This window comes from Acomys minous (assembly GCF_964271855.1).
Source record: "Acomys minous genome assembly, chromosome: 2".
In the NCBI taxonomy this organism is placed as follows: Eukaryota; Metazoa; Chordata; class Mammalia; order Rodentia; family Muridae; genus Acomys; species Acomys minous.
In genome coordinates, this window is record NC_140484.1 from 18,373,604 (window position 1) to 18,656,796 (window position 283,193).

At 49.0% G+C, this 283,193-nt stretch overlaps 2 protein-coding genes across 2 annotated transcripts; one reads left to right on the forward strand and one right to left on the reverse strand.

The window, feature by feature from the left end:
• Positions 1-72,377: 72,377 nt before the first annotated feature.
• Positions 72,378-212,060, forward strand: CRTAC1 (cartilage acidic protein 1). The gene is made up of 15 exons (XM_084773765.1): positions 72,378-72,563; positions 89,731-89,930; positions 162,170-162,366; positions 171,798-171,934; positions 177,068-177,224; positions 186,627-186,761; positions 191,568-191,713; positions 194,173-194,309; positions 197,212-197,294; positions 198,098-198,198; positions 198,552-198,720; positions 207,692-207,837; positions 208,568-208,610; positions 210,861-211,004; positions 211,434-212,060. Exons 1-15 carry the CDS (start codon positions 72,540-72,542, stop codon positions 211,550-211,552), a joined length of 1,938 nt encoding a protein of 645 aa, XP_084629891.1. The 5' UTR covers positions 72,378-72,539; the 3' UTR covers positions 211,553-212,060.
• An 11,633-nt stretch (positions 212,061-223,693) lies between these two features.
• On the reverse strand, positions 223,694-246,755 carry GOLGA7B (golgin A7 family member B). Its single transcript, XM_084773769.1, has 7 exons — positions 246,725-246,755; positions 243,402-243,502; positions 236,839-237,131; positions 230,631-230,756; positions 226,974-227,126; positions 226,799-226,900; positions 223,694-225,669 (listed from the first exon to the last, which is right to left on the reverse strand). Exons 3-7 carry the CDS (start codon positions 236,848-236,850, stop codon positions 225,559-225,561), a joined length of 504 nt encoding a protein of 167 aa, XP_084629895.1. The 5' UTR covers positions 236,851-237,131; positions 243,402-243,502; positions 246,725-246,755; the 3' UTR covers positions 223,694-225,558.
• Positions 246,756-283,193: the final 36,438 nt, after the last annotated feature.

The following is a 283,193-nucleotide window of genomic DNA, read 5'->3' on the forward strand; positions in this document are numbered from 1 at the left end:
GCTAGCTGAGAATAAAGCCACCGAGGCAAGGCCCAGAGCAAAAACAGACAGCATTCTGACTCCAGTATTTAACCCTGAATGTAGCTGCACTTTAAGCAATGTCTGCCCAGTACTTCCCAATTATGGGGGTAAATAATTCTTTCCTTTCTCCTTTCAAGCTTGTTTGAATTGGATGTACGGACCTTGTAACAAAGAATCCTGACAAATACGGTTTGTTCATTTCAGTTCAAATGCTTTTCATATTTGTTTCACCTTGTGACATTGGCTATTTTTGAGTCCACAAAATGTATTCTACACACTTTTCATTTGGTGTACCAAGACACAGTGTGAAAATTCTGGAGAGAAAGAATTAGTAAGGGCAGTGTTTGTCTGTAAGGTACATTATAATGGAGACGAAGGTGTGGGAGATGGGAATAATTCTATTTAACAAATACTTTAAAATTATCTTCTATGTGCCAGATGTTTCCACAAATAATTGCAGTTAAACAGCACCAACCCTGGAAAAAAGGGTATTGCATGACAACCTTGTATATAAATCATGGTTGTGAAAAGTTAAACAATTTGCCAATACCACCAGCTTTTACACAGTAGAACAAGGTTTCCAATTCACTCCCGCTAACTCCAAGGTCAGTGTCCTTGCCTCTGTACAATCCTGCCTCCTGGACATGGACAGAAAAAAGAATTCGTTCATCAGTCCATTTAGAAACCACTTCTTCAGCGTCATTGTTCCGATATTTATGCAAATATTTCTTAGATTAATGCACAGTAAGTAAACATAAAATATTATCATCATGTGCAGGGTACCCGTGCTAGGCGCCCTGTAGAAAGCAGCACACAGATGAAGACAACAGCTTTTTTCCTTGGGGGCATATAATAGAGCAGCCCTAGAAATACTACATGGCAAAATATGATTAATGGCATAAGAGAAATTCAAAGTGCTGTGAGAGTTCTGAGCAGGAAATGTTTACATCTGATTGAGGGAGCCGGAAAGACTTCGTGGAAGAGAAGTATATTAGGTAAGTGCAAATGAATGTATTCATAATGATGTATTTGCCCAAGTAGCAATACGATTGGGAAATTGAAAAAGAAAAGAAGTGAGGGAGAGGAGGAGGGAGGGGAAAAAGGAATTGGGTAGGTAAGATGGAGAAAAAAACAGAAAGAAAACCAGGGGAGAGTAGCGGAAGGTAAGGAAGGAGGCAGAGCCAGGCGTGGTGGCACACGCCTTTAATCCCAGCACTCGGGAGGCAGATTCAGGTGCACTGCTGTGAGTTCGAGGTCAGCCTGGTCTACAAAGCGAGTCCAGGATAGTCAAGGCTACACAGAGAAACCCTGTCTGGAAAAAACAACCCCAGACCCCCCCCCCAAAAAAAAAGAAAAGAAAAGAAAGGAGGAAGCAGCCAATGGCCAAGCATGTGCTGCAGCCTGGCTCCAGGACTGGGACCCAGCAGCTCAGTCATGGGTGAGGACTCACTTCTCCAGAAACATTCTGTTGAGGCAAAACACCTTCTCTACTCAAATGCACTCTACTTGCCACTTCTAACTAACTCAAATTATTATTTAACCTGCTATCCACCCGCCCCCACCCCCATATCTTAGAACAGAAAGAACCAAGGTAAAGTTCTGGAAATTTTCAACTTGAGAATAAGAGTCACCTGGGAAACTTGCTCAACTATAGACCTCAGGCTCCAAAGATCTATTTGTTTTTTGTTTTGTTTTGTTTGGGGTTTTTGTTGTTGTTGTTGTTGTTTGGTTTTGTGGGATTGTTTGTTTGTTTGTTTTTGAGACAGGGTTTCTCTGTGTAGCCCAGTCTGTCCTTGAATTTGCTCTGTGGGTCAGGCTGGCCTCTAGCTCGGAGCTCCACTTGCCTCTGCCTCCCGAGTGCTGGGATTAAAGGCATGGGCCATCACCGCCCAGACAAAGATACATTTTGGGGCTTCAGATCTGGGACAAGCAGCTGAGGTGCCTTTTGAACCAAGGCAGACCTGACCTCCAAGTCCTCAGTCCCTAACTGTCACAGGGCACAGCTGGCATACCCCGCCCTCTACCCTGAACTCTCCAGCCCAGGAGCTAGGCTTTCCCTGTCCCAGAGGCTCTTCACTATATAATCCAGACATTTTGGGTTCCTCCTGTCTCTCTTTACCTCTCTCCTCTCCCTGCTCAGGCGGCCCCCACCCCCACACTTTTCTGTCTCCCCCAGCATTGTGGCTTCCCTAGTCCCATTCACTGGGACCAGTGAACCTGCCAAGAGTTGCCCCAGGTAAACCTGTGTTTAAATACTTTAACGTGTCTTGAATTAGCTCATTTCACCTCAGGAAGAAAAAGAACCTAACAACATTTTTTTATGTGTCTTTTAAAGCCACCAAGGGTGAATCTGATGCAAGTCTTCTGAGTACCACGTCTCAAGTAACGTCATAACCTAGCTCAATTGTTTCCCTGGAAAATAAGTACTAGAACCCAGAGAAGCGAAAAGACTTGTTCAAGGTCATGAAGCCAGTTAATGAAAGACCCAGGCCAGAATACAGGCCCGTAGGTTTCTCAATCCTTTGTTTTCTTCCTATTACCTTCAATAAGCAAAAAACTTGACTGGAGACAGGGCTAAGTAACATGCCCTCTGAATAAGCAGAAGGACCTGAATTCAATTCCCAACACTCATGCAAAAAGCAAGCTGTGGTGGCACATATTTGTAACTAGTGCTAGCCAAGGGAGAGATAGGTAGAGCCTTGGAATTTATTGGCCAGCCAGTCCAACCAATGAGCACCAGGTTCAGTGAGAAGAGAGACCTTTCCTGAATAAACAAACAAACAAATATAGATAGTGATAGAGAAGGACATTTGATATCAACTCTGACCTACACACACACACACACACACACACACACACACACACACACACACACACTGTATAACTCAGAGTTCCCTTAAATGTTGATGTTATAAAACCAGGCATGGTGATAGGACTTGAGAGGTATAGGCACCAGGATCAGGAATGAAACCCAGCTTCAAACATAGCAAGCTCATGACGAGGCTAAACTACATGGGACTTCATCTCAAAAAGGCAGCAACAACATATTGATTGATACTATAGGAGAGGAAATCATCCCTCAGTTTCCAGAACCATCCATATGAATCCCACTCTAAGGACCAAAGCACTGAGACAGAGGCCATAACAGTTGACTGAGGTCCTGGTGGCTCATGCCTGTGGACAAGGGAGGAGAGAAGATAGGAGAATATCAAATTTGGACAACTGATAATCAGATAAATTCATTTCACTTGGGCGATACTGAAAATTTTGGTGTTAACTATGCTAAGAATGAAATGTCATAACTTGTCCTGGTTATCCAGCCACAAGCTACAAGTTCTGGAGCTAAGGATGAGGAAAGAGTTGTCAGGAAGGGACATGAAATGATCCTCTAATCGAATGCAACCGTGAGATGTGATTACAGAATGGTTGAGATCAAGGTAATACAGAACCTAAAGGGAAAACCATGCGGATTATGTATTTCAATTGCAAGTGACAAAAATCCTTACACACTGTGGTTTAAATACCACAGTAAATGCACATATGACAGAAAACCCAGCATAGTGGGCCTCACGCCATGGGCCTGGGTCAGCTCCGTCAGCCCTAGTCTGTGATTTGTGTCATTTTCAATCTAGAGTCCTTAAAGGCTGTAAAGGATATCTGTAGTGTGTCTTTTCCCATCTATTTTATTGGGTTCCTTATGCCTCTCTCTTCCTTCTCCACACAGCCCTAGGTAGGAGAGAAAGAAGGTCAGTGGGAAGAGGGATCATAGTTTTTCTTAGCCACTTCCTGCTGGTTAGGGTCATCGGGTCCTTGGGGCAAGTCCAATCTTTGTTTCAGGATAGCTCCAACTTCTTCTTGTCAAACTGCATCAACAGCAACCAAGAGTGGCAGCCTTTTTCTTCTTTCTTGGAGCCCCTCTGTGTCTCTCTGGGCTCTGGCACTTATTCCCTCTCCAGAGTGCTCAGAATTAAACTATCTATGGCTGGCAAAAAGGCCCTCTCCAAGCCCACACAAAGCAAATAGTTTGCTGTTATGGACAATCTGAGTCATCCCCTTATACCACACCTGGGATTAAAACAAAAAGTATGTTAACATAACATTACTGAGTTTTCAAAGACACTAAAATTTTCTACTACATTTCCTCCATTTTAGTCTTTAAAAAAAAATGGCCTTTTCTCTAATATAAATGAGACTTGTTGTTGCTTTCTTAAAAGGATATTATCAATGAACCAAACACTTTTTTGAACCAATAATTTCTTCTATAACCTGGTACCCCTTGGATGCTCTTGTCTATAATGGTACTTTTTGCTGATGAGCCTCAAGCTAGGACTCCAAAGCCACTTCCTAATGGCAAGAGGTTACCTTCTATGTCCCTTTTGGCCCTGCATTCACTAGTTAAATGACTTATTTTTACCAGAGAATCTACAAACCCCAAGAAGCTCAGACATTCTTGTGGAGAACCCAGTACAGCTAGAAATGGCTTGTTCTCTTCTCTGGCAGAAAATACCGTATTTCTCCGAGTTAACGCATGGGTCATTTTGAGCTCTGAGGCTTTTAGCAGCTTGGTCATAATTTCTTTTTAAATGACCATTAAATTTACCGTAATTGATACCTAAGGCTTTTGGTAACTACTGGGAAAGCTAATGGTGGTGATCTCTTAACCCAATGCTGCTGCTCTGGCAGTTCAGTTTGTTCAACATTAACCATTTCTCTCAAAAACATCTGTTTCGTTTTAACCTTTTCACCCTGTACAGCCTTCTGCTTTTCCCAGAATCCCCAGGGGCTTTGGGAACTTGACACCAAAGGTACAAGGAAGAGTGCAGGGCTGCAATTTTGGGAACCTCTGGTAGTCCATTTGTTCTCCCTTTCCCAGCAGCGCCATTCGCTTCTGACATGCTTCCGTCTCTGCCCACAAACTCTACTTGTCCTTTCAAAAATGAGAGAATTGAGTGATCCTTGATTTTCTTATTTCATCCATGGTTTGTTTGTTTCTCATACCCCTCCATATCCATTTGCAACTTTTCAAATTGTTCAACCATTCTTCTCACCTTTTTTGAGATGGAATATAGGAGGAAGACTAGGCAAAAACAGAAAATCCCCTCTGGAAGTAAAGTGGGAGAGAACCCGGCATCAAAAGCCGTAGCAAACCTTTTGCTAATGTCCTGAAACCTGCTGTCTCCTCTATGGCATTAGAACCCAGATTTTTCTATTAGTCCAAGCCCCACACATTGGGCACCATGTGTAGCATTTATTTTTTAAAATCTATTTTATTGGGTTCCTTATGCCTATACCTCCCTTCTCCATCTAACCCCAGGTAAGAGAGAAAGAAGATTAGTGGGAAGAGAGGGCCTGGTTTTCCTTAGCTACTTTCTGCTGTTTAGGGTCACTGGGTTCCTACAGCAAGTCCAATCTTACTTCAGGATATCTCGTACTTCTTGTCAAACTGCATCAACAGCAACCAGGAGTAGCAGGGGGGAGCAGCAGCCTTCTTTTTCTTTCTCAGAGCCCCCTGTCTCTCTCTGGCCTCTGGAATTTGTTCCCTCTCCAGATTCCTCAGAATTAAGCTATCTGCAGCTGTCAAAAAGCTCCTAAGATCCCACACAAAGCAAATAGTTTGTTGCGGACTGTCTGAATCAGCCCCATAGCCCCATATCCCACACTTGGGATTAAAACAAAAACATGCCAGGCATGGTGGCGCACGTCTTTAATCCTAGCACTCAGGAGGCAGAGGCAGGTGAATCACTGTGAGTTCAAGGCCAGCCTGGTCTACAAAGCAAGTCCAGGACAGCCAAGGCTAACACAGAGTCTCTCTCTCTCTCTCTCTCTCTCTCTCTCTCTCTCTCTCTCTCTCTCTCTCTCTCCCTCTCCCTCTCCCTCTCCCTCTCCCTCTCCCTCTCCCTCTCCCTCTCTTTCACACACACACACACACACACACACACACACAAAACGAAAAACAAAAAACAAATCAAAACAAAAAACATGTTTACATAAAGTAACTGAGTTTTTCAAGACACCAAAGTTTCCACTACATATATCAACAATAATGCTCACATTATTACCCATAGCCAAAAATAAAAGAAACACATAATTTCTCAGAACTATAAAAGGAAGTTTGTGCTTTATTAAGATGTTACATATAATGTCATGTGTTGGTTGCTGTGATCTGGTTTTTCCCACCACTGTGGCAGGAGAAGCACATTTATAAGAAAGGGTTGAGACTAGTTGAGTTTACCAGGGTCCTGGAGATAAAAGTCAGTCCTACCCAGGTCTCCTGGCTGCTACACAATGAGAAATTGAGACCATTTAAAATGCAAAGGTCCAAGAACAGGTTCATATTGTGATACAGTATGGGTGGGATAGACAGAGCTCCAAGGAAATTGTGCTGCTATGGAAACCTGAGCAGGAGAATGTGTCAGTGACGATACAACCTCCAACAAGGTGGTAGAGATGATGACAGATAAAAGGTCACTTGTTTTGGTGATGAAGAAAAGTATTGGAGGCCCTAAGATGGAAGCATTAGCTGCGTGCTGGTCATAGATGAAAGAGCAAAGACTGAAGATACACCAGAAAACAACCCAGGTGGACTATCCTTTCAGAAAGACACATGGTGATAGAAGGGGGGAAGTAGTTACTGCTTTTAGACAAAGGGGGATGAGACTATTTGCAGGCTGAGAGAAGAGAGCAGCAGACGAGGAAGAAATGGATGCTGTGAAGGCTTGAGAAACAGAGGCCATGGGAGCCTGAAGGAGACCAGAGCAGAGAGGGAAGTCAGGTGTGTAAGGAGGGAGGATTTTCAGAAAGGAAACTGGACACTTGTTCCTCAGAGACCAGCCTAGAGGGGAGCCAGTATGCAAAGAGAAATATTGGAAACAGAAATGTTGACCTGGAAAGAAGTGGGGGAGCCCAGGGTCATGAGTGTAATGGTTTAGATGAAATCACCTCTAGAGGTCCAGGAGGCCTGGGTATCCTAGTCAAGCCCTGAAAGTCTGGAATAATCCCTGAGGGATCATTAGGAGGCTCCAAACACATGAACACAGAGATTGGAGACTTGCAAATCAACCTATTCTTTTTAGAGAACAGCCTGGCATCTCCCAACAAAAGCCATAAAAGCATTCCTGGCCTTTGACCCAATAATCCCTCTTCTGGGAATATATACCATGGAAGTAACTGAAAAGTAAATATAAACCATTTGCAAAAAAAGATGTTTATGACTGCTCTATTCATAATAATAAAATCCTGGAAAACACCCAAATGCTCTACAACTGGGGAATGGTTAAACAAACTACAGAGAACATTAATGTGCTAGAATATTATAGAACCATTACAAGTGACAAATATGAGTACTCTGTCAATACCTGAGAAAGTATATCCAGAAAAATGTTAGGTGAACACAGCGGAGTATGAAATAAGACAGATAAGTTGATTTCTACCTTGGAAAGTGATGTTTATACAATGGTGTGGTTCATAAAAGGTCACTGAATTATGTAAATAGTCAGTGTGAGAAGGTAAAGAGATTTTTTCCTCTTTAGAAAATTGCTTAAATAAACATTTTTTTTTGAAGGAGTTGGCAAGCAGCTGAAGCAAGCCAGCGTGGATGTATAGCGATGGTGATCACAGAGTTCTTGAGCTATCTCCCTTTGCAGAGAAAGACATGTGAGTGGGTGGACTGATGGCGAATCACTGTTAAGGTGGATGGGTCACAAGGGCAGAGGTGGCCAAGAGATAAGTCCTCTGCTGAAATAGCTTGTGACGTATAGAGAGTGAAACAGGTCAGAAGAGAACGGAAAACAGGAGGAGGAGAGAGAGAGCTGTGCCGATAGCAATGAATGAGCAGGAGCTCTGGGCCCCTGAGGCGGGTGTTATAATACTGGAGGCCATTGGGATGGTGGGGACAAAGATCCTTGAGGGGAAAGCTGGATTGAGATTCCTGGGGTACAAGAGGCTGATGGATAGAGAGTTGAGCTGGAAATGAACAACACACTACACACAACAGCCAATTGCTCCTTTCTTCACCCAGCAAGTGTATGTTGAATCTCCTTTGCACTCTGCACTGTTCCGGGCATCAGAAAAACAATGGTGAACAAAACAGTGTGACCCATCCCATCATGGACTATGTTTCACCAGATGACACAGAGCCAGATCCCTTGTTCCTTCCTAGCACAGGGTCGACACTCAGTCAGCTATTGTAGAGTGGATGTAGAAATGAGAAGAGTGCTTGCTGGTCATCTGAAGCAAGAGACAGTTGGAGCATGGTGAGGGAAACATGGGACCCATGGGCTTGTGCCAAAGAATAGGTGATGAGGGTAGTTGAAGAGTTGCTGTCCAGGGAGGTGGGCACAGCAGAGTTGACAAAGAGAGACCATCCCTTCCAGAACCGGAAGGAAGAACAAAAGGGTTGGCACAGGCTATAAAGTGTTCGTATTAAATGCTAGATTTAAGAAGGCATTCACGAAAAAAGAAATTAAGGTTATAAGAGTTATTTTACTCTGGAGCCAAATTTGAGCAACTATGGCCTGGGAAGACAGATTTAGATTAACCCAAATGCATGTTCCAACATGGAAGTTTTGTCAAGTTTGTATATGAACAGATTAAAGAGAGTCATAATCCAAGACATTTTTCAAATACATCGGTAGAATAATCAGAGAGGCAGGTTACAACAAATCAAGAAACTCTGGGACAGCCTTTGAATGCAGTCTGATGGCACCCTTAGCTTGTGGATCAATGGAAACTGGTTATCTGCTATACTAACACATTGTAAGGAAACTGGTGCTATGTACTTTCAAAAGATTTATCCAATGGCCACAAAGCTCTTAGGTCAGGAACAGAGGAAGACAATAGGTGGTTCTCAAGAGGCCAAAGGTAACCCCAGAGAATTAGGCTCTGGACTTGCAACATGCCAAACCTTTCATAATCACCAAAGCTCTGATCAATGAATCAGCGTTGCTGAACATTCAGTTTGAAGGCTCACGAAAACAAGCCTTTTGGACTTGTATTTTTATTATTACTGGTGTGTGTGTGTGTGTGTGTGTGTGTGTGTGTGTGTGTGTGTGTGTGTAACATTTGGGAGTCTGTTCTCTCCTTCCACTGTGAGATCTGGAGACTGAATCCAGTTGTTAATCTTGCACACCAAGCGCTTTTATTGGCTGAGCCACCTCTCAATCTTCATGGATTTGTGTTTTGTTTTGTTTTGTTTTGTTTTGTTTTGTTTTGTTTTTCGAGACAGGATTTCTCTGTGTAGCCTTGGCTGTCCTGGCTGGACCCGCTCTGCTCTGTACACCAGGCTGGCTTCGAACTCACAGAAATCCACCTATCTCTGCCTCCCTGAGTGCTGGGACTATAGGCATGTGCCTCCACACCTGGTTTCTTACAGAATATTTTTATTGTTTTATGAGCCTTCTTTATTTGCCATTCACTGAACATTTACTATGCATTCTCTTTCCCACAAGAAATTGTGGGGTCCACAAAATGGGGAAAAATAGCTTCTGTGGTTACAATGTTTACAAGGTTGTAAAATTGAAATTGGTCTTGAAAACTGGGGCTTACACAGAAGCTGTTTCTGAGTCCCCCAGTGGAGAAAGATGCTGACAACTGCCCAGGGCTCTGACCCCTCCAGGTTACCTGGGATCTGGAGGCAGAAACAAGAATGCTGTTTGCACAGGTTTTCCAAGGCTTAGCTGGAGGCCTGAGGAACACTGGGGACCTCACTGCTGGAGAGAAGTTAGACTCCACAGCAGGGGTTGAGAGAGGAGGCAGGAAGGGTGTGGCCAGTTGGATTAATGGAATGGAGGAAACAAGAGGGTTTAGTGATGGAGCTGAGCTCTGGGACCATGACAGAGACTTTTTCCTCAGGCCTTGCCCCTTCTCCTTGCAAAAATGACAATAGATTCAGAGCACTGGTGGGACACCCCAGAGCAGAGAAAGCCTAAACTCACAGAGACAGCAAAAGGAACGAGTTGATGACACCTGGCTCAGGAGCCAGACCCTCTGTTAGCTTACCTGATGGGCAGCTAGCACCAGGGTTGGGGAGCAGGCAGCAGGCTGGATTAGTCAGTCAACAAATCGTTACCACACTCAGTCTAGTTCTGCCCCCTACTTGTGACATGCTCTTGGGCAGATCACATGACTTCCCCAAGCCTGTTTTCCTCATCTGTAAAATGAGCCTAAAAACCTTTAGAGGGTTGTTTGGAGGAGCATGTGAAATAGTATATATATTAAGATCCCAGAGTTCTGTGCTTGTTTTGTTTTGAGGTGTGTGTGTGTGTGTGTGTGTGAGAGAGAGAGAGAGAGAGAGAGAGAGAGAGAGAGAGAAAGAGACAGACAGACAGACAGACAGACAGAGACAGACACAGAGACAGAGAGACAGAGACAGAGAGACACAGAGACAGAGTGAAAGGGAAGGTGTATACCCATGGTTAAATAGGTCAAGCCATAGGTCAAGTTCAAAGGTATGCACAATCACTCCTCCCCCTCATATTTTGAGGCAAGGTCTCTCCCACCAATTAGCCTAGCCACCAGGTCCCAGGGGTCCTCTTGTCACTGCTTCCTAGCATTGGAATTACAGGTATTTGGCTTTTGAAGAGTTGGTGCTGGGAATTCAGTACTCATGTGTGTGCACAAGCCCCTTGCTGCTACGTAGGGAGACCCTGTTTCTAGCAAACAAACAAAAACTACGCCAAGTCCTATGGTCCTCCTGCCCTTCTTGTACCTAATGAGGAGACACGGACGGCAACAAGTACACCAGAGCATAGAGCATGGCCATTGTCACAGCAGGAGCTTTTGTGCAGGAACCATGAGGAGGAGTAATTAGTTCTGCCTGGAGAGGGCAGGAGGGCTTCCCCAGGAGGGGATACTAGAGCTGGCCCATTAAGTGGATCGCCTGGTGGAAAGGGGGAGGGAGGTGGCCCAGGAAGGGCAGCAAGGTTTGAGGAAGAGCCATCCAACCAGCTGCCAGCCTGCAGCCTGGCAAGGAGGCAGCAGCAGCCTGGAAGATGGCTTGGGGCTTTCAGTGCTGGTCTGTGTGTCAGGCTGGCCCACTGGGCTGATGGTGACTGTGCTCCTATCTGCCCTGGGCATTTGTTTGCAGGGGTGGCTCCATTCAGACCCCAGGGCTGTGGTGAGACAGAAGCCACAATGAAGAAAGAAGGAAGGCAGCAGGTACAGGGACACCAGGCCCAGGCCCTGCCCCTGCAGTCACACTGCAGCGCTAGCCCCAGCGTTTCTCTGTGGTAGTTAGCCATCACTGGTACCACTGCATCCAGCTACAGTCACCACCAACTGCCATTCAGACAGTCCCTGCTGCAGGCTCTCTCTTGCACACAAGTCAAGACTGTGGGGGGTCTCAAGACTCCCCACTGCCATCCTGGGAAGTACCATGAGACACCCCCCCCCCCGCTCCCGCCAGGGTTTCAGGCAGACAGGAGGCAGCTTTAGTCTCTTTTACAGGAGTGGGAGGACAGTCCCCACCTGTGAAGTTGATTTTCCTTTTCAGACCGAGCCGAGCGGTGCTGATGAAGAGTGATAAGTGTCTTTCACTGAGGAGGAAAAGATTTTAATAACGTCTGCTGATGACTCTTGCCCTGTTCCACTGAGATGCAGAGGCCCATTCTTCTTCCTGTTAATAACCCAGTGCAACTGTACCGCAGAGGGAGCAGCAGGCTCGGGCCCTGTCTCAGCGCAGCAGCCCCGCCACACCCACCCCTCCTCCAGCTAACATCTTTTCCTCCTTCCTCCCTCAGTATCCTTCTTGCCCCTGCCGCCAGATCCCTAGCCTGCTTTCCCTTCTTCCTTTTCCTTTACTCCTCTTTTCTCTGAGAAGCCCACAGGCCTGGGACAGACCTTATCGACCGGAAACAGAAGGTAAGCTCCTTGTCATCATGCAGTGACGACATAAGCAGGAGACCTCACCCCAGAAGCTTTGTGTCACTGGACTTCAGCTTGCATTTCAATCACCTAGATCACTTACTAATGGCAGCTGTAGATGCTGTCCCGAGCTTCCGCTGGCTAGCTCTGCAGAGACTCCAGAGAACCGCAGTCTCTACCACCCCTTGGAACACAGGCAGGAGGCTATCCTCACATCTGAAAGCCTCAGAGATGAGGGGGGCACAAGCTGCAGGTTCAGTCTCTCTCTCTCTCTCTCTCTCTCTCTCTCTCTCTCTCTCTCTCTCTCTCTCTCTCTCTCTCTCCCTCCCTCCCTCCCTCCCTCCCTCCCTCTCCCTCCCTCCCTCCCTCCCTCCCTCCCTCTCTCTCTCTCTCTCTCTCTCTCTCTCTCTCTCTCTCTCTCTCTCTCTCTCTCTCTTTCTCCGGTCCCCTCCCCTCTCCTCTCCTCCCCTAATCCCTATCTGTCACTTCCCACCCCCCCCATCCCTCTCTGATCTCATCTAATATCCTTTTCCTAACTCACACACAGTTGAGTCCTAACTCACGTTGGTGCACTGGGAACTTGAATTGTATATGCTGTGCTGGAACTGGTTTTGTGGAAAGAGTGCCTAATGTGTATTCAGCGTGTATGTGTTAGAAACCCAAGCCAACACTCTACACACCTCCCACGTCATCTCAAGGTGCTAAGGATGGCTTTCCCTTCCCTTTATTGCCGTTGCATGATGCAACCAGGACTCTAGGCTGGCAAAGTCAGCCAGGACAGCCATCCAAGCTGCTGGTCTGCCGGGCACAACCCTAACGCTTCACACTGCTCATAGCACAAGTACGTTGGAGTTGGCTAAAAGGGAGGAGACACCTGAGCAGAGCCACTGTGGTGGTTTCTTTTCCCCAGACAGAATAATCTTGAAGAGAAAAATGGCTGTTTTCTTAGTTGCCACTTACCCATGGGCCTTCCTGTGTTTGTCCTTCTGTCCTTCCTCCTGAGTGATCTGCCTCTCCCTGCCTCCTTGTCTGCTGTCCAGCTTGCCTACAGAGAGGCCGTAGAGATTCCCTCAGTTGTGTGTCTCTCTCTCCCACAGCCCTTACACCAAAACCAGGAGGCTGGGCCATCACAACTAGCTTTACCCCTTTAACTGGTTTCTGGCATTTGTACCAGCCCCTGTCACCACCTCACACCTTTGAAACTTCCCTCTATGTAGACAAGAGTCCAGTCACTTGAGCCTCAAGGTTCCGAGATACCTACTACCTGTTACATCTTTCTAAACCCACTGCAGTCCTCCTGCATGCCGCCCCCCCACTGCCTCCCACACCCTTGCCTCCTAAGCCAGCCTCTGCTTCTGCAGTGTGGATTCTCCTTCCTGCACAACCATCACATCTTACATAGTATGTCACTTCCCCCGACTAGGACTCTGCCTGTGCAGTGTCCTCCTCAGACAAGCTCCTCTTGCTCATTCTCTCTAGCCCAGCGCCTCATAGCCTTTAACAGCCAAGTTCAAAACCTTCTCCTTCACAGACCCTCCTCCCTTCTCTCCTGACTCCTCAGTGCTCCATGTCCATCGCATCACATGTTCTCACACGTACTTCCTTGTTGTCCGAGAGTTTTATTCAAAGGCTCTTTTTTTGGTCCATGTGTTTTTCTCTCCCCAGCCAAATGGCATAGGTTTTTTTTTTTTAAAGAGCACTAACCAGACTCTTTTGATCTTTAGCACTGACACACCCAGGACACAGAGAGTGGCTTTAGTGACTTTGCACTGAATTGTAACAATTCCTCTATGGCCATCCGTTTAATTACAACAAATGACTCTGAAGTACCAAAGCCAGTGGAGTGTGTGCTCTGTGGATGGAGATGACCAGATGATATAGTGGGGACAAGGAGCGCAGAACTAAATGGTAGACGCCTGCTTTATAATTTCATATCATCTTCTGACCCATCGTGGAAGTCAAAGCCAGGGAAAGCCACTCCATTTCCGTCCTGAGGGGTCAGGCCACGTGTTCTATGAGACTCTTCCCAGCCTTTCCATATCTCGTGTCCTATGTTAAGACATCCAGCCTTTCTCCTGGCCAATGACCAGGAGCTCACTTTACATACATGTTAAATGGAAACTACGGTAACAGTAGGTGATTCATAGAGTTTGTGTAAGGATTAAATGACAATCCAGAAATCTCTTGGCCTCCAGTTTGGCCCATAGCAACTAATCAATATGTGACAGTGATTATTAAGTCACTTGGCCCAAGGTGCGAGGGTGGAGTGTGCCAGAGAGAGAGAGAGAGAGAGAGAGAGAGAGAGAGAGAGAGAGAGAGAAGGCCCATCCTCCTATGTTCCAGCTCAAGTGAGAAGCTGGAGAGCACACAAAACCATTTGAGCTCTGAATAGGTCATCTGGGGCCCTGGTGCTAGGACCTTGCCCAGCCATCCTACAGTGTCCCATTAATGACAGCTGCTGGCAGTTGGGGTGACCCTGTTGTATAGTCCCATCGATTTTCCCATTACCCTTTAATGCTGTGTATTAAAGGCTTTGCAGATCCACTCTGTTACCTTCTTTCTTTATTATCTCCAGGGCCTGCCCAACTACTTGGGAGGATTAAACTGCCTGGATGCAGTAAACCTCTCTAGGGGGTGAGAAACCTCTTCTCTAAACAGAATTTGGAGGCCAGGAGCCATGATGTCCCTCCTCTCTGCTCGGGTCATGCACACAGTGGCAGCACCCCACAGCGCTGGAGACTAACTGGCTGTAATTCAGGTGAGCTCCCAGCCCACTGCCAGCTGCACAAGAGATGCCACTGCGGTGGGGCCCTGCCCCTCTGTTGTTTAGCTCACCTGGGCTCTGTCTGATCCCGCTTTTGTTCCAGTTTTCCCTCCTGCATTGTATATCCTGCTCTCTGCTGCCCCTCCCCCCACCCCCATTTATCTTGGGGCCCTTTTCAGTCAGTAATTCTGTGTGTTATCTTGGATCCTGACACATGCAGCTGGACAGAAGAGCTGTTTGGAATTTCAGTTAGCCTCGCTCTTCTTCTTTGTGAAATGGGAATATGAGTTCTCCCATTAAAGGCACAGAGGAAATGGGGTCCATATGGCTCTCTAAGCAAAAGAGGCCAGGGGAACTGCCGTTATCTTTAAAGTATGACCAAAGATAATGAGGTTGGTAATTCATACTACAACTCATTTATGCAAATTAATTCTCTCCTATTCACCTTGAAAAGCAAAGCACAAATTCAAAGATGTACCCGCCTGGCATCCTATCTTCATCAGTAAATCAGTAAATCCTCACCATCTGAGTTGGGGTAGACCTGAGTTTAGGAACCGGTCATTCACAGCCAAGTCCAGTGAACCGTCAGGGATCAAACAGAATAATCTCCCCCTCCCGGTGACAGTGAAGTAAGGGGATGGCTTTGTTGTTAAGTTGGTGCTACAGGTTATCTCGCTAAGTTTCTAAACTACTTTTTAGTAAGTGTTGCTTCTCCAGACCACGGCTTTAAAGGGAAGTACCCTTCTAGGAATAAGCTTTGATCTGACTAGGTATTAAGCAGGGGTTTATTGGTGGCAGGCAAAAGGAGACTCACTCAAACTGGCTTAAGTGGAAAAATAATTTATCAGCACAGGGACAGAAACACTCTCTGTTAGATCTTATTTCAGACACAGCTGGATCTAGGGCCAGAGATGACATGATCAGACTATTGGAACCTGGGCATTTGATCTCCCTTGTCCTCTCAGATAGATAGATAGAGAGAGAGAGAGAGAGAGAGAGAGAGAGAGAGAGAGAGAGAGAGAGTGAACCTTTGTTGTTCCTTAGGAGCTACCCACACTGGTTTGAGTCATCACCTCCCATTTCTCTGGGGCTCTCCAGGTAGGCTCCTCCTGTCGGCTACTGATCCCTGGGAATCGTCTTGTCCCCACTTTTCAGGTGCTGGGGTTAAGCACGTTGCATAAGGTCCAGGTTTTGGCTTTTTTTTTTTTTATCTTGGGTCCTGGAGATTGAACTCAAGTTCCAGTGCTTTCCATGTCAAGTGCTTTAGCAACTAAGCTATCTATCTCCCTGTGGCCCGTCTCTCAGACCTTTTCCTGTTTCTTGTCTTGTTTTCTTCCCATCAGGCAGACCTGAATATGGTGGCCTTAGAATCCATTGAAGTAGAGTTTCTCTTTATCACAAGTTTCAACAGAAGCCTCAGGTCAGAGTGTTAGTGACTCAGCTACATGTGACCATGGCCAAAGATCAAAGATACAGAATTTCTTGGGTCATATTTGTATTCTTGGAACTATGCTCACCCTGCATGAATATGAAGTGACAGAATCATAAAGAATATTTTCTCCCTCCATCCCTCCATCCCTCCATCCCTCCATCCCTCCATCCCTCCATCCCTCCATCGCGCCATCCCTCCATCCCTCCATCCCTCCATCCCTCCACCCCTCCATCCCTCCATCCCTCCATCCCTCCACCCCTCCATCCCTCCATCCCTCCATCCCTCCACCCCTCCATCCCTCCATCCCTCCACCCCTCCATCCCTCCATCTCTCCATCCCTCCATCCCTCCATCCCTCCATCCCTCCATCCCTCCATCCCTCCATCGCGCCATCCTTCCATCCCTCCATCCCTCCATCCCTCCATCCCTCCATCCTTCCATCCCTCCATCCCTCCATCCCTCCATCCCTCCATCCCTCCATCGCGCCATCCCTCCATCTCTCCATCTCTCCATCCCTCCATCCTCCATCCCTCCATCCCTCCATCCCTCCATGCCTCCATCCCTCCATCCTCCATCCCTCCATCCCTCCATCCCTCCATCCCTCCATCCCTCCATCCCTCCATCCCTCCATCCCTCCATCACGCCATCCCTCCATCCCTCCATCCCTCCATTGCGCCATCCCTCCATCCCTCCATCCCTCCATCCCTCCATGCCTCCATCCCTCCATCCCTCCATCCCTCCATCCCTCCATCGCGCCATCCCTCCATCCCTCCATGCCTCCATCCCTCCATCCCTCCATCCCTCCATCCCTCCATCCCTCCATGCCTCCATCCCTCCATCCCTCCATCCCTCCATCCCTCCATCGCGCCATCCCTCCATGCCTCCATCCCTCCATCCCTCCATCCCTCCATCCCTCCATCCCTCCATGCCTCCATCCCTCCATCCCTCCATCCCTCCATCCCTCCATCCCTCCATCCCTCCATCCCTCCATCCCTCCATGCCTCCATCCCTCCATCCCTCCATCCCTCCATCGCGCCATCCCTCCATCCTTCCATCCCTCCATCCCTCCATCGCGCCATCCCTTCCTTTCCTTCATTTTCTGTGAGATATTGTCTTGCTCGGTAGCTCAGTTTAGCCTTGAACTCCCAATACCGCGTTTCAGCTTTCCTCGAGGTGAGATTACAGGCCTGTGCTGCCACACTTGGCTTGCTTTAATTCTTTTAAAAAGTATTTATTTTTACTTTATGTGCATTCGTGCTTGCCTGCATGTATGTGTGCACATGCAGCAGTGCATGCCTGGTACCCTCAGAGCCTTGGGGGGGGCATTAGATTCCTGGAACTGGAGTTACAGGCAGCTGAGAGCCTCTGTGTAGGTACTGATCTGAGTCCTCCGTAAGAACAAGTGCTCTTCACCACGGAGACGTCTCTCTACCCCTTACTTTAAGTCTTCATAAGATATATAGAGGTATAGAGATCCACAAAAGCAATCTATAGGCTGAGGAACGGCTTTGGCAGGGTGCTGGGAATCGAACCCATGGCTTTATCCATGTTAAAACCATTCCATCACCGAGCCTCATCCCCAGCGCTTAGTCTTTTGGGACAGTGCTTCACTGTGTAGCTCAGGCTCTGAAACTCTTGATCCTTTTGCCTCCACCTCCTGAGATCAGGGATACACACACACACACACATATACATGTATACACACACACACACACACACACACATATATGTATATGCCACCATATGCAACTGAGAAAACAGAGAAATGAAAAAACTGCCTTTTCGCCTTGGCTTGCATCCTGCCCTGAAGTGTAGTTTATCTGGAGAGGTTTGGGGAGGTTCTGGCCAATCAGTACAGGTACATTCTCCTTTGCCTTCCCTTCCACACAATATCCGACCGGCTGGTTGGACAAGACTGTGGTGTGTGCAGTAAGTTACAAGCCCTTGAGGTCTGACGCGTGACTAGCAAGCACAAGCTGAAAACCACAGGCTATAGGAAGCTAACTGCCTGTCTACAGTCAGTGCTGCCGACTGTCTGGGCCTTCAGCCCCACGGTGGGAAGGGACACAGAACAGACACTAAACGAACATGTAACGCCATATCCTACGCCCTCATGGTTTCCTTTAACTCCCGTGACAGACCATGAGATAACAATGGTTGCTTTTACATGGATGGGAAGAATGAGATGGAATGGCATATGGCTGACAAGACGCAGAACTGGTGTCAAACTGCTGCATGCTTCCTTGGAGGTTTGAGGGGTGCCCACAGTGTAGCAGGTGCTGTACCAGCTACCATGCTAAGGACTGTGGAGTCATTTAGACTTGACAGAATTCTGGGAAGGAAAAAAAATTCAGACTCCAAAAAGCGCATTCTGTGTGAATCTAGATGCATTTCAGCATCTATCAACCTATAGTAAATATGTTGGGATAGGATTCAGAAATAATAGTTATCCTTCATGTTAGTGGGGTGGTACTTTTTCTACTGGGAAGGAGTCATGTGCTGGCAATGCTCTGTATAGGTCTGGTTGAGGATTACACAGCTGCACAAGTATGTAAAAAGCCACCAGGCTGTATCTTTAATGCCTGTGTGACTTATTATATTTCCTTGTTTTAATTTCAATTTCTACTGTGGTTTTTCTTCAATCAAAATTTGTTTTTGGAGGACTGGAGAGGCAGCTCAGCAGGTAAAGGCACTTGCTGCCAAGTTTGACAACCTGAGTTTCAGCCCCAGGACTTACGTGGTAGGAGGAGAGAACAGACGCCTATACACAAGCTGTGGCATGTGCCCCATCCCTGACACACACACACACACACATGCACACGCACACACACATGCACACACACACACGCACACACACACACACGCACACGCACGCGCACGCGCACGCGCACGCACACAAAATGTTTATTGAGAAAATCACTCACTCTGTAGCCCAGGCTGTCCTGGAACTCACTCTACAGCCCAGGCTGGCCTCAAATTTGCAGCAATCTTCCTCCCTCTCAGCTTTTCAAGTGCTAGAATTATAGGCATGAGGCACCATGTCTGGCTAATCACAACTGTATCTTAAAATTAAATGTGAGGACATTTTACCAGCAAATTAACCAGTCCTAGGATCGTTCTGTCAGCACTGTCAGGGACCAGCGGTCCCTCTGGTATCTCAGCTCAGTGGTATCTTCAGTGACTCTGGGTGGAGCAGCACTGTGCGGAGAATGTCAGTGAGAGAGCTGTGTTGTTCCAGGTGGCCCGGGGTGACTGTGTTTTCATCAGCCTTGCCTTGCCAGCCCCTCTACACTGTCGCCGTCAGCTCTGTCCCTCTGGCTTGCTTTCACCTCTCCTTCCCTATCCTTGTTGCTTGTGTGATGGTTCCATGGCTAGAGAGCTACCTCCAGTGAGCACAAACACTGACCGAGGCCTGAGCGCCTAACTAGGACTGCAGTGAGAGACTTAGTGAGGCAGAGGCACAGCCTTCCCAAAGCAGTTTGAGCCACACTCTGTCTCCTGCCAGACAGCCTGTCCCTGTGCTCAGTGCCTCATGGGACAATCTTCAGGCTCCCCAGAGAGCCCCCCAGGGACCACGGCTGTCTATTTAAACATTACCTAGGTCCTTCGACTTTTTTCTTCCTCTATAAACACAGCTTCTATTTTTAGGTTCCATTGTAAGAGAGACCCTGGGATTCAGGCCAGGGATCTTGGGAGCTAGGAAACCACAGTCCCAGGGGCCAGAGCAGAGCAGAACTGAGTGGCTCAAATGGCAGCAGCCTTGACATCAGTTGGGGTCACTGTGGCCAGAGGGAACCCTACTTCCATGAGTATTCAGGTGCTGTTGACCCCCCCAACCCCTCTAATGTAGATGCCCTCAACCCAAGCCAGAGCTGGCCACGTCATCCTTCACTTCAAACTTTGCAGCCCCTCTCTTTTCACCTGGCAGCTTGGGGAGCCACGGACCAGGGTATGCAAGGGAACCAACGCTCTGATAGAGCTGGCCTTTAGTCCAGGCAAGGCGGGTGAGGGTTAATGAAGCAATGGGCCCACTGCAAACACTAGAAATGGGAGCCCAGATAAGAAAGAGGCCCATGTTTCTCCTGTCAGGGCTAAGCTAGGATATTTGGATTTCATCGGTAGGCCACAGCAAATAATTATACATTTTTTTTTTTAGCAACAATAACAACAAAATGACTTGGCTGTGTGTGTGTGTGTGTGTGTGTGTGTGTGTGTGTGTGTGTGTGTGTGTATGTGTGTATGCGTGTGTGTGTGTGTGTGTGTGTGTGTGTGTAGGCAAGATGGCTCAGTGGGTCAAGTTGCTCACTGTACAAACAAGCCTGGGAATCTGAGTTTGATCCTTGCAACTCATGGTGAGAACTCAAGGAGAGAACAGACTCCTGGAAGTTATCCCCTGCCCTCTTCAGGTGCACCACAGCACACGTGGCTGCGCTCGCACGCACACAGTAATAAATACATATTGTCAAATTGCTCAATATGGGATGATCCAGAGGAGGTGCTGGAGTCAGCAAAAGTGACGAATGAGTTCAACAAGCGTTTATCAATCACTTACTGTGCGCCAGGCACTGTGCTGGGTCCTAAACACCCTAAGCATCCTCAGGAAACGGCTAATGAGATGAGTGACAGGAAGGAGCAAAGTGCTTAGTTGACAGGCACGCTTATCAGGGAGGTCTTGTCTAGTCTGGCAGGAGCTGTGGGAAAACCAACCTACAGTTTTAAAGATCTTTCTCTAAAAGAATGGAGGAGAACTGGGATTAAAAAAAAAAAAGCAGGGAAGAGAGGGAAGCAGGGCAGCCATGTAGAAGGTCATTACCATGTGGGGAAGCTGAGGAGAGAGCAGTGCTAGGCTGCAGCATGGGGTGGAGAGCTGCTGGGTTGGAGACAGAATCTGTAGGCGCTCCTTAGGGGTGGAGGAGGAAGTCAGTAGATTGCAGAGTCCCTGGCTTGGTGGCAGCTATAGTAGGAAAATGAAGGCCCTCTTCCCCTCCAGTCTCGCCTTGCTATTCCCTTACCAGGGTTATGCACACCCCACCTCGAAGCCAGAGGCCAGTTCTGTGCAGCTCTGGACAAGGCCTACCAGGTCCAATACGTTCCATGACCAGCTGCCGAGGGAACAAGTGTGAACCATCAAGAAAACATTTGAAATGATCCCAGTTGTTTCCATATTGATTTCCCTCCTTTCAGCAAACCACCGCCCCCCCCCCGCTTCCTTGCACCCCACAAGTGACAGGCAGGGCCCAGGACCCAAGGGCAGAAGTGGCCAGTGGGCACAGTGCCACCTGGAATACTTAAAACATGAATTGCGAGTCAAGTGGCCCCTCTCACAGTTAATCGATGGCGGCATATCCTGATCGCTTTCATTATTATTATTTTCTTATGCATGTGTGATCGGGAGATTTATTGTTGAGGCTACAGAGGCAAAATCAATTATTCATGTTATAAATTAGAAAATGATTTATGTCTACAGGAGACGGGGCCTCAGCGAGCCGAGCCCATTACAGATAAGCTTTGCTGAAAGGACCAAGATTTATCTGTAAACTTCACAAATTGCAGCTAGACAATCCAGTCCTGTTTCCAACCCCTCCCCCCAGGGCACCCATCCCTCTTCCAGAGTCACTCTGTCTTTCTCTGTCATGGACTATCCCCTCGACTCCTGGCCTTCTCGCTAGTGCCCCTAACTTCTCTTTCTGCTTCTGTCCTGTTTTCCTCACTTGACAAATGTCCCCACCAAGTGTTCATATCTCTTCCAGGGTCAGACACACCTGAAGCTTGTACGTGAACGTTCCAGTTGTCCCTATGAAGAGGACAGTGACAGACTGAGGAGGACTTCCCTAGGGTTAGGTTCACTCACAAACTTTTGGAGGCCGAAGGACCGAATCGTGCCTGTCAGAACAGCTGGGGGTAATTATTTACCCAGCATTCCCTGCTGCCCAGGCCCATGCTCTGGGACTCTTCTCAGAGAGTTGGGTCAGAAGCAATGTGATTGTATGAACAGCCCGTCGGCTTTGGCCTCAATAGATGAAAGCTGATCCTCGTTGTGCTACCAAAAGTGTGACCGTGGACAAGTCACTGATCTTCTCTAGGCCTCCGTTTCTCTGCTGTAACGGGTTCCCATTTCCTTACTGTGCGTGGGTTCTCAGCATGAGCACTACCTCATTGCACGGTTGAAGAGTCAAAACAGCAGTAAGGACATCAGCCTTAGAGCTGTGCCAGACACGCAGGCAGTGCCCAGGGGGTTAGTTTCCCGTGCGTAGACACGCAACCATGGAGGAGGCGTGGCTCTCCTTGTCGCTCACTCTTGCCCCCGCTACAGAATTGCATGGTTGCCCTGGATTAAAGGAACAACGTGAGCTGAGATCCTGGGGGAAAGGTAAAAGTGTGCCCCAGTGACAGCATTTCCAGTGAGGGTGTCATAGGTAAAAAGAAAAGGGGTACTTCTCCCCACAAGAGAGAAAAAATGGGGCCACGGACTTGCATCTGAGGAGCCCATAGGACAGCGCACAGTGGCTCCCCTACTGCCCTTCCATGCCACTCCTTTCAAACAGGGATTGTAACAGTGTCCTTGCTCACCCCACAGGTTGCTGTATCAAATGAGAGGAAGGCAGTCTTAAGGATTGTGGCAACATTGCATAATTCTTACTGCATTGTGTTATAGGAGTGACTGCAGGGAGAGGGAGAGAGGGGGGAGAGGAGAAGGAGCAGGCGGGGGAGGGAAGGGGGAGGGAGGCAGGGAGAGGGAGAAAGACAGGAAAGGTGGGAGGGAATACGAGTGAGCACTTCAGGCTTTTGGAGGACAACCACAACAACAAGGATCCACTTAAGAAGAATTAGTCTCTTAAATGATCCAGTAAATGCTCTTAAGATGCCTTGGAATGGCCCCAAAGCCCTCTGGGAATTCTTCACACTTCCCAAGGACTGTGGCAGCCCTGCCAGGCCACCGAAACCTGAGTCGCGGCCCTACAACCTCAGGGACCTGAAGCTATCACAAGGGCACGGGTTGCCCTCACATGTGGCTCAGCGCCAGGCAGGAAGCGGGAGCCACGCAGAGGCTGCCTTTGCTGCGTGCCCACTCCGCACCAGGCGCAGGCACACCAGGAAACAACGCAGGCAGAGTGTGTGCTCTAGTGAAGGGGACAGATGCCAAACATACACAGCGGTCTCTAAATTGCAAATGCTGAACGGAACTCTACAGTGAGTGAGTAGGGAAAGAGATGACGTCCAGGCAGGAGGACAAGCTCGTCAGGCTGGGGAGTTCCTGTTGAATCTCCTCCGGGGAACCAATGGTAAAAGATAAAACCCTCTCTTTGCCACGCCCCCCTAGGTGATCGTGGAGATCAGATCTCAGGCTCTCTTCATTCCTTCTTTCCATAAAACCGTCAACACTGTCCTCAGAGCCCTGGACTCTTCTCTGCCTCCATGGGAACTAGTCCTCATAGATTTCCCTAATGAAGTTTTAAAAAAGTCACTGTTCTCAGGACCCTGGGCTGTTTCCTGAAGTCCAGGCATCTGTGCTTTCAGCCGATAAAAACCTGGGAACCGTTCTTGCCTCCGATCCCCATAGGATAGTCCCTAAGCTTTCTGCACTGACCAAGGCAACGGTCAGCTTCAAGAGCTTCTGGGAAGACATGGGTCTTTTTTCTTCTAATACTCCTGGGCCTCACGTGTGCTAGGCAGCTGCTCTACCCAAACACTTATTTATTTATTTTTGAGACAATATCTTATTAAGTAGCCCAGGCTGATTTTGATCTCTCTCTATCTCAGGTTACCCTTGAGCTTGAAACTCTTGAGCCAACAGGCTCCTTAGTGCTGGGATTATGAATACATAACTTGTTCCAACAGCTCAGATTGACAGTTTTTTATGTTTTTCTTAGGTTGACCAATAAGCTTCAGACTTGCCTCAGCTTCAAGGATAGCTCATTGGACGAAACCACTCAATTCAACTTTAATTCGTTCATTTTGAATCTCCAAATACTGGAATGTCAGACCTTTCCCTTTGAATCCCTATTTCTTTAAACACAATTAGGTGATAACAACTTCCCTCCTGTTGTACAACAGCTTCCTTCAAGATTAAAGCGTTCTATCATGCAAAAAACTTCCTTAAGAAGAAAGATAAACAACTCAAAGTAGCTTCAGGAAGACCCTGAAACTGATCAGATTCACTAAGCCCCTCAGCAATAAAAGCTGAGCATCCCCCTCAGACTGAAGGAAGCTGAGCTTTGAACAAGACTCAGACCAGACCAGTTGCCCTGGATGAAACCAGCCAAGTTGCCTGGAAGAGGTTTGGACCGGAGGCACTGGGAAAGGACACTGTCCAACCTGCTGAGCTACCTGCAGGCTGTGCAGGGTGCTCCAGGTTCCTAGCTTTTGTTAGCTGTCACCCATGCTGGGGTGGGCCTTGATGATACAGCTGTCTTTGAGTTATTTTTGCTCCTCTAAGTAACCCCTCACCTATACTCCTGTAAGTAACCCCCAATAAAAGTCATGGGTTCACCAAATTGGACTTTGGTGGAATCTGAACTTTGGTCTGTCATGGGACCCCTACCTGTGGTGAGTAGAGTTTATTGTCTGCAACACCTCCTCATGGGCCATGCCTGCCCTGAAGGTCAAGATCATTAACATGGCAGAGAAGGTCCTTTGAAAAGAAACTCCCGTCTCCTTTTCTAGAACCACTCACTATGGAGCGTTCCATCTTCATGGCTTTCCTTGCTGTTCACTCAGCATTGATACCCTGTTTGAATATCATGGCCCAACTCAGACATGGCTTCAAGAAGGGGACAGCACAGTCTGCATGGAGAGACCTGGGCTCTTGGCATCTCTACTTAAAAACTATTTGATGTCACTTGATAGGGCCCTAAGCATCCCTATGTCTTAATTTGAAGCATGGGAGAATAGCAAAGTAGAAGGATCTAGAGGGTCCTTCTAGAAACCTACAAGTAGAACATTATGATAGGCAGATTTGGGCCCAGGGGTCCCGCTCAAACTAAGGCACCAGCCAAGGACAATACAGGCGGTAAACTTTAAACCTCTACCCAGATCTAGCCAATGGACAGAACATTCTCTACAGTTGAGTGGAGAGTGGGGTATGACTTTCACACGAACTCTGGTGCCTCATATTTGTTTGTTTGATTTTGAGGCATGCTTTCACTGTATAACCCAGGTCTATGTACTACTACAGTGGGCAGTATCTCTTTATCCTGACCGAACTTAAAGTGATAGATAAAGTTGAAGCCGGGTAAAGAGCATTTCAGAATGTGACCAGGCCTTCCAGGAGCTAGCCAGCATGTACTGAAACAAAGTCTTGATGTTGATGCCGAGTGGATTAAAAACACTAGGGATGAGAATACTTGGGGAAAGGCACCATGAGGGCTGGTAGATTGCAGCACATCTTTTGGTCATCTCTGGACTATCTGGGAAGGAAACTGGGGACTTGGGAAGGAGAGAAGGCAGCAGATATAGATGCATAACCAGAGCCAACAGCTGCCCTGGGACACCAACCTGCTTTGATGGGAATGGAAGAGTCAGCTCCTGCTAGAAAGAAAAGTGCAGGTTGATGAACTAGCTTTGGCAACGCTTGGTTACCTTGCCCTGCCAATAAAGTCACCAGGATTGAAAAATGGAACCAGCTCCCTCCCTTGTCCTTGTCCTCGGGTGTTCTATGTGTCTGAGCTCTGTCCTTTACGCTGCCAAGTTACCTTGGCCGCCCCTCGCTCCTAGGTGGTGGGATGCCCGCCCCCAAGCTCTCCTCCCGGGCAGCTGTTCTGCAGTGGGTATTAAAAGGTCTGCATGGCGCAGGGACTAAAGCTTCCTGAATCATGGGGGAGGGGACTGGACCTGAATTATAAAGAAGAGACTGGAAATGAAGATGTCTAAATTATTGGGGAGGGGCATGGGTTAGAAAGGAAGGAGCCCGTCAGGGCTCTCATACCAAGGAACAGGTACCCATGAACATTTGAAGACTAAAAGGAATCAAACTAGGATACTTACTAGGACCGATACCAGATGCAGTAGCTCCAGCATGCAATATGGGAGCTATTGCTTGGTAGCTGTGTGACCTTGGGCAAAGTAACTTAATCTCTCTGGGCATCGGTGTGCTCATCTGAACGTTGAGGGGAATGATGTATTGCTAACATAGTTCCTCCTAAAAACTAGATAAAGTTATTTGTCTAACACAGTGCCTGGCATTTTTATGACTGCTTCATAAGTGGTACCTGCTGCTGTTATTGTTGTTGTTGTTATTATTATTATTATTATTAATCCTCCCAGTTAAAGTTTCCTGCTTTCTCTCTAAACCACGTGGGAAGGCCAGGAATTAGAGCAAAGCAAACAGAAAGAGCGTGAGATTGACATTAGCAAGATAATCATGGCCAAGAAGAAAATATGCTCACATAAAGGGTAGACTTTGTGTGAGAACTTGAGAGTCCTACTTCAAATCCCCTTTGGCGCGCCATCTGCCAGGTCAGTGAGCATCAGAATGGAGTAGCCTTAAGGTTTATCTTGCCCAGCCCAGGTTGGGTACTCATGGGATCTTCAAAAGACTCCAGCTGGGAGTCAGGAAGAAAAAAGCAGAAAGTAGGCCTGGGTTTTTCCTCTCTCTAAGGATCTCTAAACCTCAGTGCAGAAGCCTAGCATACAAGTAATAAATGCTTAATACATTTTTTGTTGCTCAGAAGGAAAGAAGATAGGATGAGCTGGAAGAAGCAGAGAAGAGGAGAGAAAAAGAGAGAGGGAGGCCTACAGAGGAGGTCAGGAGGAGCAGCTGGGGAGGGGGGTCTGGGCGCGCACCTGCTCCCTGCCCATAATACCTGCCAGGTGAGCACTCTGCATCAGCTGCTCCACAGTTTAGCTGTGCAGATGTTGGCAAAGGCCCGCAGCCCCCTCCCCTGCAGCCCCAGGCCTCAGGTGGCAATGGAGGTAGAAGCTGAGGACCCCAGATGCTTCCTGCCTCCCTCCTCCACTGACCCCGTGGATCTTTTCAGCTGCCATCTCGGCTCTCCTTGCTTCACTGCCCAAGCAGCTCATTGCTCTGCTGTCCCTCAGGCTTTGGAGCCTTGCACTCCTTTGCGGCTTGGCCTGTTTCACCCTCTGAGGCTGCACTGGCGAAACCTTCCAGATCCACCTGCCTGCTTGTAACTGGTTCTTCCCTGGCCCCAGCCCTGCCCCCTGCCTGCCCCACCACCACTATCCATCGCCTGGGTGGGGGTTCCACTTAGCTTAGAATTAAATCAGAGCATCATCGGAGCATCATCAGCTCCTGTTCTCTGTGGACACTTTGACACCCAGGGTAGAAAACTTCCACCCTAAACCACCTCCAAATTTAGTCACATCCTTGGACCAGAACACTCTCTACTCCTCTTGTCACCCTGTGCCCTTCTTCTCCTGCCAAAGCCTATAGATAACGCTTCTCGAATTTCCTGTATTTCTCTGCCTCTTGCATTATAGATAGCACAAAAGCAAAGGCTCAGATGCCACCTCCTCCACGAGGCCCTCCCAGAACTCAGCTTTCAAAATAACTCACTTTGCTTACAACACTTCAAAGAGTCTCAGGCTTCCTGCGTGAGTCAGACATGTGTCTTGTCTGCCTCTCCCCCCCCCCCAAACCCTAATTTTAGAAGAGGGACCCTCTTACTCATCACTGCTTCCTTGGCACCTAACATCTTGCTTGCATCAGGTTGCCAGGCACTCAACTGCCTTAGAAGATGAAAGGTTGATTGTTAAGAAAGATGGTGTTTCAGGTTCCTAATCCCCCAGAGAAGAAACAGTGAATGACCTGGCTGGTTTATTCTCCAGCCTTGTGGGGCTCAGATGCACAAAGGGTCATATCCACTGTACGTGCAATTCCCGTCTGTCACTGTATCTCTGCATAAAGGCTGTCCTATGAAACACTCACCTGTGGTTTGGAGTTTGTGGAGTTCAGATCTTTTTCATCCCCATGGGTCTGTAGCCACCCAGGGCTCCCCTCTCCCACACACACACACTCAAATGTATATATGCACACATCTTAATTCATATTGTTTATTTCTCCTTATTTAAATAAAAATTGCATAGTTTGCCTCACTTTCATATGTAATTACCAGGAGATTATCTCATGTGAGCCAGTGTTCATCCTTTTTCTATGTCCACTTTTTTTTCCTTTTTATTTTTATTTATTTATTAATTTATTTGGTTTTTCAAGACAGGGTTTCTCTTGTAGTCCTGGCTGTCCTGGACTCACTTTGTAGACCAGGCTGTCCTCGAACTCACAGAGATCCGCCTGCCTCTGCCTACCAAGTGCTAGGATTAAAGGCATGTGCCACCACTGCTGGCTTATTTTTCCTTTTTAATGACACTTTCAGGTTAAAAAAAAATCTCAGCACTTGCTGGGCAGTGGTGGTGCCCAGCACTTGGGAGACGGAGACAGGCAGATCTCTGAGTTCAAGGCCAGCCTGATCTACAGAGTGAGTTCCAGGACAGCCAACAGTACACAGAGAAACCCTGTCTCAACAAACAAACGACCCCTGCCGCAAACAACCAAAATCAAACAGCAACAAAAAACACCTCAGCACTATATGCCCTTTCTATGCCCTCTCCCTACCCATCAGTCAGTTGGTTCCTGGGAGTGTTGCAGAACCACACTTCCCACTTCATGTTCAGCGCTGCAGCGGTCATCCTGTAGGTCCTTACCCTATCTTAGTTCAGGGCAATCCCTTAAGGACATTCTGGACCAGGAAAGAACATGAGACATGGTAACCCAAACTTCTTACTTTAGAGGTTCAAAAGTGAACTTTCTCAGTGTTACACTCAGGTTGAGTACCTCCAAGGCGTCAAGATCTATGCCTGCCATGTGTAACTGTGTTCATAGTACCTATCAAGGCGGTACTATGCACAGCACTCAACAAGCACAGGCACAGCGGACGGAACCAGGTTCTAAGCAAGGTCTTTTGACTTCTGGTCCAGTGCTCTTTATACCTGCCAGTTCTTAGACTGCACAGCCCATCACCAGCCTCCACTTAGCCCCTTTCATCTGAGCTGTGCTCAGCATCCAATCAGTTCATCCCTCGGCAGGCTGTCCTCCTGCCTCAGAACTTCACATTGGGTACCTACTCAGTTTGCAAGAGGCTCATACCTCTCCCAAGACTATATGGACATCAAGTTCTTCCAGAAACAACACCCCAAATAGTCTATCTTGTTGAGGGTGACAGAAAGGAGAGAACGGGATTAGACATCCTAAATGGATGAAGACTCAGGCATCCTCCTGGCAATAGGATCCTAGGTTAAGAAATGAATGTACCCACTTAGCCAATGGCAAGGGGATGAGGAGACGCAGGAGGGGTGTAGGCCCAGACAGAGATGGAGAGAGGAGAACTGGGTAGGTAGAATTGGGGAGCCTTCACCTAATCCAAAAAGCAGAGACAAGAGTTAGGATCTGTTGTCCCACAGGAAGTATGCTCAGATCAAGAGCTCCTGAGAAAGAGAGACTGGCCATGCTCAGCTGTCAGCATGTAGACCAGCAGGTGTTTCACACAGATGGCGTCTCCGCTGAGTGTTTTCCTGTCTGGGTGAGCTGTGCTACCAAAGAAGGGCTGTCTCAAAACCTCCTGATGTCTTTGGTGGAACATCCAAGGCCAAGACACCTTTACTAGGCTACCGGGGCTGCCATAATATGGTGCTGTAGATAGCGGCTCAGAAGCAGCAGCCTAGGGCAAGCAAGGTGGCTCAGCCGGTACAGGAGCCTGCCGCAAAGCCTAAGGACCCCAGTTCAATCCCTAGAACCCACAGTGAAAGGAGAGCACTGACTCCAACAAAATTGTCCTTGGATTTGGCTGTGGAATGTGCTCTGGCCAATGAAATGAAGCAAATATATTTGTTGGCAGAACACTGGAAAGTGCCTACATGTTCCCAAGTCTTGTACACCTGGGTTTGCTAGTCACGTGCCCCTGCCGTGCCATGAGAAGGCACCTGGGCTAACTTGCTGGGCATTCATTAACTCATTCATCTTGTTTGTCCCAGTCTTCCAAGTCATCAAGCTAAGGCTGTCCCAGATCAGATAACAGCAGCCTAACCTCCCCCAGAAAGTAAAAAACTCAGCTACTACAGGACCCCCTCCCAGCCAGGTCCAGCCTCAACCACTAGCCTACAACAAAGTAAACAAATGCTCAGTGTTAAGCTTTGGGGTATTGGGGTGGTTTGCTAGTTGTCATTACTTTTCTGTGACAACAGGAAGCCAGTGTGGGACACAAAGTGAGACAGGCAGAGTCCCAACACCAGACAAGAGTCCGTGGCTCAGAAGCTCTGGAACATGAGGGACTTGGAGACCAAGAAGCTGACGAATCAGACTCCTCGGAGGCTTCGAGCCCGATATCATTGTCTTCCTCGCCTGGTGCCTCCAGCGCTTCCTAAGCTTTGTCCTTCACCGCAGCCCCGGCCAGCTCTTTGTGCACCTGCCCGACTCTGGCACTAGACTGTATGTGCCTTGGCTTATCCATCACTGTCTCTCTCCTCTCCATCTCCCACGAGGGAGAGGGCCATGCTGCACTGAGAGCCAGAAGCCCAGGGTCTGGGTCTGCTCTGCCAACTCTAACCGAGTGACCTTGAGCAGCACAATCTCCGTCCCTGATGTTCAGCCTCGCCCTCAGTGAAGCGAGAGCAGGAGAGGATGACGACATCTAGGTCCCCTCAGGCCCTGAGTAACCCCAAGCTTTCTTGTTCCTTGCAGGTGCTGTTCTTTGCCCTCCACTCTCTGGCCCTTGTCCTTGCCTTCTAGTCTGTATGCAGTTAGTTCCAGCTACTCAAGGAACAGAGCATTAAAAACCTATGCATTTCTGGTGTCATCTATTATCAGCCTCCCCTCATCATCTATTAGGGAAGAACATTCCCCCTTATCTTTCTCTTGTTCCCAGTGTATTTTAAAGAATGTTTTTTCTATTTCCTTTTATGTGTTTTTGCAGGTCGCATCTCATTTCTTTCTTTGATTTTTTTTCTCTTCTTATGCCTATAAATTCTAGCAATTTCTTTGTTCTCTTCTTGGGCAATTGGGCCAAGCTTCCTGATTTTGCCATTCCAACTGGCAGAGAGCAGCCTGTTCTCTCTGCAGCTTTTTGTCTGGCCAATGAGATTTGTCCTTTATCACTTAACCAATCTTGTTTCCTGTTGGATATTTTTTTTTCTTAGCCTTTTAATTAATTCTTATGCTGGAGAGCTGGTTAAGTCACAGCCTTGCAACTTAACCAACTGAGTGACCTTGGAAAGGTCATTTTAGAATCCCACTGCCTCAGTTTCCTTGCCTGTAAAATGGGGAAGTAATGCCTGCCCTTGTTCTCTGTAAAGCTGTTCTGAAGATCTGAAAGGGATGTGGCCAAACAACCTTTGGTCAAGGACTGAGAAATGGATAGGCTTGGTCATCAACATTAGAACGACGAGCTCTGCAGTGATGCCAGAAGACCCAAAATCTACACAGCAGAGCCTCTTGCTTTTCTATACCTAGTTTCCCAGAGCTCCCCCTGCTTCTCCTCAGAAGGTGAAAACTACACAGGAAGTCCTAATCTGATTGTATGGGCTATTTTTACTGGGTGTTTGCCATTTGTTTTTATCTAGCTTGACTCCTCATTGTCTTTCTCCTAGTGTTTCCCACAGGTGAAGCCGTGCAGTTCAGGTTGACCCATCAGAGCATGTGCAGTATTTAGCCTATGCAGGGCCACTCAGTGTCTCGCCTGTGATTGGTGCTTGGAGACAAAAGAGAGAAGATGTTTTCATTTTGGTGTTGCAAAGCAAAGAGGATGGGATTCTGGGAATTCTTAGAAGCCGTCTTGTTTCCATGGTCAGAGAAGGAGGTCTGGGGGTGGGGGTGGGGGTGGGGAAGGACAGAGTCATGCTGGGAGAACATGGTATCTTCTCCACAAGGTTCAGCCTATCTGAAGCCTCATCCACAACAGACTGCCAGGTCCCATGCCCTAACGACGTTTCGGCTAGGCTTATCTGAGATAGGGAAACTCATCCTCCTGCAAGATGTCTGATGAGCATTCAACACACATCTCAAACAGTCCTAGAGCCTCTACCCCCTCTATCAGGTGTTCTCCCAGGGCAAGGGGCCACCTAGGGGAGGAGGGAACAAAGGGGCCCAGCTACTCCTTCAGAATCCCAGCAGCCACACAGCCGTTCTCCTTCTTCCCCAAGGTGAAAATAACTTTCTTAGTGGATCGTGAAGGTGGAGCTAGAGCCTGGGCTTCAGAGGGAAACAACCTGGACCTCTGTGCTGGGCCACTATTTATGTCATGTGATCTCAGACCCACGCCCTCCTGGGTGGTTTTCTTGTGAACTGTTAGAAACAATGTATATACAGAGCCTGGCTTATAGTAGACATTCAATTAATGACAGCAGTTTTGAAGACTTCCCCAATCTTTCCTTGTATTAGTTTACAAATGTAAAATTTTTATTACCACATATTCGTCCTACAAAATAACTCATTCCATTTTATCTTCATATACATGTATAATGTGCTTTGATTCTATGTTTCACTGCCCCCTTCCCTCTCTTGGACCCTCTCCCTTTGCCTGCTGGTCCTCATCTTTCTTAACTTGATTCTCGAGACTGAAATTGTCTCGGTGTTTTCTGTGTTTGTTTCTTTTTTTGAAAGCTGTGTTGTTGTAACAGATTCCGGCCATTTCCTCCCAGGTGAGAGTCAACTTAAAAATGCTCAATGATTTCTCCTTCCCTCCTGTATCTGGATGCTCCCCGCATGTAAACGGCTCTCAGCAAATGTTTGTCGGGTGAATGGATTGGTGAACAGTGAATTGGAAAGAGCACACGCCTCATTATAACTCTACATTCAGCAGTATGGGCTGTCCACAGTTTGCCTTGCAGCTGGAGTGGGAGTGTTGAAGCTAATATGGATGGCCTAGCTAACACCGTCAACTGTTCTGAGTGTATTATCTGGGTTGTTCAACCTGCCTGGAAGTAAAACACACTGTTTTCATCTGTTATTATTTCTCATTCTTCCCATTATTCAACAAAACACTGTGTGACCTTTATACCAAGAAAGCATCTAAGAGCTTACAGACTCCAAAAAATATAACATAAAATGAAGCTAAAACTTCCCATCACAGATCCTACCACACCTATTTTATTACCATGGAAATGCAAATAGAATCACAATATTGAAGGCAGAAAACTTATAGAGATTTTAAATACCATTTTTTTGGTTTTGTTTTTCAAGACAGGGTTTATCTGTGTAGCCTTGGCTGTCCTGGACTCACTTTGTAGACCAGGGTGGCCTCAAACTCACAGGGATCCACCTGCCTCTGCCTTTCGAGTATTAAAGGTATTAAAGGTATGTGCCACCATCGCCCGGCTTAAAGACCATTCTTAAACACCCTACTCCTTCATTCCCACCATAACTTAATTATATAGAAATGCAGAAACTGATTGATGCTCTTTTCCTTTCTCAAGGCATGAAAGCACCTGGGCCTTGTGTTAAAAGCTGTGGCACCATCCTTTGTTTAAGCACCCCCTACTCTTTCAGTCTCTCAGATTAGCCCAGCAAAAGAGCTGGCACAGAATTTCAGCCATACATATCACACGGTCGTTACAGGTCCCAGGAACACCTCTGAGAGGGGTGTTTTACATATGATCTCTTGGGATTCGGGATATACCAGAATATTCCATCCCCCTCTTTTGCTTATAATACAAAAGTTCATCTCCCTACAATGGCTACTGCCATTTAGTGAGGGAAGCTTTGTAAACATTGGGCATTCTCCCAAGCAAATGGGAACCCAGGTGAGGTTCCCAAAGACGCTTTAGCCCAGGGGTCCTTGCATCCTGACACACCTTCTCGTCCCATCCTTGTCTTTTGTTCTGGCAGAGGCTTCCTGAAGAGAGCTGTGCTTGGAGAGAAAGAAAAGTCTGCATATGTTTGGTAGCCAGCTTACCCACAGAGGTCTCCTCCACTAGACTATTAGCTCCTTGAGGACAGAAGCCAAGTCCGTTTTGTCCACACTGTCTGCTAAGCACCCGGCTCATAACAAGAGTTCAACGAATACTTTTATAGTGGAGACACAAATAAAAGCTGAAGAGAGAAACAAGAGAGGCAAGTCGAGGGGAGGCGTGTCTCCGCTGCATGTCTTTGTCTGGTAGCTAATGGAATGGGATGGATGGGAGGACAAGGGGTCCTCAGAGGCTTGTCCTAGGGGGGCTCATGTGCTCCCTCTCATTGCCCAAAGGCCAGGATTGCTTCCCGTGATTTCTGATCCAGGGCTGACATCAGTTCTCAGAGGGAAGACACAATGGGCAGCTGACTCTCTCTCCTTATCCTTGTCCAATCATCTGTAACTGTGACAGATGGCAGCCAGGGAGGGCTGCATGTGAAGAGGGGCAGAGGCAACGAGAACACCAAGGCAGAGAAAAAGGATCTGCCTCGGGCCTTCAGAACCAGGTCACGTCTGAGTTCTGAATACGCAAGATGGACAAGCCCCGGCACTGCCTGAGCCTCTCTGCTCAGCCCACCCCGCAGACTAAGGGGTCATGGTTGCTTGAACCGGTCTGTAGATACTTATGTGCAAAGCACTGTAGACAAGCTGTTTAAGGGAGAAAGGGTCTGGAGGATGATGGAGATTACCGCCACATCTTTATAAGTACCTAGAAGTGCTGTTGGCTCTGCCTGTCTTAGCTGGACAACTGGAGCTTCCAATATTTGACCTTCAAACTACTTTACTAAGTCTCATGGTCCATTACACACTCCCTCTATGCTTTGCAGCATCCCCTTCCTGCCCCCCGTGATTTTTCAGGGAACTTGATTAGCAACGTCTAAAATGTGTACGGAGAAGGCAATGGGCGAGAATAGCCGTAACTATCTTGAAACAGAACGAAGAGAAGGTTCTTGTTCTACCACATGTCAAGACACATTACCAAACTGTATGAATCTAAATAATGTGGTACCGGCCCTGGGACAGACAGAGAGGACAATGAAGCAGCACAGAATTCAGAAACAGGTAAGCCTTTGAGGGAATTTGGTTGTTTAAAAAAAAAAAAAAAGGAATGTTTTTAATTATGAGAGGAAGGAACAAGGATTTGTTAAGTCATGCTGTGGCCTTAGCAATCCTTATGGAGGAAAACAGCCAGATCCCTGTTGCATACCCCATAAAATAAGTTACAGGTGGGAAACAACTTCTAAATGTCTTTTGATTGTTTTTATTAAACATAGGCATCCATACAGCTCAGCCTTTGCATAATGTTGCACCTCCTCCTTTGTAGGATAGCACAACGCTAAACAAGATTCCTCCTCTCTGACAAGCAACTCTGCCCCGGAGGGCCGGTAAATCGCCTCCGCCGTGAAGCCCTCTCTGGTTTCCCATCCGATAGGAAGGGTCTACGCTATGACTTAGGTTATACTTCTTTGTATCTATGCGCGGAATCTAGAAAAGTGCCTGGCAAGCAAAAAAGGGCTCTGTAAATCTATGCTGATGGATGATGGCGGTGATGGTGGCAGTGGTGATGAGGAAACTTAGCTGAATGCCCTGGGTAATGGGATGGATGACTCGTAAGTTTGTAAACAAGATCATCATCATCAGGCTCCCTAATTAGACTGAGAGTCAGGAGTTCTAGCTCAGTTACTTCTCTGGCATCTATCTATTAATTCCTGATTTGAAATTCAGAACTTAGAGCAACACTTGGCAATCAAGGCTATCCAAGATCGTCAGTGTTGTAAATGCAAGGAAGTTAATATGCCACATTTGGGAAGAGATAATGAAATCACAGGACTGAAGGCTACCAAGGCAAAACTCCTCTCCACAAATCGACGGGTTACAAGGCATTTGTTGAGCTAGCTTTTTGTGGTAAACCTGAAGATGTAAGGTAACAGAGGTTACATCGCTACCTATGTTAATGCTACGGTTAAGAACAGGAGGCTTGAAACCAGAAATATATGCATCTAAATTCTAACTCTCCCGCTAACTATTCCTGTGGCCTTGAAGGAATTGATTTACATGCCTAAGTGTGTGTTTCCTCGTCCAAAAACTGGAGACAGTGTAAGATGTCTCTTTTCATAAGGTAGTCATGAGACTCAGGTGGAACTGTACATGCAAAAGAGCATGGTTGTGGACATCTAGGGAACACTCTGTATGTGCTGCTATTGTGTGTGTGTGTGTGTGTGTGTGTGTGTGTGTGTGTGTGTTGGTTTAAAAAAAAAAGAAAAATATTAAGCAATTCCAAATATCTGAATGACAGACCTGGTAGGACCCCAGATTATGACAAAGGATTCTGCATGACAACAAAGAAACGTCCATAGAATGAATAAATAACGTGTTTCTCATACACCTGTCTGGCTATTTTTCAGATAGATATAAGTGCTTCTGTAACGGGAAGACTATGATCTAAGGCAGGACAAGGATGTCATTGTTCACTTCATCACTTGATGTTGTCCCAACTTCAAAGCTACCTAAAATTAATCCAAAGACAGATGAAAGTTTTGCTTCTTCTTTCCTTGAGATAAGCAGAAATGTGTGCACACATGGTGGCAGAGGATTCTAAAAGACCATTCTCAGACTAAGAGTTTTGAGAGAAAATTCCAAAATTCAGGACTTTCTGGACACTGTGCTTTCTAATGACTCTGCTTTTCCCTCCCAGATGGGACCAAATGACCAGAACCCTTCCTGGGCTCTGTGTCAGCATAGGGCCTACTGGCTCTCCCTCTGCTACCCCCGTTACATCTTCACATCTGAGGCAGAACAAGGTCTAGTTGGGGAGGGTCCTGGGAATGGAGAACCAGGGAAAGGTTAAAGGGTCATCTCTTAATAGAGTGCAAGGGTTTGGAATGTGGAAGGCAACATTAAGATTGATTTCTCTGCAGAGTGCCTTTTTCGTAAATGCTATCTTTGGGTGTTTAAGTGAATCATCTTTATTTTCAGGAACTTTCTGGAGGAATTTAGCTTGAGTCATTTAAATGTTGAAGCTTCATTTATTGGAACCCCTTTTGGTCTCTGGTGGCCCAACATTTTTTTTGTCTCCCTTTTAGTTATTGCCAATTTTAGATTTCCCAACTAAACCCCAGGCACCTTCTGGGAGGTACATCCAAGAGGGCGCACGTACAGAAGGCAGGGTCAGCCTGAAGAGATTGCAGTTAGCCCGCAAAGGCACAACCCACCCACGGAGGCCAAATGCTCAGCCTGCATTCTGAGTTGCACTTCATCCCATTCATGGGGTTGGGAAGATTTGAGACGTCACTTCATCACTAGTTCCCAGAATTACGCCGTCAACCAGCTGCAGGCACGAAGGGAGGGAAGACTCTCTCCAAAGGCCGATGGATAAAGGCTCGAGGAGCTGGAATTAGACTCTGAATCTCTTGGCTCTTTATGACCCCTACACGGTAGTGCAGAACCTTGCTGATGCACCTTCCCGGTAGCTCTTGACTGCTGTGGGCATAAGGACTTAGAGGAGCCAGAAGGTTAAAGAAGAAAGGACATTGACCAGGTTTTCCTGTAGAACGTGGTGAAGAATTCTAAAGAGGGTGACTGTCAACTGCTGAGCCTTCCATCACTCCCAGTAGGGCTTACTGCTCAGGCTTATTAATGTTTGACTCCCTCAAGCTATAGGGACATCCTTCCCTGCTCAGAAGCAAGCAGTGTATATAGAGGTAAAGCTCGGAACAATTTGAAGCACTCCAGGTGTATGGATGTACAAGATCCTAAATTGTTCTAAATGCAATAGTGTGTTCTGGTTGGGAGGTGGGAATGACACAACGGCTCAATGGACTGGGCCTGTGTTGGAAAATGTAGTCACATTGTATTCATCCCTAGACAGAAGGCAGAGGGCAATGACAGCTGGTGTTCTCCTTCTTCGTTGCAGTCCAAGGCCAAAACCCAGGGAATGGTGACACCCACTTTTAAGATGTGTCTTCCCATCTCAACCTATTCAAGACAATCCCTCACAGGCACAGCATCTAGATAAGCTCCCACAGGTATAGCTAAAGGCGTGTCTCCTAGGTGACTCTCAACTCTGTCAGCTTGATGAATCACAGTATTGACCCCCATAAGCCCCCTGGGAAAGCACGCCTTTTATCACAGGTTGCCCTCTTTGACACATTTTAAGTTTTGTTTGTTTGTTTTGTTCTGTTTCTCTTTGTGATGCTGAGGATTAGATCCAGGACCTTATGTATACTAAGCAGTCATGTTAGCATATTCCTGGAGCCCCATCTTGTCCCCTTTGAATGGTCCCAACTTCTCTATAAAATACCGGGCCACAAATGCTGACTTTGGTGTCTAAGATCCATCTAGCGGTCTCTTGTTTGCCAGCTTTCATCCAGATATGCATTCGTGAGCGTCCAAGTTTCCCATTTGTTTCTGCATCTTGCCTCTGGATACTAACCCCACTGTCCACTGACGGTCAACATGGAAACCCCACCCAGCTCTACCTCCATCTCTCTACAGTCTACTTTCTACATTTCCCAAGATGCCTTATACAATGGTTCAGAAAAGGTCTATCTTTTCAATTTTCTCCTGCCTTAGGAGGACAAATACAGCATCTTCTTAACTCTAGCCATTTGCTTGGTGTGATTTTTTTTTTTTTTGGTACCTTTATTTTTTGGCTGCCTCTGTTTGGTTCCGAAGCCGTACTAGACAATGAGGGTACAGAGATGGACTAGGCAAACATCTCTGCTTTTGGATGCTTATGGCCTGGTGGACAGAAAACAGACCACACAGGCAAAACATATCAGGCAGGATTCGGCTTCTGAATGACAGACAACCTTGGGGCTGGGGAGAAAGGGAGGGCCTAAGTGGGGGGGTGGCGGAGAAATGGAGGGAGAGAAAATTTACTAGTTCGCCATATCATGTAACTTAAAAGTTGACAGATAAATTGGCTGCAGGCATGACATGATCCAGGGCTTCTAATGATGTCCCGAGGGACTTGTCCCTCTCCTTCCTCAACCCTGTTTCTCTGTCTTCCTTGACTCTTAGGCAGGCTCTTCTTCCTTCTCGTCTCCCACCCCAAACTAGATGGCCCAGATTTATATTCTACAAGCTTAGCAACCTTCAAGGATATAGCTCCATCCCTTCGGTAACAGCACAAGTCTAAGATACCCCACCATTGGCTTGATTCAAGTCACGTGTATACTCTAGAACCAATTACAAAAGCCAAAAGATTGCAACGATTGCTCTGACTGATGAACCCTAGGTCACATATGCACTTTCACCCAATCACTGCCCACTGAAATATCATGGAATAAGAAAGTTCGGACAAAGGATAGCTTCCCCCAAGAGAAATTGAGATCTTGTTCTTGGGGGCGGGGTGGTAACAGAGACAATTATCTACAACTTACCACCTGTGTGCTCTCAGCTCTTCCAGAACATTGGCTGACTAGAGTGATAATACCCTGCCTCATATGCTATTGTTCAGAGTGCATTAATACGCTACCAGCTATCATGTGTTTGTACTCTTGATCTTTTATGAAAGACCCAAACAACCATTTGTCAGTGACCAATGAGCAAAAGCCATAACGAGTTTGGCTGAAAACAGAACGAGTTTGGGTGAATTAGGGGAAGAACTGCCTTTGGGGTGCTCCTCTCGTGCCATTCCTCTTCAGCAGCTCTTTTCTGGGAAGCTCAAAGAGATGACCCCAGTTAAGGCCACAATCTACTTATTATCCCTAACACCACTCTAATTGCACCATTTACAGGCAAACACAGCTGTTTGTATAATAAACACCAAAGCTTTTCATCACAGAACGTTTGTGTATTTTTGTGCATGCCTGAGCCTCTTTTAAGCACAAATAACCTAGCCTGCATTGTTAAAAGGCTTCATCACTTACAGTTTACAAATATACCCCTCCGTGTGCCACCCACCTCCACCCGCCCTTGAAATTGCAAACGCATTCTGCAGGGACCAAAGGACTGCCATTGATCTTTCAGTGACTCCCCAGAACAGGGGTAAACTCGGCCATGTATAAAGAAAATAGATAGGTTAGCTAACTAAGCCACTTGGCCTACATCAATTGTCCCAACTGCCACAACATTGGCAATGTCCTGCCAAGGAATGACTCAACATCGTCAAGAATTCAGGAGCAGCTAAAAAAAAAAAAAAATTAAGAGAGGCCTACCTGCCAACCAAGGATGATTCACTCAACCTGGAAAAGAATGTGCTTGCAATAAAGTCAGTGGGCACGGTGTTTGTGAGGCCATGCTGTCCCCCTACACTGAACTGAAGTAACCCATATGTCCTATAATCACAAGCTAGAGGACTATGGTGAGTCTGAGCCTGCATCCCAATCTCTCCCTCTGGGTGAGGTGTCACAAAAGACCATGCCTGTGCAGATCCATAGAATAGAAACCCTCTTCTTTTCATCCAGAAGGTCCTGGATCTACCATGAGTGAACCCAAGTTCTCATGTTTATAACCAGGGGTGGCAATAACACCCTCCCGGTTGGCTAGGATGACTTAGCAGGATCACTGAGTGCCTTCTCAACACCCTGGGCAACTGGGTTGACCAGTTCTCCCTCTACCAAGTAGTCATTAGTGAGTACTGCCTCTTAAACAGGAAGAACTTCTTCGAGGCTTAGTTGAGTTCATCAGCACCATCATCCATGACCCCGAGACCTCATAGTCATTTTGATCATGGTGGATTCTTGTCCTTGTAACACTGATGAGCAGGCTATGGATCAGAGAGGTCAAATGTCTTGCCAGGGTCACACAGTTGGTAAATTCTGGATCGGGAACCAGGACATGAATCTATCCAACACCTTCAACCCTCGCAGCATAGCATCTACCAATGCAGCTCCCTGGAAGGGCTGTGACGCTGTCAGGTTCTAAAGGAGGTGCCCTCTCTGAGGTTCAGCTGGCTAGAGGGGTGTGGAGCCCAAAGGTTGTTCGGAAGAATAGCCACTCTTCCATTCTTTCGAAAAGTGGTATCAAGTTCCAGGCACTCACTTTACTTTGAGGACTTGCCACTGAATCAGACAGAAGTCTTTGTCCCCAAGAAACGTGTATCCTGAAGCTGGAAAGAAGGCTCAGTGGTTAAAAGCACTTACTGTTCTTGCAGAAGACTTGAGTTTAAGTCCCAGCACCTGTATCTGGTAGCTTGCAACTGCCTGTAACTCAGTAGCTCCAAGGGGATCTGATGCCTCTGGACTCTGTGGGCACCTGCACTCATGTGCACATACCTACATGTGCACTGTTGATGCATGCATGCATCCGTGTGTGCATGCATACACACACACACTTAAAAATAATAAAGTTAATTTAAAAAATTATCCTAGGAGGAGAGACAGTAAACCCAATAAATTAGAAAAAAGAGAGTAGGTTAACAGCGATAGCAAGAAAGAAATGGCTGGGAAAGGATGTGGGGGAAAAATAAGCAGTCGGAGGCCTTCTGATCATGAAGGCCTTGTGGAGGAGGGGGTAATGAAAACAAAACACATGGGTGCAGAAAGAAATGAGGCAGAGTCACAGCCCACACTCAGCCTGTACACTGGCTTCCGGCTTGCCTAGGCTCACAGAACGCACCAGGCAGGCTCCTGAGGAGTAGAGCAGACTGTGTCATGGCTCGTGGTGAGCTCCATCACCAGTTTACACTGAGACTGGGCTTCCCACAGCCCGCTCTTAGCCCAGGAGGGAGTTGCGCTGGGGGAAAGGCAGGCAGCCCACTGTGGTTCCAGCGCTCCTCAGCAGCTTCACAGAGCAGCTCCAAAACGAAACGGCAGAGGAGCCAAGCTGCTCCCCTTATCTTCCCTCCTCCTCTCTTACACTTGGAAGGCAAACTTGTGACATTGCTTTCAGTCATTCTGAGGCTTCTCTTCCCACAGGCATTTCTCCTACCACATCCATACTCCTTTAATCCTGTGTTGGCATGTGCTACCTCAACACCTCAAACCAACATGAGGTGGTGGCAAACAGGGAGGGAGAAGGCAAGGTGGAGATGGAGGCAAAAGGCGGCTCCGAAGACTCGGGTATCCCTACTCTGTAAACTCACCATCCCTGGGCCTCCGAAATTCACTTCCCTAGTTTTTTTTTGTTTTGTTTTTTGTTTTGTTTTGTTTTGTAATTTACTAGCGGAGTTCCTTTTAACTAAACAACTACAAAACCTCCATTTGTCTGTCGAAGCTGAGTGGTAAGAGCGCTCAGCCACATCTCCTCACTCTATGGAGCCTTGATGACAGTAGCCAGGGGGACCAGAGGCCAGATGTGGTGGTGAGGCAGCCAGCCAGCTCGTGGGAGGCTGAGGAAGGCATTATAGGCCATCTGAGGTAAAGGGAGGGAGAAAGGAGCTGGGCCAGCCAGGAGAGCTCCTGTGTTGTCATCCCTCATCCGTGGTGTGGGAGTGGGTAGGATGGTGTGGGGGAGTGTTGGGGGAGGGGCTAGGGATATCAAAACCTCTTCACAAGGTTCAGCAAGATCTGTCCTAGGCTCATTGACTTCAGTTTCCCTATTGGCTTTGAAGCCAAGTAAGTCATTTCCGGCTGTTCTGCAAACATCAGCTCCAATCGATAGCATCGGAATCGTTTCTTTGCCCCATTTGTTTTCAACAGCCTGCCACTGGCAGTCCCCCACGCTGACTTCCTCCAGCGGCAGCTGTGCTCTTGGGGCTCCCTGTGGGTGTGTGGCAGAGATCCCCAGCCGAGCTGCAATCATAAGTCCGGGCCTTTAATCTCTGGCTCAGAGGATGAGGCTCTGGGTTTGCGTCCCTGAGCGGATTATAGGCACTTACTGTGCAAGTAGCAGCCAGCCTTGTCTCCCAGGGCCTGTCTGCTCTGGAGAGGAGCATTTCTGGGAGAAACAGGACCCTCCCCTAAGACTTTGAAAACCCCAGCAGCTGCAGGGAAGGCAAGAACAAGGCTCCTAGGAAAGAAAGACATACACGAAGTAAAGGGCCATACAGTGAAGGCCCAGGATCCTGTGGCTCGGGGATACAGTTCTGTGATGGTCACACCTCACTAGGCCTAGTCTTGATCGCACGCACTTCCACCGAGCTTCCGCCTACTCAAGTTTATTCAGCAACCTTCCTGAGCTGTTTTCTACGTGCCCAGCACTATGCTTCCTATCCAGCACCCTTCCCCAAACTGGCCTTGGAGAGGCCCCTGGAGACAGTTTATCCAAACTATGATAGCCATCAAGTCCTGGGAAACAGCCGTTGAGAAGAGTCCATTGACCGGACCAACTCTGCTTTCTGCCTGCCTGTGGTCATCTCTCTCTCTCTCTCTCTCTCTCTCTCTCTCTCTCTCTCTCTCTCTCTCTCTGTGTGTGTGTGTGTGTGTGTGTATGTGTGTGTGTGCATGCGCGCATGTACCAGAAAGAAAGTGATACAAGAGTCTATATTAAGTGAGGGCTGATGACAGAGGCAGATGATGCCCCTATAAGAAAGAAGCTGCGTGTAGGCAAGCGGCCTCATTCACAGCTGGACCTCATGTAGCCCAGCACTGGCCACTAAGTCTAATCAGTACTTAGTGGACAAGTAAGTGCTGTAAGTTGACAGACAGAGAGAAAGAGCGATTTTAAAATTCAGATCAGGGGCTATAGTGTATTATTCATTAAAAACAGAAAGTAATGATGAATGTACTTCTATTTATGGCTGAGTGAGAGTGGTCACGGGAGGAGACACAGGAAGGAAAGTCATCAAGACGGCCAGAAGGAGACAGAGAATCAGGACGAGCCGAGTGCCACAGTGGGGGGAGGTCTGCTTTCCCCTACAGACTCTCTGACCCCTATCTATGCTCCTCAACTCTGCCAAAAACCTGCCTTCAAAACGACACCATTGTTATTCTTTCAAGCTTCGAGATCCTTCCAATGACAGAGACACCATCCTGGAAGGTAAATATGTCCAGTGGGAGGAAGGAGGGTGGAATGTCAGCCAGACCATCTCGCTGGCTAAAACCCAGCTCTAGTTTTGGTTCCATCACTATCCATGTGATCCTGGCCTCAGTTTCCCCATTTGTAAAGCAAAGAGCTCACAAATTACCCACCTAGGACAGTCTTAGTTCAAGGGATCTGTCCTCCCATTAAGGTAGGCCCTCATTAGTCCTTTCTACTTGGCTAGCCCATCTCTCTAGAAGTGAGATCCCTATATAGCAAACAGGAAGTGCTGCAGTCCCACCGAGGGACTCTCCATTTGGATACAGCGTGACTCCTACAGTGTGACCCTACCATCTGATTCTTCACTGTGGCAGGTGGGCATGAGAAAAAGCAATCTTAGAGACACGACACAGGCGCCTTCCATTTCCCCCCCGCCCCCACCCCGTACTTTCCTTACTATTTTCACCATTCCCCGGAGTTCAGCCTTGTAAGCAGTGCAGCTCAGCATCATTTGTGTCAGGCTGGTGCCATACACAGGATGAGAACAAGGACAGACAAGCACAGTGGTGCTGTAATGCATCAAGTGGCTGCTAGACGCTGGCCATGACTGATTACAGTGTTGGGAGCTGGCCAGGGCACCTGGGCAAAGGGGGTTGGCAAACAGGTCGGTGTCCTGGCACATCTCCTCCTGGGATTCGGGAAGAGTTCTAGGCTGGGGGACAAAATGTCTCCTGTCAATTCGTCTGAAGGAGAACTGGGAGGTGGCGCGTCTGGGCCTTGGACGAAATGGATGGAAAGGTCTAAATCACCAGATTAGCAGACCACAGGGGTAGGTGTGCTCACCCGGGAACAATGGTTTATTATCCTTTATTGAACAATGTCCGGTGTTTACAGAAACTTCCTAGCAGGGGCTCATCTGCCCCACACAACCTCCGTAAGGAACTTGGACATGAGTCTCCACTTTACAAAAAAGGAAATGGGTCAGACACATCATTCAAGACAGAAGTGTAGAAACAGAGCCTTGGCTCGGGGCCCCTTGTCCCAGCAAGGTCCCGGAGTGGCTGTATGCAGAGATGAGGGCAAGGGCCCGGAAACAGTGCTCCCCTCCTGAGGCGGCAAAGTGTCACAGTAGTTAAGCATATGTGTTTACCAAGCCACATTCACAGGGCCTGGATCCTGTCACAGACACCCACCATGAGCTTCGGCTCCCCATGCCTCAGTTCCCTTCTCTCTTAGCAGGGTACCATTACATCACAGGTTTGGTGGGGAGCATACATGCATTTATTGTTGGCAAAACCATACTGCATAACTGCACAAACATTAGTCATTTTGCCATGACTCTGGAGTTTTAACCTCTCCTCCATAGGTGAACTGTGCTGGACACTTGCTCCTTTACACCAAAAGAGACCATCTACCCTCCTCAGCACACAAATTTGGGTCTAAACCAAGGATGAACCATGGCAAAGGAAAAGGAAAGAAAGCAAGAAGAATGCCTATTCCATTACCTGGAGCAAAGCTAGGCTCTAAGGAGGAGCTCCTGGGGTCTAGGAATAACAGGGATGAGACGGTTACGGGGAGACAGGGAAGCAGGGAGAAGTCATGGCACATTCTCCTCACATGAGCTGCAGGTGCTGGGCCACACCCAGTTTCACAGTCCTCCGGGTGTGAGTAAAAGCATTGGATAAAGGACCCCCAAGATCCCTGTGCCTCTCCTAACAGTCCCTGTGGCTATCAAACAGTCCTTGAAATCAGTGATCCACCAGTTCCACAGCCAGACCCTGGACTACTGCCCAGGGTAGTCTCTTTCTGTTCCCGAAGGCTCACCATGCTACTTCCACTGTGCATAGAATCTCTGGGGGCCACTGTTCTGAGCTTCTCTAAGCATCACAGCTGACAGGGTGTGGGACCCTAGTGCTCAGCGAGCTTGCAGGCCTGTTTGGGATTATCCGGGACAGGAGATAGGAGCCTTTGCAAATGAGGAGGCCTGTGGTGAAGGCTCACATGCTGTGCTCCCAGGAGCAAGCAGGGTCAAAGCAAACTCTGACCTTGAGTAGATTCCCCATGCTGGAGAAAGATCTAGGGGGAAATGGACCCCAGAAGTGCATGGTGCTAACTTTGTTGTCTTTCTATACCCCAAAGGAACCTCACAACCCAGACAGAATGACAACATTGTAGAACTATGGTTTGACTTGTTTGCCTAGGATAGTGTTGTTTAATATTCAATGGATTGTGGGCTCCTTTGGAAAAAAACAATTAAAGTTACAGACTCTACGTTGTGTGTGGAACATGCTTTGCAGACAGTTTTGAAAGCATCACAGACATAGCCCACAAAGGGTTCTCCCTGTATCCATAACTTGGGGCATCTCCTTAGGTTTGGTGTGTATACAAAATAGTGAGGTTCTTCCTGAGCTCTTCAAGCAGCCAGTAAGATTTTTTTTTTTACTTTTGCTGATGCTTTATAAAGCATCCCATCCTATAACCTTACAAGTGTTAGAGTTGTCATGTCCATGAAAATGAGACTCCGAGGAGTTGTGTGACCTTTTCCTGAAGTCACACAGTTAACAGTGATAGAGTTTACTGCAGCTACCTGCACAGCATCTTTACACACGTCTGCTCCAGCCTCCCAGCAGAAGCAAAGCATGGATATTATTATTATGCCCGCCTGGCAGGTGAGGTCTCAAAAGCTTGAAAAATCTAAGGAGCTTCCCCCAAGATGACATAGTGACAAGGGACAGAACTGGCACTGGAGCCCAGGACTGCCCTGGAGTATAGAACCTCGTGCTGTTCGGTAAAGGACTTTATAAGGAACACCTAGAGTGAACGTACTGACGTTTCCAGCGTGAAGCCGGGACAGCACAGAGTGAGATCACAACTTTTTATGAGGGGTCACACAACAGTAAGAGGGGGTCACGAAGATCCTGGCCACAGCAAAATATTTCTGGACGCAGAACAACCAAACATCAATTAAAAATCAAACACGAACAAACTTGAGGTATTTGAGGTGGACTCTGGTCAGGCTCACCTGTGCCGTGTCCGTAACTTCACTTTGTACTGCACACGTAACACTCATACCTTGTGCTGCACATGCTGTCACACCATGCACCGTCACCGAAGGCTGCCTTGTCCCCAGATTCAAGAGTATTGTTACATTTAAATTGCAGCGTTTTTTATTGAAGTAGTTTCTGCTCTTACAGAAACATATAGTTTAATAACAGAAAGCAAAGACTTCAATGGTCTCCTATCTTCATTCCCAGCAGGTGAGCATCAAAGCACGTGACTTCGGATTACTTTGCGTTAGAATGTTGATGTAGAAAGTGAGTGTTCGAGTTGGTGAGGTTGGCTCAACAAGTCAAAGCTCTTGCTGCCGAGCGTGATGTCCCCAGTTCCATTCCTGGGACCCACGTGATAGAAGGAGAGAACCAACTCCTGACAGCTGTCCTCTGACCTCCATATGAGTGCCACATCATGGGATGTGTAGTTCCCCCCCAAAAAAAAAGATATACTGAAAATTACAGCTTGAGTTGCTGATTTTTGACTCACAAAAATTATTAAATGAATTCGAATTGGGATTAGATCAGAGTTCCAATACTCTCTGAAATGGCCCTAAACATACTTATGCCATTTCTTGTTACATATTTATGCGAAACAGTATTCTCAGAATCGATGATCACAAAATCAAAATATCAGCTGTAAAAAAAAAAAAATCACTTCCTGCAGGATCAAATGTTCAGCCAAGAGTCAGTTCCTTATATAAAAACAAACACATCAATATCATGAATATACAGATTTTCTTTACTCTTTAATAAATAGTAAAATTATATATATACACACCAAGGAATTATTATAAAATAAATTTCTTTATGATTTGTTATCAGCAAATGTTTTTACAGATTTATGTACTCAGGGTCATATAAAAATTCCTTGGATAAAGAAGAGTCACAAATGGAAAACTTTAAGATACCCTGAGTTAAGTCACTTAGTAGTTTGTCCAAATCTGGATCTTCTTTTTCTTCTTTTTCTTCTTCTTCTTCTTCTTCTTCTTCTTCTTCTTCTTCTTCTTCTTCTTCTTCTTCTTCTTCTTCTTCTTCTTCTTCCTCTTCGTCTTCTTTAGTTTTTCCAGACAGGGTTTCTCTGTGCAGCCTTGGCTGTCCTGGACTCACTGTGTAGACCAGGCTGGCATTGAACTCACGAAGATCAGCCTGCCTCTACCTCCCAAGTGCTGGGATTAAAGGTGCATGTGTGCCACCATGCCCGGCTCAAATCTAAAGAGCCACAGGCCTCAGGTGCCATGCCACTTGCTTTAGTAACAGTAAAAGCCCTGAGGCTACCTGGCACATATAGGTAGTAATGCATGTCCACTTTGGTTCCTTAATTTTTCTAACATTATCTTGCCACCTACACTCTTGATTTATCTGCCATTTTGAGACCTGTGTCCACCTCTCACCCCCCGTAGCCCGTGGATTTAACTTCTTTTGGAAACCAGGCCTCTCTCTGAGCCCATCGTTTGTCTTTGCTCTTCCTCTTTCCAGGATCCCTCCTCTCTCCCCATACCTAATGAAGCCTCTTTGGTCTACATCCTCTGCCCAGGCATGTGCTATCTTATCTTCCTGGAGGTGGAGTGAAAGAGAGGTTGCCAACAACACTAGTATGTGCCCCGTCAAGCCTGGCTTGATCCTGGAACCTTGACTGGGAATACCAGGCAATGAAGAAAGGACTGATGCATGTAGAGAAAAGCTGGGACCATGTGGGCCATGAGTGCACTGATGGAGACGTTCCAGCTGAGCAGCAACCCAGAACCTCAGCATGCTTACTATGTACAGCACAGGAGTGGTTAGCTAGTCTCAGCAGGAGTTTCTGGGGGGAAGGGGCAGAGGCAGTCTCAAGCTGTGACCATCAGGGACTGTGGTTCTCAACCTTCCTAATGCTGTGACCCCCTTAATACAGTTCTTCATGCTGTGGTGACCCCAACCATAGTTATTAGTTATTGCCATTGCTACTTCAAACTATAATTTTGCTATTGCTATGAATCACAAGGTAAATAGCTGTGTTTTCTGATGACCTTAGCTGACCCCTGTGCAAGGGCTGTTGGACCTCCAAAGGGATCATGTCCCAAAGGATGAGAATCACTGATCATGGAGGAGGTGCTTTCTGTGCACTCTGTCAACATTCTTTCATGGATCCGAGGAAGGCTTTGCCAATATCCATGGGTCTGAGGCCCTGGGGTCCTTGACATGGCTGTGCCAATGTCAACAATACACCTTGACCTAAAGGGATACTGTGCTCTTGTTAACAACTGGTCCCTTGTGAAGATGGTTGAGTTGTCACGGATGTGTGTGCTCCTCCGTAACCTGAGTTCTAGGTCTCCTGGCTCAATCATTTTCTTACCTGCATCACTGTGAACAAAAGGGAAGCGTGGTGTCCACTCCCACCGCCTTCAGTTGTGTATGTGTGCATCATCCACACGTCTGTCAAGCACCAACTGAATGTAAGGCTTTGAGCTATGTGCTGTGGGTACACAAAGACAGAGATTTTTAAACTCCTATATTAATCCAATCCCCTGGCTTCATAATTTTTTATGCATTTGAGTGTAATGATTTAGATAATCCCCATTGATTTAAAAAATTTTTTTATTTTGTTTGTGATGCTAAGAACAGAATGCAGGGGACTGTGCACAGTGGACAAGTGCTCTACCTAGCTAACAGCTGTGTGTGTGTGTGTGTGTGTGTGTGTGTGTGTGTGTGTGTACATGTATGTGCAAAGGCACACCTGTGCAGATCAGAGGACACTCACCGGAGTTGGTTCTCTCCTTCCACCATGTAAAGGCCCAGAGATCGGATGCAGTTAATCAAGCTTGGCAACAGGCACCTTTACCTGCTGAGCCATTTCCATGGTCACACAGTGATAAAAGATAGCAATGTAGCTTCAGAGGGGAGAGAAAGGCATTTCAGAAGCTTACAGGAGAGAGAAAAACCACGTGTAACAACCACGATGCACAACAGACTATTTTAAGGAAACAGTATGAATGCCTGAGGGAGTGAGATGGTACTCTCCAGAAGGAGAGATAAACTTTTGATTTTAAATGGGGCTTCCCCCTCCACACAATTATTTTTCTTTTCTACCCCCAACCCCGAACAACTTAATATCTTGTTCCTCACACGTCAGCAGCAATTCACTTGAACAGAAGATCAAAGCCGTGGCACGGTGTGTCTGGACAGCACGTGGCATTTGACAAGGTGCCCTTGAGGATGCGATGGGGGAATGCGAACAAGGTCAGAGGACAGGAAATGGAGTCATAGCCAGATGAGCAACTGCAGTCAAAGAATGTTGATGAGTTTTTCTGTGTCAACCCAAAGAAGGTCTCTAGTGGCATGCCACGGCGCTCTGTCCTTGGCAGTGACCTCATTGGCATTGTTACCTGTGACTCAGAAGACAGCCTACAAGGTGTTCTAATCGAGTTTACAACAGACACAGAGCTGGGAAACAGAGTTACCACTACAGATGTCAGGGTGGAAATAAGAAATGACCTCAGCAGGAAGGAACAGGAGGATGAAACCAACACGATGGAAAGGAACGGAGAGAAATGCAAAGTCCTGCATTTAGGTTAAAAATTAATTGCATGAGTACCGGATGGGGTAGACCCGGTTTGGCAGCAATCCACGTGAAAATGACCTATTTGTTTGTTGTTTGTAAGTCGGCCACGAGCTCGTCCTGGTCCAACTGTGTTATGTGGTTGACACACGATACGTAAAGTGAACACCATCTTGGCTGCATTAGGGGAAGTAAAGCATCCCTGGTCCAGACCATCACATGGCCTGTGTGCTCAGAACTGGTCAGTCCTGTCTGGAATGCCATGCTCACCTTGGGCATGACAGAGGGAGAAGATAATTGGGAGATAGGAGCTCGGGGGCTGGTGAGGAAGCTCAGTTGGCAAATGACTTGCTTCTGGCAGACTTGAATTTGACCCCTGGTCCCCACACACACACAAAAAGGGGCATGTGACACACATGGTAATCCGGTGCTGGGGAGCAGGTGATAGAGGCCTCTAACTAGAGCTTGCTGCAGCAGCAGCAGCAATCCTAGCCTACTCGGTGTGTTCCAGGCCAGTGAGGGACCCTTTACCAAGAAAGTAAAGGCGGCCTTACAACCTCCATATGCATCTCACACATATGCACATGTGCCCCACACATGCATACTGCACTTGCACAGGCAACCACTCACCCATGCACACAAAGCACTCACGCAAGCACACAAAGCCACAGAGAAAGAGGAGGGGAGGAACATGTCCTGAGAATGGCAGGCAGGCAGGCAGTGCAGAGCTAAGCCTGGAGTCTGGAGGGAGTGGAGCATTGTGGTCCAGAGGGCAGCACAAAGGAATGGGAATGAATATTGCCGCAAATGCATAGTGAGCCACCTCATGGGAACCAGAGTCAGCCTCCTTATGGACACCTCCACCTGAATGTCATCCTCCTGTGTTCCTCTGCTGGACCCACGTGACAGTGTTCACGCGCCCAGCACATTCCCACTGGAGATCCCAGTTTCAGACTCTCTCTTTCTCTCCCCTGCTCTTGCACAGAACTAACACTGGCTTGTCACTGTCACAACAATCCAAGTCATACTGGTCACGATGATTTGGCTTCCTGCAGAAGTCTGTTGGCTGGAGAGGCGTCACAGTTTCTTGTCCTATTTATTCAGCTGGCTTCTGAGCGGGGGCTGCAGCCTGGGGTGGGAAACACCCCTCACCTCTGTGCATCTGGCCCTTAGTGTTCTCATCTGCTTCTTATTGGAAAGGGTGGGTTTTCCTTGAGTTGAGATGCTCAAAGCTAAGAATGGGGCAGATGTGTTGGCACAGAAGTCAGCAAAGCAGGCTTGTTGGCTGGCTTTAGTCCTAGGCTATTCCTGACGGAGGAAGAGTTCCCTGAAGGGCCCATCATAGCTCACTGGCACTCTGTCCTGGGGATGGGAGCAGAGGGTGGTCTTTGTCCTGTCTGGCTCCCTGGGTCCTGTGTCTCTGAAGTCTTTCTAGAAGGAAGGCCACCGTCTTTCGAGGACCCTGGACAAGGCTCAGCCAGGTCCCTGAAGCCACCACCCCTCATCAGGGAAGTGACATATCCACCAAGAACAGAGGTACCTCCTTACTCACAGCCTCCTTCTGATGGGTTGTTTGCCAGCTGGGTGACCTTGAGAAGGTTGCCTAACCTCTCTGCTCAGTGTCTTCATTAATAACTAAGCCAGTAATGAGTCCACAGCCCACAGATTCCCGAGAGGCTAAGTGGGAGACGAAGTGAGAGAACAGCCCTAAGGTCCTGAGCTCACTGCTGACCACACAGCAAGCCACAGTGTTAGTTAATGGGTGACTCAGTCCTTGCACTCCTGCATTGCTGAATTACTGATGTCTCTGGGCAGGGACAAGATAAAGCAAAGGCACGCACTCTGTGATCATGCGCCAGCAATGCCACACCCTTCCCTTCTGGTTCAGAAAGCACCCTGGAAGCGAGTAAGAACAAGTCACACGCTGGAGGGGTAACTGTGAGTCTATACATGTTCATTTAAGAAAGCAAATGATTCAAAAAAAATGGCCACTTTATTTTTAGGAAAAGTTACTGACAGCATATGCCATATCTAATCACACCTGATTACTGGTGGCTGGGTACTGGTGGCACCAACACTGAGAATTCCTGGCCATCCTCAAGGGTCTGATTCAGCAGGTTTTGGGAATGCTGAACTACTTGTCATGTTTTCTGGAACTTTAGGAAACAGTTCCAGAAAATAGAACTCAGAATTATTTTGGGTATTTGAGCTCCCTATAAAGAGGTTCAGTATAAAAAAGGAGCCTTATAGCTGGGTGCAGTGGCACATGCCTGCAGTCCCAACACTCAGGGCGACAGAGGCAGGTGGATCTCTGTGAGTTCGAGCCTGGCCTGGTCTACAAAGTGAGTTCTAGTAAAGGCTACACAGAGAAACCCTGTCTCAAACAACAACAGCAAACAAGACAAGCAAACAAAAGGAGTCTTATAAAAAGTGGAACAATTCTACAGCAAATATGCAGGGCCATTGCTCTGTCATTAGAAGTAATCACATGTTGGGTGGTGGTGGCACATGCCTTTAATCCCAGCACATGGGAGGCAGAAGCAGGCAGATCTCTATGAGTTCAAGACCAGCCTGATCTACCAAAAGAGTCCAGCACAGGCAGGGCTACACAGAGAAACCCTGTCTTCAAAAACAAAAACAAAAACAGAAGTACTCACAGCCAAGGTCTGGGATGCCTAGGCAGAGCTGGTCTTGGGAACCCTGAGGCTTTATCTCTGCTGTCTTTCCTGCTGCCAGATCTGGACACTGCTGCCTGGGATGTCAGCTCAAGTTGGTGGGACTCTCCTACAACCTAAGGCAGTCCTAGGCAGTCAACCTACTCTGTAGGGACAAACCCTTTGCTTTCACTGCCTCCTCTAGGCTGGATGGTAGGGAGGGGCTAAAAATTCACAGTCAAAGCCGTGGTCTCCCAAGGCCATTCTGGAATGGCCTTGGAGAAGGCCTGAATCCTTATTTACTCAGGGATGTGTAGGCCCTGGGCGGGAGTGTGTCAGATGTAGCAGCAATTTTACCATCACATCAAACATAACCTAGCATTTCATTCTCCACACAATCTCACTGCTGGTGACAATATAGCAGAAGTTAGAAGAAATGGTCCAGGCTATGCAGCCTAGTGAGCATACAGTGTGATCCTCACATCACTTAGTTTTCTTTGTTTGTTTGTTTGTTTCATGCTGAAGATTAAACTAGGACCTTGTACATCCCAAGAGCACAATCTACCACTAAACAAAAATGTTCTAACAATCAACATTGACAATGGGACAAAGAAGGATGAGGATATAGTTCAATAGAAGAATGCTTGCTTAGCAAGTGTGTGAAGTCCTGTGTTTGATCAAGAGCAAGCACACACACACACACACACACACACACACACACACACACACACACACACGAAATGGGTGCGATTAATTTTTTATAATCTCAATATATACCAAAATGGTATAATATCGTCCATATAAAGTATAAGTGAGTCATTTTACACCCTCTTTGTTGCTGTTGTTATAATCCAATGTGGACTTCTCAAGGAACGTTTTGGTTCCATCAGCTGCACCTGACATTATGGGATGACAGTTCTAGGCACCAAACCATCCTAGAGCTCCCCAACTCCCTTTGCTAGCACATGACCTCAGACCAGTTATTTAACATTTCGTTATTTGACTGTCTACTTCGGAAGTAATTGTTATAATACTCATTACTAAATGGTCGTAATAAATAATAGTAATAGGGTCTCTGCCAAAAGTTGTCACAAGGACTAAATGAATAGAATGTGTAAAACATGTAGAGCAGCATCTGGCACCACAGTTGGTTAGGAGTTCTTCAGCCTTGTTATATAGAAAGACAGAAACTTTCAGTTTTTTTATGGATGAGACTCAAACATATATTAAACACCTACTATGATGCAGGTTAGATCACCATCTCATTGATTTTACTAATAATCCCAAGGAGGGAAAACATTGCCGTATTTTAATAATGAGGCTCAGAGAGCCCATTTAATTTATCTGAATGAACACAGCAAGCACACAGCAAACAATTAAAACCCAGGTCTCTCATCTCCGAGGCTTACGTTCTTTCCATCAAGCCCAAGAAAAGCCAAGGTGATCTGGCCTCAGGTGATCAGCTGTGGTTTTGAGCTGTTCCCTTATTTTTCTGTGCTCTTCTTGGATGCGAGGACATTTTGGAACTATGATAGATGTAGGAACACCAACACACACACACACACACACACACACACACACACACACACACACACACAGTGTGTAACTCCCCAACACTGTCTTAGCATCTGATCTACAAAGTGCGTGGAAGAATGGGGATTGCCAAGGGCATTAGCACCCAGATCCTGCCCAGTGTCCTCCCAGTTTGTGCCTCCTTGGGTCCTCCACACTTTGAGGGAAGGAAGCAAGTGTTCTGGTAAGGGACTTGCCTCCAAATGTCTCTCCCTGCCTCCCAGACGGTAGAGGAGAGAGGTAAGCAGAGGCAGAGGCCTAGAAGGGAAATGGGAAACCCAGGAACCAGGATCCAGTTACAGAAAGAAAGGAAGAAAAGAGAGATAGCAAGAACACTCGAGAACAGCAATGCAGCAAAAAGGGCTTTTAGTGATAATTAATAATTAACATTTCTAATGATGTCCCGGCGACAGGAAGAGGCCAGCACAGGGCTCTGGGGCACACGACTCTTGGTGACAGTGACCTCCAGGAGGGCTAGCAGCCCGAGCCTCATTAACCTTCACAAGGCCCCGTGTTCATGAAGCTGGTGGGCTTCTTGCTGATGACATGGACGTTGTCAGGGCAAAGCTAGGGGAAGGGAAAGTGGGGCTATGAGGACCAGAGAGTTTTCTGGGGTTGTAGACCTGGCTCATAAAAAAAATGTGGCTGCAGGAAGGGGTGCACTAAGACCTAGAACATTCTTCATGGGCAACAAATGCGAAGAACAAAGGAAGTAGGAAAGGCAACGTCGGGAGGTGATGGTAGAGGACACCTGCCAGTGGGGGAACCGTCCCAGGGCAGGGACAGCCAAGGCCGAAGCCACAGGTAAAGTGATTGTGGTGATAGACTAGTGGGTGGCAGTGGGTATGACTCAAAATTCACACAACGTGACTGTTTTGGAGATGGGGCATTTTTCAGATGGAATCAGGTTAAAATGAAATCACAGAGGCAGATCCTACACCACCTTGTAAGAGGATGAGATTCCAGGAGTTGCTTTCCTCTCCTCACGTGAACACGGAAAAAAAGGGCATGCGAGGGCAGTGCAAGGCAAGAAGCCTTATTGATGAGCCCCCAGAAGAAAGCCCTCACCAGGGACCTGTCAACAAGAGCCTTGCAAGACCTTTGCAACCAGGGCTGTGAGAAACTTAATATCTGCTGTTTAGATACCTAATATGTGAATATAGGTATTAGCCTATTCTGGCTAATACCATGGTAGCTGAAGCTAGCCTAGCAAGTTTAGGACTAGTGGTGGGCTCTAGGTGACCAGCCTTCCCAGCTTTCCCAGAAGGGAAAGGAGCAGATACATCAGGGCTAAGATTGGGGGTGTCCCATCTGAGGCAAACTTCATGGCTGGCTACCTTAGCCAAAAGAGGCAGCAGCAGTAGACGCAGCCATATAACTAGGTGACATTTTATGGTATCCGTACTTAATTTACTTTCAAGCAGCCTTGTTCCCTAGGGGGCAGGGATGCCCTGAGCCCTGCGATGCATACGGTGCTTTATGGACACAAAGTGTTTTTGCAAACACAGCTGCCTGCTAACCTGAGCCAGCTCTTTGCTTGCCAAACTCAAGCTTGGCCCTTTCTATGCCAAAGGCCAGTATGGACTCAGCCAGCTGGAGGGGCTTCTTTCCTGCCAAGGCCTTGGGTCTTGGACAGCTCTGACTGTCTTGCTGTGTACAAAGCAGACACCTAAGGCCATCTGAACCCTTCAGTGTGTAGCCAGACCTGGGGTGTGGCAAGGCTGAAGGTTTTTCCAGAAGATTCTGAGAAAGATTTATGTGCAAGGCGTTCAGTGGTACCTCTCTGTCTACTGATATTTATTTACGTTTATTTTTTTTTGCATAATGCAGAGCTGACAAAAAAAATCCTTCAAGAATTGTACAAATATTTTCATCTCTTCTTTACCAATTATTTATGAGTCATCCTTTTGCTTAATAATTTTCTTGCATTTGTTCTTAATTTGTAAATTATAAGATTTCCTAGGGTGTCTGACGGTGGGTTGGCAGGACTTATGGGCTACAGCAGTCAGATTATATAACAGACGTGTACCTATACTTTGCAAGCCTGACAGCTGCACACTGACAGAGCCCTATGGTGACAAAGATCAGGCTCCCCTAGCTGAGGCTGGAAATAAAGAGGGCTGCCTGGGATAAGGGAATATAAGCTTTGTGGGGTCATGGAGCCTTCTACATCCTGATTGAGGTAGTGCTTGAGAGCGTCTGTCTGCCAGAAGTCACCTGTTCTAATTAATGTACACTCACACACCATGCATAGAGCTAGCCATTACATGATCATGCCTAAGCATGTACTCACAGTAGTGATGTGTATGACTATGGTGGAAAGTTTCATTTCAATAGAGCTGATTTTTTTACAACTTTTTTTTTTGAGACAGGGTCTTACTATGTAGCTCTAGCTGGCCTGATAATCTGTTGGTCAGGCTACCTTTGAACTTAGAGCAATCCTCCTGCCTCTATCTCCCAAGTGCCTGGGTTAGAAGTGTGTGCTTCCACATCTAACTAAAGTCTAACCATTTTTTTAAAGCGTAGACAAAACCCAAAACCTGAACGGCATTTAATGTTTTGTCCTTGGTTGGCTATATTTATATAGAACTTGTTACATCGTTGTCATCTGGTCTGGGTTTTCTGAAAATCTCACTAGTTTTGTCCTTATGATAAGCCTGTGATGTGTAATACCATCAGGGTCTCCATTTCACAGGTCAGGAAAAGAGGCTGGCTAGCAGCCCAAGGTGCACACTAGTAAGCAGTTGATAACACGGTTGCCCAAGGCCAACTCACATCTAAACTGTCACCATGTGGCAGAAGAGCCAGCTGAGCCCCCAGTACCAGCCGAAGGTCACTATGAAGCCAACTGTTCAGGGGGCTCTGTTGCATAGCCTGACTCCCCCACTCTGTCTGTTGGCTCTGCCAAGCTTTTTCTCTGATTGCCCCATCTTAGGAGGTATCCCTTGGTGCCTGCTAGCCTGGCTCTGGAGACAGAGTTGGTTGGTTGAGTCATTCTGTCTGTCCCTGAGAGATATTAAAAGACAATAACTATCAGCATGGGGCTTCCTGAAGCACGGGGTTTCCTCGAATTCTGTGCACTTCCTGTAAGCCAGCTCTCTGCTGCGGGGAGCCAGGACCGGGTCTCATTTACTGCAAGTTGCTGAGAAGAGCAGGGCAAGTCACTGCCCTTTCTTAAGCCCATTTTCTCATCTAAAATAGCAGGTTAGATAATGCAAAGAGTACTTGGCCTATGGACTCATGGATCACTCACAGAGGAAGCATGTCACATATCAGGGAACCCTGGTGATTGCGTGTAAAGGGTTTCATATATGTTGAAGGGGGCACATAGAGCATGACTAATTTTCAATGAGATCAGTTTCCCTCTACAACACCTCAACATGTGATTTCCAAGTCAATACTATGACCCTCTCCCTCTCTTCCCAAGTGTGTGTGTGTGTGTGTGTGTGTGTGTGTGTGTGTGTGCCCATGCGCCCGTGCACACGCGCCTGCATGTGTGTGAACACACTCCTGCCTACTGAGGCCAGAGGTCAACCTTGAACATCTTCCTCTATTGCTTGTCATCTTATTTTGAAGCAAGGTTTCTCACTGAAGCCGGAGCTTACTGTTGTAGCTGCAATGCCTTCTCCTCAGTGCCAGGGTTAGAGATGTGGTGTGGCTATTCTAAGTTCAGTTGTTCATGCTTGCCCAGCAATCATTATACCCAGTGACTTGTCTTCAGAGCCCCAATCCTGTTTCCTTTTTTTTTTTTTTTTTAAAAATCATTACATCAATTTATTTGTATATGTGTTTGCCTGAATGTGCCACAGTGCACGTGGACGAATCAGGTGACAGCTTGTAGGAGTCAGTTCTCTCCTTTACCGCATGGGTCCCGGGATTGAACTTGTGTCACCAGGCTTGGTAGTATGCGCCTTTACCCAATAAACTATCTTACTAGTCCTTAATCTTGTGTTTTAATCTTAGACTTCTTATTGCATCCTGGCCTGGGAGATTCATTTTCAAGGAGTGACTGAGGAATCCAGGACTTTGGAGGCAGAGAAAGCACTAACATGCATTTCCTGGTTCCTTTATCCCTTCCCTCTTGCATGTGTTATTTCGATGAGAGATTTTCCCATAGTTTCCGAGGGTATTCAGAGCCCCTTTCCTGCTCTGGACCTGACACAGCTCCTACTAGCACACAGTAGGAACTCTACACTCATTTAATAAATGGCCAGGCATGGTGACATACACCTTTAATCCCAGCACTTGGGAGGCAGAGACAAGCAGATCATCGTGAGTTCGAGGCCAGCCCGGTCTTCAAAGCAAGTCCAGGACAGCCAAGGATACACAAAGAAACCCTATCTTAAGAAACCAAAACAAACAAACAAACAAACAAAATGAAGCTGTAGTAAATTGAGGAGTTGTGTAAGGGTTGGGATTAACAATAGGGGAGGCAAAGCTGAACCCCAAATCAGAAGAGCTGAGAGTTGTCTCAACATGTTTGCACTCAAAACCATTCCTTTTTGGTCCCACCTTTCCTATTTGTAAGTGAGGGAACTAGGCTGGAAAAGCATCATGGCTGCAGCTGGATTTTAAATCCCAGGATGCAGGAATACGCTAGTCATTGAGTTAGGACACGACAGTGCTCAAGGATCCCTCACCCTAATGAGGACTCTCGCTGAGAGCACTGGTTATCTACTGTAGCATATCTATTCACTTTCATTTAGCCACTTTGCCCAGTTTCTGAGGGTCAGGACACTGAGGACGGTTGAGCCACGTGGTTTCGGTTCAGAGTCCCTTGAAGCAGTAGTCAAGAGATCACAGGGCTGTTGTCACGTGAAAAGGCTGTAGGCTCTGCTTTGAGGCTCATGCTCATGGCTGGCTGCTGGTGGCCTCGGGTCCTTGTCTTTTCAGTCTGCCTATTGTGATGCTCACAAAGTGGTAGTAGGCTTCCCTCCAACCGTGTGATCTGTAAAGCAGGCAGAGTTCCAAAGATGGAAGGCACACTCTCCACCCAAACCTAGGAACAGTGCCTCATCAAGAATCCGGTGCATCCAATGGTCATGAAGCATCGTTGTTATAGGAGCCGTCTACACAGGGCATGTCTCTCACCAGCAGGAATCGCTGGGGACCATCCAGGAGGCTGGAATCACTGGGGACCACCCAGGAGGCTAGCCTCTACATCCAAGCTGGCACCCTACCCAGACCAGCTTTGCTACTCTTTCATGATTTGCTGGGGAGGGGTACCCCAGTGTGGATATGTGCATGAGCCAGCCACTGTCAGCAGAATGCCCTGCCTGCCCCTTCACAGATGAGCTCCAGGAATCTGCAGGTTCCTGGTGAAGTCCTGCTGCACGGGAGAGTTCTAGAAGTGGGCAGCACTTCCAGGGGCTCTAGAGAGTCTCTTTAAACAGCTCAAAAAGCCTACATTGCCCCAGGGCACAGGTAGCCAGGACCCCAGCTTGACCAGAATGCTTTTATCCACACTAATAAAGAAGCCTAAATATTGTAGGTGATGATAAAGAAATCTGCAGCAGGTAAATCCACTGCTGGCGGCAAGATTGAGAGCTGCTACAGCTCTGTATATTATGGGCTGTGTGCTCTGCTCTCCACAGCTACGCTGCGAGACATGGCAAAGCCCAGGGTTATCAGTGGCTGAGCGGGTGCCTTTGTTTCACTTGCTAAGGCAGGAAAGTGGCATAAAATAGTTTAGGACTTTTTTTTTTTTATCCACATTTCTAACAAAGCAAGCTTTTTACAGAACTTCCATCTAATTAGAAAATTAAATTAGCCAGACCATTTCACTTCCTCGGTAAGTGGGATTGAATTTCTTGAAGCAACGCATGCGCCTTCCTCTGTTTCCCTGGCATGTCTGCATTCCCCTGCCTGTGCCTTCCCTCAGCCTGGGATTCCTGGTGAGTGAGAGCTAGAGAGAGATTCCAATCCAGCACTTACTCCCATCACGGGCAAAGCTCTTTTCTCACTTGGCCACAAGTTTCTTCAGGTCCCCAACCCAACATCTTCCTACTCTGGCCATCCTGTCCCTGGTAACCTTCCAAAATCTAGCTGCTTTTCCAAGATGCAAGTCAGATGCTAGCCTCCCTATGGACTCTCTCATCTCTGAGGAAGAAGTAATTCATCCATCTGTCCTCTGTGATGTAGTTAACAGAAACTAACCCATTGAGTATGTGTATGTGCACCCTGGCTCTCCTATGTAATCCTCCTTACATCCCTCAGCACTGGGCCCAGCACATACCACAGCTTCCCAGGAAACCAAAGACAAAGCTGTGATTTTCCAGCACACGGGTGTATTGGCTGCCCTCAGCCAGTAGGGGGAGCATGTTGGTTCCTTAAGTGAAGAAGCTAATCTGGTGCTTCCGATTGGAAGGACTGAAGGGTGGGTGTGCTGAGGGAGAGAGAGTCCCTGCAGGGCTGGGGTCAGGAAGGATGCTGCACTCACTTTGGATCGCTTGGTAAACAGGACAACAAGAACAGAGAGCGTGATAGATTCTGAGCACTGCCTATCTCTAAGGCCAGGAAGCTGCATGCAGTTACAATGGGGATACATTCTTAATTAAACACTGTGTAACTTGGGGCATTAAGTCTATGATAAATTGGGAGATAGGGACCAGCAACCTCATTTCTTTTAAGGATATTTAATTACAAACTTCTGTAACAAAATTACAGCCTTATGAAAATGGTTTCTCACTAAAGAGGGGGTTCTGAAAGGTGGGGTGATGCCAGTGGAAAAGGTGCTGGAAAGGCTCTCCGTATCCTCTGTGTTCTGCTCAGACACCAGGAAGATCCGATAAAAAAAAAACTCTCCCTGTGGAAAATAGCACCTTGAGGAGAGTGGTCTCTCTCTACCTAGCTCCGCAGTTCTGGCTCCATAGAGCCTTGAATGCCAGCAGCTGGGATCCTGTGAGTAAGGCATTAACTAGCATCTTTAAAAAGAAAGGCATCTGTCAGTGCAGGTGGCTGTCAGTCATTCACATGTTAGTGTGAATTATACCAATCAGCTTCTAAAGTGTCTACCAAAATAAATGAGGAAAGGGTGATGGCGGGAGGTGGCGGGTGTGGGGGAGTGCTGGGGGGAGGGGAGTGGAGGTTGAGGAGGGGGTCAGAGTGACTAGCCTCTGTGAGAGGGATTTGGGTAGGCAGACAGTAGCATGGTAAACAGAGAGTGTAGAGCCGAGGGGCATCAAGAAGTAGGTAACCATGGTGAGAACCGTGAGGTCCTCAGTACTAACAGCTGCTTCTGGTCCTGCAAGGCTCTACTCAGGCATCAGACAATGTTTGCATTGAGAAAACACAACCTCTTGTCATGTCACCATCTTCCTGACATGGAGACGCCTGTCGTCCACTCTGGTAGCTCAGCCTTGGGCTATGTATGTTTCTCATATTTCAGGGCTGGAGACCCAGCCTTCACAGCCAGGGAATAAGGGGTATTCTCTTCCTCATAGGCGATGTATGCATGAGTGTGTCACTGCACCCAGAGCCCAGCTAGCTGCTGCTATTGTTTTTCTTGCTGTTGCTGTTGGCCTCAGCAAATATGCAGCCCTAGGTGGACACTGGATGGTGTAATTACAGATTTACCCTGTCCCGTGGGGCCAGTTGGTGACACAGGTCCACTGCCCATTACTCACATCAAGGTCAGCTTTCACCCCTGAGCTGCCTAACGAGGAGCCTGGAGCAGTCTGAACTAAACCAACCAATCTGATCCCAGCTGAGCTGTCCCTTCTGCATCACTATGAGGGTTAAACTGGTGCTCCACCCTAAGGGACAGCCATCCTGAGGCTCAAGGCTTTCTGGACCAAAGGAGAAGTGCCAGCTGCCCTTGATAAGTGAAAGCTCTCTGACCAGTTCTGCTCTTGGCTCTCTGGCTGGGTATGTTCGCCCTCCCCCGCCCCCTCGCTCCCTCCCTCTTCAGGCAGCCAGAGGTCCCCAGTGGAGCTGCTGGGATGACAAGAGACCATGTGCCCAGCTCAGCACCCTGGGGCTATGGGATCCTGCTCAGTGGACAGTAACCTCTTTCCCTCTGGTATTTTCTCACTCCCACTCCCAGAGAAAAGCCTAGAATATCAGCACTGCAGGGAGTCAATCCGTGATCTTCCAGCTCTGCTGATTTCTCCAGAATAAGGAAAGGAAACACAGTACAACAATGGTAGATCTAATGAGCGGGTTGGCAGCTCACCCTGACACCTCACTGTCACTCTCTGAAACGGCATCATCTTGGCAATGATGCCTATTACCTGCTGCTGTCATGGCCTCACCCCTGCAAGTGTGTAGCCTGCCCCTCCTACCAGCAGGTCTCAGGCACCGAGCCTGGGTCTGCCTTCTCTGCATAAGAGCAGGTCTCTGAGATCAAATTTGCAAGCCCGAGTCAGCCTCCTGGAGCCTGGCCAAGTGTGGGTAAGTGAAAACAGGCAGTTTATAATCCCGAGATGCTAATCTACCTTTCCTGGTTCTGAATGTGGTGGGAGAAGTAATAAAGTTGGAGAAGAGAACAGGGTCCAGGCCTGAATGACCAATTAAACCCCTTTCTAAATGGCCAAGAGCTATATCGGTAGGATACGAGCTAATTACAAGAATTAGCAACAAACTCCACCAAAAAGCTCAGGCACTAAAACCACATCAAACCTGGAGGGCCAAATGTGAGGAGCCCTTTCTCTCCCCACACTGCACTGATTTTCGGGGGAGGGAGCGGTTGTCTGTGTAACTTTGGCTGTCCTGGACGCACTCTGTTGACCAGGCTGGCCTCCAACTCACAGAGATCTGTCGGCCTCTGCTTCCCAAGAACTGGCATTAAAGGTGTGCGCCATACCGGCCTGGTCTGATATTTTGCTGTATGTTTCCCACCACATTGAACTAAGCCTTGGCCCTGACAGAAGTTCATTATTGGTCCTGGAGAGATAGATAGATAGATAGATAGATAGATAGATAGATAGATAGATAGAAAGAAAGAAGAGGCATCAAGATGGGAAACCAAGGATGAGGAAACCACAGAGGGAGGGGTGCATGAGAAGGCCTTAGAGGCAAATGGACAAAAGGCCAGTCAGTCATGGGCCCTCTTCTCTCCTGCTTCCGCCTTCAAGTCACACAGCCAGTAAATGGAGTCATCATGGATGAGCATTGCCTGCCCTCAGCTGACCTGTCCAAAGAAGAACACAAGAGCAAGACCCACAACTTCTGACAGCATTAAACCCTAAGAAACGCATGGGGTTGGCTCACTGGAGAGTGAGCAACTTGGACGCATCAATGCAACAGCCTCTTCAAGAGGTGGCCTAGATGTGTGTCAGTGGCAGGGATGGGCGGGCGGACCCGAGAGAATCAGTGGCAGGGATGTGTGGACCCGAGAGAATGTTGCAGATGGAATAGTAAACGCAAAGGCCTTTCATGAGGAGAAAGAGGTCAGGGTAGCTGCAGCTATGGGAGAAACAGAAGAGGTGAGTGAGGGCCCGCGGCTATGAGGTCTGGGGAGTCAGGGCAGGGAAGAGCGGGTGAAGAGACGAGGGACCAGGAGCCCGAAGAACAAGGATTGGAATCCCAGCTCGGGGCCTGAAGGCTGCATGACCTTGAGGGGGTCGTTCAGCCTCTGAGCCTCAGCGCCCTTGCCTTTAAAATGGGAACCGTGCTGTGATAGGACCACGTTCACATAGTGTGAAGAACTGAGCGCCTGGCCCAGTGGGTGCTCTGCAAGTTCACTTTCTTATACAGAAGCTCCCAGCACCAGCCCAGGTCCCCTCGCCACCACCCAGGAAGCCACCAGGTGGCGGTCTTTTTAGCTTTTCCGCATAGTCTGACCAAGATTGTTTTGTCATGGTCTTCACCCCAGCAAAAAAAAAAAAAAAAGGCAGACCCAATGCTCCCAAAAAACCAGGTGGCTGCAGGGTGGCTGGAAATGTACACGATTTGTAGTGCAGTCTCAAAAGCAAATGCTCCGGGCTGAAGCAGCCGGGACACTAACTTCAGTTGCCCTGTAGACCAGCTGAGCTTGACACTTTATCCTTCCCAGATCTCAGCTTCTGGGTCAACCAACACACTATGGTCAAGAGGCCCGCAGTAAATGCTGTGTGTGCAACAGCTTTAGTGGGGTGGCCTGGTGCTCCCAGCATTTCTATTTACTCGTGGCTTCCCTTTACTCGTTTCTTTTTCTTTTTTCTTTTTTTTTAAAATCTATGAAATTCTGCAACAGCAGAATCATCGTTTCATGAGGCAAATTAAAGTATCAAAGCAGATGTGTGTGTGCTCAGTAGGCTCTGAATGCTACCAGCCTCTATAAAGGAAAGGTCAACCGGTGACCCAGGCTGGGCTGCTATTTGCTTGAGGTGACTGTTGGGAGCTGCAGGATGGGGGAGGGGCGGGGGGCAGGTTTAGCTGTGGGGTGAGGACTCGAGAGGGGAGTCTTGGTTAGAGATAGGAATAAAGGCCTGAAGTATGGCTTCCAGCGACACAGCGCCCCTGCTGGCAGGAGGATGGCACAAGGCAAAAGGACGGTATTGAGGTCTGTCTCTGCAGCCTTTGTTAGTCTTTCTTTCTCTGCACGATTTGGGCATCAATTCCCTGCTGTGCTGTAAGCTCCTTGAAGGCAGAGAGGTCTTATTTATCTTTGTTCCCCCGTGGCCTAACAGAGCTTGCACCTAACAAGCCCTGGATAGATGCTTAGTGGCGAGCAATCCATCGTGGGCCATTCACCACTGAATTGGTTACATTCCAGGCGACCCTGGGCGATGCACTGAGCCGGAACTCCACTGGCCCGCTTTGGAATCGGATGCTCTGCTCATGACCCGGGGATGCTGGTGACTCCTCCGTGCTAAGGTCCTTTCTTACCTGTAAAAGTGGGCACCAGAAGAAGCGGAGAGACACCAGCACAGCTGATGTTCTGAGATTTCATATTTGCCTGTGACCTGTCCTTCCTGCCGGGGAGGCTCTGGGGAGGGTGGAATATGGCAGGAGTGCTGGGTAATTGCTAAATGGAAGGAGCAAGCCTGGGCAAGGGGGCGGCTGATCATGGAGAAGAAAGCCCATATGAGGGAAGGGGAAAGCACCTGCCCAAAGGGAGCCTAGCCTAGCCATGTGACGATTTTGGCGTTTCTTCACAGCCCATTTCCTCATCTCAGACACAGGAAAAACATAAACATCTCATGTTTGTCATAAAGCATAGTGCCCGATGCACAGGTGTTGCCGACACTTGAAGAGCAGCCCAAGGAGCCACTGCCTGGGATGTGGCTCTGTATCCATTGAGAGCAGCTCTGAGACAACTTCCGGCAAAAAGTGCTCTGAACTGGAAAGACTAGGGTACCTCACCTTGATCTAAGGGTCACTCCACAAATGAGCCTTAAAGCTCTGTTCAAGGCCCATGCTGTGTCTACCATATATTTACACAATTTTGCATTGACCTGCGTGGTATACCTAATTTTTATTTTTATTTTTTTTTCAAGACAGGATTTCTCCATTTTAGCCTTGACTGGCCTGGACTCGCTTTTTTTTTTTTTAAAGACCAGGCTAGCCTCTAACTCACAGCGATCGGCCTGCCTCTGCCTCCCAAGTGCTGGGATTAAAGGCGTATGCCACCACCCAGCTGGTATACCTAATTTTATATTCTAAATTTTTACCCATCACACTTCGTTCCATCCCTCCCCCTACTAAAAGTAAATTTGGTGAAAACGGGGACTCTTTTGTCTGAGGTAGGTTGTGCTTCTGGAGTATTCCCCTGCATCCTGCTTCAGGAGACTGTGTAAGACTGCTGGTTTATTGGAGATTTCTTCCTTGTTCGTGTTTAAGACAAGATCTCACTGTGTAGGCCAGGCTAGCCTTAAGCTCTCTCCACAGCTTCCCTGGTGCTTAGGATTGGGTGTGCTCCACTGCCTGGCTCACTTTGTAGGTTTAGTGGTCTGCATTTAACATTTTGAAAGGCTAGCCTCTGCATTGCTTCTGCTCAAAGAAAAAGTGTGGCCTTTGTTCCTGAGGATCCAATCAACCTGAGGATGCAGCATGTGTGCTGTCTCCATGGTCCCTCACCCAGTACAGCAGCTCATAATACCAACGGGCAGCCTGGGCTGTCTACCAGGAAGGTGCCTGTTAGAGGGCTCTTTCTGTCCATTCCTCTGTCCGGTCTCCCTAGGTCTGCTCTTCCTGACCCCTGCTCATACCCACCTTTTAGTTTTTGCCTTATCTCTGGAGATGCTGGGTCAAGCCTGGTGCATGCTGAGGCTTCCTCCAGCTGTCTGTGTTCCGGTTGGTCCCACACTCGTGATTGCCTTCATGCCCACATCCCCGCTAGAAAGCCACTCTCTCTCCAGCTCTTAAAGACCTCCAGGGGAGCCGTTTTTACAACCTCTGCAGGAAATCTTGTTCTAACATCTCAACTCTCAGGGAGAAGAAAGCCTTCTTTTCATGAAGTCTCGGCTCCTTTCTGTTGCAGTGAGCGTGGAGTTGCTACCTGTCTGAGCTATACATAAACAAATCTAATTCCTCCTGCCTTGTCGGAACCTGGGCCAGTGGCTGGGCTCCTGGGCAGCTCTCATCTACAGCGTGCACAGGGCTGGCTCATTCTGGGCTGCTGCTGCCCTGAGCCCTGAGCAGGTAGCATCAAAGCAGAAGTAGTGATGTGTAGGAAAGGCCAAGCAAGGGTGGCCAGGGCTCTCTTGGGTACCCAGAAGTGAACTGACTGACAGCGATTGAGGGCCTGCTGTGGGCCAGGCCTGGAGATGTTTATGGAAAACAGAAAACCAGGTCTCTACTGTCAAGAATAGCACCATGAAACAATCAATTACTCACTCAGCTCTGGACAGTGCAGGATGCACTGATTTGGACCCAAGAGGCAAAATTTTCATTCCAGTTGTCTTTCATTAACTGTGCTTTTCTGGGCAAGGCACTTCACCTCTCTGAGCTTTTGCTCATGTGTCCATGTCCTAGGTGTACATTAATGAGAGTTGCCTTATTCTGTAAAGGGGCAGGGACTATATGAAGGCTGAAAAGCCTACCAACTCTGCCTTGGAAAAATAGGAATACTGTATGCCAAAGGGCCGAGGAAGGGTGAGCCTGAGTGGTCTTTCCCGGGAAGAAAAGCCAAGAGGAGGTGACTCATGGGCATGGGGAGCAGAGGGAAGGAAAGGGAAACAATTGCTGCTGTCACTTAGGGTACACCCACTATGTGTGAGCTCTGCTGAGTGCTGTGTGCACGCTACTTGACATGTCCCTTGTCAAAGCTTTTATTACCCCCATTTGACTGTGATCTGGTGGGCTATCACGAGTGTGTGTGTGTGTGTGTGTGTGTGTGTGTGTGTGTGTGTGTCTGTGTCTGTGTCTGTGTGTGTGTGTACACACCCATAATATCTTAGGATAGAACTTTCTGCAAAATTCATCCTGTCTTGTGCCAGGTAGAGGACAGGGCTTCAGGACAAACCAGAGAAGAATGAAAAGACGCTCAACAACCTCTGGTTAGTAAGCCCAGGATAGAGTAAGCGGAAAGTAACCCTTGTGAATTTCAAACATGACTTCCTCCCTGAGGTGACATCAGCCTTTGTTCTCCTGAGTTTAGCCCTTCAAGTGGAACCCAGCTATGCCCTCCCCATCTCTTTTTCCTATGGCCCCCTCCTCTGGCTTGCACACACACTGGGTCCCCTTTTCATCTTCAGCGCTTGACCCTTTGCTGCTCACGAGATTCGCTCAGTTTAGACACTGGAAAAAGACTTCAAACATTCTCCTCCCCTCGGCTGGAGTCTCTCTTCCCCTTCTTTCTTCTGATTCTTCTTCTCTCGCTCCTCCTTGTCCACCCCCACCTGTAACCTCCCCCCCCCCACCCCTGTTCACGTTCCATCTTTTTTTTTATCCTCCCACAGGATGAAACTGGCAAAGGTGTCCCCCAGCCTGGGGCCTCTCCTTGGCATTTGCTGATGAGCAGGACTGACTTCCACAAGGGGACACTTTTCTTCTTTAAACTCAGGGTTAGGGATTCTGGAATCATGAGCTCATGTCTGTCAGAAAGCTGGCTGGGTTGGAAGTTGGGAGATGCCAGACTGGGAGGGGCTGATGCCAGGACCAAGACCTGACCACCAAAGTACCCGAGGAGAGAGACAGGCTCCTGGTGGCTGGTGGAACAGGAGGTGATGCCAGGAAAGCGAAGAGATGAGGAAGTTTGCAGAAGCTGAGAAGGGAGTTGATGTCAAGAATGCGGGGTCACCATGGGTGACAAAGACTCGGCCACCAGAAGGAGAGAAGAATATCCAGGTTTCAGAATCCTTAACCTGAGGACCGGAAGAGGGAATGACATAGCGCCCCATTCACTAAACCTGTAGGTACCAGGCAGAACTCGGTCAGAGGAAAAGGTGCCAGGGCTTAAGCCGAAGGCCAGCCGACTAACCTTAACATTCAGTGTAATCTTACTGTTGACCTTGAGCTCCAAAGAGCCCCATGACATTGGGGGTGGGGGTAGGGGTGGGGGTTGTGGCTAAACATTTCGAATGGGGTCAGAGAGCTGTGTAGTGACAGGTTCCCCAGAGCTGTTCCTTTCTCTTTTGTCTTCCCTGCCTCAGACTGTCATCCAGCCCCTCGGGTTGAGAGTCACCTCAGCTACAACATGGAGGAACCTCAAAAGCATATTCCACACAGAGGCAAGAGAGCACCAAGCATTTAAGCACAGATGACCACCATGACCAGATGCCTCCTTGCGTTGCCCCTCCCCCAACGCGTCTACACAGTCCCATCTCCAGTTGCTGACCTAAACCTGGCCACACGGAAGGTTCCTCTCTCTATGCCCCTAGAACAAACGGTACCCTAGGGGCTGAAGCATCTCTATTTTCACCCTAGACAAAAGCCCCTTCTGCCCACCTGTCACTCATAGTGCACTGTTGACATATGATGCACATGTACTCCCCGGAGAAAAGAGGACCACACTGAGAAAGGGCTTGGCTTGAGAAGGGAGTTGTTTTTTTCACATCCCTGGAATGCCTATCAGAGTTTGTGGTTCCCCATCCGCTGCTGCTGCTTCTGCATCTTTCACAAAGAACTCTCTTCTTCAGGGACAACCAGCCTAAAACACAATTCTCGCCTGCAATTTCAAATGTCCAAATCCCCAAGAGTTAAAAATGTTTGGGATTTGTTTGGAGTTTTGCTAGTTTGGGGCTGTAATTCATCTGGAGACAAATCCTGACCTAAACCGACACGAAACCACTTTATCCTCAACGCTCACTCCAGAAATCCCGACATTTCACTGTGGAAATATGAATGTGTCTGATTTTCAGATGCAACACCAGACCTCACAGGATGGTGCCACATGTTTGGCACCTCTCTGAATTCTAAAGCACCCTGGCTTCAAGGGTTTCCAGACACCGGCAACATTAGAAGAATTAGAAATTCTGGGACCAGATCTGCCCAATCCATTCCTTGAAGGACTCCCTGAGTGGAACACCTGTCACTTCCCATGTCTCTGTCCTTCCCCAGCCCCTCTGCCCTGTCAGCCCCTCACCTGACTAGCTATGGGAAAGTGAGATCACTACAGAGTTGTTTTGCACAGACAACCTATTCACATCTGGATGGTTAATGCTGATAATTAACTGCACTGGTTACTAAATCTGTCAGGTTTAGGTGAGGTGAGGCTCTGCAGCTGGGGCTCATTCTCACAGCTTCCAAGGCAGAGGGGGAGAGAGAGAGACAGGAGAGGAGAGGTGAGAACACAACCAAGAAAGGTGTGTTCCGATGCTTGGGATCCGAGTGAGACTGGTTAATTACCAGTCACTTGCTGTCTCCCAGAGTTGGAGCTTCTGGCTAAGGAACACTCATGAATCAGATAGAATCTGACAATCTGCTACTTATTTCCAGGTAAAGAGGGTGGCAGGGGACTAAGATGCAGAGGACAAGTGTAGAGACAGTCTCTCAGGTGCCATGCCCACAGCCACATGATGCAGACGTCCTCAGCGGCACAGGGTGATGGTATGATACAACAGGGTACAGACCTACTGCTGTTCCTATGGGGGAAGCTGGGGACCAGGAGTGCCCTTGGGACCCAGTCTGCTTGTTGCTGGATAAAGAACATTAACGCAGAGCTTTGGATTCGGTTCTAGCGGTTCCCACACACTCCTTTGTGTACGAGAGAGCATCTTTCTGGGAAGCACATCCACACATCCCCGTGTCTCACAGGGTTCAGGACACTCTCTGTTTCTTAGAGAGAGAGTGATTACAAACCATTGGTCTGGACTTTGGACCGAGCACCCAAAGACTCGAGAGTCCTTATGATACTAAAATTGTACTCAAAAGTCGCTTGTGTGTAAATGTTAGCCATTCTTCCTCCCTCTGTCCCCCCCTTCCCCAGTAACTTTTGCCGGATTCTCAAAGGTTCTCCACCATTGAGGATTAAGAACCCGAGCTCCTGCACAGCCCAAGAGACCGGCTTTGTCTATGCTTAGCTTCTGCTTTTATGAAGAAGAGTGTAAATACCTTTAAACAGGGCTGACAGTTCTAATCAGTACTGGGGACAACCGGGTCCAGCCAGGGCCCGCTATAGCAGAGCCTTCATTGGAATCATTTTAACAGTCAAGCATACAGAAGCCAGGCTAGTTAGTGGTAGCAGAAAGCCTTTGAAGCTGGATAAACAATCCTAGATCCTTCTCCTCTGAGGCCCTGAGTCCTGCTTTCAGAAACCCACCGGTCTTATTCATGAAAGGTCAAAATTCACCGTTTGCTGAGTACCTACTATGCGCCTGGTTCTATTGTGGATGTAAAAGAAGGGGGTCTGTCGTTGTTGTAGACCTAAACAAGTTTTCTGCCCCAGACACAGGTATTTGGGGCAGTTGCTCTCCCACCACTACCCTTGGGTCAGAGAGGCTAAAGCCATCGCCCCGCACCGAGCAAGGGGGTGGCAATGGTGACAAGCACTCCTTGTGGGCAAAGCAGTGAGGGAGGATGGTAGATGGAGACAGCCTCAGCAGGTGGGTCAGGCTCAGCACTGGTGGGTGCTGTTGGAGGGCTAGGTGAGGTGGGGACTCTGCCGGCGGGGGGCGCAGATGTAAGGGAGCAGACTCCCCCTGCAGAAACCTGGGCCACCGCGCCTGACCGCGGAGCTGCGCTCGCCTGCTCCCTGCCTTCTGGGACCGTGGTGAAGCTCTGTTCCCCATACTGAGCAGTCCCCCGGAGGCGCTCGGACACGTCCCCTAGCAGGATAAAGATCGACTCAGAGCTCGCTCCGCAGCGAAAAATCTCGCCATCGGCTTGGCTCGCGCGGCCGCTCCGACCGGGCTCCGGAGACGCCAGATTGCTATCTGGGAGGCAGAGAGAAGGCTTGCCACCGCCACCCCCGCCCTGCGCGCAGGGTGGCTGCGGGGTCCTGGGGCTCACCGGCCTCCCCTCCCCCTTTGCACAGCCTTCCCCGCGCTCCCTCCCTAGGGACATCTGCTTCCCGCCCGCCGGGTCCCTAGCGCCCCTCCAAGGCGCCCTCTCCCTACTCGCCAGGCCCCGCTGCCTCCTGAAGGTTACGCGGCGCGGCGGAGGGGCGCGGCAGAGCACGGGGGGCACCCGCCCTCGCCGCCGCCCGCGCCGCCGCCCACCCCAATGCCCGCCGCGCCGGGCCAGCCTGGCTGCCGGCTGCTACCACCGCAATCCCGGCTCCTAAATCAGCGCGGGGAGGCGCCCCTTCCCCCACCCAGCTCCTCGGGCTCCCCGGGCCGCGATTGGCCGCGCGTGCGCCCCCCAAGCTTGGGCCCCGGCTCCAGCTGCCGCGCCATTGGCTGCGGGCCTCCGCCAGCCTTTACATAAGCCCGGGCGCGCTCGAGTGGAGTTGTATAAAGCGAGAGCGCGTCGTCGGGGCGGGAGGCTCGAGGCCAGCCCGGGACCAGGGCTGGGCGCTGCAAAGCGGCGGCGCCGGCGGCAGAGGCGGCAGTGAGCGCCCCGCGCTCCGACGCCCCCAGGCGGTGGGGCTGAGCGAGCTAGAGGATGGCTCCGAGTGCTGACCTCGGCGTGAGTATCGGCTACCGGAGCCCCCACCCCTTCCGGCAGAGAAAGTTTCTCCAGCCCAGCGCACCCCTCCCCGCACGCCCCCAGGGGTGGCAGGGATGCAACCGGGGACCAGGAAAGACTGGGGCCGCGAAGGCAGCGGCACTGCTCCCAACTTGCCAAGAGGCGCTGGACTCGATTGGCGCGCAGATCCTCCCCGCGGGCTGGGGGCGAGGCGGGCGCCGGGCTGGAGGTGGTGGAAGAGATGGAAGCAGAGGTGTTGGGGGTGACAGCCCGCAGTTGGCTGAGAACGAGTTAGGGGCACAGTGGATGGAGGTCAGCGGTTTAAGAAGAGGGCAGTGGGGCTAGGAGGGGGCGGAGCAGGTGAAGGCTGTACCGGGGGGTAGCGGGGGTGTCACCTAGCCTGGCAGGCTCAGCTTGGGGCCGACGAAGCTACTAGACTCGGCCAACTGCCAAAGCTTCCAGGTTGGGAAAGATCCCCCATGGGGCAAAGCTCTTCTCTAGGGAAGCAGAGCTGTCTCCCCCTGCACAGCGCTGAGTGGCAGAGTGCTCAGCCAGCCCGGTGCACGGCGGCATAGCTGCCAGCCGCCTTTTGCTGGACCGAGGTGTGGTCTGGCTTTCTGGTTGGGGCTATTTCAGGCAAGCTCTTTTCTGGCATTCTAGGAGAACCATGGGGTACCCCTTGATCTCGTGGAAGCACATAGAGGTTTTTGTGGGGCGGCAAGCAGGCTTGGGGGCATGCCCAGCAATGCAGCGTGCTTCTTTTGCAGTACAGTAGTTGACAGTCCTGGTTAGTCCCGCTTCTGCAGAAACCAACGAAAGAATCCAAAGTCATCCGAGTTGGGATGGGAGTCTTTCTAGGGGCGGGCATGGGTGTTTCCTCTTTGAATGACTAATGTATACTATTGCTATTGGGTGGGTTCAGCTACCGTGGCTTCTGGGTACCCCAGAGGAGCTTTAATTCTCCTGGAAGCATTCATGAGTTGCACTTGAGGTACCTTCTGGGATAGGTGCAAGACTCTGCAAGTGAAGCCAGCTGGGAAAGAAAGCAAGGATCCCAGAGTCAGGATGGCTCTGTGTAACGCTGCCTTGAGCCCGAAAAGAACGCCTGGGAAAGGCTATCAGGGGAGATTTGAAACCATGATAACTTGGGACCGGAAATACCCTGTTGAGTTAAAGCAAATCCAGAACAGTTGCTCACTCTTGGGCACCTAGATAGAGAAGTGAAGGGTGGAAAAGCAGGAATACAGTCGGTTGTTCCAATATGGTCTTCAAGGAAACGGTTTTCTCTCCGGTTTGGTTAAAAAGCCTCACCTGGAGGCAGGTTCTAAAGTCAACTTACTAGGCAACGAGGGTAATTTAGCTCTCTGTGCTGGCCTAGAGGGCCCAGATTAGAATGCTGTTTGTCTCCAGTTGGTGCTGGTGGACTCCAAGAAGGTTGAAGGCTGCTGCCGGTTTCAGCTCTTTAGACGATGAAGTGTGAGTTGTGGCTGGATCATTCACAGTGCCCCTACCCTATCCATGGGGGTGTGTTCAAACTCCTCGGATACCCGCCCTGATGATCTTATGTGGGGTTTAGCAAGCCATCGCCTCCCCTACCCCACCCCCAGCGCCATTCTCTGTTTGCCTGTGGTCAAAATTCCTCTACTGCATGTCCCAAGTCCTTCTCTCCATTAGTGATTTGTGCAGTAAAATGCCTGCCTGCTTGTTGCTCTTTCTTTCTTTCTCCATCTGGCCTGCGCCTGGCATTCTGAACCCTGATGTTTATTCTTTGGCACCAGGGTGTTTGGTTAAGGTATCCTATGGTTGCACAGAGGAGCCATGTGAGTGAGTAGACCAATGGCCTGTGTAATACTGGAGAGCGGAAGGTAGACTCTTATAGCGAGCACAGACCACCAACCAGGAAGTAGTTCTGTTAAACAGCTTGTGACCACCTGATGTGGTCCTCAAGCTTCCTTGCCTCCTGTGAAGTCAGTGGAAGCTTAGAAGCGCAACAGGCTCCTTGGTGACCAGTAGGGGGCGCCAAAAGCACCTAGCTCAGGACTAGTGACTTTCTTCCTACCCTTCACTGGCCACAGCAACTAAGGCTTTAAGCAAACTCAGGCGGCAACCCCCAACAATCACCCATTGTGATTGAGGACAGTTACGACTGGGCCCTTCCACCACGTGTTCTGTTGACTTCGGGCGGTCCTGGGACCTCAGATGCAGTGGGTTGGGGTGAGGCAGTGTATTCCTGGCAGACGGAGCTGGTACACGGCTCCACCTTCTCTCTGAGATCATTGTTTTCTGCTTGGTATCCCTGTATTCTTTGAATTCTGGGAAGCCAAGATTATCAAGACTAGGGGGGAAAAAGGAGCTTTGGGGGGACATCTAGTCCACCTCACCCCACTCCCCCAGCATTCCCATGTACACTGTATTTACGGACGACAAGGTCACATGGCTGGTGGAAGAGGTGGGGCCAAACCTGAGGGTTCCCAGGTCCCTGTTGGGAGCGTTCTCCACCCCCGTGACCTGCTTCTTCTGTGCTGTGAAAATGGACATATGTTTCTAGACAGTAGGCACTGATAATTACTGACTGACCAGACTTGGGCATACTAAGCTTCAGCAAATTTGGGGAAGTTTTCTTTGGAAGGAAGGCAAGGGGAGGTAAAGTTCTCATGCTGAACCTACACAGGTCGTAGAAGTTCCGAGTTAGCCTTTCTCCATCGTCTTGTCTTATAGGGAAAGGCTTTGCAAGTCTGTGTGATGGACTCAGAGGTGCCCAGGCCATTGCCAGATAGTCTTAGAACCCAAGCCAAGGCTTAGACAGCCTTTAAGGGATGCTGGGTCAGAGTCTCTGCTTTGCAGTCACACCTCTGCCACTGGGACCTCTTAAACTCAGATCGCAGCTGAACTAAAGAATGTTCCCAAGAGTGTTTCCCAATGCCTTCCATCTCTGCTACTCTCAGCTCAAGGTCAGAGTAATGGAGGCTCTGGCTTCAAAGATCCTTCCTCTTCTGGCATCTCGGTCACCAAAAGACACTCTCATTTCTGGTGCCCTTCTGTTCTGCTGGTCTGGCGGGTCCATGGCTAACCCTCTGTTTTCTGCTACCACCTAGTTTCTTTATAGACCATATGCACTTCCATGGGTTTCTTCTTGGAGCCTCGGCAGATTTGGATGGCCTGCCTTCATTAGGAAACCCTGCTGCCAATCCACAATTCCAAGAAGCAGAGTCCTCCCCTGGCCCTCAGGTTCACCCAATGGGTGCTTGTTGCCAAGGAAAATGCTTAATTAAGATTGCTCATTTCTGCGGGCTCACAGGCAAGATGGGTCTCCATCCGTATGAGAGGGCTGTGTAGGCCACCAGAACCACAGCCACTTTCCTTAAGTGGGATTCCGGGAGCTGTGACTGAGATCCCTGTCCGCCACTTTGGTTTAACTGGAGAAATTCCTTGCATTCTCAGTCTTGATCTGGTTCTAAATAAGGTCAGAGGAGTATAATTACATTCGGTATTTGGAAGAGTGGAGGGTCTTCCTGTGAGGGAAGGTGAGCAAAGGTGCAGGGAGATCATCTTTGAGATGCATCCCCCCTAAGACTGATGTAGAGAGCCAGTCATTTGGAAGGGGGTTATTAGCGCCAGATCACAGGGAACCGCATGGGAGCTTTTCCCCCTGCAGCTAAGGCCAAGTGACGAGGTTCGCACATCAGCTTCTGGTCACGGTGACATCGGGACTGATGAACAAAGTCTGACTGGCAGGCAGCCCTCCTTGCCTTCTTCTCTGACCCACAGCTGGATTTTCACGTTGGGGTGCTGTCATGCTTGGGGAAGAGAAATTTTACAGGTCCCAGGATAATTCTGAATGTGATGGAAGGCCCTAAGCTATTGATTCCTGAGGAAGGAGCTTTCTGCTGGGAGAAGCCTTCCTCAGAGCCCAGTGATTTAAGAGTGCTGACAAATCCATGCTCACTGAGCCTCCTGCAGGCTGCAGATAGGCTTCCAGGCCAGCCTGGGCTCCGCTCTGGATCTCTGAAGAGCCTGGTTGGTAGCTTAGGGGACATAAACCGCTGAACTCTTCTTAGGAGAAAGTATGAAATCAATTGGTTCATTATCACACCAAACACACTCTGGGCCACTTAGGGCATTTAAGAAATCAGAAGTGGCAAAAGGACTGTGAGATTGGGTTTGGAACATGTTCCAAATGGTGTGAAGGGGTTAGAGAGAAGGACGGGATAGAAAGACCTTTTGTTCCACCGAGCCACTCATGTTCTTGACCTCCCTGAAGCCCCCAAGCAACGACTGGAGAGGTCACTTAACCCACACCACCCAGGCTTTTGGCAGTGTCTAAAGATAATATATATTGTCACAATTGGAGTAAAGGATGCTACAAGCATCATCTAGTGGGAGAGAGCCCAGGATGCTGCTAAACACCCTGCACTACTGGTTACACAGTCAGCGGTACCAAGATTAGAGCACAGCAGCACGTTACAGGCAGCAGAGATTTTTGGAACTATTCTAACAAGCTCTGTTTCATAGCTGAGGACACTGAGGTCCAGGGTGGAGTGATGACCAGGCAGATCCTACAGCAAGCGGACCTCAAAGCTAGTCTGGAACTCATATCTGCTTCTCTGAGACTGGTTTACCCAAATTCTCCCAAAGTTGTTGTGAAGAATAAATATGAGCTGTGAAAACACTTAGAAAATTACAAGGAGACTATTATTAATACTGCTATTATTACAAATTGGGGGGTTTGAAAAGTTCTGTTTCTGTGGTGCTGACTCATGGTGTAACATTGGACCAATCATTCCCAGAGACCCGTGTCGCTTTGTGTGTACTTGTGGTGTGGGGATGGGGGGGAGGAGGGGGCTTAACAAAAGATAAGGATCAAAATCCTTATCGTTAGAGAAAAGCCCAAAGATTTGCCCTTCAAAAATGCTAGACACCTAAAAAGAAGAAGAAAGAAGGGAGAGACTGAAATTTTTCCTTGAAAGAAATCCTGTGGACTTTGTGTGAAACAAAACGCTTACTTCTTGGAAAAATTCCAGTCCCCTGGCCCCGTGAGTTGGTTCCAGCCCAGGAAATCTGATCAACATCCGGAGGAGAAACTGATAGCTCCACAAATGACAGGCGACTGGATTTGTCCCCAGTCCCTAGGGCAGAAAGGACTGACTTCTCAGCCGCCCTTTGTGCTGGGGGCAGGGCAGGAGGGACAGTTGGCCCTGGGAAGTTCTACAGGGAAGTTCAGGGAGGGATGGGAAGGCGGGGCATTAATTAGTAAAACCTTGTTTACTTAAGAGACATATTCTTAAAGATCTCTTCCAAGGGACGTTTTGACATATTGCTTTAATTAGCCACAGAAGAATGGAGAGTGCAGAGAGTGTAAAACGACCCTTGCCGGTGTTTCCAGTTACTCTTCTTTTTGTTTGCACCATACAAGTACCCTGACAAGGTCATGGAGTCACTGCTCAGCTAAGGGACCATCTTAGTGACCAGAGAGGGGATCACAGGAACTTTTTCCCTTGCTTATACCAGTTTCCTTCTGGCTAGTGCAGATACTTGGGTGGGGATTCTGGCCTGAGCCTCCTAGCGTCCTTTGTCGCACTGGCCTTAAGTGAGCCACCCTCACCCTGCAAATCTCACTGGAGCTCTCCTGAGAGGCACAGGCCCCGGTGCTTAGATTTTTCCCTCGAAGCTTGTCTGCAAAGCCCTTGTAGGCTAGGCGGTAGACAACGGCCTTGCGCCATGTTCTCTGCATATGGCTGGAGGGTGGTTCTTTCCTTGTGGTCGGGATTGGAGAAAGAAGTCACTTAAGGCTCCCTTGGAGGACTAAGGTGACCTGCACTGGAAAATGAGGTTTTACTACTTAGAGCCATGCCTGAATGCAGCAAGGCCTCTGAAGACCCAGGTCTCAGGAAATCAGTCACCTAAGCTGGGCCTCAGCCCGATCTGCGGCTTGTAGGCCCCTTCCTTTGAAGTCAGCTCAGCTTTCACCCTGGCCTCTAGGAGAAGCTTCTCTTACACATCACAGCCATGTACTTCTCATCCAAAGAGGCCTTTGCAAGGGTATGAGCAAGAGTCTCCAAGGAGGTGCTACCCTGCCAGTGGTGTTGGGGAAACAGTATCAGTGGCGTTCATGTACGTTCAGCACCTAGGACAGCACCAGATTTGGCTTTTGCCTGTGCAGTAGAGCTCACAAGCGCCCAGTGGAAAAAAACGTAAAGGGGATCGAGTTGGCCGTTCTAAGGCAGAGGCGGCCTCTGGCATTAAGGTGGATCTTCATGCTGGCCTCATTCAGTGTGGCCTGTTTCCCTTCCACCTCCTTCTCAAAGCTAGCTGTTGGCATCAGAGCCGCGTATACCTCCAGGACCCTGGTAATCAGGGGTCTTGGAGCCCGTGTAAGATCCCCTCGATTAGACCATGGTCAGCTGTGAGCCTGAAGCGAGTTTCCTTTCCTCTTCACCATCCACAGCTGCTTCTCCTCTCCCCTCCCCCACTTCAAGTAGATTCCCTGATGCACTTCAAGTAGCCTTAGCCTGCTTTAGGCCCATGGAACAGAAGAAAATTTGGATTTCTACTGAAGACAAACTAAGGAGTGAATCATTGTTTCACACAACCATTCCCGAGAGGAGGCTTTTAAATAGCAAGGTCCACTAATGCGTTTTAAATGATTTCAGAGGGGGAAAAACCCTGACCCATACACTCTTAGGTCTGGAAAGAACTTTGGAGGCCATCCAGTGGCCCATCCTACCCCACACCCCAGGCTGTTCACATCTCCAGGGCACTGCTCAGAAACACAGGAGCTGTCCTGCACCCGGCTGCCCCAAAGCTAAATGTCAATTATGAAAAACAAAAGCCTGATCATGTCTGGGCCTTACTTCAAAACCTCCCCACAGTGTGACTCTAGGCTCCTTCCTTTGGTATTGCAGGCTCAGGCAGACCCCAGCTGCAGCCTCCCTCCACCCTGCGTCCAGACTCTGCATTTTGGAAGCAGCAATTGCATTCTCAGCATGCACCGATCCGTCTCACGTGCGTGCCTCTGATCCATAGGTCTCTGCCACCTGGAATCCCAATTCACCTGCTCCAGAGACGCTCTCCTGCCTGGCCTCCCCACCTATGTCTCTAGTTAATTCCTCCCTCCCGCTGGCTTTATCTAGTCTTTGTACCTGTTGCCCCTGTGAACTTAGACCACGAGGTTGTGTGCAAACCTAGCTCCTTGAGACCAAGGACCACGCCTGGCTTGTCATTTCTAACCTGGTAGGTAGGCGTCTCCTACGTGTTTGAAGAATGAGTGTGTGTATCTAAGTGTATTGAGGGCTTCTGCGTTTGGAAAGCAGTGTTAAAGGAGCCAAAGAACTCCTCTGGGGTCCCAAGACAAATTAATAACAGAAGCAAGTCTATTCTTCAAAGTCATACAGTCCAGAGCATTCCACTCAACGTCTGACAGCTGCTCCTGGAAGGGGCACCTGTGTGCCTGGCCCCTTCTCCTGAGATGCATTTGTTCAGGCGGCAAGCATCTATTAGTAGTGGTAATAGTGTGATTACTGCTACCATTTCCTACCTTGTGTGGGCGTTTGCAATGCCCAGCACTGTGCTTAGAAGTTAACATGCATTCATATCAGTCCACCCTCACCACAGTCTACAAGCCTGTCTTCCCATTTTACGTGCCAGGAAGGCTGAGCCGCTGATAACATTTAGTAACATCCTACCTTGCCTTTGTGTATATGACTAGTAGTCTCCGTGCATCCCTCTCTTTCATAAGCACTGTCTCATTAGCAGAGCACTCTCTGTGACATGCCTTCGCCTGGGTCTCTTAGACTTTCTTTCTTTCTTTCTTTCTTTCTTTTCCTTTTACTGGAAACAGCCAGCTTTCCTCTCTTGTAGTGTACCACACACTGTCTAGAGCTCTCTCTTACTGGGAGGAAGCAGTGTATTTTCTTAGTGCCGGGGACAATGCATAGGACAGGGCCACTGGGACTGTGGCTCAGTGGTAGGGTGTTTGTCTAGCATGCACAAGGCCTTGGGCTCCATCCCTACCACCACAATGGAAGGAGAGATACCTATGTACCTTCTGGGTGAGTGGGTGGAGGTGCAGAGGTCTATAGTTTTTCCAGGCTGGCCATGCAGGAGACCAGCAGTGGGAACAGGGTGGAGAAACAGAAGGTTCTAGAACGTACACTCCTCGGCACATGTGTTTTCTCTTGTTCTCAGTGTTTTCCTGGTGACCAGCACAGCCTGGCATTAAGCAGGCCATAAACAATCCTGAGCGAATGAATGAATGAGCAAACAGCAGCTCCAGTAGTTCCCCTCTTAATTATTCTCCCCGTCTCCTCTTCTCTTGGTCTCCTGCATACTTTAATGTAATTATTATTTTCTTGCTCTAGTTTTTTTTTTCTTCCAGTGTTAGGAATGGGAGCCAGGGTGTGGTAAACACAGTCAAGCGCTCTCCAGTGAGCCACAGCTTCAGCCCTACCGTATTCTTTTTATCATACTGTCACCTTGTCACCCTTTCATCCTTTGGACCTGGCCTCCATATGGCCTCTAGTCTCTGTAGGCCTGTTTCCCAGAATCCTTCCTGCCACATGCCACATACAGAGCCCCATTTGTGCTACAAAAACCTGAACCTCCACCATGCACATGCTATCCCCCTAGCCTGAGACACAGTCCCCACCCTGGCCCTGTGGCTAGCTTGTCGCTGTCTTTCACCTTCCCTTCTATACCCATCTTACTTGATTTAAGTGGAGTGAAGGAAACCGTGTAGTGAGGTGTCTAGGAGTATTGATCCTGGAGCTAGTTTGCTTAAACACAAATCTTGGGTTCACTGCATAGTAGTTTATACAACCTTGGTCCACTTCCTTAACTCCTCTGTGCTCAAGCATCCATATCTGTAAAATGGGGACACTGCCTCCCAGGCTTCCAGTGAGGCTTAACCGAGTCACCCATGTGAGGGGCAGTAGCACCGTATGTCCACTTTTGCTCCCTGAAATTGCAGCCTTGTGCCTCTCTGATTGCTTTGGTCCAGGAAGAGTCCACTATCTGCTCTGAGACAGAAAAGGAAGCAGGGGAGTGAGTAAGAGGAGAGGAGTTTGCAGGGATGGAGGATGAAGGGAGGGATGCCCACCAGCCAGGATGGAGATGCTGGGAGCTCTGAGGGATCTGCAAGGAACTTGACCCCGGGGTCATGAAAAATGAAGCAATAAGAACAACCAGGAGACCAGGACCTGAATGGCTGTGTTGGTTTTGAAGGGCTTCGGTGAATAACACCTCACTTCCCTACCCAGTTGGGGACCAGAGGAGGCTGGAAGCAGAACTCCAGCGGATAGAACGAAATGCCACGGTTGTCACCTAAACAGCTGATTGGCAGGGCTTGCCTTTCTGGTGCCCTGTCAATGCCCACTGCAGACCCCTTTGGTAGAGCAGGCTAGCTTGCCTGGTCAAGCTCAGTACAAGGTAAGTTGCCTCCACAGGGACCTGCTCCAGAGGGCTCCCCAAGCAGTCTTGTGCCCCTGACCAGTTTGATGGGGGATGGGGCAATATAGTCTGGGCTTTCTCACCATCACCACAAAACAAACTTTTTTTGCTAGATGCTTCTGTTCTGGGGTCTGGTCTGTTCTCTGAATGACATTTAGCGGCATCTCTGACCTCTACCCACAGGATGCCATCAGCAACTGCTTTCCTGGCTTTGCTACCCAAAATGTTTCTAGACACTTGACATCTGATGAGGACCACCTGTCTAGTGGCAGATCCTCCAGATAAGGTCCAGGACTGGAGAGTGAGTGCTGCCTCCCACACTGATCCAGGCAGCCGAGGACAGGTCGGGGTGACAGCTGGGTCCCCCTGACCTTTGCAGATGTCTGCTCCCTGCACTGCTTGTCCTTTCCTCCTCTTCTTCAGCCTCTCCCTGTTCAGGCTGCTTCTTCCTTCTGAAACCCAGCCACAGCAGCCTCCCTCTGGGAAGCGATCCCAGCTCTCCTCGCAGAGCTGGGATCGCTCAGGCCTCTCTGTGGTCCCTGCTCCACAGCACCCCTCACCCCATACAGCAAATGGTGAATGACCATGTCCTTGGGGACCCCCATGCCTCACTCAAGGCCAGGCTCATTGCTGGGGTGACTGATCCAGGGTTGCTCCGTCAGCTCTTCTCCAGTGGTGTGCTTTCATTCCAGAAGCTCTTTTGTGGGTCTCTGAGGATCTGATGGCCCAGTCCATGAGGGGCAGAATGTTCCTGCAGCTGCTGTGTCCTTCCCTCATCTCCGCTGTCTGACAAGTGTCTGAAAGGGTCTGCTTTCTCTGCCTGCTTCCAACATTTGGGCCTCTTGCTTTTTGTGAGAGCGTGGGGTGTGTCCTTGCACTTTGGATAATTGCAGAAGAACTGTGCGCCCTGGAAATTGCCCCTGGAAGCCTCTCCCACAGCTGCCTGACCCCACGGCAGAGAAGCCAGGTTGCTTAGATACCAGTTTTCAGACCCAATTCAGGAAAGTCCTAAGGCCACAGAAAACGGAATTTTCTGCATGTGACTGGGAGCCAGTGTCTGAAGACTCCCCACCTTCACTATGGGCCACCAAGCTGCTTTCCACCTGGCCCTCTGCCAGACCTTCCCTGGGGCTCACTTAACCTTTCATCACCACGTCTCAGGTGATCCCACAGTACAGACAAGGACATCCAAGATCAGCAATGTAGGAGAACACGCCAAGGTCACTAGCTGGTCTGTGCTGGGCTTCGGGTCCAGATCCAGGTCGCTGACTCCAAGCTTTGGGCTCCCTCTCTCCTTCTTGCTGAGGAGTGTTGAAAAGTTCACTTACGGAGCATTTTAAAGAAGTTATTACGGTGACGCGGTTCTTCCCAGAGACCGAAACACAAGTCCAGCCACCAGATGGCCCTTACGGAGGCCTTTCTTGTCCTTGTCCCCACAGCCACGCTGCAGAACTCTCCATTCCGTGCTGAGACGCCATGCACTCTGCCCCAGTGCCCCTCTGCCAGTTTGCTCTGCCTTTGAGCTCAGCCTCTCCTCCTCTGGTCTGCTTTGCCCCTGGACGGTCTTAGACGGCCTTGACACAGGATGGCATCCTTCATCCACTGCTTGTTTGCCAAGCTCTCTGAGGGCAAGGACTGGGTTTTGTTCACCCCTGGATCATGGAACGCATACATCTTCAGCAGATGTACTGTTTACTACGTACTAGGATGCTAGTACTGTGTGCAGTGCACACTATGCTCCGCTTGAGTACTGCTGCTAGTGAGTACCATGCACAGTACTGTGACAACGCCTGGCAGATGATTAATACTCGCGCATCCCAGAAAACAACAACACCCTTTCTAACCCACTTAAGAATCTGCTTTTGATTTTTTTTAACCTTTCCCCCCTTTCCTGTGTCAAATGTTCACAGTCATGTGACAAGGAGGCTCCTGAACAAGTCATACCAGATGCGAAGTCACCGTGGGTACCCCCACCCTTCTGCCTCAGGCAGTTCCCAGACTGCTTTGCTTTCTTCCCCAAACTTCATATCTTCTGCCTCCATTGACACTCTTCAGCTAAATGGATTTTCTTCATATACTTCAACAAGTCAATGATGAATTTCAGGAAGAGGAACATTTTTCACTTCAAATCAGATCGCAGTGAACACTCTCATCAGGGGACTGTGAGTCTGGGGCAGTGTTTCTTATCCTGGCCTGCCCATCAGCATCAGCTGGACAGCTCCTGAAAAGTCCCAGCATCTATACGTGACCATAGACCAATGAAATCACACCCAGTAACACGTATCTCAGCACAGTGCTCCCAGGGGCAGAGGTTGGGTGATTCCACTGGGCAGCAGGGGGCTGGGCGCCGCTAGCTGGGAGCCCTGTTGCTGGAAGTGAGGTCTATAGAGCACACCGGCCTGGGTATTGCCTGGCAGTTTGTGGACACGCGGACCACCTGGATCAGAGCCTGCTCTAGCACACACCCTCGGGTCATTGTCAAGCACGTTGCAGTTTGAGAAGCGCTGCTTTAGAGAAAGAACAGCTTTTAGACACCTGCGACGAGCTGCAAGCCCCGTTTCTGCTGCTTCTTACTACCACTTGGACGCATTCCTTCCACCTCTCTTTCACTTAATAGTATTAATAGCACACCTCCCGTGATGGATTCTGGGAGCACGCTGACGTGTGTCTCTACCTGCCCCTACCCCCATTTCCTCTGGGTTCAGACCTTCAAGATGGCACCTACCTCTTGTTTCCTTGACTTGACTCTCACCTCCTTGACCTCTGACCCCTTCACCTCTTCTTACCTTTGTGCAGAAACCAAAGTTGGGATTCTTCTCAGTCCCTACCTATGGTGGTGGTTTTACCGTGAGCTGAAGACAGCTGATGCTTTGATTATATATATATATATAAAGATGAGCTGAGCCTGCGCAGCCCTGAGGGTTGCATCTCCTTGGTTGACTCCACTCCTCAGATCTAGAGGCCAAGGAGAAGGTTCTTGAATCAAACCCAGACTTTCATGGACTATATTGCTTGGTTTCACGACTCTGGGAGCTGCAGCATAGAACCTCGCTTGCTATTCAACACGTAGTTTATAGACCAGCATCGTGGATGCCACTGGGGAGCCTGCTAGAAATACAGAATCTTGGGCACCTATGGGCAGAGTTACTGAACCAGAATCTGCATTTCAACTAGATGATCCATGGGCACATGAAAGCCTGAGAGGTGTGAAGCGCTGGTCTGGGGCAGTGTTTCCCAGATTTTACAACACATTGAAATCACATGGTACCTTTTAAAACTCTTACGCGCAGGTTCCATCCTAGGCCAATTAAGTCAGATGGGCTCGAGAGAGAAGACCCACGCTTCTGCACTTTTTAAAATTGTGGTCAAATATCCAGGGCATCAAATCTACCATTTAATCACAACCAGGACTCCAGTTGGGTGGTGCAAAGCCCACTCACAGTGTTGTGCTGCCATCACACCATCCATCTGTAGAACCTGTTCATCTTCCCATTCCGAAATGCAACAGTCATCAAGCACTGCTTCCCCATGCCTTCTCCACAGCGTCTGGAAACGTATGTGCGTCCGACGGCTCCTGGTACCTCACACAAATGGAGTCACATGGCATCCATCTTCCTGTGACTGCCTTACTTTACCTGATAACATCCTATTGTTCGTGTGTGCCGTGTTCTGCTTGTCCACCCACAGATGTTTGCCTGGCTTTCATCTTTTGGCCATTGTGATTACTACGGCTGCTGTGTACATAGGTGTGCAGCTATCTGATTCTCCCGAATTCTCCCAGAAGCCCTTGATCTCGCTCTCCCATTAAACAGTATGGGGTGACTTGAGAAAGGAGTTCATTGCTTTCTTGATGGAGAAAACTCCACAAAATCATACTCATCAAGAGGTCCATGTCTTTGTGTTCCATTTAGAAACATCTCTCAAACAGGCCAGACCTTCAGGGGTGTGCACACTGAAAGGCAACTCTCTAAACAAACAACCAGGGCCATCCAGTTTCCGTGGTGAAGTGGAGTGTGCTGACGAGGCAGTGGCTCATGGACAGGGCTGATGCGCCCCCCCCCCAAAAAAAGAGTGTGGAGTTTTTCTGCCCATGCTTTAAAGTATTAAACTTAAGGGTTTAGATGTAGATTTTTTAACCACTCAACTTACCTGGGTGAACAAAACACCCAAGGTGGGATGCTAAGCCTCCAGAGCTCATTAACTTATACAGGAGCTTCCCTGCTCACAGAGACCACCCTCACAGAAAAGGAACAAATTGTTCCTAAGCCAGAGAGGGCTTGCACCCCAAGAAAAAGACAGTCAGCGTACAGTAAATGCAATCGAGTTTTGGAAATCAGTTTCTTCTTTTGGTCTTGGGGTACACACTGAGAAGTGGAATTTCTAGACCGCGTAGTAACTCTCTTGTGAGGTCTTTGAAGAGTCACTGTACCGCCTTCTCACACAGCTGTGCCATTTCCCCTCCCCCGAGCAATGTGCAGGCTCCGAGACTCTCCCCATCTTCGCCAGCGTCTGTTATTCCCTGCGTTTCTATTATTGTTGTTGTCGTCACCTGAATGGGAGTGAAATATGTCAATGTGTTGATCTGCAGTTTCTCTATAATTTGTGGGGCTCCGTACTCTGTGGGACATCTTCATATATAGAAAAATGTTTATTCAGGTCCCTTGCCCACTTTGAATCAGATTGTTTCTTTCTTTCTTTTTTTCTTTTCTTTTCTTTTTTTTTTTTTTTTTTACTGTTATGTTGTAGGTATGTTTTGTTGATATACCATGGATAGTAATGACTTATCAGGTGTATAATTGGCAAATATTTATGCCCACCCCATGGTTGGCCTTTCATATGTTGGATGGTGTTCTTCGACACACAAAAGCTTCTAATTTTGATAAAGTCCATCTTGTCTAGTTTTTCTTTTGTCATCTGTGTTCTTGGTATCTTATCTAAGACATCATTGTTAGGCATGAAAATTTTATTAAAGCTCCTCATGTGATTTCAGTGTATAGCCAAGACTGTGCAATGGTTTTTAAATTTTAACATACATAAAAATCACCCGAAATCTTGTTAGAATGGATATTCTGATTTATTAGGTCTGGGGTGATGCCCAATGTTCTGCATTTCAAAGAGGCTCCTAAGTGATGCTTCAGATGCTCTGTGGACCACTCTGAGTAGCCAGGATGCAGAGGAGCACATCAGTGAGAGGAGCAGGTGCGGTTACCATGGCTTCGCCCACGCTTTTCACTATCACTGTTTCCTAATAGGCCAGCACTGACCATCTCACTTCCCAAAGCTGGTCCTTCACACCCCAAGACAGGGTGTTCAGGGTACCTTTGGCATGAGAGAGGAATTAAACATGGGGAACACAAACCCTAAGTCCCAACCCGCTGTGGGTGAAGCCCCCCCATCCCCCACTGATCCACTCTGCTCAGAGAATTTGAGATCTATGTTACTAACAGTCTGTCCTCTCCAGCCCTGGCCCTTTAGAGGGAAATACTGCAGGACCCCGGTGGAAAGCTGTTTTCTTTAAAATGGGTTTAATATCCTCAGACAGAGAAACCATACAGGTTCATATGAGACTTGCAGAAACAGTTGGCGGACACGGAGTGGAGACTTCTGACTATCTCCTTTAAAAACTTCCTTTCATCCACCATAGAGTCTTGGAGGCAGAAAGGCCCCTCAGAGGTCTCTTCCCAACCCTTCATTTCAAAGGAGAGTGTGGAAACCCAGTGATAGTGGAACTTGTCAAGATCACCCAACAAAGCTGAGGTCAACCCCTAGGAACGCCTTTTTTTTTTTTTAACCCCAGAGAAGAGGCAAAAATCAAGAGGCTGGGTCACAGGACTTTTTCCTTTTTAGAAAAAAAATTTTTTTTACCAGTTAGGCGTCATCACCCTACAAAGATCTGGCCCCTCCTGCGGTCAAAATCCAAACTGCAGCTGCAAAGCCTGAAAGGAACTGACTAGGCGCTAGGAGCCTACTCTCCTGTAGGTGTTGGAAGCTGATCACATACCCCAGCCGCTGCCAATCAATTGGATTTGGCTCTCACGTAGAAGTTCGAGATTGCCCCTTCAATAGAAGTCATGCTCTCAATAAAGGAAAGTAAAACAAAAAGGCTAGTGACCTTTAGATCCGTGCTACACTTCATTGTGTCCACCCTACCTATTAAATCCTCTTTATCCTCCACCCCACAGCTGCTTGCAGAGATGGCTCTTGGTTTCCTTACCCAGCCAAATGTCCCACAATGCTGCAGAACTCTGAGAGCCGTGTGTTTATCTTTAGTGATTCGACAGCCCAGGAGAAGATGCTGTCTTAGCCAGAGGACTCTTAATTTGGAATGACTTCATTTGGTATCATGACTCCCAACTTGGGTACTTCAAACATGATACTGCTAGAAGCTCCTGTGTAGTTTCCGCCCTGCGATGGAGCCCTGCCCCTGCATTTCTCTTCTCAGCAAGACATCAGGAAGGCTTCAGATTCTGTTTAGATCTAAAGGCAGTGCCTGGACCCCCCATTTTGGCCTTTGGGTCCTTGACCTGGAGCACAAGCTCATTTGCTGGCAGGAGCATCTGTCTCCATATGGGGAGACAGTCTTCAGATCTCCTTTGCTCTTCCCTCATTAAGATGTCAGTCCGGCTCAGCCTTGTTCTCTGCTGCCAGATGCGCTGACAAGCAAGCAGCCAAGTTCTATCAGGGGGAGGCTTGCTGCCTTCTGAAGGCAGGACGGTAGCGCTTGGCTGGTGGATTGGACCTGCACGGGCTTTCTGGAATTCCAAGAAAGTCTCGGGGACGTTCTGTGAGGTCCCATTCACTGCCTAAGGCAGAGTCTTAGAGTGGCGCTCGCTTCAGCAGTCTAAATGTCTTTTCCTCCGGCTCAGAGCAGGTGGAGTTCCACCTCCCCAGCCATTCCCAGCTGTCTCCTGGGTGAGTGCCACCGGCTCCCATGGCCCCAGGCTGCTTGGCAACACCCTGAGTTATGTTAGAGATATAATAATGAATTATAAAATGCATTATACATAATTAATTTATAATAAAACACGCACACAATGGTTTAATTTCTCCAAGTGAATGATGTGCTACCCGCCAGACCTTGCTGGAATGCATCCCTTGACTGCCTCTTAGTCTGGAGGCAATGACCAACAGCCTTTGGGAAGGATCTTGGTTTGGGGGATGTGCCAGGCTACCTCTGGGGTAGGTCCCACAGGAGAGCAGTCTTTCGCTACCTGTATTGTTGCTCTAGACCCAGTGACCTGTGGGGGTTTCACCCCCAACTCTGCATTGGCATCTGTTCTTCATTCTTTCAGAATATGGGAGATCTTTCCTTCCCTCTTTCCTTCTTTCCTTCCTTCCTTCCTCAAATATGTACCGACTGCTTCTCGCATACCTTGTCCTTAGCTTGGTGCATATCAAGTAAATGAAACAGACAAATATCCATGCCAAAGTGGATCTTGTACTCTAGCAGAGGGTGACAGGCAGTAACCAAGTGTGATGCATAGTAAATCCCATTGCATGTGGTACAGTGATGGGTCCTACAGAAGAGGGGGGAAAAGCAGGTCTGTAGTGGAGGCAGGTTGTGGCTTTATACAAGATAACAGAGACCAGAGCTCAAAAAGCAGTGAATAGTCCTCCAATTGCTGAGACAGGGCAGAACACCCACATGGCCTCCCTGGGGTTGGATTTGCCCAGCTACTTAGCTCTGGTACCTTTCAGTAAAGTTATTAACTTTTGCTTTCAGATGGTCAGGATGGCTTTGCTCCTGCTGCCGCTGTGGCTTCTGCCCTTCACTGGGGGATCCCAGAGGGCTGAGCCCATGTTCACTGCAGTCACCAACTCAGTCCTGCCCCCTGACTATGACAGCAACCCCACCCAGCTCAACTATGGAGTGGCAGTGACGGATGTGGACCATGATGGGGACTTTGAGATCGTTGTGGCAGGGTAAGTGCCTCCCACCCTGAGTTTGACAAGATATATCAGTCAGCTTTTCTGGTGACACGGTTGTGTGACAGTAACTCCAAAGCACAGTGCAGTGGCAAATGCTTGTTCTCACTGGGGTCTGCAGCCCCTTGTGGTCAGCAGCAGCCTGGCTGGCTGAGCTGCAGTTTTAGGATGCTGTGCCTTTGCTCTTTGCCACAGCGGGGGCAGGGCGGGGCGGGGGGGGGGGGGGAGACTTCGGGCTTCGGGCGACTTAGAGGAAAGCTATTGAGTCTGTAGGCTTTTCAAGGCGGCCTCTTGTCACACATCAGCGTCCTTGGTCGTGCAGGTATTACTCCCTTCTCAGAGAGGTTCTACCCGGCAGGACATAAAAGCGTTAGTGTGCGGAAGGGTTGCGGCATGCTCACTGACTCTCATGGCACTTTACATAAGGCTAAGAAAACGTTAATTAGGCATTTCAAAGAAAAGTGAAGATGGAAATCAAGAGGGATAGTTAAGCCTCCCCTGGCCAGGCATGCTGCTTGCTGCTCCTCCGAAAGAAAAAAAAAAGTAATATTGTGTGCAGCTTAAAGAGCAGAGACTTGGAGTTCAGATGGTTTCAAGCCATGCCCTGGGTGTACAGCTTTCTTGTTGTATGACCTTAAGGTTCACATACATCATCTGGAAGGGAGGAGTTGCTCTAGTAACTTGTCCTGAGGCCTCACTCAGCTATCGAACATGAGAGTGCATCGTAAGTTCTGCCAATCACCACGGATACTTGTTATTTATTGAGCGTCGGTGCGTGCCAGGCTCTGTACTTCATATTCCACAGGCATCGCCGTCGCCCTTCTGACAACACTGTCACCCCACTTAGAGGTGAAGAGTTAGGACTCAAAGGTGGAGAGAAGGATACATAGCTTGGTTGACAGATTGCCTGCCCAACAGCCCCTACCAACACGTGTGTGCTGTACACGCCTGTGATTCCAGCACTTGGGAGATGGAGGAATGCTGTGACACTCTGTCTCCGAAAGCCAAACAAATGAGAACAATTACCTTTCTTCTTTTAATTTTTATTTTATTTATTGTATATACAGTGTTCTACCTGCATATAACTCCTGAAGGCCAGGAGTTATAGGTGGTTGTGAGCCACCATGTGGTTGCTGGGAATTGAACTCAGGATCTTTCGAAGATTAGCCAGTGCTCCTAACCTCTGAGCCATCTCTCCAGCCCAATAATTACCTTTCTTTGTATAACATACGTATATATATATACGACACACACACACACATATATATAGGTGTCCTGGAGTTACCAAACTCTACAAAGTTTAATCATCACTTCAAAAATTAGCCAGTAACAAAAACATAGCAGGGGCCATCTGCCTAGTTCTAGGAGGCCTGAGCTTTTTTTGGTGACGTAGAACCAAGTACCTAACAGGTGGCATTATTTGTAGCAGTCATGAGGAACAGTCAAAAGTGCTGTCCTCAGAAATGGAAGAATTAATTGGTTTTAAACATTTCTGTGAAAGGGTCTCATCTATCCCAGGCTAGTCTTGAATTTGCTATGTAGCTGAGGCTAGCCTTTAACTCCCCTTACCCCCACCCCTCAAGAGCTAGGGTTACAGGCAGGTATGGCAACTCACAGTGAAGAATTGGTTTTAAGTTTAACCATATTTAACCCAATAGTTGCCAAACTTTGTACTTCAGCTTCAGTTTTTGAGAACTACTCAATGCTAGACCTTCTAGAAGCCAAGTGGTGTTACCCAGTATGGTGTTCATTAGACGGGCACATGTGACAATTAAGACTTGAAGTACGGCCAACATGATCAAGGGATTGAATTCCTTCTTTGCTGTATTTTTGGATAGCATCTTCTGATATGTACTCTGACTGCCCTGAAGCTTGCAATACCTTGGTACTGGGTTTATAGACATGCCTCACCATGCCCAGTTCAAGGAACTGAATTTCTAATTCTAATCAAATAGCCACATTTCAAGCTGGCGGTTCAGTTCTGCTTAAAGAACAGAAAATGATAAAAAAAAAAAAAAAACAGTGCAAATACAGACGGTGGCATGGATCCACTTCTTCCATGGTGAGCCGGGCGCTTCACCTCTGCTCATCCTGTAATGCCCAGATGCTTCTTGTTTCTGAGATGGGACAGGAGCCTCTTCCAAGGAAGCCCTGGGGCCAGAGGACACTTCCTTCCTCCTCCCCCACCACCACTCCTAAGCATCATGGGTATGCTTTTTATTCAACTAGGATCCTGATATGAGCTCATTTTTCTCACCAGTTACTATGGAAAACCTGAGGCCTGTGAACAGCAAGTCCCCTCGCCCTCCTTTCCTCTCGTGGAACACCTGCCGGGTGTGACCATGCTCCCCCTCCCCCCACCATGGAAAGTGTCTCACTGCCTCCACAGGGAGGTTGTCTCTGTCCTCAGTACCTAGGCTGCCCATATCCCCGGTGTTTCCTCTGCCCTGTACTCCGCCTGCATGGTCACTTCAGGAGATTTTTGTTGCCCTCCTGTGGTTACCCACTTTTTTCCCATGGTCCCCCATGGGGTGTGAAAAAAGCCTTGAAGAGAAAAAAAAAAAGCTCCCATGGAGGAAGATGCAAGGGCCTCTCCCAAGTCCCTTTCATTCTGCCTCTTTAAAGGCTCCCCTCTCCGAGGCATGCTGACACAGTAGTACGAGGCTGCACCACCCTCCTTGTGATTCATCTTCCAGCTGCAAAAACAGCAGATCACAGAGAAACTCTTAGCCCCGGGCTCATCCTGACCCAGTCTGGACCCCCCCCCAAAAAAATTCTCTTTGTCTTTCCCAGGCCAAAGGTAGTGCTTGTACCCAACAGACCCATTGCTGACGTCCCTTACCGAAGCCCCGGCTTAAACATGGCTTCCGAGCATCTCTTTCTGAGCCTCATCTTCAGTTGCTCCTGAATTTCTTGAGCATTCGGCTCCTTCCTTTCTGAGCAGTGGCTGTGCATTTCGTCCCCTCCCCCCACAAGGCCTTGTCTCGCTCTTGTGTCCTCTGAGGCCGAGAAACTAGACTGTCACTCTTAGTCAGTGTAGAATGACTACCCCATGTCCAGCTTGCCCTGGTCCTGCAGGGTGATGGAGTTACCCTTTGGAAACAAGGTCTAGATCGTAGTGTCCTGGCCCCTGGTCCCCTCCCAGGCAGCTACAGAAGTCACTTCCGAACGATGTATTTGTTGCTCACCCAAAGGGAAAAGAGTTACAGGAAGGATGGGATGAGTGAAAATGGAGAAGTCAGGGCCGCCTCCCAGCTCCAGGTCAGCGATTCTCTGTGGCTGTTGCAAAGCATTGTGGATCTGTGGAGCATCAGGAAGTCACGTTCTAATTTAAGTACCAACATACATTCCAAAGGCAAATACGACTTTTATTATCTACAGCTTAGGATGATTTGTCACTGTCTTCTCCTTTGGGCCGGATAACCAAGAGTTGACTACACAGACGTATTTAAATCAGGACCTTGAGAGGTCATTTGGTCCACCTCTTGCCTCCCGACAAGGCCAGTCCTGTAGTGTGTGGATGAGCAGAGCGCTGAGCATCATCCGAAGCGGCGATCCTTCTGCCATCCAGCTCGGTTACTCAGGCCAACATCGATTTGACTAATCTGGGCCCCTCAGATGGGAGCTTAATAGGCCGTTTCCCTTAGCCTTTGTTTCGTTGTTGCCTTGAAGATATAAAGCCACCATTGCTTCACATAGAGACAGCCGGGATCCCTGCCCTGCCTCTCATCCTACTGAGTCCCTGGCAGCATCTCTGATTTAGACTCTTACTCTTTCGTGAGCCCTGCACCGGTATTAAATTTTGCTTCCTTCTCCGTCTGATTGTAGGCTCTCTAAGAGGCATGTCGCAGGAGTTGATAGTTTTAAAAATTGAATTGGAATGCCTCTACCCGGAGCACCCGGGTGTCTGGTAGGGGCAGGCCCACTTATTATCTTACAGATCTTTCTATTAGCCCATCCCTGAATGCATTTACTTTTGCAACCCCTGGGATAATGGCCAGCTCTTTGGTTTATACGGCATCTAGTACTTGAAGTTGCCTTGGATTTGTTGACCTTGTAGTGTGTCTGACCGCAGCCCCTGTTACTTTGAGTATTTACTCTTTGAATAGGTTTGTTTTGCTTTGCTTTTTCAGTATCCTCGGTCTGGCTATTGACGGCATTGATTTTGCACATGTTGCGGGTGGGTTTGTGTTGTGTTTCGGATTCTTGAGTTAATTGTGATGGAAGGCATGTGCGTGCTTCTGACTCTGGGAGGAGCAGAAAATGACCGCCCTTTGTTCTGCGTGGATGGGGGAGGGAAGGGGCGGCTCAACGCTCCTCTGCCACAGCTGGGCGAGTGCCTGCGCATATGGAGGGCTTATCTGCTAACCGGCAGGTGCGTGATTGAGGTCTGCAGATAGCTGCCTCCCTGCGGGGGCGAGGGGAGGACTTGATCGCCCCCAGAGAAGGCTGCGCACGCACAGACCATTGAGGGTCTTCTGGACTGTTCCCTGGGCAAATGGAAAGCCCAGTGGCTTCCCCCTTTTTTCCACTGGAACTAAACACCCAATCTCCAGTCTCATGGAGTCTGGAGAGGGATTCCTGTGGGTGTCAATCTGCTGCAATCCTTTACAGCAGCCGCGGTGTAAGGGCTATCCCCGCAGGTCTGAGATCACCCTTCTGGCCCTGTTACCTGCAGGAGCTGGCTCCAGTGGAGAGACTGTCGTGGTTGTAAAGTTTAAACCATGATTTAGATCAGTTTTTCTACACAAAGAGCATTCATTTGGTAAAACCTTAGCACGCTCTTCACACTCGGGAGGGTTTCATTTAAAGGATGCTGCAGATTCTAAAGCAGTGTTTTGTTTTGTTTTGCTTTTTTCCCTCCCAATTTTGCAACTATGTCAGGGAACTCTTTTTTTTTTAATATACTAAAGCTAATTGAATTATTTAAAAGGCAAACTGTATTCAATTACCTGATTAATCATGATCATATAGGAGACACCACTAAAGATAATAAGAACAGTGAAAAAGAATAGGATACTTATCTATGATTTAACTAAATCAGCACTTACCATGGTATTATAACTGTAGGCAGATTTGTGTGGTTGCTGTGCATGCATATGCATGCTTTGAGTAGACAGGTGTCATAAATAATAGGTTCCATGTGCATAGAAATACATTTAGATTTCTATGCTATGTTAAAGCTCATGTCTGAATGTATACAGATGTACACACAGATACATATGCTTTTAACGAAACAGGAATAACTATGTTTGAACTTTCAGTCCTGTTGGCTAAAAAAAATGTTTTAGGGCTGGGGAGGTCGCCCAGTTGGTAAAGTCCTTGACCCCCCAGAACTCAGGCAAAAAGTGTTAGCATGGTGGAAATGCTTATACGCCCAGACCTGGGAAGGCAGGGACCAGCAAGCAGATCCATGGGACTCACTGACCGGCCAACCTAGCCTACTTTTTGAGTTCCAGGCCATGAACAGACTCGGTCTCAAAAACAAGGTGCCTGGGGCCTGAGGACCAATGCTGGAGATTGTTCCGATGTCAACACACATGCTTACATGTATGTATCTGTACTTGGTCACACATGTGGACCTGCACACACATGGATATTAGTATACACGCATGAGTGATACTAATAGTTTAATACATTTGTTCAACAGTTTTGCTATTATCTTAAACTTTTACATTATCTCATGTGGTTTCTGTGTATATGTGTGTGTGACATAGAGGTTTTTATGTGTACATTTGTGTTCAGGCATTCTCCCACGTGTCTGTCTGAGCATGCAGATGTCAGGGGCTCAATATGATATCTTCTTTGATAGTTCCCTGCCTTATGTATTCAATTTTGAGGCAGGGTCTCTCACTGAACCTGGAACTCACTGGTTGGGTGAGGCTGTCTGGTCAATAAGCCCCAGGGATCTACCTGTTCCCCGCCCCACCCCTAGGCACTGGGGTTACAGACCTCCTCGTTGCTGTGGGTTCTGAGAATCCAAACCCAAATCCTCATGTTCATATGGCAAGTACTTTATTAGCAGAGCGATCTACTCAGGCCCCAGTTTCTGTTTCTACTGTAAACTGTTTCTCTTTGAATTACACTTAAATACATCTCGTTGCAAAATAAAATAAAATAAAATAAAATAAAGATAGAATCAGACAATATAGATGAAGGTAAAAATCCACCTTTCCCAACCTCTGCCCTCTACTGCAGGCTCACCTTAGTCACTCTCAGAATAACAATTGTTTCCAGTTTGGTGTTTGTTTGTAGATAGAGAGATAGGGATATAGGTAGATAGATAGATAGATAGATAGATAGATAGATAGATAGATAGATATTCTTTATTGTATACATTCCATATATATAAGTATATATAAATACTTAATTTGGGGAGGAGTCACTGTGATGCATAGTGTCACATGGTTGTTTTTCCTGTATAGATGTTCAAGTAAGTACATGTATCTTTTTAAAAGAAGTTATTTAGCGCGGGCATATCATACACATTTCTTCATTTCTCGAGTGGGCTTTACGTTGCTTCTCATTTCCAACCATTGCAGGTACTGACACACTGCATGCTGTCCTTACAAACATATACAAACTTTTTTTGGTAGATAGCAAGAAGTGGAAATGCTGGCTTAAGGAAAAAAATGTATGTTTTAAGTTTTAATGGCCATCACTAGATTGCTTCTAGTTTCGATCTTTTTCTATTTATTCATAGGCTGTAAGCAAAAAGTAAGCTTGGGGATTACTTAGTTCAACAGCTGTCTGAGCACCTATTATACATGCAGCCACCACGTCCCAGGATCTGAACTTTATCAATTTAGATTTAACAGTTCCAAGAAAGAACGAGGGCTATTCTTCCTCCGCAGAACCTGCTGCTGCTGTTAAAACCCAGGCAGAGGAACTTCAATACTTTCTAATTCAAACAGCAAAAAAGGACTTCCTCTAAAGCCTTCTCTGAAGAAAAAAAAATGTATTTCTTAAACGGGTCACCTTTAACCCTGAGACTCATTGTCATCGGTGTCACGGAAGAGTGATCACGGACGCTGAGTCTTCAGCTGTGGTACAGCACGATCGGCCCCTGATGCTGAGTACTGTAAGACCCTGTTAGAGCCGCTAGGCCTTTCTTACCCCATTCTCAAAACTTCCCTAAGAAGAGCTCTCAGCAGTGTGTAGCAGGCTTTCCAGAAATATCTCGTCGCTGCATGCATGCCTCCCGCTCTGCAGCCCTGGACAGCCACAAACAAGGGCAGGCGACAGACTCTGCCAGCCAGCTCAAAAGACCCAGGCCTCTATGTCCTCCCTGCCCCTAGACACACACACAGAAAAGGGGCAGGATTACAGGGCGTAGAACAACAGCCACCCAAAAAGGCCTGTGCCCTGGTCCCCAGGAACCATGAATGTTTTCTTACGTGGCAGAAGGCACTTTGCAGATGTGATCATGTTAATGACCTTTTGATGGGGAGGTTACTCCCACATAATTATATCAACGGGCAAATGGGAGGTAGAAGAGGAGGTGAAAATAATCCAATATAGGAACAGTTTGCCCTCTCTTCTTGGCACTGGAGGTAGAGGGAAGGGCCAAGAGCCAGGCCAGGGGACAACAATGTAGGTGCTACTGAAGAACGGAAGTGAAGGAGCATTGCCCAGCATCCCTGGAAGGCAACAACCTTGCCAACGGTTCATTTTGGCCCAGCGAGACCAACATCAGCTGTCTAATACACACGATGGTAAGATAATCAATTTGTTCTGCTTTAAGCCATTAGGTTTGGGGTGATTTGTCTCAGCAGCCACAGGAACCAAATACAGTGCGTAAAAGGTCAAGTGCTTGGTGTCATTTTTCAGAGAGGTGACGGCCATCACCTCGGAGAATTTTAACAACGGTATTTTTATAATTTCACAACAATACAATGTATCTCTCCAACAAATGCATCTCTCAAAATCAGTGTCTGTTTCCTGTCATAGGAACATGGCTTAGTTTTAAAAATAAGTTTTTAATTAAAAAAACTATTTATTATTATTATTATGTGAAGGGCGGGCAGAGGACATTTTTCTGGAGTTGTTTCTTCTCTCCTTGGAAGAAGAGTAGATCATGGGGGGTTGAACTAAGGTTGCCGGGCCTACTTGTGGAGCCATCTCCTCAAACACCACTTTGTTCCTTGGACTTTGATGAACCCCCCCAAAACTCACTGTTAGGCTCCTGGTACCATGACTGGCTAGAGGCAGAATCGACTCAGGGTTTGTAACAGTGTTGTTACTCACTGTCTCTAATGGGACACACAAACCCAAACTGGGAAGGTCCCAAATAGCTAGTGTCATTCATGAGACAAAGCATCCCTGGAGGTCACCATCCAAGAGCTACAGGCACCCCTGGAGGTCAGAGGTCATCCAGAGACTCACAGAGGCACCTAAGGGGGCAAAGGAGAAGTAGTCAGATAGGTCCGTTTAGTGAGGGGACATCGTAGGCCTCTCAGGTCAAAGCTGATCACACTTCCTTGTTGTCATTTATTTGTTTTTGAATTTGTTTTTAAAGGGCATGGTACCAACAACAACAACAACAAAAAGCCCTGATTTTTGCAAAGAAGTAAAGAGTTTTTATAAAAAGCCATTCAAAAATAGTAATATAATTAAGACACTAAAATTGCCGCTGCCGCAAACGGCAAGGCTACTTTTAGCAACCTGAATTTTTCATCCATTCAGAAAGTCAGCGTATGCTCTTGTCTCCCGTCACTTGCTTTGAAGCTTCTCTCCTCCCCATTTTGAAAGTGATGGACTGGTCTTCTTAGCGCCCCCAGCCTCACTGCCAGGCAAAGGAGAGCCTCGGTGACGGTGACCGTTGGCAGCCCTACAGCGGTGACCGTTGGCAGCCCTACAGCGTGGGCTCTAGAGGCCTCTGACTCAGCCTTCCCCTCTCCTCTCAGGGCCTGCTGACTTGGGAAGCAGATTTGCTGCTTTCTAAATGCACACGGATTTGAAGCCATCAAAAGGAAGCATGCCCCTTTCTGAGTTTCAACATGATCTGCCCGGCTTGCCCTCACCTGCTTGTAAACCAGTTTTGAAGGCAAAGACCTTAAAAAAAAACAACAGGGAATTCCTTCTCATTTTAACCACCACAGCGGCCCACACAAGAAACAGCATGTCATCGACTCCAAGTCACAATTTTTGTTACATTTTAATATCTCCCAAACTGACATGTGATTTCCAGTTGGCAGCTTGCATTGAATCAGCAGCTCTTCCTCTTCTAAAGACACATGAAAGCAACAGTGGGCTTTATCGCCAGTGAGGCCTCAGACTGGATTCAAATACTCTGCAGTGCTGGCCCCACTTTGCAGATGAGGAAACTGAGGTCAAGGGATCTGCTCGGGATCCCAGGGGTGGTAAAAGATGGCAGCACAGTTCTCTATAAGCCCGGTCAAATCCAGCCTGTTAGTGTGTTGTTTAAATCATAATCTTTATTAAACCTTTTCCTGCTTGTCATATTAATAACCCAGAAGCTTATTTTTCACTGTGGTGGCCCATTTTCTTCTCGGAGTCTGTCAATTTTTGTATTATATATGCTGGAGCAAATTTATTAGGTACAACTTTACAATTCTCATGTTTTTCTTGGTGAGTGGATCCATCATCGCTATGAAGTTTCTTCATCCTTCCATCCTTAATCACACATTTGGCCTGATGGTATAGCTGGTGGGTTTTCTTTTCCTTAGTGTTTCCCGGGCTACCTAGTGCGGGTGTTAAAGGCCCACTAAAGACCCTGGGTTAAGGGTTTTATTACCAGCTTGGCACTATTAAGAGGTAATGGAAACTTTGAGAGGTGTAAGCTTTGAGAGGCCATCAGTCGCTGGGGGCGTGGCTTACCCCAAAGGGGATGCTAGGGACCTGGCTTCTTCTCCTCCCTCTTCCTTCTTCATGTCTTAGCCCTGAGTGAGCGGGTTTTGTTCTGGTTTGTGCTTGTACCCTGATGTGCTCCCTTCCTGCAGGCCCCAGAGCAACAGGCCAGCCAATAAAACCTCTGAAAGAGTGAGCCCTGAACCCTGCTAGCAGAGTTCTGGTTTTGTAGTGAGAGAAAACTGCCACACAGAGTACACTTTTCTTCATACTTTTTACAATCTTTATGTGGGGGTTTTGTGTGCTTATCTGAGGCGAGTACTTCTGGCTTGGGTTTTTTGTTTGTTTGTTTGTTTGTTTTATTTTTTTAACTGTTTGGTCACACCCAATGGTCTCCAAGGATTTAGTCAGCTTCTATATAATGAGAGCATCAAGCTGCTCAGGTTCCTATACTTCTTTCTATTATTTGCTCATTCCCATGTTTTTTTTTTAAAGATTTATTTATTATTATGTATACAGTGTTGTCTGCTTGTACACCTGCAGGCCAGAAGAGGACATCAGGTTACATTATAGATGGTTGTGAGCCACCATGTGGTTGCTGGGAATTGAACTCAGGACCTTTGGAAGAGCAGGCGGTGCTCTTAACCACTGAGCCATCTCTCCAGCCCCCATTCCCATGTTTTTAAAAGCTGTTTTTCTTTTTTTTTTTCCCCCTCTTTCCTTTTAAACTACAATAGCAAGATGAGGTGGTGCTTGCAGGCCTGTAAACTCAGCACTCAAGAAGCTGAGGCAGGAGGATTGGCCTGAGTTGGAGGCCACCCTGAGGTACACAATAAGGCTTTGTAAAAAATAAAATGTTTTATTTATTAAAGGGCTTTTTAAAAATTGAAAATAAGAGAAGCTACTGGGTTTTTAAATTTTCTTTTGTTCTTGCCTATTGATTTGGGGTTAATACCCTTTACTTCTCTTTTATTTGTGGTTTAGTTTGAATTTTTATGATACATTTTAACTGTGCAAACTCTAAAATTATCCTAACCTCCTTCAGGAACAATGCAGGGCCCCAGCACACTCTAACTGTGCATGTGTCCTCTTAGCATGGGAGGGTGTTTTAGACTTGCTCTTTATTAACCCTGCCCATTACAGTGTTATTATTATATAAAAGTTATGTTTTATAGTTACAGCAATTTTTACTTGTTCATCTTCCCTCTTGCATCTCAGAAAGGCCTACTGGGATTATTTTTCCCCCTTTCTTGGTATTAACCCTTTTTGAATGTTCTTTATTCTGTGCCAGATGCTGGTAAACTCCCAGGTTTTTTTCTTACTCTAAAAATATCTTTATTGTGTCTCTGTTCTGGAAAGATGTTTTTCAGACCAAAGATTATTTTCTCACTGTCTCCTAGCTGCTGGTTTTTGCTTTGGATGCCTATTTCTAGTAATGGCATTTCTTCATAGACAATCTGCCACTTGTCCTTCTCTTTTCTTCTCTCCCCCCCCCCCCACTCTTTTTGTATCTTATGGTTTCACAGCCACATGTAGAAATAGGAATCTCTTTTGTGGGTGCGTGGTGTGTACGTGTTCATATGTGTATGCACCTGTGCATGTGTATGGAGAATAGAAGTTGACATAAAATACCTTTATCACTCTCCACATTGTCATTGTCATCATAATCATTGTCGACATTGTCACTGTCATCATCATTGCCGCCGCCGCCGTCACCACCGTCATCCTCATCCTTGCTTTGAGACAGCATCTCTCATTGAACTGGAAGCTCACAGATTTGCCTAGACTAGCTGGCTACTAAGCTTGAGATCTGCATGTCACCAGCCCCTTGCTGGGACTACAGACATATGCTGCCATGCCCAACTTTTACATAGGTGCCAAAGACTCAAACTCAGGGTCTCGTGTTTTCACAGAAAGCACTTATATCCACCGAGCCATCTCCCTAGATAGCCAAAGCTTATATCCACTGAGTCATCTCCATAGATAGCCAAAGCTCCTTTTGATAAGTTTAAGGGAAAAAAAAAACACAACAGTTTGTGCTTCTTGAGTCAGAAGAGTCAAGTCGGTTCCAAGTAGTTCTCGGTCTTCATCTTAGAAAAAGTTCCCATGTTCTTCTCTCTCCCCTTCCTTTCTGGAAACTCCTTGTAGACATGTTGGGCTCCTGGCCTGCCTTCTGAGTCCTTAACCTTGCCTGTAGCCTGCCCTTCGTTGCCTGTAGCCTGCCCTTTGTTGCCTGTAGCCTGCCCTTCGTTGCCTGTAGCCTGCCTCTCTGTGCTGCTCCAATTCACTGACTCTTCATTCATTTGCATCTGAACTACTACTGAGTTCTAATTTCAAATATACTTTTCCCCATTTGTTTCTAAGAGTTTCACGTTATCCTTTCCAAATCTCCCTAATAATTCCTAATGCGGTTTTACTGCTCACCTGCTTTTATGAGTTTTTGCTCTTTTCCCTTGGAATATTTCTCATGTGGCCATATTCTGTATTTGACAATTCTGTCCTCAGTAGTACTTAGGGGTTGTGTGTGTGTGTGTGTGTGTGTGTGTGTGTGTGTGTGTGTGTGTGTGTGTATTTCTGCCTACGTATAGCAGTTTGCCTTCTAGTTATGTTTTCTTGATCTTATAATATGGGAGCTATACAGTCTTAAACTAAATGCCCATTTTACCAGAGAGGCTTTCTGTCCACCTCTGCCAAGGGCAACAGGTCCTACTGGCCTGATAACACTGGTTCTTTCCAGTGGCCCTGGCTTAATGTAGTATTCTGAAGTTCTACCTACCTGGAAACCGTGCTGCCTGAAGAAGGATTAGTAATATTCTTCATGGTGCTTTTTGAGTCCCCTTCCCAACTGTTTATCACTCACCGTTCTGTGAATGGGGTTGCTTTTAGAGACTCCCTTTACATTTCTGAGGCTAGTAAAATATGTTTTTTATCTGTAGTTTCTAGTTTTGTAGTGGGAGGATTCTTTAGTAGTCTAAATTAAAATGTAAACAGGAATCTGGGGGCTCCCAACAGACTTGGGGTCCTCAAAGCTTTAACATTCAGAAAGCATGGAAGGGGCACGAACAGCCAAACCAACCATGCTTCAGATGTCTTGTCGTTTAGCTCTTCAGAGATACTTGAAATTATTCCACACACAGAAGATAGACAAGGAAGTATGTGGAGGTGTTTGTGTGTGGGGGTGTTTCTCTTTCTCTCTTTCTTGCGCGCGTGTGCGCATGTGCATGCATTTGTCTATGTTTGTGTCTGTCTTCCCCCTCCCTGTGTGTGTGTCTGTCTGTGTCTGTCTGTCTGTCTATCTCTCCCCCTACCCCCGCGCATGCGTGTGTGTGTGTGTGTGTGTGTGTGTGTGTGTGTGTGTGTGTGTGTGTGTGTGTGTGTTGGCATGTTCAGTGGGCCCTGTGCACTCATGTAACCAGACAAGATCCTTAAGCTGGACTTCTCTGAACAGCCCCAACCCACAACCAGAGTCTGTTGCTAGGACAAAGCTGTGTCATTGCTGTTGACTTTGCAAACAGTGAACAAAGTGCATGACTGCCACATCAAAGACCACCCCTAGCTGCTATCTCCTGTGCTGTTTATAAATTGTGTGTAGCCTGTGAAGTCACAGACTCAGCCAGCTTTGTAGTCATTCTGTATGCTGTCCATGAGTGGGAAAAAGAGCAAGCCAATGAAGACCCCACTCGTGGGAAGCACTATTGGAGAGGAGCGTTGCTTTGGCAGGGTGCTCTTTGCTCCGAATAAGGTGGCAGGATCGGATGCATGTCCTCCGCAGCACCTTCATAGCTTCTGTGAGGAAAAGTCCTCACCCTTTAGAACACAGTTCCAGTCCCAGGATCCCCTGGGGCTACCAATTAAAGCAGCCCATTGTCCACTAGGAGTAGTGCTGGGCTCTCTGTGACCTAAGGCTGCCCAATCAGTGTCTCTACCCGGTTTCCTCCTCTTGACTCTAAGAAAAAAATTTTTTCTCCTTTAGCTCACCCGTCATGAGTTGTAAGCGCCTGTCACAACTACCACCCACCCTGTTCCTTGACTCATAGGAAACCCTTAAAGAATGAAGGCACCCAGAGAAAATCTGGTGGCCATTGAGGGCGCGGTCTTGTCCCTGAGGTCTCCAGACCTATGTGTCTCCCACGACTCTTTTTCAGGTTTGAAACGCCTTGGCCACACCCTCAGTAAATCCTCCTCACCTTCCTGCTACTCTAGTGCGATTTTCATCATCTAATGCCAAGTCTATGATACAAGTTAGACAAGAGCAAGCCTCTTTTCAAGCCAGAGCAAGGCCACTGCCAGGTGCTGTTGCAGACCAGAGACCCAAAGGAGACGTTTAGCCCGAGGGAAGGGTCTTTGGAATCCATCTATTTTCCTCCTAAAAGTAGGGCATTTGTGTTTTGGTGTATCTGTGCACCTAGCACATAGTCAGTGTTCAGTGAAATGAAATAGGCAGGGGTCTTGTGGATGGATGAAGGCTCTTGAGTAAGGAAACTAATGAAAATAATAAACATTAGCTACACTCAGAAGTGATTGATTCAAGGGCCTTCGCCTTGAGAGCAGCATCAATCAATTCAGCAAACAAATTCTCTGCCTACCTATCGTGTGCATAACTATGTGCCCAGTTCTTTTGCAAATACAAGAATATGATCCTGTCCCATAAATCGTCATGGTCATTGGAGAGATAAGTTGTGTCTGAAAATAACTTGTGTGCTTGAGAGAGAGAACTCGTCCATGCTCAATGTACTTGGGGGGTTTATATCCCCAGTGAATAGTCCAGTCTCTTGGAAATACAGACTTTCACTTGAAGTAATATGGCACTTTTTTTTTTAACCCCGCTATGGAATTTCTCTGTGATGTTTTGGGTTTGATCTTTTACTATTGCAGCCAGGGTCTCTATATTCATTTCCTTTTCATTAAACAACAATAATTACTTGTTGACTGAGTAGTCCCAAGGGACTGCCAGCGCCACGGAGTCTTTAGTCCTAGTTGTTTCTAGTTCCTTTCTTCGAAGTGAAATTCTCCAGAACGAACCGTTTCCTGGCTTTGCATGTGCAGGATTGAAAACCTCACAGTGGCATATGGCAGTTGTGCACAACACGAAGCTTTTCCACGCTCGCTGAGCCCTGGAGGTTAGGAAATGAGAGCAACTCCTGCCTCACTGTGGGATGACTTAGCTGAGCTTGTTAACACATGCATTGCCTCGCACACTTACTTTTTGTGGTAAGGTCAGTTACAGTCAGTGATCTCCTGGCAAGCTTTCAAGAACATACTATGTTGTTTTTAGGTGTAAGTCCCATGACAAATAAAAGATTGTTTAAACTAACCCCTCCCTGCTAAAAATAGTGTGTCTTTCCCCCATCATGTCCCCAGTTCCACCTGCCTTCACCTTGGGTCTTGGCAATCACTATTCTACTTTTTGCTTCTAAGAGCTAAGAAACTAGCAGCCTTAAATTCAACATGTGAGTGGGCTCATTTGGCCTTTGTCTGTGTCACTTAGCATAATGCTTTCCAGGCATATCCATGTTGTCACAAATTATAGGACTGTCTCCTTTTCTTAAAGTCCAATAATATTTCACCTGTTACATATTTCACATTTTCTATATCTAGCCATCCATTGGCGGGCACTTAGATATGGTTGTGTTTCAGAACCTGGCTGTTGTAAAAGTATTGCAGTGAATATCAGAGTGAGGAAATCCCTTCAACATACACCTGTCCTCTCTTTGGATACAAACCTAGCTGTAAGATTACTGGATCATATTTTTAACTTTCTGAGGAAACTATATATCATTTTCCACACCATTATTCTCGATATTTTTTTCTTTGTAGGAAAACAGATTTTTTTCATCAATAACCTATTATTGTTACCTTTCTCCCCAAGCTAAAAGCAATGAGAGAAGGAACAGCAGGAACATCTTTAGCATTTTCTTCCACTTCTCCAAATAGGATGGGCTGTTTCGAGTTCCTCCAGGAGACTTCACAGTTGCTTTCCGATCTGGGGAAGGTGTTGCCACACCTGAGTGGCAAGCCTCCAATTCTCATCAGCCACTCTTCCCTGAGGCTGGACTGGGAAGGCTTTGGTTAAACTCTTTCAGCACCACGGTCCTGGACAGCACCAGCACCAGTGATGTCGACTCCCTTTGCTTTCACAAATTAAGGAGACTGGAAAGTTTGGGAAACTTCATTTTGCCTTCGAGAAGATTCACTAACACCAAAAGGCAAGAACTAGTGAGAGAACAAGTGTGTGTAAGCCATATCTAAAATCTGAATTAATCTTTCAAACACATCTAACATTTCACGAGAAAATAAATATTTAATTTTAAAACTTGGGAAAAAAGAAGATGACGACAAGTTCATTCCTGTTTTAAAAATCTGTAGAGCTTAAGAAAATTCCTAGGCATATTGGGAACTGTCTGATGGCTATCAGATAATACTGTTTTCTATGTCGTGGCAGAGACAAATGAGATAAGACAGGCAGAGTCCCTAGCACATCACCTGAAGTTACAAAGTTCCCAGTGCTTTGTGTGTTTGGGGGGGGGTGTGTGTTGCAGTTATTTTACCAGTATGACCTAGTAATGTTTATTTTCTAACCCGCTAGCAATCAATCAAGACGCAGACCCCTCTTATTTTAAAATAGCCTTAGTTAACCTGAGGCAGGGCAGATATTAATCCCCTAAACTACTTCCCATAATGGGGCAGGTGTGGGATCCCTGCCCCAATCCCAGGCCATCTGGTTCTAATAACTTCTATCAAGCTACCTCCCATCCATTATGCCAAATACTTGCTAATGCTCTTCATCTGGGCCAAGTCTCCATCCACACCTGCCATGTGCTTTTTCCTCCACCTAACCCATGGCGCAGCCTTCTTCTCCTCTTCTCTCCTGTGGCCTGTCTTCCTCCCAAGATTCTCTCTGTCCACCCCCCCCCCTCCCCTGAAGCCCCGTAACCTTAGCCATGCCTAGCCCATTTGCCTTGGCCAGGTGTGATGGACTTTTATTGATCAAAGAGGTTAGGCTCCTAGGCAAGGGACAGGTGGGGCACAGAGACAGCAAGCAGTAATTCGCATCAAAATAACATCAGACCAACCTCCAACAGGGGTGAATGTGTTTATTTAAGCCTAATACAACAGGAAGAATTTGGCTGGGCTGACCTTTACCTCAGCACCTTAAGCACCTCCTTGTCCCTTCTTCTGTTAGCAGAAGGATGCCATGGTAGTGTATTTTGTTTTGTAAATTAGAACTGCATATTGCCGTTGTTAATTTTTAACACGGCCATTTTAACATTGTTATTCGGTGTTGTCTGCAGACATACAACCCTAAAATAAGGTATCTTGCATTTTACTTGGTGTCCTATAAATCAATGTCTCACAGGGGAGAAAGTTTATTTGGCCCTATTATATTAGTCAGCTCTTATTCATTCATTTTACAATTTTTTTTTATTAAGCTACCATGTGCCAGGCACCTTGCTGAGCCCTGGGGGTTGGTTGTGAACGAGAGCAACCCAGGCCTTCACAGAGCTCAGAGAGAATCAATATGCCTGATGAATTAAAGAAATTCTTACTTTGGGAAATAATTTCACCTTCCACCAACCAAATCCTTCATCAGAATTCATAATTTGTATCCAGAATCATTTCTCACTCCCACTGTCCATTCTGACTTAAAAACGCTAATAAGAAAGGGAATGATAAAACAAAATGAGGATACAAGGGAGGAGGACATGACTTGGGCAACCCATGAATTAATCAGCCCCTGCATAATCAAGAGGTGATATATAAAACGTAAGTATCATAGTTCATGGCTTCTTAAATAATTAAGCATATTAAAGAAGGGACAAAAAGACCACATTTCAGAAGAAATTAGTAGCCTTAAGGCAGACAGTGAGCAAAAAGAAGAGCACTGAAATAGCATTCCTAAGCCTTTTCTATATTGTAACAAGCCAAGCAGATAGCAGGAAGAGGGATGGCTATGCGGATTCTCCCATATATTTTAAAGTAGTGAATGCCAACCTAGAGGTCACAGAGTTATTATAAGGCGTCTGAGGATCCATCTATGTGTGGGCACTTTATCAATACCTGAGCGTACAGCTACCGGTATATGGTGGGTTTTTTTTTTTAATATTAGAAAGTATCTCCATACTTGAAAAGAGTTGAAAAACCAGTCTTAAAATACATACTTACGGGCTATCATAAAAACGGGGTCAAGAGCAGCCAGGTAAGGTCACCCACAGAAGAGGCAGTGGGAGACTTAAGACATGAAGGATGAGGGAATTTTAGGAGTGGGAGAGCGAGAAAAGGAGAAACGGAGACTCACAGAACCGTTTAAACTAGCTGCTTCTCCCCCAAGCTGGGAGGCCTTAGAACACGGTCCTTAACTCCTGAGTTTTTGTTTCCTGGTCTACAGCAACAGCAATAACTTGTACCCTATGCAGCACTTGGTACTGAGGTCACCAACAGGAGAAAGGAAATGAGGGGGTGGGGACGACAGTAGGAAGATGGAGACCTAAGAGAGCTAGCCGGTGGCCTGGGCCTTTGAACCCAGAGAAACAGTGATGTACATCCGGTCCACGGGTGGGAGGAGCTATGATCATGTGACCCAGCTCAGTAATGGGGCGGGACTGGAGGAAAAGGCCCTTTCCGTGTTTTGAGTCTTTGCAGGCTTCCGGTGGGTTGAATGATTGGGGCTTTGGGGCAGGCTCTCTTCTGTATTCAATCTATAGATTTCAAGTGCTAATTTCAGCTAACCAGGATAGTGGATAATACCTGTAATTTCAGCCACCTGGGAGGCTGAGGGAGGATCGCAAGCTAAAGGCCAGCCTGGCCAGAGTAAGAAGACCCCTCTCTCTAGATGTAAAATAAAATGAGGGCTGCAGAAATAGTTTGGTGAAGAAAAACAAACAAACACCTTTGTCCAGCATGCACAAGGCCATGGGTTCAATTCTTAAGAAAGCAAAAAGAGCGCATTTCAAATGCAAATTTTATTTGAAAGCACTTCACAGACACAAGCAGAGGCGATATTTAATCCGGATACCCCATGGCGTACTGAGGGTGACATATAAAATTATCCATCCCAGCAGTCAAGCCAAAATCCATGCAGGGACTGGGGGATAGCTCAGTTGCTAAAAGTGCTCGTCATGCAAGCATGGATTTCATGCCTAGAACCTGCCTTAAAAAGCCAGGTATGATGGCACTCACTTGTAATCCCAGTACTGAGCAGGCAGAGACAGGCAGATCCTTGCTGGCGAGCCAACCTTACCTATTTGGCAAGCTCCAGCCTAGTGAGGGATGCTATCTCAAAAGTCAAGGTGAGCAGCTTCTGAGAGACAAGTCTCAGAATTGTCCCCTGACTTTGACATGCATGTGCACACATGTACTTATAAACACACAACTAGATTCTGTGCCCAACATCTGGAAAGTCTTCAGATGTTGGCTGCATGGTCATCACTGCCTACTGTCCCACCACGCGTCTGCTCATGAGCTCTTTCAGTCTTGCCTGTCAGCCTGTATCTGATCGCTGCTCTCTGATCATTTCTCATCTTTTAATAAGTGGAATTGGTTGGAACTTTTAGTTGTGGTAGAAACTAACCTTCTGTTATCCTGTCCTTCGTTTTTAAAAAGGCAAAGCAGATCTTATGAAGAATACACAGAGACCTACCAGCTGAGCCTGAGAAAGCAGTTACAGGGCAGGAGGGAGACATCAGGACTGACAGGAGCCAGAGACCAACCAACCACAGCCAGGATGGCTCTTGGTGTTTCTGCCTCTTGTCCCTGTATCCATGCCTTGCCTGTCAGCTTAATTATTTCAGAGTATCTTTCTCTGTGAGTCTGGCACCAAAACTGCCAGTAATTCTGGGCATAAATCTCCCAGGCTGAAAAACCAGTGAGAAGGCTCCAATTACAAGAAAAAGACTCTGACTGGCCATGTGCCTGGCCTGGGGGATTAAAGGAACTGTATGGCTGGAAGAAGGAAGGGTGGATCCCCAGATGTGAGGGATTCTACCCGTAGGTCTAAAAGGGGGTGATGAGAAGACACCCAATCACGGTGTGTACAGTCACTTATTCAGTCACTGAGCACCTGCTGTTTGCCCGGCCCTGTATTCTGCACTGGGAATGGGTGGGTGGGAGATTCGAGTTTCTGCAGAGAAGCAGGTTGCACACCGTAGCACACACAGGTGTCACGTCTGTACGCACACCTTCCAGGAAACCCTCCAAGATCCTGGCGCTGGCATGCCTACATCACCACCCGCAGGGCCCCCAGCACAGTCTCCTGCTCTTCCTTGGTTGCCTTGGAATCCTCTAGTTAAAGCATCCACTTCAGCAGCCATTTATCTTCCCTTCTAAGCCTCCATTTTAGTCCTTTAGAAACCTATTGAGAGCCAGTGATGCAAAGAAGACACTAGCTAGCTCTCCAAAATGCACATGCTCAGAATTACGCACTGAGGGTGGGGAGCAAGGCTCCCTATGAACCCAGACTGGGAAAACAACGGAGAGGAAAAACAAGCAAAAATGGTGTCTCTGAGTTTGTCATCTGTGAGCTCCCTGGCTTAGGACAGAGTCGATCAGAGCTTATCACTGGGGCCAAGGTGCTACCAGGTTCTGATCTCAAAAATGTAAACGTCACAAAGGTGTACACACATCCGTCTATCGTATTTGTGTGAGAAATTTCCAGGTATTTTCTGCCAGGACAACAACTATTTTGAAATTATGTGGATGGTTTTGGCAATATTGCCTTGACATCCCTCTGGGGTTTTTTTGTTTGTTTGTTTGTTTGTTTGTTTTGTTTTTTTGTTTTTTTAGTGACATTATGATAGGCTCATGAGCCTGAAAGCCTGTTTTCAGTCAAAACATCTGTCTGGCAGTCCCAGAACTTATAGGCTACTCAGTCTTTATTCAACTTAGGAGGCCCTGGAACTAGCACTTAGTGAGCACCTGCTGTATACCAGACTCCATAGTTTGCCCTGCACTCATGCTCTCACTAATGAGGGCCATGCTGCTGCTTCCGGTCCTTGAGGGAGGGAAGTGAAACCAGAGCACTAGTCTCATCCAGAAGGTCAGATTCCCAGCAAAAGCCAGAGCTGTGAAGGGGCTATGACCTGTTTGGGACCCTGGGCCTTTCCTGACCTGGGCTGGCCTAGAATAAAGATGTTGCCATCTTGTAGAAGAAGCAGCTACACAAAGATAATCTACATTTTAAAAAAATTTTTAGTTCTAAATTTTATCCATATTTCTTTGGAGAAGTAACTAAAGAGTATTTTAATAGCCCTGTTGTAGCTGGTAGGATGTGGGGATTCTTTCTTTCTTTTCTTTTCTTTTTTTTAACATTGTCCTAGGTTGGACAGTTGGCGATCATGTGTGAGTACCCAGAAGTTTGTGTGCCATAAGACCTCATGTCATAGGGTCCCAAAGTCTGGAAAGCCATGCTCTGTATAAGACTGGTGTCCCAAAAGCTGGCGTTCACTGAGTGGCCACCATGGCACACAGGCTGGATGGCTTCTTTGCATTACCTCAGACAGGTCACACCACTGATGGAAAGTCTTACTGTAAGATGCTGGTGGACTGCTACTGAGCCAAAGTCTGCACAGCCGCTGTGCAGTCCACTCCAAGCAGCCATCCCAAGCGACCCTGACCAGGACCTTCCCTTTAAAGCTGAGTCAGCTGGACTCTGAAAGGCAGCTTCTGTTGCTTACACCCAAAAGATGCTGCTAAGCACCCGCTGCTCCCAGTCCACCCCCTCCTTCCCAGGGTCCAACCCCACAGTGGCTCGCAGACACTCTGTAAGCAGCGTGTGAGTGGGCCTTTAGATTGCTCCTATGACCCCCTTTCAGTGTTCTAACTTCCCAGAGAGTAAAATTGAGAGACCAGGAATGGAACTATGGGTCTGTTCCTTACTACCCCAAAACACTGAGGTCAAATGGATTCCCCAAAACTCATAGCTAACAAAAAAAAAAAAAAGTTCTCCTTTAAGTGTCGGACAGGCAGGGATGGGTGGGCCAGCTTCTGCCTCACATGGCAGTAATGATTTGCTATAAGCATGTGGCATTTCCTGCTGTGTACAAGGGTTAGAGAGCGGCTTTCGTCTGAACAGGCTGGTGGCTGGGTTTCTTGGGAACACAAATACATTTGGTACTCATAGGTACTTTGGAGCTTTGCTGAAGCCAGAACACATCTGGCACACAAGGTTCTGTTGTCACTCACGCCCCAGCTCATCCTCAGTGACAGACGCACAGTCCAGTTGCCAAATGTGACTGTGGCAGAGGTACACAGAAACACGAAGAGCCTTGTGCTCTTCACTGATGAGATGAGAGCTGGTGCCCTGCTTCCATGAGTGCCCCCGAAGAAAAGGACCATCTCGCTTCTGCTGAAGAAAGAGCAAACTACAGACCTATGTATTTTCAGGAGCTGTGAGATAAAGGAGAAAGACTCCATCAGCTCATGCAACTGGAGAAGGCTAATGAGGCCAGTGTAGTTCACAGCACGAGGAAAATGTTGACAAGAGAACCAAGTATTTTACATAACACCGTACAGTAGATGTAGTAAGAAAAAGGGGACTTATCTGTGGTTCATATTTTTCTTTTTCTTCCTTTCTTTCCCCCTAGCATTACTCTCTCCCACATGCTCACCCCTCTTTCCACACTTCTCCCTTTCTGTGGGCATTTTGGGACAAATGGCAATCAAGAACTATTGCCCTCACTCAACAGCAGCCAAGAGGATCCCTGGAGATTGTAGCATCAGATGCTGAGGGGTAGAGCCAGGAGGTGGGCACAAATCCTAAGCTCCTCCGATTGGAAGCTCCCCAGAGTCTCATTTTTGGGCAGAACAATTCCTGCCTGGAAGACTAGTTTGGAATGTAGTCGTTTGAGCTGCGGCTTCTGAGATTCCGACTTCTTCTGCAGCTGTCTGTTCACAGCCCGGTCCTTTGGCTTCCACTCTGAAGCAATAAGCTGTCCCTCAGCTTGTGAGGCAAGGTCTTTTTTTCACCTGAGTCAGGCAGGGTCTTCTCCTGTTGGTTGACAACCAAAAGCCCACTAAGCGTTGCCCACCCAAATGTGTGCTGTCCTCTTCACAGGGCCTCCAGCAAGGCCGTGTCACTGGTCCGGCAGTCCAGGACTTACTTCTTCCTCCGAAATGACCTTGGGAGCCTCTTTCGCAACCACACCAGAACATGGCACCTTATAACCATGCTTCTGTTTGGACCCAGAACAACGTTACCAGCTCAATCAGCTGGTTATTCACTGGGCTTGGCTACAAATGCCAAAAAGCCTCTTGACTGTTTCCAAAAATAAAATCCAGCCTCACAGGATGAAAATCTGCCACTATTGTGCTTATTCCAAATAATGTGGCATCGATTTGAAGAAGATTCTCCAGGGAGCCCCCAAAGTGTCTGAAACAATGGCCACAGCCTTGGGATAAATATCTGGCATCTCTGATGACAGCCTAGAAGGAGAGATATTCATTTGGATGGGCATATTCTGATGTATTTACTGAATAGCCCATCTCATTATCGAAAAAGCCACACTATGGTAGACTCATGTTCCAAAGCCTAAGAAGTAGATGTTTTTTTAATGACCCTCTGGAAAATCTCCCACACGCATCCTGAGGCCCTTCTACCTCCCATCCCCACACCCCTGCCCACATAAGGATTTTTCCTCTTCACATGGGCAGCGGATAAAGGTTAAACAGGCAGCGGCCATTATCTGTTGCTCTTAAGCAGAATGTATGTCTCCTGCCCAAGGATGAGCTGCAAATCTGAATTAAGAGAACGTGGACCATCCGCCGGCAAACTCTGCTTTAAAGCCCCTTGTGTTATTGGCAGCATGCTTCCTTGCCTTTTAAGTGTATCTTAGATGGGGGAAAGGCTTGACATTAAGCTTCCTAAAATGAGAGAGAGAGAGAGAGAGAGAGAGAGAGAGAGAGAGAGAGAGAGAGAGAGAGAGGAGATGCTATGTGTGTATGTTCTGTGTGTGTATATATTTGAATGACACAAACTAACACATCCCAGTAAGTGGGTCCCACTGCCCACCTACATCTAGACATAGACTCGGGATGCTCCCACTCAGCACCAGACAGAGGAATTGATATATCCTCTGTCTTCTGCTGCTTAGAATAGATTAGATGCTATTTTCAAGTGCAAAGTCCTGTGCCATCCTGAAAACGGAAGAATTCCACCTCTGGCTGCGGGCAGAAGAAAGGTGGTCACTCTTGATGTGTCTTTTGAAAAGGAAACAAAGGAAGAGTGAGGCTTTCACAATTGACTTCTGTCTCTGGGTGTCTCGCGATTTCCATCTGTTCATGATCAAAGGCTCTCGGCCCAATGAGAGGAAGAAGAATCTCTCTGCGTTTGGCAGGCTCCAAGACAGTCTTGGATTATTTATTTGTTCTGTAACTCATTTCTGTCAAACATTCTTTTTCTATCTCTTGTCATAAAAAATTGAAATGCTAGTTTCTCAGTGGATGACTTGATTTTAACTATCTGCCTGACCTTGGACAAATTATTTAACCTGTGCTCTTGACTGTCAGGCCAGTGCCTGACCTGAAGAAAGCAGGTCACAGGTTTGAATCCACCTCCACCTCCCCATGCCTTCCCTGTCGACAGAGGGACAACCCAACAGTGGGCTACCTCCCACCGTGGGGTTACCTTTGCCCCTTGGCACATTTTATATTTGTTTGGTGCTTAGTCTCAAAAAAAAACCCCAACAACAACAACAACATGGGTTTTGTCATTTTTCAGAGTGTGCTCTTTCATTATGGAAACACAGTGGCTCCTCTCTGGCGTTTAGACTGTAACATCTACCTGGTGTACCCAACAGAAATGCCATCGCCTGCCCACTGTCATTTCTTCATCTGTTCTGTGTATTTAAAAAAACTTTCCACTGGGCAACAGTTTCTCACTTCCTTCAACTCACAGTTGCCTGGGCTACGTCAACAAATAGGCTAGATTGTAAACTCTGTTCAAGCATTAACAGTTTTCTTTTCCCTCCTGATCCTCAATTGTCCACTGACCAAGTTCACAAAGTTGAGGTGTTTCTGGGGTTAATCGTGCTCTTTGTGAAGTCGATTTACAAAGTGTGCCCCCGGGAGGCTCACCTCCTAATCTGAATTGTCAACTGGGGACCGTGAGAGATTGATGACGAGGGATTATGATTGTCTACATGTTGCACTTTCATCCAATTTTCTGATGTGTTTTGGTAATGATGTTGACAGTTGTGTGAAGATCTGTTACTGAAATTAAAGCCGCCGCAGCAGCATTTTTGAGCTTGATGATTAGATTTGATTAGAGCAGAGTGGGTTTTACTTCTCCCCCAGCGTCGGCCAAGATTTACTGTCCATCGACTGATTTAACTTCTTGCTGGAAGATGGTTAGTGACATAACTTACCATCAGCAAAAGAAATGTCGAGGAGGACTGGAATGAGATTCAGCCTTGTTTAACTTTTGTGTTGACCTTGAAAGGTCTGAAAATGTGTACATTATCAAAGATTTCTGCCTACAAAGCACAGTAGAGAAAATAACTGTTGACACTTTGGGGGTGGGCATTGGTGTTGAGAATCTTCCAACAGTGACTAACATCTGAGTGAGTCGGAGCTTTCATGGAATCAGATAGGAGGAAAAAAAAACAGGAGTATAGTTTCTAAGTTTTCCTGGCAAAAGATGACAATGACCATTCATGGGCCTGATTCTGGATGACTTAATGTCACTGTGAGATGCAGAAGAAGGCGGCTCGTGCTCAGGACTTTCCTGGAACACGGTATGTGCAGTTGACTTTTACATACAAATTCTTAAAGTAATCACAAGAAATAATTCACAACATAAGATATGCAGATGGCCAATAGATGGGGAAAATACAACTTCAACTAAGAATCTTTAAAATGTGGCATAAAATCAGACTTTAATTTTTACTCATAAAACAGTTGAAAATGTAGGCAGGCTGGGCTACTCAGAGTTGGTAAAGATGCAGTGATCTACCCATGGGGCATAAAAAAATATGGAAGCAAATTTTTAAAAGAAAAAAGCAAGAGGCTTAAATGTATACAGATCTTTTGACTCTATAATTCTACTCTTTTAGAAAAATTGAAATATATGACCAAAATTTATGTGAAGGCGTATTTGTTTCACCTTTTTATAACAGAGAAAAAAAACCCTAGGAGCAGTTTTAATACCCATTAATAACAAAACATTTATGTAAATTATGGAGCACCAGTGGGATGAAATACTATGCAGTTGCTAAAATTCTCTTCAGAGAATATTTAAGGGCATGAGAGAAAAAATTCATGATATCATAACTAAGAGAAAGAAGTATAACACAAAATTTCACTACTATGGTTGCTAACATTGTAAAACATTTAAGTGTGCATAGTAAGGACTAGAAGGGAATATATCAAAATATTACAAAGTCTTCCAGGAGCTTGATTTCGAGGTAGTTTTTATTAGTGTTTTCTGGGTTTTTTTTTTCCTATTCTGTTTAAATTTGCAAGGCATGTGTATTAGTCAGACTTTCCTTGTTGTGACAAGCACCTGAGAGAAGCCATTTAAAAGGAAGGCGGATTTGTTGTAGTTGACCGTTGTAGAGGTTCGAGCCCATGGTTGGCTGCTTCCATTGCTTTGAGCAGAGAGAACACAGAACATAATGGAGGAAAAAGAGTGACAGATCCAAGCCCTAGGATATCCAGGAAATAAAGAAGAATAGCAGGAAGGGGTCAGGGCCTTTCAAAGGCATACCCTGGTAACACGCTACCCCCAAGTAGGCCTGCTCCCCACAACCCCAACACAGCCCAGTGGTCTTTCCAAGTTTTAAGTGCATCAATGGATTAAACCATTTGATGACACCAACACCCTTTGACTGAACCAGCTCCAGAAGCAGGTTTGAAGACACACCTAGAAGTTGTCAGTCAAGATTAAGCATCACGGAGAAATGGCTCAGCAGTTAAGACTGCTCTTCCAGAGATCCTGAGTTCAATTCTCAGCAACCACATGGTGGCTCACACTCATCTATAATGTGATCTCACGCCCTCTTCTGGCCTGCAGGGCTACAAGCGGGCAGAGCAATGTATACATAATAAATAAATAAATAAATCTTAAAAAAAAAGATTAAGCATAAGCATCACAGTAAATCCTTCTATAATCAAGAAGAATTTTCTTTTTTTTATTTTTTTTTATTAATTTATTCTTGTTACATCTCAATGGTTAGCCCATCCCTTGTAACCTCCCATTCTTCAAGAATTTTCAATGGTCATAGTCTCAACAATCAAGGGGTCACTCAAAAATGTTATGCCTTAGAGTTTGAGATCCTCGGGACAGGAACAGGAAGAGCACCCGTGTTTCTCTTTGTCTAATTTGGGGGAGTTCTAGCAGAAACCCCATTGTCAGTGGGGCACTGGGTCTTCTCGGCTGCTTGGTGGTTTCTGCACCTTGTCGGAAGTTAGGCTGTGGTGCCTTCTGATATCACAAGATGGGTTTATCAGATGTGTTTGTTGGTAATGGTCCTAACTGGGGTATCTGAAACGCTCCTTCCAGAGCTCAGCATCCACTCTCACTCACCATCTCTCTGCCCAAGAGTAGCAGGGAGCTGCTGACTCTGCCATCTACAGATGGTACTTAAATCTGTGTGCCTTGAAATGCTGAAGGACTGCTAGACACCGTAGAGTCTTTTTGTGTGTGCAGCGGGTGTCTCCTCTCCGTGTCTTATCTTTGTCCTGGTGTATAGCTGCCATAGTTTCCTCTCTCACTAAGTGACTGTTCTGTGGTGGAAATTTAAGACCTTCTGCCTCCCAGCTGTGCCACGAGGAAGGTGTGGTGTGATCTGAGCTTCATCTCATCTGGTTTTCTTCAATATGGAGGAAATCCCGTGACTTCCTCACTGTACTGCTAACAGGGGATTCAGTTCCCTCTCCCGTGGGCAGGCATGGAGCTCTCGGAGTGTAGCACACAGCACTAGGGGCTCGAAGACCAACAATACACACAGTCTCTTGATGAAGAGATGCAAACCCAAACCTCTGTACCAAAAAGCCAGTAAGTATATCACTGGAAACATCTTCCTAGAGCCTATTTTATGTGAGGGTGGGGTGGCAAGCAGTGGCCACTGAGCCTCTAGCCTGTGTACCCATCCTTGTGCCAAGCACTTTACACCAACCTCCTTCCTCATGTAATCCTCGACAGTCCCCCCCCCCCAAGATCTGTTCTATTGGTGCCTCCATTTCCAGACAGGAAAATGAGCTTCAGACACTTGTTAGGCCATGTGAAGTCGCAGAGTTAGAACCCAGGCTGTTAGGTCAGTGCGTCCCCACATTTGGTTAAAAGAAGGAGTGGATCTTTGCTAAAGCCACTGCCCTCAAAGCCTTGGAGCTTCTCTGCCAAGGCAGCTTGGGGTGGGGGCGGGGAGGCTGGCATTGGTATGTTTTCCAGAGTCCCTGGTGGTTCTCATCCTCGGGGAAGCTTGTGCGAGAGAGAACGGTGTCAGCATGGCAGTGGTTCTCAGCTCCAGCTGCAAGTTAGAACTGTCAGGGGAGCGTTTAAAAGGAACTGGTGCCCAGGCCCGCCCTGAGACATCCTGATTTAATCGCACTGGAGTGGGACCCAGGTTTCACTATCTTCCAACTCTCTAGGTAATTCCTAAGTGCAGCCATGGTCGAGAACCACCGCTCTGTTGCTTCGGCTGATTAAAATTAAATCAGCCTGACTTACTCTACAAAAACACCGGGAAAAGAAGAATCACTCCGTGCTGGCCAGCTGTCTCTCACTTCCAGCCCTGCGATTGAAAGGGGGTGTGGAGAGACTGAAGGAAGAAAAGCCAAACAGCCAGTGGGCTGTGACAGCGGATCTTTGCTTTCCCTAGATTCCCCAATCCTGATTGAACACTGAAGGAAGCCTGAAGGCAATTAAGGTGTGGGTAGGTGAGAGCTGGAGGAAGGAGGGATGCTCTTGTCTCTGGCCACAACGTTCTCACACCACAGAGTATACCAAAACCACGCAGAGAGCTGGTTAAAACCAATGGCAGGACTCCATTCTGGCCTGTGCTGATTCAGGACCAGGGTTGGGGACTGATGCTATAGGGAGGTGCCCACCTTTTGTCATGCTGGTGTTACCCCTGTGCAGCCGGAGGACGGAGTTTCTGTCAGACCCTTTGGCCACACCACTAACGCGCCACACCCTTGAGCTTCTTTCCAGTCACACTTCTAGACTCTAGTGACGATTCATAAAATCATCCTGCAGAGCTTACCTGCTGGTACTTAGCAGCGTTCTAATGGGTGGCAAAAGATGGTGGGGAAAGATGGTAGACAACCAGACCGTATCCTCACTCCGAGGAGCTCTCAGAAGAAGCCACCAGCACTCGAAAAGTGATCTTAGAGTGTGAGCTAGGGTGAGTCACAGAGACAGAAGCTTGAGGTTGCAGAGGGCGGAAATGCTTTCCCAAATGGAGGATGCTGGAGCTGAGACTTGAATGCTAAACCGAGCTAGGCCCTGAAGGACCTAAAGAAGAGCGCCTCTACCTCCTCCACACGCGAGACTGCTGCAACTGGGCCCTTAAAAATAATGAGGGCATCAAGGATGAACAAGAGCCACAGGGCAGAGTGAACAGCTTGTGCAATAATTCCTGAGGCAAGAATGAGCTTGGCACATGACAAGAACAGAAAGCAAGCAGGGCTTGATGTGTGCACAACAGCCGCACGTTTTCTAAGCTCTACAAACCTCTTCATATCCATTATCTCACTGCAGTCCGTGATGTAAGAGGAAAAAGGGTACCCATCCTCGAGCTTTGCTGGATGATGAGTTCCCTTTATCCAGTCAAACTTCCTATCCAGTGGCAGAACCTTTACAGGGATACCGTTGCTTTTAGCAGTTTGATGGCCCTCATAGAAGATGATGCTTTTTGTTCAGAGGGGGCGGGGAAACCCAGGGATGATAAGGATGGAACTTACATCACAGTCTATCCAGCCCTCCTGTGCACACAGATCACTAGGTGCTTTATTTAACGGTAGGTTCCCACCCTAGGGGAACCTTGTGTGGCATGGCCTGAGATCCCGAATTTTTGGCAAGCTCCAGCTGGTCCATGGATCATACTTTGAGTAAAAGAACTCAGGTTGCCATGGTTGCTGACCCTTTCCTGTTTGGTCAGAATGGGGGGTGGGGGTGGGGATGTGGATTACTCATCTTGTGGCTACTTGGCCAGCTAGACTGTGTCCTTGGAATTAGCATCTCCCAACCCTACCTAGCCAGGGATGCAATGTCAGAGGTTAGAGTCTTTTCAGACACTGATAAAATGCCCCTGGGGGAGGCACCATGGCCTCCCCCTCCGCGTCGGGCACATGGCAAAGGCTGGAGCCCAGGCTGGTGTAAAATCTTCCTTTGTCTTAGGCGCAGCCTGGGTCAGGCCATACATACTGATGATGGCAGCATATTGGTTCTCTGCCACTCTGATTTACGCTCAGGGGGTGCTCATCAATTCCAATGGGGAACTTGTTGAGTTATTTTAGGTTTCAGTTTTGATAGCGAAAACCAACTCCACGAAACCAGCGTTTCTCTCGTCTCGCTTATGTTTCCGGGGATGACATAGCTGCCTTCCAGTTCCTAGCCAACCAGATCTTGTCCCTCTCCAGTCTGGTCCTGAAAGCTCAGGGTCCTATCGGGACCCGGGAGAAGTGCCATTTTGATTATCCCAAAAGGGTGGGGAGGAGCATAGATCTTTTTTTTCAACAGCAGATACGTCATCACACTAGCCCACTGTTACCTAGAGATGGAAAAATGCTAATACCCCTTGATTTGAGGGGGTCATTTCATGGAGCCCCACCCCAGCCTCAAAACTGTCCCACCCACTGAGATGCAGTCACTGCTCCCCTCTCTCCTCCTCTCTTGCATATGGGCAGACAGTGAACCCACAGCCCTGGTTCCCCTCTTTAGCCACAGTATACCAAGCACACAGTTCAACACCTGTTATGATAAGCAGCTTGCCAAAGGACTTAGAGAAACTGTCATGGAAGATGCCTGAGCGGAGGCCCTTTATCAATTACCTTGGGCCCTCTTAGCTGTCAGGGGCCCACCTGGTCCAGCTGTTTAAACCATACCCGTATATTCCAGGCGAGCCCAACAGTAATTTGCCAGTAGACAGCAGGTGAATACCAAGTGCTTTATAAATGCTTGGCAAACACTTCCACTTTTCCTTATGACATCCTAGAGGTCCAGCAAAGATTCCAAGGTGGAGAGAGGAGAGAGAGAGAGAGAGAGAGAGAGAGAGAGAGAGAGAGAGAGAGAGAGAGAGAGAGAGAGAAAGCATCCAGTTCTTGTTCCCTGGGCCTAAATTAACAAAAATGACTGCACCAGGCTATGTGTGTCTGCATTGTATTCAACTGAACAAACACTTATTGAACTGTAGGAAGGAACTTTGCCAGCCACTCAAGAAGAAACAAAGATGTATATGGTGCAGTTTTGAATTCAAGAGCATGGAAATCTGTTCTAGCTGAGCCCACAGACGTTTCCACAGATATCTAGTACGAAGAATAGAATGTGATAAACTCCCCCATAACAGACACAACGTGGAAGTGTGGCTGGGAGCTGGGTAAGAGAGGAATTTAATTCCAATGGAGAAGTCGGCCATGATATGCTTTGCCCCCCCTAACCCCAACACCCCCCTACCCCGACCCCTGCCAAGAACAGACAGAATTTGAACCTAGCAATGAACGTGTTTAGCGAAACCAACAGTCACTATTGAGAATTAAGCCCTCTTGTGTCTCAGGCGCTATCTTAAGCGCTTTTTGGGGCTAGCTCATTTTCTCGTCTGTTCAACCCACAGTGTGGGTGCTTATGCTATCTGTGTGGTACAGGTGAGACCAGGGAGGTCTGGTCAGGCCAGGTGTGCTGTCCCAGGGACCAGGTGGGCCCCTGAACTAAGAGGGCCCAAGGGAATTGATAAGGGGCCTCTGTTCAGGCTTGTTCGGGACAGTTTCTCTAAACCCTTTGGCAAGCTGCTTATCAGGACAGGTGTTGATACTATGTCGGGAGCTAAGATCTGAACTCAGGCGTCCTGGAGCCCTGCGCCCCAGCTGCTAAACTATGAAACTCTTTCACCTCTCTGTACAGACATTTGCTTTTCTTTTTTATCACCCTCATGTTTAAGCCACTAATCAGCTCCGTAGAGCTTTGTTAGAAGCACAGAAAGCACTGAGGACCTCCTGAAGATGTTTGTTTATTCCTCTCTGAGGGCTTTTGAGCCACCTAATCAGCAGAGCCCTGGATGAGAGCAAGCTGCCGCAGCCTGCCTCTCGCCTCTCGGAGCTTGGGAGAGCCCAGCCAGGCTCTTCAGGTTCCCCCTCTTCTCAGAGTCTGCAGGGTTCTCAGAGGCCAGCCGAGCCTGTCTCTCCCTTGTATCTTTGGGCTCCTGCCTCAGCTCCCTTTTAGGGGTCTTTGATGTAAATTGTGCTTGATGAGGAGCAAGGCTCCTTTTATTCCTTCCTGGCTTCGTGGCTTGAGACCACACGGTCCCCAGAAGCTGCAAACTGGTCTGTTGCCCGCCAGCCTTGGAGCAAGCTCTGCCAGGTGTTTCTGTGTAGGTGGGGGAGTGTGGCATTTAGACAGGGCCTCTGTGAATAGGGGCTGCAAATACAGCCATGACCCTGCTCCATTGCCGGCCCAGTGGAAGGGTCTATCTAGACCTATGCTAAAGATATATAGGCAACAGTGTTGACAGCAGTGGTGCTGGGGGGCAAAAACTCTTCTGTGGAGCTAGGGTTTCATCGCCACCTGGGCTAAAGTACTAGGTTTTAATCTTCATTCTCTTTCCGGGTGCCAAACAGGACTCTGTCAGCTACTCCTTGCCCCACCTCCCCACCCCTTTGAAAAAGGAAGATAGATTTCCCACCCCCTCCATCTCTTATATGGACATCTCAACATCTGGGCACACCAGACTCAGTGGTCCAGAGCCTTCCCAACCCTGCAGTCAGCGGGCCTATGGAGAGGTCAGGCGCCGGCCTCCCCTCCCCCACTCAGAGACTGGCTCTGGATGGCAAGGTGGATCCATCAGCCCCGCCAGGTTTCTCTCTGCTCTGGGATTGGTCCAGGCGCGTTTTGTGTTAAATGCCGACATATAAATTTGTAGACGATCCTTGTGAGCAAATTGGATTCCTTCACAGGGCTCTTAAGTGCTGCCATTTAGTCAGATTTAACGGTAGACTCTGGCCATCGCCGCCCCCACCGCTAACCCCCACCCCATCCCGGGCTGACCCTCCACAGTCACCGGGAATCGATCCCAGGCTCCCCGCCGCCCAGACAGCCAGGGGCTCAGCACACAGCAGCCCGGCCAGGCCCGGCGCTTCCAGCGCCTCATCTTGGCTTCCTCCCCATCGTCTCCACCTTCTCTCCCTCCCGGCTTCTTTCCCGGCCTCCCGCTCCCTTTCTCCCCAACGGCTCCCGCCCCGCCGCCTTCCCCTCTTCCCCTCCAGCCTCTCCCTCCTCCTGTCTGAGCCGTGGCAGCTGCTTCCAATGCAGCGAGATGCACCAATTCATTCAGCCTCGCAGACTCTTTAAGGTCGTTACTAAATATATCAAGCAGAAGAAAAGGGTCTTTTTTTCCTATCTCTGAGCAGGGAGTGTAAATGCCGGCCTTAGGATCGCAGCTCCTGCTCCCTGATCCCGTTTGGGAGGCAGCCCAGTCTCAGGCCCGCAGTTCCTGGGCAGGAGTGACCCCAGACCAAGGGAAGGGATGCAGCTGGGCAGGGTAAGAGGTGCCACCGGACTCTAAAGAATTAGGAATGAAATGCACTTTTTATCTTCAAGGAGCTAAGCTGCTCTGGCGACCCCAAGAAGAATACAATTTAAACAATTTCTTCCAGAGCGATTTCTCCCCCCCTCTGGATGAATATTTTTTTTTCTTTATTTTGAGGAAATTGGAAAGTGTTGAAAGAGGTCGAGGTGCCAGCCCTGCAGTCAGAATTCTATTCGGGTGCTCTAAGCATTGCTGTCTGGTGTTTTTCTGAGTTGTAGGCAGGTGACCTTGCAGCCGGGAGCATTAACCAGAGGTGCTGAGCACGGGAAGAGCCAGACTCCGGTGTTGTGATCAGAAACGTACAACAAAGTTAGTCTCCTGTTACACAGCAGGGGGTGCCTGGCGGGGCTGCTGGCAGGTCCTGCTTTAGGGCAGCTTCTGCCTAGTCTCTACCTGCCACACACTGACACAGGGTTCCTGGGTATCTCTGGGACTTCTCTTCCTCATGTGTAAGGCAGAGCTGGCTTGAGTGAGACTTGGAAAAACACCTCCTCCATGCAAAAATATCTCCTGCGTGTAGCACACGGTGCCGTGGCTTACAAGTTCCTCAAAGGGAGATTTAAAAACAGAAGCAATAATTTGTATCACATCTCTCCCCACCCCCATACAGGATTTCTCTGTGTATAGATGGGTGTCCTGGAACTCACTCTACAGACCAGCCTAGCCTTGAACTCTCATCCTATGATCTGCTTCTCAAGTGTTAGGACTAAGGGTGTGCCCCACCACTGCCCACTAGAGAAGATCCAGGGCAGTCATTTGTGACCTTTTGGGGTGAGGGCTTGGCAATTTTTTTTAAAAAAAATATTATTTATTGCTGGGGGAGTAAAGCCAGAAAACGACTTTGTAATTTTGGTTGTTAACGCTTGCCTTCTGTAGGTGGGGCCTGGGGCCTGAACTCCGGTCTTCAGACACGTTTCACTAGCTGAGCCATCTTGCCAGCCTGGGAGTGGCTTTACGGGACAGTGATGTGGTTGTCTCTCCAGGCAATTAGCACCTTGTCATTCTGGAACTTAGACTGGGAGGAAGTTCATGAACCTTTAAGAACCTATCCATAGCTGGGGGCGTGGTGGCACACGCCTTTAATCCCAGCACTCGGAAGGCAGAGGCAAGCGGATCGCTGTGAGTTCGAGGCCAGCCTGGTCTACAAAGTGAGTCCAGGATAGCCAAAGGCTACACAGAGAAACTCTGTAATGAAGAACAAAACAAAACAACCTATCCACAGGTCTGCTGACTTCTGAACCCTGAGACCAAGGAAGGGAGGGCTGTGGACAACAGTATCTCAGCTTCCCAAAGGAAAGTCCGTGGTGATACTTAGGTCTACAGTCATGCCATCCTAAACACCGCGCCACCCCACCCCACCCCCAGTTTCATCTGACATCAGAAGAAAGAGAACCTTCTAGAAAAGTCACTGACGCAGCAGACCAAAAGGAGCTCGGGGTGGGGGATGGCATGGACTAGATGCCTCAGAAGGTTCAGAGAGCAAAAGCTGAGAATTATTTATTAAACCAGACATCACAAGCTGTTGGTGGTGATCTGGGAGAATGCTTTGGGGCCAGAAGGGAAGAAAGTTCCATTTTCAAGGCCAGGCTGAGAGGCAAGATGCTGGAGGAAGGCAGACTAGCTCCTCTGTGGGCGAGAAGAGAAAGGGAAGCGAAGAGGTGGCAGTGCTTTGGAGACAGGCTGTTGAAGGCTAAGGAAGAACTCACCCTGGAGAAAGGGAGGCATGGGAGGGAGCTGTGGGCATGGGGAAGAACGTTCTCACAGAGATGGTGGCCTAGGAGACCAAGTGATGTTTGAAGCTAAGGGTAATATCTTGGGGTATATGAGGCAGGTGTGTGTGTGGGGGGGGCGATAACACCAAAACCCAGGCAGGAGCCAGAGAGTACAAGGCATGAGAAATCACTTCACCCTGTCAGGCGATGAACAGCCATTGAAGAAAATTTTAACGCGCAGTATTTTTCTGTTTCTGAAAGTCATTCAAGCTCATTATAGGATTTTCTTTAAAATATAGATAACTATAGGGAAACACAAACACATAATTACAGTTCATATTTTGTCACAGTACTTCTGTTAGTCTTTTCTTTTTTTTCCTATATGCTTTCATTAAATCAAAAGACAGCCTCATTTGGGAGCTGAGTTTTTGTGTCACTGAGAATGTGAAATTGCGCTTGATACAAGCCTTCCTACCAGAGAAGATGAGACACTCCCCTTTTGGGTGGGTGGAAATGTGGGTTATGGGGGAAGGAATCTGTAGAATTAGATCAAATTAGGCTGTGTAGCCTTTTCTAAATTTGAATTCCCATTGTATTTCAAAGTTTCTGCCTTGCTTTACTTAGGATTGTGTCACAAAAATTCCCAGGTTATAAAAGTACTTACTAAAATAGGGTGGGGTTTTTTTGCACGTATATATGTTGGCATGTGTTTGTGTGCATGCCATGTGCATACTCACGTGTCTATAGAGACTAGAGGTTGATATCAAGTGTCTTCTTCAAGCACTGTCTACCGCCTTTACAGAGGCAGGTGTCTCACTTGAACCCAGAGCTTGCCAGTTTGGCTGCTTTAGGGCCTATAGTCAGCTGGCCCCAGAGAGAGTCTGTCTCCACCTCCTGAGTGCTGGAATTGCAGGCAGGGTTGTGACACCCTTCAGCACTTCCTTGAGTCTTAGAGTTCTGAGTTCCTGTCTTAGCGCCTATACCACAAGCATTTTCCCACTGAGCCATTTCCCCACACCCCAAGGCGGTTTTTAATAGACATATAACATCCTATTGCGCGGGATAATCCAGCTTACACAACCATTTCCTATCAACAGATACTAAATTGGGGTGGTTTTTTTGTTTCATTGTTGCATACAGCTCCCTGGTGAAAATGGTGTGCATAAATTTTTTGTTGTTGTTCATATTTACCCAGAGGTAAATGTATCCTACAAGCTAATCATTCTTTGAAAAGCGTGTATTATGCTTTCTCCGAGCTAGGTCATGAGCTGTTGATAGGTTTAAGTGTGTGACTCTGTGTCCAACCCAACGGCTTTTTAGATAAATGGTGGTAAAATATACATCATAAAGGTTATCATCATAACCACTTGCAAACATGTGTTCCCTGTGCTACCATCACTACCACCATCTGCTGAGCCGCCTTCACCTAGGCAAACTGAAACCACCTTGGTTTACCAATGACTCATCCCCGCCCTTGCCCTGGGCCCCTGGCAGCTGCCCTTCCACTGTCTCAAATGCCACTATTCTAAGTATCTCTCATTTGTGCATTTATACAGTCTCACCCTTTGCGGCTGGCTTATTTCACTTTACGTAATGTCCTTGAAGTTCATCCATGTTGTGGTGTGTGTTATAAACTCCCTTTATTTTTAAGGCTGACTAAGACTCCACTGGTGTATACAGCACATTTTGTGTGCCTACTTATCTGTCACTGTACAAGGTTTTGTCTGACTTCTGACTGTCTCTCTAGAATAGGTTGCTAGTCATCAATCAAAAGGAATAAAAAAAACCTTTAGATTCCTGCTACACATCACCAGCTTGCTTTGTAAAAATGTTCCACAAAGATTTTTATATGACTGTACCACTTTTGTTGTATGGGTGTGCATGCCAGCATTCAATATTTTTTGTTTTTGTTATTTTCGTACTATAAATATAGTATGAAGCTGGGCGTGGTGGTGCACTCCTTTAATTCCAGTACTTGGGAGGCAGAGGCAAGCAGATCTCTGTGAGTTCGAGGCCAGCCTGGTCAACAAAGTGAGTCCAGGACAGCCAAGGCTACACAGAAAAACCTTGTCTCAAAAAACCAAAATAAATAAAAATAAAATAAATAAATAGAAATATAGCATGATGTTTTTTAATATACATTTCTTTGAGCATTCTCAATGAAGGTGAATATGTATGTATGTGTGTATGTATGTGTGTATATGTGGTGTGTGTGTTTCTCTGTGTGTGTGTGTATGTGTGTGTATCCATTAACTGCAGCAAGTGTCCTCTTTGTACATTGTCTTTTTATGTCCTCTGATCACTATCTTATTAAAGATGTAGTGTTTTCCTTATTGCTTTAGATGCACTCTTTATAGATGAATTATTAGGGCAATGACCACCAATGGTTTTTTGCAGTGCCTCCTGCCTGCCCCAGGCATTGGCTAGGCAAAGGACTCACTGCTTTGAGCCATCAGACAAAAACCCCTGCTCTCGTGGAAGGAAGGAAGGAAGGAAGGAAGGAAGATATTAAACAACCCATGCAATGCATCAGGTGGTGTGCATGCTCAGGAGTTAAACAGGGAAGTGGCTGGTGATGGGCAACGCCCCCAGAGGAATCTGTGCAAACCCCTCAAGAAGAAGAAGAAGAAGAAGAAGAAGAAGAAGAAGAAGAAGAAGAAGAAGAAAGGGAGGAAGGAAATCTTAGGGTTATCTTCAGAGGGTATCCAAGGAAAAGGCTGCATCCTAAGCAGAGGCCCAGAGGCAGGAGCACAGGAGCTGCCTCAAATAAGTGCAGGGAGACAGAGGAGATGAGGGAGAATGGGCGGAGCCTCAGATTGCACTGGTCCTGGGACCAGCTTTTTAGTCAGTCTCCGCTGCTGTCACAAAATCCTTGAGACAAGGTAATTGATAAAGAAAAGAGGTTCCTTTTGTTGCACCACATGGAGGCTGGGAATCCAATATTGGACAGCTTCATCTGGTAAGGGGCTCATACTATTTTGTTCATGACAGGAAGAGGAAGAGGCCAGCACGGGGGCAGGATGAAGACAGCCTGCTTGCCTAGTGACTAATCCAGTTCTCTGAGGAAGGAATTAATCCGTTTAATGACTGAATCACCTCATACACCCCACCTCCCCACCCCGCCACAAAGGCATTTCAACATGAGTTTCAGAAGAGGTAAACCATTACCAAGCCCTTGTTGCCCAAGCTTGGCCTTTCTTCTGTTGGTGAGAGGAGGACGGGTAGGAGAGGAATTCTGAGCAGACAGTGATGTGATATGACTCACTTTAAAAGCACCATTCTGATTTTCAGGTTGAAAAAATAGGCTGACGGGTTGGTGGAGAGACGGCTCGGTGGTTAAGACCACTTGGTCTTGCAGAGGACCTGGGTTCAATTCCCAGCACCCACATGGGGCCTCACAACTGTCTGTAACTCCAGTTCCAAGGGGTCCAAAACTCTCCTCTGACATCTGAGGATTTGAGCAAAACACTGTATACATTGAATAAAATAAAATAAAAATAAATCTTTTAAATTAAAAAGAAAGAAAAAAGAAAGAAAGAAAACAGACTGAAGGAAGGCAAAAGAAAGGCAGTGGTTAGGGAATTCTCACAGCAATGCAGATGGTGGAAACAGTGGCTTAGACTCAGGTCAGCAGTGTGTGGGAAACAGGCAGTGTGCAGTGTAAGATGGGGCTACAGTTTACGCTGATGGGTTGGGGCTGGGGCGAGAGGTGATGGAGAAAGACTTCAAGTTCGGGCCTGAGCACCTGGAAGACAGGAGTCTCAGACAGAAAGACAGCAGGAGTGGATCCAGATGGGCGGTGGGGAGCTCAGTTTTTGACAAGTTAAGTCTGAAATGTCTATTAAACATTCAGGAGCGATGTCGAGCAGGCAGCTGGATATATGAGGCTGGAGTTCAGGGAAGAGGTCTGGGGTAGAGACATAAATTTCGGAGTTGTCAGTGTATAGCTGGTATTTAAAGCCCAATACCACGTGAGGTCACCAAGCAGTGGGGCTGGATAGGAGAGTAGAGATGGTTGCTCAGTGACTGAGCCAGCCACCCGTCTCAGGAGAGATTTGAACCCTAGGTGGTCTGAAAGCACAAAAGGGCACCAGGATGGGAGTGTCATGGGTAGGAAGAAGAGAAGTGATCAGACCTTGCGTTTCCGATCAGCGGCCTGGTAGACGCACTGATTTATCATATTTCTTATAAGCAGAGAAATTCTGAGTGCTTCCTATCAGGGCTTCCCCCCGCAGGCAATGGTTAAAGTCTCAGATTTCCATGGTTACATTTGACCAAAGATCAGCCAACTCTTTAATCTCAAGACTCATCACCAACAGGGCGGAGCACATTGGCAGCCCTTTGATACTGGCAGGGGGAAAACGCAGACATGGGAGAAAGAAAGAGAAAGGAAGGGAAAGATGCCCAACGGGAGGGTGTGGGCTGCAGTGCAGCATCGTCCCTATCTGCCAGCTCCGACTTCTAAGTAGTAACTGTTAAGGGACTACAAGAAGAAAGAGCATCAAACACCTGGGAGGCTTTGTCAGTTTATTTTCCCTGGTCCCCAAGACCCCTGAGCCCAGGAGACTCTGAAACCCTCTCCTGCCTCAGTGAGAGCATTCACCTCCAATATCGACTATCTTTCAGAGCGAATCTAGTATTCAATACTGCGCAGGGCCCACTAGCACATGACTCCTCCCCTGTAGCTCAGACGCACACCCATTGCTAAGAGCAGCCAGATAATTTGTTACCCAATCCAGAATGCTTTTCACATTGGTGGACATGAAGGGGATTTTCTAAAACTTTTCCAGGACAACAAGCGTCAGTTTTCAACTGAGACGGTTGTAAGAAAATTCTAGCATTAAAACCACCACTGATGTTCCACATGTGGCTGGGAAATTCTCTTATCAGCATCACCTAGGAGATAATGTTAAAAACTAAAACTGGATGCCACAGCTGCATGGTGTGTGTGTGTGTGTGTGTGTGTGTGTGTGTGTGTGTGTACACATGTGTGCATGTTCTTGTGGATGTGGATGTGGATCAGGCATCATCTTCAAGAACACCATCCACCTTCGGTGAGACAGAGTCTCCTGTTAGCCTAGAGCTCACCAATTATGCAAGGCTGCCTGACCAGTGATCTCCAGGCATCTTCCTGTCTCCACCTCTCCAGAACTAGGTAAACACACAACCACACCTAGAATTTTAAAATGTAGGTTTGGGATCAAGCCTGGGTCTTCGTGCTTGCAAGGCGAACGCTTTACTGATGACCACGCTGTCTTCTCAGCCTCCGCAGCAGCCTGCGTTTTTACTGCTCGCCCTGGTGAATTCTTCGTGCCTTCCATCTTTATTCTTTCCTCTTGCACAGATCCGTGGGCAAGGCTTTCTCAGGGAGAAGAACCACTGGGTGAGGAGGTCTCCTGTCTTGTGTGGAGTGGCCTCATTTATAACACATCCTAAGAGGAGGTAGTGTTGCTTCTCTGGGGGACCTAGCCTCTCACATGCTCAGGACTGTCTGTCCCTTGTTTCCTTCCCTTGGCTTCTCAGGTGCCCCTCCCCCCTTTTCCTGACTAGACTCCAAGCCACAGCAGTGCACGGAAAGAATTGTCCCCATGCCTGTGAATACCCGCAGTTCTTACCGAGACAGCAGGGTTAAGTCCTCAGATACCAGCGCCGCCCTGGCAAGCTCCCTCCCACCAGCCAGCAGCATCCTCCTTTCTTAATCCATTCTGGCTGTCATCTGTGAATTTAAACCTTTTTGAGCATCATTTATATTTTAAGCCTGTTTTCTCTTCTTTGGATTACAAACCGCTGTAAATTTTCTACCTGTTGGCAGTGCTTCCTTCATTTTCCCCAAGTGCCGGCTCTTTCTCCTTGCGCAGATCTTAGATATTTGAAATTAGAAAACCATGAATCCTCGTGGTAAGACGTGGATAGTGTAGATGTACCTTTCCTTATATGGTGTTTCTGTCTCAACCATCAGAAGCGGCCTAGAACATAGTTAAATTGAACTTGCTTTCCCAATTCTGCCCACTATCTCTTGCCTCTCCTTATAGATGTCTGGCCTGCTTGAATAGTCTCGGTTACAGAGGACTCACTACCTCTAAAGACAACCAGCTCCAACTTAGCAGAATTCCTTCTTGTGTTGTTTAGAAATCGGCCTGCCCTGGGATAGACCAAGCATGGGATAAAGGAGTTGGAGACACCAGTGCGAGCTCACGTTTCGCCTAGTGCAGATAGAAATGGTTACCTACAGGGATATTTAGATGTGCGTATGCATAGGGTAGTGTACGTGCATATAGTTTCTTACTGTGTCATCTCAGAGATCCTAAAAGCAACTGACACCCCAGTAGTGCCAGGAACACCAGATATTGGTTTATAATACTATTTTCCCTCCAATAAAAGAACTAGCGATCCTTGGAGAGATGGCTGAGTCTAGGACTGAGACAGGAAACATAACAAGATGAGCCAGCAGCATATGGAAATGGCAAAGTGAGGAAGTGCTTAAAATCTACACAGAAGAGGTGTGTCAAGGAGACGCACCGTCACAAGAGGAGCCAAAGATACCCGAAGAACTCCCAAGAGCTAGCAATGCTGGAGCACTCTGCTTAGCAACCTAAATGAAGTACTGGATTATAACCTGATGTGTAAAATAAATATCAATGAATCTCTACTGATATAAATAAATGATCGCATAGATAAATAAATGGGAAGAGATAGATAAATCTCCTGCATAGGAGAATTCAAAATAACTCATGTAGATACTCCATCTTCGAGGAAGTGAAGCATAACCTGCTACATGGGGGCTCTGCACAGTGGCTTCCCTCAGAGTGTGACACTGAGGGGACAGTTTAACTACGCCACGGAGAAACTCAGCAGACACCATATCTACCAAGTGATCAAAGTCAGCATCAGTAAAATTAAGGCATGAACTCTTGGACACAAAAGTGATGAAAATGGCAAATTATCTCTTTTCTATATATGTTTATGCTCTATATACATATATACTTTTCATACGTGTGTACATATGTATGTACGTACGTATGTATATATGTATATATGTTCATCCTCTCCCAACCCAGTCTAACTATGAGATAAACATCAAGGGACATTCCAAAGCAATACCTGACCAGTACCAGCCAAAAATGTCTAGATCATTAAAAACAGGGATGGTGACCATCTGTGACAGTGAAGTGACAATATGAAAACCTGACATCTAAATGTGATATTATATGATGGCCTGGATGGGATCCTGGGGACACTGGGGACATTCTAGGGAAGCAGGAATAAAGTCTAAATACTAGCCAATAAAAATAGTTCAATATTGGTTCAGTAATTATGACAGATATAGATTAACAATAAGGGAAAATGAATATGGCAGATATGAGAACCCTCTGAAATACGTCCTCAATTTTTTCTATAAATCTAAGGCTATCCTAATCTAAAAAAATTATTTGAAAAGGAAAATTAGCCTTCCTTACCTACATACAGGGCTTGAGTCTGTCCTGAGTTTAAAAACAATGGAGAAATGCCCCAGGTCAGCTGTGCTCCTTAGCTCCCATTACTGAAGTAAATAACCAAGATAAACAACTTACAATGAGGTAAGGTTTATGTGGCTCACATTTTGGTTCTACCCATAACTGATTGGCCCCATCACTTTGGTCTTTGTGCATGACAGGGTCAGATGGCAAAGCAAAGCCACTCACTTAAGCACCTCATCAAAAAACAGTGAGGAGGTGGCCTGTGTCTCTCAAGGTCCCATCAAGGACAAACTCAATGACCTAAACAACAGCTGAGAAGCTCCACTCCCTAAAAATTCCACTAACTCTCACTACTCTCTCCCCCTGGAACCATGGTGTCAAAACATGGGACTTTAGGTCACTTGAGAGCCAAACTGTAGACCAGGTCATCCCGGAGTCCTTCAAGAACACTTTCCTGTAGCAGCCTTCAGAGTCACCACCACTTTGCCTCATCTGTCTTGCTGTTTCCAAGTTGGGACTTTCCATCTTCTTCATCAAATCCGCAGAGACCTGTTTTTCTCACTGACCAGCTCACCTGTTCGACAACAACCTACCTAAATTCACTAAGGTGCCAGAAGTGAGCCCAATACTCAGAACTGGGTTATCAGGAATTAAAGGAGACAGCAGGGAGGGAGGGAAGAGGAGGAATAGAAAGGAGAGAAAACAGGGAGAGGATTCAGAAGAATTTTCTGGAAATGGTGAGCATTCAGACATTGGAAGTATTTGAGTTGGCAGCCACAGTGTGAAAAGGAAGACTTGAATTGAAACTAAGTAGAATCGACTTGAGTAGAGTTTAAAAAGCAGTTCGATGCATTGTTTATTGTCCTAGCAGGGCACGTACCTGCTCTTGCCTCAGTTTCCTTGTATTTAAAATAAGAATAACAGTGGACTTTCATAGGTGTAGGGAATTGAAGCACCTAATATGTGCAAGGGACTCGGCACACACTGGGTCACATAGTAGCTTCTACATAAACATTTACTATTATTTCCAGTTGCTCTAGTATTTGCCCTGAGTCCCAGCAGAAGACCTTCCACCAGCCTGTCACAACTCACCCCTGATTCATGGGTCTCCCTTGGGTCTTAGCTCTGACACCCATCATTGGTTTTTCCTCTTTCAACCTTATGTCATCTGCACATATGATCGGTGAGCCCATCAGGGTCCCCTTCCAAGTCATCTCTGTGACCACCCAGTGGACAATGGTAAAGGGCAGAGTGTGACGGCAAGTGTGTGATGCGGTGATAAAGCCACGACTCCTACCAGCTGGGCTGGTGTCAGGCCAAGTGGAATGAAACAGCCTCCATCTCTGAACACCAGATTCCTCCCACTGCAAATCATGACAAGCGCCTTACAAATGCTAATGACCAACTGTCTTTGGTTTTAAAGATGATCATTTCAAGAGCACTGGGGTAAATGATGGGCTCGGTAGTTACCGAGGAAGAAGTTGGAGGTGCTGGCATCCGAACTTAATTAGACACCTGTGCTCTTTATACAGCCTGATAAGGTCAGGCAAATACATTCAGCGTTAATAACGTTATCAGCACTGCATGGTCTGCAAGGCTTGCCAAAGTCGATACGTCAAGTTTTTGTGGCTGGGAACATGTGTCTTCTATTCACACTCAGGCTTGTTGCTTACGTGCCAACAGCTGGTGCCACATCTGGAAAGGCTGTTTCTGCTGTGGTTTCTTTTCTCCTATGAGTATTTTATGAGACACCCCACCCAACCTCCATCCTTTTGAGAGAAAAGGGTTCATTCATTCATTCTCCAATGGCCTGTCAAGCAGCAGCCCCGTGCATCCATCCACTGCAGGCAACCAGTGCAAGTAAGGCTAACACAGACCCTGGAGCAGCGGTCCTCAAACTCCTCTGTGCAGATTCACCAGTGGGGAGTAGGATGCTCGAGGGAGGGGCATCACCAGCTATACTCCCAGCCTACTGTGTTAAAACTGGGGCCAGGAGTGTATGGCGTGGGGGTCTACATTTCTCACACACTCTTGGGGCATCTGACGCAAGAGACAGAGTAAGCTAAGGGCTCAGAGCATATGCACAGAACCGAATCACTAGTGTGACTGGCAAGGGTTTGTTTGTTTTGTTTTGTTTGTTTTCTGCCACGAGTGAGGAACAGAGGCACTGTTCTGGGTGGCTGTCAGTCCTCCAGGTTGGAGAACAGGAAGGGTATGCTAGCAAGAAGGCCCAGCTCAGGCCAGACAGTGGAACCCTAAGAGACTCAGTGAGTGGGAGAGGGTACAGCAAGGACATCAAGACCTGGGTTTGAAAGGACAAAGCCAGTGAGATGACCCAGCTTGGCAGCCTTGAGTTTGAGCCCCAGATCCCACAGTAGAAAGTGAGAATTGATTCTCAAAGGTTGCCCTCTGACCTCCACACGTACACACGCACTCCATGACACACTCACACACACCATACATACGCACACATACACACACACACACACACACACACACACAGACGCCCCCTCCTCATACACAAACAATAGATACAATTAAAATAAAAGGGCATGCATGAGCCTTGGAGACACACACACCTGGATCTGGACTTCAACTCATTACTCACACTACCCGTGTGTCCTGAGGCAGTTTTGCACAACCTCTCTGAGCCTCAGCATCCGCATCTGCAAAGATAAACTACCTACTCATATCTCTCAAGGCTGAGAGAGTTAAAAGAAAAAAAAGGCACAATGTTTACCAAACTCCTTGGAATGGTGAAAAAAATGACCCCTGTAACTCTAGATCCAAGGTTCTCAACCTGTGGGTCACCAACTCTTTTGGGACCGAATGGCCTTCTCACAGGGGTCACATGTTAGATAACCCACACACCAGGCATTTACATTACAGTTTGTAATGGTAACAAAATTAAAGTTATAAAATAGCAATAAAAATAATTTTATGGCTGGGGGCTTCACCACAACAAGAGGAACTGTATTAAAGGGTCACAGCATTAGGAAGGTTAAGAACCACTACTCTAGGTACTAGGAAAAAATAGGGCTAACAATAAACAAGTAATAATCATACTTACAGTAAGATAATTCCTCCTATACCGAGACTAGTCTATTTGTTTTCAGTGCCTGGGGCATCACATATACTATGCTGTTGTTCCACCACTAAACTATATCCATACTCTCTTTTTATTTTTTTTATCTTGAGGTAGTATCTCACTAACTTGCTCACTCTGGCTTTGAACACCCCATCCTCTTGCCTCAGCCTCCTGAGATGCTGCAATTACAAGCCTGTGTCACCCAGCCCAACGCTACTTCATTTTCATAGGTCATCAGTAGCTTTCAGTGTTAAAAGTAAGTGTCACCTTTCATCCACTCGTTCTGTAGAGTTTATTATGCGCCGCCTATGTGGCAGGCTAGCATCAGCGCTGGTGAGGTTTGTATTCTAGAAGATCAACTTTGGCGACAGGGGAGGGGGTGAATTGAGGGCTAGAGACCATCACTGGTTGTTGTGATCGTTCAAACCAATGGTTCTCAAAACCAAGTGTGTACCCGAAGTGCTCAGAAGGCTTGTTTAAAATGCACCTTAAGCATCTCAACTAGACAGCTTTGTTCTTGAACTTTCTGGTTCTAGAAGTCTGAGATGGGACCTGAGAAATACGGATGTGAAGCAAGCTTACCCTGACGCTGGCACACCCAATCACGGGACCACACTTTGTTCACAGAGGCATGGTCCGGGTATAGACATAAGAAGAGCCGACACTGGCCAGGGAAAGAGGAGATGTCCATTCTAAGCAAGGCAACAGGGTAGGGTGGACAAGGGATGGTGACAGGGGCTCCAGAACTCAGCTTCATCTAAGTCGGGGCTCTGAGTGTGCCTGTCACTGGGTATCCCATATGCCTTTAGGACCCTGTGGATTTGCCACCTGGAGAAAAGAGGAGGTGCGTGGTCCCAGCCACACATTTGGAATTTGGTCCTGGTGTCCAGCAGGGACTGGCTTTCTGAGGTGGTCTCTTTCACATCCATGCTTGCCCAGAGAAAGCTTCCTTTTTTTTTTCTCCACCCGTCTTCTTTCTAGTCTGTTCCTCCTGGGGTGCTGATAGCACCGAGACGTGCAGGGACCGTTCCGCAAGAGTGCCTGAGGTGTGTATTGAATTTTGGTCCCGGATCATTTACTGCGTGGTGACAGAGCGCGTGTATGTTGTTTGGATGCACGCGTGACTCTCTGTCTCTTCTGGGTTTTTTTTTTGTACTGCAAGACCACAGAACCCAGCTCTCAGCTAGCCCCTGTATATGAAGTCCCGATCCCCACGGCATGGCCAAATCTCTTGTGAAGCCCAGTGGAAAATTAGAACATTTACGCAGGTCTTCAGAGCATCCGTTTCATTTAGAGCTCCCCACAACCCAAGTTGTTACTGAATTAAACATTGAAACAAACAACAATCAATAGCCTAATAATATTATGCTCTGAGATGTGTCCTTTAATAATGACCGTAGAACTCTCTGAGGGAGGAACGAGTCTGTGCGTGCACTAAATGGTGATCTGTGTTAATTCCTTTACAGCTGCTAGCTTTGAAAAATGGTTCTGGGTGTTTCTTACTGGTGCAGTGTCCTCTTTTCTTTGCATCACAGAGCTCTCCTGGGAAATTGGCTGTGATCCGCCATTTCCACTCTACCCGGGGAGGCTGCTTCAGAGACACCCACCTTCTCTTTCCTTGCTCTGGTCTAGAAAGTCCACTTAGAAACTGAACAGAGAGACCCAGACCCAGCCCTTGTGATGTGTAGCCAGTGTGCTGTTAACAGGGCACAGGAAACAGTGAACACAAAGACACCACATCTGGGAAGGGGCATTCTCCCAAGCTCAATGATGTCCCGTGGCTTTCCGGAAAGTATCTTCTGTCTTTTGAATGACACTACCAAAGGTGGCAGCCGTAGGACAACAAAGATGACAGGCATAAGGAATACCTGAGCAATGAACAAGGAAATTAACCAGCTATCTTTCGTATTTCACTGTAGCTAGAGCAGACCAAGGAAGGCAGTCCGACATCTAGAACGTCACATCACTGCTGAAACAGTGGGGATTCTCACTCCCTTTTCTCTATTTTCTTTTCTGTTTATGTGATTATTTTGTCTTTATTTTTGAAATAGGGTCCCATATAGGCCAGACTGTCCTAGAACTCACTTTGTATGTAACTTGAGCAAGTATTGGGATTACAGTCATAAAACAGCATGCCCAGTCTTATAGGGCACTAGGGACTGAGGCCAGGGCTTCGTGCATGCTGGATAAATATTATGCCAGCTGAGTTACATCCCCAGCCATGAGACTTCCATCACTACCCTTGGGGAAGCAGAGCTGGGCTCTCATAGTGCAGTTGGATTTTAGGCTTTGGGCTTACAAGGCCTTATGGATGTTAATAATTTCTTCACAGTCCTGTACTTTGCTTTATATGCAAAGTCCTGCCTCTCTGTTCTCACCAACCTCAGACCCAGGCTGCTTATTCACATCTCCTAGTACTGTAGACATTATTGTCTGATTACACACACACACACACACACACACACATTGAAACATTACATTTGTATACATTGGTCCAATGGCCTAGATATAGCCTCATAATTTTGGACCTTCGTGGTATTTTCCCTAATTAATAAAGTCTTGGTATTTTACTTGTCTGGAGTATGAGTGAGAAATAGTGGAGGTGGTTGTGGGATGGAACACAAAAAAGTAAGAGAGTGAAAGCAGAGCTGACAGTTACTGTTGCTTCCATCCTTTTCATTGAGCCTACCAGGAAGCACAGCCTTAGGCAGAGGAGGCGCACATCTGGCCATCTGAAATAAAACTCAAAGACAAGGTGCAGGCCGCATTCTTAATAACCTGTGGTGGCCCCAGAAAAATGAGGCAGTCAAAAAGACAACAGGCAAAGTATTCCAACCAGGGAGGTGGAGGGGTGTTGGGGGGAGGACAGACGTAAAGATTAAGGAACAGTCAGTGGCTTCAAACTAATGGCTTATAGAGAGTTTAGGACCCTGTGTAGTATCGATGGAAGCAAGCACTGACCAGCTAAGGCTAATCTACACTCGACTATGTCTGTTTCCGTATGTGGAAGCATCTGCTAGTGGGCTGGCAGAATGCTTTTGTTTACTTTCATTTTAGTGAAGCGGTTAACAGTCTCCCCATATTTTGTCACGCTGAATATGTTGGCCTATAAGCACGAACGATCACTCTCTTAGCTAGAATCCTGACCCAAAGGTTGATTCGGGAACCAGAAGGAAAGCTCTAGGTGGAGACTTACGTCATCGAACCCACTTCCATCAGTGGCTCGGCTGGCCTTGCAAGGCATGGCAGTCAGAATTGAAAGGGGCAAACGAAAACGTAGAATGGAAGCACAACAGTTCAACATTAGAAGGGGAAAGGTTTATTGTGTGAGCATTTCTGTCATTTCAGATTCATACTTGTGTGTACGAAAACCATCGTGGAAACATGCTATAGATCTAGGTAGCATGTCTGGGAAGACATAGAGGCACCTGTTCTGTTTTCCAAATGGGTACCGCCTTTGACTTGGAGGATAACAGTGGTGATGTGATGGCTTCTCCTTGTTGCGGAGAAAGAAGGCAATGTATGATGCTATGATGATAAATCCTGAAGATTACCGAGCATCTGTTACGTGCCAAGCAGCCAAGCAGGCTGTGCAGAAAAGAGTCACGGCAGTCCTGAGGCTGCTATCTTTAGAAGGACCTGCTGGGGCAAGGTTGGCCTCTGGCTGGTGTGTCTGGGAATCTGGCTTTGGGAATGTTTCCCACCATCCTCAGGACAGATATGCTTGGTTCACTGTGCCTAAGATGCTAATATAAACAATGTGGTTTATGTTGAACACCCACTTTCCTTCTGGGAGACAGGTTTCTTGGTATGTGCTATGCACAGGGTGCCTGTGGGACCAGCCCCCCATAAGAACCCCAGGCACTGAGTCTCTAATGAGCTTTCCTGGTGGACAGCATTTCACACTTGTTGTCACAACTCGTTGCTGGGGAAATTAAGTGCTGTCTGTGTGCTCTGCAGGGAGAAAATGCTTGGAAGCGGGTGCCTGGTAACCTCAGACTCACCCACGTGCCTTTTCTCTTTGCTCATTTTGTTTTGCATCTTTTCAATACATTTCAGCAATCAGTGGGATTCTGGGTTGAATCTTGAGTGGCCTCTAAGCAAATCATTGAACCTGGAGTGGCCTTAGGGGCTCCCGGTCCACAGGCATTTGGCTCATAGTATCACACACTTCTTTATTATTCTTAGGGAATTTTACATGTATACGATGAGATATAATCACATACATCCCCTATAGCTCCTTTAACTCCCTCTAGATTCCCTCCACACCTCTTCCTCCTCCTCTTCCTCCTCCTCTTCCTCCTCCTCTTCCTCCTCCTCCTCCTCCCATAAACCCTATTGCACTGTCCTTATGTTCATGGATACAAAGCCATCCACTAAAGCATGGTCAAGCTACCCTGGGCTCTGCCTGGTAATGGCATGCCAGTGCTGTCTCATCATTGTAACAAATGTGCCATGGGTGGGATGACAGAGGTGGAGGGAGGGGGACACATGGGGATTTCTGGCCTTCCTGCCTAGTTTTGCTGTCAACCCAAACTGTTTCAAAAGAATGAAGTATATATATATATTTTAAATAAAGGCATGCTGTAGCCCTCGTGTGAGTTGGGGGTAATAAATGCATTGAGGCATCAAGAGATGGACAATCTCTGAAAGGGCAGCTAATTTCTAACATTACCGACTGTCTTCCCTCGCTCGCTTGCTCTCTCTCTCTCTTAAATGCACTGGAATATCTTTGTGGGAGAAATTGTCCCCTTTCTTTGCCAACTGGCAAGTGATGGGCTCATCTCCCCAGCCTGAGAAGGTACAGAACACCCAGTTCTCTTTGGAACTGCATCCTTCACCTAAAATGCCCTGAGGCTGAGAAAGCCAGAGGTTTCTGGTAAAAAAAAAATTTAAAAAAAAATGACCCTGCAATGGACATCCTGTTTCCATAGGGTGGCAATAAAGGCCTGACAGAGGAATGGGGAAAGTGAGGAAGGAAAGGGCTTTGTAACCCCAGGGGTGCTATAGGCACAGGGGTGGGGGGCTTTGGGGGATCTGCTCTGGCATCCCCAACTTCAAATCCACCTCCACTTGGCATAATGGTTACCACTTCCTGTTTCTCAGACACCATCACACACACACACACAACCACTCATTTGTGTCTTTGATATTTTACCCACCACACAGAACTTCCTAGAGGCAAAGCACCTGTTCCATTTCTAATGTAGTAGACACAAACAATGCCACAGGTCATCCCTTGCTACATCAAAAAATATATCTCCTCTAGAAGACCAAGGCAAGCAACATCCAGGTGAGAGGAAGGCAAAAACCGTGGTAAGCCCAGGAGCCTGGGTTTGAACTGGGCTGGCTTTGCTGCCTTTCAGCTGTGCAACCTCAAGCAAACCACTTGACCTTGCTGAGCCTTGCTTCCTTGTCAGCAAATAATGCTTCCTACCTTACAGAGTATGAAAATGGTCAAATTAAATAAGACCATTTAGCTAGGGGCCAGATGGTACATAGTAGGTCAGCGCTAAATATCGGCCGCTGCTGTTGCTACTGCTGGGAGTGTTGTTGGCGTTGTCACTAATGCTGCTGGAAGAAGCCTACTTTCTCAGGCCTCGGTGGGAAAAGAAAAATCCTTTTAATGTGACTCTCCTTCCCTACCTCCCCTTTCTGCAGCTCCCTATTACCTCTCTCCTGCCTCTAAGAAACACACACACACACACACACACACACACACACACACACACACACACACACACACAGGGATACTACATACATTCTTGTCCCAAGACCTTTTTGAACATTGCCTGTTGGGGCCCAGCATGGTGAAGTATACATTTAATCCCAGCACTTGAGAGGGAAGCAGGCAGGTGGGTCTCTGTGAGTTCGAGGCCCACCTGATCTACATAGCAAGTTCCAGGACAGGCAGGACTACTGTCTCAAAAAGAAAGGAAGGAAGAACCAAACAAATGAACAAACACTCCAGTTTTGGTCTCCCAAAGAGATGCCTCTCCCCTTAAAGTGCGTACCTGCTTCTCGGTGCTCTTTCGGGTAATTCTTCCTTTGGGATGCCTCCAAGAGCCCATTTCTACCACCCGGTGCCTTGAGGGAAATATCTGCAATCCTATTAGCTTTGTCCTTTTACAGAGCTTAAACGGGGGAATTGGACCGAGAGGTTCCTTTGTGTTTTGGTAGTGGCAATGGTGGGTGGGTTTGTTGTTTTGTTTTGTTTAATTACCACTTTTGCTAGTTAGAACATTTATGTTTAATGGTGAGGATAAAATCCCTGTCCCCTCCCCCCAACCAAAAAAAAAAAAAAGATGCCAAGCTCGCTCGGGCAGTCACAATCCTTTCCCAAGAACACTAGAGAGGGATGGGGCACGCAGCCTCCAGAGAAATGCAAATCCCAGCCTGAGCCGTGCACTGTCACTTTGTAGCTAAATGACCTTCTGGAAGTCACTTGAGCTCCTATACCTCATCTGTAAAAAGGGATAATAGGTTCATTTGGGGGAATGTGAGAACATGCATATGAAGTTCTTAGCCTAGTGCCTGGCAGGCAGTAAGCAGTCAATACATGCTAAGCTGTCATTATGACGCATTCTAAAACTCAATCAGATCCTGTGCTCCAAGCAGCTGTTTGGGAGTAAAGCGGAAGGTTTGGTGTCAGTCAGCCTGCCTCCTGGAGCTCACGGGTTGAATTTAATCTGGAAGCAAGGGTAATTGGGGGCCCTTCACAGAAGCATGCTCACTGCCCTTTGCCACTTGGGTGGCCCCTTCTGATGACTTGTGCCTGGCCATTGAGATTTCAGTGGCCTACTACAAGGTCACTCGAAGCCCACAGATGTGTGTAAATAAACATTTGCAGTTATTGAAGACATCCAGAAAGTCTCCTCATGGGGTCATGACTTGTAAGTTAGTCATCACAACCTTTGGGGAGGAATCCTGTTGAAGGCCTTGGCTGCACAGGGGATGCATCACCACACCCCCATGTATATAGTGGGGGTCCTCTGGGCATTCTGTGGATGACAGCATCCTCGTCCGAGAGAGAGAGACGTTGCACATCGTTGCCCAGGGCTGCCAGCCGCCTCTCCTGGAGGCTGTAGTGAGGGAAACAGCTGGACCCGCCTGTTCTGGATGAGCAGTTTCACTTCCCAGAAGTCCAAGGCTGAAGGGAGCTGAGCGGCGGAAGCATGCGCAGCCAGTGAAGATGGTGGAGAATGACATCTATTCTTTGCTGGGTGTGCTTTAAGCATTCATGGGTGCACTGTCTCACTCACTTCCCCCAGGGGCTGGTGATTATTGATAACCCATCACACCACCGAGAAGCAGAGATGGCAGGTAACCTGCTCAAGGACACAGAATGGGAAAAGGGCAGCAAGGAGATCCATGCTCAGTATCTTGCCTGCAGAAATGGGGGTCCTGCTCAAACAGCCCCAGGTAGTGGGGCGTGGAGAGCTGGGCTCCGCAGACTTTTATTTTCTCACTGAAACACTTCAGAACGAGTGGGAAATCTTACAGACAAATCAGGAAGGTGGAGCTGGTGTGATGGAAGCTGGTCCGTGATCTAAAGCCTTCTCATCTTCCTCGGGCCCTCAAATCTGGAGGAGCTTCTGGGAGCCTTGGGGATGCACAGAACACAGGGTAGGACCCTAGGGAGGGATGTGGAAGCTTGGGGGCGTCTTCCTCTTTGTGGAAGGGAAAGCAAATGGCTCACTGAGTGCCAGGAAAACCCAACGCGCCGACGCAGCAGTGTCTCCTACCCAGCTACCTCGCTGATACATTTTCTGGGAAAGTAAGTGTTAGTCCAGAGCAGGATGGCTGGTAACCCCCCCAAAATCTACTTCCTGGTCCATTCAGCCCAGGTATTTTTTTACCTTGTGAAGCAAAAATGTGGCCTTGGGAAGAGTCTGTCTTGAAGTGATGCTTCCATAAGCCAATCAACCCTGCAGCCACCAAAGCGGTGAGGGTGGGGGCGGTGGGCACTGACATCAGGCAAAGCCTTGGCAGGGAACGCCACATAACTGGCCCTTTCCTCTAGACTTCTGGTCACCAGAGCTGTGTGGGAGGACACATTTCTGTGTCGAACCACCGTGGTCTTTGGTTACAGCAGTCCAGCAGATTGGTACAGGTCCCTGCTCCCGTGTGACCCCACCCTATGCTCTATGTGCCATCTGCCCCACACAAAGAGGAAGGCACAGGGCATGTGCCAGTGCTCTTGAAATACTACATCAACATTGCCCACCCCAAAGCGAGCAAGGTTAGGCAGGGAGGGACCCGCTCTGCACTCGAGTGACCAGAAGCAGGTCACCATTCAGGTTTTCCACTTTTCTCCCGGTCTCCAGCTCCAGCAGTCACAATGGCAAGTCAGTTATTTGTAACACCCAGATTGTCATTTCTGACAACGGGGCCGCATTTATCTGTTGAGTCTAATGATCGTGCGGACAGGAGTCTTATTTGTGCTGTCACACTCCTCTTTATCACCCTCTCCATCCAGGCCTGTGGGGGACTCTCCAGATGAGCAGCAATACCTCCTAGACATCGTGGGGGCTCCAGGTCCTCTCTCCGAGAGTCGCTTTCCTAGCAGCCTTTTAGGAGGGAGAGGGAGCCATGCCAAGTTAGGTCTGCGCTGTCACAGTACAACTAGGAGCTCCAGAGGACTAAGGCCCATTATGGTGCTCCCCAGCGACAGAGATGTCCCTCCCAGGGTGCCTGCACAGTCTCAGAGCCATGGGGGAGGTCTCCACAATAGCCATCTGGCTCTGATTTTTCAGCTGCGCCTCCAGAGAATTTGCCAGAGGCACAATATTTAAAAAAAAAAAAAAGCCGTCACTCGGCTTTCCTGGGTATCTTTTGGTGGGGGTTGGATGCCACACCTGCTGAGAGGGTACCACGTGCTCCTTCTGCACCCGCTGGTATGATTTGGAGAAAACTCTGCCAAAAGGAATCCCTGGTCTAGTTAAAATGTTAGTTTAAGAGCAGGAAGAAAAGAAGACGTAGTGACTGGGGCTGAGCTTGGGTGCGGGGGAGAAGCTGGAGTCGAGAGCTGGAGGAACCAAATCCAGGCTTCCGCCTGCCGCTTTCCAGCTGTGTGGCTTGGGCACATGACTAACCTCGGGCTTAGTTTGACATTTAAGGTAGGTGGGTAAATGATGGCTCTACATTCTCCCTGAGAGGACTAAGCCGCCAGTGTGGGGAAACTAAGCGATCTGCAAGTGCCTGCCTGGCCCTGGGGGTGATGAGGACTGAAGGCTCCACCCTGTGCCTCTCTGGTTCTGTGTTCTGTACCTCGGGGTCCACAGTAGACACTGTCCCACTCAAGGACCACTGATGGGAGCCTGCTGCCTTCTGGCCGTTCATTGAGGCTACAAATCATCAGAGACATCCAGGCAGACTCAATTCTATGCCGTCCCATCTCTGCTTGTCACACACTGAATTTCAAACGACGCTGGCTGGTTTCTCTTATCTCTAAAAGAGTGCTATGGTCCGAATCCTTTTCTTTCTAAAGGAACCAAATGCACACACACATCACAAGGAGAAGAATGCTCATGCCATCCCAAAGGACAGAGCACTCGCAGATGCCAAGGCTTGATCTGACCCTTGCTGAACCACGGGCAACTGGGTGTGGGGATAGGTTCAAAGCACAGGTCCACACGGTCCTCGAAAGGGTTGGTGGTACAAAGAGGAAAAGGCTCGTGAAATATGTCACAGTGCTCCTGTCTGCTAAGAGCAGGACACTGGGGTGTCTGATGCCAGCCTGGCCTCCATCCAGTGACTCAGAAGAACAAATGGTGGATCCAAGTGGGAATTTTACCCATCTCCAGGACTAGGAACGAGGAAGACAATGCATTTGTGTTCTCTACCCTCAGGGAGAACATATATTCGCAAGTGTGGGAGGGAAACTCAAATGCATTGTGAATTAATCAATAATACCCTTTGGGTATTCACACCACACAGCTTGTTTTCACTGTGTTTGGCTGCCTCGTTGTTGCTATAAATGCCTACATGGCGGAGACGAGCCTCATCCAGGTCCTTTTGTGCTGGCCTCGGGACCCTGTGTCTTAGTCGGCCCTTAAAGGAGGTGGGAAGGACTGGAGACAGGTCTCACATTTCGATGGATGTGAAAACCACCTGGAGGACGTTTGGAACACGGGTTCCAAACAGATTCCGTTGCCGGGGCGGCTCTCAATCTGGGCTCTGCGTTTCTCACTTGTTCCTGGGAATTTCAAATGTAAGCGTCTGTACTCTGCTCTTTGAGGCACACTGATCCGGGTCAGCCCTCCCGAACTTTTCTCAACTCTTTATTTTGTGTGTTTTCATGTATGTGTACATGTGCATGTGTGCGTGGACATGGGGCAACCAGAGTTCAACTCCCACCTTGTTTATTTGAGATGGGGTTTGTCTGTCTGTCTATCTCTGTCTCTCTGTCTCTGTCTCTTTGTCTCTGTCTCTGTCTCTGTCTCTGTCTCTGTCTCTGTCTCTCTCTCTCTCTCTCTCACACACACACACACACACACACACACACACACACACACACACACACACGCTTGCACATTGGGACTCAGATCTCACCCATTACACTGGGCTGGCTGTCCAGCAAGCCCCAGCAGTTTGCTTGATTCCACCTCCCTGATACCACGATTACAAGTGTGCCGCACCCCCAGCCCTTCTTACAGTGGCTCTGGGTATTGAACTCACGTCCTCATGTTCGTACTGCAAGCACTTTATTTACCAACTGAACTATCTCCTCAGGCCCGCTTCTGAAATTTTGATGTGCACGTGAATGCCCTTGCTAAAATACAGACCCTTATTTAAAGATCTGGGATGCCTGCCCCCATTACATTTTTAACGTGTTCCCAAATGACGCCTTCAGCCCCCACACTTATACCTTAAGTGGTACATATCTGCTTCGTGCAGTTAAGAGATCAGCCAGCCCTAGCGAGGCTTTTATTCTGAATGGAGGATTCAAATCATAAAATGCCTGTTGACCTAATATCTTAGATTATAGTCTTGTACCTTTCACTTATAATTAGCATAACTGTTTATCTTCACTGCCAGTCAGGTAGGTAATTTTTATACAGCAAGCACTTTAAAGAAATAAATGTCTGGGTCCAATTTGGTACTTTCTCACTAATACTTAACACACAACATTTCCTCTCCCTAAACTTTAATGCACATTTGCTCCAGCAGCCAGATCCTGATTAGTGTTAATGCATGGCTAAGGGAATTGAAGCCAGCTTGGCAACAAAGACCCCTCGAAATGAACACATTTCGTTGTTGGCAGCTCTATATTTTTTTAAAAGCGAAAGTCTCTTCTAGAACTATTTCCTCCCAATCAAAATGAAGAGCTGGATTCATCAGTTAACACTCCATAGCAACTAGAAGGCTTTCGCTGCTTCCTCCGGCCATTATTTCTCAAGACACAGCCAGGCGTCCCCCATTAGCTGCAGCGTGAGAGAGAACACTAGCAGGAACTTGATTTCCCTACTGAGGTGGGGTAGCCGGGGAAAGCAAGCAAACAGATGTGCACACGTGTGGACAGGGCTTGTAGGGGTTCCAGCAAGGGAAGGAAGAGGGAGTCCAACCCAGTGGGGCCCATATGTCTTGACAGGCACTGGGGACTTGAACAGTGACTTAGATTACAAATCCCATCGTCGGAGATTTCATCAAGTTAGCATGTGGTCCCTGACCTTGGTTAGACAGATCCCCAAGCCAGAAGGGCAGGTCTTTTCTAATCTAAGGATGCCCAGTCACATTCCATGCTGACCCATGATCAATGTAAGCATGCCTAAGCCTTGTCTTCGCGTGACAAACCCACTCTTCTTCAAACCCTGCCTACTCACTGTCCCTTACGAGGGCCTCTGAAGAGTGTCTAGCACGTTATGTCTCTCGGCTCATTTAGTGCAGATAGCAGGCCAGCCTGGCTTACATCTCCAGCCCATGGCCAGCCCCAAATTCCACTCTGCTGACCAGATCCTTAACAGTGCCTATCCTTTCTCCTAACCAGGGCGTTCTTGCAGCTCACAGAGCCTATCTGTCAGCTCCTGGTGAACTTGGTAAAAGAGATAGCGCTCTCTGGAGGACCCAAGCAGCTGCTTCTGCTGTGGACAACGTGTGTGTGTGTGTGTGTGTGTGTGTGTGTGTGTGTGTGTGTACGTGTGTGTGTGTGTGTTGTGCGTAAAACCAATGGGTATGTCACTGTTTACATGTATTATCTCCTTTTGCCTTGAGGTAGAGCAAATGTTATTAACCTCAGTTCATAGATGAGGAAAATGAATCCTAGCGGATATAAGCAGGTTCTTTATCAAGCCTGTATTTGGGATTAGAAGCATAAAATACAGTCCAGAACACTGTGGAACTCAGTCTCCTGTGCTCAAGGCTAGCCCGATAATAATAATAATTCAGCCTTTCAAAAATATTTATTGAGTTACCATTATGTGTCAGGCAAAAGACAGTCTTGTTAACCAGTATCTACTGAGCATGTGCGCTGGGCCACACACTACTTTAACCATCCTGGAGACACAGAGCAGATCTGCATCCTCATCACGCAAGCAGGTGTCAATATTCTTATTTTACATGTGAGGAACTGAGGCTGGAAAGAGGCTCATGTGGCTGGGAGCTGCCTCGGGCGGTTTCCCTCCCATTCTGAGTACCTCAGTCCTCTCAGCCTGTATGTCTGTCTCTACATCCAGTGCTCTCTCTGTCCCTTGGTGGTACCTCCACATGTTGGTCCACCATGTTGCTCTGGCCTCTCTACATGGATTTCCCCCTCTCCAGGGTAGAATCAGTCTTTCTTTGTCGGACTAAAGTCCATATCTAGTGCCTTATAGCTCACCATTCCTCTAGTGCCCCAGTGTCACCTTCTGGGACCATGTCTCGATCACGCTTCCAGATCTTCCCTCCTCAAGCTAGCTGCCATTCCCTTCTCTCAAAGAGAAATTCCACCCGTTGCCCGATGAGTGGACCAGATCTCCAGTTATCATTTCCCCACTGCTCTCTCACACCTCACCCGTCTCGGCTTCCCTCCTTGTGATTTCAGGCCTAGCAAATCAGCTGCCCTCCACACCTGTTTCTTCCGCCTCCTCTTCACCTTGCACAGGCAGCCTGGCAACCCACTGCCACACGTATGCCCAAGGCTTGAAGCATACGGAAACTCTTAATCAACCTGTGTCCCCTGGCCATGGTTGAGCCCTTCCTGAGCCCTTCTGTCCTCAGTGAGTTGTCTACATTGCAACTCTAAGCTGTCCCCTCTGTCCTCTCTAAGCAAAGAGCCATCCTAAAGGTCACCAGTGGCTTCCAAATCCCCAAACTCGTTTGCTGGTCCAATCCTTGACCTTTTGATCCTGAAACATTTGGCACTAGTGGCTGCCTCTCCTGCCATGTAGCCCCAAGGTGGCCTCAAATTTATACTCATCTTTCTGCCTCAACCTCCCAAGTGCTGGTATTAAAGGTTTAATCTATCATGCTGGGCTCGCACCTTTTAATTCTTTCTTTTGGCTAATTCTTCATGCTTATAGTCAGCGGACAATGCTTTCCAATGCAGCACTTTGGTATACTCTGTTCCTGATATGTTGGCCCTTCCTTCATTTCTTACCAAAGAAAGCCTGAAGCCTTGGAATGATGCGGTAGGCTCAGCCAGCCTAGCTTCTGTGCATGCCCACCATACGCGCTGCCACCTGTCATTTCTGCTACCATCTCACACGCATCGCCATATTGTCCAGCCAACTTTACTCAACTGCCTAAACAAGTTTTCTGCTCTCAGATCTGTTCCTTAGCTCTTCTCTTATGAAAAGCCTACGCTTGCTTTTGGAGTCTCAATCCTATGTATTTTTATGAAGTCTTTACTTCCAGTGTAAGTGGTCTTTCTGTCTCCCAAACACTTGGGATTCGGGTCACTTATTCAGCCATATCAGGCTGAGGCCTGGGCAAAGATGTACACCAAGGCCACATGTATTCATCATGATACCTGGCCATGGGCCCAGCCTATAAGCAGGATCTCAGTGTGGGGTGATATGAAGTCAATTATTAACTTATCATTTCTGCTCTTTTAGAAGAGAGAAACATCTCAGAGCCACGTGCACCACCACTGTGACCTAAACTGGCATACCTCCTCGACTGAAAGAGACCAGCAGTTTGGAGTGGCAGATCCAGGGTAGTCGCAGCATGCTATAGAGTTTGCGTAGGTATCTAAAATGTTTCAGGACAAAGCAGTTAACGGACTCCCTAAATTCTTAGCAAGTAGATCTACATGGCGGTGTCATAGCTGATGACTCAGTGTCTACAGCCGAGACCTGCCCTCTGGACACATGCCTGAGAATCATGCGGAGATCTAAACAAGTTTCCAGAACTTAGTTAGACAGACAGGCGTTCCACACTCAGAGTTACCCTCCTCCTCGGGTGTCTGGAGAAGAGTAGAAGGGTGTGGAGATCTCTCTGGGGACACCGGGAGTTGGTGGAGCCAGGGAAGCCCTGCCTTCCAGCGGTAGGCTGTGAGGAGTTTTTCCAAAACAGACTAAATGAGTCCCTGACACCTAGAGACACGTCCTTCATCCTTCCAGACACTTCTCTTCTTAATGACACATAGCTACTCTTTCAAGGTTCTCCATCACAGGCCCTCATCTCCTGGCTCTGACGTTGCCGTACAAAGCCAGCTGAGCCAATCATAGATCTTCTCTGAAGTTTGTCCTGCTGGTACTTAAGAAAGGAAGTATCTTGGGCCAGCAATGTGGCTCAGTGAGTGAAAGCTTACTCTACAAGCCTCATGACATGGGATTGAGTAGAGAAAGCCATGGCTTTTTTTAAAGGGGGGCGGGGATGAGCAAGAGTGATGGCTCAGTGGTTAAGGGCACCTGTTGCTCTTTCAGTGGAGCTGGGTTTGATTCTCAGCTCCCACGCGATTGCTCACAACTGTCTCCAGCTCCAGTTTCAGGGATTCTGATGTCTTCTTTTGGCCTCCACAAAGCTCCAGGTGCACACATGGTGGCAAATATAAACACAGGCATGCAAAACAGTCACACACATAAAATAAAAACAAATAAAAATTTTTAAGGAAATAGACAGTGGCTTGCATCTGATTGATTGATTGATTGATTGATTGATTTATACAGTATTCTGCCCACATGTGTGCCTGCATGCCAGAAGAGGGCACCAGATCTCATTGTAGATGGTTGTGAACCACCATGTGGTTGCTTGGAATTGAACTCAGGACCTTTGGAAGAACAGACAGTGCTCTTAACCTCTGAGCCATCTCTCCAGCCTGGCTTGCATCTGTTAACCCAGCATGCCTACAGCAAGATGGGAGACAGAGACAGACTACCTGGGCCTCGTAGTCTGGGGTATACAGAACGGCAGAAACAAGAAAGACTCCCCCACCTCAACCAAGTGGGAGGAAAGAACTGACTTGTCCTTTGATCTCTGCATGCACATCGTGGCGTGTGCACACTCAGCTCACACATCACATACACCAATAATAAATAAGATGATAAGAAAAAGTACTGTCCAGAGAGGGGGGATGGGGAGAGGGAGAGAGAGAGAGAGAGAGAGAGAGAGAGAGAGAGAGAGAGAGAGAGAGAGAGAGAGAGAGAAGAAAAAAGTATCTTCTATTCAAGGTGAGGCTGGAGCTCATTCATACATGAGGCTGGGCGCTGTCACTGTTCCAGCCGTTTGAACAGGAGGGTGGTGTGAGAGAGGCCACCAGAGAGACGAGGAAGAGGGAAGGAAGACCAAGCCTTGCAGGCCCTGTCTGCTAACCCTCACTCCAGTCACCTCAGCTCTACCTACACCCTTGCTCTTCCTATAGTTTAGAATCTGTGCCAAGAAAGTCCTCGGCTGGTTCAGCTTCAGTGTTCGTCACACGCAATCAAAGCGCCTTAGCTAACGGCCTCCATCTGGCCCCTGACTTTCCCCTCTGACAGTTTCTGCAGTGCCTGCCTCTCTGTCTCCCTCTTTCTCTGGAATTACTTTGAGGAACGGAGTCACAGGCTTGTTCATCCTTGCCATCCTTGTCCATATCAGCAAACAGGAGGGGGAACCTGCCCAGTCCCAGCGTTGTCCTAGGGACAGTGGGGGACAGAACTGCCAGTGGGGGATTCTCTGCCTTCCGGGTGCTTCTGTGCACATCAAAGTACAGGAAATTCCAAGGGCATCGAGCTCACATGGGAGTGCAGAGCTTTATTGGAACGAGGCATACATTGGTCACTCCACGTGGAGTTTTTACAAAACACAGACACTTGCGGCTGCAGATTATCCTGACCTTTAAGTACCAAACACCCCTTTTTTGGAAAACCGCCCACCCTTCAGGAGAAAAGGACTTTCCTTTCATCCCAGTTACTGTTTTCAGTAGAGCATTGTCTTCGCGTGGTCACCTTCACTCTGGCCCTCTCCTAAATCAAGATCACGTCTGCTTGCCACTTCTTTCAGGCTTAGACAATTTACCTTCCCCTCATCACACTCAGAAACCTCCCGTTCCCAAAGCCCCACTCTTTCATGATGAATTCTCCTCCAGACAGATCCTATTCCAGAATGCAACCTGGGAATCCCCTGTCTGAGTGTCTTCCCTTATGTTTTCAGGTCCTATTTAACTTCTGTGGCTCTCAATGAATTAAATATGAGGAAAGGAAAGAAGAGCGTTGCATACATTTCCAAAGAGCTAATCTGCGCTTCAAAGGTACACATTTTAAAATGGGGAATATTTAGCCACATCTGCGTGTTGCTTACTTCTCTCATCACTGTGGCCAAATACCTGACAAACGAAGCCTCAGAGCAGAGAGGGCCCTTTCTGCTCCCAGTGTCAGAGGGAGAGGGGAAGGCATGGTGGCTGAGCTAGCTTGGGCCATGGCTGTGGGAGTCGGCAGCACAGCTTGCTCACCTAGTGGCAGAACATGAGGCAGAAGGCTTGGGACAGAGTGAGGAAACAGACACAGCTAGCCTTCAAGGCCCGTCCCCAGCAACTCACCTCAAACTTAAGGTCACACGTCTCAGCCTCCCAAAACAACACCATGTCTTCAAACACATGAGCTTACGAGAGAGAGAGAGAGAGAGAGAGAGAGAGAGAGAGAGAGAGAGAGAAAGAGAGAGAGAGAGAGAGAGATTTCACACCCAAGCCGTACCGAGGTAACAAGAAAACAAGGGCTCAAAAAAAAAATGGTAGCATCTGAAATCCCTGTGGCAGGCAGGGGCTGTCCTGAGTTTCTTGGTTTTTTTTTTTTTGTTTTTTTGTTTTTTTGTTTTTGTTGTTGTTGTTGTTGTTTTTGAGCAGCCAAGTTGGCTTCCAGCTTGTGTTCCTCCTGCGTCAGCTTCCCAAATCCCGGGATTACAGGCAGGCGCTGCCACGTCCCCCGCTCCTGTGTTCCTTACAATCTTCCCTCTGGGGGCTCTGGGCAACCAGATATTCCAAGACCCAGCTCCTTGGCAGGTGTATCCAGTCTCCCATTGGACAGACGTGCTGGTTGTGAATCCAAGCAGCTTGCCTAGAGAACCCCATTGACTTATGGGTAATCCTTTTTCCTGCTTTCCAGGAATACATTTTTTTTCTTCCCTTAGGTCTGAGGTGATAGCTCGTCATCGTTATCTGATTTCTTTCCAAGAACTTAGTGGCTTAAAGATGGTTTGTTGCTCCTCCCATCCCGGGCACCAGGAATTTGGTCTAGAACCTGCTGGATGGTTCTCCTGTTCTACGGAACACCTGAGTGCACTCGTTCTGCTGCTTCCCGAGTCAACAGGCTGGGCTGAGGGCCACAGAGGCCTTGGCCTACCTGCCTGGTGCTTCACGGCTCTTCCGTGGAGCTGACTTAACATCTGCAGCTCCTGATTGTCTCGTGAACATCAGAATTCTCTTACGTGGTAACCAGATTTTCCCCCACGGACAGATGGAAGCCACCCAGCCTCTGAAAGGCTAAGACCAGAACCAGCCAAACATCACTTTTGCCACATTTTGCCCATCCCAGACTCAATGGGCTTACACTCTGGATGAATGGAGTGATGCGAGCACACCTAGGAAACAGGAAGTTATCCTGGTTGCCTGCAGAGACCATCTGCCACACCCCTTTGTTCTGTATCTCTCTTAAAGGGCTCATGTATGTCCTCATTGTTGAAATGGCCATCTGGTCCCAATGAGGTCATCGATAAAAAACAGCTCTCCTTTGAGTGACTCTTCGCCGTCTCATTCTGCCACTGTTCTCATGCTCCATCTCAGGCCCTCATCTCCATCCTGAGACCTAACATCTTGACAATGACCACGCTTTGCTGTTGTTAATGTAAATCCAAATGCTGAACCCCAACTTAAATTTTATTCAACCTTACTTAAATTTTTTTGTTTTGTTATGATGATGGTATTATATAAAGCTATCATATATTATCATACATATCATATATATAGTGAACATCAAATATTTTGCATAGTAATTAGCTTTCCCCAGAGACAGATAAAAGCCACCAAGAACAGGCTAAGAACAGAACTGGTTGGCCATCATCACTTTTACCATGTTTTGACTAAATCACAAGGCCATCCCAAACTCAAGCTATTTTATCATATATCATATATGTGTGTTATATGTTATATATGTATTATTTAGTATATGTTATCATATATTCTATATGTGTTATACCATACCTATGTATATATTGAGATATTATATATGTGATAATATATATGGCTAACAACCTTTTGATCAGGGTGGATAGGGTTTTTTTTGCCAAGAGCCAGATGGTACTTTTAGCTTTCAGGCCATCAGTCCCTGTTGCAACTACTCAAACTTGTCTTTTGCCAAAGGCAAAATAGGTGATATATGATTTTGCATACTCGTGTTTCAATAAAACTGTACTCACAAAAGTAGACAGGAGGCCACACAATGTTCTTAGGCCATAGTTTGCTGATTACTGCTTTAGACCAAAAGATAAATTTGTCTTTCAATTTAATCTACTGGGTAGCTAACCACTTGATCAGAATCTCACTCCTAACTGAGGGTATTAATGTGACCAAGAATAAAATACTTCTTTTATGCCTGTAGTCATGAAAATGCGACATATTTCAGACACTTTACAGGAAGTGTCTAAAGTAGCCACCAGATGGGACTGTTGCCCTGTGGCAATGTCTCGGCCTCCTGGTGACAGGCTGTGTTAGTTCTGTCATTGCCTTGAGAGGCTGAAGAGAAGGCTCAGTGACCTTGCTGCTCTTGCGGAGGACCCAGGCTCAGTTCCCAGCACCCACATGGTGGCTCACAACCATCTATACCCTGTTCCACAGGATCTAACGCCCTCTTCTGGCCTCCTTGAGCACCGGGCATGCACATGGTAAACATACATACAAGCAAGCAAAACATTCAGACACATAATAAAATAAAGTAAAAATGTTAAACACCCTCAAAAGCACCATGAGGAAAGAGGTTGTTTGGTTCACAGTGTGAGCACAGGTCATCAGAGTAGAGAAGCCATGGATGGAGTGCAGCTCCCAGCAGTTGCTTCAAAGTCAGGAAGCAGAGAAGCAAAAGCAGGTGCTCAGCTCCTTTGCTCCTTTTGTTCTGAACCTCACCATGGAATGGTGCCGCCCACAGGCAGGAATGGGTCTTCTCAATGCCAACCAATCAAAGTAAACTCGCTCTAGAACCGCCTTCAGGGGCATGCCCAGAGGGTTATTTTCGTGGTAGCTCTACCTCCAATCAGGTTGACAGTCAAGCCTAGTTAATCATCCCAGCTTGCATCTCTCCAGTCTACAGGTTGATTGATTCCCCTTTTCCATGCATCTCTGTTTGTCTGAGTCCCACCTCTTCATGTGCGTTTCTGTGTGTGATTCTGTTTACAGGCTCACTGGCTATCACGTCCATCTGTGTGTAGTGCGTCTCTAATGTCCGACATCTCTGTATATATATGCCCTTCTCTTAACCAGGCCCTTCTTCCCTCCCACCCACCTTGTTTTTTTCTTTGATACTGTCCTCAAACTCACAAAGATCCCCCTGCCTCTGCCTCTGCCTCCCAAGTACTTGGATTAAAGGTGTATGCTCCTTGCTTCTTTCTTTCTTGACTATTCTGTCAGGTAGATTTTTTTCATAATTTAATTTTTTTAGAAGATGTTTCCTGTTCTTAATTCTCAAAATAGCTATGTTACATATCTTTCAAGTCTAAAAATCTTTCTATTTTATAAAAAGAGATAACACATGTAAATTATTTAACCTAGTACCTGGTACATAGTAAATACTTAGTGATTGCATCTTTTTTTTTTACCCCTCTATGTGACCGTCTAAGTCATTTTTCCACTCACATGGGTCACAATTACCAACGACAACAACAACAACAACAACAAGTAGATCTGTCTCCATCAGTAATTCTTTCTTACCCCTCCCCCAGGATATCAGCTGTCCACATCCTCTCCATCACTGCTCTGTTTGTACATATGTTTAGGGAGTTACTAAAATTGGGGGATGAGTGCGCCTTTTGTTCAGCCATAAGATTTTCTAGCACCTCGCTCCTTCTCTTCTGTTCACTGTGAGGATATTTACTGGACAGGTGGCGTGCACTGGCTGGTGGAAGTGAAACAAGTAGGCACATACCTACCTACCATCCCGACTCTCACAGTCTACTGGGAACAACAGGCAGTAGGCCAGAGAACAGGTAACTGCGGGAAAGAGGATGCAGGGATTGGGAGCCGGAAGAGAGGCGATGAGCCAGCTGTGGAGTGCCACTGGAGGAAGCTGACCGAGAGCATGCTGAGCAAAGTCAGTGGGCAGCCGAGAGGCCGGACCCCAGGCGCTGTCAATGCCGTAGCGTTATTGGCTTTTCTCGGTCCCCGACAAAATATCTGACAGAGGCAATTTAAGGGGAGGGCATTTTATTTCAGCCAGTGGTATCAGAGGATAAAGTCCACCACGGCAGAGAGCGCATAGTGAAGCTGCTCGCGGTGCAGACGAGAGTGGCTAAGGCTTGCTCACATTTTGGTGGACCGGGAACCAGCAACTAGGAGCAGAAGGAAATCCTGGATTATTCCTCAAAGTCCCACTCCCACCTCTGTCAGCCATGGCCCCTGTCCAAAAGGTCCTGCAGCCTCCACAAAGAGCGCCACCTGCTGGGGACAAAGTGTTTGAGCACCTGTGCCTGAGAGGAGCATGGCTGACCCAAACCACAGCATCCACTCAAGACTCTCAGGTAGGCCGCTAGCACAATGTGGCTTACATGTTTAAAAGATGCTTTTGACTATGGTAGGAGGAGATTAGATCAGTGGGACAAGCGAGGAAACGGAGAAAGGAGGCACCCCAGAGACAGTAGCAGTCGGTCGGGGAGGAAAGAAAAGAATAAAGCTGAGATATTTTTAGAGGTAGAAATGACAAGACGGGCTGATGGATTAGATGGGAAGACGAAGGGGGAGGGGGTTTAGCACTGAGGCTGGTGCCAGGCTTCTGGTTTTAGTGCCTGGGTGCCCATTTTGGGGGGGGCGGGAGAGATGGAGCAATCAATAGTTCCATTTTGGACGTGTTCCATCTCAGGCGCATGAGGAGAGATGTCAGGTAGGCAGTCGAATATATGGGTCTGAGCCTGGGCAGGAGATATAATTTAGGGGTTGTCAGTCATAGGAATGGATATGATCAACTAGTAAAAGGAGCGAGCAAGAGAGAAGACGGCAGAACCAGAAGCCAGACCTGGAGACTCCAGCAATCAGAGGGTAGGAATAGGAAAGGGACCCAACAGTGGGAGGAAAGGAGAAGAAGCCGGAGAGAGAAGGAAAATAAGACAGGGCATTGCTAAGCCCAGTGAGGAGGCTGTCCTATGAGATGGTGGAAGGCAGTTGGGGGTGGCCACAGGGCCACTCACACCCAAGAGGCCAAAGGTGGTAAAGACAGACGGAGCCACCAATGACAGTAACTAAAGCAGCTTTTTAGACCAAGGTTGGGTGGGAAAGGGAAATGCATGATGGGAAAGTAGAGACCGCTTATAAAGACAACTCTTGAGAAATCTGGCTAGTCAGGGGAATGAATAAGGAAATCTGCCTATAGAGGCAGGACAACCAAGAGTGGGATGTTTGGGATGAGAAATAGTAGCATGTTTAGAAACTAGCTTACTTGAACACTGGGGAGCGAAAGGTCACGCCTCGGGCTTGTTGTGATTTTTTTTTTTAAATGATGCAAGCTTACAATTGTGTAACTATTCACAGTTTACCTCGTGTTGTCACACACACTCTCACACGCCTCACGGCTATCCTTTGAGGTGTGAGCAGCATCGAGCTGCAGATGAGGAAGCTGAAAACTTAGGCGGACTGGGTGGCAAGCTCAAGGCCAGAGTCAGGATGCACTCCCAAGACGATGCTGGTCTAACCACGGCCGCAACACCCTTTGGTATTCGACACCATAGCTGCCTTTCAAGTACATGGGGCCCCGCCCCGTTTCCTGACTCCGTTCAACTGTTCTTCAAAGCCCGTTGGACTTGTACAAAGACAGTGCTCTCCAGCAAGTGTCGGAGGAAAGAAACACAAAACCCCACAGTTTTCCCAGGCTCCTCAGGGTGGGGCTGTGGATAAGTCACTTCACCTCTGTGCTCTAGGGTTCGCGTCTGTAAATGGGATTGCTAATAGGACCAGCACCCTGGGCTTATCGTGACGATGAAGTGGGATTTAAAAGTGCACGCCACAGTTGGCACATGGGAACTGCTCTCTGAAGGCTGCCCAGGCTAGCTTTAATACGTTCCTTCCTGCTTCACCTCCTCAGCCCATCCCTCACCCCCTCACCTCTGCACACACACCTTCACGTACGTATATCCTCAGCCACACACACAGAGAGACACATCACCTTACTCCCATGCCTCGTCCCTCTTACCTACACACATACAAATATGCACACGCGCGCGCACACACACACACATGCACACCTTGATCCTCCTTGCTACCACCACTCACATCCCTTGCTCCCCTCACTCTCCTTCCTTTTACCCCATCCTGACTCATCCTGACCCCTCCATCTCTACCCCTCACCCCCAACTCTCACCACCCGTCCATCCTCTCACCCAGATATCCCTCACACCATCACTTCCGTTCCTACACTCCACCTCTCAGCTCTTCACTTTCCTTCTCTCACCCTCCCATCCCTATCTCTCACATCCCCCCCCCACGTACCCTCCACCTTTCGTCCCCGCTCCCACTCCTCTCTCCCCCTCTCTCCCGTAACCCCTTATTCTTGCGTCCTGTGTATGAGAACCTGCTGTAGCAGGCCCTAGGCATAACATACGCAGAGACACAGAACCTTCTGGACTCCAGCAGTACTCACTTAATGAGGGGAGGGGTGTGGGACAGACACCTCTGCCCTCTGGAGAGCTAGCCAACCCATGACACCGCAGGGTGCCCGGAAGAGAGAAGGTCACGTCTAGTCTGGCAGGTGGGGCTGACTTCACACAGGATGGTGGGAGAACATCCCCCATGGAGCGGTGGCCGCAGCTGAACAAAGACACAGGAGCAGCGGGAAAGAGCAGTGCCTCTTCAGGGGCTGGTGAGGAAGCAAGCTGTAACAACAGCTCCCAGGAGAAAGGCATGGGGGCTTATCCTGGGGGAGGGCCTGGGAACAGCAGCTGTTGGTGCTATGAGGCCAGCCCAGCGTGGCTTGTTGAAGGGAGCACTCCCCCCCACCTGGCCTTGCCCCACCTCAGAAGAGACTGCGTGTCTTTACCTGGGGAGACATGACCAGATTGTTAGACCTCCTCCCAAGCCCCGTGCCGGTTTGGGAAGCCCCTTGACATGTCCTAACTGTGTAACCAGTCAAGACTGACCCAGCCTATCTACTTTACCCTCGCCATCCCCATGGGAGGCACCCTGAGACTAGCACCCCATGATCTTCCAAGAAGAAACGATCAGATGCCACATCATAGTGACAAGGGGCTTTTGCCCAACTCAGCCACCCAGATTCAGGGCAAAAGACTCCAACATGTGGGAAGGCCACGTTCCCTCCCCTCCTGCTGGGAGCTCACCCCAGGGCATGGCAAATAGCTGGGTTACCTAAGAGGTAGAGGGTAAACGGGGTGTCAGTGCTGGGTGTTAGGTGGGGCACTCCAGCACTGGCCTTGCCCATCTCCTAAGCTTAGTCAGAGCCCTGGAACTGCAGACCTTCTGGGCTGTCCCTTGCTCACGCCATTCTGGAAGCATCTTCTTGGGAGTAGTCTGGTTGAATGGGAGAGGGCAGGCGCGGATGCGCGCGCCTGCAGCTTCATATAGTCCAGTTTCCATCTCACAGAGGAGAACAGTAGAGTCTGGAGTCCAAGGCCGCCCCTCTTACTACAGCAGAGTTAGGGCCCCCATGAGATCACCAAGCAGAAAGTGTTGTGGAAAATTATGTAAAGTGCTGTTAGAACGTGTGGCTCTTGTTGTCTCCGCCACCTACGTGAAGTTCACGCGCCGTCCCTCAGAGCCACTACTTTGGGGAAGCTACCAGAGAAATCAATATGCACAGGACTGAGTGATGATGTCACAGCATGGGAAGAGCATAGAGTCCTTAGCCTGAAGAGAGAAGCCCAGTGGCCACTTACAGGTTGTGTGACCTTGGCCCTCACATGGCCTTTCTGACCCTCAGTTTCTTTTTCAGAAACATGTCCTACCTTTCCCTTTCTGGCTTGTGCGCGGCTTGAGCAAAACAGTGACTGACGGTGCGCTTAGTGAGGCCAACACTTACTGAACACAATGGTCTGATAAGGCAGGTGCAGTGTGATGGGAGAGTGGAGGGCCTGGGACTTTCAAGGCTGGCATTTAACACCTAAAAGTCACATCCCTGGGGGGTCGGAGCCAGCTGCTGACACGGCTGGAACCCAAGTGTTCTGTCTCGCCTGCCCTGGCGTGTCTTTAAAGGTAACTGCGCCCTTGATACTCGGCTCTCAGACACACTTCATCAAGGTGCCTAAGGCGCACACCCTCCATCACCCGACGCTGACTCAGCCCCCATGAGCTCCATCTCCCCTCTCACTCTGTGGGTGCCAGAAGGCTCTTGGCCAGCCACCAGCATCCCCCAGACTTCACTGGCTTCTGGTGACAAAGGAGAGGACCAGGTCGGGTCTGTTTCAGGACTAAGAAAAGAATTCTCCCAAAGACCCAGGTGAGATGACTGTCCTCCTTGGGTCATCTAAACCAGCACTGTTCGTGGTAAACACACTCAGCTGGAAGCAGAGGCCAGCCGGCAGGCCCTGGTGAATAGAGCATGTGGCTTTCTCTGGAGATCCTGAAAAGCCGGTGTTCTGGAGTTAGGAGGCATGGTGCTTGGCCATGCTGCCTGGGAAAATCTTGGGTACCTTCGATTTCTCCTGTTGGAAAGATGATGAGATGGTGTTGACTATGGGCCATCTGAGCCCACAAGACTCAGGTGCAAGCTCAGAGGTTTCACTCAGTACAGACTTAATGAGCACCTACTATGTGCCAGGTGCTGTTCTAGGTACCTAGAGCGCCACAAGGAAGAAAGGCTGTACTTTTGCCAAGTCAACATTCCAGTGGGACCAGAGAGAGCAGGGAAAGCTGAGCCAGAAGACGGAGACTGGTTGAGCTGTGGGGGAAATGGAGAAAGAGTAAGTGGGTGGAAGAACAGGCACAGGGAGTACGGTCAGAGAGAATCAGAGGAAGTCAGGGAGGGAGCCAGCTGTGTGGCTGTTGAGACCAGAACCCCACATAGAGGGCACAGCAAGTGCAAAGTCCCTTAAAGCAGAGGCACGTGTGGGGCTTTGGTGTGACAAGGAGGCTGCACGGGTTCAGGAGAGACAGGCCTAAGAGATGAGGGGCAGCTTTAACTTTCCTCCTAATTCCCTAGAAAAAGAGCCAGCAGGTTTGCCTGGTAGCCTTCAATCCTGAGATGGGTCGCCTCCCATCCCCGGAGCTGTCAGAGCTGGTGTTTCCTGCCAGCCAGAGGATTCAGCCATCCCCAGGGATCACTGTGGAGGGTGAGGGCTCCTGGGAGAGCAGAGAGATGCCTAGGTGCAGGACTGACACCTGATTCTGTTTTCCCTTCAGAATTACACTCAACTCCTCTGGGCTGAGCGTTTCAGGCGGGCCTCGTCTGTGACGTGAGTTACCAGCATCATGGCCTCCCACGCCAGTCTCACCTGTTTTTTCGTTATACATCAGGTTAATGAGGTCATCAATGGGAAAACGGCTTTTACCTTGAAATGGTCAAGGTAAATGTCAGGGAGGTTTCTCTTCAGCCAGGCCCTTAGTTTAGGCCTTGTCCCTGGCTGCCCACTCCCCTTGACCAGCCTGCTCATTGAATTAGTTCTACACGGCTCTGATCTACTGCTCTCTAGCCTCAGTGGTTGTTGTTGTTGTTGTTGTTGTTGTTGTTGTTTTGTTGTTTTGGTTTTTGATCCAGGGCTTCCTGAGGCAAGGCTCCTTCCTTCCTATGCACTCCAGGGGTCAAGCTGATCCAAAATCAAACTGCCTGAGCCCATCGCCCTGCTCCAGTGAGCTGGGGGGACCTAGCCACTCGCCTCAAACCCCCCTCCCCCGTTCCTTCTCCAGGTACAACGGCCCCAACCTTGTTCTGAAGTACATTCGAGCCCAGAAGCGGCTGGTGAACATTGCAGTGGATGAGCGCAGCTCACCTTACTATGCTCTGAGGGACCGGCAGGGGAACGCCATTGGCGTCACAGCCTGTGACATCGACGGGGATGGCCGTGAGGAGATCTACTTCCTCAACACCAACAACGCCTTCTCAGGTGAGGGTCGGGTTCTCAGGCCTCTCCCTGCCCCCGTTAGCTCTCTCCTTCACCGGCAGCCCTTTCTTTGGCCAGTCTCCATTGCTTCCAGGATCTTGTGTTCTGAGCAGAGACCCAAGGATGACCCTTCAGCTCCTTTGCTGGACTGGGGCAGAGGGACCCGAAAAAAAGAATCTTCTCCCCAAGACTGGCCTTCTGGATTCCAGAAGCGGTCTGGAGGAGCTGGAGGACCACACAGGGATGGTGGGGTGGCAGGAGGAGAGGAGGGTACCTTTTTCATGCCCCTCTTCCCCAGTCCAGGGTCCCGGGGACGATTCTCATGCTGCTCCGGGCCTTTCTCAAATGCTCTGGAGTCCTTCTAGAACTTGCCGCCTCAGCTTTTAGCCTAGCACAAGGATTCCTCCAACAGGTTCCTATATGCCAGACAGAGACTCTGGATGCCAGGACAGGGATGGGCACACAACTCCAAGGAAGGCTGACCTTCTTCTAGCCCCCACGACACCACATGCATCCCTGTTAACTGAAGGTCTGGGCGTGAGCCTCCAATTCTGACCGTTCCTGGGCAATCGGGTGCAGATGGCCCAGGGACCACACCGAGTAGCCCAGAAACGGATGTCCATCAGGCTATGAGTGACTGATATAAAGAATGTCCTCTGTGTGCCAGGCCTTGACCCACAGCCCTCGGTGCTTTATATAGCCAACCTCAGGCAGGCTCGCAGCAGTCCGGTTATTAGCAGTTTTACATTACCTTGAAGACACTAGAGTGTTAAGAAGTTAGCTGACTCTCCCAAACCCAGTGGCCTTTAAGTCTCAGGGTTCAAACCCCGGGTCCCACCCCAGTCTCTCCTTTGCATCAAGACATGCTGTAGCTCTTCTCAATCCCATGTCCCAGGGACAAAGAGGGAGCCGGGCTACGGTGGATACTCAGCATTTCAAAAGTTAGGGGCTTGAGACTGTAGATCACCCCCTATCCCTGTCCCACATTTCCTCAGACTAAACTGTACTATCAATAAGCCCACTCTGTAGGGCAGTTAGGTAGAATTTGTAGTTTCCCAACCATGGCGCCCCCTAGGGGTGAGGTTGTCTACGTACAGGAGCCTTCCAGATGGCAGCTGACTCTTGGTCTATCTAATCTGCCATTTAGATAACCACAAACAAGCACTGTCCTGAGTTCCTCGAGGTCCAGGAGGCTACCAAGTGCCTGGCTATGGGACCCTTTGCCCCTCAACACTCCCCACCAACACACTCAGGCTTTCCCTGGCTTCCAGTCCCAGTCTAGCAACCCGCCCAGGCTGCCCCCTGGAATTTGAGTTCGCCCAGGCTGCCCCCTGGAATTTGAGTTCAGCCGGTTGCATGAATGAGAAGGAATAAGGCTGGAGCCCTGTGCCAGGGGCAGGGGTGGGCGGGCAGGCTGGCTGGGAGCCAGTCTTGTGCCGCCAAGAAACAATGAGCCACAGCCCCGAGTGGTGTTTTATGGGTTTTCATCTCATCTTGCCACCGAGTGAGGCCTGAGAGATGGTAATTATCCCAACACAAATATCAGGGCATGATTACCCAGCTGGATTTACTGCCCTCTCTCCACCAAGCCGAGATTGGATTAGGGCGCGATTAATTGATGGGCTGATCAACTCTTTAATGTGGGGCAAGGTCAGAAAAGGAGCAGAGTCTGGGATGCCTGCAGAAGGGACGGGTCCCCAGGAAGGCCCTGGGAAACCAGGAAGCAGGAACAGGGACAACTGTCCTAAGTGGACTTTGCTGACAGGATGCCAGGGGAAGGGACAGCTTCCCCCAAGCCAGTGCCCTGGGTGGAGGCCGTAGGGCTGTCTCCGAGGCAGCCCCGCCTAGAGTGCTCACTATGAATCCCAGAGCTATGGCTCCGTAGAGGTTCGAGGGGCGGGGCGGGGCGGGGCGGGGTGGGGCGATGTTGACCCCAATTTTCAAGGCCATACTGCAACCCAAGACAATGGCCACTACCTGAGCATCATGCCAATTCTGTAGTCACTCAAACAATGAATATCCCCTTGTGGATGCTCTCATTTTCTGGACAAATTGCTAGTAACCACCTACTGTGTGCCCGCACTGTTGTGGGCCCTGAGGGTACCTGAGTGTGTGGAAGTCCTTCCAGCGGTACATGCTTTTTCCCTACAACAGCCTGCAGTTTCTCTCAGCATCCGACATCCTCTCCCGGTCCCCCATTTCTAAGCCCCATAACAGAGAGGGTTACCGTGTGACTCCCATTGGCCCCAGCCTGGTCTTTACGAGCTTAATTAAAATTGAATAACTAAGTCTCAGGAAGAAAAGGTGAGCAAGCCACTGCCCAAGCAGAGGAAAGAGATGTCGGAGGGAGGCCGACCACCCCGAAGCCTGGGAGACCTGGCTCTAAGAGAACGGCACCAGGGCACCTGAGGGGCAGAGGCAAGGACAGCAGCAGTGCCCAGCAGCCTCAGGCCCAAGGGTACACCTCCTGGTGACCTTCTGTGGGTTTGAGGGATGTCTGTGGGTTTCAGTTAATTTTGTAGTTGAGTAATCCATTGATTCATCAACATGGGCTGGGCATGGAGCAGGGGCATTTGTGCCATGTCAGCACTTTCTTGGGTCCAGACCAGACAGCACTCAGCCACTGCCACCCTGCCTTCTGTGAGGGTCCTGAGAGCTTCTTTGGGAGCCCTACCAGCCAGTAAAGTCACATGGCCTTTGGGGTGTTGACAGTGCTGTGTCTCTCCCTCAGCCAGCTTTTGGGTTGTTAGCACTAAAGTCCCTAGAAGCTCCCAGGACCCTACAATGACCTCTAAGAGTCTGAGTGGCCTTAGGCAAGATCTTGACCCGTCTGTCTTGACGAGTCTATAGAACAGGACCCGAATGGGCCTCACACACTCTTCTATCTCCAATGGCTCTACAGACCATTTTTAAAATCTTTCGGTTACCTGCACCCCTCCCCGTGCAGCCAAACTGCTGTGCTAACCTTTCCCCTTTTCTCCTACTTCCTACATCTTTGCCAAACTTGTTCAAACTTGCTGTTCCTAATGCCTGCAATGCTTTTCCCACTGATTTTCTCAGGGCTCACTCTTCCCGTAAGACCTCCCTCAGCACCTTATCTCAAGCAACGCCCCGAGTTCTTTAACTGGCTTATTGCCTTCAGAGCTCTTGCCCGTGTCTGGAAGTGGGTCATACGCTAGCTCTGTCCAGCTCTCCTACTTTGTCTTACTCGCCATTGTACTCCAGGACCCAAAGAGGTGCCTGTCACTTAGTATCAAATATAGACTCTGGAGTGAACAGCCGGGATACAGGATGAAAAGAACTTAGCTTGCTCCGGTATTTGCTAAGCACTCTCTGACAGCACGGGGTGATTCTGTGGCTACAAGAGGCCAGAGTCTCCACAAGTGCCCCTGAGAAGAGGGTGATAGGCTTGCTCCAGGCCACAGCAGAGGAGTCTAAGCAGCAAAAAAGACTAGGTGCAGCGGAAGATTGGCATGTGAGGGCCCCAAGTGGGCTTGGGTCACAAGGCTTGAGAGCTGGAGAGAGAACAGGAGAAGAGGACTAACCATAGTCCCAGGAAGGCCCAAGCCTGGAAACCCACGTGTGCTGAACTGACCTGGGAAAAGACAAGCCAGGGTGCTTGCCATCTGCACCGGACAGGAGCGGATAAGAGGCAGCCAGGACCTCCCTCCACATCCGGGGGCCTGGAACCTCCTTAGTTCTTAGGCAGATCCACACCCCCTGTAGTTTCCACCCTGCCCACATCACCACCTGACCCTGACTGGGAGAGTGTGGCGGTGGGTGAGTCACCACCTATGAACTCAGCATTTACTTTCTTTACACTCGCTCAGTTAAAAAGATGAGTTTCAGACTTGTGTGTGCAAGGCACTACTGCAGTCCCTGTTCCTGGTGACTTGCCCTAGAGGTACACAGACACACACACACACACAGACACACACACAGACACACACACACACACAGACACACACACACACACACACACACACACACACACACACACACACACACAAACTCTCAGTGATTCTTCTTTGAAAAGTTCACAGCCATGCTTGGGGTGGGGTGTCTTATCTTCCTTCTGAGAGCCTCTATCTTAATCCTTATGCTTAAACTGGTATTAAAATATCTCTATTAACTCCCAGCTCTGCTTCATAGACCTCGCCCTCTTGTATGCACACAGCGGGCCCTGATCACAGTCCTGCTGTTTGCATTTTCAATACACTTTGATATTACATCACAAGAGCACACAGAAGGATCCCACATTCCTTTATGGCTGTATAGTACTCCCATGTGTAGATTTGGCAATTATTGAATCACTCCTCTATAGGTAAGCACTGGCCCCCTGCAGTTCTCTTCCCCTAACAAAGAGTGTCACTTAAAGGATGAGCTAGCACAATCCACCATTTCCCATGATTCCGAGGCCATGTGTAAGATGAGCTTACAGAAACAGTGACTGTGTCAAAGGAGTGCACACCTGCAGCTCAGACTGCCAGAGTGCCCTCCCTGGGGGGCAGCACTTACCACACAGCTCTTGTGTCTGACGAGCAAACACTTGCCAAGGCTTCGCCAGCACAGTGTTTCATCCATTTTGTTTTCAGTATTTGCCAATCTGATAGGGAAAAAAAATTGATTTCCAAGTGTAGTTTTAATTTTCATTTTTCTTAAATGAGTAAGGCTGAGAATATTTTTATATATTTGACTCTCTTGTCTGCTCCTAGCCTTTGCCTATTTTTTTCCTATTGACTATTGGTCTTTTTCTTATTGATTTGGAACACCTCTTTATAAATTAGGAAAATTAGCCCTTTGTCTGAAACACGTTGTGGTTGGTTTTCCTTGGTTTGTCATTTTTCTTTTGGCCTCGCTCATAGCGGGTTTTGTAATATGGAAAGCTTTCATTTTTTTTTTTTACAGACTTGGATTTCAGGCTCTTCCTGTACAGCTTCTGGGCCATGTCACACCTAGAGGGACACTCTGTGTTCTGCAGGGACACTTGCAACCTCCCAGCGAGGAGACGAGTGTCAGTCACCATACTAGAGAAAAGAGAGGATCTGAGCAGGCTGCTCTCCCGGCCTCCTCTGCCTACACAGCAGATGGGCCATCTGCTCTCTGGAGATGCACCTCTTGCCCAGCCCAGCAGCTCCTCCAGCTAGGCTGGCTCCAGCTGCACCCGGAGGGCCTGCACCTCACTACCCATAGTGTGATGCGTGTGCTGGCAGCTTTGGGATCAGCAGGGCACTCAGAAAAATGCAGGTTCTCTCAGGCTTTACTCCACACTTGCTAGCCCAGAACCCACACTGCCATCTCCAGGAGCCTCCTGTGCCCCATAAGTCCAAGATGTATTTTAATGCACATCATCTCATCCGTTTGTGAGTCTCCACCCTTTCCTTGGGCCCAGAAATGGATTCCTGGGTCTCTAGATCTCCAGCCTACTTTCCCTTAGGTGCGGAGTCTTGGCTCTCAGCTGCCCCAGCTTGGTTCCATTTAAAAGACAGCCTCAGAAATTGTGCACTCCAAGGCCAGCCTGTGTGGTGCCTCGTCCCGGGTGACCAATGAGCAGCGTGCAGGGAGAGAAGCCACGAGAGCAGCACCGTAGAGCATAGGAAAAGCCAGTGTGGTGACACATGTCTATGGCCTCAGTACTGAGGAGGCAGAGGCAAAATCAGGAGTTCAGGGTCATCCTCAGCTACGTAGTGAATTTTGAGGATAGCCTGCGACATATGAGATCACGTTTTCAGAAACAAAAATTGGAGACTGGGGAGATAAGTTCTTTCTTCAGAACCAACAAAAATAAGACAGGCACGATACCACGCAGGGGTTCACTGGCCAGCCAGCCTGGCCCTACTAGGCATACTCCAGGCTAGTAAGAGACCCTGTCTCAGGATGAAAACAAAACAAAAACAAGGTGCTCAGCTCCTGAGGAATGACACCCAAAGTTGTCCTCTGACCTACACACACACACACACACACACACACACACACACACACACATACTAGGACCCAGAGTACATCAGCTGGTCTTAGCTAAAGACCCAGAGCTTCTCCCACTAGCCCTGTAGCACTGGCTGAGAGGGCTTTGCCACACCATGCCAATTTGGAAATGGGCATTGCCATCTGACAGCAGCCTTGCAACTTCAGGCAAAAGAGTTGATGCCGGAGCCCCCAATTAATCTGTGTGCCATGCATCTTCCTGGGGAGATTCTGGAGGAAGCTAAGGATGCTGGCAGGGGAGCCCCAGCAGGGTTTCCTTCTTTACTCTGGGCTAGAGGGAGGAAGAAGAGGTCAGGAATCTACCAGGGACCACGTGAGCCTGAGTTCGTTCTTTTTAAACACATCCTTTGTCTAAACTAGTTCTTTGCCCCCCTGGGGCCATCACTGCTCTGCTGGCTCTCCATTGACTACGCCTTGTGAGGCATTTGAAACTTAATGTCACGGTTGCCTCCTGGGATGTGGTTTGTTGAGAACTGGCCTGGTCATGCCCAATAATTCCCTGGGGGAAGGGGAAGCACTGGACAGAGATGCTCTTATTGTTTATGGAACTTCAGCATGTCTGGCTTTATTGGAAGCACTTTACAGACATTAACTCTCTTATGCTCATAACAGCCTGATGGAGAGGTAGCCAGTCCCGATACCCCATTTCATAGCTAAGAGAAGGGTAAGTTCATGGCTCCCCAAGATCAACCCACAAAGGGACGCTTCTGGCTGTCACAAAGCCACCAAGCTGTTTGGTGGTAACCTCTGTGCCTAAGAGTCCCCAGACTTGCCTCTGTGACACTGACCCCAGGAGCCGCCTCCCTCCCCCCCCCCCCCGCCTCTAAACATCCTTTTCCTGGGCCCCCATCCTTCCAATGTCCCCTCCAGGTACTCAGGAAAGCCCCTCTCCACTTCCCACACTACAGATCGGCCCTCCTCTTTCTGAGTACTGGTCCACTTTGGTGTGGGACCCTAGGAGACAAAGTGCAGCTACAAGGAGCCAGGAGGCAAGGCCCACTTCGGTACTGATTTGGGCCGGGGGCCAGGGCTGGGTGTTATTGCCTGTGCCATCGACACGCACAGCTCGCTGTTTATCTGTCTTCCTGACACACCTAATTACCCAGGTTGCAGCTGCCAGCGCGTTTGCTCTTCCTAAATCACGGGCTCCCAACCCTCCTGTCGCCCAGGCCTCCAGGCCTCTGCCTGCACAGGGGCCGCCATTGATTTTGCCGTTCCCGTTTATGATCTACAAGGCTCCACATCGCTGTTGCACATTTTACCTTAATTAGTTTATTCTTCTAGGCATCTCTGGTGAGCCCAGAAGCCGTAAGACCAGTGAGAGGGACATACCAACAACACAAGGTACCCAAACTCCTTGCCTACCAAGCCCAAAGCCCATTTAGACTTCAGCACCCTAAACAGCGACTTGCTAAGCCAGAGCCAGTTTAGCTAATGGACAGTCTCCAGAGAAGGGCTCCATGGCCAAGTACATCTGGGAGGGGCTGCACTCAACAAAAACAAACAGATAATCTGTTGCAGCCTTTTCAAATTTTTAATAATTTGATAACTCTTGAGGGGTATGCAATCTTTCCCAAACTTGGAAGATCGTGGAATTCTTGCTCCAGGCTATGCACAGAAGCCAATCTTGCCTGGCCAAGCTTTGGTGCAGAGTATTTGGTGTCATTTCAAGAAGTGGGTAGAGGAGTAAAAAGGGGCCCCAGTGTGACTGAGATGGAGAAGGATTGCTCTCTGCTGGCAGAGGCTGGAGTCCTGCAGGGGCCATCTTCAGAAGCCCCCAGGCATGTGGAAGCAGTGGCCAACCTGCTACTGCCTCCCATAGCCACAATGATGGTAGCTATAACACAAGTCATTTTCCACAGATCTGAAATCCAGAACACCCTGGAAGCCTCCAGCACTTCTTTTTTTTTTTTTTTTTTTTAAGTTTGCTGGAAACTCACTACATAACAAAACCTGTCCTGAGCTGATGTGAGCTATTTATAAGCTCTGTTTATCCCACTTAATGTGAATATTCATGTTTCACTGCAGAAATATTAACGTGTTTAATTATGGGGTGCCGCCCCCAGTCCCTGCTGGGCGTTATGTAATCAACAGTGTTCCTACCATGTTACCTTCCTACAAGATGAGGGAAGAGTCTAGGTTTCTGAACACATTAGGCCCCCAGGGACTTTAGTGAGGGCATATGTCCCTGCGAAGCTGTCACTGTGCTCTCTCGCCCTACCTGGCCTGTGACCAGGCTGTATATGTGTCTTCTCACAATTGCCACAGTGACACTGTGAGTGAAGACAGCTATTACCTGTCATTCTTGGATGAGGAAAGTGAAGGGCTGGAAAAGGAGAAAGAACTTTCCAGCACCCCAAGTCTGCACACACACACACACATACACACACACTCAAGCACACACATACACACCACACACACACACTCAAGCACACACATACACTACACACACACACACACACACTCAAGCACACACATACACCACACACACACACAGACACGTCAGTGTCCTTCCCGTCTGTGTCTCCTCTGTCGCTTCCACCTGGTCCTCCATGGGTGGTCCTTGGGTGAGCCACCTGGTGGGTTGGGTACACAGTGCTGCCACTGCACACATTTACACGTGCATCTACACCCCATCACACACCCTCACACCCTTGTCTGTGTTATCATACATCCACTCTCAGTGTCCCACCAGTGCACACTTGCTCCTGTGTGTTCTCACCACTCAGCTACACACATTCCCATGTTCACGCTGACTCACACTCATCCCGAACACTCTCACTTCCACACTCGCACTCCTTCTCCCACATTCACTCTCACTTGCACACCCCAATCTCACACACTTACCCGTTCTTATACTTGCAGTGATTTACACACTCGCTCTAACACACTTGCATTCCTATCCACACCTCCAGAATCACTGACTACCAAGGCTGTGAACTGCAGCTCCGGGGTCTCTACAGGATTTGGAATATTTGGAATGGCTAAATTATCTCTGTCCGATAAGAACCACCCCTAGGGGACACTGTGTCAAACATCTGATGTATAGCCGTCCATGCATTGCTCAGAGCACACTTGAATATGGTCACTGTCATCCTCCTTCACAGATAAGAACACTGAGGCTTAGAGATGCTGAGCAACCTGCTCAAAGTCCTGGATCTAGGTCTAACTGAGACTGGAATTTTTGCTCACTGATTCTAAACCCCAGGCTATAATCACTGTCCCATGCTATCCCCCGCAGTCTGAGCCTCTTTGCTGAGGCCAGCCAGAGCCAAGTTCACAACTGGAAGCAGAGAGCCTGGCCTGCAGAGGACCTCCTTGCCTTTAACCACCTGACATCTTCAACCACTTCATGGAACATGCCAAGAGGCAGAACCAGAGACCCCCCACCCCCCCCCACCCCATCCCCTGACCACTGTCTACCACCCATGCTTTCCTCCTTTCTCCAGGTGTGGCCACATACACCGACAAGTTGTTCAAGTTCCGCAATAACCGGTGGGAAGACATCCTAAGTGACGACGTCAACGTGGCCCGTGGAGTGGCCAGCCTCTTTGCCGGACGCTCAGTGGCCTGTGTGGACAGGACGGTGAGTGCAGGGGAACATGAGGGCTTGGGAAGAAGCAGAGGGCCCAAGGCTGTCCCAACTTGGTAGCTCCCAAATGTCCCACACAGAAGTAGAAGCGAAAGACTAAGACCCAAGGCCTGCAGAGTATGTGACAATATATCTTTCACATCCTTCTCGTGTGCAACCCTCCCAGTGACCCAGTGACCCAGTGACCCAGTGACCTCATTGGAAGCAAGAGGGGGTTTTACCATCATGAGTATCAGATTGGGGGAGGGGGCAGTGAAGCTCAGCTTGGAGCAGTGGCTTAACTGGGAACCGAAAATAGGTCAGCAACATGTCTAAGGCATGAACCAAAATCCAGAACTAAATGGAGTTCAACTAACATTAAATGCTTCCGTGGGTTAGGCATTGAGTCACGTGGCCTCCTGTACATATTTTTATAATATTTAAGGTGTGACGGGGGAGTGCAAAAGTGGTCAAGGCATGGTTACCTGAATGTTCTGGAACCTTGGTCCATCGATGGTTCCATCAACACCTTCCTAGTACATCCTACCCAGAAGTGTTCAGCCCAAAACATGGGGCAGCGTGGCTGAACAGGAAGTGGGGAGAGGAACTGCCATTTGTGCCCTGAGCTGGGTCCCAGAGACCCAGCCCTACCAGAGACAGAGACTCCTGAGGAAGTGATCTGTCCATCTTGTCACCTGCTCCTCCACCACCCACCTGTTTGGCTCTATTACAGTAATCACTGCAGTGGGGACACAGCTGCTGCCCTGCTCCATAGAGCATCTCTGGCCCCAGTTCTGGGGCTGAAGGGGTGGGCTCCAAGTGATGGCACAGAGGGATTGGGGATTCAGTGTGAATGTTCGCAGCAAGGGCCTCCAGGCCTTAGGAGAAGGCAGGTGCCAGGTATAAATATTTATTTCTTAACAAGCTGGTGCTGAGAAGAGAAGCCAAGCTGGGCTGTGAAGCCGCATTTAGCCCTGACCTGAATCCATGCCACCTGGACTCCTGCCTAGTGGGAGGGGACAGTGAGGCAGGTCCGAACAGCCCTGAGAGTATGGAGGGCCTGGGTGCCAGATCTGGTCACAGCTGGGGACCTTGTTCACCCTCCTCCTGCTTCCCGCCTCCCCGGTCAGGACTGAGCCCTCCCACACTGGCCAAGGTAGGAAGTTCTCCCAGAGCTGGAGGGAGGAGCTGGAGGTTAATCACAGAGATTCACTCTGTGTCCTAGCAAGGTCATCCACACACTGGCATTTAACCACAGGACAAAAGCACTGTGCAGAAGGCAAAAGGGAAAAGGGGTGACATCTCAGCACAGTGTGTGTGGGGGGGGGGGGCGGTGCTCAGAAGCTGCTTGCTTCCTGCTTGGCCTCACTCCATCCTCCCAGGCCTGGAAAACTGGGGGGGGGGGGGGGGAGCCGTTCAGTGGGTCACCAAGGGAAGAGGTGTTTTCTGAGTCCAGCTACCACCTTGGCCATTCCTGGGACCTAAGAATTGAGAGGAGTGAGCTAGGAGAGGCCAAGGCCAATGTAGAAACTAGAAGACAGGATTGCAGTGTGGCACAGAAAACACAAAAGCAACAGCAAAGGACAAAAGGAAAAAAAGCAGCATACGCTTGCGCAGCTAACCATGCATGGAGCCCTGTGTGTGCCACAGGCCTCTTCCTTCTGAAACTTTACAATAAGCCCACGAGGTACAAGCTACCATTATCACCTTTTACAGATATGGAAATTAAGGCTTAGAGCAATTAAACAACTTGACCTTGGTCACGTAATAAATGGCAGGCACGGCTGGGAATGGAACCCTGCCTGCCCGAAAGCTGAGCGGTACACCGCTTCATCCCTCTGTTGTCCTGGCTCTGGGTGCAGTGATAATGGACAGACAGGCTTTCCTGAAGCTCCCTTCAAAGCATCTTCGCTTAGCCCCACAGCCCCCACCTGGGCTTGCTGGTCAGTAGTTCTCAAAGTGTGGCCCCCAGACTGTTGTTGGCATACACACTGTTAAGGAATGAAGATCCAGAGGCTGCGGGAATGACTCTGCAGGTAAGAGGGCTTGAGACACAAGCGTAAGGACCTGAGTTCAAAGCCCCAGATGCCACGTGAAAAGCTAGGCATGTTTCTGCAAGTGTTTGTAACCCTGGTTCTGAGGGGTTAGAGACAAGAGGATCGCTGGGCTTGCCAGCCACCAGCCAAGCTCCAGGTTCAGTAAGAGACCCTTTCTCAGGAGACTATGGTGGACAGAGTCAAATAGGACAACAACGTCCTCATCTGGACCCTGTGCATGCACTGACAGGAACAACCCCTGCCTGCTGTATCCTCCAGACCAGCTGAGTCTGAAATACCCAGGGATAATGCCCAGAGGCAGTTCAACTCAGGGGGAACTGACAGGGAGCTACGATGTGTGCTGAAGTGACTAGGTCACCAGCCCAGCCACACATCCCTTACTCCTACGCTGCTCCAAACCTGGAGAGCCGTCCTGCCCTTTATCTCTGCTGCCACATCATCACTCACTCACCTTCCTGGATCGAGCTCAAAGACAAACTCTTACAAGATCCCTTCCCTGGTCAATAATGATTATGCCTCATGTTTATATAGCATTTTTATCTTTTCAAAGACCTTTCACATGCACTGTCTCATTTCAGCTCCTCCACCGCCCTGCCAGGAAGCAGGGGGGCAGTCTGAGCCCCATTTAGCACATGCAGGAGACAGCCTATAGACCTTGATGGATCTGCCCTAGGCTAGAGAGTCATTCAGGGCCTGAGGCTAGACCAGGACGAGGCTAAAAACCTCTGGCTGGTGCTTTTCTGAGTCTAAAGTCACTGGTCAGCAGCAGCAACCACACACACTCCCCCATCTGTTGCCCTCACTCTTTTCCTGGTAGTACTGGGCTTTGAACTAAGGGACTCATTCATGCCAGGTGACCACTGTGCCACTGAGCTACGGCCTCGGCAGCACCCGGAAGTCTGTTAGATGTGGATATACTGCAGGCCCACTCCAGACAGAGCTCTGGAGTTGGGAGCTCTAGGAGTGGGGCCCAGAGTCTGTGTTTAACAAATCCGCCAGGCGATTCTGCCGTTAGCCCTAGACCCAGCAACTATAGAAGCACCTCCCGTGCCTGGAAGCATCTCACCCTCTTAGAATTACTGTGGTCAAGTTCACATGTGAATTTCCACCATCTTCTGTTACTATAACACGGCTTTGTTTATCTGCTTTATCAGATAAACGAATTGAAGTAAGGGTCTAGGTGTAACTAAATTTGTATAAATCTCCAAATCTGTAGCAGTGTGCATTTCAGCCCATGTGGACTTAGTTGCCCATTTGTTGATGAGCTTGCTAGCGGGTGGTGGGGTCAGAAATGGTCCACCTTTTCATTTGGCCCTTTCTTCATCCATTCACTGCACAGATACGTACATATTGAGCTTGTGTGATGGGCAACAGAGAGAAGCTTTCAAAGTCCTCCCCCCCCCCCGCCCCGCCCCGCCTCATAGGAAAGCCAGTGGGTTGTAAAGCATGCCAAACTTCAGTTTGCCTTAGAGTCCTGTGGGGTCTTAATAAAATACAGATTCTTATAAGCAAGTCTGAGGTGGGCCCTGGGGTTCCGTATTCTAATATTGGCTCCCAAATGGTATCGGGGTGCCGATCGATTCAGGGACCCTTTGAGTAATGGGACCTGTAAAGCATCAATCCCCAGACAACAGGGTTGAGACTCAATAACCCAAAGAGGATGGGCAGTGAGGCCTCCAGACAGCAGCCTGCCTGTCTCCAGCTACGGCTCCCAACACTTCCTGCTGTAGTTTACCTCCTGGCAACGCTGGCCCAGCCACGCCTTCCGCACATCCACTATTCTCTCTCTGCCTGGAAGGTTTTTCCTCTCCACGTCACTGGCTGGGACCCCTCTTACAAACCCTTTTCTAAAGTTTGCGTACTGAGGCGCCTGCCTCCAGGCGGCAAGCCCCCCTTCCGTGCAGCCGGGGAAACCCTGTGCCTTGCACCTGTCATGCACTTGTGTGCTTTTGACGCCTCTGTGTCCCCGGGAAGCTCTAAGCTCCTTCCCTTGTCCTCACCCAGGAAGTCACCCACGCTTGAGTGTCTCTGAATCTGCTTCCCTCCAAAGAAAACTTGGTCCTCAGTAGGTGTGGAGTGAGTGAGCCTGATGGTCCCCGATCATGATGCTGCAGGATAAGAGAACGAAGCAAGCAGAGGAGGCCAATGAGGGTGGCAGCATTGTCACCTCCAGCTCAGCCATCTCTCTTCTTTTCTCCCTGGCTGTCCTTCCACACTGGACTCTAGGCCACCTAAAGACAGGGACTGTGGGTTCCGAATTTATTGAAGAACACCTCGTAGATAGTGAGAACTCAAGAAATATCTTCCGGACAGAAGTGATGAAAAGATAATAGGGAAGCTGGAAACAGATTTGGAAGCTGTCTGTATCTCTTGGGAAGAAGAAAGCATCCACTGGAGAAATAACGCTATTATCATCACAGGCAGAAAGGAATCTTAGCCGCAGGTTTGGGCTACTAAAACAGAACGGCTACTGAAGAAGCCAGTGCCCCGGGGCTTCTCTGACATGTAAAGAAAAAGAAAGGAGATGGTATTGTAAAGGCCAAAACAGTGAACTATCCGTTCCTGATAAAACGGGGAGATGGGCTAGGAATGGGAGGAGGAGGAAGACCACGAGAATCCCCCCGCCTTTCCTGCGAGGAGGAGAGGGAGCAGGCTCCGGAATTTGCTTGTCATCTCAGCTGGAGTGGGCTTGAATGGGAGCAAGAGGGACGGAGAATAATGGGAACTGGTAGATCAATCAATCAGCAAATATTTATTGAGCAGCTACCCTGGCTGGCAGCTGGAGCGAGCTCAGCTGGAGGGAGGCACATTAGAAAATTGTCTATAAAAAGGTGGTTGTGGGGGAGAGGGAGAGATGTGTTCTTCTGGAACAGGCTAGAACAAGCAAGGCTGCTTTGTTGTCTGGCTCAGGAGGTGGGCATCATTCACGTCGCCTTTGTGAGGAGCACCTCTCCGGGGTTGTGGCCACCCCCGCCCCCAACACAGACTTCAAACCACTGACAAAGCTGTGATCCCAGGGGTGAGGACAACTTCTGGGAACTAACATGGGCTTTCTCATCCTTTCTCCTCCTTCCTTTCCCTACTGCCTCAGGGCTCCGGACGATACTCTATCTACATCGCCAACTACGCCTATGGTGATGTGGGGCCTGACGCCCTCATTGAAATGGACCCTGAGGCCAGTGACCTGTCCCGGGGGATCCTGGCACTCAGGGACGTGGCTGCTGAAGCTGGGGTCAGCAAATACACAGGTATGCAGAGTTTATGGAGGGGCTGGAGCTGGGATCCGGGGGGCCCTGGAAGAGCTGTGTCTAATTCATTAGCAAGCAGGAGGGTGGAGGTTTATAATCCCTGAGCAGGGATGAAGGCGTTGCCCCCCCCTCCCACCATGGATGTTGCCCCTCTAAGAAGAGGTGAGGTGCCTGGCACGTGTGAGCTTGAAGGGATGGGGGCACCATACAAGAGTCATAGGTTCTTTCCAAAACAAAAAGCAAAAAAAAAAAAAAAAAAAAAAAAAAAAAAAAACGCTGAAATGACAAGAACTCCATGTCATCCTGTCCCAGGGACCTCTTGCCCCCTCCCCTGCTCTAACCCCAGTCATGAGTGAGCAGATTGTGTTGGAGAAAACTGACAGATCGCAAGAGCCGAGATTTAAACCTTTCTTTATTGCCCAACAGCAGATGAAATTATTTACTTACACATAAGCGGCCAGGAATTGCGCGCTAAGTCCCTAAGCTCCGGCTGGGTCCCGTCTCGGATAACTGAGCTCAAAGAATTGTGTTCTTGTTCCAAACCCTCTCCCGGCACTTTTTATGGAAGGTGTGCTCCCCCCTCAACTTTCTGGATGGGGGACCTATTGTCAGAGCCTCTGACAGGAGCTCTTTCTAGGGAAGGCTGTTTTTCTAATTCCAGCAGGGCTGCTGACTAAACTCTGATAATCTGCCAATGGGCTGTTGATGGCAGAGCCATCCAGTTCCTGTTATGAGTGCCAAAAATCAGGAAGCCAGGGCTGTGCATAACAACTCGGTCTCATTCACACCCGCCCTGCTGTTGAGTGTAGAAATTTTCCTGTTAGCTAGCCTTCTTCGTACATCTGATCCAAGTTATACCACGGACGCTACCAAAGCTGCAGCCAGCCAGTACTCAAAGCTTGGAGGTGGAAAGTGGCAATGGGGAGGTCATCTGGGCATCACCCTTCCTCCAGACACATGGCTGGTAGCAAATCTCCAAGTTCCAGGCAGGAAAGGTTGTCGTGACCTGCAAGGAGTTGATGGTGCCCTTTCCTAGCCAACTTGCCACCCCCCGCCCTCCATGAAAGACAGAGATTAATGCTGACCTATCTGACAAAGTTTGTGGGGACATATGACTAGACAATAAAATACTTTGTGTGTCTCAAGCCCCATCAAAGTGCCTGAGAGAGCCCTGGGCATGAATGTGCTGTGGAAAGCTTGAGTGTCAGTAATAAACCATCTTTCCCTGGGAAAAAGAATAAACATGAGGCGCTTCAGCTTAGATTGGTACAGTCAATTTTTCTGAGTGAGCTCCCAGTTCTGTGTACTGGGCTGGCTTGGCAATTAAGTGCCTTGATCTTGCAGGAAGGGGGGGGGAGAGTGGGCTGGGGGATGAAACACTTGAAAATGATGAGATGGAAGGGAGGCAGGGATTGGGAGAGTGCATTACACACAGAATGGAAGAATTCGGGAGGTTGGAGCATGAAGGGGGCATTGTTCACGCTGGCTGGGCTGGCACAGAACCCAGGAGGGAGAAGGGGGGGAGGGCGCCACCAAGCAAAGACAGCTGAGGAGCAGAGATGCAGCGGGAGCCCCAGCCAACTGTGCCGGCCGTGCTGGAAGGATAGGGCAACCCAAGGCGGGGGCAGCAGCTTCTGTGGAGGCATGGAGGAGGCTGGGGCAGCTGGCATGCCCAGAGGATGCATAAGAGCAGTTCTGCAGACTTCCAGAAGCTATTTGGCTGGCAAGAACCAATTTGGCCCACCAAGTTACTGTTCTGTCTGCCCGCCTTCCCCAGCTCCCCAACATTATCCTGCAACCCCCACTTGTCACTCGGTTAATGACACATGGACATCTGGCTGGAAAATGACCACTGAGTGTTCCCTTGAGCCCTAGGAATGAACCCCAAATGTAAGGGCCACTATGCAGAGCCCAGCCCAATGGCTGAGACTCTGGGCAGGTAGCCAGTGCTTATCGCCAGAACAGTGAGAGGGGTTTGGGAAGCCAGGAGGGACTAGCAAGGCCTAAGTAGGCTGGAGAGAAGCAAGCAGTGGCCAGATGTGCTTCAGGGATGTGAGTCCTCTACAGCCAAGCCATACAGCCTCCTTTTTCCAGGGCAGCCATGTGGACTGGGAGAGTTTCCCATTTGCCAAGGGATCAAACTAGGTCCTAACAACAGAAAGGACTCACACAAGGTCACTTAATAGATTTGTAGAAAGCCAGCACTTGGGGCCATATGTCCTGATGTTTAAACCAGCCTCAGCCAGCTGACCTTTCTGATGACCTCCAGCTTGAGTATGCTGCCCCAAGCTGGTAAAGGGAAGGTCCCCACCCCCCAACCCCCTCTGGGGATGCATTGGCAGACAGGCCCAGAACTGTGTACTCAGACTGACAGGCTGAAGCAGCTGTCTGGCCTGGGGTGCTCAGGACAGCAGGCTGCAGTAACGGGGGCCAATGGCACGCAACCCATGCACAAGTTGTTATATTGTGCGGGAGGGGGAGGGGAAATCTCTCCAGACACTATTGATTCTGGCATCCACTGCCACTCTGCTGGGTCACAGTGCCATCTAGTGGCTGAAATGGCTGCTCTCAGGGGACTCGGCCCCTGGAGGGCATCTGAACCACAGCTGCCAGTACCCACAGTGTCAGCAGAGGGCCTACAGTCCCTTGCTGCTGTAGCTCCCTGAACACTCCAAGCCCCAGTCTCTCCAGCTACCAGAGACCTCTTGGATCCAGGAAGTGCTGGGAGCTGAGGTGTGTGGGAGCCCTGAGAAGCCGGTACCATCCTGCAGAGGACCTGGCAAAGTCCTCTGGTCAAGGCACGTTGACCCAGCCAACCACCAGAGTGGCTAAAAGGGAGCAGGCTGCCATTCATAGACCCGGCCTGCACCAGGCCAGCCTGTCTGGACAGCCCTGGAAGACAGTGACCTCTCCCAACACAAATTCTACCTTCACTAGGTCTTGGAGAATGGAAGAACATGGAGCATGCCTAGTCCATGGTCTGGCACACAGCCACACCTGCCCTGTGGCTCTTGACAAAACAGCACTGGGGTCCTCTGCTGGGCATCTCCTGGGAGCCTCACGCTAAATTCAGGGGTGTAGGTGGGGTAGCCAGCCTGTCTGCCATGGAGGCATGAAGTCCGTGTCTTCAGGCCTGCACACCACATAAGCGTCCTCATTTCCTCCTCCAAATGGTGCCCAGCTCTCTGTCACCCAGCTTTCTGCACACAGCCTCCCCTCCCCCCAGGCTCTACCCTTTCCCCAGGACCTCTGCGCTTGGGCCTCACCCTTTGAGGGAGCATCTGCCTAGGCTGCAAGGTGGTGATTAAAGAAGCCTTAAAAGAAATTTGGAAAGAAAATGAAGGTGGATTTATGGTGCTGGGTAGAGAGATCTGCCGCTGTAGGCTGGGAGCAGTGTGGAACAAAGCGGAGGGCAGATCTGATTTATAGGAAGTCATTATTGGAAGAGACGGAGAGGCCCAAAGCCCAGCTGAGCCCTTCTGGCAGACTCCCATCCGTAGCATGGCTGGTGCCTGCTGGGTGGGGGGCTGAGGCGCCTCCCTGGTCCCCAGGTGGGTGCCAGCCTTCTGGCAGTAGTAGCTCAGCAGCTCCAGCAGCCAGGACCTGGCAAGGCTGGAGTGACAGGTACCTCATCCAGGTCCAGAAGCCCCAAGAAGGTCCCCAAAGGGGTTCCCAAAGTTCAGGCTACACAAGGGCCATTTCCCAGGAGGGTCAGATGCAGTTGGTGATTGTCGCGGGGGAGGGGAGGTGGCTGTTCTTGCTTTAGAAGTGTATAGATGTGTGATAGACTGAAACTTTAATTTTTATACATATTTTTCTCAGCTGCCTCAAGAGATTTTAAAGAAATGACACTAGTGGCTACACACACACACCCAAGTGCCAATACAGTCCCCTCCCTGTTGAGAGGGGACCTGAACAGAAGTGTTTGAGAAGCAAGCTAAGGGGATACATGAAGGTTTGAGTGGGGACCCTAACACCTGCCAACTGTGAGGTTCCTATGTAAAGCCTCAGTTTCCTTACCTGGAAAATGGAGGGAACTGGAGAACACTCAAGAGGTATTTGTCAAAACAAACACTGGACATTGAACAAGTGTGTTCAAGAGTTCCACTGTAAGCTAAGGTGACCATGGTTACTAACAATACATTGCATTCTTGCACAATGCCAAGAAGATAGGTTCTAAGTGTTCACAGAATTAAAATAATACGTGAGGTAATGCGCATGTTAATTAGCTCATTTTAGCCATTTCATAGCATATACATTCTTCAAAACATGGTGCATGTGATAAACATATGCAATTTGTTATTTCTCAGTTAAGAAAGTTGTGGTGGCAAGACACACCTTCAAGTGTCATGACACTTCAAGTGAGATGTGTGTGCCTATGCCCAGCACATAGGACAGAGCCACCCTGCTCTCCCTCCAGTCCTTTACCCACTCCAGCCTCACACAGCCCAACCTCACACAGTAAACCTTACAGGTCTTTTCAGCACCCTACACAATTTCACAGTCCAGCCTCGTCTGGCATCAGCAGGCTCACCCAGCACCAACACAGCATCAACATCTCACTCTGGAATTCTGCAGGAAACAAATTTGGAAAGGAAAACCCCATCACCATCCCACCTGTCTCCCCATTCTCCAACTCACATCTCCCACCCCTCTGCCTCAATGCATTCTCCAGCATCTTAGACCAACTCTCTCATAATATCTTGGATGTTCTTGGCAGCCTATGGACCTTGGTGCCCACAAGAACCCTGTTTCTACAAGATTCCATCCAGCAGGAGAATGTCACGGGTCCACACCCCTTTGATGGGGAACAGCAAGATGTGGGGCAGGAAACTGAATCCAATGTGTTCCAACTGTTTCAATATGTTGAAAAGTAAACCTTCAGGGCATTTTGCAATGCAGGGGACTGATACCTGGAGAACACCTTCCAATGTTCTAGAAGCCAGAGAGAGGCAATGGCCCAAGAAAGAACTCAAAGGCCTTTCCTAGAAACCTGGGTCCCAGCCTGCTGCTTCATCGCTGGGTCAGCAGCCCATGGTTGGAACAGTTCAGAGTGTGTGCTCCACCCATAGCTCCCAGAGTGTGTGCTCCCTTCCCTCCCCATCCAACCCCTTGGAGCCAGGAGATGGACTCCTGCAGCAGAATCACACTTGAGACCCCTGTCAAAGCATCGAGATGCGGGTACCAAGAGTAGCCAATGCTTTCCCGCAGGGATGGGGGTCCAAAGAGCAAACAGGAAAGCCTGAAATGCAACCAGAGGTAGTGGGGATCAAAGAGGGCCGTTTACCCTGGAACTCACAACCTCTCAGAGTGGGCATCTGTCCTTGGGAAGGGATGGGGATAGAGAAGCATTCAAAGCCAACAGCATAACAAAGGGGCCTTTGAAGCTTGAAGTGCTGGGCAAAAATAAAGTGATATTATTCACCCAGCAGGTGGTAAATAGTCCCAGCTAATGAGTCTGTGGCACCTGACATTTTCCAAGGTACCTTCCAAAATTCATCCCACTTAATATTTATGACACCCCTGAGAAGGAGCTATTATTATTACCAGTTTATTTCATAGATGAGAAAACAGAAGCCTAGAAAGGTTAAGTGATATGCCCAAGGTCACACAGCTCAAACCCGGGCTTGCCAATCACCAGGCCTGAGGTCTGGCCTCCCACCAGTACAGCCCTGCAGGCTCATCTGGGGAGCTGTGCATCTGTGAGAGAAGGTGCTCGCTTCAGACAGTAAAGGGTGGAGTCGGCTCCATTAGGATGTTGTTCTCCAAGCCTTAAACAGAGATGTCCCCAGCAGCCCTCTAGGTAGCCCTGAGCCTAGGGAAAGGAGGGAAGAATGGGTGTTGCAAAGCAGGAGAAAAAAAAAAAACAAAAAGAAGAGACAGACCCTGGGAGAAGATATGTTACTACTTTTATCCCTGACTAAGAGGCAGAGTGGAAGGATACAGTCTTGATGGGAGGTTGCCATTGGTTAATCTGTGGCATCAGCGAGGGGTGTAATACCTGGCTGTCCTGTCACAGACCCCAGTTTGGACCCTATCCTAAGGCTTCTGGAGATGAGCCCCCAAAAGGTTGGCTCCCTGACTGTGGACTCACCTGCTCCCCAACTGCGTGGCCAACTTGCCAAAAAGGAGTTGTGGGTAACATCTCTGTTATGGTCCGGTTGCTATGGCAATAAATTGTTGCTAATTAGTAGTGTGGTTACCATGGCAATTTTCTAGTAATTACAGGTTACAAATGGTGCAAGGCTTCAACCCAACCCAATTAGTTAATTAGAAAGATTTAGAAATTTGTCCAAAAGGGAAATAACCTGCTTTGTAGAAAATGAAGAGAATGTGTCACAGCTTGGGAGCCAGAGGCAGAGGAAATCGGAGGATGCCACAGAGAGAGGAGGATTGAGTTGCAGGGTGGCTAGTCCTGAGTCCCACCTGTAATTTCCTGGAAGCCCTCCCCTGGCCTGGAGTCTGGACCAGGGCAGAGACAACTGCCACTAGCTCCTCTTTTTAATAGGCAGATGCAATGTCATGTGTCAACATTCTTCCGACTGGTTGTAGAAAGCGGCCGGAAAGCCACCACCCTGCTCCATGACCTTCATGCTACATGGTACCTCTTGAAAGGAGGACCCCCCGCCAGGGATAATGGGGATTCTGTTGCTCATTTTCATGAGACTGGACTCTCCTTTGAGATGTACACTGATTACCTAGGAAGAAAGAATCCAGGAGGAAGAAAAAAAAAGCCTAAGAGGCATTAGCAAGACATTGAGCAAGAGTAATGAAAGTGGTGAAGTCATTATGGGGCCCCTGCCCCAGCTCCCTTCACATTGGGAACAAAACCTTATAATTTGTCAGGGAGCATCGCTCAGGGTGAAGGGCCATAAGACCCTAAGAACCCTTGTCTCAGATTAGTTCATCACCCATCCAGAGGTGGGTGGCCAAGGACCTGGCCAAGGACATGGCTCTCCTAGAGCTGTCATATACTTAAAAACTCCAGCCCCGGTTCGTCTCTTGTCACCATGGCTAGTGTCTTAGAGCGATATGCCTCTTCCTTTAGTGGGCATACGAGACACACAGTAGTCTTGTCAGGATGCAGGACTCAGCAGGACCTGAGATTTGGTGTTTCTGAGAAGCCCCAGCGCCAGGTCCACAGGCCTGACAGTGCAGCAGGCTGTAGGCTTTACAAAAACCTCCGTCTCTCTTACCTCACCTTTTAAATTTTGACGTCCAAAAGTTCCATATTCATCATACACAACATGATGTTCTGACATACACATGCCTTGTGGAGTAGCTGGCCACAACATGATGCTCTGAAATGCCTTGTGGAGTAGCTGGCCACAACATGATGCTCTGACATGCCTTGTGGAGTAGCTGGCCACAACATGATGCTCTGAAATGCCTTGTGGAGTAGCTGGCCACAACATGATGCTCTGATATGCCTTGTGGAGTAGCTGGCCACAACATGATGCTCTGAAATGCCTTGTCGAGTAGCTGGCCACAACATGATGCTCTGAAATGCCTTGTGGAGTAGCTGGCCACAACATGATGCTCTGAAATGCCTTGTCGAGTAGCTGGCCACAACATGATGTTCTGAAATGCCTTGTGGAGTAGCTGGCCACAACATGATGTTCTGAAATGCCTTGTGGAGTAGCTGGCCACAACATGATGCTCTGACATGCCTTGTCGAGTAGCTGGCTTGAACAAGCATTAAGGTCCACTTGCAGTGACGTCACTCACCACCCACCCTCCTAGACAGCTAGAATAGCATGTGGTTACTAACTGCACTCGCCATACTATGCAGCAGTCTCTCAGACCCAGCCCTGTGTTTAACTGTCCCCTTTCACCATTGTCACCCCCGTCCCACCTTCCCCCTTCACCCAGACCCTAAGCCCCGCTTCTATCGCTTGCTCTCTGGACTCCACAGCTTAGGGATTTTTGCCCGTTGTCCTCCAGGCTCATCTGTGTAGCCGCAAATGACAGGATCTTCCTCCTTCAGAGGGCTGGATAGCATTTCGTTGTGGAAAAGCACCACATTTTCTTTATTCGGTGCTCTGATGGACACTCAGGGTGGTTTCATATTGGCACTCATGAATAGTGCTTTAGTGGACACGGGAGTGCAGAGCTCTCGAACCTGCTGCCTTCATTTCCTCTGGAGGACGTGTGCCCAGCAGCCAAATTGCTAGGTCATACGGCAGTTCTATTTTTTTTTTTTTTTCTGAGGGTATGCCACACCGCTTCGTGGTTGTGCTAATTTATACTCCCTCCAATCATACACAGAGATTGGTTTTCTCCTCCCTCTCGCTGGACACTGGTAAGCTGTCATCCTTTCTCACTCATTTGACTTTTATAAGAACTGAAATGGAAAGGGCAAGTCAGAAACACGCCCCCGCTTCCATTTAGGAGAAGAAACGGACGCTCAATAGGTAACAAATAGGTAACAAATTATCTGTAGTCAAGCAACTTGTAAGAATCTCCATCTGCTCCCCGTGGGGCCATTTCAACAGCTGCCCAGCATCCAGAGGTCGTGGCTGGTCAAACTTCCTGGGTGTGGGTGGGTTTTCCTGGAAGCAGGTGAGGCCCAGGAAGCAAAAGCTTTACTTGAAGCCCATTGGTCCAGGATGCTTTGTTCAGGATGCACTACAGTTGGACCTCTGCATATCAGGAGCTCAAAACTGATGTTATTCCTCAAAGCCTAATAGAGAGCTGGCTTTTTTTTTTAATTAATGTAAGATCACACAGAACTGTTGCCTGCCAAGTTGCCCACTTTAAAAAAAAAAAACAATCACTGGCACTCCTCCAAGTCAATACATATAGATCTGCATAGTCCTTTTAGTAGCTGCAGAATGATCCACCATATGGATGCACCATAATCCAGCCAGTTCACTACCAATGGACAAAACTGCCTAGTACATCAGCCAAAGCCAAATAATCATTGGTCCTACAGCTGGAACCCGCAGCCCATCAGAGCCTGCAGGGAGAGCCGACGCCTTCTGATGCTTAACCAAGAGCATAGGCGTAGATTCTGACAGGCGTATTTGGGACTTGACGAGGGAGTGAGGTGCTTTTACGGGTCCTGTGATCTGCCTGTGCTTGCAGGGGTGGAACAGAGTTTAGGGATGTGGTGATTCAGTTGCCATGCGTGGTGACCACTGCTGGGATGTGGAATAAAGCCTTTGGCACTAAGTGATCTTACACAGCTCTTCTCTGGGCTCGGTGCCTTCAGAGTTACGGAGAATGGGAGCTGAGGTCTAGCTCAGGGACCCATCCCAAAGTTCAGATCCCTGAGGCTCTTCCTAATTGTTTCCTTATAAATGGGGTCTTCAGCAGCCCAGTCCTCCAGGAGATGGGGTCAGGGGTGAGGGAGCTGGGCTGAGCGCCAGCCCCTCACTGTGGGTGCACCTCTTCTCCTAGCGGGCCGGGGTGTCAGCGTGGGCCCCATTCTCAGCAGCAGCGCCTCAGATATCTTCTGTGACAACGAGAATGGGCCCAACTTCCTCTTCCACAACCAAGGCAATGGCACCTTCGTGGATGCTGCAGCTGGTGCTGGTGAGTAGATGGCCTGTGTCTCTGAGGTCCCCGGGGCCCAGGAGACAGTGGGTTTCTCTGCCACCCTTAAGCCACAGGGGTGTTTGCTGATGGGGCAGGGAGACTGCTGTTTCAGGCATGCCCTGTCCCCGCAGCTGGCATTGGCCTCTGAGCCTCAGAGTCTGCTTTTGTTTCCCAACACCATTCTCCTCAAAGCTCTCCCTCCCCAATTTGGCCTCTTCCCCTTTATCTTCTGTTTGTTTGATTGTTTTGAGAAAAGGTTTTTCTGTGCCCTGGCTGTCCTGAAACTGTCTCTGTAGACCAGGCTGGCCTTGAACTCATGGAGATCTGCTTGCCTCTGCCTTCAGAGTGCTGGGATTAAAGGCGTGTGCCACCATGTCTGGCTTTTTTTTTTTTTAACATTTAACTTACTGCATGTACATGTGTGGATGTATGCATGTTATAGCACTCAAGTGGAGGTCTGAGGACAACTTGCAAAAGCCAGTCCTCTCCTTCTTCCATGTGGCTCTCAGGGCTCGAACTCAGATCCACAGTCTTGGCAGCAGGGACCTGTACCCTCTGACACATCTCTCTCACTTAACATAAAAATTGTTTAATCCAGTAACAATTTCTTTTTTACTCTTCTCTCATACAATGCTTCCTGACCGTGGTTTCCCACCCTGCCCCCATGCCTCCCAGTTCTGGCCACCACCTCCCTTCTCCCCCAGATCCACTCCCTGTCTGTTTCCCTTCAGAAGAGAGTGAGCCTCCCAGGGATATCAGCTGAAGACAGCGTAACAAGTTAACAATGAGACTAGGCACAAAAACCTCAGCTCAAGGCTGAATGAGGCAACCCAGCAGGAGGAAAAGGGTCCCAAAGGCAGCCTAGAGTCAGAGATACTCTTTTCCCATTGTTAGGAGTCTCACAAAATCACCCAGCTATACAACCATAACCTATTTACAAAGGATCTAGCTCAGACCCACGCAGGCTCCGTGACTGCTGCTCTATGACTCCTGCTTAGTTGATTCTGTGGCTTTGTTTTAGTGTCCTTGACCCCTCTGGCTCCTATATTTCTTCCTCCCCCTCTTCCTTGGGGTTCCCTGAGCTTCTAGGTAAGGGACTTGATGAAGATCTCCAATTTAGGGTTCCATATCTCTCTCTCTCTCTCTCTCTCTCTCTCTCTCTCTCTCTCTCTCTCTCTCTCTCTCTCATTTGGCTGTAGGTCTCTGCAGCTGTTCCCATCAGCTACTAGAATAAGCCTCTCTGATAACAATTGGGCTACACACCAATCTATGAGTATAGTAAAATATCACTGGGAATCATTTTATTCACTTTTTTCTATCCTAGGTCAGGAATGGCCTCCTTTTCACAGTGTGGGCCTCAAAGTAGACCAGTCATTGTTAAAATTAGTTTTGTTTTTGTTTGTTTGTTTATTTGGCTGGATGGTTTGGTTTTGGCTTTTTGAGACATGAGTTCTCTGTGTAGCCCTGGCTGTCCTGGAACTCACCTGTAGACCGGGCTGGCCTCGAACTCAAAGAGGTCCGCCTGCCTCTGCCTCCCAAGCGCTGCGATTAAAAGCCTGCGCCACCATGCCCGGCTAATTCAACAATCATGTCAAGGTGTTTTGTTAGCTGTCTGGCTAGCATTAGGAGCTGGGGATGCTGACCTAAGGAAGGCTGAGGCCACCCCACATTTAAGAAAGGAACTAACACTCTAGAAACAAACGCCAACATGAGCAGCTATAAGAAGACACAGGAGAAGCAGGGTAAATGCAAACCAAAAGGTCGTCATGGCTTCCGGCTCTGCTCCCCTTCCTGCCTCTGATGATCTCTCATCAGCCACAGGGCCTTTGCATGTGCCATTGCTTTTGCGGGACTGCCCTCCTTCTCTGTAGGACTTCCCGTCAACATTTTACTCAGTGTCACCTCTGAGGAGCATTCTCTGACTTCCTGTGTGCCTAGCAAGACGTTCCTTCTTGCTCTCTGTCTCCACTGCCCCTGGCATGTACCTCTCTCTCACTCAGATTTCTACATTGCCCTCATGATTGGTCTGTGTGCTGCCCAAGGACTTGCTACCCAGGTAATGACAGAGTGAATACCATATAAAAGGCTACGGGCGCGGCATGTGCCTTCCAGCCCCTTCCTCGTCCCCCATTTCCTCTCATCCTGAGAAAGAGTGAAGGCTTCAACGCACCTCCTCCTTGGCGCACAAGCAAGAGGTGACTGAGGACCTGAATCCATCAGCTCTACACACAGCAGCATCTGAGCCCCAAGTGTGAGCCCACCCCTTCTCTCTGATGTGAGAGTATCTCCTTGTCCAGCTTCCTGCTGGACTCCAGATCCCCCCCCCCCAGTCCCATCCCCGACCCCACCCCACCCCGCCAGCTCCAGCTGAAACACCACCTACCCCAGCTGGTTGCCTATCGTCCAGCATCCTTGCTGCAGTGTCTTTCCTTCCCCAGCAGAGTAGGGTGTGGTCATCTGACCTGCCCTCTGCACCCATCCCCCCACCCCCCACCCGGGCTGTACTCCAGTAGCAGCAGTGCTGCTCTTGCTGCTGAGAAATCTCAGAGCGAAAAGGAGGTAGCACAGAAAACTGAGAGAATTTGATAAGGTGTTAAGGAGATGGAAGCCGAGGTGAGCGAACAAGTTGGAGCGGGAGAAGGTATCAGGCGGGAGGAGATGCAAGGTGCGAGGCCCCGTAATTGAAAGTCAGAGTGATTGCAGGGGTTTAACAAGACATGTCAAGGGGGCATTCATCACCCAAACAGATGCCGCTGTGAAATGCAGCCTGGCACTGCTTAGTCCCGTGAAAAGGAACCAGCTCCTTGTCAAGGTGCCTCACAGATACGAGAGAAATGGGCCAGCTCAGAAGGCCAACCGACCCGACGCTTGGGCGAGGGAGTCTGCAGAGAATTAATGGGATATCAGCCCTAGGGATTGGAGGCTGCCCACAGTCCCTGCAGTGCCACCCTCATGAACTGGGACTCTGTGCCTTGTCTCCCATCACTGCGCAGCCCCAGGCCTCCCTTCTCCATGAGAACGCCTCGCCTCCAAGGTTCTCGGAGCCCCCACCCCTGCCTCCTCGGTTTTCCACTCTCAGGATCATCTGCTTGCAGCTGTCCTGCCCCACCACCTCAGTTCTATTTTTCTACTACCCTGTACCCAAGGGCAATCTGCAGCTGTTTGTCCTTTGAAAGTGTCATCTTCACTTAGCCCCGCACTGGGCCAGGAGCTGGTAGTTCCGTCCCTGCACCCAGGAAGAGGGGCCATGTGAGCTGTACCCACTGCATTCTTCCCTAGGATGAGCTCCTCGGTAGATGGTGAAAGTGGGCGGCAGGGCCCTACCCTTCCTGTTCTCATAGGCCCGCTGTGGGTTCTCTGTCATGGTTGCTGTATTTTCCTCTGCTGTCACCAGCATCCCCAGTTTGCCTGCTGTCAAATTATTTATGTCTCTTCATTCATTCAGCAAGTACTTCCTGAACGCTGCCATGCAACCGCAGGCACGGAGGTAGACCTGCAGCACACAGGAACCTCAGGGGCGTCACTGACCTCGCGAGAGCCGGAACAGATGGAGAGACCAGGCCCCAAGCAAGGAGACCCCCAAAGAGCAGAGTCTCCCTGGGAACAGAAAGGGAAAAATTAGAAAGATGAGGGGGCAGGTGGGAGGGGCTGCTTTAAGGAGTTGGGTTGTCTTCCTTCTTTATATTAATCCTTTCAGTTAGCATAGAAAATAATGAGTTCATACATATGTCATTATGCTTTGCTCTTAGTCACCTCCCCAAGTGGCTTCCTGTCATCCTTGCCGCTGTTCCCTTACTTCCCTTTCCAAACAATCCTTCACTCTGTTTTCTCGTCACATTCTGTTGCCTTTTCTTATTCACTTCCCATGGCACCTTTAGGCCTCTTCCCCCATAGGCCTTCTACAGCTTCCAAGGCAAGTTTTGCGTATATGTATGTGTCTTTGTGCACGCACGTGCGTGCGTGCGTGTGTGCGTGTGCGCATGCATGTGTATGCCTGGAGTCCACACATTCAAGAAAAACACGTTGCTAGGAGGTGGCAGCAGGGGCGGCCCGGCGCATGCCTTTAATCCCAGCACTCAGGAGGCAGAGACAGGTGAAATCTCTGTACATTTGAAGCCAGCCTGGTCTACAAAGTGAGTCCAGGACAGCCAGGGCTACACAGTGAAACCCTGTCTTGAAAGAAAAAAAAAAACAGACAAAAACAAAACAAAAGGCCATGCTTGTTTTCTTGAGGCTGGTTCATTTTATGGGCCACTTTACATGCACAGGTCATGAAAGGCTTCCTTACGGGGTTAAGTTTCCAGGGGCCAGGAAGGCATCTGGAACAAAGATCCAGAATGTAGGAAGAACTTAGTTCACTTAAGGGATGGGCCGACCATGGTGACCAGAGTCAGCCAAGAAAATGGTAAAAAAAAATGCAAGGAAGGCAAAGCCCCAGGCAGAAATTTTAATTTGACCTGAAGTACTGGAGAGCCCTTGAAAGAGTTAAGCCAAGAAGGATGTGATCAACTTAATGTCTCCCTGTGGCCTTGTGACAGTGGTGAGAAAGGCTTTGGTCCCCCAGAATGCCCATCACTCTCCCTCTCCTGGACCATGCTGCCCTGAGCTGAGTCCAGGTAGCATGTGAGTGGGTGGCCATGCTACTTCCTGCCCCCGTGAGAACATCTAAGCTTCAGGTACGCCTCCCCGTCTTCCTAGGGACACAGGGACCGGATGAGGGTCACCATCTCTTGTTGTTGGAGATGACTGTTTATGGAATGTGTGAGGAATAGCACCCTGAAGCTCTTTCCTCTCCTCCCCCAGGTGTAGATGACCCTCATCAGCACGGACGAGGTGTGGCCCTGGCAGATTTCAACCGTGACGGCAAAGTAGACATTGTCTACGGCAACTGGAATGGCCCACACCGCCTCTATCTACAGATGAGTGTGCACGGGAAGGTCCGATTTAGGGTAAGAGCAGCCAGGCACTGCACAGTGTTTAGGCACACTGGGAGAGATGGAGCCTGCCTTAGTGCCTCCTGATAAGCTCAGGAGGCCTTGGGTCTCTTGAGCGCTGGGGATTGGGGGGTCTCAAGGAAGGCGACACGTAGGGGGGCGCCAAGGACACCAGCCTGAGCTCTGTGCAGACTCTCAGGCCCAGGGCTGAAAACAAGTGGCCACAGAGAAAGAGACTCCTCCAAGGCAGCCAGCAGGAATCATGTCAGGAAAAGTCATTCTTCGGCAACCCCTGTTCCTTGGGGCTCCCGGGACACCCCACCTGCAGCTGCTAACTGAGCCTTCCGGCTGAGGTTCAGACCCAAGGTGGAATGACAGGAAAAGAAAGAAGTTGAGGCCAGGGAACTCCCAGGCTGCTGTCCCTAAAGTCAAATAAAGGATAGGATGACCGCACACAGCCTTGAGCTGTCGCAGAGTGTAGTGACAGGTAGTCTCCCCTAGGACTGCTGGGTGGCAGTGGCAAGCCTGAGTTTGGGATTTTCTCAGCAGATGACAGCGTACGGATTTGATGAGGCTGCTCTTGAAACACTTAGGACTTTGGCAGATAATAGCCGCAAACAGGAAATGAGAAGTTACGGTATTCCCAGCTTTGTAAACTCAGAGAACCGCCCAGGATCCCCAGTTGGTGTGACAGTGAAAAGGCCCCACCCACAGACATCTTGGGGCTCCCTTCCCCTCGGAGACTCCAAGCCATCTGGTGAGGAGGATGCTCGCCTTGAAATCAGGGCACTGATCTCGGAGCTCTCTGGGCGAGTTCCCTCCTTATCTGGCAATTCTAGCCCAGACTCACAGCAGAAATGATCTTGCCCTCCCTGCCCCCAGATATTTGACAATGTCTGGGAACGTGTTGGATTGTCCTGCCTGAGAAAGGACAAAAGTCAGTGAGGCTGCTACAGACATCTCACAATGCACAGGTCAGCCCCCACTATAAAGAATCACCTGGCTCCAGCTGTCCTGGGCTGAGGTTAGAACGTGCGTGAGCCTTCTGAGGCCCCTGCGCAGGGCTCAGAGCACAGAGCACAATAACAATAATAACAAATGTCCCATTTATCACGTGCCACCCATGTGCCAGGATGCTTGATAAGAGCTTTTACATAGATTATCTCGAAGCCCAGGCATGCAGAGGGGCAACCCCAGGGGGGCTGTGTAAGTTTCCATTTTTACAGGATCGATGCAACAGTAATGAGTTAGAGATCCTCAGGTCTGCTTGTTCCCCAGCTCTGAAGACCCCGCACAGCCCACCCTGACCAGCCAGCCAGGCTCTTAATCAACCTCATTACAGTGCTGATGAGGACTGTCACCCTCCCCTGCCTCCAGGAGCAAGCATCTCTGCAGCCAGCCGGGACCCAGAAAGCTCCCTCCTATGTATCCAAAGCAGGCTGCAGGAAGAGAGGAAGGCTGGACCTGGTCCAAGGGCAGGGCCTGACTCAAGGGCAGAGGCTCCCAGAGAACCAGGTTGGCCCTTCCTGGTTCTCTTCACTTAGGCAGATGTGGACCACCACCGAGTGTCTCAAGGGACAACCTGCCCACAATGGGAGTATTCTGCTCGGAAACAAAAGCCCATCTGCACAGCTCTTTTTTCATTGCAGAGGCAAATCCCATACCTACAACCCTGTGCCAGACCCTCTCAAGCCTGCCAGCACTTGTAGGCAGGGTTCCCAGCTTGGCTGTCTTGGGTCCAGTCTCCTCCTAAGTCCTGTGCAGGTATAAGTGAAAGTGACACCCTTCAAATCATGTCTCAAATAAAATCCCAAGACTCCCAAGAAACATAATGGGGAAATAGAAGCAGCAAAAGATGAAGCTAAATGGTACATCTGGCTTTCCATGGGGCTGGTGACAGGGATGAGGTGACAGAGACTGCCAGGGAGCTGTCCCCTGGCCACTCCATGACGCAACGCACACCTGACATGCAGGCCTCACAGTGTAGGATGCTGCTAGCCACACTGAGATCCACTCCAAGGGTTGAGTAACCTTCCTGAGGATAAGCAATTAGCCAGTGCTGGAGCCTGGATTTAAAAGCAGGTGGTTTCCGGTGCTGTCCTGGCTTCTGGTTCCACACTTGAGGAGGAAGGGTGCCTCGTCAGAATCTCCAATCTGGAGCTCTGGCTCTGGGGCCCATCGCTAGCAATCCCCCTCCTTCTTCAAGACTCAGTTATCCCATCTGTAAAGTGGGACACTAGCATCGGGCTGCTCGGGGGACAAGCAGGAGGGTTACGTGTGATCTGGACCGGGGGCCAGCTCAGAGCTCCCCAGTGTGAGCCAGAGCTCTTGTTACTCTGCCCTCTTTGTTCTGCAGTTTGTGGGATCCCAAGGGCCACCACCCAGGTCATAACAGAGGGGACATAATAGAGGTTCTGGGGCCTTCCTCATTGCATCACACCATAGATGGGTGTGGACCCTCCTGTCTCCTCCAGGACATTGCCTCGCCTAAGTTCTCCACACCCTCCCCTGTCCGAACTGTCATTGCTGCTGACTTCGACAATGACCAGGAACTGGAAGTCTTCTTCAACAACATCGCCTACCGCAGCTCCTCAGCCAATCGCCTCTTCCGGTACCGTATCCAGACCATGGGGTCGGGGAGACAGAGGGGTGGGCTTACAAGGGTCAGGGAGGCTGTGCCAACTTAAGAAAGAGAGAGGAGGGGAGGACAGAGGCCAAGCAAGGTAAAGGGAGAGCCGGAGTAAAACATCAGCCCCAGCTCTGGCTGGGGAACGAGTAGAGAGGACATGGTCCGGATAGGCCCACACCTCCATCCCACAAGCTAGAACCCCACAGCCACAGAAAGGCTTCCAGGGCCATGTCTATTGGGTAAGCCTGGGTCAAGCAAAGGAAGTCTGTCTGGCTTATACACTGCGGGCTTCTGAGCACCTGTAACAGAACATCAGAGCAGTTCAGCTTTCCAAAAGATAGACAGAGTGTTCCAAACGGACCTGGCCACAGGACGCATCTTTCAAGGTTTTTCCCTCAGAAAGGGGGGGGTGCTCATCCAAGCATTCTTGGGGAATGCTGACGGAGACGGTTAATGACAGAGGATGGAGAGATCTGAGTCCTCAAACACCTGAGCATCTCAGGGACTGGATGTATTGCCCACGGTGTTCGTGTAAAGCCTGAGGGCCCACCTCACATCTCCATGTAGGGTCTCAAGGACCGAGGCTCAGGATCGGGTACACCTAATAAGAGCAGCAGGCACACCGCCATTCTTACCTCACAGGCATTTGAAAAGCACTGCGGCAACAAACCTCACACGGTATGGTCTGAGATGCCACTAAGGCACATTGGGTACAGAGACAGAACAAGGGTGTTAGAGCCAGGAAATGGGTCAGGTCACCTGCATGGCCCTCCAAGTCTCTAGTCCCTCTCTCAGGGGGGACTCAACCATTAATAAAAGGCGCAAGCTGTGACTAAGCATGTTTTAAAATATAATTATTAACCAAGCATCAATCCAGACTGGATGTAATCACCCCCTGAAGGCACCAGATTTACTAATTAGGTGCCTTGCAAAGAGCTTATTCACAACTTCTAGATTAATTGCAGAAGATCAATTGCTCGTTAACAGAGACTCTGCTTTCCTTCTCTGGCTAATAAAGTGTCACTTGCCGGGGCCCCTGAGCACTGACTTGTCTAGGCCTCCGGTTTTGTGTTGTCCAAGAACCAGTGCCTCTCTGCCTACCCACCTTCCTGGCCTGGTTCACCCTCCCAGTTTCCCATGCTGCCCAAGAGAGGCTGGCTCTGAGCTATCGGTGGATAGTCACCACATGGTCACCCCCTGGGGCAGTGCTGGCTTCCACTCAGGGGCAACAGAGCCACTGTCTGGGAGCACGGCTATGCCCCTAAGTCCCTGAGGCAGATGGCTGGGTCCTGAGCACACAGCTAAGGAGCCGTAGTTACTGCTCAACTGACAGTTTGAAAGTTTAACCCCCACGTGCCCCATACTGTGCCAGTTTGTTGCTATCACCGAAGGGACCAGCAGTGTCTCTCCTGCCACATGCCCAGGCACAGGGGACCCAAAGCCCCATGGTCCTTTAATGATGCTTCAGGCAGTGTGTCACCCAAACCGGATCCAAGCCCCAGTGACAGGAATCTTCAATGACCATGCAAGCAAGGACACTTCCCAGCCTACTGGGGTGTGAACTGCCTCCCACATATGCATCCAAATACCTCTGGTCTGTTCTCAAGTCCCCCTACACCACTTTCTGTTCTCGTGGGTGGGATTTTCTGTGCCCACCCCAACCCTCCCTTAGTCTCTATTCCAACAGAGCAACCTGGTGAAATGCCAGTCTGACCATCCCCCTGCCCCCTTTACCACCCTGCGCCTCTGCCTAGCTGCAGCAGAGCCTGCATAACACAAATAGTCAAAAGGACACAAGCTGAAGCATCACACCTCTCGTAGATGGGCATACGTCTGTGTATACTTATGCACAGCACCCTCCCTAGGCACGGCATACACCGCCTGCATCATGGACATCTCTTCAGCCCTGCAAGTACCTGGACTTCTGCAGCGGTTTGCATCCAGTAAGCCCAGGCTATGTCCCAAGACAGAGCCCACCCCGCTCTGTGGTTTGAGCAGACAGTACAATAGGGAGAGGACTACAAGTGCCTCCTGCCCCCAGACTCCTTCCTCACCTATCCAGGGCACAGGCTCCACAGCTACAGAATTCAACAAGTGAGAGAAGCTAGAGAGGAAAGCTCATGCCACCATTGGCCACACACTGCTCACTTCATACAGAGGCAGCAAGGCAAGGGGAGGAGTCTGAGAAGGGACAGGACTGAATCTCCCGGCCCAAAGGGACTTTTCCTATTTGCCTCCAGAATGCACCTCCAGCACGCCACAGACATGTGCTTGGAGCTTGCTTAGGAGCTAGGCCCGGCATTGACGCTGTGGTGAGAAGGGAAGATGAGTCATAGGAGGACCCAGCCTGCAGCAAGCTCCCAGACCGGCCTGAGAGATAAGACGCCCCACGCAGAGTTAAAACACGGGCAGAAAGCGATAAAGGCCAGGAGGGCGGTAAAGACAGAGGCGGCAGGGATGGCTTCCGGCAGGACAGCCAGCCAGTGGACGGGGAGTGGGCTGAGCAGGGAGAACATTGAGCACAAGGTTGAACCCTGGGCAACAGGCAGAGCTATGGAGCCCAGCACCCTTTGGAGCAGCATGAAGGTCAGTTGAAGGTAGCTCTGCCTCTGCCCTTGTCCATCCATCACCTGCCCCTCCCCAGGCTGTCTATAATTCATCTATTAGAGAAGGGGAAAAAAATCAATGTTTGCCCACATAAATTAAAACGCAAGAAGGGAACTGCCATAGTGAAGGCAGAGTCTGTGAACAGAGAGAAATTCCTTGGGCATTCACCACCCAGAGTGTTTGTTAGGGCTGTTCAAGGGACAGAACAGAGTGGCCAGGCCAGTAGGTGTAGGGAGCCTGCAAGGGTCATGTTGGAATAAGTCTGTCCTTTCCACAGCGTTATCCGCAGGGAGCACGGGGACCCTCTCATCGAGGAGCTCAATCCTGGTGATGCGCTGGAGCCTGAGGGCCGGGGCACAGGTAAGGCGGCGCCTGAAGGCTGTAGCTGTTCCACCCAGCTCAGCACAGTCCATAGAGACCCAAGGGGAGGATGAGAACAGAAGAGAGTCTGGGCCTAAAGGCAGAAAGAAGGCAGGGCAGGAGACCATCGCATCCTTGGGGCCCCTGGGGAGGGGCAGGATCCGTGGGGAGGCAGCAGTTTCTCTTGCCACACCTTGTGTTGTGTAGGGAGGGCTGAGGGATGTGCCCCCTCTGTCCCTCTCCCTCCTGGCAATCAGCTCAGTGTCAGACAAAGAACACTTGGCTGGGTGTCCTAGGACCCAGGTCTCTGGCTGCCGTGTTTTCTGGGTTTTGATTTCCACAAAATGGGAATATCTGCCTGTCTCACCTCTTTGGGTTGTAAGGAGGACCAAAAAGAGAGCATGCCTACGCAAACACTGGAGAAGTTGGGGCGGGGGAACCCACTATGCAAATAAAGAGACGGACCATTCAAACCACAAAAGAAACCAGAAGTAACTTGCACTCATCCCTACATGAAAATTCAGGAAAAGGAAGGAAAGCTGTCTGTAAATGCCTGCCTTGAGCTGGATGACAGACAGGAGAGAGATGGGCCTGCAGCACTGTTCCTGCCCCAGCTCTGTGCTCTGTGCGCGCTCTCTCTCTCTCTCTCTCTCTCTCTCTCTCTCTCTCTCTCTCTCTCTCTCTCTCTCTCTCCTCTCTCTCTGCCTCTCACACACATGGCTATTGTCAACCCATCTGAGCAGCCCCTCTTCCCCTTAAGTCTAGTTGCTGATGGCCAGAGGGGAAATCTGCATTGTTTGTAGGGGGCATAGTGACCGACTTCGATGGAGATGGGATGCTGGACCTCGTCCTGTCACATGGAGAGTCCATGGCTCAGCCACTCTCTGTCTTCCGGGGTAATCAGGTATGCACTGACCTGGGAGGGGGAGGGACTTAGCTTCCCTGAGACCCACGTGTGCATGAGGGCACAGGAACCTGGAAGCACATAGTTCAGGAAGGACCACGCCCAGGAGAATCCTGTGCTCAGCCTTCTGCTTCTGCTACAGGAACTTCTTGGTCCCAAACCTTGCCCCACAGCCTCTTGGCTTTCCCTCCTCCCTGTTGCAATCTTTACCCACATTCCTCTCCCCTTCCTCTTCTGCACTCCCCCCCCCCCGCCCGTCCCCCACCACATCCTCCTCTTACTACCCTCCCAGCTTTCCTGCCTCCCTGCTCTATGCCAACCTGGCTGATGCCTGCCACCCTCCTCTCCTTCAGGGCTTCAACAACAACTGGTTGCGTGTGGTGCCTCGCACCCGGTTTGGAGCCTTTGCCAGGGGTGCCAAGGTTGTACTCTACACCAAGAAGAGTGGGGCACACCTACGGATCATTGATGGAGGGTCCGGCTACCTGTGTGAGATGGAGCCTGTGGCACATTTTGGCCTGGGTGAGTCGGGGCCCATGGGAACAGTAGCAGATTCTGCAGCTAAGCCTCAACCGTGCTGTGCGATTCAGGGACAGGCACACCCCCGGCCCTTGGCATGCAGCTTCCCTGTGGCAGCGCAGTGGATGCCTACCGTAAAGGCGACCACCTGTGTTCTGTGGTGAGTCCGTGCCTAAGAGAGAGGAAGGAAGGAAGGCTGCCCCTCGCCTGCAGGAGCCCCCACCCCAGGGCGTCTGTGGACTTAGCTCACCTTGAGGTCAGAGTACTTAATTCTCGATTCTTAAGCCCGCCCAGGCCATAGCATTGTTCACACACAGATCTGTACCAAATACATCCAGAGCAGCTGTCCGCCTGACCTCTCAAGACCTAGTTCAGTCTTTAAGGCGCTACCCAAAGCCTGACATCTTCCTCAGATGGAAGGCTTGGAGACCTGAGCTGGACCCTGGAGCTACTGGGCTCTTACTACACAGCTTTTTGAACAGATCCAAAATCATGTTGCAAGGGGCTGGGGAGCTAGCTCCCAGACACAGGAGAAGCTGGCTCTCTCACGGATGTGGGATCCCATTCTGAAAATGCTTTGGTAGATCATATTTTTAGTTTTGTATTTTTTGTTAGTGGGGGGGTGGGGGCATTCATGCACGTGGCGGTCAGAGAAGTTGGTTGTCTCTTTGTTGAGTTGGTTGCCTCTTCGGCCTTTATGTGGGTTCCAGGCATTGAACTCGGGACATCAGGCTTGCATGCCAAGTGCCTCTACTTGTGAGGCGTTTCACTGGCATGTTTGGTAGATTCTTTTAAAAAAGAAAAACTATTAGCTATGCCCCAACTGTTACAGCTGCTCATTGATCTAAACTGGGGTTCCATACCAAGGTAAGTTAAAAGATCTTGAGTTGAAAAGGCATTGGGCATACAAAGGACACATCCTCAGTTAACAGCATGGTATGCTGCAGAGTGTCAGCTGTGCACTTCATGACTATCCACCACTGCCCAGTGTCCCATGATATATATATCATGAAAACATACACACACACACTCAAGGTCCTAGGTTCATTTTCTACTTGAATGTCTCTATTTTTCACATCATAATGAAGTAAAAAAAAAAATGACAAATGCCATCATCAGAAGTTGGGGGCAGTCTGTAATATCTCCATGTATCTCAGAAGAAAGAAAAAACAGACACAGGACGATCTCTGCACTGTTACTCATGGAACTGTTATATTTGTGAGCTAAGAACCAGAAACAATGTCTGGGGGGGTGGCGCACGCCTTTAATCCCGGCACTCAGGAGGCAGAGGCAGGAGGATCTCTGAGTTCAAGGCCAGCCTGGTCTACAAGAGTAAGCCCCAGGCCAGCCAGGGCTACACAGAGAAACCCTATCTCAAAAAACAAAACAGAAACAGTGCAAGTGTCCTTTGGTTGATGGCTAATGGCTAACAGTTCAGCACGCCGTGCTACATTGATGCTATAGGATGTGATTCGGCAGTTAGAGGTGTTTGCTGTATAAAGAGGTCTTACCTCCAAGGTCACCTTCCCAAAATGACAAAGTCATTAGAGCTGAAGACTGGCGGCTCCAGGATAAAGATGGTGAAGGGCAGGTGCCCGTGGGGGAGCATCTCCACAGTGATGGGCAGTGAGTGTCTCGGTGGCAGTGGCTACATGACAGAGACCTATCCACACACCTGTTCCCATGGCGAAGCCCTGATTTCAATGTGACACAATCATAAAGCGAGCCACTGGGGCAACTGTGCACAGGAACTTCTCTGCGCTATCTTCACAACCTGCTGCCTCTCCAGTTATCTCAAAATAAACCTTTTTTTTTTTAAAGCACGGAGGTTAGCGGAGGATGTGAAATGCTTCAGGGAGTATGCGGGGATTACAGTTAATGAGGAAAAGACTGAAGGGTGCTGGGGAAGAGGCAAGCCAGAAGTTCAGACATTTGAGTCAAAGATTCCCCAAGCTCCAACCAGAAGCTTTCCCATGTGTTAGCACCTCATGAGGTGATATGATCGTAATATAAAAAGGTTAGACAATATGTTCTCTAATCAATAAGTATATGCCAGCAGTAACACTAAGCACACATCATATGTGCACAGAAATATAGAAAGGAACTGCTAGGAGTATAGGCAGTGCTTCCGTCTGAGCAGCTAGGTGACCACAGCGACTGCCACTTGCTCTGGGCACAGTGCAGGTCACTCGGTTCTCAGGATTTGGTCCCCACGAGTACCCTCGGGTGGTCATTATTATCTCCATAATAAGGAAACTATGGGTCTGAACGTTAGAGGAAGCCTGCCCATCAGCTCACGGTTCTCAGATGGCAGGGCTGGGATTCAAACCCAGGCCTGTATGAAACTTGGGTTTGCATTTTTTTTACCCTATGTTCTAGTATATGTGTGCACATTCTGGTTTTTATAGGGAACACATAATATTTATGTAGTCTGAGAAGGAAGCAATAAATATTTAGGGGACCCAGGGCCTGGTTATATGAGCGTGTTCCCGGGCTACTGCGCTCGGATGGGTTAGCCTGAGCCTGGGGCATTTGTCACTCCTAAGGCAGCCTTTTGCTATGCTGGCCCTACAGGTACAAGCAGACTTTTAAACATGGAGCTGTCCCTCTTGCAGCGGTAGCTGGCGCCTGCAGTGTGTCTCACAGGCACAGGGCTTTGCCTAAATTCTTCATCAGTCCTCCTGGGAATCTGATGACTTATGAACCAGAGTCCACACTTTACAGGCCAGAAACCTGAGATGAGAAAAAACACTGACCCAGCTGACAGCTCCTGGGGGTAGGATAGGGCTGGCTTTGCACCCCGCCTGAGACACTGAGTTTCTGGGCTCCGTGACTTCACACCCTGTGGCTTCTCTGTCTCTTTCTTCCTGACATGTCTATCCCCTCAGCTTTTGGGTATCCCAGGGGGCCATTCAAGCACCAAGGTGGCTGCTGTCTCACACGTGAAATGTTTACCAAGGTAGATGTCAGCCCTTCTCCCCTGGACAGAAAAGGAAATTGAGGCTCTGAGAATAAAGCAGCAGAGAGAGCAGGAGCTGGGCTGAGGCCGTCTGGCCCCGCACATCCTGTGGACTGTCTCTGCTATTTCGAGATGTGTATTAGGGTCCGCCCTGGGTCCTTTCTCTGGCCAGAGTCTGTCACCGCCAGAAGAGCCTGCTTCCTCAACTGCGATCACGTGGTGAGATCCAGGGTGCTTGGGAGCTGTCTACCACCCGTGCTTAGGGCTAGCACCTGGCGGGGGGGGGGGGGTGCTCCTGATGCCTGCCCTTGCTACCATGCAAAGAATGGGACTTGCTGTTGGTCTGAACCAAATTGCTGCAAGGGTCCCCCACCCCCACCCTACCCCCATCAAGCTCCTGTTTTGTAGGGTTCCCTTCCCAGAAAGACGACAGAAGGAGGCCCACTCTTAGGAACAAACCCTTGCTAAGACCAGTATCAGACATCAGAGCAGTTCCTGGGATCAGACCAGAAGCCTAAACAGCTCCACCCCAGCGTCTTCAGGGCCCCTTAGGATCCCAGCAGGTTCTTTATGGGCTGAGCATAGTCTCCTTCCTCAATGGTGGGGAAGCCAGCAACGGGGCAGAGCACCCAGGGAGGGGGGATAGTGGGAAAACCAGGTGTTGGGAATGACTGATGGAATGAGACCGGAAGAAACTCTAGGGGCTGCTGGGTAAACCCAGGAAGTCTCCGGCAAGGCTCACTTGGATGCGCCCTGCCTTGAGAGGACAATGGGGCAAGTGAAGTTAACCCTGCCCTGGGCAGCTTTGCCAAGGAGAAGACTGGGAAAGGGGGCTAGCAAGACAGTGGGAATGCTGAGAGCATTCCAGAGGCTTGACCCAAGGCCCAGTGTTGGGAGTCTTCAGTTGAAGGGATAGGAGCAAAGCCTGGAAAGCGGGGTGGGGGCTGGGGGGGCTAGGCCAAGCTCCCTGGGGTCTCCAAGGCCTGGCAGACAGAGGGGACACATCCCTGGCAGGTCCAGGAAAGCCAGAGTCAGCGCTGCTGTGAGAGGACGTGTGCAAGGGGCAGCATTCCCCGCCACAGCACTTGCTCTTAGAGGCCTCTTTAAAAAAAATTTCTCTTGATTGTGAGAACAATGTATATTGATTATAGGAAAATGAGACAATACAACAAATCATAAAAAGAAGTTAAAAAAAATCACCCACAATCTCATCACAGTGCTTGGAATATTAAGTAAAAAAAACAAACAAACAAAAAACCTTTCTGCACTCACCCCAGCACCATTTGATTCACCCATTCAGTTTGTGTTCACTGAACTCCTACTAGGTGCCCAACAACAACTTCGTCAAGGGCCTTGCCTTGAGTACCCCTGTGCTCCTGTGGGAAGGTAAAAGGCATGGAATACACGATGAACAGACTAAACGGGTGAAACAGACCATGCTAAGATTGTATTATTAGGTGCCCCGAAGAAAGAAACGGCCACCGAGCAGAGAAAGGAGGCTAGGAATGGGGAGGAGCAGGGACAAGCAGGGAATGTGGGTTAGGATGGGGAGGAGAAGCGACAGCAGCAATTTTCAAATATGAGGCCAAGCTTCAAATAAGCCTTCATCCCATGCAATGCACACGGGGGCACATTTACAAACATACATATACGACGTAGGTTTGGGTTTTTTAAACAAGAACTGCTGATACTTCCTCCACTTGCTCTTTCACTCCCCTGCGCAGTGGGAGCCTGGCCATCCTACCCTGCCCCCTCACGTCTATGCATTTTTTTTTTATTCCCCACCTCCGCCCCCAGCACTGCAGCGTTTCACTGTGTGGCAGCATTCATAATTTATTTACCAAGTCCCCTGCTGATGGACAGCTAGGTTGTTTCCAGTGGTGAGGCCGTTGAGGATGAGAAGGGGGCTCTCTAGAACATGTGCTCAAGAAAGGCCAGCCCTGTATGACTGAGAAGTAGAGTAGGGGGACGGGGTGGGGGGGTGAGGCTGTGACCAGGGCCTGGAGCTAGAGGGGAGGGGGCCTACAAGAAGCCCTCCTGACAGGAGGCAGGCAGTTCTGGCCCAACCTAAATAACCCTGCTTGCTCCCTGGCGGTCGTCCCTCAGGGGATCACTCCCAGATGCTTCCTTCTGACGTTGTGGCAGTGTGTGGTGAGCTGGTGTCGGTGTGCGAATGTGAGTGAGTATACACTTATGCATACAACCCTCAGCCCCGCCAGCTGCATTTGCTGAGGCACACCTGCCTGCAATTGCCTCTCCACATGCTCCAGGCTTTACTAGGTCGGTGTGAAAACAATAAAGGACAGAAGACTCAGACCCTAGAAACCTGAAGTATGCTACATCAGGCAGAAAAACAAAACCAAACAAAACAACCTCGGCAACCTTTCATAGCCTTGACCTCCAGGGGTTCCCCCTGAGGACCCCCACTCAGCTCTGCAGGGTATTATGGGTCCTGCCCTCACGCCAGGGAACCCTCAGCACACTGTGCAGTTCCTGCACAGCTGCCCTGGCTTGTCCCTGCTCTTCCTGGGTGCAGACCACCTGCTGGCTCCATAAATAATAAGCCTTTCTGTTTATAGTGTTGACTACTGCCCACCCAGCCCCCACAGGGCTGCCTCTACATTTCCTTACTGCCAGGAGGCTGAACCAGGGCACAGTCAAACCCAGAAATACAAACAAGTACTGCCAAGCCACTTGGCCCCCATGTGCCCCTACTGGCCTCACCCACTCAAGTTCTCCCAACCCCATGCATTGATACCATCCCACTCTGGCGTGCACACATCACACACACACACACACACACACACACACACACACACACACACACACACACACACCTTCCTTTCAGTTAATTGTTTGTAAGTGACTCAAAGCTGCCTCCAAACCGGCTGGTGCTCATTTAGGGAAGGAAAATTCAGTGGCCCACATAAAAATGCCTTTATTAAAGTGCAAAAATATTCCACCAACTGTATTCTCACCATCTGTTTTGCTTGTAATTCTAAAGAGCGCAATTCCACGTGGCGCCCTGGCCTTTGTCCTTTCAAAGCTGCCAGAGGCAACTCCCTGCTGTTCCTGACCTCCGTTTCTGCTGGGTAACTGCCCCTCCTAAGGCAGACCCCTCCCTGCACATCGGTCCAGCAGAGTAGCAGCCGCAGAGGGAGGCCAGGAGCCAGGCCTGATCAGCAGCCTAAAGCTGAGGGACCTATCTGTCTGTCCAGGGACAGGAGCCGGGTTCGAGCCCCAGCTCAGACACACACCCCCAAGTCACTTCCTACCTTGCCAAGCCTCTTTGTCCAAATCCAGAAAATGGGCATGAAACGCCCGCCTTGCAGGTTCAAAAGCGCCAAAGCTCTTCCCTAGGTTCCTGCCCACCACACTCCACCTGATGACATCCTCCTGCTCTGCTTCCCCCAACTTCAAACCTCTGCATCTTCAGACACAACTTTGCCCTTTCCTACCCACGTCATCACCAAGCTGCTCCTCACCTTCTGACACGTCTCTGCCTCACAAGTTCATTCCTCCCGGACAACCAAATGAACCAGCCCACCGTTCTCATTGAGTGGCACCTACCCTGTCACAGCACCTTCCTCGCTTGTTAGGACAGCACTGTGTTCGCTGCTCCCACCTCAGTCAGCACTCTCCAACTTCCGTAGGTCCTTTCTGTTCAGTGCTGACTCCTAGATCCCTGACCGACATTTGATATATGATAGTCACTCAGTAGGGGCAATATCACAAGGGTGGAGCGGACAGGGGCTCTGAGGTCACACAGGCCTTGAGTGGGTGACCGGGCAATTTCCCTGCTCTTTCCAAGGCTCCGTGTTCTCATCTCTAAGATGAAGATTTCAGAGATGGCCCCTTCCACATGAAGGTGCAGAGGGGCTGATGTGTTGACACCGTGAAGCATTTGGCCTGCTCTGGGCGTGCCGTCAGTGTTCAGTGTTACCGCCCACCTGTCTAAGAGCCGATGCTGACAAGATGCTGACAAGGTGGTCAGTGGGACAGTGTTCACATCCCAGGAGAGAAAGGCCATGCTGCCCAGAGCAGTGGACTTTGAGGCAGCACCCCCAAGGTTCAGACATAGAAACGGAGGCCCAGAAAGGATGGCTTGCTTACTCATCTAACAGGCCCTCTCTGATGTGCAGGGAGAGAGAACCCAGTCCAGAGCTACATGCCCCAGTGGGGGGTGCAAATTTGGGTCTATGAATATTCCTCAACTCTGAGTTATTTGTGGTTTCAGTCAGACTATAAAATATATTCATGGAGCTGTTCTCTTGGCTTAGGTGAGAAACGCTTGCTTTTGTCTCTCTCTCTCTCTCTCTCTCTCTCTCTCTCTCTCTCTCTCTCTCTCTCTCTCTCAATGGAAAATGTTTGCTTTTCATGCGTGCCGCTTAATTTGGGCACAGCACACCCTAAAAATGCCAAATTTTATGGGCCTCACGATTCTGCTTCAAAACAGAAAACCTATACTTGTCCTTCTTCAAGCCCTCTCTCACCACACCCACTCTAGGATTCAGGAGGATAGCAATAGGGCCTACAGAGAAGCTTCCTCTGACTAGATTGGTGGTTCTCAACCTGTGGGTCACGACCCCTCTGGGGGCAGGGAGGTGAAACAGTCTTTCACAGGGGTCACCAAAGACCATCAGAAAATGCAGACATTCACATTACTATGTGTAACAATAGGAAAATTACAGTGATGAAGTCGCACTGAAGATCATTTTATGGTTCAGGGGAGCACCACAACATGGGGAGCTGCATTAAAGGGTCCCAGCATCAGGAAGGTTGAGACCCACTAATCTAGATGAATCAAAACTCAGACTAGGAGCTTGAGAGCTTGAGTCTTGGGATCTGTGGGAGGGACAGGGCTATGAGTGCTATGAGTCCGGTCCTCTGAGCCCTGTCCCTGCACTCTTCCTTGGCACTGCCTGCCTGCGACCTGAGAAAGACCAGCAGGTGTGGCCAGTCAAGCCCAGGTCGCCATCATTAGCAAGACCTTGCCACGAGGCTTCCTGACGTGGGCGCTGGGCAGACCTTGGCCGACTTTGGCAATGCCCGAACACCTGATCAATCTCCCCAAGCTGTTTTTTTGCCATTCATACAACATGCTGCTCTGGGGAGGGGGGGGGCTGTGTGATGGATTCACAAGGGACATTGTCTGAGCTTCACTGCTATCTTCTGTAAGCGTCTCGGATCTGCAGTGGTCACATCCCTGAGTGCCCTTCTACCCTTGTCTTTCCCGGGTCTTTACTTACAGCTCAGCTCAACTGCCTTCCCCAACCCAGGAGTTTGTCCCTGACCGTGAACAGCACCTAGGCCAATCCCTAGGTCTTTACCCCAGTGTTCTCCTTTTCCTCTCTTCGCATGTCTGTATCTGCCACATTTGTTTGTTTGTCTGTTTGCCTGCCTCCTAGACGGAGAGGGAAACCCATGAAAGGATGTTCCCAGCGTCAAAACGGGACTTGGCTCCCAGCAGAGCTCCGTAAATAGAAACGTGAGGGATGCTCAGAAGGTCACAGAGTTGGCTGTGGAGCTAGGATTTGTCCCCAGGACTCCCAGCCACCTGTTCCCCGGCATGTTCTTTCAGTGACAGAGCCAAGATTCGAACCCCTGGCTCTGAAGTCAACCTTGCTTACCACCAAGCCTTACAGCTCCCTAAATTCAACCTCCTGCTGCCTGTTCTGTTGCCTAGAATGAAAGTTATCCAATACTGTGTCTGTTGAGTTGTATATTAATTTAATATAATATTAAATTGAGTAAAATGTTCAATTCAGCCACTCTCATCCTGCCTGGGGCCAGTGGCTAGTGCACCTGGACAGGATAGACACTGGGCTTTTCCATCACTCCAGGATGGTGGACAGGACAGGATGGCCCCCCAAGGAGGAGCTTTATCACATCTTATTCCTCCCCACAGCCCTTGGGAGAGCGCTTAATTAGTTACTACCTTTGTTTAACATATTTATGCAGCACTTCAAGAGGCCCCCTCTCCTCTGCTCCTGACCCCTCTCCTTCTTACCGCAGGAAGGGATGAAGCCAGCAGCGTGGAGGTGACGTGGCCAGATGGCAAGATGGTGAGCCGCAGTGTGGCCAGCGAGGAGATGAACTCAGTGTTGGAGATCCTCTACCCCCGGGAAGAAGGCAAACTTCAGGACACAGCCCCATTAGAGGTGGGCAGAGGCCTCTGAGCTGCATAGCCAAAAATTAAAATTAAAAAAAAAAATTTTAAAAAGCAGGCACCACCCGTGATCCTGGGGGTAAGTCTGTAGGCGTGCCCTCTAGAATAATAATAACAGATGGTCTCAGCAAAGGGCAGGTTCAGGTGATGGCTCCATTTGTGGTTTGGCAACACACCATCCCCACATCTCTTCGACGTCTCAGAGAATCCTGGAAGGCTGGCAAGCCAATGGGTTTTGAACCCAATGTACAGAGGAGGAAACCAGAGGCCCAGAGAGTGAACTCAAGGCCCGCCTAAGGTTACCAATCCAGTTGTGCACTGTGTTGAGAACTGATCTCTAGTCTCCCAGTTCCCTTGTGGCATTTTCCAAGTACCTGAAGAGGCCTCCTGTTATCCTCGGATGAGGCTCAGCCCATACACCAGGTTCTGGAAGCTTTTGAGGATACAGCTCTGGTCCGGTTTCAGGTCTGTCTCAGGTACACAGATCTCAAGTACAGGGAGAGTTTGAACTGCATCTGTTCTTGCCCTCCCAACCCCCAACACCATCTCTCTCCATCCTTAGCGCAAGGCTAGAATAAGAGGGAGGGGCTCCCCTCAGGCCCAAGCTAAGAGCATCCCTCAGGCTGCAATCAGGGTGACAGCTGCTCTGTTACTGTGACTAGGAGGGGACTGAGATGAGGCCTCTCAACTCACAAGTGTCTCTGCTTCTGCCCACCTTGCAGTGCGGCCAAGGATTCTCCCAGCAGGACAATGGCCATTGCATGGGTGAGTTGCCTGTAGGTACCAGAGGATGGGGCAGAGGCTGGGATCTTCCTGGGGACTATCAGCCAAGACTCAAGACACAGGCAGGGGTTAGAAAGATAGGGAGAGAAAGAAAGGTGCCATTTGGTCCTTAGGGCTCCAGATACCGGGACAGCCGCCCATGACTCACCAAGGTGAGAGTGACATTAGCAACTGCAGGCTGACTCACTTCACTGCTGGGCATTGGCAGTGCCTGCCTGCCACAAGTATCAGAATAAACCTGGGGACAGCACACATTGTCACACAGACACTGAGGCCATGATGGATAAGCTTCACCCTGGCAGAGGCAGAGCAGAAACATTCTACGGCTGGCTAGGCTGAGGAGCAGCCAGCGAGGGGGGCTGGCAGGCAGGCAGGCAGAGGGGGAGCATTTGGAAGGCATTTGGGCATAACAGGGTGTGGAACGTGATCACAGTGCATCCTGCTACAGCAAAGGGGAGGCCTGTAGCTTCCAGATGCCGGCTCAATGAGGGTCTTGTGACTTAATAAAGTCTCTCAGTATACTGTGAAAGGAGACAGTCTAGTAGCCCAGTCTCCAGAAGATGTCTGACCCAAAACCTTACATCCTGAGGCTTTGCAATGAGGACTTAGGGAGAGGATTCTTCCTTTGTTAGACCCAGAGAGAATGAGGCACAGCCCGACTCTTGTGGAGCTCAAAGCCAATAGGGCGGCTCACATATGAACAGCTGACGACCATATGTGGGGCCAGGGATGGGATGCGCAGGGGGAGTACCAAGGGAGGCATTAAGCTATCTGGGGTAGATCCCAGGAGGCAGCCTAGGGAAATTGAAGTCAGTCTGGGACCTGAGGGAAGACAAGTAGGACAGCCACAGAAAGGGGAGTCAGCGTGCCCATGGGGGGGACACTGCCTAGGCGTTAGGTGGACGGAATCAGGAGGTATCGGAATTAGGGGCTAGAATGGCTAAAGGAAGACATGACTGCCCCTTCCAGTCCATGTTCCCACCCTGGCCACATGATAAATGGACAGCACAGGCACACGAATCCCTCCCCCACCCCCACCCCCACCCCAGTCTTCTCTAGATGCTCAGAAGACTCTGTGAGATCACCGACCTAGCACAGCACTCCTTACTGTCACCCAGAATGCCTTGTACATGGTACTAAGCACCATGTCAGGCTCCAGGGATGCAGCCAAGGGGTTACGTCAGACCTCAAGCGCAGGACTACACAGCAGGAGAAAACGGGTCCAGAACCCTGTCAGCAAGGTGCTCTCTGGAGACTCTGGGCAGAGAAGTCAGAAAGTGCCACTGGTGGAGGGACTTTTAAAACCACAAGGGGTAGAGGGACCAGCCCCGAAAAGAGTTTCTTTGGCAGAGGAAGAACAAAGGCAAAAGGCATGATGAGGCTGGCACAGGGCTTGAGTGTCACAGGTGCTGTCCCAGCTGAGATGAGTTGGAGAGGGTAGCCCAGGTCAAGGAGGGGCTTGAGGCTCCAGGAAGGCGCCTGGACTTTGGTCTTAGGCCCTTGGAAGCTAAGCAGGAGAGTGACGTCATGCAGTTCACATTTTTAAGAGATCACTCCAGCATGGAAGGCAGGAGACCAATAAGGCAGCCACTGCAGAAATCCAGGCAAGAGCCCATGGGGGCTGGGGATGGAGTGGTAGCAGAGTAAAGACAAGGAGGACAGAGGAGGAGCGTGCTGTGGGCCCGAGTGCATAGGGCCTGTTGAGGGATTGCACTGGGGGGAGGGGGGAAGTGCACGGCAGAGATGAGGCTGATTTCCGCTGGTGTGGCTCAGCAGCTGGTGATGGCATTGATGGAGCTGCGGAAGATAGAAACGGGGCACAGAAGAAGCTTAAGGGCTGAGGGAAATCAGAGTTCCACTTTGGAAATGATGGGTCTGAGGTGTGTATTAGACTTCCGGGTGGAACTGCCACATAGGTCATTGGTGATTGGATTCATGAGCTTGGAGCCCAAAGGAGAGGTTATGGCCGGAGGCGGGGAGTTTACATTCATCCACATATAAACAGTTTATCTAGAGAAAGTGTAGTGGGTAGAAAAGACCCAGGACCAAGCCTGAGCTCTCCCAATATGCACAGGTGAAGGGCAAGAGGAGCTACCCAAGGGCACTGCAGTAGAGACAGGCTCAACAAGGGGAAGGGACATGCCCAGGGTCCCAGGGCAGCTGGGGAGACAGATCCTAAGCTGGCACACACTGTCCACACTTCCCTGGTGAGTGTCTCCCCTTGCCTTGCAGACACTAATGAATGCATCCAGTTCCCGTTCGTTTGCCCTCGAGACAAGCCCGTGTGTGTCAACACCTATGGAAGCTACAGGTGCCGGACCAATAAGAGATGCAGTCGGGGTTACGAGCCCAACGAGGATGGCACAGCCTGTGTGGGTAAGTGCCACCCTGGCCACATTCAGTAGCAAAGGAGACATGCCTTGTGCTGGGGAGTGGCAGGGGATGGCTCTGGGTGGGCGCCAGACCACGGCCATTAGCCCCTGCTTGCCCTGGATCCATGGAGGCTCCTAGACTCACACTAGTTCTCCAGGGGAGACCATGTCAGGTTTGGAGAGGCCCCCATCACTGCTACCCCCACCTGAAGGGCCCCGGGGTGCTGTGTCCTTACGGTCTTGTGGTTATCACTCTACGCCCATGGCCCAGAGGTCAGCCAGTCAAAGCTGGGGTGGGGAGGACCTCCTCCAAGTGGCCTTTGGCGGGATTTCTCAACTGGTGTTTGTCTTCTCCTTCCTCCCTAACTCCTTCCTCCCAACCAACCCCTTTCTCCTCCCCATTTTCTATCTCCTTGCCCTTTCGTTTTTGCAGCTCAAGTGGCCTTTTTAGGTGGGTACTCTTCGGCTGCCTTTAGACTCTCTGAGCCTCTCTCTCAGGCCGCATATCTTTCTCTAGGCCTGGGACTTTGCCTTCAGTTATATGCACTTTAAATCCCATCAATAAAGGAAAAAAAAATCTAACAACCTTTGTGGAAAACTATATCTCTCCTGCTGCCTACCTCTCTCCACACCCAATAGATTCTGCCATGTGCTCCTTTGAACGGACAGCAGGGGTGGCCATCTTTGAGAAGGGAATTTGGGAGATACTGATGGGACCTTAGTTGTTTGTGAAGCCTTTCTTTGCATGTTTTCTGAGAAAACAGAGAAAGAAAGTATCTCCTCTACCCAACCCTTCGTTCCTTCAGAAGAACCAAGACAGTCCGGTCATTTCCGTATCTTTGTGAGCTTCTTATTTTGCCCTTAACAAAGATGGCTCCCAGATGGTTGCTTGCTCGGTTGACTGAGTAATGTATCATGTGCCTGCTGATTTGGCCTGTGCTGTTGCTGCTATGTACAACCTGATTTCCTATGATTATGAAAGCCTTATTGGGTTGGTGGTGGTGATGGGAAGGGAAAGGGTGGCCCTTTGGGACTGTTGATAAAAATGCTTAAGTTTGAACTTGCTGAGTCTTCCAGCCTCTTTTCTGGAGAAATTATGCCAATAATCCGCTGCTGGATGTTAGCTAGTAGGGGCAAGTGGGGGTAAATGTCTGAACAAGTACATGCCAACTGGAACACTGAAGTAGCTCTGACCCTTCCACCAGGAGGGACATGAAAACAAGTCATGACCTAGGGAAAACACCAGCCCCAGGCACCATCAATGCGCTTGAGTGAGTGTAGCAACGTGTGCACTTGGAGGACCAGACAAGGCACGTGGGCTGGGCAAAGGAGCCGACACGGAGATGGTGCTCTGCATGCTTTACTTTGGGGAATTCACTTCTCCACTCTGGACCTCCGTTCCCTTTTGGCGAATGGCACGAAGGGTGGCTCAGCACATCTGAACACCTCCTTTTCTCCTCGGCCCCCCGCTGTGTGACTGGGCAGCGGTATGGCTGGTCTCCAGCAGTCCCGGTTTCTGAAAAGACCGTAACAACTCTACTTTTGTAATATGCTGAGAAGCTTGGAAGTGCTTGTAGCCAGGGCACGCTTTGGGGATGATGTAACACCACAGAATATGCTCACGACCAGCTCTAGTAGGGAAGGCACATTATAAATCACAGATATATTCTTCATGGGGGAAAAAAGTCGCTTGAAGATATAATAAAATCATGCTTAAGAATGCAGCAAGCCTTTTAAAAACATATTTAACAAAAAAACTACCCTTTTCTGATACCATAATAATACTCCCAATAAATCACAAAATATGAATTCCTTGTAGCTAGTGCTGTTTTTACACTCGGAATCAGGGCTTAAATGAAAAGTTTTAAAATGAAAACGGCTACAATTTCCCTGGGAAGCACATAACAACTTAAAAATCGCTCTACTTCCACCAGCGCCATCCCTGTGTATCGACAGGGGTTCAAAGATCTGAGAGGGCCCTCAACTTGAGACTCAGAGAGATGAAGTAATTGCGGTCACCCTGCCCAAAGTCGCAGAGCCAGCTGGCCTCCCAGCCAGGCCTGCAGCCTTTCCCACCATCTTTCTGAGGGTTCATGGTGGCATGGCACACTCGCTGCTCAGATTTTCCCCTAGTCACCCCGGAAGCAGCTGCCTTTTCAGAAATGAGCAAGTGAATCTAAGATAGCGAGATGAGTAAGGCCCAGAGCCCACAGGGACTGGCTGCAAATGCAGCGACGGTAGGAAATGACAGGATAACAAGTTCCATTGACCAGCCACATACAACCGTGTGAGAAATGGGGGGGGGGGGCGACCAGTGGGACAGCCTTCCAAGGACACCAGAAGCTTTGGTGTGACAGCCAACTTCAGAAGATGCCTGAACTCCATAGCGCATCGAGTTTCAGGCCATAGAATCTAGCTGTGCCATTTCATTCCACCTGGTAGGTGGGCCAGACGAGTCAAAAAGAGAAATTCATGACCCCCCCTAACTGTTAAGAACAAACTCGGGGTAAGAGGGCTTTCTTTGTGGCTCATTGACTCAGACACTATTGGCTGAACCCCTGCTCTACAATAGGGCCTAAGCCAGGCCCTAGGTTTGTAACAGGTATGTAAAGGTAACATGGTTGATACCCCTATACAGCCTTCCCTCCAGCCAGATGGAAAAGCCAAGTGTAAGGGTGGCAGGGGCCATAAAGGGTTTTCTTAAAAGTCTAGCTAGATTCTTGGGTTGGGCACCAAGAAGCAAACTCCACACATTCATCCATCCATGTGTTCATTCACCAAGTGTTCATGAAGAACCTCACGGGTATTCTCATGAGACAGGTGACCAGCTCCCTTCAGCGAGAAGGTCAAGTCTCCTATACCCAAGGTGTTTATAGTGGAGGAAAAAAAATACACACACACACACACAAGGCTAAACTCTACAGAAGGCAGGCAGACTCTGAACCAGTCAGCTTCACCTGCCCCCGAGCCCAGGGCCCACTCTCCTGGACTCCATGAGCCAGGTGCTCCAGAGCTTTGCTTCCTGAGCCTTGTCAGCCACCAGGCCAGTGTCCCCAACCTCTTCTCCCTTCTTTTTCCTCTTCCTGAGACTCACAGCATCTGGACCCTCAGTGTCCCCTTCTGAGCACACGCACCCGTCTTTCTTCTGTCCCGCAGGCCCACTTAAGTTCCTGACATTGTTTTTTAGGGTGTGCTCGAAGTTATAAAAATTAAAAGCAGGGAAAGACCTTCATGGCAAGTGAATAACTCATGATCAAATCTAGCTGGGCCAGACGTGGGCTCTTTTCCAGACTTTGTCCCAATTTTCAAGACCCCTCACCAAATTATTTTAATAATTTTAATAATAATATCTACAATAATAATACCACTTTTAATCTTCCTGGCGCAGCCTTCTCCAAGATTCACACACACACACACACACACACACACACACACACACACACACACACACTTACAATGACAATAATAGCTTTCAGTGAGTGAGGTTGGCATGTCTGGGTCGGATGTACACTCTTTACAAGAACGAACTTGCTTAATCCTTGCAGCAATCCCTAGAGGAAAGGGCTGTAATTATCCCAGTTACGCAGATAAGTGGTTCCTCAGGATCACACAGCTGGGACAGGCGAAGGTGGGTGGCATCCCAGTCTGGCTATCCCACCTGGAGGCTTGCCTACCACGTCTACCCACTTCATCCAGATAGCCAACAGGTTTGTGCAAAAGCCACAGTCTCGCACGCTCCCCAGAGACAAGGGCTAGGTGGGAAAGGAGAAACAGAGTCCCCAGAGAGCTGGCATCTGAGGCGTTCAGTCCTACCAAGGTCTCACTAAAGCCTGCAGGAAGAGCAGGTCACACGGATGTGGAGAGCACCCTCCCTAGGCCAGCCTGGCCACTTTCTCCCACAGCAGGCCACCTCCATCACCAACAGTCACTGTCCCTACTCTGGGAAGGTGCCATTCCGAGGGCCAGGAGTCTGATTATGAGTCACTCTGGCTGCTATGGCCCCCTCCCAGGGCTTGGGCACCACATCCCAACCAACGCTGCTGGACCAAGCAAGAACTCCACCAAAGCCTCCAAGAGCCACATGGAGACAGAAAGAATATTCCATTATCTCAGGGTTCCAGAGATTATAGGCCTCACCAGACTCCCAGCCCAGGAGGATGGTCAAGTCCCTCTTCATGGTCACTGGTGTCTCATTCCTTTTGTAAGGCCAGTAGCCAAACCACAGAGAGTCAGAAACCTGCCAAGGGCTGAGACTGTGTCTCCTTGGCAACAGGCATATCCTGGAAGGACAAAGGAGGGAAGCTAGGGCTAGTTAACTGTCCCCCACCCTCAGCAGCTCTGTCCTTTTAAGCACTGCTATTGAGCAGTGAAGTGGTCAGAGGGTACGCCATCAGAGGAGAAATGAAAAGCAAGAAGACACAAGAGCATCCCCAGGGGAGAAGCTAACATTTGCAGAATGCCCACTGTATGCCAAAAACTACATCCATGTCTCCATCAATGCTGACACCATCCCGCAGGGCAAATGTTACTGATCTACTCTATTACCAAGGAAACTGAGGCCGAGGAAGAATAAGTTGCACAAGGTCACAGCCCACGAGAGTGGCAAATGCTTGTAATTTGGACCCCAAACTGTCTACTCCACAGCCTGGGTTCCTAAGCTTTGTGCTGTCAATCTCCAGGTCATGTGCACCTGGGGGAGTTATGTAACCAACTAACTTCACTCAGAATCAACTGCATACCAACTATGTGACTTTGGATATTTATCTGTGAACAACACTGGCAACATTCCTTCCCTGTTGACATAGGGCAAGGCACGTTGACATAAACATGGGGGTAAAATTCTTATGTGTTAGAAAAATGCCAAGTGTGTGAGGGAAGAGGGGTAGCATCGATGCAGTTTGTGAGTGCCCAGGTGGAGGCGGACTGTTACTTTAAGTAAGGTGGGCCAGAGTGCTCAGCCCCCTCCAAAAGGGACATTTGAGGAAAAAAAATTTAAAGTGGGTGGCATATCCTTGAACTCCAGTTTCTGGTCTATAAAATGGGTATGAACTTGACCTTTATTAAACTTGAGTTTTATCAGTAATAGATACCTCACAGTCATTGTATTAAACTTGCCACAGTGCCTGGCATGTAGTACGCCTCCAATAATTAGAGATCTGATTATTAATGAATACTGAAATTGATGATAGAGCTAGGTTCTATTTGATGCCACAGCCTCTCCATACTTGTGCCTGGACTGTCCCGGGGTGTGCAAGTAGAGACAAGGAAAGCACTGGCCACCCTGGCCAGGTACGTGAAAAAGAGCTCACAAGAACACGAATGGCCATAAAGGGGCAGAGCCTACCCCCCTGGCCCTAGAATTGGCATAGTGTGCGCTTGGCGCCATTCCTAAAGAGGACAGTCATAAAATAAGGTAGCAGGAACAGAATGGGCGTGAGGTTCACTGGGCCACACAGAGCAAATGTTGCTGAGAGCCACAGATCTTTTCTAGATATGCCCTATCAACACTAACAGACTCCTCAAGCGGTTAGCGCTAAGGCATCAGAGAGGTCTGATTCTGCTCCAGTCTTTGCAGACAGGGAGACTGAAGACCATAGACTCTGCTGCCCTGTATGTCCTCCTCCGGGCCCACACTGCCCATGGCTCTTTTAAAGACTTTAAGCCAGGCCACTCCCCACCTCTTTTCCCAGAAAGTGCCAGTGTTTCAGAAGCACATGACCACAATTTTGAGAACGAGTGGGCAGCGCTGGTTCCCCCTCACCAAGTGGCAGGAAGCGCCAATGGGCTTGATCCTGGAAGCACTCCAAGGCAGAAGGTGCGCACTAGAGGAGACACCTGTGCTGCTGAGAGCAAGGAAGCAGGGTCAGGAGGTGGTGAGTAGGGGAGTCAGGAGAGAGTCACCATTCCTAGGCAGCTCTGCTAAGAGCCCGTGCACCATCCACCATGCCAGCCAGTGGCAAAGGAGAGACCCTGACTGAGGCCAGTCATTCCCATAAAGATAGCCCCTCTGCACGGCCAGTCCCAGAGCAGCCACAACAAATCCTACCCTCTGAGCAGCCGGATGCCTCTCCAAGCTAAGGGCGAACTTCCTTCCCTCCGTGGGCCTGCTGGGGAAGGGAAAAGCACACCCCAGCTCATGGCTGCTCCTGAATGGCGAGAACAGGTCCAAACCAAACGGAGGAAGGCAAACCAGCTGTACTCATCTCTACTGCCCCAGGAAGACACAGAGAAGAGGGGGCAGGGGGAAATTTGGAATTGTCTCCAGGATACTGTCATTAGAAAGTCACAGTACCAGCCGGGCGGTGGTGCCGCACGCCTTTAATCCCAGCCCTTGGGAAGCAGAGGCAGGTGGATTGCTGTGAGTTTGAGGCCAGCCTGGTCTACAGAGTGAGTCCAGAAAACCTGTCTCGAAAACCAGAAAACAAAAAGCAAAAAAAAAAGGAAAGTCACAGTACCTTAGCCTATACAAAAGATGGTCCCATGTGTCAAATGCTATGTCATTTCCTAGAGACCTAGGACAAGACCTCTATAACCCTCTTTCTAGCCATCTATGCATGAACGGTTCCCTTCACTAAGAGTCTGTGGAATCAAAGACGCGCATGCAATCCATTTCCACACTCTGAAGTGAAGCAAGGTGTCTCCCCGCTGAGCCTCACGTTCTTCACCCACAGAGTCAGCTAGTAACAGCCCCTGTGGAACGGCACTGAGGCTCCCTCCAGAGAAGCGCTCAGCACAACACCCAACTGATGAAATGTAGAGATTGTTACGGAATCCGTTCCAAGCCCTGGACTCCTGGCTTCACGTCTTTCGGTGTCTGGTTTTACAACAATCCATAAGTCATTAACCAGGCAATTTTAGACCAATGCGACTCCTTTGCAGCAAGATCCATCCATCACTCAGTTACAGATGCTGAATTCATTTGGGGATGGGATAAACACAGAATCTTTGCTTTGAAGAGTCCGGGCCTGAGTTCTGAACAGCTCGGGGGAACACAGGGCCAATCAGAACTCATCCATTCACCGGCCTCTCCAGGGTCCACAAGCATCTGTCTCCAGCCAGGCAGCCCTCTCACTCAGTCCTGATCTGCCAGTCACTCCCCTGAGCTCATCCTCTCTGTACCCACCCACATCGCTGTCAATTCATCCTTCCTCCCTTCCTCCAGCCAGCCAGCCAGCCAGCCACTCATGTTATCTCGCCCTCTTAATACCTAGGCCTAGGCTTCCAGGCCAAAACAAAAACAGAAACAGAAACGTGAAAAGTCCAAAAGGATTTTTTCCTTGCTTGAAATCCCGGTGCTCAGGCAGGATGGGTGAGGGCTAAGTCAACTCAGGATGCCGCTTTCCTCCCTTCCTTTCCCAGAAAAGCCAAAAGGGCACAGCCAGGGTGACCTTACTGAGGAGCTGCTGCCAGCTCAGGGCACGACCACATCACCGCCTCTACCTTTTAATTGAGTTATTTGGTGGCCATTTGCGGTTCAATTGTATCACTCGTAAGCACAGCCTATCTGCACCCGCCTCTTGGCAGCGCAATGCCCAGGGGCCTTCGGATTGCACGAGCCGCACCTTCTCCCCGTTCCTGCCAGCCTCTGAAAGGCCGCCTCACCAGTCAGTGCCAAGGGCGAGGCATTATGACAGGCACCTGACAAGGTGGGAGGGAAGGGGTAGACACGAGTAGACAAGATCCCCACCCTCGAGGGGTTTCCTGATTAATCGGGGACATCGGGAAAAGGGACCGTCACTGTGAATGAGGCTTGTAAGCTGTGTGTAATGTTTCCTTCTTCCCAGGCATCGAGCAACACTGCTCTCAGGTGGTAGCTGGTCCCCAATCACTTTTCCATTACAGAAATCAATACCTTGAATTACTCCAAAGTAACGAGCATTTCCATCCCCCTCCAAAACTAATTTTTCTGTGTCCGCATTTGCCCATGTGCTTTACCATGGGTCTGGAACCTGTATTTAAGAGGCAGCCCAGGTAGGACGGCATCTTGCATCTGACTGTGACACGCTGAGGCGGAACGAAGCAGGATTCAGCATCAAGGACGTAGGTTCGAAACTCTGCTCTGAGGCATTCGGCTGTGGGCTCTTGTCAAGCTACATAACAACCTGGAACACCTGTTTCCTCACATATAAAATCAGATTTCAATATTACCCACCCCCCAGAGTGCTAGAGAAGTAAATGAAGTAATGATGTTTGGGAATGTTCCCCATATTTTAGGCATCACTGAAGCCTTGGATAAATATGTTGGTTTCATGTGAGTATCTGAAACCTTCTATAAAGCTGTTTCATGAGTCCATTGCCTAATGAGGTCCCAGGGTCACTTCCACAGTAACACTAACGTCTTATATTGAGAAAGCCTGTTATCATTGACAAGGATGTGTTCTTGCAGTGCTGCTGATGACCAAGCATTGGCTCAGAGAAGGTAAGGGAGTGGCTGGGGGTGAAGGTGGGGAGTCCCCTGGCAGGGTACTGCCCTCTGACACCTTCACATTTGCTCACCTCCTCTATATCATCCCTGGCTCAAAAACATAAACCCTGCTGCCACCCCAGGATGCTACACACTGCATCCTGCATCCTGTGGATGCTGAAATGACAGGTCCTTTGAAGGACCTCTTGAAAGAGCAGCTGTGAGCACGGCATACTCTGCCCTTGGTGCTGCCTGGGAAAAAATAGAGCCTCCTTGAGTCATCTGAGAAGAGTTCTGTGGAAACTTCAGAGGCCAGACTCTGAGAGCCAAAAAAAGATACTGGCATTACAGACCACCTAATTCATGCCAGGCCCATTTCCAGCCATTTTCTCACTGATTCTTCAAAACCAGTTATTCTTAACCTTTTGAGGTCAATCATATATACCTTTGAGAGTCTGCGGAGAGCTATGGATTGCGTCTTCCAGATAAAGGTACTGATTATGCACATAAGTGCAGGGCTTGGAGGTGGAGGTGGAAGTTAAGGTTAAGAACGGGCAGCCTGTGGGCTGGAGAGATGGCTCAGAGGTTAAGAGCACTGACTGCTCTTCCAGAGGTCCTGAGTTCAATTCCCAGCAACCACATGGTGGCTCACAACCATCTGTAATGTGATCTGACGCCCTCTAATGGTGTGCAGGTGTACATTCAGGCAGAGCACCGTATATATAATAAATAAATCTTTTAAAAAAATAAAAGAAGAAAAAAAAACCTGGTAGCCTGGCACATAACTTTAATCCCAGCATTCAGGAGGCAGAGGCGGATGGATCTCTGTGGGTTCAAGGCCAACCTGGTCTACACAGTGAGTTCCTGGACAGCTAGAGCTACATAGTGAGACCTTGTCTCAAAAGAAACCAAAATAAAGGAAGAAAAAAACAACTGGTGTGAACCTGTTTCAGGTTTTCTTAGGGACAAGGGATGTTCTCTTTTGGTGGCTTCACTCTCAGCATATCAAACATTTTCATATATATCCACAACCACAGCAGACAGGACACACACACACACACACACACACACACACACACACACACACACACGTATATACATAGGTCGTGCTGAATTGCAATTGTCTAGTTTGACAGGCATATTGATAGATCCTCAATAAAACACGAATTCCAATGCTGTGCTTTCATTGACTTATCTTGGAGCAAATAAACTTTTCTGGTTATTTTTACCAAACAATAAAACACAGAGAAAAATGCAAAGCTCTCACGGGTTCAGTGCACTGAATTTTTAAGAACTGTGTGCTACCAGCTCTCCAGCCTGGAAGCAGAAAAACAGGAGTGCCAGAGTCCCCGAACCCCTCTCCCTTACCACTCTCACTCGGGAAGCAGCCATGTTAGTTATTTCACCATAGCAACTGCGTCCATCTTTGAATTTGCCCCAGGCTGTGTCCGATCACTTTTTGTGGAGCCCGTGTTTTTAATCCAGGCCTCAACTTAGGTCTGGACGTTTCTGTAAAGTGTCTTCCTATTTGATAGTCAAAGGAGCCGAGGCTGCCTCTCTTAACGCAAGCTGATAACCGTGAAGCCAGAGCTCAAAGTCGGGTCTTGCTTGGAGCCACATGTCCGGCTACTTGTCCTTGAGGGTAACAGAAGGCACAGGGCAGGTGAGGGTGCTTCTTCAGGGACCTCATAGGAAGTGGGGGAGGGGCTCCCACCAGCAGTGCCTGAAGCAGCTGAAGTTGACTGTGGGGAGAAGAGCAAGCTGTCTCCGGACCCCAGCCTTGACCCACACCTCTAGAAGCTGCTAATAACTTCCAGGTGACAACAGCTGCTGGCTTAGGGTGGTTGACAAATGTTACGTTCCCTGAGAGGCTTTTCTGTAGTCTTTTGACTCTCGGCTGCAGTTCATAATTCTACCACTTGGCGGCATCTCGGACTTCTATAAACGCTGCTGTCCTCAGGTCACACAGGGCCTGTCTTTAACCAAAGAAAGCCAGTGCTTGTAGCAAGACCATACAGTGTGCCAGGATGGATGCGCCCTTCAAAGGGAACAAAAAATAGTCTGTCCTTTGGCAGCTAGTGTCTGCTTGAGGAGGGGGAAGTGATGACGTGGCTGCAACCAGCCAGAGGGGACAGACCGCTGCTTTAAGAACAGAGGCACCAGAGAACACCACACTTTGCCAGGTCTGTAAAGTCTCCCTGGGCCATTCACTGAGCTGTCTCCATGGGTCTTACATGTCTGTGAGCACAGCCCACCCATAATCCTGTGCTGCTGGGGCGTGGAGGTGCCAGGCCTGCCTTAGAACCCAGACACAAATAGCCCCAGGTCCTTCCCTGGGAATCTGTGGCTTCAGCCTGTAACTGGGGGACCCTTGAAGCTGGATATACCCATGCTCCTTTTTGAAGTTTGCAGGCTCCTTCTTAGATTCAAAGCCAAGCTCTGCTACTTTCTAATTGTGTAAATTGGGGCAATTTAGCGTTTGCAAGCCTCCTCTATAAAGTGGAGATAGTAAAACACACCATGAGAAAGCCCAAGCAATGAATTCTGTAGTGGCTTCACCTAGTGCACACCTAGCGCACACCTAGTGCACACCTAATGCACAATAAGCATTAAACAAATGCTAACTGCCATTTTTCTTTTTTAAAATATTTTTATTTAAATGTATGAGCATTTACCTGCATGTGTATCTATGTACCACGTATGTGCCTACGGCCAGAAAGAGGTGCTAGGTCCCTTGAAACTAGAGTTAGTGATAGTTCTGAGCAACCATGTGGATGCTGGGAACCGAACTAAGGTTCCCTGGATGTGCTCTGAAGTATTGGGCCATCGCTCCAGCACAGCTGCCATTTTATCTCCTTTACCATTGCCATTTGAAAATGGGAGAGCTGAATGCCTCCCAGCCAGTCAAGCAGCAGGAGTGGGGGTGTTGGGTGAATTTTGCCAATTTGGAAATCCCCAGCCTTCTGCAGGGCGTCCTCGCTAAACAGCTTGGCTGAAGTTCAAGCCTGACTTCAGGCTAAAGCAAACTTCCCACCCAGGCAAAACTTAAGCATGACCCACTCTGCCACTGGAGCAGCTCCCCTACACACACACACACACACACACACACACACACACACACACACACACCAAGACTAAGCAGAGGCAGAGGCCCAGGCTCCCCAGCACTCAGGCACAGAGCCAGGTGTCCCTCAGTAGCAGCAAACAGATGCTTCTGAGCTACCTGGAGCTCTGTTCTGCACTACTCAGCGACCACCTCCCCCTTGGGCCACCCCAGGACCAGGTCCCTGTGGCCTAATGAGGTTTTCTCTTGAACAGACCCTTGGCCCAGGCCCACAGCAACCTTGAGAAACTTTCTACCCTGGGGGGGTGGGGGGGGAATCCCTGATTTAACTCACCTAGCTCTGTGAGGGAAACACATTATTCAGCTCTCTGGAGCTGATGAGAAGACTTTTTTTTTTTCCGAGACAGGGTTTCTCTGTGTAGCCTTGACTGTCCTGGACTCGCTTTCTAGACCAGGCTGGCCTCGAGCTCATAAGGATCCGCCACCATCTGCCTCCCAAGGCCTGGGATTAAAGGTGTGTGCCACCATGCCCAGCGACTCGGTGAATCTTTAAGTCCCCCTCATCCGTAGAATATGGCTTTAGCAAAGTGTCTGGTATGTCATGGGTGTTTAAAAAGTGCTTAATTTTAAGGAATCAGATAGAGCTATGCTAGTTTCTAATATCTCCACGCTTTCTAATCTTTTTACAATTTTAATGTATGCATAAGGTGGTGCAGCGTGTACACGTTCCATGGTGCACATGTGTGGAGATCAGAGGACAGTTTGTGGAATCTGCCCTCTTCCGCCACCTTTCCATGGGTTTCCGGGCTCGAGGCTTGCATGGCAAGCACTTTACCAGTTGAGCTATCTTGCTAGCCCATTCTAGTCTTCAAGCCCAGACAGTGTCTGACCTAGGGTACCAGCTCAAGAAATAGGGCCCTGCCTAACTCCCTGATAAATTGCTTTGGGCTTAGCTTTTATTTGAACCTACTGCCTGCACCCAAAGTTGCAAATCCAGCAAAGGTTAAGGATTGGTAAAGATGTAGCGAACCTGGAATGTCCACCTCCTCACTGACCCAGACGCTCCAGGAGACAGCTGTCACCAGTCCTGTGTGGAGTCTGCGCCTTCTGCGCATGAGCGCTCGCACATACGCGCGCGCGCGCGCGCGCGCGCACACACACACACACTCAGGATCTCTTTGCATGAACCTGGGGTGCAGAACCATGGACTAGTGGAAACAGCATGGAGCCTCAAGCTGGCAAGTCCTTTTATTGAAGGAAAAAAAAAAAAGATAAAACAAAAGGTCTCCATTTTGCCTCTTCCCAACCGGATGTGCAAAGTCATTCACAATGCCTGGCCATACAGCAGGCTATGGAGGCACAGGCTTCTGCCAGGAGTCAGGGGCTGCAGCTGGGGAAGAAGGGGTTCAATGCACCAGGGCTCGTAGGGCTCAGGGCTCCCAGAGGCTTCAGGCGTTTGGCCAGCCCTCTCCATCTCTCTGTATAGTCTCCTGCTGTCCCATGCTGCTGCTTTGGCCAGTAGAGAACCAGGTCTTTTCGGCTCCAGAAAGCTGTCTATGCTGGCTGGTGTTTCCTGTCCACTTCCAGCACCTCCTGCCCACTGAGATAGGCAGCCCCTTTCTGTCCGTCTTCAGGCCCCATGCTGCCCCTTCCTCTTCAACCGGTTCCCTTTGGGAGCCACAGCACCATTGGCTGGCCAGCCCTTCTTTCCTTGCAAGGCACATTTGCCTTGAATGTCCAGGGAAGCCTCACCTACAAGGACCTCAGGGCCCCGACACCTGGGCAGGCTGACTATGCAGCATCTGTGACCCCCACTATGTCATGGGGGCTGGTCGAGGGGCACCGAGCCAAGCCAAATGTTGGCTCTACTCTCCTAGGACCCTAGCTACTCCTCCATTAGAATGTACACCATAGAGCCAGAGGTGGGAGAAGAGCCAAGCTGACAGCCCAGCTTTAGAACATCGACTTACAGAGGGGCAGGGGTGAGGGGGGTGGGGTGGGGAAGAACGGGGCTCACAGGGAAGTTCTGCAAACCAGTGTGTGACAGGACAGGGCAGGACTTGGTAGTCAGCAGCCCAGCAGCCAAAGAGAACACACAAAGTAACCTCTCTCTACACACATACACACACACGTGCTCAGACGCTCATACTCACACACGTACACAAGCATACATAATTTGCACATGTGTGTGCACGCACACATGCACGCACCTTCTCCTTCATTCACACAGATAAACAGGTTCATGCATACTCAATTCATTTGTGCAATCACACATATTCGAGCACTATATTCATACTTGTATACTCATATGTGCACATGCTTATCCACCCATAAGCACACATACATACATACATACATACGTGCACACAGTGCACGCCACATGTATACACACAATACAAGAATTGGCTCCAGCTCAGGAGTTCAAGCTCTGTCCAGCTTCATTCATCCAAAGGGTTTCCATACCCCAGTGAACCCCATCAGAGTTCTAGGCTGAACCCCTATAACCAGTTCCAGGTGGGGTGCAAAGTCTCAGAGCTGGGTGCTTCTTAGCAAGGCTGAGAGGACTTTCTGCTCTGAGCGAAGGACAGGAAAGCCACAGCCTTAAGAGTGGTCGCATAGCTCCTAGGGCACCCATCTCTGCAGACCTCCAATAAGATGGGATCGTTGACAAGCAGGAGCCCCGTGGTGGTCCTGGGCCTTAGAAAGTGCCCCAGGAAGCAGAGTCCAGGTAGACATGGGCTTTGCGGATGAAGGATCATGCAAGGTCGGAATTCTCCAGGCGGAGTGGGAGAAGGAGGCAAGGAAGAGAGGGTTTGTCCAAGCTGCCCCCACCCCCAACTTTCCCTAGGAAGGTCTGGCTTCTGATGACCCAGATCGGCCCTATGGGAGGAAAAAAAAGGGTCCAGGGTCAGAAAGAGGAAGATCCTGCCAAGGGGCAAAGGACGGAGGGCAGTCGCCCTCTTCCCCGCGCCACACAGCTGGGTGGGCCCAGAGAAAGACTCAGAAGCGGGTGCTCTGGTAGCGCAGCCTCCGCAGATCTGCCAGCCCCTCGCTCCGGCCATACACCTCCCTGCAGGGACTCTCGGCCAGTCACCGGGCCCCCGCCCCGCCCCCGCCAGCGCTGCTGCTGCCGCTGCCGCTACTACTGCCGCTACTGGAACTGCCACTGCTGCACCGGTCCTCGTAGATGGAGATCTCGATCTGGGACGATAGTTAAGGACCTGTGAGCACCGGCTGCTAATCCTGAAACGGGGTACAGATTCAGAACGAGGACTGTGACCTGAAGGCCGCTATGCCCAACAGCAGAGACCAGAGACCTGACAGAAGTTCCAACTCTTCTCCAAGCCTCAGCTAACAAATTTCTGAGAGGACACAGGGCTGAGTGCACAACGGAATCCCATGAACGGAGTCTGGCCTTCCTCGAGATGCATTATGGGATGATCCCTAGTCACAAGTGCAATAGGAAATGATGTTAAGATACAAACACTTCCGTTTGCTGATCCCTACTGGCTCACTCAAGTTAAGCCAGTCCCTTCACCTGCTAACCAGCAATGATCACATCTGAAAACTGGGGACATTAACAGAGCCTTGGAGGGGGGCGGCTCCTGTGCAAATTAAATGGAGTATCTGAGTACTGAGCAAAGCACGAGGGGTCAGTAAAAAGGAAACACAGGAAAATGTGTGTCTCCGGGGACTATGTTTTTTTTTTAACTCTTCTCTCAGCTTTACTGTAAAATGCATTATTTTAACTATTATGCTTCTGTTGCTCCTGCAAGGGGAGTTGCTCACCTGAACAACTGTTGCAAATGGGGTCAGGAGAACTATCATCCACACGCTGACCTCAGGATAGCATCCCCAAGACAGCTACCCCAGGATAGCATCCCCATCCCGGACCTCATCTGTGTTCAGTGGGTGGTGGGGCTCAACACAGGATATAAAAGCATTGTGGAAGGCTTGCAGATTGCTTGAGGAACCGACAGCATTACAGGTTAAGAGGGCCTGGGCTCAACTCCTGACTGCTTCAGTCTGCTGCTTCAACTTACCCCGTTCAGCTTACCTTCAATGTCCTGGTACCCACAGGAGAGTAAGAAGGGTCCACCCTTACGTGGTGGCTGGCCTGAATTAAGCACTGATGGCATGCAGTCCAATAAATACAAAGCACCAAACTCCCAAGCAGTCCCACTAACTAAAGGTGGGAGGACGCCTATGGCCAGCGGCGCGTGGAATCCTGGAAGGCCCCCCAGAGAGGCTCCCGTTTCCTAGCAACAGACCCAAGAAGCCTACTGGGTAGACTTCTCTGCACCTCACACTGAAGAGCCTGGAAGGATACGACCCTCATGCCACGTTCCACGGGGTCTGTAAGCAGAAGGCCTCGAGGAGCAAAGACCTTCTCATTCTGTTCCTGGATATAACGGGAAATCTTCCTGAGAACCTGCGGAGACACGGGTGCATTAAGGACGAGTCTGTGGCAAGGAAGCCGGGAAAGGGGAGACGGGAGGCGGCACCTTCTCGTAGTGGGTCTCCATGCAGAGGAAGATGAAGTAGGCTGTGGCACAGGCCAGGCAGCCCTCCAAGTAGGAGCTGCCCCCGATCTTCTCAGCATCCGCGTAAAAACCATTGAGGGTCTTCACGGTCTCCTCAAAGAGCTGCCGCTCAATCTGGAGGGAGAGAGAGAGAGGCAGACTGTCAGCCTCCCCGGCGTGGGGGCAATCTCGGGGCGGCGGGGGGGGGGGGGGCTGGGATAAGAGGCCCAGGTGCTGCATGGATGGGAGGTGGTGAAATATTGAGGCGCAGGTATGACTGAGGGGCCGCAAGCAGAGCAGGGACCATTGGGAACAAGAGACCTTGTGTCCAGTGCAGACTTGTCCATGGACTGGGCATGCCCAAGTGGCTTGCCCGTACTGTGCTGGTTTCCTCAACTGTAGGATGGGAACAAACATGGCTGCTGGCCTCCCTTGGACGCAGAAGGCTCATGACGTCCTAGATCAGTGGCTCTCAACCTTTCTGATCCATGCATGACCTTTTAATACAATTCTTCCTGTTGTGGTGACCATCAACCACAAAACTTTTTTTTCCTAAGATAGTGTTTCTCTGTGTAGCCTTGGTTGGCCTGGATTTGCTTTGCAGACAAGCCTGGCCTCGAACTCACAGAGCTCCCTCCGCCTGCCTCTGACTCTCCACGTGCTGAGATTATAGGCGTGCCCAGAAAACTAACTTTGTTGTTACTTCACAGCTGTGATTTTGCTACTCTTGTGAATCGTAATGTAAACATCTGGTATGCAACCCCTATGAAAGGGCCATTCGACCCCCAGAGGGGAGAGAACCTACAAGTTAAAAACTGCTGTCCTGAGTGTTTTATGCAGAAGCTCAGCTGAGAGTATTCTGGTGGCATCACTTCCCCCTGTGATGGCTGTGCCAGAGTTCAAGAGCAAATTCCCACAAGCAAATTCTCCTGATTTGGAAGGGGCTTCAGCTGCTTGCAATTGACAGAGTTCAGGAGAGTCACTCCAGGCTCTTCCTCCCAACTAAGAAGTCACTAGCCACTACAGCCTCCATGTGCGTGCGTGCGTGTATGTGCATGTGGCTGGGGGGAGGGGGTCTGTGTGAGTCTGTGTGTATATGTGTATAGCTGTGTCTGTGTGTGTCTGTATGTGTATCTGTGTCTGTGAGGGATGAGTCTGTGTGTGTGTGTATGTGTATGTGTGTACTTGTGGCTGTGGGTCCATGTGTGTATGTGTGTGTGTGTACATTCAGGAAGTTGACCTGTACTCATAATAATAGGATATACAAAGAACTTCCTATGTGCCATCCTTTTCACAAACTCATAAAACCTCAAAAGCATTCTTGTCATCCTCACTCTCTTTCTCACAGGTGAGGATTGCTCTGTGATCCTGAAACCACAAGAGCCCTGAGGCATCATCCCTGGCCTTCCCGCCCCCACCACTGCCCTAACTTCCTGCAAAAGACAAGTGTGCTTCCATAAGAATGGGATGCTCATGGTTTTCCAAGAGCCAGTGAGGATTCAGTCGGCAAAGAGCAGCCTCATCTTTCAAACCTCCTCAGATTGGCCTGCTCTACAACATAGCACTGGGTCTCTGCCCTCTTCCAAGCCCAAGTCAGCTTTAAGGCAGCCCTAGTGGGGGGGGGGGGGTATATACGCTCAGAAACAGGATCAGAACTCAGGCCTTGGCTGACGGCCTGAGATGCCACCAGCAGATGAAGGTGGGACATCAGACCCCTCCCCTCTTTGTATAAGACCGGTAAAAAGAAAATGGGAAAGCAGCCCCTAGCTCTTCCTCTGGGTCTCTAAGCTTCCCCACCACAGCTTCGACCACACAGGATTTACTTTCCTCCATACCCACTGAGGGCGCATTTGCGTTGGTATGAACCTCAGAAGCCAGTGGAAAAAAACAGAGAAGGCAGGCACCTGGCTCTTGTAGTCCTGCTTCTGAGGGTGTGTGTGTGTGTGTGTGTGTGTGTGTGTGTGTGTGTGTGTGTGTGTGTGTGTGTGTGTTCATGTGTGTGAAGGTATATATGCACACATGGATACACACATTTGGAGGCTCACAGTTGATATCAGATTTCTTCTTCAATTCTCTACCTAAATCTTTAGACTCTCAGTGAACACGGGGCCTTCCAAGGCAGCCAGCCTGACTGACTGTCCAGTGAGCTCCAGGGATCTGCCTATCTCTGTTTCTGCAGCATTGAAACTTCAGGCACATGCCCCTGAGCCACACTTTTTAATGTGGGTGCTGGGGGTCTAATTCTGGTTTTCATGCTTGCACGTCCAGCACTTTACTGGATGAGCCACCCTGAGCCTTGCATGCTACAGTTTTAATGCATGTGCACTTGCACACAACCTAAGGAGCTGGCTAAAGCCCATGTGTATTTGGGAGCTCTAAGGTAGGCTCAAAACCTTGCATTGTTTCCCAGGTGATGCTGACCCTAGAAACCTCAGGGCACAATTTTTAACCAAGGCCTTAGTCATGGTGTTCAGTGCTGTCTACACACTAACACTTTTTTCTTTTTTTTTTCCTTATAATTTATTCAGATTACATCCCAGTTGTTATCCCCTCACTTGTATCTTCCCATTCCCACCCTCCCTCCCTCTTCCACCCTATTCCCCTCCCCTAGACCTCTCACAGAAAGGAACCTCCTCCCCCACCATATGACCACAGCCTATCAGGTCTCATCCACATAACCCGCTTTCCCTTCCTCTAAAGGGAAGTGATCAAATTGTCGACAACAGAGTTTGTGTCAGAGGCAGTCCCCGCTCTCCTCACACTTTTTAAGGCCAACACCACACTCAAATCTCAGCCCCAAGAGGCGCTGACTCGGCCTGGGAAGGGAGGGATAGGTCAGAGCAGCACATACCACTGTCACCTTACCCTACCCAAGTAGATGCCTTGTCTGGTCCCCCATTTGCCAAGGCTCACAGTGGGAAGAGGCACTGTGCTAGACAGCCAGCTAGACTGCCCACACAGGATCTGGGGACCACTCAATTCCAGCTCCCCTGAGAATTCCTCATTTAAAAAAAAATTTTGAAGTCTGACCAATTTTGATTTTAAAAAGTTTTAGTTAACTTAATATGGCCAATAATTAAGATGTAAAACAGTGACAGTGTCTAGGCCCCACTCCCCAAGGTTCGGACTGAAGTGCTTTGGGGTACATTGAGATTTTTTTTTTCAGCTCTCCAGAAAATTCTAGTGTATAACCAGAGTTAAGCACAGCTGCCCACAAGTGGAGATTCCTAAACCACAGGCCAGCAACTGAGTCAGCAGGTCTGGGTGACACCTAATCTCGCCCACTAGGACTCAGGAATTTATATCTGTTTAACACGTTTTTCGAGAGAGTTCTCATGTGAGGGTAACTTGAGCTGCCAGACTGGAACAAGTCTGAGGTTTTGTGGGAGGTTTGTTTTTTGTTTTGTTTTGTTTTGTTTTGTTTTGTTTTTTGTTTTTTGGTTTTTCAGAGAATTTTCTGTGTAAAAATGCAAGACATGCAATGAAATTTATCATTCTTCCATTTGAGGTAGCTGAACAAGTCATGCATTTATGTGTCACATAGAGGGGAGAAATTCATCCTAATAAGACTGTTGGTGCCACCAAGGAGGTAGAGCTCATGTTTAGAAAAAGATGTCCTCAACCAAAAGGTGCCCTTACCCGGCTATCCAGCTCTGGTGGGAATTTGGTCTGGAACTGACAGATGGTGCCATCGCTGTAGTCTCTCTGGATAAAGACCTTGGTGGCCAATGAAGCGCTTCGCCGGAGCTCCTGAAGATTGTGGACCTGAGAAGATGGACGGAAGATGCGTGCTTAGGGGACCATTGTCACAGTGCACTGAGAGGGGGGGCTCTCCTGCATCCCTGAATCCTGGAACAGAGGGACCGGCTGACCACGCAGCCAGGCTCCGGGAGAGGCCTAGAGAAGCTGGCCCTGTGCAGGAGCAAAGCCGGCCCAAAATGAGATGCGCAGAGCCTTCAATCACAGCAAAAACAAGTTCTAACAAGAGACAGGATGCACAGTGGCAGCCAGCTATGTGCTTGGAGAACTCAGTGCAAGTGAAATTCACAACCAAGTTGCGGAGTGGGGCATGTGGAGGAGAGGAAACCCTGAAGTGTCCCTGAACCCCAAGGGAGACCTGAGGTCCAGGCCTAGTTCTGAAAGGCCAAGGAGCAACCTCAATGGTTTTCTCAAGCCAGAAAAATGGTCCAAAATGGCTAGTTCCCCGAGAGATAGTTGAGAATAAAGTGGGCCAGGGCCAGGTGCTGGAAGGAGTGGAATGACTCTGTCTCCCCATCCAACCTGAAAACTCTGACACTGACCTAGCGCTTGAGGGGAGTGGGCTCCAGTCCACAAAACAAAAACATCTCTTTCTTCCATCTCTCCAACCTCAGTCACTCACGCTTGAGACAAACACCCCATTGGTGAAATGCATCCGGCATTGGAACCACGTGGAGACCAAGCCCTGAAGGCAGAGCGAAGAAAAGCCAGTTCATCCTGTGCAATTAAGCTGAATCCATCCAGTCACTCCACTCTTGTTTATTGAGTCCTTGCTAGTGCCAGGCTCTCTCGACTCTGAGCAAAAGTCAGTCTCTGGGCTCCAGGGAGGAAGACAAGTAAATGTGTAATGAATTAGACTGTGATGAATGGCTGAAACAAAGTCACATTTACTCAGAGATGCTTATTCACAAAGACTTCCTGGAGACCGCACGGCACGGCGTCCCAAGGGAAGGTTAGGGATTAGCAATGACAGGGGCTGAGGAAGAGGAGGATGACCCTGGGAAAGGACATGCTCTGCTCCAGTGGCTTGGGGCAGCACTTAGCAAGACCAAAGCTGGTTCGCAGAACAGATGCAGTCAGTGGGAGATGAACATGCGCGTGGTCAAGGGTGAGACCATATATAGGCCTCTGCCAACAGAAAGGACGGCAGGTGGGAGGTGCCTAAAAGCTGAGGTAAAGAAAAGAGAGAGGCTGACAAGACAGAGGAGTTAGTGTATCGAGGTAAGTGGAGAACATTACATAAGGCTTTCCTCAACTCAGGTAAACTTTGCTTCGAGCGAGAGATTTGATCTCAAAGTTTGGGGAATGAATTAAATGGCATATAAGCGCTCCTCTGGTCTCAATAGTTCTTGATACCACTAGTCAGGATCTTTGTTTTAAAAAGGTCCTCTTTAATATCTACTAGGATCCCATGGTACTTTTGAAAAATCCATGCTTTAAGTCAACATGCTTTAGTAATAATATAAGTTAATCATCAGTGTGTCCAGTCAGCACCATAATGTGTTTTCCTGATAAAGGAAAGAGGCTGTGGCCTTCCCTGCCCTTCCAAAGCCAGCATGCAAAGCCAGCATGGACTCTTTCAGCTCTAGAAACACCATTCTGACAGTTTTGTAGGAGTGGGTAAGCCTAAGGGACCCGCTGGAAGGAGATTCTTTCTGTCATAGTTCAGAGTAAAAATAAGATAATGCTAAACCACAAAATGTGATAAGAATGGGAAGGAGAAAAAAAAACGTCTCTCAACCACTCTGACCTGGACTTGCTTCTTGCCACAGGCGTCATCCTTTGTCTGAGCCTGCACACACACACACACACACACACACACACACACACACACACACACACACACACACCTGTATGCACACAGATGTAGGCATGTCTCTCAGTGACTGGCTAGCTGATGACCAGCCATTTCTTCTTCCTCCTAGGAACACAGCTAAGTTCACCCCTAGGCTTCCTTGCATTTTAGAGTGGCCATGTGCTGAGAAAAATGAGTGGAAGTGATGGATAGTCTATTTGACTCATACAGACCCGAAACTCCTCCCTTCCCCAGAAACCAAAGGAGCCAAGCATTGAAGACAGTAGAACTGGAAAGGGCCAGAGTCCTTGAATGACCACTTGGAAGACGTACACCTGCTGATCTAGGATATCTGCCTGCTGGTCAGAAATCCTCCCATTGAGGACTTTACCGAGAAGGAAGTTATCTTCAATCGTTAAAATGTTAGGTGCTGTGTTATATAATACAGACCTAGTTCCTCTTGACTTTGATCCATTCACTGTCAAGTCTCTGGAATGGGAGGGGTCAACACATGACTCTCAGAGCCTGTACTGGATGCAGGGCATGAGCTATCCGCTTCTACCCCTGCAGAATGTATTTTGGGCTCTGAGAAGTCTATAGAGGAGCAGATAAGACTCGACACTTGTGATGTTCTGTTTCGTTTTGCTTCGAGACAGGGTTTCTCTGTCTGGACTGGACTCCCTTTGTAAACCAGGCTGGCCTCGAACTCACAGAGATCTGCCTGCCTCTGCCTCCCAGAGTGCTGGGATGACAGGTGTGCATCACCACCCGCTCCCCCAGCTCAACTTGTGACTTTTTAGGGAAAGCATAAATCCAAATTTCCTTAATATCAGACATCATGATTTCTAAATGTTTTCGATATTTTTTTTTAAGTGTGAGCACAAAGCAGACTAAATAAAGGCACCTGTGAATGACAGCTTAATTCCTATAGCTCTGGTTTGAGAATAAAGACAGAGGCTAGAGCCAGGTCCCAAGTACTTACTGCCTTGCTTCTTAGACTCCAGGAAACGGGAAGGAGCTCTTAGGGTCACCACAACACCCCCTGAGGCTGTAGACTGTGTCTCCCCTTGGAAGCTCCCCCTTAGCATCACTCCAAGGAAGTCTTAGATGTCTCTGAGAGCTGAGCCAGTCCCTTTATCTCACAGTTCTCAGCTCCGCCCCTCTCACCCAGCCTGTTGGCCACTGAGGCCAAGATCAAGGCTATTTCATGAGGAGGAAAATCACAGGTGAGATCTGTGGGCACCATTTTCCAAGCTACAATGTGATAAGGAATGGAAGGGTACCTAGAGATGGGGCACAGCAGTGTACACTGTGTCCCTGTACACCTAGCAGTCCCTCAGGCTGGGCTTGTATGGAGCAACCACTGGAAAGCAATGAGATCCTGGGCCTGGCATGCCCAAGACAAACAGGAGGTCCCAGCTGGTCTACAGATTCATGCCCACTAAAAACTATATCATTCCATAAGGTGCAGGTGAGCCTCAGCACAAGTGTCATGGGGTTCATACGATCCGCCAACACTGGGCTGGGCAGTAGAGGAGTGCAGATCGTGAGTCACTGGCAGCCAGGTAGGGCCTGAGGGTGGAAAATTGGGCACATGGCCACCCTTCCCCTCAGCCTACACTCGGGCCCAATGGCAAGCCAGTGACTCGGAGATCAGACCTCCAAACACCCTGCCTGGGCAATGCTACTTGGGTGCACTTAAGTATCTCTTACCTGCCAAAATCCACTTCAGGAACCCCCTGCAACAAAAGGCATTTCCCAGTTGTTCTTGGCCATTTGGAGCAGGCAGACCCTGCTCTGAGTGACACACATTTTCAGAGGTTCACTGCTCAGGAAATGGGCTCAGCAAAGCTTTCCAAATGAGGTCAGTGCCTCACTCAGGAACCTTACTCCCTCCTCTGTGTTCCTTACACACCCCCTTCCCCTAATGCTGGCTTCTAAACAGAAATTCTGAAGCAAAAAAGATACAGTTTCCATAGGAAGCAGTCTGCCCTTCACCCATCCTTCCTTCTTTCTCTCTTTTCCTCTCGCTCCCTGTCTCCTCTTCCTCACAGAATTCCTCTTCCTCTTCAGAACGCTAAGGAAATGACCATGGGAACGTAAAGTGAGGTTTTCCTTCCCCCCCCCAACAGGTTTTTCCTGGTAGTCTCAAGCCAATCCTAATATAAAAACAGCCTAGGGGATGACTCACCCCTGCCAAGACACCATGCATCCTGTGCCTTGGCAGAGACTGAGTTTCTTCTCAGTCAGGGCCCAGCCAAAGCCAAGCCGTGTGGTTGGAAATGTTGGCCCTCAGCTCCTACCCATCCTAGGCATTCTTCTATCACTCTGCCCTCAAGATGACCAGCCAGACCAGCCAGAGAACCCGAGTCTCTCTAATTCAGTGCTTCTCGACCTTCCCTAATGCTGTGACCCTTTAATACAGTTCCTTGTGTTGTGTGTGGTGATCCCCAACAATAAAATTATTTTCACTGCTACTTCATAACTGTAATGCTGCTACTGTTATGAATTGTAATGCAAAAATCTGCTATAACCCTAACCCAAAGGTTAAAAACTGCTGCTCTAGCTCTTCCTGACTATCTCTCCTCACTCAAAATCCTGTCTCAAGTCCCCTAGCATTCTATTCAACATCATACTGGCTAATTAGATATACTATCCTGGATGCAAACCAGCAAAGAGAGTGGTCATAGAGACAAGATGACTTATTGTCTTAACACTGCCATTGCCTCATCTGTAAAATGGGATAATGAAGCCTTCTTTGACTTTTTAACCAGGCCGAAGCAGGCTTCCAAGCCTCCGTCATCTCATCTGTTAATTGCGGATAATAACACCATCCTTGCCCACTTCACAGGGCTGCTCAGACACTCAGAGGCATTCTGTGTGCCATGGTGCTGTACCCACAGAGGCATTATGAGCAGAGCCTCTCCCAAGGGAGAGTCATCAAGCCTATTACCAACAGCTTCCTGGAAACCTGGCCTCAGCCGAGAGGTGTGAGCCCGTGGGTAGAATGTGTGGGCCCCAGCAGACCTGTAGGGAAGAGACGCTAGGACAGACAGGCCTGTTTGGAATTCATCAGATAACTCTAAGCAAACACAGCTGCAGTCTGGGAGGTGACCAGACCCTTGGTCTCTGTGGTGCTTCTGAAGTACTCTGAATTCATCTAGAAGGCAGGTTTGCCTGCACACGGGGGTTCTGGGAGGGCAAACAATGCCAAGCCATATCAGGAGACCCAGTGGAATAATGGCACTAGCGCTTCATACTGATGTTATTCCACTCACGAGAACCCAGAGGCACCACACAGTCTCAGTCACAGGCCTTCGCTTTCCTCCTTGGCAGTGTTCCAGAGAGGCTGGGAATGGGGAGACACCACAAAAGATGACAGCAGCCGAACTGGGGAGACTCAGTGTGCTGTTACACTCCAAAAATTCAAAGAAACTTTCAGCTCCGTTGTTGGCATGCTGTGCGAGTACCAAACCAACCCTTTTTCTTCCCCCTATGCTGGCTTTATCATGCATAAAGAGCTCCCATCTCTAGCACAAGAGGAAGAGGAGGAGGAGTGGGTAACCTCTAGGGATGAAGACGAAAGTCCTGACTTCTTCAGCATTATGCCAAGATTTTGCCCTTAGATTCCAGATCCTTTGGTCCATAGGCAGGCACACCGTGAAGAATGCAGTCTTTCCACACACACAGAGAGACCAATGTGGACACCATGGGACCAGCAATTCAAATGGAGAAGAAAAGCAAGGAATGATGATTCTCGAAAGTGGGGGCTGGTGCAGGAAGTTCGTTAAAACCAACCCTTCGGGTTCTGGACCCAAGGATGTCTTTGTCCACGCCCTCCTCCTAAGGAAATGCAGATGTAGAGGAAGGTCTCTCTTCCTTACTCAAGCATTTGGGTTAGCAGAAGACACTGCGCTGCATAGCAACAAGAGCAGTTAGACTACCTTCCCTTCGCCTTACACAGGTGTGCAGGGATCGCCAAACCTCTAGGGGATCAGAACCCTGTGTTAAGGAGAAAAGGAAGCTCAGCCCAGCTGGCACCTGGTGCTCCTGGTAACAAGTGGACTCCCAGGTCTCAGGGTGGCATGAGCAAGATTGACATGCCAGAGGTGAGGGAACCACTAACCAAAGCCCTGCTCAGCGGCGGCCTTGCCACTCCATACCCGCACTCCCATAAACCCAGGGAACCACCCCCTACCCCCACCCGCCCCCACCTTTTCCTCATGCCCAGTCTGCCCCTAGTGGGGAATCATTCCTGCGGCATTGCCTGCAGGCTGAAGTGCTGGCCCCTACCTCAGTGGCCATCTTCACCAGCTGCTGACCACTCCTAGGCTGACTCAGGGCTGGTCCAGGGGGGCTGTCCGCGGTACTGACTGGAAAAGCGAGTGGGCTGGCCGAGGACAGCGAGGGCCCGGGCGCTGTCCGCGGTGCTGATGGGATCTCCGAAGCCCGAGGCGAACTCTCGGTAGCTGCAGGGTCCTGGAGAGGGGGTCTGTGCTGTCCACGGTGCTGCTGTAGGAGCCCGGCCGGGGAGGCGAGGCCGCGCCCGAGGCTCCTCTCGGCCCGATCGCCTGCAGCCAGGGCTCCTGCAGGCAACGGCCCGGTTTATCATTGACAACAGCAGCAGCGGCGGGCACGGGGGTGGCGGGGGAAGGAGGGGCCAGCTCCTCGGCGGGCGGGGAGGGGGAAGCCGCGGCCCCCAGACTCCGGCACCCGCCAGAGAGGAGCCCCGCCCGCAGCCACCGGCTCCGCTCCCGCCCCGCCCCATCCCGTCCCGCCCAGAGCCCCGCCTCTCCTGCCTGCCCTCCCCCCCACCCGGCTCCCCCCTTCCTCCAGCCCCAGGAGAGCCTAGAGCTTTGCGCGAGCTGCCACCGCCTCCGGGGACTTCTAGAGGCAGAGGAGAGCGGCTGGATTCTGTTGCAAGATCCTCCAGCTTGCGGGGACATCCCGATCGTCCACCGGCTGCCAGGTGTGGCCTCTACCTTTCCAAACACCCCCCGAACATCTGACTCTAACCCCTCCCCCACCCTGTCCCGGCCACCTCCTCTCGTTTTTGTTTTTTTTATTTTTCTCTCTTTTCTTTCCAGCCTGATTCATCATTATGTATTCTCCAAGCACTACCCGGCCTTACATGGGCATCCCCTCCTCTCTTTTCTCCTTTGGACCCCATTAGCTTAGCAGAAGATGCTGGAGATAGAGAATCTTTCCCTTAAACACCTGCACACATCTCATCCCCAGCTTTCCCCTGGGGTCCCTTCTTTCAAGGAGCTCCACATGGAGCCTTTCCTTATGCTCCTCTTGGCCTGGGTCCTACCGCTTACACTTTCTCCCCTTTGCCACCACAGAGTTTATACACATTTCCCTATTATCACCACCAGTCAAAAACCACAAGCAGAGAGAGCCAAACCGGTATGCCGGCTCTCCAAGGTGGCAATTTGGCATCAGGCCTTTCGATCAAACGGCCTATCTACTTAATAAGCAGAAAGGAAACCCCAACACAGGTGCCCTTGAACACACCCATAATCCCCCCAGATCTGTGTCTGAAGAGAGCTGGGTACTTCCTTTACATTCTGGTTGTTCACAGGTCAGCATACATGCACACACACACACACACCACACACCACACACACACACACCACACCACACACACATACACACACCACACACACACCACACACACCACACACACACCGCACACACTGCACACACACACACACACCACCCACTACACACACACACCACACACACACACACACACCACACACCACACACACACACACACACACACCACACACACACACAACCACATACACACACCACACACACACACACCCCACACCACACACACACAACACACATACAACACACACTACACACACACACCACACACACCACACACACATGCACACACACACCACACACACACAACCACATACACACACCACACACACACACACACCACACACACATACCCCACACCACACACACACACACACACCACACACAACACATACACACACACCCCACACACACAACACACACACACACACACCAGGGGTGGGGGCAGGGAAGGATGATACAACAGGGAGCCAGAACATCTGACTGGAGTTCAAGCTTCTTCTGATCTCCTGCCTTGAGCCACTGTCTCACCTTCTGAGTTTATGGCACTCTTTCTGCAGAGGGCTAGGGCCCTCTCTTTTTTTTTTTTTTTTTTTTTTTTATCAAAGGGGAGCTGTTTATTTGCTGTAAACTGTTCTCATTTCCTTAACAATAGAAGTTTTTTAGCCCCATTTGATGTGTTTGTTTTACCAATAGAAATAGAAGCAAAGATTTTTATAATTTGACTAGATCATTAGAAAGTGATAGTCTACTACAGTTTCATCTGCAAATGCTTCAGCATTCATCCCCTTGGAATACGAACATTTTCCTAAGCCAGGCATGACAGCACATGCCTTTAATCTCAGCGCCCAGGAGGCTGAGGCAGCTGGAGAGACATAAGACCTTGTCTCAAAAGACAGAACAGCATTCTCCTATGTAACCACGATATCGTTACCATATCTTTTACTATTCTATAGTAATCCTACTATTTTAGGGTAGTTTGTCACCCCAAAGGCATATTTATACCAATTCCTGAAGAACTTTCTATTTTTAATAACAAACATTTATGGATCATTTACTATGTGCCAGACAATATGTCCCACACTGCATATATATTTTGTAATCCCTACAACTGCTGTGAATTGCATGTTCTTTTTAATTTTTTTTAGAATCTCTGTGTGTGTCTGTGTGTGTGTGTGTGTGTGTGTGTGTGTGTGTGATGTGTTGAATTCCTGTTCTGGATGCCACGGAGCATGTGAGGAGGTCAGAGAACAACCTTGAGTGTCGATCTTCACCTTCCATGGGGTCTTTTGTTTGCCACCATACACAGCAGGCTAGCTGGCCTATCTCACTATATGAGCACTGGACTTCCAGGCATGCCACGTCTGGCTTTTTTTTTTCATAGATATTGGAGATCTGAATCCATTCCTCACACTTACACAGCAAACACTTCAGCTATTGAGCCAACTCCCCAGCCCTATTTCCATATTACTGTCATCTTTTTATTATTCCAACTCTGCAAAGGAAGAAACAAAATAAGATGCCCAAGGTCTCCCATGTGAAGGATTTAGACAAAGCCAGCCAAACTCTAAAGCCAGCGTGTGGCTTGTCCACTCACTACACTGCCTCCTTCTAGAACTTTGCCGTCCATAAGCTGGCAGAGGACCAACATCTCCAACTGCCAATTTTTCATAAGAGTACACTGGGTCTTAAGGATAAGCGACATGCCAAAAACAGCTAAAGGCTGGCATTCTGGCCTACCTTATATAGCTCAGTAAGTGTTTTGGCATTAATGTGCAAACTAGGATTATCTGCAAATCCCATGATGGGCACTGCTAACAAGTGAGCCTACTTTGTAGTGGTGTCCATGTCCTCAAATCCCTCTCACTTGATTTCAGTCATATTAACCTGACAATCATCTGAAAACCCCCTTGTTTACCCAGTGGCTAGAAGGAAGGCATCCCACCATTCATCTTATCTTTGTACTAGACTGTAGAGACTTGGGATACAGCAATGACTAAATACACCCAGACTGTTCTTGCTGGCAACACATGAGAAAACAAGCTTGATGCAGACTTGTGATCATTACTAGAAAGTAAAGTGAAGTGTGATAAGGACCTGTTGACATATAGAGGTTATTTCTGAAGAAATACGCAGAAAAAAAACTTTCTTAATAAGGTCAAATTTGGGCAAGGGCCTGAAAGGAAAGAAACAGACTTACAAATACCTAGGAAAGAGCAAAAGGGCAGAAGAGTTCAAGGTCCTCAAAAAGGAGTGGGCTTAATGTGTCCAAAAAATAGCTCCAAACTAGTGTCCATAGAATGGAGAGCAAAGGAAAGGAAAATGGGGTTATTATTATTTTTTAACAGGAAGTAACAGAGCGGTGGTGGAGCACGCTTTTAATCCCAGCACTCAGGAGGCAGAGGCAGATGAACCTCTCTGAGTTCAAGGCCAGCCTGGTCTACAAAGCCACTTCTAGGACAGCCAAGGTTATACAGAGAAACCCTGTCTCTAAAAACAAAACAAAACAAAGTGGGAAGCAACCAGATTTTTAGTTGCTGCTCCCTGCCTCCCCAAGAACTTTGGATCACGGTCAAGAAAACGAGATGGCAAAGTATAGTCAAAGGTTTAGGGTAGAGACATGACATTATCTAGTTGTAGTTTGTTTTTTTTTTTTAGATTTTGTTTTGGATGCTGGTGTTGTAGGAGAGGCAAGGTTGGAAGCTTTGAGACCAATTAACTTAGTGCGGACAAGGTGGGGAGACAGATAGAAATAGCTTTGAGTACGACGCTGGAGGAAGTGAGGGATCTTATTCCAGACGCAGCTGGAAGGTGATGAGGTGACAGTGTGTGCAAAGCTTTAAATGTACGATCTTAATGAGACCAAAAGTATCCCAATGCTGAGATCTGAGACACCTGAAAGGTGAGGACTAGGAGCCAAATAAGCCCTGAAGGTATGGGGGTGCCGTTTGAATTGTGTTTGGTTGAAGTAGGTGTGAAGTTTGCTATAAACAGTACAGAGTGGGGGAGAAGGCATTTAGGAGTCAGGGGAGGGGTAAGCATTAGGAATAAAACTTCTAGACCTCTTCTTACCCAAACAAGGTTTAAAACCATAGGAGTAGCCAGGCACGGTGACACATGCTTTTAATCTCAGCACTAGGGAGGTGGAGGCATGTGGATTTCTGTGAGTTTAAAGCCAGCCTGTCCTACAGCGCATTCCAGGACAGCCAGAGCTACATAATAAAGTCTGTCTCAAACTCTCCCCCTCAAAAAAATGGACTAGGTAAGTTCATTTAAAAATTAAGTATAAGCCAGGAGCAGTGGTAGAGTACTCAGGAGGCAGAGGCAGGTGGATCTCTGTGAGTTCGAGGCCATCCTGGTCTACAAAATTGAGTCCAGGACAGCCAAGGCTACACAGAGAAACCCTATCTTGAAAAAGAAAGAAAGAAAGAAAGAAAGAAAGAAAGAAAGAAAGAGGGAAAGAAACAAAGAAAGAGATATAGCCAGAAAAGTTGTCAAGAACTAATCCTGAGTCTACCACTTCTAGACTAGAAGACAGAAAAGACTAAAAAGAGAGGGCCAAGTCCAAGACCCAAGAGAATGGCACCCTGGATCCCAGCAGGAAAGGCTGGGAAGGAAACCTTACTCTCGTTGCCCAATGTTACTCCTACAGAACCTAAAATAAGCAATGGGGATGACCGTTGGTTTGGTGGCAGAGGAGTCACTGGTGACCTTGAGAGGGGCTGTCAGTGGGACAGGATGTGCTCCTGACTAGGGTTTGAGATTTAGAATAGAAGAGAGAAAGTAATGACCTTGAGAGCAGTGTGGTGGTCTGGGAGAAGCCCAGGAAGGTTCTTTCTGAAGACACAGACACTGGAGCTTGATAGGACACTGACAGGAAGTCAGGTGGCAAGGGAAACATCAAACATTGATGGTTCAGAGAAGAGCAGGCAACTTCAGAAGCAAAACTTTTTTTAAAAAAAAAGACAAGGTCTTAGTATATATCCTGGCTGGCCCACTCTATCTAGACCAGGCTGGCCTTGAACTCACAAAGCTCCACCAACCTCCAGAGTGGTGAGACTAAAGACATGAGGCACTATACCTGACCGGAGTGAACTTGTAGTACATCAACAAGGAGTGGAGTACAGGGATGGCCCAGAAGGCATGACTGTGGGGAACAGCCAGTTTTCCACCATGGGTGGTGAAGAAAGTATGCCGGTGACCACAGATGCAAGCTGACCGGCTGTACTGTGAACAAAGACAAACTCTATTCCAGGCTCCACTCAACCAACTACAGCCTTGACCTACCTCAACATTCAATCTACAAGTGCATAGAGAGCTTGAGAGGCACCAAGTGTGATACTGCCTCTCCCTGGGAGTCTTTCCACCTACACTGTAGATCTAGAACGCTAAAGCCTTGAGGTCCTCTACACAGGCACAGAGGGTCCCTTTCAACATCTAACTTTATTGACAGGAAGAGACCTCAAGGCTCCGAAGCAACAGAGCAGAAGGCATGGGCGAGAAGAGAGCCCCACAGCGTGCTGACTCAGCCTGGGCTAAGACACTGCAAGGATGGAATGTTCCCACACCCCAGTCTTCCGAGCTGTAACTCTAGAGGCAGAGAGGCCCTGAGATTTAATCTGACTAATCATTATTATCCAGATGCCTTGAGACAGCCCAGTCCCGTGCAGGAGCCTGGGTCTTTGATGTTTTTGTCATAAATTAATGCGTTCGCCCACAAAATAACATCAAAGAAGATCCACTAACTAATTCACTGTTATCATCTTCCAATCTGCGGCTGCATTGGAAAGTATCCAAAAGGAGGAGTGTGGCCAGAAAAAAAGAAAGCAACTGAGAGATCTGGAAATCCTGACATCTGGAAAGAGATGAGAGGGAAAATAACTCCTGCAGACTGCAGAGGAGCCCGGGAAAGCGTTGGCAAACCTCGGGGAGGTGGAGAAAAGGGAGGAAAGATGGAGCCTGGGAGGAAAACAACTGCATGAGCGCTTGAGGGGAAATTGTGGTCTGGAAAGTCTTAAATGGTGTCATTGCACAGTGCACTGGAGACTGGGAGGAAGTGTGTGGTAGGAAACGGTGTCTCTGGAGCCAGATTGTATGGGACGTAGCCTCTGGCTCCATTATTCATTATGGAGTCATGTGATCACACACACACACACACACACACACACACACACACACACACACACACATACACCCCCAGGAGCTGCCGAGTACAGGAAGCTTTCTCTAGATCTTACCTGACTTCCAAAGCAAGTCTTCTGAGAAGAAAGCAGGAAAGGATTTGTGTGGGTGTGCTACTGGGTGTCAGCGACACTTCTTCCTAGCCCAGCAGGTCTTCCTACCGCACAGAAAAGAGAGCCACAATCATTTACTACCCACGAGCCAGAAAGATGACAGTGGGGTGTTCCCACCCCTACACAAGCACCAAATTCCATCGGTGGTGACCAGGGATATGGTCTTAAATATGGTCCGTCCCTCTATAAAATGCATGGTGAGGGAATGGATGGGGGGCTCAATGGGTAGGGCCATTGCTGTGTGAGCCTAAGAAACTGCATCCAACACCCCGGCACCCACGTTAAAACCAAGGCATGACTGCACCCATCTGCACCCCCAGTGTTGTGGTGGAGAAAAGGAGCAGAGATGGGAGATTCACAGGGGTTTGCTTGCCACAAGCTTAGTGGAAAACTATGAGTCCAGACACAGTGAAACACACCCTGCCTCACAGGAATGAAGTAGACACACACACACACACACACACACACGTGTGCATTACATAAATACCTATATACACACGCATACAACACATGAATAAAATACACACACAAAAATGTATGTTGACATTTAATCCCCATTATATTAAGAAACCCAAATGGGACATTTAAGAGGTTATTAAGGCTCATGCATTTAATGAGGTAATGGATTAATGGGCTAGTGGGCTATCTTAAGAGTGGATCTGCCATAAAAAGCCAGTTGGTCCAGGTCTCTCAAAATTCCCTAACTCTTACCACATGATACTCTGTGCTTGCCATAAGACCTTGCTAGGAAAGACATTTTGACCCCAGACTAGAACCATGTTCCAAAATGAACATCTCTTCTTTATAACTTGCCCACTCTGTGATGCATCGATAGCAACAGAAAACAGACCAGGAAGACAAGAGTGGTGGGTGACACGTATCTGTAATCCCAGCACTTGAGAGGTGGAGGCAGGAGTTCAAAGTCAGTCTCTGGTACGCACCAAGCTCAAGGGCAACGTGATCTACAAGAGACCCTGCTGCCAAACAAGCAAAGACTAAGATAAATTGAATATTGCAGGCAAATTGATGGAACTAGAAATGATCGTCCTGAGTGAGGTAGCCAGAACCAGAAAGGCACACATGGTATATATCACTTATAAGTGGACACTAGCCCAGCATAGATGTCCTCTGAGAGACTCCACCCAGCAGGGGATCAGGATAGATGCTGGAACTTGCTGCTGGACTCCAGGTGAGAGAGGTATGGAAGGATCCAGAGGGTTCAGGAGCCCCACAAGGAGACCATCAAGGCCTGCGGATCTGGACGCAGGGGTCCTGCACAAACTGTTGCACCAACCAAGGACAATCTATGCAGTAAACATAGACTCTCCATTCAGATCTAGCCAATAGATAGCTCATTCTCCACAGTCGTGGGAAGAGTGGGGACTGCCTCTGACATGAACTCTGGTGTCCCAATTTGATCACTTCCTCCTTGGTGTGGCCAGATGCACAGAGAAAGGGGAAGCAGGCTATCCAGATGAGACCTGATAGGATGTGGCCGAATGGTGGGGGAAGAAGTCCCCTTCTATCAGAGGTCTAGGGGAAGGGAATAGGGCGGAAGGGGGCGGGAGGGTGGGAACGGGAAGATACAAGCAAAGGGATGACAATCGAGATGTAATCTGAATAAATTATAATAAATTTTTAAAAATGTTTAAAGATAACCAAGACCTGTGATAAACGCTGCATGAATACATAGTGCTGAGAGGTGGGGCCCTAAAGCTGTGTGAAGTTTCAACAGTACCTTCAAGGATTATCGTCAGACTCGTAGACAGCTGCAGAAGCTGAGAATGTTTGCATGGTACCTGAGAACTGCAGATTGAACAAAGCAGCCAGCCAGCCAGAGACAAAGGCAGCTCTCAAGTCCCCAGAAACATGAATGAGGGGACTGCCCTAAAAATAGTGCCAGAGGAGGCAGACCATGACACGTGTCTGCAAGTGGAGTCACTAGGAGGTGACTAAGCCAAAGTGGGGTTGCCTCCTTGAACTCCTTATCCTCTCTGCCACCCCCACCGCCACCCCACCCCCGCCCCCTCCTCCAGGAAGTGGAGTAGGAGGCAAAGGTCTACCAGTAGAGTTCCTAGCCACCAGAGAGGGAACTACAGAGACCAGGAGAACACCAGAAAACTATTGGCCAAAATGTTTACCTGTCATTATAACAGCCACTGTGCTGGAGGCTGTGCAAGCCACCTCAGGGAGGCTCCCAAGGGCGTGTCATTCATGGATGATTGACTCCTGGGTCTTATGTCCACATCAAGTACACTGGTGGCAAACTCAGTCATCACAACAAACCACAACCACTGGGAAAGACTAAAGGAACAGCACGTTCTCAGGAAGCAAAGGCATGGGCATAAAGGGTAACAGGGGCTTTTCAAGCGTCATTAATTATGAGAACCAACCCGGATCCTGCAGTTTTAAGCCAATTTTAGCTGAAGAGCCTTTTGTTCAAACACAATCTCACATGAAAGATCTATGAAAAGTAGAAGCAGCGAATTTGGATAAAGGGAGACACAACTCATTTACTCTCCTACCCTACCCCTACCTCTCACGCCCACCTAACCAGCCAAGGCTTCTCCCCACCAATGCTCTGCAGAATAGTCCTTTATTTTCTCTTATTTTATTTTGGCTTTTCTGGTTTTTTGAGACAGGGCTTCTCTGTGTAGCCTTGGCTGTCCTAGCCTTGGCTTTGTATACCAGGCTGGCCTCGAACTCACAGAGGCCTGTCTCTGCCTCCCCAAGTGCTGGGATTACAGGCATGTGCCACTGCACCTACCTCCAGAACAACACTTTTTAAATCACTAATATAACACAAACCTATGACTTTAACAATCCAGGCATCCATGCCAGACAGCGGTGGCACGTGCTTTTAATTCTTGAGAGGCAGAAGCAGGCGGATCTCTGAGTTTGAGGCCAACATGGTCTACAAAGTGAGTTCTGGGACAGGTAGAGCTACACACACACACAAAAAAAAAACCTGTCTCAAAAACAAAAACAGAAAGAAAGAAAGAAAGAAAGGAAGAAAGAAAGAGAGGGGGAGAGAAAAGGTCAGAGGTCATACCCACTCTGCCCCACAGAAATGACTGTTGCAGTCTTTTGGGGGGCGGGGATTTCTGCTTTAAGGTCTCCCAATGCTCATCTTTAAGTCTCTAGATGATAGAATCATAATGCTACCTCTTACGCTTTAACTTTGGGAAGAGAACAGGACTCCCGTTGCATAGGCAGGAAGCAGAGAAGGCTGTCCAAACCGCCCAGGTCGACGCTAGGACTCCTACCTTCTGGCCACGTGTCAAAGTCTGCCCATCCAAAGCCTCTCCTCAGCCACTACACCCACAGACAGAGCTGTCTGACCCCTACCCTGTGGTTTTGGAATGCCTAGCTATTGGCAGGTCATAAGGAGGGGGCGCTGTGCTGGAACATCTCTGCAGGATTCCACGTTCCACCAGCCAGGACCCGTTCTCTTCCTCCCATGCCTCATTCTGCCTTCTTAGGCCCTGTTTGCTTGCCCACTGCCAGAAGGTGTCACCTCTCTCCATCCAGGCTGCAGTGGAAGTTCCAAGTCGGAGTCGGTTCGTGTTATGCATTCCACATACAAGATGAAAAAAAAAAAAAAAGACACCCATGATCCTTAAGGCTAAGACTTAGTGCAAGAATATAAGTGAACCTCGGGCTATAGGTGATGCCGTGAAAACGGGCCATTCGGTCTCATAGAAGGATAAACAGAGCTGTATGAGGGGCTGGCTATTAAATGATTGGCTCGTGGACGCCTGTGGCTCAGCCTTGACCATGCTGCTCACTGGCTAGATGGCCATTGGCGAGGCACTTAACTTCTACAAGCCCAGCTTCCCTCAGGTAATGTGGGCACAGTGTTCCCTAAATCACAGGAGCTCTGGGAAGATCCACGTCAGCCCCTGGCCTGTAGTAGGTGTTCAGCAAAGGGGGAAGAAGGAGAAATTGACTGGCAGGTGGACCCTGAGCCCCGGACTATGGCAGGAGCCCCAAGTCAAGTCTCCCAGGAAGGTGCGTGAACAGTGTCAGGTCTCACAGGAAGTACAAGAGCAGCTAGGTTGGCAGGAATTACATCGTGGAGTCTAGTGAGAGAGCAGTTAGGAGGAAGGGCAGAGGGAGCAGGTAAGCAAGATAACAGAGAAGAAGGAAAGGGTATCGAAAGAGGAACTCCATCAGCCAGGGCGTTCAGGCTGCAAATAGATTGTCCTATTAACACCGTTTGAGGAGCAGACATTTAACTAACGTAAGAAGTCTGGAGGGTGACAGTTCCAAAATTAGCCCAGTGGCTCACCAATGTCCCCAGGATTTTTCCATCCTTCCTCTACCAGATCCTGAGCAGTTGCTCCTCCCAGTCAGAGACGCAGTCCAGCTGCTGCTGTGCCAAGGGTAGTTTACAAGCATCTACAGTGGGAAGGAAGGGAGAGCGTGCTTCCTTTTTCCCAGGAGCCTCCTAGCAGGCACTGCTTGCTTCATTGCCCGTGTCTAGCACCAATGGAAGCCAGGACTCATCTGACTCCAGAAGGGCAGGGAGACCAGGAAAGAAGGGTTAAAAACAGGCAGACTGGGTATGCAACCAACGCCATCGGCCTTGCTATCTGGGTATGAAACGGGGGGGGGGGGGGGGGGGGAATCATCACACTGAAGATAGCAGAGAAGAGAGGGAGGAGTCGGGTCCTAAAGGAGATGGGAAAGGGCCCGTGCTGGAGGAGGGGCAGGGTGTAGCCTTCTCTGGCATAAGCAAGAATTCGAGTCTAGAAACAGATTCTGAAAAACACACACGTGTCCCCTGGAAGTCCAGTAAGTGCTTCTTAAAGGCTGAGCACTCTCCAATACAAGGAAAAAGGTTCTGAAGAGAAGATGGTGTCTTTTCACCTCAACAAAGCCAAACATGAGACCAGGCATGGTGGCTCACACCTGTAATGGTGGGTTCCAAGCTAACCCAGGGTACACAGCAGGAGAGACCCTACATTGCACTGATCTCAGAAGACCTTGTTCAAAAAGGCAAACAGTGGCAGAGCCTATCCAGTGTGGTTATTTATATGAAGCCCCACAACACGAAAACGCTAAAACAATATGCTACTTAGATATAAATCAACACGAGTGAAAAACTACCAGAGAGGAAACACACACACACATACATACACACATACATACACACACACACACACACACATACACACATACACACATACACACACACATACACACACACATACATACATACATACATACACATACACACATACATACACACACACACACATATATACACACATACATACACATACACACACATACACACATACATACATACATACATACATACACACACACATATATACACACATACATACATACATACACACACACACATACACACACACACACACACACCAGATCCAAGAAAATGATTAGGTATAGGAGTCATACTGGGGCCTCCAGATAGAAAGGGAGCCCTTTTCCCTTTAAACTGAGGGCGGGTGCACAGGCTTTTGTTGCCGTCTCATTCCTTATGGATTACATAGCCCAGACACATCCTTTGTACTCATGGAAATTTTAATTACAATGATTAAAAGAAAGAGCATAGAGCATCAAGGTGGGATGAGGCTGCGTACAGCCTACTCTGAGGGTATAACCTCTCTCCACTGCTCCACCGTCTACACTCTGCAGAGCCCAGAAGCTTCAGGCCCAGGCTGGCTGAACTCTGACCAGTTCAGTCTGCTGTCAGGTAGACTTTGTGAGCTCTACATTTGGAGGAAAGAGAAATGGAGGATGGGGACAGAACTAGGATGTCTAGATGCGTCTCCTCGGGGACCTAGAAGTGAGAATAAGGAGGAACATCCTGGCTCCCAGAGGCCTCGCCCGGAGCCAGGCTCAGCCATCTTGGTAGTTCTCATTGAAGTTTCCTGCTTCCTTCTGAAAGGGGCGCTGAGACCTCCATTCCAACGCAGAGAGGGCCAGAGCTGATCTGAATGGCTCCCTCAGGTCTCAGGCAGTTTTCCCCCAACCTCAACTCAAGGGTGGTGACCTTCCACCCATCCGACCCAATGGGCCCTCCTGCCAAGGACTTTGTACATCCTCCCTCTGTCCCAAAAACCCCAGATCTTTTCCTGGCAGTGTCCTGCCTACTTCCAAATCTCAGTGTTAATGGCACTTTATGAGAGGCCGTTCTTGGCCACTCTACTTCACTTGGGGCCCTTAGTTGCTCCCCTGCCTTGAACTCTGCCCCTTGCCCTGCCACAGCTTTGCCTGCTCACATTACTAAGTCGCTCTGTTTAAGTTTTTCCCATGAGCTCTTTGCTGCTCACCAGAGCGTCACATACTAGACCGTGTCAAACTAGAGCGTCTCATAGCTCTAGTCAGGCACTGGGCAGGTGATGATTAGCTTAATGAAATAACTAAAAAGCTCAACTCAGCTGGTAAAAGGCAGCTAATATGAAGACGGGTGAACAGATCCCACCCATGTTCCAGCTCAGAGCCTCTACCTACATCTTCTATGGCCACCCCAGCACTTAGCTCTCTCTACCTAAAGACTTGTATCCAGGCATGCATAAAGAGAGGAAGTCAGGCCTTCCAGACAAGCCTGTGGCTGACAGATCATCGCTTTCCTCAGTGGGCACATGGACCTCCACCCTCAACCCCTAATGAGTTCTTCCCCCTTAGTTTCTTGGCAGCCACTGTTCCAGAAAGATACCCCAAATTGGAGGCTGCTCAGAGATGAGATATCTGAAACAGTGTGTGGACGGGGCGGCGGGGGGGGGGGGGGGGAATAATTGCAGCGGATGAAAAAAGCCACACTCTGGCCTCTGCCAAGTTAAATGGGATCAGATAATTGCATTCAAGGCCTCCGAGGCTGTGCAGCCTTCTGAGGGAGACGGTGCATTGGAGATGATGTGAAGGGTAGAATTATGTGAAATGGAACAGAAGGAATCCCTGGGAATTTTCGGCTTAGTGGTCGGAACCATTTCCTCCCGGGAGAGCTGTGAGGTTGAGCACAGTTCTAACGAAAGGAGTAGGCACCACCCTGGTGGCATTTAAGCCCACTGTGAGCCAGACCCTAGAGACTGCAAACACAGCTACCTTATTCTAGAAGACTGGGGCCAAGTGTTGGCCAGAGGTGAGCTGGTGGTGGGGTAGTGTGGTGGTCATTCGAACAGGCTTTTCTGTCAGAGAGCTGAGTCCAGCCTAGCTGGCAGCTTCCTGGCATGCAGCCGTGGGCATGTGGTTCATGGGCCTGGGACCTTGATATCTGCATCTGGGAAATGGTGACGCTAATGCTATAAAGTAAACGAGGAGAGTAAACACAACAACTCGTGTCAGCTCTTGTTAGTGTGCTGGGTGAACGGAAAACCCATCGGGTCTCGGCTCTAAACCCTAAATGGAGACACTCTTCAGCTTTGTTGGGATCCCATCTGTACTAAGATGGGGATAGAGTTGGAGCCATGGAATCCTGGGGCTTCAATAGACTCTGAGGTACCTTTTCCCACCACAGCCATGTGGGAACCATGGCAGCCCAGTGCAGGCAGCACAGTCTGGTGTGTGAGCGTCCTGGCAGATACAAGGCTCTCAGCAGGAAAGCCTGGCCACACAGGTCCGTCCACATCTCCCTTTTGTTTATTTTCAAGGCAGCAGAAACCAGCCAACCAGATGGCCAGCAGGCCCCTTGGCTACAGGTCCAGTGTCTCATCCCTTATAGAGACGGCCTTTCATTTAGGAGCCTCCGTGTAAAATGCTTTCTGAAAGAGCCTCCCTAGTTTAAAAGTATCTACCGAGTTAGGGACGTAGCTCAAGCCCAGAGCGCTTTTTAAGCATGTAGGAAGATCTGGGCTCCATCTCTTGTAACTGAGAAAAGAAAAGTATCTACTACGATTTCAGAGATAGGCTCCTCTCTGGCAGGTCCCGGGGTAGATAAGCGTGTGACAGGGCAAGGTGGCGAAGAGAAGCCAGGTGGCAAAGAGAAACCAGGCCTGCCTTTGAGGAGGACGCCATGGCCAGCAAAGGTTCAGCAGCAGATGGGCCTGTTCTGTGAGCTCAGCTGGGAACACAGGTGGCCCCCAAGTTCCCTGCCTGTGGCCCCTCAAACTGACCTCACTTCTGATCTTCTCCAGATGCACATTGGGAAGGCCATGGCCTCCTGCCAGCATCTAAAACACAAACAGCAGGACCCCCAAAGCACCACAATTGGAATGCTGAGTGGGGTGCAGAAGAAGGTTCACAGGCCTGCCCTCTCTGGTAGGGTTGGAAGAGTGCTCTCAAGGATGAGGATAGTGGTTGGACTGCAGAGGTGGGGAGAGCGTGGCTGCCAGGGACAGGAGGGACAGAGTGGGCACAAGGCCCTGCCATGGGCTCATTTGGACCCAGAGGCAAATCTTCCCCCCTACCCCCATCCCACAGCGTCACTGGCTTCTGTGACTTGTGTAACTCGGGATCCTCAAGAGGTCTCTGGAAAGCTGGCATGGCTGAGTGCCAGAAAGATTTTCCCAATATGATGGGCAGGGATCCGCTTCCGGGGCTTCAGGGCGATCCACTTCATCAGGGCCCTGGTTGGTCAGAAGGAAGGAACAGACCAAAGGACAAGGCTCTGTATATCGCCATAGCAAAGTCAGGCCTAGGGAGAAGGGCTTTTGCCTCGTGCCTCTGGCAAGTTCTAAGAGAGATGTGTCCTGCAGGGCTTTAGACAGGCCTGGGCCACTAGATGATGCTCAGTTCTCTTCAGAGGAAGCCAAGGCTCACATCCCACTGCTACTTGCCTTTGCTGAGCCCTTACTCTGTGCTAGGCCCAGCTAAGGGCCTCAGACACAGTATTTCATTTACTCCTACAGCCTAGGAGGCAGCCCCTCTGCCATACCCATTTTACAGATGAGCAAGCGAGTTGCCGAGTGGTTTGGCTAAGCTGTGAAGTCTGGAACCCAGTCTCGCCTCATTAATCTTTCTCTTCTCTTTCTGGTAAGTCTTCCCCCAGCCTCTCTGAATCCTACCTCACAGGCCTGCAGTTCAACTGACCACACCGTAAAACGAAATGTTGGGTCTCTTACAGCTTCCAGAGGGGACACATGTCTTGAGGAGTGTGTCAGAAAGCAGACACTCGAACAGGTCAGACAAGCCTGTGGAATGTGGGTTTGGGGGGGCTTGATGGGGGTGGAGACTGGAACTCTTGGGAGGAGAGGGATCTCATGACCCCAGTGACCAGGGTGGTGCTCCTCTGGCTAGCAGTGAGAGGGACCACGGGACTGTGCTTCATGCTTGGACAAAGACCAGAGGTCTGGAAAACCCAACTCCAGAAAAAGGGTGCATATGGCAGGAGGCTCGGCCAGAGTGTCCCCCAGAGATCCAGCTGCAGGGGCAGCCTCAGCTGCAGCTCTAAGTCAGGCCACCCAGGCGGGAGGCTCCCGGCTCCCATCTGCTTTGGGATCTGGGGAAATTCTTCCGAAATGAGAAGGTGCACAGGCAGCCAGGCACCACCCCCTGGGACTCAGGGAGCCTGGAAGGGAGTGAAGGAGCTGTGTTTGGAAATAATCAGGAATATCTGCCAGGGAGGAGGCTGTCAACTTGCTGCCTGCAGCTCCCGTGGTAATGTGGGGCCTGAAGGAAACGGCCTCCTGAAGTGCCTGAGATGCCTTACGGCCCTAGACCCAGGGCCAACCCCAGGCAGCAGGAGAAGGCTGGTTCACGCTATCCTCCAGAACTAACTCAAGCACAACAGCACACATTCCCGAACAGCAACTTTGAGGTAGATGACAGGGATACAGTGGGGCACAAAATAGACAAAACGTCCTGCCCTTGTGGGCCTTTTATTCTAGTGGGAGAGACAAGCAATAAAAAAATAAAATAAAGTACATAATGCATTAAAAGGCGAGAGAGCTGAGAAGGGAGAGAAAGCAGGAAAGGAGACGAGGCGTGACAGGGGCCGTGTCAGTCAGGAGCAGAAGTCCATCTATGATTTTTAGAAAGAATGGCCAGAGGCAAAGGGAACAGCAAGTGAAAGGCCCCAAGGCAGGAGCAAGGGCAAGGCATAGCAAAGAGGCCAGTGTGACTGGAACGGAGCACGGAGGAACAGGAGCAGCAGACACATAGGGACTGTTAGAAGAACGCCCTGGAGACCTGTGAACAGACGAGGGACGTGACTCACCGTGTCTTGGCGCTCCCTCCCTCTTGCTACAGTGTTGAGGGTAGGCTGAAGGGAACTAGGAGCCCATTACTGCACAGCACCACGCAGCTTTGATGGCGCCCTGGCTCAAGGTGCCTGTTTACTGTTGTGATCCGGTTCAAGTCCCATAGCCCCGCAGAGAGGTGGCCTCTTTCTTCCCACTTTCCAACTAAGGAAACTGAGGCTCAGTGAAGACCAGAAAGACACACACGTATCCTCCCCAGTCCAGCCCTGCTCACGGGGCCCGCCATGTGGCCTTCTTCTACCCGAAGCCTCCCAGAGAACTTCTCCATTTCCTCAACTCAGCTTTCCAATCGTGGGAGCTTTTTGCATATGCTGCCCCAGTCCTTAGAACGTTCCCCCATCAACACATCCTCTGAGAGACCATTTAGAGCTCTGTTTCTTGGAGGCTCCTCCCCCATGGCAAATGGGGAGCATTGCAACCATCCCACTGCCAGCCAGCCTCCCACACAACAGGAGCTCAAGGCTTGGGCCAAAGCCTATGTGCCTCAGTTTCCCCAGCACTTGATTCCACACTCAGGTAAAGCCTCCGATGCAGGTGCTGCTGACACTATTGGATTATTCTAGTTTTTTTTTCTTTCTTTTTAATTTCTCCAATGCAGTTTCCCCCCAATTCACCGTTCCTTCATGTTCATTAGGGTGCCCACCCTGGACAGATACAGTTGGGGCCTTGGGCACATAGGTGCCACACATACTTTAGAAGAATGGCAGCTGGGCGTGGTGGCGCACGCCTTTAATCCCAGCACTCGGGAGGCAGAGGCAGGCGGATCGCTGTGAGTTCGAGGCCATCCTGGTCTACAAAGTGAGTCCAGGACAGCCAAGGCTACACAGAGAGACCCTGTCTCCAAAAAAAAAAAAAGAAGAAGAAGAAGAATGGCACCCATAAGCCAGATGTGGCGATATGTGTCTATAATCCTGACACTCAGGAGACCAAGGCGGGGGGCAGGGGGTGGCTGGAGGACTGTGAGCCGAAGGTCAGCCTAGGTTACACAGTGAGTTGTAGAGTTCTCAGCCACAGAAAGAGACCCTGCCTTGAGAAAGAACTAAGTAAAAATTGGAGGCTGAAATCCGTAAAGGAATAGTGTGGCACTGAGGGATCCCCATGTGGTTAGAGTCACCAGACCCAAGGCCAAGCCTTGTTCTTCTCCGCTGTGTGGCACGGGCAAATGATTGAACATACCCACACCTTGCTATCCTCACATGTACACTGGCCCAGACCCCATCTTTTCTGTGAGTTCTGAAAGAGCTGGAGACAGTGAAAACGCAGTGTGTGGAGATGACATTAGTGCCTCCTCACCACCTGTCCCATGCCAGCTGCATCTTCAGGGGTGTCCTGAAGGGCAACACCTGGCCACTGTGCTCTTGAGAGACCTCATGCACCATCCTTGGGGATTGACTGATCTGCAAAGGCCCCAAACAATAGGCCAGCTAACCAGCCAAGTCTTATTAAAATATGTTTCCAGGACAGCTGAGCCATGTAGAGACTCAGTAAATACCCTGGAGTCTAATTTAGGGATTCCAACCTGTACCTGCAGAGGAGACTCAAAACTGTACCAGCCAATGAGAGTCTGAGACCTCAGAGGAAAGGTTCGTTCGAGGTCACCCAGAGATCTTAGTCCATACTAGCCCTGTTTGCCTAGTCAGAACGCCCTGGGACTCCCAACAGAAAGCTGTAGTGTTGATATTATGGCTGAGAGGTCCCGACCTGCTATGCAACCCGTCCAGGCTGGACAAAGTTCCTGTCAACATCCTAAGCCCTACCAGAGTAGAGGCGCTCTGTAGAGGACAGCCAGCAAGCCTGGGTGCTTAAAGTCAGGCTCTGAGAGGACAGCCCATGCCACCCCACCCTGCTGGGTTATTTATAAATTGTTTTCAGATGAGTCAGGCACACACTGCCCAGCACCTCAGAGAATGATCCAGAAGAAATGCTATAAATAGCACGGACTTGTGCCCCCCCCCGACCCCCAGCAGCCTGCTCTTTGTGGAAAGTCAGGAAGGAGGTTGGGACCTGCATTGGGGAGCCATCTTCATTCCCCCAATAGCAGTCAGAGACCAGCAGGAACGTGAGTCCTGGCAGGCCAGTCTTTGGGGACAGATGGAAAGCCCCAGGCTGGGGAAGGAGAGCCTTGGCCAGGCACCTTCTAGACCCAGACTTTAGCCCATGCCCTCAGTACCGCTCCCCTGTGGTCTCCCCCACCCAGACTTACAGACATGGCCAAGAAGGCAGCCTGCACCCCAGTCCCCCCACACTGGTAGTTCGCACCTCAATTCCTGAGTGTACAGCTCTCCACCTCCGCCCAGAGACCAGCTATTTATATCTCTCTAGAAAGGGAGCCAGGGCCCCCAGCATTGCTGCTTCCTTCCCACTCCTGGCAGTACTAATTACTTCCTCCGCTGGGTGCTGCCTGCAACCCCTGGCTGAAGCTACCAGGAACAAAGGCACCTGTGTTCACACCAAGCATCCCAGGGGGGCTGGACCCCATATCCAGGTGGAGAGTGTGACCACCCCTAGGCCTGCCTCTGGGGTCAAGACTCTATACCCATAACCCCCTTGTGTGAGTCTGAGATGAGTGTCTTTTGGACCCACCCTCTTCTTTGTAGCCTCCACGCAAGCCAGAGGGGCACCCTGCCACTGAGCTAACCTGCTGTGTGGCTAGCCCTGGGCTCAGCTCTGTGGGAAGAGGTAGGGAGCGCAGGGGGATGAATAGGCTTGCCCAACCGCCCCCAAGGAAGGCAAACACACAAACAACTCATTATGCAACGAAGACTCAGGCAAGTGCTAAATTAAGGGACAAGCTGGGCACAAAGCCTGCAGGACCTCAATTCGAGACTGCTTTTTTTATTTCTTATTATAAAAGTAATTCATGATCATCTTCCAAAGAATCTGTATATTCAGACAAAAGAAAAATTATAATATAGCCATATACTATATTCACCATCCCATACCCAAAGGCAGCGATATCCAGTCTGAGGCTCAGACTGCCACACTTTATTAAATAGAATGTAGGGAGTTCTCAGATCGTGGGGTGGGGACCCTCAGCCTGGCTGTAAGATGGCCTCTAGAACAACAGAAATTAATAAGAAATGAATAAAAGGGTTTCAAAGCAAGGCAATAATGGATAGTGTGACATATTTATGTGAAAATATTCAAAATAATATTGATGCCCAGAAAAATGTATAGAAAGACACACAATAGGGCAGGGATGTAGCTCAGTGGTAGAGCACCTGCCTAGCACAAAGAGCTCTGCATTAAATCCCTAGTACTGAAAAATAATAATAATAATAATAATAATAATAATAATAATAATAATAATAATAATATAAATTTTTAATTCTGGTCCTAGACAGTCCTAGGTGCCCTGGAACTCATAGAAATCCACATGCCTCAGCTTCCCAAGTGCTGGCATTAAAGTGTGCCCCACTACACCTCCTAACTATACGGCAAAGTGTTTACTGTGCCCACTGTAGGTAAGCTCGAGTCGGCCTCAGAGAGGAAGAGGGAGCAAATACCAAGACTTTTTCCTTAGAATTTTCTTTGAATTGTTACAATAATCATGTGCATATATTTGTATATAGTTTTATATATTCTTAATTAAAACTGCTCCCCTTTCGCATGCTGGGAGTCTAGTCTAGGCAGACCCTCTACCACAAAATTCCAGCCCTGTTACAAATATCCTGGTTTTATGAAACAAGGGTTCACCATATCACACAGACTGGCCTCAAAATTGCAGTTCTACCATTTCCACCGCCTGAGTGCTGGGGTTGCAGGCATGCACTGACACATCCAGCTAAACTGCTTTTAAAACACTTTTTAATTTTTCAATCAAGAATTGTCAATTTTCCTATACTAGATCATCTTTTCACTCAGAAGAATATAGTCTTAAAAATAAAGAGGGGGGCAATGAGAGAGGGGCTTAGTGTGTAAGAAGTACACAAGTCTTTTTTTTTTTTAAGATTTATTTATTTATTATGTACACAGTGTTCTGCCTGTATGTATGCCTACAGGCCAGAAGAGGGACCAGATCTCTTGCCATTATAAATGGTTGTGAGCCACTATGTGGATGCAGGGAATTAAACTCAAAACCTCTGGAAGAGCAGTCAGTGCTCTTAACCTCTGAGCCACCTCTCCAGCCCAGAAGTACACAAGTTTAGTGACCTGGGTTCCCCTCTGGCATCCATGATGGGAAGAGATAGCTGATTCTCAAAAGTTGTCCTAGGACCTCTCCGCCTATGCCATGGCACACATATGCCTGCACTCACACACACGTCAGGCACACGCATATCCATACTACCAATAAATTCATATTAAATAAAAAGACAGAGATAGTCATTGGGGAATGACAGTTTGATAGAAATAGTATATGACCCAACAATTGCATTACTTGGTTTATGCTCAAAAGAATGGCAAACAAGCCGGGTGGCGGTGATGGTGAGAGTCCAGGACAGCCAAGGCGACACAGAAAAGCCCTGTCTCAGAAAAAAACAAACAAACAAACAAACAAAACAAAAAAAGAATGGCAAACAAAACACCCAAACAGGCAGCTGTACACACAGGTACAGCAGCATCCGCAATAACCAAGAGATGGGAAGAAGTAAAGGTCCATGAGTGGCTGAAGAAACTGTGGCATAGCCATAAAATAGAATAACATTTGGCCATAGAAAGGAATGAAATGCTAGCACATGCTAAAACATGGATGAACCTTGAGCACATGCTAAAAACACAAAATGTTACATGGAGAATGATTAACTTTGTATGAAATGATCATCATAGGCAAATTCAGTAAAAGGGAAAGCAGATTAGGTTGCCAGGGACTAAAAAGAGAAAAAGAGTCATCATTGAAAAAGTATAAGAAGTTCTTTTTGGTTACATAAAAGTTTTCATGTGTGTGTGTGTGTGTGTGTGTGTGTGTGTGTGTGTGTGTGTGTTATACGCATGTGTGTGCAGATATGTTCATCCATACACACGTGGAGGACGAGAATGACTTCGAGTGACTTCCATTACTGCTCTCTATCTACCTTTTTTTTTTTCCGAGACAGGGTTTCTCTATGTAGGCCTGGCTGTCCTGAACTGGCATTGTAGACCAAGCTGGCTTCAAACTCACAGAGATCTGCCTGCCTCTGCCTCCAAAGTGCTGGGATGAAAAGGTGTGCGCCACCACACCCGGTCACCTTGTTTCTTAAGACGGGATCTCTCACTGGACCTGGGGCTTACTGCTTCAGCAAGGCTGGCTACCCAGAGAGCCCCCAGGACCCACCTGTCTCACCCCTCCCCCGCCCCATCTGTCAGGTTACACACGTCATTGCACCATGAGTTTATATGGGTGCTGGGGATCCAAACTCGGGTTTTCATGCTCACACAGCATGTACTTTACCCATCGAGCTATCTCACAGCCTACGGGTGGTTCTTGTAGCACCCTTGACTTTCCCACATTTGTTTGTCTGGGCAAACTCTGACTTGGAAATCCTTGGTTGGCATCTTGGGTGCCACCATGACAACTACCCACAACAACGTCAGTTCAGGCCTGATAATCTGATTCTTCATAAGGGCTCAGTGATTCCACTTGTAATTAATAGGGCCCAGTCACACCTCTTGGCTTGCCTCGGGCCGTTTCCTAGGTGTTACCACACTTGGGATTCTGCCAAATCCCACAAGGCGTGGACTGATGTTTCCTACAACACAGACTTGGATTAGAGGCTAGAGATCTTGACCTAGCGGCTAATCCCCTTTGTTCTAAAACAGGCTTGGTGTGCGGCGTCTCCAGCGTCCAGCTGACTAGTGCTGGTGACAGTTTCTTTCTTCCCTACTTCACCTTGAGCATATTTTATAAGTGTTTCTGCAAGGCAATGAATCACCGACTCCAGACCGACCCTCTACAATTGGTGCCCAGGTGCCTTCCCTTGCTGTGGCTGGGTTTGCAGTTTTACTGATTACCATTGTTTTACTGATTGCTTCCCGTTTTTAGTCCCAGCTTCTGCTTCTTTTAAGGCTATTTTCAATGGCCTCCCCCAGCTGATCACTTAGACCTCTCCTGGTTTACTTACTGCTTTGTGGTCTGCACAGCTTTCTTTCACACTTTTCACACTGTATAAACATCACAGTGGTACACCACACACACACACACACACTTCTCTCCTAGCCTGTTTCCTTCTCTGTGACAAGCAGTAAGCAGGGACAATCATAACACTCTGAGGTCGAGAATCTTGAATCCTAACCCTCAGGTCCTGTATCTTGAGAACCATTACCCCAAGAATGCTGTCTGCTTGTTTTTTAAATGTTGCCATATGGAGGGTAAATCCAGTCCCTTCCCTCATTCATGGCCAGAAGAAGCCCTGCCCCCACCCCCATACACATCCAGATGACTGCAGAACTCAGAAGCAAAGCCCCTTATCCAAGCCAGCTTGGAAGTAGCCAGAAGGAACTGGATCGAGTGTCCCAGCCAAACCCAGTGCTCTCCTCCTGCCCGCTGCCTCTGCAGGAACCTCCCTATGAAAGCAAAAACCCACATCAGCAAAAATAAAACAGGCTTTCGCTGCCACAGCAAAAAGCCACTCAGCAGTGTCACCTGCTTTGGAAGCCAGCATGACAGTTATTTCACATAACTTATGTAGAACTTTGAGCACCCTCCTAGCCTCATCTTAAACGCCCCGCCTCTCTCCAGAAGCCTCTGTGGTCTGTTCTTGGGTACTTTGACATCTTTCAGGATGCTGGGATCTGTCAAAGATGCTGGAGTTGGCTCCCTACCAAGTCTCTCTGTCAGCCACACTCTAGTGTAATGACTGAACAGTCTCCTGTGTCTATTGCTTCTTGTTGCTCTTTCATTTGATGTAATAAGCTCATTAGTATAATTGTGGCATGTGTGCATGTGTGTGTGTGTGTGAGGACACACATCCGTGGGAGTGCATGTTGATTTGCCAGGAGCTGACCTTAGAAATGTCCTCAGTTGGTTGAATGCTCAGTCATAAAAGGACAACTTATATCACCCCCTTCCCAGCTCAGATTGAATCACAGAACAGGGGATGCAAAAGAATGTAAGAGCAGATGGAAGGACAGGGGAGTGGTAGGAACGCTGACTTCTGGACATGACATTACTGCAGCATCCTTCAAGCCATAGCAACCATGATTACCTGCACAAATTGCCTCCCCAAGCCCAGCGTCCTGTAATGGTGTTGTGAGGGGGTTCATGAATTCATGGTCCTCCCTGAGAATTGTGCAAACTCAGTGGTTGCTGGAAAGGGAGAGACATTTCTTCAGTGGTGTAGCCACTGGCAAAGTGCCCAAACTCTAATTAACCTCAACCATGCTCCTGTACATAACTCTAATGAAACTCATTGGATCATTAAACCAAAAACCTTCATGACAGTAGAATGGCAGAAGTAAGGAAAAAAAGAAGATGGACAAAAAAGAGAAATGGGATGGACATAATCAAAACACATCATACACACGTTATGAAAGCACCGTATGAAACCTATTGTGTATAGCTAATACATACTAATAAAGAATTAACAATAGAAAAAAAGTGGTCTGTGAGTCAAGTCTGTGGGCAGCAGTCCTGACTTTCATTTCTTATCAACTTATCACAAGTGCACAACACGAAAGGCTCCGCTGTGCCTCAGCTGTAGGATGCCTGCAATGTCCTCAGCCTAGCAGACCTGGGCATCTGTCTGTCAACTGAGCCTGAGGCTGTGGGCTCCTTAGGGTCAACTCTTAGGTAACAAACAAGGCTCAGCAGGCATAGACAGAGACCTTGAATGTGCTTCCTTCTGTGCTCCAGTTCCCTCCTCTGTGTGGTCTGTTCTGTGGCTCTGCCACATATATCCTCCTCTGTGTGGTCTGTCCCGTGGCTCTGCCACATATATCCTCCTCTGTGCGGTCTGTCCCGTGGCTCTGCCACAAACATCTCTGTTAGGCTTGTGAGGCCTGAGTCAAAAGCCAAGAAGGGAAAACCAGGGAAGCACACCCCCACCCTGATCCTTCAAGACTGAGGTCTGAGGCTGGAGAGGTGACTTTATGGCTAAAAGAACCTGCTGCTCTTGCAGAGGAGCCATCAGGCTCAGCTCCTGGCATCCACATTGTGGCTCACAGCTGCCTGTGAATCTAGTTCAGAGTATCCAGTGCCTACTTCTGGCCTCCATGGGCATTAGGCATGCGTGTGGTGCACACACACACACACACACACACACACACACACACACACAGAGGCAAGCGTCCCCACATATTAAAATAAATACGTCTTTAAAAAAACAAAAGGCTGGAAGTTTGCAAATACCACTGTGTATTCAAATCCCCTGGCAGCTTCAAAAAACCACAGCAACCAGGCTGCACCCCAGAATACTTGGTTGGAATCTCAGTGTTTAGAACATGATAAACTCAGTGTTTAGACATGATAAAAGTCTAAAGCTGCCTAGGGACTTGCAGGATGGTCAAGTTGAGAACCTAGGGTCTTCTCTGAGTGTCCTCAGATGTCCACTCAAGCCCCTCCTCCTCTACCGTCAGTCCCAGCGCTTTTCTGTGCGGGACAGACAGCAGATGACACCCAGGGGCTCAGGGGCCCCTGCATTCTGCTTCCTGAGCACTAAGCTCTCAGGGATGACATCCACTTTCAGGGTCACTTTAAGGCCTGAGTTCACTTTACCACTCTAAGAATTTGTGCCTCCTGAAGCCGGATGTGTAGCTCAAATATATGGTAGGCCTTGAGTTGATCCCCAACCCTGGAGAGAGAGAGAGAGAGAGAGAGAGAGAGAGAGAGAGAGAGAGAGAGAGAGAGAGAACTTCCTATGTACTCCCCCACTTCCCTGATATCCCCCTCTCCTATGTGCCTCATCACCCCCACTCTCATAGCTGAAGTTCTCACAGCAATAGCCCAAGACCCCTCGCTCTGTCTTGGCCCCTCCAACTCAGGAAAGCACTCATCCTTCACACGAGCCTCCAAATCCCCCTCTCTCCAAGCACAGAGCCACGAACGAGTCCGGCCTCCTGGCCAGAGCCCAGCAACTGTCAAGCCACCTGGCTGAGAAGGAGGCAAGATGGCCCTTACCTGCCAGCTGCCACTGTCCCACCCAGGAGTTGGCCCCCTGCCTGGGTAGCAGTTCAAAGACTCCAGGAGATGATGAGACTTGGCAAAGGCAACTGTGACCTTTCCTCCAGGTGCAGGGGCAGGAAGCCTGGAGAAGGTGGTTCTCACGCCCTTTGCCTGGAGGGCGGCGGGTGCCAAAGGGAGGTGCTCAGAACAAGGCCCCATCAGGAACGCAGACGGTGGAGTCAGGGCCTCAACTTTGTCCTAGAAACATGGTTTACATCTGACCCAAACCTCTAAACCCCAGCTTCCACTTGGTACTTGTGCTTGTATGATTTGGACACCACCTGGGGATCCTGCCCCACAGCGTCTGCTGCAGTCTAGTCAGGATCGCAAGCCTCATGGAACACAAGGTGCTATGTCATCCTTAGGCCACGGGGCTCCCAAGAAAATGAAAACATGCTGTCAGCGAGTAGGTGGGAGGGACACTTTGTGGGGAGTGAGGACTGTGCCTGAGGCCAGCCTGGTCAGTCAATAAGGTCCTGCGTCACCTCCCATCCTCGAGGTCAAGGCTAACGCCTAATTCACCATGCCCTGGCCTCAGGCACTTTCGGAAGTCATCCCTGGACTGTCACTTCTCAGCCTTTGTCCAGACTTCCACCTGTGCCGACTCCAAGAGTCACAGGAGCAAGAGTTAGCAGAGCCACATGGCCACACCTGGAGAAAAGGCCCAAGGGGGCCAGAGGAGCCATATGTAAGGGTTCTGCCCATCTTGGAGAGCAGACACACTGTTATGAGTGATGTACATCAGAGAGGAGCCTGGTCCGTTGAAAGCGTATGGTGATGCAAGCATGTCTGAAACTGATCAGGAAAGAAGTGAGCCTGTGCTGAGTGACCCATACCACGGTGAAGATTTCCTGGGGCAAGCTGGGCTAATGGGAGGCAGGGGCCAGCTGCTGCCGGCAAGGGGTATGAGGAAGCTTCCAGAATGATGAAAATGTTCCCCAGCTTAATCCTGGTGGTACTCACATGGATGTCTAAATATAGAAAAAGTCCTAAATTACATGGTACATTTAAAGATTCGTGGGCTTTATGTAAATTTCATCTGGATATACAGAGAAGATATCAGCATGGAAGTGGGACGGGGAAGAGCCTTCTGCAGATCCGCAAGTCAAGATGCACGAAGGCGAGGCTTAGGAGCCAGCTCCAGCAGGAGAGCGAGCACTTGCTGATCATGCCTGAGGACCAAATTTGAGCCACAGCCCATGTAAAAAGCCAGGCAGATTGTTGCATGTGTATAATCCCAACACTGAGGAAGTAGAAACAGGCAGATCCCTGGGGCTTTCTGGCCAGGGCCAGCCAGCCTAACTAAACTGATAAGTTCCAAGATTCAGTGAGGTAAAAACCTATCTCAAAAGGTAGAGGGCCAGTGAGCTAGCTCAGTGGGTAAAGGCACTGGCCACGGCTGGCCTGGGACCTAAACGCTGGAAGATAGGAACTGACTCCAAGTTGTCCTTTGACCTGCACAAGTATGCCATGACTCACAGGCACACAAAACTAAGTAATTAAATTATGAACAGAAAGGAAAGTGGCAAAGGAAGACACTCCACATAGACCTCTGGCCTTCACATGTGCACACACACAGGAAGAGGGAGAGGAAAGAGGGAGGTGAGCAGAAGAGGGAAGAAGGAGAAAGATGCGGTGGCAATACCAAAGTTCTGAGGAGGCCGTGTTGCTATCTGCAGCTGTGGTCTATGCACTGGTTACTGGGCAGCCATGGCAGGTCTGGGCCTGCTTTCCTGACAGCAAGCCACTTTCAACACTGCATATCACAGTGACCTGTTCAAGCCAGCACATGTGAAATCCCCATGAATTAGCATCAGACATGACGTTTCAGTCCCCGATCTCACTGGTCGCAGGCTCGAAGCATGTCCATACTCTTGCTGGCAAACAGTGGGGCAGAGCTGGGAGAATCCCTGGTCATGCCAAGCTACCAGCACAGAGGGTTTGTCCTCACAGTGTGCAAGAGGAGGTCCAAATGGTGTCTCCAGAGCTGCAAGACCAGGAAGTCCAAACTCACAGACAGGGAGACTTCTGGGGCCTAGCTCAGGATCAATCTGAAGGCAGAAAGTCTGTGTTCTGGGGTCCAGCTGAGCCCTAAACCCAGAGCTACGTAACAGCACAAGCAAGGAGCAGCAAAAGCAAGACCCTGTTGTAGGTACAGGTGTGTGCATGTGTGTGTGTCTCTGGATGCATGGGTACATGTGTGTACATATTTGTGTACATGTGTATATGTATGCAGGTGTGCATGTGTGTGTATGTGTGTGCGTGTGTGCGCGTGCATGTGCGTGTGTGCGTGCGTGCGTGCGTGTGTGTGTGTGTGTGTGTGTGTGTGTGTGTGTGTGTAGAGGTCTAAGGTAGATGCAGAATGTCTTTCTTTGATCACTATCCACCTTTTTAAATACTTTTATTTTGAATCATGTGTACACACACACACACACACATACACACACACACGCACGCACGCACGCACGCACGCGCACGCACACACACGTGCACACACACACACACACACAGTTGACCACCAGAGCCAGAAGAGGGTGTCAGGGATCTGGACTTACAGGCAGTTGTGAGCTGCCTGACATTGGTACTAGAACCAAACTCTACAAGAGCCCCACACACCCCTAACAGCTGTGCCCTCTGCAGCTCTTCCATCACTGGTTTTTAAAACAGGGTCTATGGAACCCAAGGCTCATCTATTCAGTTAAGCCGGCTGGCCAATGAACTTCAGCAATCTATCTGTCTCTACCCTTTCCTCTCCCTAAGCTGGGGATATAGTTATGGACCACCATGATCGGCTTTTTACACGGGTTCTGGGTCCTCACACCTGGGTAGCAAGCACTTTACCACCTCCCTGCCTTACTGAAGAAAAATCTTTGCCCGAGTTTCTCACTGTGAGTTAGCCTGGACACACAAAGGGAAGAGACTGCTTCAGCTGGCTAGGGACACATGGTAGACATATGGCTGCAGCCAGGGTCCCCCCAGTGGCTCGTGTCCCAGGAATAATCACCCATGGGCCTTTATATGGCAGTTTGCTTTCTCTGTGAGCACAAACTGGGGTCTTCCCTCCCTCCTGCTGACGTCATTCTCCTTCCCCAAGATGTGGTTGATGCCAAACCGTCCACCCCTGCCATGCAGTGACCTCGTGGTACCTGGGTGCACCCCTGCCATGCGGTGACCTCGTGGTACCTGGGTGCACCCCTGCCATGCAGTGACCTCATGGTACCTGGGTGTGCTCCTTGATTCTTCAGTGGCCCTGAGAGCTCTTTAAGGACAAGCGTGTAGGGCAAGCTTTGGGCTGCTAGAAATCACTCACACAATAAATCGCACTTATTAATTCTTGTAAGAAGTGTGGAGGGGCCAGTGAGATGGTTTATCAAGTAAAGGCACTTGCCACCTGATGACACAGCCTGACAACCTGGGTTCAGTCACCAGAATTCATATAAAAATGCAAGAGAGAACTGACACCATGAAGTTACCATCTAACCTCCACACAAGCACAGTGGCAACATGCCCCACCCCCACATCACAAGCATGCACACATGTGCGTAAAGAATAACGTTTCATAAATAAAACTTAAAAACTTTATTTTAACAAAGATAAAGTGTGGAGGTGAGGGACTTCCAGGTTATGTAAATTCAGTGGTTCAACAAAATCAGAAGGGCTGGAGAGATGCCTCAAAGGTTAAGCGCACTTTCTGTTCTTTCAAAGTTCAATTCCCAGCAACCACATGGTGGCTTACAACCATCTATAATGAGATCTGGTGCCCTCTTCTGGCATGCAGGCACATACTCGGGCAGAATATTGAATAAATAATAAATAAATTAATTTTTTAAAATGTCAGATGTGGTTCATCTTCTCTGACATTGCTTTGGCTTTATCCAACACGATCGTAAGAGCCTGTGATAAATCCCGTGTTCACACACTAGCATTCAAAGACAAGAAGGGACCCTGTGTCCCTCACTCTCCTAAAGTATTCTTGGCTGACTGATAGCCCTATGCACAGCTACTGCATGCCCAGACTGAGGGCAAGCATCTCTGCAAAGTGATGCAGTAATGGCTCCAAGGATTTGTCCCCATGCTTGACACACCTAGAGAGTGTGAAGCAGGTGCTAATGAATTCCGCTCTTAAATTAGGAGGTGTGGTGCAGGCAACAGGAAGGAGGGAAATTATTCAATGTGACCTTTAGACAGGTGGGGTGACATGGCATGGTGTCAGGGTGCTCCCCCCACCCCCACCCCCGCCAGCACAGACACAGCCTCAGAGTGGGCCGTGGGGTGCCAGAAACCCAGATACAGAACTCATCTATAGGGGTTACCTCTTGGCTTGAAGAATTTGTGTATGGCACTCCCTAGAGGGAAGCACCCAATCCCCAGCCTCCCTCTGAGTACCTCCCCCACCCCCTGCCCAGTAGGTCCTGCGCCCCAAAAGCCTCTTGGGTGCTTTTAGATACTTGGCTCTCTTGACAACAGGACCAAAGCTGACTACTTCTTAGCATGTGTAGCTCCTGGTCACTAAGCAAACACAAACTGAGTAAGAACCTGGAGAGTCTTAAGGTAGGGTGGCCTTGGGGACAGTGTGAAAACCACTGCAGAGCACCCCCAGTAGTAAGTGAGGAAGCAAAGGATACCCCAAAACCAGTTCTAACAGTTGAAAGGCCTGAATACCAGGATGACCTCTCCAAATGTCTCCTGCCCCGATCCTGCAAAGCCCCTCAGCTCACTGCACTGAGCCAGGACTGCGGATCCAGGATCATCTAGGCGCAGAGAAGGGAACTCACTCTCTAGGGAGAAGCCAACAACAGAATTTTTTTCCACATGATTAATTGTGAAAATAAGAGCCCTGATTGCATTTTGGCAAGCTGATAATTTAACATCCATTCAAACCATTGTTTTTAATTATTTACACAACATGTATTTAGCAAGGAAGAGGAGGAACTGATTTTTTTTTTCCATAGAAAACTTGGGTACCTTCCTTCAGGTTCAAAAGAGTGGATTTATTACATGCATTTATTATAGGTAATTTTCTAAGCCAGACAGTTTCCTGGGAAGCATAGGCACCATTTAAAATTTAGATGCTAAATAAATCACTCGTTCGGTGAACAGTGCCCTGATAGCATTAACAAGTCATCGAGTCCTCCTCCCTCCCCCCCCCCCTGCCACCCTCCCCCCTCCTCATCTGACTGGGCTGAACACTGTTCTGCAGAGGGTGGGCTTACAATGGGTGGTAGTCTCCTGTGTCCGACAACCGGTAGGCACTTAAAACGCTAGAGAAACAGGTCAGTGGTGACAAGGAGGGTTTCACACTTGGACACACTGTCTTCTTCAGTCTGAGCCAACCCAATTAATGCAGGCCAGGCGTCAGTCAGCTTTTCCTACAAAGGGCCAGAGAGTGAATACTTTAGGTTTTGCAGGCCCAAAGTAAAATGGAGCAAGTGTCCTAGATGAAGGTCTAAGCAGTCTTGTTTTTGCATTCTGCACTCAAAATGTGAAATCTATTCTTAGCTCTCAAGCCACACAAAACTAGGTGGTAGCTGAATTTTTGTCTGTGGGCCAGTTTGCCAAATGCCAACCCAATCAGACAGGTACAGAAGGGACATAGAGACCTGAGTGCCTGGCTGCAGCTAGGTGGCTTAAAGTGTAAAACCCTGCTGAGCGCCTCACTTCCCTCCAACCCTGCCTTCCTCAGCAAAATCCCCCTTTCCCACACTCGCTTCCTCTGCCAGGCATCCTTGTTGGAGTGGTAAGCCACTCTAGCTAAGTGGCAAGCAGGCGCTGCCTTGAGTAGAGACAGAATACTTACGGCTCCTTCAGCTGTGTACAGGAGAAACAGAAAGCTCAGGGGACAGTCCCACAAGGCCCTGAAACAGACTCAACAGCCACGCAGCTCCCGCCTTCTCAAGTGAGAAAAACGAGCTTTTGTTTATTTCAGCCACTGTTGCTCTAGTACCCACCAACAACGTTATACTCCACAGCTCCCACTGCCCTGACAATAGAATTCAAACTTCCAGCCAGTGCCCACGAGACGCCTAGCCAGGGCCCCCGCCTGATTCTATCTCTTATGACGGCCCTCTCTTCCTTGCTGTGTCACCTGTCACACCTCCCCAGCCCTCACTTGTAAGATTTTTTTTTTACACAGTCTGCTCCTTGGTGTCAACAGGCTTCAACTCCAGTCATGACGGCCCCTGTCTTCCAATCCGTGTGAAACCAACTTCGGCCCGCCGGCCCCCTCATTGAGCACTCCCAGAAACTCTGGACTTGCTTATTCTAGGACCTGGTGACTGCCTGTCTCCAGGACCCCGAGCTACTGTCCAGTTCCCAGAGCAGGAGCTGCGCTGCTCGATGCTCTGTCTCTGGTCTGTGGAAGAGGCGCTGATACAGAACACAGACTCTATGGACCCTGGTGGATTGAATGGTGGAGCGAGCTTGAAACGCCTGTCACGTCCCCCATCCAGCTGCTTCTGTCACTCTGACATAGCCCAGATCAGAGTATTTAAAATCACTATAACATCAATGAGCAAAGTGAAGTTAGAGGGCTGGAGAGATGGCTCAGCGGTTAAGAGCACTGTCTCCTCTTCCAGAGGTCCTGAGTTCAATTCCCAGCAACCACACGGTGGCTCACAACCATTTGTAATGTGATATGATGCCCTCTTCTGGCCTGCAGAGGTACATGCAGGCAGAGCACTGTGTACATAATAAATAAATAAATATGAGAGAGAGAGAGAGAGAGAGAGAGAGAGAGAGAGAGAGAGAGAGAGAGAGAGAGAGAGGTTAGAGAGCCACAGGGCAGAATGCAGTCCCAGCTCCTCTGTGGACCTGCTACATAGCAGAAAAAGTCACACACCATTTTCTTGGTGCAGTGGTTCCTTTTCAAAATGGTACCTTCCTCATAGGGTTGCTAGGGAGCGTGAAGGAGGACTTGTAGATGGCACTTGAGCATCTGACACTTAGCAGTGCTGTGAGAAGTGGTTATTATCCTTACTAACTCACACCCACTGCTCATTGACACCTAACAGTCACTGCCACCATCATGTTCCTTAAAAACACTCAGCAGGGCTGGAGGGATGGCTCAGAGGTTAAGAGCACCGCCTGTTCTTCCAAAGGTCCTGAGTTCAATTCCCAGCAACCACATGGTGGCTCACAACCATCTATAATGAGATCTGGCGCCCTCTTCTGGTGTGCATGCAAGCCAAACTCTGTATACTTACTAAGTAAATAAATCTAAAAACAACAACAACAACAATAACAACAACAACACTCAGCAATAATGCATTCTAGAACCAACGCTGGGCCTCCGAACCCCAGATCCAATGTGTCAACCCAAATATGCCATTGTCCCCAGCCACAGTCCTTCCTCTCCCTCCCTGTCCCCACTCTCACTGAATGAGGGCAGACAAGAAGAGATGCCCTGGGGGAGATGAACGGTCTTCATCAGGGACTCTGAAGACCTTGCTGTGTGCTTGGAAGCCAACAGACCCCCTTCATTCACACTGTGTATGAGCCCCTGCAGTAAGCATGAGTAGACAGTGTGCTGCTGGTTGGCCTTCTAAACCCCCATCCCCCTACCCCCACCCCCAGCCCCAGCCCCCAGCCCTGGTGTCCTGAGTGACTGTTTGGAACATTCCACTTGAGGAGGAGCCACCTCTGTCCCCACAGCTCCCAGCATACCTTCACATGTATGATGGAAAGCTAAAAAATCTAATAGAGTAACCTTGCGTCCATGTCAGCATCCATGTTGACACCAGGGCAGGTGGCCAGGGAGTGGCTCTGCATTCTCAACCTATGACGGGCATAGTTGAGGCAGGCTGGGGCTCAGGTGCCCTCTCTGAGTGGAGTCCCTCTCGGCTCCGCTTGCTATGCGGTTTCAGTTGGGCCATCGTCCAGTTCACCGCACTCTGTCTTCCTCACAGATTACTCACAGTCCTTGTCTTACCAGATCACCAGCCATAGTAAATTTGCTGAAGCTTTCAGCATGGCAAACTCTTCCCCTCCACTGCCTCCATCACTCTCATGGCCCAGAGATGCTACCTTCTCTGAGCAGAGCAACCATCCTGGCCTGTTCCCTTGTCTGTGGAGCCTTAGGCAAACCCCATAAATCCTGTAAGCCGCATTATATGTACAGAGACTCCAGAGGCAAGAACTAAGAGGAGAGGCCTTACTTCAAATCGTTGGTGGCTGGCATTTCCTGACAGCCAGCAAACACCAGAATTGTGCATCAGGCACTGTTCTTCCTAACCTGCCAGTGGTGTCCCATTTACAGCTCATGCTGACCCCGTGAAAATCATCTATTATTATCTCCATTTTGCAGAAGGGCAAACAAACAAGACAGGAAGGTCAAACAATGTGTCCAACGTTCACACCATTAAGAAGTGTGTAAGGACCAGCTTTGGATCCAGGCAGCGTAAGTCCCATGACTCACAAATGCTTCCCCTGGCTCCATCAGTGTCTACGATCCATCCAACTGCTCCCCACCCTGGTAGGGGCTGAGACCTGCCAGAGAGGAGGCAGAACCAATCCATGGGCACTGGCCCAGGTCTCAAGGCTTCCTTGCCCCAGTTCTTTGATCAGGTCTGCCAGGTAGAGTGTCTGCCACCCCAAAAAGGTCAGGTGGCCCCACTGATGAGGTCCCGCCAATGGACATGGGAGCCACTAATGAGGGCATCATGACAGATGAAGGCCAGCACTGCCAGCTTTCCCCTTCATCCCTCACACAAGGGCACCATGAAGGACCCTGGGAAGGAGCAGGGAAGCTGTGCTAAGACCAGGTGTTCTGAGTTTACGCCTCCTCCCATTTCCTGGAAAACTGTCTTGGCCTCTTCTTTCCTTTCTTTCTCTTTCCCCACTAGGAGATCCACTAGTGGCCTGTTCTTTACCTCCATTGTGATGCCCTCCCCTCTGGCTCCAGGGAGGGCTCCTGTAGACGTTTGCACTCCCATCCTCTCTCCCCTACCCACACCCTTATGACAGATAAAAACACTGAAACCCAGGCACTACAGAATCCAGAGTAGCACAGAAAGCCACCGGTGGAAGGCTCTAGAATTATCTGGGCCCGTGGCTTCTCAGCAGGAAGAAATATTGTCACCTAGGGGTAGGGGCAGCTAGACTGAGTGATGCCATGTCCCTAGGGATGATCACAATGCTTAGAGACATGACTGTTACTTAACAGGCAGGGCCAGGGATGACAGGAATCCTATATGGCATAGAGCAGTACTGCACAGTAAAGAATGCACCACTCAAAATGCTAATAGCACCCCTCCACCGATGTCTATAGGTGAGAAAGTGAAGTCCAATGAGGAAAGATATTTCAATTGACTCACTGTCGATGTCCCTTTTCCTCAGAAAAAAAAGAATCCTACAGACTGCCCAGTGCTGATCGGTTTAGAGGTGCCATCCTCTATGTCCCTCTGTGTCCCTCTGTGTCCCTCTGTGTCCCTCTGTGTCCCTCTGTGTCCCTCTGTGTCCCTCTACATCCCTCTATGTCTCTCTCCGTCCCTGGCAGCCCCAAGTGAGCTGTGGGTAAGACCTGGCCCAAGAGATTGAGCTGGTTTGTTCTGCAGGACTGCCAGGGTGTCTCCTGGCATGAGAGGACAGTGAGATTTCCCTTCCTTCCTCCTGCTACTGCCTGTGACACAGACGCAGCATGGGCAGCATCTTGGATGGGAAGGCGGGGCACCAAGGGTGGAGGAGAAGCCAGGCTGCAGGAGACCCTGATGGAGTGTAGTCACATCCTAGCCCTGCACTCCTCCCTCAGGAGGGTGGGAAGGGAGGGCGTCTTCTGCCACCTCCATCCCTGGGGGACCATTCTAATATTTACAACTAAATTGGTAGAGCCATGTAACTGCTCTGGATTAATATTCATCAAACATTTGTGGGCATCTAAATCTGTCAGGCCACATGACGGGAGTTTTCACAGGCATCCTTTTAGATGATCGTGGGAGAGCACATTCTTTATCCCACGCTGCATGTAAACTATTTAAAGACACAAAGGCTGAAGGCTTAGCTGGGAAGGGACTCCCTCACCTGGGGTGAGGGATGCACTGAGACCAAACCTCCCACTCCTCCTGGGCTGTCACTGCCTGTGACAAGAGGACAGCTAGGACCAACAGAATGACTGTGAGGTGGCAAAGCCTGGGCCAGCCTGGGCTTTAGCCAACACCGACCCATCTGATAACGCCAAGCCTCCAGCAGCAGGATGAGGCTAGGAGGGTTATTTCAGGAAGATGTGGCCACAGATGCTCATTCTGCCTATAAACTCAGTCAGACAAGTTAATTCAGGCCAGTTCTCCGTTGAGGACAATGAAAGGAGGGGAAGCAAAAAAAATTAGACAAACATCATCTTGAAAGTGCCAAAACCCACAAGCCACCAAGACATTCCTAGGTTGAGACCTGTGCAAAGAGCGATGAACTGTCAGGCTGTCTTCATTCATCGCAAGGGCATTTGCTGACCTTGGAAACAACCAGAGCAGGGCTGCGCTTTGGGTCCTTTCAGGGCTGGAGGGAAAGAAGTGAAGCCCCAGGTGAAGGAAGGGTGCTACAAACCCAGACCCCGCATGGGGCGGAGCCTGCGTGTGTGTGAATGGGGGCGCAGTGAGCAGGGAGAGTGCCACACTGGATCCAGCTAGCCGCAGACAGCCCCGTCCTCTGGATTCTCCCTCTCAACCATCCAGCCCCGAAATCAAATCACAGCTGAAGAAAATACAAATATAATCTGGGTTTTGAACCCTAGGTATCAAGGTACTATTCTGAAGTCTATGATAAGAGACGGCATACAGGGCTGGGGATGTAGCTCAGTTGGTAGAACAGTTGCCTGGCATGCACCCCAAAAAGACCTGGGTTTGATCCCCAACACCACATAAGGTGGTACATACCTGTAAATCCCAGTATTCCAGAGCTAGAGGCAGGAAGACCAGAAGGCCAAGGATATCCTCCACTACATGGCAAATTGAGGCCAGGCTGGGCCCTGTCTATAAAACAAAACAAACGGGCTGAGAGATGGCTCAGAGGTTAAAAGCACTGACTGCTCTTCCAGGGGTCCTGAGTTCAATTCCCAGCAACCACATGGTGGCTCACAGCCATCTGTAATGTGATCTGATGCCCTCTTCTGGCCTGCAGGTGTACATGCAGGCAGAGCACTACACATAATAATAAATAAACAAATCTTTTTTTTTTTAAATCAAATCCAATGCAACAGACAACATAAGCAGACCAAAACGTACACAAACACTGGTGCTATCAGGTATAAATTGCAAAAACGACTATGATTACTGCATTCAAATAACTGTAAATCCAAGCTTGATACGGCTAACAGAACTGGAAACTATAGTGTACCACTAGATCCATCCCTTGATCCTAACGCCTGGAAGCTGCCTCTGACTTCCACACAAATGCTGTAGTACACTCACACACGAGCACACACATGCAACTATAATAAATAGGTTTTTAATTTTCTCATTTTTAAAATTCAGGCTCTTGGTATGTAGCCCTGGCTCACCTGGAACCTGTTGTGTAGACTAGGCTTGCTGGGAACTCACAGAGCTCAGCCTGTCTCTGCCTCCCAAGTTCTAGGGTTAAAGATGTGTACCACTATGCCCATCCCATAACTGGCCTTTTAACTGTGTGGTTCCAGCAAAATCAACTTCTGAAAAAGGCAAATTCATGGAGAAGACCACATAGGGGCATAGAGGGTAAGCGATTGGGACAGAGATTTGAAGGACAGTGACCTTTCTGCATGGTGTCATAGTGTGGGGGCACATCCTCATCCCTTTGTCCAAACCCACAGAATGGACAGCACTAAGTGAGCCTGGTGTGGACTATGGACTTGGATGCTGATGATACACCAACTCAGATTCCTCAGTTGTGACAGATGTACCGCTCTGGCATGGGACACAGAATGGCTGGGGGGTGGGGAAGAGGGGGGAGAGAGCATGCGGGAGCCTCTGTACTTCCTGTCCAATTTTGGTATGAACAAAAATAAAATACTCGTTTTAAATAATTTAGTTTTAAAAGTTTTAAACCTCTCACACTTTCCCTGGAGCTGGAGTTATAAGCAGTCATAAATGTGGACGCTGGGAACTAAACTCAGGTGTTCTGTAGGAACTGTGTACACTACTAACCCCTGAGCCATCTCCCCTGCCCCCAAATACTTGAAGAAAGTCAATTAATTTTTTAAAAAATGTTTTAAAGATGTGGGAAATGTTGTAACTCTTCTTCCTGTGTGCTAAAAGGTCTTGAGTAGTGAGCTGTGGTGTTCCTTGTCACACTGAGGGAAGCCATTGGCAGGAATGGCCCCAGTGTGGTACAGTGAACCATCATAGTACAAACCAACAGGAAAATCCTAGCAGGGACCTTTTAATTTAATTTTTATGTATATGGGTGTTTGCCTGCATGTATATATCTGTGCCGTGTGTTCACCTAGTGCCCATGAAATCTAGAAGACAGCATCAGGTCCTCTGGAACCAAAGTTACAGAGAGTTGTGAGGCAACATATGGGTGCTGGAAACCAAACTGGGGTCCTGTAACAGAATAGCCAGTACTCTTAACTGCTGAGCCATCTCCCCAGCCCCATTGGTGGGGGATTTCAAGACAGGGTTTCTCTGTGTAGCCTTGGCTGTCCTGGCCTCATTTTGTAGACCAGACTGGCCTTGAACCCACAGAGATCTGCCTGCCTCTGCCTCCCAAGTGCTGGGATTATATGTGTGCACCACTGTGCCCAACTCCAGACCTAATTTAAAAATTATTATATACTGTGCTCTGCCTGCATATATACCCACAGGCTAGAAGAGGGCATCAGATCACATTCTAGATGGTTGTGAGCCACCACGTGGGTGCTGAGAATTGAACTCAGGACCTCTAGAAGACCACTGAGCTGTCTTTCCAGCCCCGCAACCCAAGCTTTTTAAGATAAGGTCTCATGCATCTCAGTCAGCCTCAGACTCATCATATAACCTTCAACCTCTGGTCCTTCAGTGTCTGCCTTTCTGAGTGTTAAAATTACAGGCGAACACTCGGACACCTAGCACTGGGGAGCAAGGCCATGCTAGGCAAGCTGTCTACCAACGGAGAAACCACTTCATGTATAATAATTCACAAAACACAATAGTGAGTTCAAGAAGGCCAGCCACCTGCCCAACCACCAACACTACAAGCCTCAGTGATCATCTGTAGTTAGAACTCTTTCATGGCCGCTCTGAAGCAATGGAGCTTTAGAAATAAGCGTCCATACTTGCACTATCAATTATGTAAAGCCAACTTACATTTCTTCAGTTTGAATTTCTTCATTAGATTAAGCCATTTGCAATTCTGCACTGCTGCAGCACCTCGTTAAACCTCTCACAGAGCTTGACGTCACTCTGGTTCTGGGCACACTCCAGAAACTGTTTGATCTCAAGGGAGCAAGGCCCACGAGACTGCTGGTCCAGCAGCTGGGATCCCTGAGGCTCCTGGTAAGTGATGTCAGGCTTTGAGGGCTCAGCGTTACCTCCTCCACGGAAGCCCCCAGTGATGCCATGACCTAGGGTGTGCCCCGCTGCAGAGCCCACAACCACACCTGCTGCAATGGTTGCCATCTGGGCCTGCCGGGGTGCAGCTGCAGATGAGCCGACTGCAGATGGTGCAGCTGCTGCTGGAGGCTGAGCTGCAGGTGCTCTGCTGGGAGCAGCCCTCATTTGAGGAGCATGACCTGGGGGGTGGGGGGGCTGGCCAGAGGGGCCACCCAGGAAGTGTGGCTTCTGCTTCCACACTGCATCCTGTGTTGCTAGTAAACTCCTGGCAGTGAATTTTAAAACATCAGGAAACAGCCCAGAAATCAACCTAGGTTTTCTTATCACAATTGAATTGTATCACCGTGAAATACCCCTGGCCTGAAAAGCCTTTCATTGTTCCACTCGCCAGCATTTGTGGCTAGGCTTTCACACCAGCTTCCAATTCACACCTTCTCACTGCTCAGTCTTTAATGGGCACTATAGTCTTTGTGATGACAGTTAATTCAAAGGCTGGTGGCATTTCTGGGAGAGCCTTTGTCATTTCAGGTCTTAATTAAATGTGGCATTTTAAAACAAATAGATTTGGAATCTAAGATTATAGAAAACGTGAATGCTCCGGGTTGCCCTTATATGAACATCTTGCCTCAGTGTCTTGTGGCTAGTAATTCATGATCCAGTGTGAATACACTGTAGCGTAAACCTGAAGTTCACATTAGGACTCTGCCCTGTGATTTTTGTACCCTATGAGTTTTGACAAATACATGGTGACATCTGTCCACCTTGACAGTGTCATATAGAACGGTTTCGCTGCCCTAAAAGAACTGTGCCTGACCTTTTCACTCTCCACACCCCTACCAACCTGGGCAACCTGTTTTCTATCTCCATGGTTTTGTCTTTTCCAGTATGTAGCCTTTGGGTTTCTTCTATGGCTCTTCATGGGTTAATAAGTCATTTTCTTTTTTCTTGCTGACTAATATTTCTCTGCATGAACACACTTTAGTTTATCCATTTTCTTATTGAAAAGCATACTGCTTGCTTCCCATGAGTGAACATAGGCCAGTGGTTCCCAGCCTTCCTAATGCTGTGACCCTTTAATACAGTTCCTCATGTATAGTGACCCCCCAACCATAAAATTATTTCATTACTACTTTATAACTGTAATTTTGCTATGCTTAGGAATCATAATGAAAATATCTGTGTCTCACAGGTGACCCTTGTGAAGGGGTCATTCAGCTCCCAAGGGGATCATGACACACAGGTTGAGAGCCACTGATGTAGAGTGTGTTCAGAACCACTCAACTGACTTCAGGTGCGGTTTGTGTCACTAAACTATAGTACAACACACTCCTGGATTTAAAGAATAAAGTCAAAGGGGGCTGTGGCTGTAGCACAGGTTCGCCTAGCATGCATGAAGCCCTTAGCTCAGTCCCCAGCAGTGATAAATCAGAAGTGTGGTAGATTCCTGCAATTCTAACAGACAGAAGATCAAAACTCTGAGGCCATCTTCTGGTACGTACTGAGTTTGAGGCCTTGTCTTAAACAACAAACAAAACACACATACACACACACACTCACACATGCACATATACATGCATACACATACACACAAACCAACTTTTAAGTAGATAATAGAGCTGAGTCCCTTTGGTTCTGTCACACAGTTGGTTAAGTGACAGAGTTGCTCTGCTCCTCCAGGGCCTCCAGTGGGTTTGCCTGTAGCTGACTGCAGGTGTGTAATGGACCCCAAGTCTTCCCTGTTGCCATCGCTCCCTATGATGAGGATGGGAGCTTGATGCTGAGCAGGACATTGTAGGTTAGGCAGGTCCCACCCACAAACCCACTGCCTTGCTCCACCTCAGCCTCCTCATCGAGGTGAACAAATGGAGGCACAGATGTCCTGACGCTGACTCTCTCTGTCCTTCAGCTCCTCATGTTCCGCTTGCAATAAAACCCCATTTCACGGGCCACTTCTGCACTGCTCCCACTAGAACGACATCCCTGTTAGAGACCACACCTGCCTGCCATGTCCTGCCGTGTGACACAAACCTGGTAGACAGTAGACACTCAAAGATGTTTGCTGCAGTGGCCTCTGTTCCTCCTCTGGATTCAACAGAAGGCATGGGCAGAGATCCGAAGTCACCAGTCCTGGAAACGCCACCACTTCCCTCCTTTCTTATCTCAAGGAGCAAAAACTGGTCTTTTCTGGGATGCTGTTCCCACCCTGGCCATCTGTGTTCCAACCACCCCCGTCCCACAGCTGGCATATAGTTCAGCGGTGTAGAGAGAACTTGCCTAGCCCCAAGTTTCACCCCAACACCACATGAAGCCAAGATGATGGCATACACTGGTAACCACAGGATCAGAATGTTCAAGGCCAGCCTAGGGGACATGAAACCCAGTCTGAATAAGGATGAGGCCAGAAAGATGACACAGTGCATTAGCCACACTTGCCTCTAAGCCTGATGGTGAGTTCAATCTCTGGAACCTACAGGGTAGAAAGAGAGAACTGTCTCATCTCTGACCTGTACACACGACGGACGGACGGACGGACGGATGGACGGATGGACGGACGGACAGACAGACGGAGGGGTTGTTTAAAAAATTTCCACACTCCAGCGAGTATCTGGGCTGAAGGGCTTCCTGGACAAGAACGCCCCAGCTGGAAAGCCTCTCCTGTAACCTCCCAGTTCCCAAACACAGCATCTGCTCCCTCTGCTGGCAAATCTGGGGAAGTGCTTGGACATCTACGCACCATCCTCTGGGAAGGTAAACAAAAGGCTTTGGGAACTCCCTGAAGAGCCCCCTGAGCCTAGGAAGAGACAAAGGAAGAGGGTGGGGGATGACAGGACACGGGCAGACGGTAGTCTGGCCTGAATCCTGCCCCACTCAGGGGCCTCCTGAGGTTTTTGGTCCTGGCCTCCGTCCACAGCCTGGGAGGGAGGCCCCAGACTGAAAAGGGGACATGGCTTTTAAAAAATACACAATCCTCCCAAGGATAGGCAGCCTGCTACCAATCCAACTGACTGGACCCATCCTAATAATAACAAATAGAGTACATACCTCCTATACTGTCCTCACCTTACCTTGCAGCCGTCCTGCAGGTAGAGGCAGAAAATAAATGAACGAATATGAGTAAGAGGAGCTCCCTCGGGTCATTGTCCTGTTTCCTGTCCCTTGTGCTTCCTAGGTTATTTCTATCTACACTCAAGGAAGCCCTGTGCTTCCCCCAGCTGTTCCTGTGTCTTTCAGAGCCAAGATGCCTTAGACAAGGCTCAGCTGGAGTGGGAAATGGCCCAGGGCAAGTAAGGCAAGCCCCAAGGACCAGACACTACCTCAGATACCCCTGCTGTGTGGCCTTGGGCAGATCCTCAGCCTCTCTGAACCACTGTGGTCTCTCTGGCAGAAGCAAAGTAGCTCCTGATTTAGAAGTGAGGAGCAGAAACAGTGTACAACAGTTTCCAGCACAGGGCATCCAGACACAGAGCATCCAGGCACAGAAAGGTCCCCTGTCCTGGAGATGACCTGGACTTACTGATTGGTCTCTAGTGTTGCTTAGCAGCTCTAGAGCAAGCAAAGGACTGCACTCCTTCCACACTCACTTCCTTCCAAGTTCTGGGCTTGTTTCCATGAGCTGTTTCCATGTTGCCTGATCAATGACCATACAAGTAAGCTTAGAATCAGAGCCTCCATCCTCAAACAAGCCTTGGGATGGCTGCAGCCCTGATGCACAGTTGATCTTGACCTCATGAGAGATCTTGAGTCAGAGCCACCACTCTGAGCTGCTTCTGAACTCCTGACCAATGAGGTCATTAAAATAAGTCTTTAAAAATAGCAACTAATACACTTTAGACTCAGCTTCTTCAGGTCAATGGCCGTTTAGGGGATAGCTGCCCCCATTTCCACAGTCCTGGCCACACAGATTATACACCAAAAGGCGCCCATGCACTCTGGACCTCGCCAAGAAGGAAAGGATAATAATAATTTTCTTTAAACTAATGTTTACTGAGTGCCCGCCACCTGCCTGCCACCAGCTGCCTGTCAGGCATGGGGCTGAGCATTCTTCACTGGCCTTCCTCCTACAACCTCGGGAAACCAAAGGGGACAAGGCTGAGTGGTCCACTCAAGGTTCAGCATAGGAAGAATGGCAGAGCTAGGGCCTTAATCAACCTCCATCATCCCGGATCCTACCCATGATGCTACCTGACCCCAAAGTGCACAGTGACTCACTGCTCGTTCTTTATCCTGTCACACTGTCACACAACCTGTATGGCCACCAACTACCCCTCATGACACTGAGTAGGATAAATCCCATCCAGCCCATTGTCCCTTAGCCAAGGCATGCCCTCCATCCACACACACCCTCTGCCCCTATCCCTGCAACAAATGAGTCTGCTCTTCACCACCCTGTGCTGGCCACAGAGCATCTTCAAACAGGACCTTTCATGCCGTCCCTGCCCCTCCCCCACTCCTTTCACAGGTGTAAGCAGAGGCCCAGAGAAGAAGTGTTGAGGTTTATCCAAAGACACAGTGGGGACAGCCAGATCTCTGTACTCCCAATTGACTGCCTTTCCCAGCACATCACCATCCCAAGGCCCATGATGGACAGACCCCACCTCCATCGCGACACACTTGATATTGGAACTTGAAGCTGAATTCCCCAGCAACCTCTCCTGGCTCAGCCCTGGGAAGCCAGTCCAGGAGGGGCTTATCTGCACCTGTAACATGCCAGGCCACCTTGATTAATGGGCCCTGATTATCTTATCTCCCAGTAGAGCAGCTCAGGGGGAGGGGTGGTGGCAGGCAGGTGAAAGCAATCAACAAGATCCACCTGAGAGCTCCACGGGGGAGGGGAGTCACGGGAGGGGGGCAGAGGCAGAAGGTTAGGGTTCCAAAAGGCTCTGTGCCCCAGCAAGCCTCTTGCACTCCCTGCAGACCCACCAGCACTGGCTGGGCAGTCAGGACTGTGTCTGGCACTTAACAAAGGCTCTATCATCGTTACCCATCATTGTTGGGTTTTTTTTTTTTAAGATTTATTTATTACTTAATACAGTACTCTGCCTGCATACCATAAGAGGGCCTAGGTCCCATTATAAATGGTTGTGAGCCACCATGTGGTTGCTGGGAATTGAACTCAGGACCTTCGGAAGAACAGACAGTGCTCTTAACCTCTGAGCCATCTCTCCAGCCCCAACATTCTTGCTGCTGCTGTTCCTTCTTGGAGAAACCAAAGGTGACCAGGAGTCTGAGTGTTCCCTGCAGCCTCCTGCCTCGCCTACAGACAGAGTTTGGAACCTGGAAGTGGGCTTATTGGACCGAGTTGCTTTCTGTGTCACTTTATGCAATAACCAGAGGGTTAGGTTTGAGGGTCTGTCTAGCAAATCCCTTCACACACGAGTACTCCTGTCATGTGGGAGTGTGGGCTCTGGGGTAACAAAGGGAGATCAGACACCCAACTCTGACCAAGGGCCTGGTGTTGACGTGTGCTCTACTCACTGGGCCCATCCCCAAATCCAGTCTTAGCTTTGGAGACAAGGGCCTGAGTCACAGACTCACCATGGCTGGGGCCAACAAAAGATGGCTGCACATTGTGTGGTCACTCGTGGCCCCGGTGGGCGGCTACTAGGGACTAGAGTGTCCTGTTATATGGTCTGTACTCTGAGGCATAAGGTTTATCCTTCCCCGAGGACAGAGAGACTGCCTGATGCTGAGCATGTTTGAGGTCACACTATTAGCTCAGTCAGGACTGTGTAGGAGCCAGGCTCGGAACCCCATGGCTGGGTTGGTCAGGAGACTCTCAGCATTCTCTTCCCTAGAAACATGTGGCCACGCTGCGGGGGAAGGGAAGACGAAGACGGATGGAGACGGTGCTGACTAACGAAGACAGAGAAGGGTCATAAGGAAAACATGGGCTTTCAGATGAACGAATGGAATACAAAAAAATAAAAAAGAATAAACTGACTTACTGAGAGGGAGAAGAAGGAAAAAAAATGGATGAATGGCTCAAAGGGAGAAGAAGTGAAAGGAAAGATGCAAAGATGTAAAAAGGGAAGGAAGGATGGACGGATAAAGGGCAGGACAAAAGAGATGAGGATCAGAGTCTTGCTGGCTGCCATCCCAACCCCCTTGACAGGCCATGGCCCAGACTTTTATTCCCAGAAGGACATACAGAGTAACTCTTTGGGGCCCAGGAAGCCAGTTTCCATCCCCCACTCCAAAGCCATTCCCAGGAGCACACCTCCCATTGGCTGTCTATCATCCCTTCCCACCACCCTTTCCCAGAGGGCAAAGGGCAACACCGCCGAGGAACTCGCCCTGCTATCAGCCCCATTTCTCCCAGCCCTGTTTATTCTGGGTCAGCAATTAACAGAGCCCCCCTTCCCAGATCAATTAATAGTGGGGCGCTCCGAGGGCACCGCCAGGTTACTCGCTGATAAACAATGGGAAAGAGATAGAGTCTGTGAGCCACCCCCTCCTATCTATCCAAGAGGTCCAGGCCCCATCACAAAAGGCTGACAGGAGCTGGAGCTGGAAAGCCCTGCCTTAAGCTGGGGGGGGGGGGGCGGGGGGGAGGAGACAGAGTCCCTAATTGGCTTCTGGGTGGTTGGCGGGGACAGCTCTGCGGAAGATCACTGGCCTCAGCAAGAGACAGACTCAGGTTCATAGACATGCTGTGTACCAGCTAAGTGAGCTAATGAGCTACTTCAGCACCTTGAGACTCAGGGATGAAGAGTTGCAAATCTTCGTGATGTTAGATGTGTTGGTACACACCTATTGTCCCAGCTCCTGGAAAGTAGGGGGCTATGAGTTTGAGTCGAGCCTGGGCTACATAGAAAAATCTTGTCTTAAAAAGATATAAAATAAAGCTGGGTGAGGTGGTGCATGCCTTTAATCCCAGCACTTGGGAGGCAGAGGCTGGTGGATCACTGTGAGTTTGAGGCCAGTCTGGCCTACAAAGTGAGTCCAGGACAGCCAAGGCTACACAGAGAAACTCTCTCAAACAAAACAAAACAAA

Bases quoted from the DNA above. Each gene is read 5' to 3' on its own strand.
- CRTAC1 (XM_084773765.1), top strand. From the start codon at position 72,540: ATGGCTCCGAGTGCTGACCTCGGC. The intron at 171,935-177,067 runs GTGAGTGCAGGG...CTACTGCCTCAG, and splicing joins TGGCCTGTGTGGACAGGACG to GGCTCCGGACGATACTCTAT. The intron at 198,721-207,691 runs GTGAGTCGGGGC...TTCTTACCGCAG, and splicing joins TGTGGCACATTTTGGCCTGG to GAAGGGATGAAGCCAGCAGC.
- GOLGA7B (XM_084773769.1), bottom strand. The intron at 226,901-226,973 runs GTGCCGCCTCCC...GTGTCTCCGCAG, and splicing joins TGGAGACCCACTACGAGAAG to GTTCTCAGGAAGATTTCCCG. The intron at 225,670-226,798 runs GTATCCTTCCAG...CTATCGTCCCAG, and splicing joins TGGAACGTGGCATGAGGGTC to ATCGAGATCTCCATCTACGA.